Below are 280,057 nucleotides of genomic sequence, written 5' to 3'. Positions count from 1 at the left end.
CTGGAGGCATGTAGGTAAGAATAGCGGTCAGTAGGTTTCCAGTGTAGGGTGGTGTTTATGTGACCCTCACTTATTTGCACTGTAGTGTCCAGGAAGTGGATCTCTTGTGTGGACTGGTCCAGACTGAGGTTGATGGTGGGGTAGAAATTGTTGAAATCATGGTGGAATTCCTCAAGGACTTCTTTTCCATGGGTCCAGATGATGAAGATGTCATCAATGTAATGCAAGTAGAGGAGGGGTGCTAGGGGACGAGAGCTGAGGAAGTGTTGTTCTAAGTCAGCCATACAAATGTTGACATAGTGTGGGGCCATGCGGGTACCCATAGCAGTGCCACTGACTTGAAGGTATAAGTTATCCCCAAATCTGAAATGGTTGTGGGTGAGGACAAAGTCACAAAGCTCATCCACCAGGTGTGCTGTGGCCTCATCAGGGATACTGACGACTTGTAGTCCATCCTCATGTGGAATATTGGCGTAAAGAGCTTCTACATCCATGGTGGCCAGGATGGTGTTTTCTGGAAGATCACCAATTCATTGCAGCTTCCTCAGGAAGTCAGTGGTGTTTCGAAGATAGCTAGTAGTGCTGCTAGCATAGGGTCTGAGGAGAGAGTCCAAATAGCCAGATAATCCTGTTGTAAGAGTGCCAATGCCTGAGATGATGGGGCATCCAGGACTTTCAGATTAATGGATCTTGGGTAGCAGATAGAATACCCCTGGTCGGGGCTCTGGGGGTGTGTCCATGTAGATTTGTTCCTGTGCTATAGCAGGGAGTTTCTTGAGCAGATGGTGTAGTTTCTTTTGGTAACCCTCAGTGGGGTCGGAGGATAGTGGCCTGTAGAATGTGGTGCTGGAGAGTTGCCTGGCAGCCTCCTGTTTATAATTTGACCTGTTCTTGATTACTACAGCACCTCTTTTGTCAGCCCTTTGACTATAATGTCAGAGTTGTTTCTGAGGCTGCGGATGGTGTTGCGTTCTGTATGGCTGAGGTTATGGGGCAAGTGATGCTGTTTGTTCACAATTTCAGCCTGTGCATGTCTGCGGAAACACTCTATGTAGAAGTCCAGTCTATCATTTCAACCATCAGGAGGAGTCCACGCAGGAGGAGTCTCTTATCATTTTCACTCCATGCATCTGAAGAAGTGGATTTTTTACTCATAAAAGATCATGCCCAAATAAATCTGTTAGTCTTTAAGGTGCCACCGGACTCCTCGTTTTTATTAGAAGCTAACATTGTCAGGGTAATCCAGGCCTGCATTTTACGTAATGTCATAGATTCTCAGCAGGTACGCGCCCTGTTTCAAAGAATAGTAAGATTTGTTTACTCACATCCTCGCTGGGCTTCAAAGCCCAGACAAGATGCTGTAAATTAGAAATAAAATGTATAGGTCTAGTATGTGGGAGAGAGAGAGCCTGCTGTTTTACACACATGCCATATTAAAGGGGAGGGGGGAATCTCAGAAGGTTTGGAGGTTCATGTTGATAAGAAAGCACGTGTCTGGTAGCTTATCTGAGCTTTTGCCAAACTACCAGAAGTGGACCTGCAAAACTGGAGCATTTCTGGTAGTTCTTGTTTCCAGCAAAGGGCAGAAATACCATAGCAGCAATGAGCCAGATTCATCCTCACTGTAGTTCCATAGACTTCCATAATAAAGTTATGTTAAGGATGAATGTGGCCCAATGGACTTCCACTTGGACAGTGCTAAGGATAAATATAGGGCAATTTTCCTTGGAAGATTTATCAATACAAAAAGATCCCTTTCCTTTTCCCCAATCTACTCTTCTTGTTGATATTTTACTAGAAGCTGTCTCTCCTGGAGAACTCAGTTACAGGTATCAGAGTAGGCAATTCTATGTCCATGTCCAACACAGTCTTTGAAATCGATTAGGTCGTGTTTGTACACAGCTTTGCAAATATAAAGTGCTATATAGGTGCCAAGAATGGCTGAGTTCCTCCTGTTCAGATGTTGATGGACTATCTGTTCTCATTTTAATTAATCTATATTCTAAGTCACCATTCAAATAATTTCCATTTTTCTCTAGTTTCAAATCCAATGATCCAGAAATTGTAAAACACACACACACGAGTCTACATTCTCCCTTCCCCTTTGGGCATAATTTTATCAGTTGTTTCCTTTTGTTTAATAGCTCCAGAGATGTAACACCTTCCCATCAACAGAGTTCCCTTAAAGGCTTATTAGCATTCAAATAGTCATCTGGAGAGAGAATTAATTCTTCTATTTTTCCGGGACTTGATTTCTTCACCCTTATGAATAAAATATAAAGGGAGGATTTATTTATTTATTTTTGCTAGTTTTTAGATAGAAAGATTATTTATCCTACAATTAAATAAGTGCCAATAAAATATAAATAGAGGTTAAAATATGAATAGATATGGAATAAATAAAAATAATAGTCATTGAATGTCCATCTGCCACATTGAGTACAGGATGGTCAGATTCACCATTGCACTAATACTCATATAATCATTTACACTAGTGCAAAGTGGAGCTGAATGCTACCGTTTAGCTTTACACTGACTTTGCATTTGTTTTGCACTAGTGTGTATCATTAAACAAGGCCCCGGGCACCAGTGATTCAGGCCACATGTCTTTTAAAATATCTTCCCATTAAAACCATTTGAAACCTTAAAGTGCAGTTCTGGGCAAGACCCCTGCAGCTGTGGTGTTTGACATGGAATTCACCTCTGGCTGCAGAACTGTGCTCCACAATCTCAGTTCTCACCTTTTAGGGTTGCAGGGCTAACGTTGAACACATTAGCTTATACTACAGCCTATGTCAGCATAACTTATGTTGCTCATGGGTGTGTCTAAACCACTCCCCCCAAGAGACATAAGTTACACCGTCATAAGCACCCCATATGCGCTAAGCTAGCTTCTCCAGGCAACACAGCTTCTGCCATTCACAGAGATGGTTTTATTATGCCAATGGGAGAACTCTCTCCTGTCCGTATAGAGCGTCTTCACCAGACATGCTCCAGCTGCATCAGTACAGCTGCGCCGCTGCAGCGCTGTACATGTAGACATGCTCTTAATGTAAAGTGATGTAGCAGCACCTTTCTGAGTTTGCAGGCAGCCTGAAACAATAGTTCTGAGAGTGTGATCTGCTCCACTCATCTCAGACAGGCCCATGTGGATTCCACAATTAGATGGCCATGGCATATGGCATTTCTCCAAGATGCCACAGGAATCTGTATTTCTGCAGTGGAATTCACCATTCTGCAGCTGCCTGGCACTCTACATATAATTTTTTGTCTCCCTGCCTTCAGCTGCCTTTCCAGCTTTCCCCACAAAGGGGAGCTAATTGGATTACAGTGCAAACTCCCTGCATTGCATGGGCAGCAAGGGGTCTTGGAGTCTGAGCTGGAGTCCAGCTCTCAGCCCAAGAGTGGGCGAAGCCTGAAGTGTAAGCTGGCAAGCTGGTCTACCTAACAAATAGAGCAGTAGCTGAGATTCAGAAGCCAGGGTGTGAATTGATGCTGCTGCCTGTGATGTTGCGCTCCGTATGATTTTATGAAAATATGCTAATGAGTGTGAATATAAGGTAACTGGAATGTGCTTCATGCAAAAGGTCTCTTCTAAGGTATCATTACAAAGCTTATAATCTACTGAGTGTGGTCAGCCTATTTGTATAAATGTATCATTCTTGTATCTGAAACTAGAAATATGAAATATAACTCTGAGGTCCTATTGTAATTATGCAAAGTGTGGCCATTAATTGTGGTTTGGAATCTTGATGGCTCCCATCAAATAGGACAATTGGTTGTAAATGGCTCTGTTTACTTGCAAGCCTTCCTGTGAGTCAGGCCAGGAAGAATGAAGGCTTGGGGGTCTCACAGGACATGTGACCATGTCACCTGGTACTGGAATCCATCTTAAACCTGGTGCTTTTCCATTTAGAAGGAGGTGTGGGGACCCAGAGAGACAAAAGATTCCCACCTTGTGCCAAAGCTATGTACAGGGTGGAACAAAACAAAGGAGGGTCCAGTCATGAAAAATCCCCTAGTTACCACCTGAGCTGGAGCTAACAAGAACTGTACCAGGGGAAAAGATTGGGCCCACACTAGGCAGAAGTCCAGTCTGTGAAAGAATTTTATTGGAACATCTCTGAGGGTGAGATTTTATCTGTAATCAGTTTCTTAATGTATTAGGGTTTGACTTGCATGTTTTGTTTAATTTTGCTTGGTAACTTACTTTGTTCTGTCTGTTATTACTTGGAACCACTTAAATCCTACTTTTTATACTTAATAAAATCACTTTTGCTTATTAATTAACCCAGAGTAAGCGATTAATACCTGGGGGAGCAAACAGCTGTGCATATCTCTCTATCAGTGTTATAGAGGGCAGACAATTTGAGTTTATAAGCTTTATACAGAGTAAATCAGATTCCTTTGGGGTTTGGATCCCATTGGGAGCTGGGTGTCTGGGTGCTGGAGACAGGAGCACTTCTTAAGCTGTTTTCAGTTAAGTCTGCAGCTTTGGGGCATGTGGTTCACACCTGGGTCTGTTTTGGAGCAGACTGGCTTGTCTGGCTCAACAAGGCAGGGTTCTGGAGGCCCAATCTGGCAGGGAAAATGGGCTCAGAGGTAGTCTCAGCACATCAGGTGACAGTCCCTAGGGGTTCCTGTGATTAAACCCCTCACACTGCCTACAAGCTCTTATTTTCCCCGGAGCATATGGGTAGAAGGTGATTCTGTGCTGATTCTGACTTCAACGGGGCTCCTGAAGTGGGGACAGAGCTCATTGCAGGATTGTGACCATAATCAAGAGAAGTGACTGGCTGTATTGTAGGATCCAGTATTTCCTCTGTGGCTTCCACAGCAAATGTGTTTTGTTTGAAGCTGATTTTGCTACGGGACAGGACTGGAAGCTCTTTACACCATTTAAGAAGCCAGAGGACAGGTGATGGCCTAACCTGAAGATAAAAGGGTTACAGAGGTCATTAAGGGCCTACAGAATCTTTCTTACAGGGGATGCTTGAGACGGAAAGTCCCCAGCTTGACTCTGAGCTTCCCAAGGTATATTTGTAAGGTTTGCAGTTAGAAAAGAAATGATTGGCAGATTTGATCTGGGATCAATGAGCAGATGATACACATGGACTTCTGCAGTGCCATTTTCAGAGTAGCATTTCACTTTCACCAGCTGGTACCATGTGGAGTGTGGAACTCTGCAGAGCAGCAATACTTAACGCATCATAAAGGAATGACTCCCTCTAGAATGGTCTGGCTTGGCAGTGACAGCAAAGATCTCAAGGACAGGGGAAAACATGAACAAGACTGGTGAGTTACTTGCAACACACCCTTGCTGGAGGCCTTAGCAAGCAATTAATGAGGGAAAGAGGGTTTAGGGGGGAGCACAGGCCAGGGACTCAGGAAATCTAAGTTCCGTTCCTGCGTTTGTCACAGATTTCTTGTGTGATCTTGGTCACTTAAGTGGAAGCTTTCAGAAGTATCCATTAATTTGGAGTGCACATTTTCTAGGTGCCCATCTTGCCTCTATCTCTCACTTCCATATCTGTGAAACAGGGATAATACCACCTCACAGGGATATTGGGAGACTCTGTTCATTAATAATGTTCATATAGTACCTTTCAATCCTTGGATGGATGGAGCATCTGAAGTTACTCACTGTCACTATAACCCGAGTCACTTTTGTCTCTCTTGTCCATTGACCTGTGTTGGTTTCTAGGAATTTATTAGCATGCTCTACAGAAAAGCAGTTAAAGGGTACCAATTTACAGAACCAGTTCCTCAGCTGGTGTAAGCTGGAGTAGCTTTGGGGAGGGGTGGGGGGGGAAGGTCAAAGGAGTGATTCCTATCCACACCAGCCAGAGCTCTGGCACATGATGTTTTAGTCTTAAAATCTATTTTGGGATTGGTCCTCTCCTGCAGTCAGCCATAGCGTCTCTTCTTTATTTTGTACTGCACTGACTCATCAATTTCAGAATACTAATGCTATTCGTGCATGAGCTAGGCACTTTAATTGTTTAGAGAGTTGCCCTTTGACCTTTCAGAACCTGGGATCCCACACTGGGACAAACTCTGGCTACATAAAACCTCCTTCAGGATATGTCTTCACTGCAGAGTTTACTCAGGTCTGAGCAGCCAGGAATGGGCACCCCAGTTAGCCATGCCCACCTGCAAGTGTCCACACTCTGGAGCCACACTCGACTCATACTCATGTAGCCACTGTCATGTTTTGGGGTGCAATCCAGACCAGTAAGGTGTTATGTCACTGCCTGCCCTGTAACCCTGGATAGCTTAAATGCTCTGCTGCTGTGATTCACAGCCCGGACACCAACAGCCACCAGACAAGAATGCAATAGCCTGAGTGTCTGTGTGCGGTGCAGCCCTGGGTCAGTGCTTCTGACCGCAACAGCCTGCCTACAACACAACTTCCCACCCAAGTTTGGTTACTCCTGGCAAGATGGCCCCAATGCACTTCCAGTCCTGAATTTGTACAAAACCATCTGCCCTGAAAGGTCAAGCCCTCTCCTGGACCACCAGAGAAATAATGAAGTTCATTTGCTCCTTCAGAGAGACAATACCCCACAGTCTACCATGTTAACTGGAGTTAATAGTCACTTAAATTCAACACAGCACTGGGCTGATTTAGATTAAAATAAACAACTGTACTAGCAACGTGAAGAGGGGACCCTGCGTGTCAAGTGGGGCTGCCCCTGTTGGCCCAGTGCCGGGTTGGTAACCCTGTCACACAGTTGTCAGGACTCCCTGTGGGATCAGATGATTGCAACAAGGCAGACACAGGACCCCTGGTGGAGTCAAGCAAGCAATCAACCTGCAGCCCCTGGGCAGGGCAGGGCAGGGCAAACAAACAGTGTATGGCCCCTGAGCCTCCTGGTTGCGGCAGGCAATAGCAATTGGGGGTTCTGATGCTCTGGGCAGGGCAGAACAAACAGTCAGTTTGTAGCCCCTGGGTGGGGCAGAGCAAACAAGCAGTAGCCACATCTAGTGGAAAGTGGGGAGGGGTAGGAGAACCCAGGCCCATCCTGCTCCACCGGGTTCCAGCCAAGGGCCCTATGAAGTTGGGAAATTCTCTGTTAAGGGTTTAAGTATCAGCTTCTACTACATTCCCTGGGTCACTTCCTACCGCGAGGTGCAGCTCAGGCTTCTCCCTGGCTGGCAGTGGCTCAGTATCCCCATAAATCTCTGTGGTTGTCTGGTTGTTTGCAACATAGTCTGGGTCCACAGTTTTTGCCTTGTGGAGTCTCAGGTGTCTCTGCAGGAGCTTGCAATACACGTCCTTCCTCCTCAGCCAGCCCAGACTGAGCTGGGCTGTCTCCTTTTATCTGTCCCTTCCACCTGGAGCATGTGTAGCAAGGGTGAGGGGGCATGGCCTCCTGGGCCTACGGTGAGTGGTCCCACTCCATTGGCCCAGTGCGGGGTTGGTAAACCCCATCAGAAAACAGGACATAGGTTAAGTGAAGCCAAGCAAAAGAAATAAAGTTAGAGATGGTTACAAGCAAACAAAAGTGAAAACGTGCATCTAGAAGTCTAAAACTCAACCTCGCAAGGAGGCACAGTCTTTAAGATGGTTTTGCTCACCAATTGCTCTTAGTTCAGCATGGCTGACTGTCCCTCAGTCAGGACCCTTCCACAGAAGTATGAGGTACTGGTTTCTCTTGTCTTAGGTGAAAGCTAAGATGGAGTCTCTCTATTCCTTATATTCCCAAAGAATTGTTTTTGTTCTAAAGGTTAGAAAGGCCTCCTGGGGATTTGGTCTCTCTGGTGTGTAGGAGCCATGTTAATTCTGTGTGTCTTGGGTTCAGGCTCAAGACAACCCAAGCTGGTTTGCTTTATAGCTTTGTTTATGACTAAAGGAGGTAACCCTCATTTCTTTGTCTAGGACGGACTTGCTTATCTAGGCTGTCTTCTTACACATCTTCTAGTAACATTATACAGAGGGAACTCATAACTTCACATATTAGATTAATATATGCATTTTACAATTATATTAATGACCATTGTGCTAGAACACAAGATTGGCCATACTGGGTCAGACCATTGGTCCATCTAGCCCAGTATCCTGTCCTCCAACAGTAGCTGATGCCAGATGCTTCAGAGGGAATGAAGTGATCATCCCCTGTCACATCCAGTTCCAGCTTCTGGCAGTCAGAGGTTTAGGGACACCAAGAACATGGAGTTACATTCCTGACCATCTTGGCAAATAACCACTGATAGACCTACCCTCCATGAATTTATCTAATCTTTTTAACCTAGTTATACTTTTAGCCTTCACATCATCCCCAGGCAACAACTTTCACAGGTTAACTGTGCATTGTGTGAAGTAGTACTTCCTTGTTTGTTTAAGCTTATTGTCTATTAATTTCATTGCGTGACCTCTGGTACTGGTATTATGTGACGGGGTAAATAACACTTCCTTATTCACTTTCTCCATACCATTCATGATTTTATACATCTCTACAGACCTGCTATTAGTTTTCAAATACAACCTTACAAGGCATATTTTGTACAAACATCTTTGCAGTAGTGTGAGAACATGGGGGTGCTTAGAGTCACAGCTGTGTCCACACTGGCACTGCAGTAACCCAGGTCAGGCACGATGATAATTTTGGGGCATATCCCAGGATTCTAAGCACCTCACTAACTTGAGCTGCTGTAGGAATTGTTCCACATTGTACTGTGAGAGAACTGGTTTGCCCTTCCCAAGCCTCTCTGTGGAAGTGTTCTCAGAGTTTTCAGTGTTACAGGAACCCAATCTATTAAACATTGTCCTCCTTTTGTGTTCCTTAAACTGAGTTTAAGAAGGAATTATTTAAGAACAGTTTTAAACAATTGTCTTTCCTAGTATGAGGACTGCCAGGGATTGAACTAGGAACTTCCGGAGCTAAAGGTGTGAGTTGCAGCTTGAGGGTCAGCTTGCAAAATTGGGGCTATAACACATCCATATCTCCTGTGATTAGCACAGAGGGGTCCCTATAGCACTCCCAGTGGGCTACCCTAGCATTTTAAAATTCATTTTTTGGTTCAGTTTCGCTCCCTCTCTGTTACAAAAGCTGGGTAACTGTTTTTCTTCTCCCACCCTAGCAACGATAGCCTCCACGGAGCTGGTGGTTCTGCTGGAAGATGAAGTCTTTGTAGATTTTTTCAACACATTCCTGAATCTCCCAGTAAGTTTCCATCTTACAATTTAACTCACTCTCTTTCTGGATTCTACCCCCCGGTGAGTTTGCAGGTCTTAGGGAACCCTGTGAATTTCAGGCCAGCACTTCTCTGGTAGCTATCCCTACACCTGCTCCATGGGCATGCATCTTTGGATGTAATTTTGTCAGAAGTTGCAAGCTAAGTCCGGGAGAGGAGGTGTTAGATATGCAGAAAGTAGTTATCCAAGCAGGACTTTGGGCAGCACAGAGGGAACACCACCTTATTTTTGCATGTTGTGCCTGTGTCGCGCTGTATGGAGTGGCTCACAACAGGGACTGCCGACCTCAGGGCAGACTCAAAAACAGGGCAGATTCCCCAAAACCAGTGGTGTGTTCTACAGGTAGATTTCACCAAGCCGGTAACAAATGTGAACTCCTGGATCACTATAACAGACTTACCATGGAGTCACAGACAGTCCCCTTAGACTCTCCAGTCTATCTTGCCACTCAAACAAGCTGGACTTAATGATAAATGGTCACAAAAAAATCACAAACAATCCCAAGAGACCAGTCACTTACCCCAGATCAATCTGTGTCTTAGATCTCACACCAAAGATAACGCCTGTAGCCAATCCTGTAATAAACTAACTTCAAGGTTGATTAACAAGGAAAAAACAAAACAAGAAAGTTATTTAAAGGTTAAAGCAAGCAAACATATACGCACTAATGAGTTGCAGTCTAAATCCTAAAGATGACAGAGATGTGGTAGTTTGTCAATTCAAGACGTCTTCCAGGGTGGACCCAGGGAATGACCCCTTTGGATCTCTGCCTCAGTTTGGAGTCTCTGGCCTAGTGAGAATTCAAATAGCAAGGAAATGACAAGTTTTCCTGTGTCTTTGTTTTTTATTTCCTTCATTCAGCCTCTAAGTCCCTAGGACAGGCCTTGCACGTAGCATTTCCCAGGTGCACTAGGGCCATTCACCAATCCTTTGTATTGTGATATTCCTTGATGGCTCATCTGATTTTTATAGTCCTTCTGGACAAGCGGTGGAGGGTGAGGGAGAAACACTCTTTTCATGAGTTCACAAGTTTAGAGCAAACATTTTCAAACCCATAAAGCAAAGCTTTCCTATTTCCTTATAGCATAGAATACAGCCATTACAAATGAGATTAATGCAGGGGGCGGGGGGGGGGATTGGGAGGGGCAGGGGCACCTCAGGCTTCCATGGGAGGGTGGAGCTGGCTTTGAGGGTGGGGGGAACCACCCCCCAGCACTCCCCAGCAGCGTGGCTGGGGCCGAGTCTTTGCACTTTCCCTCACCAGTGAGCGCAGGCCTGGCCCTGGTGCAGAGCTCAAGGGAGTGGGGGCGGGGCAGGGCTGAGCAGGGGCGGGGCCCTAGAGAAGAGCCAGAGCAGCAGGGAGCATCACTTCCCAGCTGGCCGGAGCTGATCAAAGCCGCAGCATCGGGTGAGCATCCCAGACGTTTTGGGCACCGCTTTTTGGCGCCCTCAAATCTTGGCTCCCTAGGCAGCCGCCTGGTTTGCCTAATGGTTGCACCGGCCCTGGGTAAGTCACTTAATCTGTAAAGTGGGAGCAATCCAGAGGTGAAAGTAAGCCGATACGGTCCAGTATGGCATACCGGCAAGAGCCAGCACGCTGTGCCAGACCAGACCAGCTTTCCCAGGCTAGCGTTTTAAAGGGCCCGGGGCTCCCTGCAGTGACTGGAGCCCCGGGCCCTTTAAATTGCCTGCCGAGCCCCGGGGCTCCAGCAGCCGGGCTCAGGCAGCAATTTAAAGGGCCCAGGGCTCCTGCCACTGCAGGGAGCCCAGGCCCTTTAAAGCACCACCCGAGCCTAGCTGCTGGAGCCCTGGGGTAGCGGTGGCAGGGCTCCGTCAGCAATTTAAAGGGCCTGGAGCTCCACTGTGGTAGCAGAGCCCCGGGCCCTTTATATCATCCCTTAGCCTCAGGGCTCCCATCTGCCTCTGCAGCTGGTAGCTCTGGGAGTGATTTAAAGGCGCCGGGGCTCCCAGCCACAGCCAGAGGGGGGCCTTTAAATCAAGATTTAAAGACCCCGCCTCTTCCAGTTGAGGCCATGCCCCTGCTCAGGACTCTGGAGCAATCATTCCCTTCTCCCACTCTGTCTGTTTAGACTAAGCCCTGTAGGGGAGAGGCTTCCCTTTACTCACTGTACATACAACACTAATACACTAGGGTACCTAGGCCCCGCTGTAATCCAAATACATCCCAGACTGAGAACTGTGACTATAGGGAGGGGTAGCGTCACTTCAGTTTTAAACAGTTGGTTCATTTATTACTAATAATTGTATCTGAGGAGTGTCTATGCTTACCAAGAAAGGTTGGAAGAACTCTGCATGACTTGGAAGAATAAGTGGTGGTGATTGTCTATGGGAAAGATGGGTTTTCCAGGAGGAGTTATGTCTCCACTAATCAGCCCTTCCCCTACACCCCAATCTCTCTCACTTCTCTCCTGTTCTTTCTTCACAGGTCTTTGGCCAGACACCCATTTACATGGCCAACATTTGCCAGTGGTTCCTGTGGCCAGAGTTACCGTGTTACCTGGTGAGGCAGTAACCTTCTTAGCATGCAGTGTAGGGCTGACACCTTCTCCACTGAAAGGGAGAGGGGTGGGGAGGGAGGGAGGGACGCACAACAGGGGTGGGCAGAACAAGTAGGGTTTAAGATTCCCAAGGGTGACTCTCCTTGCCTCTTGTCCCCTCCTCATGTTTATTCCATTAATTGATTTATTTTAACATGGGGAATCATGTTCTTTATGAAGCCTGAGTACAATCAGGAGCACAAGTGATCAAGGCCCTGATCCTGGGGAAGTTCTGTAGGGCTTGATCCAAATTCTGTTGAAGTCAATAGAAAGACTCCCATTGGATCAGGCCCCATGTGCAGAAGTTTCGTTGAATTTGATAGAACAGTGTGGAGCAGAACGTTCCATCCTTAAACAGGATAGGGCTGTCTTTGCAAAACCAGGAGCCTTCACCCTAAGCCACCTCCTGCAGGGTCTCTCCTCTCCACTGCTACAAGCAGGATTCACCTGTGCTTTGACACTATTGATCCCTGCTGTTCTTACTGAGGAGCCTGCTTCCCCAGTGCTCCAGCTGCATCATCACCCCCTCTTCCTTCCATTGGCTTCACGGACAGGAAGCAAATCCTTGTCCCCCTAGGTGTAACCCCATTGGGATCACGAAAGGTCATGAAAAACAAGTCCTAGCAGGCATTGAGCCCTGGGAGTCTTACAGGCCCCTAGTCCTAATGGGTTCTCATTTAATGAAGTCCATGGAGTTACACCAGGGATAGATCATTCTTCACAATCTAATCAGTCTTTGTGGGGGGGAATACAGGTGCCAAAGTACAAAGGCTTATTGACCTGGATGGAAAAATACCGGCTGCCGCACTTCTGTAAAACCAACTTGTGTTTTCATTACATTCTCTGTCAGGAGCTTCTCAGTTTCATTAGATCCAAGGAGGCAGGTAAGCAAAGGTGACCTTACGCACAAACATTCGAATGTAGGGCAGGATTTCACACATCAGTAGTGCTGTACCCTGGCTCTGTTCAGTTAAGGCGCTCACCTCTGGTGCGTGCTGACTGAGGTTTGAAGAGTGGGAGATGCACTCTGGGCTAGGTCATCGTGCTTATAAAATGGTTGCATTTTTTGTAAATGTTTCATTTGTGTAGGGGGAAAATACTTGTAAACTGTGGGAAAGGGCTCAAAAGGGGCATTGTTTATTGTAACAACTTACATTGGAACCCAGTGACTTCTCAGTCTTGGGATCTTTAATCAAGACTGGATGTCTTTCTAAAAGAGGCTCTGGCTCAACCAGATATGGCGGGTGGGATACAGGAATCACTGGGTGAAATTCTATGGCCTGCGTTATGCAGGAAGTCAGACTGGTCCCTTCTGGCCTTAACACCCAAGGACTCTATTCTGCCTCAGTGATTCCAGGTCACATGTGCTCAGTTCACACATAAAAAGATCGTATTCCTTTAACTTTTCAAGCTCCCCTGTATAGGCAGATATTGGAGAGAGAGAGAGCGAGAGAGAGAGAATTTGCTGGTAGTTCCTCTAGGAGTCACTCAGCTACTATGGGCATGAGCAGTGGTGCAATCCTGATTTTTTATGTGCAGGTACTCCACCTCCACCAGCATGGCCCCACACCTACAACGCATGCGAGGTCACATTGTGCTGAGGAGGCTATTTTGGGCTATAAACTGCGGTTACACGAAGGGGGCTCTGACACTATGAGCATGCAGAAGGGGTGCAGCAAATTAGACCCTGAAACTTGGATTAGAAAAAGCAATATCAGAAGAGCACAGACCAGAGTGAAGGGACTTGCTGTAATTGGTTTTTCTGCTCCTGTCTGCCTTTCCCCATCTCCATAAGTTACATTCCTTTTTCACGCCTACGACTGAGTGTTAAATTGCTGCAAGTTGCCCTACTTCACCACTTACACCTTTTTTTGGCATTTAAAACCATTTACCACTTGTACCCAAGTTTAACTTGCACACTCCCATTAAAGTCACCAGCCAGTCATTTTCGCCCTAAAAATCTTGATGGGAATTGCACCCAGAGGTGGACTGTCACATAATGCCTGAGATGCTGAAATAATCCTGTCTTATAAATGTCCTGAAATGACCTGGTTTTTTTTCCTCATCTGAAGGAGCAGCAACCATTTAAAAATGATATCCTGTGAACGATCCTAGATAGAAACCAGTGGTATATGCCATTGGGAGTCCCACTGTTCCAGTGATGTACAGTAGGTTTGGTGGGTCAGGAGATAACCCACCAATAAGCCTAAATCAGGGCTATTTGCTTGTCTGCTGTGTCTTGTGCTTATAAAATAGTGTCCTGGCCTGTGACTCAGCCAGTCTGTGTCATAGTTACACCAGGTCTGAATCTGGGCCATAGTGTTTACCCCAAAACATGAGAGGACAACAGCCCATTTACCAGGGAAATGCAAAGCTGTTGAAAGTGAAGACAAATGGGAGAAAGGCAGACGGGATGCTCTTGGTGTATCATGGGGCACAAACACATAGGGCCAGATTCATCTGGTGTGACTCCAGGGAAGCTAATATTTAATGCAGTCATTGGGTGTAGAAAGGTCACCCACCAGCCAGTGCACATCTAATGACTGGGCATAGTGTAGCAGCCTCTTGGACTCTGGTGACCCTTGTTGGTGGCCACTCTGAGCCTGTAGTGGTTTGCCCATTCTCATAACTAAGCCCTCCAGCCACATGGTTTGTCATCCCACCCCTTCTGGGGTAATAGAGACCCTAACAAACAAACAATACAATGACCTTATGTCATGTCTTCAGCCCCATACTGGGATCACTAGTTCTTGTTCCCTTGCATCAGGCGGGTTTTCACATCCCCTTCCTTGGAGGCAGGGAGGGGAACCCAGGGCCTCCCTCTCCTCTGGGTTCCAACCCAGGGGCCCTGTACTAAGCAGGTAAGATGTGGTCCCTAGGCCACTTCCTACCTTCATTGACCTCCAGGCCCCTCTCAAAGAGGAGCTTGTTCCAGCATTTTGTCCTTGGCAGCTCTGGCTCCTTGCACGGCTTCTTCCCAGTCTGCAGCTGGTGCCGTCCTCCCCAGGTTCCTGGGCAGCAATCACTCGCTGTCTGAGCTCCAGCCTTTTATCCCAACTGTTGCTAGTCACATAATTCCCTGCAGGTGGGGAAGTAGCTGCTTTGCCTATTAACCCCTGGGTGGCTATAGCAGCGCAAGGTCCAGACATCCTGGATAAACTTGGGTTACACCCTGGATTAATTTGGTCCATGCGGGTCAACAAAAGCTCAGAGTCATAATGTCATTATCAGAAGAGCTGCGAAGAGAGCTGAGCCATGTTCATCTTGTATTATAAAGTCAACAGGAGCAAAGTTCACACCAGTTTGATCTTTCCTCTGCCTCTCAGGCTTCTTCTTGCAACCTAGGTTTAATGTTAGACACCAGGAAGATTTGAGGGGAAGCCCCAGTTGAGATAAAAAATGGAAATGGGAGTGGGGAGAGGCTAACTCAGGGAAGTGGATGTCAGGGTCTGGAGGGCATGTGTGTGGTTTTACATGTCCATATGTTCATGTGTTGGGTATCACTAGTGGGAATTCCAGCTCAGCATTTGCAACTGGCTCTTATTTGTTCCAGCTGGCAACTAGGTTTTGGAACAGCCAACGTCCATTGGCCTGCTGTCTCCTGACACTGCTGGTCCTCCAGCAAAAACTAACAGAGATCAATTGAAGGATTCTAGAGGGGTCTACTGGAATTTCCATAGGGATGTGTTTGCACATGCACATGCTCGAGTACATTCTGATGTGATGTCTTTCACTTTCTCTTGCAGCAGAGTTGCTGAAATGGAAGAGTGCAGATCAATGGCTGCTCGAAAAGTGCATTAGCGGTAGCAGGGGAATGTGGCGCTTTCGTTCTTTCATCCAAGGAATGGCAGGTGACCACAGAGAGCTTCCTGCCCCCTACTTCCCTATGTATCCATAAGTTTGTGCAGAGTGGCAATCCCTGCATCTGGACATTGGGATATGTAACTTTAAACAATGTATACAACTCTTCTACTTTAGAATAGCACCTGCCTGTCTCATCAGCAATGCTTTCAGGGAATGTCTCTCCTACTCGCTCTCCCTACTTTCTCATTCTTTCCCTGCCCTTAACCATTGTGCTGTATGTCTGACCCACAGGGGAAGAGCTGACAAAGTTCTGGCTTGCTGCAGAAAGGCTCTTGGAGATTGACGAGTCAGATGTTGCCCAGCGAGATCTCTACCTGTCACTGCTCCAAGTGCTGAGGGCCACTTATTTGCAGGAGGGCTCCACGGTGGTCACCCTCTGCAGCATGAGCATTGGTAAGGAGAATTTGAGGCTGGGAATCTGAACTTCCAGGAGCAGCAAGACTTCAGTGCATCTGTGCACTTTCTGGTTATGTCCAGCACCCCAAGCCTGGCTTGAGGAGCTGGGGATAGAAACATGGGGTTGTATTTACCACTAGGGGTTGATGAACATGGAGTCAGTTCATACAGCTCCACCTTGCAGAATGGACATCAGTATCACTTGGTTAGAGATCTCATAGTTCCAGAGAGACCAGCACTCAATGAACAATGTGACCAAATCATGGACGGCTGGTATCATAGGTTAGGGGAGGCTAAGCATCCCCAAACAGCCAGGTATGGCCCTGCCCATGCTCCACCCTGAGGCCCCCTCCCCATCTCACTCTTCCCCCATGACCTTGCCCACACTGCTCCTTTTCCCACCCTTGCTCAGCCTCTCCCCCAAAGCCAGCAGGCACTGGGGCTAGGATAGGCAGGCTGGTGGGTTGGGACTCAGAGCGGCTGGGACAGGTGGGCCAGCATCCCAGGGCTCGGGCTGGCCAGGGCAGCTGGGGCTGGCCAGCCTGCAGTAGGGTGACCAGATGTCCCGATTTTATAGGGACAGTCACGATTTTTGGGTCTTTTTCTTATATAGGCTCCTATTACCCCCCACCCCCTGTCCCGATTTTTCACATTTGCTGTCTGGTCACCCTAGCCTGCAGCCTTGGGCTTGAGGCGGCTGGGGCAGGTTGGCTGGAGGCCTGGGCCGGCTGGTGGGCCAGGACTCAGGGAGGCTGGGATGTGGGCTCCTCTGGCCATGGTGGGGGGCTCGGGTGGGACAGAAGGGGGAGGGCCAGGCACTAGCCTCCCCAAACAGGGGGGTCATGCACCCCCCATGGACCAAATCCCTCTTTCACCCCAGAGAGGGCCATCTCTCCACCTGCTCAGGCTTGAGGAGCAGTGGTGGAGACTAGAACTGACAGGAGATGGAAAGGAAATCCGTTCTCTTACCCAAGGGAGGGGAGTTGTTCCAGAGCAGAGCTGAAGTAAAGTGGTGGAGCAGAGAGGGCAAACGCAGGAGTAAGAAAAACTGGAGACTGACTGCTCCTGGCATCCTTCTGAGAGAGTTAGCCCACCTCAGCGGGGGTGAGGGCTTGTGCGGCCCATCATCAAACTGGCACAGTAGTCAAGCTAATCTAAGAAGTTAACTCACAGAAAGCCCTGGTGGGGTTATGACCCTGCCACTGGGCCCTTACTGGATGAAAGTGTGTGTGGAGCAGCCGGAGTCTGATGAACCAAGCAGAGGGCTGAAAAGCAGTTAGTTTGCATTCTGTTGCTGACTCTGCCACTGAGTCACTGCATGACCTAGGCCAAGTCACTTAACTGCTAGTCCCTGTGCCTGCATTATCCTATCTGGAGAACGGGGCAGTAAATGCACTTCTACCTTCCTGTATAAAGTGCTTTGTGTTCTGTGGATTACAAAACACTCTACAATGCACGGTATTATTGTTGCTATTATTTCCCCTTGCATTAAACCATTGTCCTGTGGCTGGAAGCAGCGAGCTATTTTGCTTGCTGACTGCCATGCTGTATGCCGGGATTGTGCATGTATACAAAAACGGCCACAGCACATGTGTTGCTTTGTCATGGAACAGATAAACCACAATCAAAAATCCGAGTTTTAAAAAAGTCATTAAAATTAGACTCATCCTTGCAATAGCTTTGTGTACATGCCGCTTGCAATGAGAAATAATGGAAGGGGGAGCAGTGTGCAGTCTGTAGGACTCCTCTCTCCCCTACCGTATTTACTCCACTTCTCAAGACCCTACTCTGGCAGGGTCTGATCCAAAGCCTAGTGAGTCAGCGGAAAGCCTGCCATTGACTGCAGTGGGCTCTGGATTAAACCCTTACTCTTTACAATTTTCCATGCCCTTTGCAGAGTCTCTGTTGAAGATCTCAGGCTGGCACCCTCAGCACATCAGCACCAGGAGGGAGCTCCTGAGCGAGATGCAGAAAGTAGCCCTGTTTAAAATCCAAAGTTATTGGCTCCCTAACTTCTTCATTCATTGCAAGCTGAGCATGGAGAAGGAGGAGTCCTGCCAGCCTCTAATGTGGGAATACCAAGAGCGTTTATTACAGGTGGGCTCGAAGGAGAAGGCAGTGTCTCCAGCACCCACAATGAGTATCAGGAACAGCCGGGCTACGTCAGAGCCGTACTCTAGTAAAAAAGCCAAGGAGCAGATCTGGGATCTCGTAACTTGTGGACGACAACCTAAAGAAACAGAGAAACACGGGAGACATGGGCTGCAGCCCGAGGGGCAGCCAAGCTCAGACTGGAATGCAACTAGTCTGACAGACACGAAGCAACCACCTCCTAAAGAGGATGCCCTGGGAAAGACATCTGTGTGGGCACAACATCCAGAAAGGGGTGTTAAAAATATGGAAAAGGCCACTTCTTTCAAAACACCCAGCCCTAATGCCCAGTTGCCTCTTCAACTGGAGGAGATTGGCAAAAGCAGAAGCCTCTCTGATCTACGTACTTCTACACCCATTGCCCAGCTGCCTTCACTACTAGCCCTGAAAAAGATCATCAAATCCTCTTCTTCTTTGGATTTCCGTCCTTGGGCACTTAATGCCGACAGCTGTGCTGGCCGCCCCTTCAGGAAGTTCTTGAAGAGCAAGAACTATGCTGTGGAGACTCATCTTTTGGATCTGTGGCATGATCTGGAGGATTTTCTGCGCATGGTACTGAGCTCCAGCAAAGGAGGGAGCTTCCTCCTGCGCCATTTGATGAGTGAAAGGATATGTGAGATCTATTTAACAGAAAGCAACCACCAGCACCTTCCCCTGAAGCCGAACACTCTCAGGAACCTGCAAGATCTTCTGCCTTCTGGAGAGGTCATTCCTTGGATATTAAAAGCACAGGAAGAGATTTGCAAGGTAGGAAATGCTGCCCATGATGTTAATGCCAGGAAGTGTGATTGACATTCTCTGTGTTGGGTGCTGCTGTGCATGAATAGAAGTCATTTGTAACATTGCAAAACTGAGTACTTTGGTGCCTGATGATCCCTTTACAATGTGCATGGGACACGTACAAAACAGTGCCTGAAGCTTCTGATTTCTAAGGTCCCATTGTAGGAGGTCAAACTCTGAAGCAGACCTCCAGGAGGGATTATTCCCAGACACGAAAGGCTAAACTTTGAAAGTTTAGCACCTATGTTTTGCTCACAAAACTTACATACGCAGCTCTCGTGCCTGATTTACACCTGCAAACAGAAACTGGGGCATGCAAAATGGGTACTTAGATGAGCAGCTACCCATTTGCAAGCACAAATGTGGATTTTGTAAAAGTAGCTTAGGGCCTACTTAATGAGGATGGTGCTTCAGTTCCGAGGCAAGGCAGAGAAAGGAAAGTGGAGGTGGAAGAGCACGCAATGCTGCATACTGTCTGGTCAGGAATCAGAATTCCCCAAGGATGCAGCCGATATTACTCTCTGTTTGGTAGAGGTAGTGCTGCCTCGAGTTAAAAATGACCTTCCATGTGGTCTGATTCCAAGACATTAGCTCTTGCTCTGTGGACCAGGTAGTCAGTGTGCCCAGCCAATAAAGATGTGTGAGCCAGGGGGCTGGATGGCGTGGGAAACTACGCTAGGGATCCTTTCACATCGAGGCTGGTGTTCTCAGTGTGATGTAGTCTGCGACTGAACGCCATTATAACCATCGCTATTGGGTAGCCTATGCAAAATGATTTGATGGGCTTTACCCAGTCTACATCACTGAAAACACCCTTTAGCTGGCCCTTTAGCCAAGGACCAAGAGTAAATTCCCTTTTCCTCCTAACCATGGCCCTTCCAGGTCAGCGCTGAGGTATATGGACAGGGCAGTGTGGGGCAAACCTGTTCTGGGGCCACCGGGGCTGTCCTTTATGGCTCTGCAATGGACTCCTGCATCCATGGAGGGTATTAATCCAGCACTATTCCCAGCACTACACTGGTTTTTCAAAGCACTCCCTGGCAAACAGAAAGCTGAGAGCTCTGCTAGCAGAAGTGGCCAGCACTTGCTTACAAAGCATGTTCTTGTTGCCTTATCAGATACTCAGCTTCTTCTACAATGACTTTCTTGCTGATGATGATGAAACATTTCTTCATTTTGTGGTAAGAGGAGGCTGTGATTAGGGTGACCAGACGGCAAGTGTGAAAAATCGGGACAGGGGTGGGAGGTAATAGGTGTCTATATAAGAAAAAGCCTCCAAAATTGGGACTGTCCCTATAAAATTGGGACATCTGGTCACCCTGGCTGTGATGTGGGTGAGGGTCTGGAAGGATGGGCCCTGGCCGGTGTGTCTGAGGATGTTTGTGTCCCTTTGTGCACTGCACGCCCATGTGTTCTGAGCATACGATGACCGTGCACACCTGGGGAAGGTTTGTGTGAATATTGCTGTGTATGCATGTAGATGTTTGCAAAAAACTCTCTCCAGCTCTTTGGAGCAGTGTTCCTGAATTCCTTAGCCACTAACCCCTGGAATTTAGCAGCCTATTGGTGGTGTCTTGAAAGAGGCCTTGAAAGAGCTGTCCGGAGACTTGCCTGACCAAAAACCACCCAAGAGTAGCAAAAAAAAAAATAACTTTTCTGGGCAGGAAACACAAGAAGGTACCGATCACACAAACCAGGGGTAGGAAATACAATGAGTAACTGATACATTCTTTAAGGACCCACCTCTTTTCCCTTGCTCATAGCAGGTATTGCCATTATTACACAAAGAGAAAAAAGTCTACACACATGGACAGGTGACCCTGCAACCAATAAAGGCCTTCATTAATGGGAGGGGCAGCTAGCATTTTTAACTGTGCTTTACTTGTGTTTATGTTTTTCACATGTTTTTTCACTACCTTAAGGAACCAAATTACATGAGTTCTCCTCTTCCCATGGCATTGCTCTTAATTGGTGCTTTAAATTCCACAAGGAGACCAGATCTCATGGAATACCAGCCCCATAAATGGTACCTTGAGGCAAGAATGCCTCTGAAAAACATACTTTCAAACAGATGTGCTGAAATATCCAGATTTATCTGGATTCCTGCAGAACCCACATGGACCACGCTGCTAACTAAGGCCAACATTTGCAAACTGACCTCTCCTTTTGGGTGTCTCGGTTTTGGGTTCCAACCTGAGACAGCTGGGTCTTAGCTTTAAAAAGTGCTGAGCACTTGCAGCCACCCTTTTCTTGGGCGCTTAGCATGTCTGTCTGCAAATCAGATCTTCGTTTCCTGAAGCTGGGTGCCTCAAAGCAATGGCCACTTCTGAAAATATTGATCTTGGGCCAGTTTTACAAAGGTATTTAGGTGCCCAAAGATGCAGCTAGGCACTCCGTGGGATTTACAGAGCATGTAAGCATCAAAGTCAATGGGATTTAGGCTCCAATGTGCCTAAGTCCCTTTTTAAAATGACATTTAGGATCCTAAATCCATTAGACCTTGCAACACTGAGTGCAAAAATGTTTGACTACCTTTAAAAATCTGGCCCTTATTAATTAATTCTAATAGTTGTAAATTAATTAATTAGCCAGGTAGTTAAGCATCCCCTGACAGGGAAATTACCTTTCAGATCACAGAATTGGCACATGAATGCAATTAGCACTTCAGCAGGTGTTAAACCCTGAGGTCTGCAGGGTATGAAGCAACTGGGCTAAGTTCATCCTTGGTGTCACGCTATGGAAGTTGGTGGAGTTGCACCAAGGATAGGTCAGGCAGCTTGTAGGCACATCTTAAAATTTTCAGGTAAAGGACATTCTAATCCTGTTGCCTTGTGGCACATCCAAATTGCTCACTTAATGATTAAGGGCCCAAACCTGCAGCCAGCAGCAGGGCCTGAAGGATAGAGTTTGGCTGCATGGGGGAGGGGAGAGACTCTGCTGAAGCCAGTGAGGTCACACAGGCGTAAGGGAGGGCAGAATTGGGCTCATGGTGTCATGAAGTGCATCAGCAGTTTCAGCCAGTCACAGGAATGGGCTGTTTCTCTCCCAATAGCGCTGTTTGTTCCATGAGTTAAATAAAATGCCATGAGTGTGCCAGTGTCTGAATGATATGAGCATTTTCTATGTTACCTACCGGATACTCTAAATTAGACTACACTTCAAGGGCGAATGATTCTCATGCTTCAGGGCACATCCTGATCATCAATTGGTGTCAGGAAGGAACATCCTCTACCTTGTCCTCCACATTATTATACAATTAGGTGCATTATGAGGGTTTCCTGTACATAATGGAGAGGAAGGGTGGTCTTGTGGTTAAGGCAGTGGACTCAATAGATCTGGGTTCAATTCCTGGCTCTACCACAGACTCCATGTGTGACCTGGGGCAAATCATGTGGTTTCTCTGTGCCTCAGTTTCCCAAGTAAGACATGGGGATTGTAGCATCCCCTTTCTCCCACTCTTTGTTTTTTTTTGCATATTTAGATCGTAAGCATTTCGGATCAAGGACTGTTGCTTTGTGCAGCACCTAGCACAATGGGGCCTCTGGGGTGCTACTGCAATATAAGCATCCAGCACCAGCAACTGTCCAAGCCTTGCCTATACTAAAACAAACCACTCGCGTTTAAACACAGTATGGCTGTGACCACCTTACAGCATGGCTAGCTGTGCAACGCAGCTGGTGCTTGAGCCAGCGGAGAGGCTGCCGGTCTGTTCTAGTGTAGCAATTTCGAGAATGTCATCTAGGCTCCGGGCAATAATTCTCCACTCTTTTGGCCGTAGTCTCAGAGGAGCAAGGTCCAGAAGCCTGTGGGAAAAGAGGAGACTTACGGAAAAGATGAACACCTTCTGCTGGCCAAGAGGATAAAGGAATCCCTGACTCTGAGCCAAGCCTTATACGGAGTGAGGGACTTTGAGACACTCTCAGAGGAGCACTGGAGATTCATAGCCACTCAGGATCTCACAAAAGGGGGATCGATTCAGGTTGAACTGGAGCTTGTTGTGCGCAAGACAGGTAAAAGGAGTCTCTTCGGGAGGCTCAGACACAGTCACTTGAGAGGGAGGCACTCATGTCAAGCTAGACGAAGACTAAGGGTACGTCCATACTTACGGCCGGGTCGACGGGTAGCGTTCGACTTCTCGGAGTTCGAGACGCGATAGTTCAAACTCCGAACGCGCTCCCGTCGACTCCGGAACTCTGCCACCGCGAACGGCGGTGGCGGAGTCGATGGGGGAGCCGCGGACTTCGATCCCGCGGCGTCTGGACAGGTAAGAAGTTCGAACTAAGGTAGTTCGACTTCAGCTACGCAATTCGCGTAGCTGAAGTCGCGTACCTTAGTTCGACCCCCCCACCCTAGTGTAGACCAGGCCTGAAATATACAGTGTAGGCAGGGTTACAGCGACCCCTAGAGGTAACCTGGAAAAAGTGTTTTCCCTCTAGCTGACCTTCTTCAGCTGCTTATTGGTTGGAAAAAAATGTAGATAGTTGACAACATTATTTTGCAAAAATGATGGCTGTTCTTCGAACCAGCTTCTAGAGTTAAAATGTTGCAAAAAATGTCTTAAAAATTTCAGCAACATTTTTTTCTGAATTTTTGGACAAGCTCTGTTGCTTATAGCCACCTTGAACTTTGATACTTAGGCCTAAAATTTTCCATGCTTGATCTCAGCCTCACAGCAAATTTAAAAACAATCAACCTTTAAATGTTTGAGCAAAAACTGTTCATCTTTTTTTGCACAGTCCTTTTGTTCAGCCTTTCTCTACAAAGAGTGGCAAAAAATACACTCATGCCATGTTTTGTGACCCTTTATTTGAACAGCTCAGAGGGAGATGGCAGACAATGGAAATTTGGCTGGGATGTCACCCACTATGGTGATCTGGTAAAAGGTGATTTTGATTTGACCAAGTGATATGGATTGACAAAACACACGGTACATGTCTCCCATTGCATAGGGTGTCTGAAGGTACATATGGAGTGGAAGCCCATATGATATGCCCAGGAGAGTGTGGAATAGAGGCAGGGCTTTGAGGTCAGGGATGCCTGAGTTGTAATTCCAGCTTTGTCAATGACTCACTGGGTCAGATCCCCTCATGCTGGCACAGGAGGAGCAAACTGTGCCTCTTAGCACCCATCCTGGGACATTGCACGGGGTGGAGGCTGCAGCAGGAATGCACGGAAACCCATGCCCAGTTGCCTTGGCCGAATCCCCATCTTGGACTGCCTTGGGCCCTCAATAGAGGGGAGGTTGTGGCAGTACCACATGCTCTCACCCAGTGGACTTCTGCTGCCTAGAGCCATGCACAAGGTTCTGCGCTGGCAAAAGCTGTTGTAGAGCCTTGGATTAATTTAGCTCACTGTGTGACCTGAAGAAAGCCATTTAATCTCTCTGTGCTTCATCAACTCCATCTGTACAATGGGAACAGCAACACACATCTCACAGAGTAATGTTTGGAAAGTGCCAAGTGTTACTATTATTAAGCAGTTTTGCTGAAGCCTGAGTTTCTGTGGGCCACCTGTCCTGGTCATTGCTCATCACAGTGGTGGGAGAGTCAAGGGATCAGGCTGGAGAAGGAATCGGGGGGAGGGAAGGAAGACTGGCACTCCTGTGGATATAACACCATGAATTATTTCTTCAAGCACCTTCCCAAGGCTGACTGGTAACCACAGGCTGAACAAGTGATTAGTCCAACCCCTCTTCTCTCTGCCCCATCAGACTACAGGAGCATGACGTTCGAGGAGTTGACCCTCAGGAATCCTTCGATGGCTGTAGAGGTGTTAAGTGAGGACTATGAGCTCTTCTGCAGAATGTTTCCCTCCCTTGGTGAGTGCTTATGAGGGGCTAGAACTAGGGCAGACTTAAAACAAACGCAGAGAATAGCAGACACAACCCTGAAGGACTGAGCACGGAAGGCACCCTAAGAGGATTAGGCTGAGGAGAGGCCCACCTACTTCCCTCCTGTCAGAGTCTACCCTCACTTGAAACTGGGCGGTTTCAAAGTGAGGACCCGCATGTCTTCCCCCCACCCCAAAATCCTAGGGTAGGTCTCCCCTTCGGCTGCCACCACCCGGTCAATTCCGTGGGCCGGGACACCCCTGTTTCCCCCCTTGGGAACACAGATCAATTCACAGAGGAGGACCCTCCCCCCTCCTCCCTCTCTCCAGCCTGCTCTGGAGACAGAGGTGCCTGGATTCAAACGCCTTGAATCTCTACACACAGGGAAGCAGCCCACTTCCCCCTCCCCTTCCCCTGAATTTTCCCAAGGGAAGGAATTAACCAAGTCCAAAGAAAAGAAAAGAATTTATTAAGAGAACAAAAGAAAATACAGAATCTCTATGAATCCAAGCTGGGCACTCATAGGGTATAACCTTGCTAAGTTCTGGAGAGAATCCTCTCTCTTTTTCAGTACAACCAGTACAAGCAGAATTAAGAATAATCAATAACAACCACACAGAATTGCAAACATAGGATTATCAGATTAGGACACAAAGTATCTTTCTAATACTCACTATCTTGACTAGAAGAAATTAGTTCAGAAAGGTGGAACTTGTAGGGACTTGATTAACTCGTCTGGTCTCTTGAACTCCAAACGGCCAAAGACCAAGACCCCCCCAAACAGAGGGAAAAGTTCCCTCCTAGGAGTTTCAAATTCTCTTCCCTGATTGGTCCTCAGGTCAGATGCCCACCAGGTACTATGCTTTAACCCTTTACTAACTATTCATGACACGCCCCCCAAATCGTCACAGTGGGATCCACTGGCGGCGATTTCCTCCTAGAACTGTAAAACAACCAGAGTAATAAAACACATGCACTATTACATCGACTACTAAGCATGAAAACATATTAAGAACAGTTTTTAGCCACTTGATTCTGGGAAACTTTCACGAGAGAGTGCATCAGCAACTTTGTTGGAAGCTCCTGAAATGTGTTGAATGTCAAAGTCAAAGTCTTGGAGAGCTAAGCTCCAGCGGAGAAGTTTCTTGTTGTTTCCCTTGTTGGTGTGAAGCCACTTTAGCGCAGCATGGTCAGTTTGTAGCTGGAACTGCCGGCCCCAAACGTATGGGCGTAGCTTTTCCAAGGCATACACAATGGCGTAACATTCTTTTTCACTGATGGACCAGTGGCTTTCCCTCTCAGACAGTTTCTTGCTGAGAAACACGACAGGATGGAAGTTGTGATCCGGTCCTTCCTGCATTAGTACCGCTCCTACCCCACGTTCAGATGCATCGGTGGTAACTAGGAAGGGTTTGTCAAAGTCTGGGGCCCTTAATACAGGGTCCGACATGAGCATCGCCTTAAGCTGGGTAAAGGCTTTCTGACACTCATCAGTCCACTTAACTGCATTTGGCTGGGTTTTCCTGGTCAGATCAGATAGTGGGGCAGCGATTTGGCTGTAGTGTGGTACAAATCGCCTGTAATATCCGGCCAAACCTAAGAAGGATTGGACCTGTTTCTTTGACCTTGGGACAGGCCACTGTTGGATAGCCTCCACCTTGGCCTGTAGGGGTTGATGGTTCCTTGACCCACCTGGTGTCCTAGGTAAGTCACTCTGTTGTGGCCTATTTGACACTTTTTGGCCTTAACCGTTAGTCCTGTCTGCCTGATGCGCTCTAAAACCATTTTCAAATGTTCTAGGTGTTCGGGCCATGAATCAGAAAAAATGGCCACATCATCGAGGTATGCAACTGCACAGTCTTCCAATCCTGCTAGTAGACCATCCACCAGCCTTTGGAAGGTGGCAGGTGCATTCCGCAGTCCGAACGGAAGCACAGTAAACTCATACACCCCTGCATGGGTGATGAAGGCAGATTTTTCCCTGGCGGGTTCATCTAGTGGTACCTGCCAGTATCCCTTGGTTAAATCAATGGTAGAGATGAACTGGGCACGTCCCAACTTTTCCAATAGCTCATCAGTGCGTGGCATTGGATAGTTGTCTGGACGAGTTACAGCATTTAGCTTACGGTAGTCCACACAAAAGCGTATTTCCCCATCTGGTTTGGGAACCAGAACCACTGGAGATGCCCATGCACTGGTAGAAGGGCGGATGATACCCATCTCCAACATGTTGTCAATCTCCTGTTTAATAGCAACTTTGGCATGAGGTGACACCCGGTAGGGTGGTGTTCTAATCGGGTGAGCATTACCTGTGTCAATGGAGTGGTAGGTTTGCTCAGTCCGTCCTGGGATGGCTGAGAACAAGGGGTCGAAGTCAGTGCACAGTCCCTTGATCTGTTGCCGCTGTAGACGTTGTAGGGTTGTGGAGAGGGTCACCTCTTCCACACCACCATTTCTTTTACCTTCGTAGTAGACACCTTCAGGCCACTCGGTGTCATCTCCTTCCTGAACTGTAAAGTGACAGACCTGTAATTCTCTGGGATAAAAGGGCTTTAGAGAGTTAACATGAAACACTTTAGGCTTTAAAGAGGAATCAGGGAATGTTATGAGGTAGTTAACAGCTCCCAGGCGCTCCTGGACCATGTATGGTCCTTCCCAGGACGCCTCCATCTTATGGGCCTGTTGCGCCTTCAAGACCATGACCTGGTCTCCTACCTTGAAGGACCGCTCCTTGGCATGTCGATCATACCAGACCTTTTGCTCCGCTTGAGCATCTCTTAAGTTCTCTCGAGCAAGGGCCCAAGAGTCTCGGAGGGTGTTTTGAAGGTTGCTTACAAAGTCCAGAATGTTAGTCCCTGGAGGAGGTGTAAACCCCTCCCATTGCTGCTTTACCAGCTGTAATGGCCCCTTAACCTCATGGCCATACACCAGCTCGAATGGTGAGAATCCTAAACTCGGATGTGGAACAGCCCTGTAGGCAAACAGCAACTGTTGTAACACTAGATCCCAATTATTGGAGTGTTCATTGACGAATTTGCGGATCATGGCCCCCAAAGTTCCATTGAACCTTTCCACTAGGCCATTAGTTTGGTGATGGTACGGGGTGGCAACCAAGTGATGCACCCCATGAGTTTCCCACAGGTCTTTCATGGTCCCTGATAGGAAATTTGTTCCCGAATCTGTAAGAATTTCAGAGGGCCAACCCACCCTGGTAAAAATGTCAGTTAAGGCCTGGCACACAGTGTTAGCCCTGGTGTTGCCTAGAGCTACTGCTTCCGGCCATCTGGTAGCAAAGTCCACAAAAGTCAGTATGTACTGTTTTCCTCTGGGGGTCTTTTTTGGGAAAGGACCCATAATATCCACAGCTACTCGCTGAAATGGGACCTCCATTATGGGGAGTGGTTGGAGAGGGGCCTTGATCTGGTCTTGGGGTTTTCCTACCGTTTGGCATACCTTACAAGACCGGACGTAAGTGGCTACCGCCTTGCCCATCCCCTCCCAGTCAAAGGACCTTCCCAACCTGTCTTTGCTTCGTTTCACCCCAGAATGGCCACTAGGGTGATCATGGGCTAAGCTTAAGAGCTTTTCCCGGTACTTGGTCGGAACGAGCAACCGTTTTTGAGGATGCCAGCCCTCCTGGTGTCCACCAGAAAGAAATTCCTTGTATAACAGTCCTTTCTCCACAACGAACCGGGATCGGGTAGTAGAGCTGAGAGGCGGTGGGTTGCTGCGTGCCGCCGCCCATGCTTTCTTGAGGCTGTCATCAGCTTCCTGCTCTCTCTGGAACTGTTCCCTTGAGGCGGGAGACACCAGTTCCTCTGGAAGCGATGTAGGTGATGAGGTTGTTTCCGTTGACTGTGGACCGCTCCCCGCTGGTGCACAAAGTGTCATTTCAGGCTCCGGCTGAGCCTCTTGGGTAGGGTTGTTTGCTGCTTCTGCCAGTTCAGGCCCGTTGGCGCCCTCTGGCGGTGGAGTTGCAAGCGCTGGCGCCGGTGCTGGCGCTGGTTGCTCTTCCAGTTCCGGTTCTGGGACTGGATGTACTATGGCTGCTGTAGGTGTTGGCCTGGGATCCGGTTCCACCACCTCTGTCTGGGTCTCTGGTAACACAGACGGGGTCCCGGTGGATGGCTCAGGAACAGGGATGGGTCCGGCAGCTTGTCTGGCTTGGCTGCGTGTAACCACTCCCTCTGTTGTTTGCTGTTCAATGTGTCGGGCCAAGTCGTTCCCCAGTAGCATGGGAATCGGATGGTTGTCATAGACAGCAAAAGTCCACTTCCCTGACCAGCCCTTGTACTGGACAGGTAAACGCACTGTAGGTAATGTTACAGGTTTTGACATGAAGGGTCGAATTGTCACTTTGGTTTTCTGGTTGATGAATTTGGGGTCCACGAAGGTTCGGTGGATAGCTGACACATGTGCTGCAGTGTCTCTCCATGCGATGATCTCCTTTTTGTCCACTCTCAAAGTTTCCCTATGTTCTAAGGGTATTTGAGATACATCTATGTCCGGCTTTCCTTGGTGTGAAGGTGCAAGGAGTTGCACTCGGTTTAGGTTCTTTGGGCATTTGGCTTTGATATGCCCCAATTCATTGCATTGAAAACATCGCCCAGTTGATGGGTCACCGGTTTGTGTTGGTCTACTGGAGACTGGTGAGGTAGAATAAGAGGTAGAGTGTGACTGTCCGTGGGTTGTAGGTGTGGGTTTGATTGGTCCGCGACGGTAGGGTTTAGTGTCGGTGTGTACCCTGTTGGATTCGCTCCCCTTGGCAGTAGCTTTCGTGTTGTCTACCGATGCCATCCATCTGGCTCCAATCTCTCCTGCCTCAGTGAGAGTTTTTGGTTTACCATCTTCGATGTAGCGTCTAATGTTCTCAGGAACACCATCTAGGAACTGTTCCATCAATATCAGGAGGTGTAGGTCGTCTAGCTCCTTAACCTTGGATCCTGATATCCAGGAGAAATAGTGTTTTTCCAGGTAAGCAGCGTGCTCTGGAAATGACATCTCTGGTTTCCATTTCTGGGCTCTGAAACGCTGACGGGCGTGATCAGGGGTGATGCCCATTCTGAGTCTGGCCTTGGTTAGGAACAGTGGAAAGTCGTCCATCAGGTCTCTAGGCATTTCAGCTGCCACCAGGGATAATTGTCCGCTGAGCTGTGACCTCAGCTCCAGCATGTATTGATCTTTAGGAAGATGGTATCCAATACAGGCCCTCTCAAAGTTTTCTAAAAAGGCCTCAACATCATCCCCTGCCCTGTAGGCGGGAAATTTTCTCCGAGAAGGTTGATCAGTAGGTTGAAAAGGGGTTGGATTGGTTGGCTCCTGCTGCTTAGTCTTTGCTAATTCCAGAGCCTGCTGGTGGGTCTCCCTCAGGATTTCCATTTGTCTCTTGTGCTCAGCCTCTTGTTTCTCCAGCTCCCTCTTGTGGTTAGCTTCTTCCCTGGCCCTTTCTGCAATAATTAGTTCCATCTGTCTTTGATGTTCTTTTTGTTTTTCTTCAGCCTGCAGCCTGGCCAGGTCAAGTTTGCTAATTGTTTCACCAGTACTCATGGTTGTGTGCCTTCTGGTGCTGGCCACACCCCTATGCAGTCAGTGAACTATCTGTGGTGTTTGACAGTCCCTAACCCTGGCTATGATAACTTGAGTAAAGAAAGAGAAATCAATCCTTTGTATAGCAAATTGTGGTTTGTGTAATGTTACTGGTTTGTACTGAGAAAGAGGGAAAGAGTAAAAAAAAATTCCTCTGTCTCCCTCTGCTCTGAGTTGCTGTACCCAGCAGCCCAGCTGAAAGGCTGCTGCTAACAATACCCCTGAGAAAAATCTGGTCTATTCCTCAGGGATTTGTGTTCTCCTGTCTTCTGATCCTTTCAAAAGACACAGGGAGAAAAAAAAAAAAAAACCTGGCTGGAGGGTTTGTCTCTTCCCCCCCCAAACCTGTTTTTCCTGTTGGATGGGAATGTACTTTGGCGAGCACTTCCCCCCACCTTAGGAATCCTGAGTGATACCTGATATCACAAAGGAAGGACACACCTCTAGGGAAGAGTTTTTCCTCAGCATAGCCAGCAGAGAAAAAAAACTCCTCCCAACCCTGAAAACTGCTTGAAACTTGCCTTTTCCTCAAGCTGCCTCAAGCAAACAGAAGAAAACTGCTTCCAACAAAGCCTGCTGGAACTTAATTCCCTCCAGCCAACCTGGCTGAAACTGTAAACTCCCTCTTCTGTCAGGTTGCTTTCCTGCTCTAGAAGAAGAGAATAGCTCCCTTCAGCGTAGCCCAGCTGAAAAAAACTGCTTGTAACAATGGGTTCGAAACTCCGCTGCCACCATGTCAGGAGTCTACCCTCACTTGAAACTGGGCGGTTTCAAAGTGAGGACCCGCATGTCTTCCCCCACCCCAAAATCCTAGGGTAGGTCTCCCCTTCGGCTGCCACCACCCGGTCAATTCCGTGGGCCGGGACACCCCTGTTTCCCCCCTTGGGAACACAGATCAATTCACAGAGGAGGACCCTCCCCCCTCCTCCCTCTCTCCAGCCTGCTCTGGAGACAGAGGTGCCTGGATTCAAACGCCTTGAATCTCTACACACAGGGAAGCAGCCCACTTCCCCCTCCCCTTCCCCTGAATTTTCCCAAGGGAAGGAATTAACCAAGTCCAAAGAAAAGAAAAGAATTTATTAAGAGAACAAAAGAAAATACAGAATCTCTATGAATCCAAGCTGGGCACTCATAGGGTATAACCTTGCTAAGTTCTGGAGAGAATCCTCTCTCTTTTTCAGTACAACCAGTACAAGCAGAATTAAGAATAATCAATAACAACCACACAGAATTGCAAACATAGGATTATCAGATTAGGACACAAAGTATCTTTCTAATACTCACTATCTTGACTAGAAGAAATTAGTTCAGAAAGGTGGAACTTGTAGGGACTTGATTAACTCGTCTGGTCTCTTGAACTCCAAACGGCCAAAGACCAAGACCCCCCCAAACAGAGGGAAAAGTTCCCTCCTAGGAGTTTCAAATTCTCTTCCCTGATTGGTCCTCAGGTCAGATGCCCACCAGGTACTATGCTTTAACCCTTTACTAACTATTCATGACACCTCCTATGGTTCAGGTGATCATCTCCAGAAGGAAGGGGGAGAGGAGAGTCCTGGCCCCCCAGAAAGGCCTGCCCTCCAGCACCCTTTCCCAGAGTTCAGGGAGAAGGAACGCTCCCCAGCAGCCAACCCCAAAGGGACGTGGCCATATGCAGGTGACGAGCTCCCACAGCACAGACTCTTCTGGACTGGCCTCATGACATGAATGTCGTCATGGTGCGTTTGGAGATTGCCCAGAGCCCTCTGGGTTCCTCCACCTGGAGGCTGAGTTGGTCTGTGCTCACTGTGACATGGCTCTCAGTAACCTCGGGCCCAATTCTCTTCTCTTTGTAATAGCGTTCGATCTTGAATACGAAGAGAGGAGGTGTGTTCGCTTGAGCAAGACAAGTCTGTCCCTCATGAGGAGGGAGAACCTCATGTTAAGGAAGCCCTCTCTAAGACCCAGGTACAGCACCATGTGTCATGGAGCTTTCCTCCCTTTTACCACCTCCACTCTCTCCAGAGTCATGTTTTCTAACCCCCAAACTCCTGCCATCTGATTCATCTTCCTGTGGAACCAGTCCCGTCTGCCTCAGAGAGTACAGTGCTCTTAGACGGAGACATTGATATAGCTGGGATCTGAGCAGTGGAATGGGGGAGGAGGGGAAGAAACTCTGTATCTTCCTCCCCCCACCCCCAGCCCCACCCCACCCCCATCCTCACCCATCCCACGCACCCTCCTCTGCAATCTCACATCTCATTTACTCGTACAGGAAATATCCGCTTCACCCCGGAGGGCTGAATCACTCCTAGTTACCCAGCAGGTGGAGTTGTTGAACATCATTAATAGGGCTTCCTCCTCCCCTCATTCATTTATTTCTCGTGCCTGCCTAGTTTGATTCCCTGCTGAGCTGATTCTCCTTCAGCACGAAGGCCAGTATATGGCCTGGCTGCTGCTGATCACTTGTGGGTTCCAAGGCAGCCTGGGCAGATGCCTTCAAGTGCACAGCTGAACTCTAGTGAAATTAACCTTGCTCCCACCTTAGTTCTCTAGTTGGGATCTTCTGTTAAACATGGCAGGTGCAGAGCCATTGGGTCAGATTCTGCTGTCTGGTACACCGCCGTAAATCCAGAATGACTCCACTGGCTTCAGGATTTACACTGGTGTAACCCAGGTCAGTATTTGGCTCAGTTGCTCCCTTTGGAGGCAGCCAGGTCTGGTAAACTCCACCGATGCTGTTGAGCCATGAGTGGGTTCATCTGGTCCTGTGGTTCTCAATGAATCAGTAGCTGGGGAGGAGGCACACATTTGGTTTCCCTTGTTATGGAGAAGACGTACTCTGCCAGTGCCTTCATCAGGTCCCATGCGCGGAGGTCCCCAAGCTTTCTACCCTCTCACCATCACTGGGAGTCTGACAAAAACTCCCCGTGCCAATGGGGATGCGGGCACAGGGCTCCAGCTCTTGATCAGGGCACAGTGCCCTGCCATGGTGCTGCTTTCTCACCCAGTGCCTCCTCCCCACCAGGTATCTCATGGAAGTGCTGCACAACCCCGTCCACCTGGAGTTTTTCAGGCAATTCCTCAAACAACATAACTCCGAAGCCCCACTGCTCTTCTGGCAGGCGGTGGAGAAGCTCAACACCGAGTCTAATCCCAAAGCTCAGAGAGCTTTGATCAACAGTATCCTCAAGAATTTCTTCCACAACAAAGTACCTGCTGGTACGCAGACTCCCTACTCCACAGAGCTGAGCTACTCAGGAAGGCAAACATGATCCAGGCCACCCACTAAGGTTACAAGGGAAAGGGATGCCCCAGCCTAGAGTGATTTCGCTGTGCAAAGGGCAGTGCCTAAGCTCACCACCCCAGGAGTGGGCCGGGCATGCAGTGTGCTGCAGACACCCTTGTGGGGTACAACTCACTCCCCACTTCCCTATTGCTCCAAAGTGGGAGGGAAATAGTAATTTGTTGCTGGGCCACACCCACAGCAAAGTAGGACAACCCCCTGTACCACCTCAACTGTTTGGTGCATTGGAAGGGGAGGAGAAGCCAGCGCATTGTCCACTTACTCTAGCATGGGGAGTACGTGGGCACACAGCAGGGCTCTGGAGGAGCTGCTACTCTCCCTGATACAACTGTACACAAATCGGCGAGGATTCTGGACCACTGGGAGGGCTGGTTTAAGATGCCGTTGTATCACTCCAGCACCACAATGGGGCTTTAGTGGAGGCAGTGGGTCTGGACTCTCATTTGGCATTTCCAGTTTGCTGTACCACAGTGCTGCCAAATCCAGAGACCTTGCAGCAAGATTTAGATCCAGCTTGCAGCAGAGTGCACAGGGCCTTGCCAGCTCTCACTGCCCAAACGAGTGGGGCATCTGCTCTTCAGAGAGTCTAATTTTAATCTCACTGTTTCCTGAGTTTCCTGCTCTTACTGCCACACAGATTTCTAGAAGAGACCACTATGATCAGCTAATTTGACCTCCTGCATAGAATTTCACCCTGTGATTCTAGCAGTGGAAGGAAATATTCTTGCCTACTGTCTTCTTTAGATGTTTTGAGCTCAGTAGTGTCACTTGCAAAGTGTTTGAGGTGCCTTGGTACTTATATGGGCTGCAGACTTCTTCTTGGATTAAAAAGTGATGTTATAAATGGGGAAAATGCCAAGGAAGGAGGAAAAATGTATTGGGCAAACGTGGTTGAGGGGCTAGTGATTGTGATGAAGGTCCTGGACCTTGTGAACACAAGGGATGGAGATTCATGGATGGCTCTGGAGGTCTTACAATGATAGAATGTCTGGTGCAGATGAGAGAGATGTTGTGTCTTTTCTAGAGGAACTGCTGCAATGCCAAGCTTCCATCATCAGAGATATACCCAAGGCCAGCCTGGTCACTAGCTCCATGCTATTCACCGCACAGAGCTTTGTCCTGAAAGCAATGGAAGAGAAATGGTGAGTAGTCCTGGCTCATTTCACTGTAACGGGGTACACTCACCACTGGGGTGCCTCCTTGTGGCTGGGTCTGGGGATTCTCTCTCACCTGGTCTGGTGTCCCTTTCCCTCAGTTGCCTGCACCATGGCCTCTCTATTTCTCTGGGATTTGGGGTGCTTCCTCTTCGTGACTCGGCCTTATAGCCAGGTCACTATTTGGTCCTCCCCTTCTGGGATCTTAAAGTCCCACTGGACAAGCTGTCCATATGCCATGTCAGTCAGTCTTTCAGGCCAAGTCCAGGTCCAGTGCCACTTCCCCAATGGCTGGTAGGGCAACCCAGGCCTGCCCACTACTCCGAGTTCCAGCCCACGGACCCTACGCCTCGCAATCACAGTCTACTCAATCTCTGACCCTGTTGCTGTTTCCTTGGGCTCCTTCCTACTTCACATCTCTATCTCCTGGCTCACCTCTGGGTTTACCAGCCCAAGCTTCCTCCGCTCCCAGAGGCTATTCCCCCCTCTCAGCTTCTTGCCGGAGTCTGAAGTCCAGGACGTGATCCCAGGGTTTACTCTCCCCCTCGAACTCCTTGTCCCTAGCCAACTCCCTTTCTCTGTAGAGAGTGACTGCAGAGCCCCTCCCTGCAGCCCCCTCTTGCTCTCAGCTTCCTGGTTTTACTCAAGCCAGCCTGCCCATGCCCAGCTGGGCTTCATCTTCCACTAGGCTTTATCCATCCCTGGCTCTCCTCCAGGTGCAGCCTGTAACATTAATTGGCCCCTTTTAGCCTGTTCCAGCCTTGTGAGGGGTGGACGCCCCATCACACTTCCTGAGAGGCCGATGGCATTGTTGGTAAACTTCCTGGAGGTTATACACACACATACTCAGTAGTAGGATACACCTAAGCAGTGGCCAGAGTGCTGAGTCCGTATTCTGACACAGCTCCCATTGGAGCTGACAGGGGTTTTATCTGCATAAGGACAGCAGGGTGTGGCTCATAACTTTTCATACACTGGTGTGTCTGTGATATATTATAAGGGGCAGGTTGAGCTGGTCCTTGCATTTCTGGGATTACCCATGAATAGCACAGCCCCCTGCAGCAGCAGAAGCTGGTGAGGAGGGGATCAGAGAATGATCGGTTTTACCCTCCTCATCAGGTTTCACTGCAGCAATAGAAGTGATATCCAGGGCCCTCCATTCCCCCCACCACCTCTTTCCTCCCTGTCTCTGCCTTCGCACTAGTCTTCTTCCATTAAATTAGGCTTGAATAAAGACTGGGAGTGGATGGGTCATCACACAAAGTAAAAACTATTTCCCCATGCTAATTTCCCCCCCCTACTGTTACTCGCACCTTCTTGTTAACTGTTGGAAATGGGCCATCCTGATTATCACTACAAAAGTTTTTTTTCTCCTGCTGATAATAGCCCTCCGTAATTGATTAGTCTCATAGTTGGTATGGCAACACCCATTTTTTTTGTGTTCCCTGTGTATAGATATCTTCCTACTGTATTTTCCACTGCATGCATCCGATGAAGTTGGTTTTAGCCCACGAAAGCTTATGCTCAAATAAATTTGTTAGTCTCTAAGGTGCCACAAGTACTCCTCGTTCTTTCTGCTTTCTCTAATACTCTCCCATCCCGGCAGGTTTAAGATGTACCAAGATTTGTACCCTGGGAGCGATATTTTTGACACTCACTTGGTCACGAGGCAGGGAAGGGGATCCTTCATAAAGGACAAGCTGGTAAGTAAGGATGGCCTGCACTCCACCTGCTGATACCCCAGCTAGATCCCAGAGCATAGGCCCAAGAATGGGGAGGGGCTGCTTTTCTCTGTGAATATGTTGATGCCAGTGGGTCGAGGGGTCATGCAAGGCTGCAGAACAAACTATCTTTGTCCAGAATGAGAGAGTTAATGTCTACAGCCCCTGGGCTGTAAGCTCATCTGTGCAAACAGACCCCTGTGCCCATGCAGAGCCCCACTGACTTTCATCAGGAAATTCATTTAACGGCAACATCCCCCAGGGTTCTGACTGAAGCCCAGTGACACTGAAAAGCAATGACTGTGGCTCAGTGGGGTCAGTAATTCCACTTAATGTGTGGATGCCTTTTGGTGCATTAGTTCAGGGTGGCAGGTCTGCCTGGGCACAGATCCCAGGGAATAATCAGGATAATTAGTCTGAAGGCATTCCCATCAGGCCCATAGTTATTTACTGCCTCCATTCCCTGCCTTGCTTCCTCTCCCAGTGCTGTACATAGGCTGACACCTTCCATGCGCTTTGCCCACAGAAGAGAGTGTGGTTCGTGCTCCAGGCTTTCATCAGGAGCATCTGCAAGTTCCGGAGGGAGATGAACAATCGGAAATCCCGCAAAGACTTTGAGGACTTTCTCCGGAGGGAGCTCGTAAATCAAAAAGAAAGTATGTCCAGATCCCGCTTATTCTCCCGCCTACCATTGTTGCCTCCTGGGGTGAGCAGACTCTAGGGAAGGCAATAGCAGAAACCTGGCAGCTTGTCCCCTGCCGTCATTTTCTTACTCGAGAGTTCTCTGTTGGGGGCATATAAGAGGCCAGGATACCAGCTGGCTCAGAGGGAGTGAAGCAGCTGGGTTGTTCTCTCTATAGCAAGAATCTGCTCCAACCCAGCAAGAAATTAGCCACTGGAGAAGGGAAAATCCCATTTGCTAACCAGGGCAGGCAGCTCTGCAGTTGGTCACTCAAAGTGGCATTTTATGCAGCTCGTGCTATTTAAGCACTCACGTGAGGAGCTGGGCAGCCTAATTTAGGCACCCATTAGGCACTATAATGAAAAATGAGGTCCTAACTGTTTAAAGCACTAATTGTACTGCACAACCCCCCTGGAAGCTGCCTACGCTGTACGTTTTCAGCTCCTCTGAAGACAGAACCCACCAGCTGCTTCTTGTATGTTCAGTAAGTCTGTGCAGTGACTTAGTACCAGGCTTCAGCTGTGACTGTTTCCTCCACGTGGTGGTTTAGCGTGTAGCACTAATGTAAGTTCTTTCCTTGTGATTTAGGGTAGCCCTGGGGGGCAGGAGGGGCATGGGGATTAGAGAGTAATGTGAACTAGAAGGGCTCTGGACGAGCCCTGTGTGTACTGGGGGAAGTGTGCAGGTTGAGGATTACAGGGCCAGAGACACCAGCAGCAAACTGTAGACAGAAGAGTAGAGCACTTTAGGTGGGGGTTAGGGTACAGGATTGCATTGTTGGGGGATTGGGTAAATTGATAGAGAGACACACATGGGATTGAAATGAGGTGTGGATCAATCCCATTAGTGCTGGCCTTGTCACCTCCCCGTCTCATGCACGCACTGTCTCTCTATCAATTTACCCAACATCTGGGTCGCAGGAGCTTGAGGGAGATGAGTTGCTCAGGTCTTCCCTTGTCCTCACTCAGACTTGCCCAGTAGCTCCATGCGCAGTACCATTGCCGTGGCTAGCCCCCGCCAACCTGTGCCGGCTGCCAGCATGGGAGAGGATGTGGAGGTGATACAGGTGAAGCGCCGGCTCTTTAACCAGCGGCACATTTCCATCAACTTCCTGGTCAACGACCTCAGTTTTTACCTGGAGATTGAGAAGTAAGCCTGCCCGCCATGTCCATTTGTTTCAAATACCTTGGGGTTCTTCCTGTCTTGCAGGGATAAAATCCCTGGCCTGATGGGCTGGCTCAGACAGAGCGGCACCGCACGCTAGTCTGCTGGGCACTCAGTTGATCTGTTGCTTACACTGCAGCGATGTGGTGCTGGGAGGTACTGCACTCTGCTCCCAGGGCAAAGGCCTGGTTCTTTACACGAAGAAGCCCCCTTTGCACAGCCAGAAGGGAGTCTTGGTGTGAACGAGTACCTGTTGCTGAGTGCTCTGCAGCGACACCTGTTGGCTGATCAGGGAGCAGCAGTAACAGAACACTGAAGGATGCTTGTTTTCACTCTCCCAGCCAGCACAGGAATGGCAGTGACACAAGCTGTGTGTCTCCAGGGCAGGAGGTTGTTTAAGGGGGGGGACAAGTCAAGCCATGCTGTCTGTGTCTGCATTGCATTACCCTAACTGTGACCCGTGCACTGCTGGTGGCCTGCAGAGAGCGGGCTAGTTACACACTACTGGCTGCTGCTCCTGGTCTGACATTTGGTATTTTCCTGCTGGAGCTGCCACGGGGATGTCATGATGGCCAATGGGAGGAGTGGGAAGCACAAGACAATCCCTCTGCTGAGGTGTAGTTGCCCCTATGAAAGTATCCGGGAACCCTTATGCCATCCCCCACTCCCCTCTGTCATAGAGTGACTCACTGCTGGGCCTGGCCAGGTGTGGTGTAGCAGGCTCTGGTCTGGTACCTACTGCAGGACAGCTGTTCCAGCCTAATGGTGGTCTGCCTCTTCCGGTGACTCAGCCCTCCGGCCAGGCCACATCCAGTCCCACCCCTTCCAGGGTAGCAGAAAGTCCTGCAAACACCAGCCTGATGTCCTTAGGTCAGGTTTCCTGACTCTAGGCCCAGTGATCTTTACACCCCTTGTCTCCAAGTTTCCCAGAGTCCCTACTCTTTGTATGGAGGTATCATGCCACCTTCCTCAGTGGCCAGGAGGGGAACCCAGGCCCTCCCTCAGGGCCGGCTCCAGGGGTTTTGCCGCCCCAAGCAGCCAAAAAAAAAAAAAAAAGCCGCGATTGCGATCTGCAGCAATTCAGTGGGAGGTCCTTCGCTCCGAGTGGGAGTGAGGGACCTTCCGCCGAATTGCCGCCGAATATCTGAAAGTGCCGCCCCGCTCCGGAGTTGCTGCCCCAAGCACCTGCTTGATAAGCTGGTGCCTGGAGTCGGCCCTGCCCTCCCTCTTCTCTGGGTTCCAATCCAGGGACCCTGTGGAAGCAGACAAGGTCCACTCCCCCAGACTCCTCATTTGAGTGCTTCCTACCTTGGACTTCCCGCTGCCCCTTTCTGGGCTCTGCAGAGTCCTTTCCATTTCTTGTGGTGAGCAATACTTCCCCGAGTTTCTCCCCTGGAAGTCCTGTTCCTCTTTGTCAGAGCTCCCTTCGGAGGGCCTGCTCCACCCCTCTGTCTTCCCAGTGTCTCTCCTGGCCTGTTCCAGGGTTCCTGTGTCAGGAGAGGATCCCCAAGGCCTATTTCCCCCATCTCCACCCCTGGGCTTCCTCTTTCCTCTGCTGCCCTGAAATCCTGCCATTGGCCCACAGGCCTCTCTCTTGACCAGAGAGGGACTGCAGCATTCTTACCTTCTCACTGTGGTTCCTTCACCCCATTGTAACTCCCAGATTCTTCCCAGTTAGGCTTCATCTTTAGTTGGACCTGGCCCACCCTCCAGGTGCAAATGGATGCATTCATTGCTCTCTGGCTCCAGTTAGCCCTTTCTATACCAGTGTGGCATATACATCCCATCACACCCTCTTCGGAGGAAGACATGTGCCACAGGGCAGGGAGTGAATGTTAGTGGGAAGTGGGCATTCAAATCCCCTACGTGGCTTAGAAAATCTCAGCTAAAAGCCACATGTTGTATCAGAGTCTGAGGAGACAGCCACAGCTTCTCTCTTAGAGGTCCCCTTCCATTTGTCCTGGCAGGTTTTGTCACCTGGCTGATTCGGCCGTAGTGCTCGCAGCCTGCGGGATGTACACCGAGAGGGACGTCGCCTTTCTTAAGACCAAAGTGGCCACGATCGCCAAACTCTTCCTGAACTCTGAAGTCCCTCCTAAACTGCGGGTAGGACGCTGTAACGCCCTGCACGCTCACTACCAGGGAGGCCTGGGGCCTGCAAATCATCGCCTGAGAGCCTTATGGACTGGGAGGTGTCTGGCTCAGGGAATTAACAATGGGACCCAGGTTTCAATCTGCTCCAGCAAAACATACTGCAGTTCTGATGGCTTTGGCATTGTGCAAAGTAAGTTATTAGCTTCAATCCAGGTCCTAATGGAGAGTGTCCATGATCACCAAAAACCACTCTCACAACTGATGCTAACTGGTAATCCAGAGAGAGTGAGTGAGTGGGCATGGCGACCGAACGACCACCTAGACATGGGCCCCTCTGGTCAGGGCTGAGACACAGTGGCTGGCTTTACGGTCAATAGAGAAGAGCCTTTTGGTCTGTATTCATTAGAGATCACGCATACTCTCCCTCCCCGTTATGCTGCACCTCCCCATGGCACACTGCTGTTTTAACCACCTTTCTTTTTAAATCCCTTTTAAAAGCATGGTGAGGGAAGGGGCAGAAAGGGGATTCCTTTGGATTTTGGCTAGTTAGCCAGGAAATAAACCGAGACCCTGCTCAGAGAGCTCTGAACTGTGACCAGGGCTCTCGAAGTGGAATGCAGACTCCTGGAAGGTGCGAGGGCGAGGTGGCGGGGGAGTTACTAGGGGTGTTTCTGTCTGGGATTCATTAGGGATGCCACCCATGCCTTAAGCCCCATTTGTGAAGTGGTCTCTGTTCTGTGGCCAGGTGAACATTTCTGAGGGCCAGAAAGATTCAATCCGGAATTTAGCTTCCAAAGGGGTCCTGGATCGCAGCCTCTATCACATGGCCTTGCTCAACGTCTTCCCAGTTCTGATACACTTCTGGAAAAGGTAAAAATCCCTCTCTTTTGGGCTGGGCGAGGGGGATGCAGAGGAGGGTGCCAGGCGCTCTCTCGCTTTACCTCCTTCCAAAGAAAATGTGAGTCCAAAAGGGACATTATTGCTGGCTGTATTCCTCAAATGTGTTAGACTCGATTTTCTGTCTGTCCTTGACCTTAGCATTTCCCCTACAGATACTGTAACTGGAAGGCAATGGAGTCCTTCCGCAGGTACCCGAAGATAAAAAAATCTCTTTCTCCACTCCAAGCTAAGGCATCGCCTAGAACATCCAGTATCTTCAGTGGGGGTAAGCTGAGACTGCCTCTTCCTCATCCTCTCTCTTTCTCTGATGTGTTTGCCCTGTCACATATGCTGCACGTTAGTCCTCTCAGCCTTGCTCATCCTCTAATGCCTCAGGTAGCGGCTCACCAGTGGTTCTGTATGAGAGGCAAAGTTTGATATTAAAATACCTTTGTTTGGTGAGTATTTGCAGAGATCAGGCAGCTGTCATGCTTCATGGTGTAAACTGGATCAGGTCAGGAAGGAATCTTCCTCCAGGTAAAGTGCTGCACAGTTGTCTAGGGGAGTTTTTTTTGTGAAACATCAGGTAATGATATAGATACTGTAACTGAAGCAGAAGACAAGAATTGGATTAATATTAATCTGGCAATTCCTATCTTCCTATGTTGGCGATCATTTTCAATCAGCATGATGGTCTCAAAACAGCTAAACCTCTCCCTTCATTCCCTCCTAGATAGCACATGAAAACCCCACAGTGGTAAGTCCCATAACTGTACATCTGCTACTGAATACAGAAAGTCAAATCAGGGTCATATCCATTAAATGCACTTTCTCCAAGATAAACACACTAGATTCCTTATACCACGTCCCCAAAAAATATTGAACCCTTCAAAACAGAAATTAAACTAAAGTAATTCTGGTTTGCGAATTTGCTCCCAGCCAGGTTCGGAGATGAAAGCAGATTGAGGAGTGATTCATCTCTCATGTAACTTCGCTGACATCAGTGGCTTTATACCAGGGCTGAACCGAGCACTTACCATGCAGAGAAGCTGCAGTCAGAGCTTGGGGGTGATACTCACTAGAGTTCAGACGTGAAGTGGAGTGACTGGTATAGAGTACATTCTCCTAGGGATCAGGGACAATTTTCACACCTCAGCCTGGCACTCAGTACCAGCTCATTTAAGAACCAAACTATGAAATGATACTAAGACATTAGCAGTGAAGTGGTTGTCACTCCCTCTGATAGCTTGGATTCCTCACTGAATATTCATGTGGCAATTTTCTAATTGACTTACCACTTTTACTCAAAATAGTCATTTTTTTATGAAAAGAGAGTTTTATTTTCTTTAATAGTTAGAATAGAAAACTGAGAGTCAGGAGTCTAGGGTTCTATTCTCTCTACTCCATCGTTGAATGACTTGGTCAAGTCATGCAACTGTTGTGCCTCAGTTTCTCTGCATATAAAATGATGGTCTGGAGCCTTGATTCTCTATTTTGTTACAGCAGTTTTATGCAGCTCTATTGATCTGAGTGTTGAATCAAGCCCATTGATGTCTGTTGAGATGCATATCAAGATGTATTGACCCAGGCCAAACAGAGCTCAATATTTATCCCAAGGAACAATAAATCTTATTTTCACTCAAAGTGGACGTTACTATGTGTAACCATGCCAACCTCCCTTCCTTATTTGTTTGTGGAATGATTAACAGGGGGCTTCTGAGACCAGCTCCTCAATACGTCATGTCTCTAGTCCCAAAGTCAGGATTATTGACGTCCCGAGGAGGCAGGGAAAATTTGATTCATCACATGATTATTCTCAGCCAGACATCAGTCAGAATTTCAATTGCACATAAAAATTGTACCTGACAGGGCTGTTTGGGAGGGTTAATAAATCTTCATAAAAAGCTTTATGGAGAGAGCTATATGCAGTACATGCAAATTATTACAGTCATTAACTATTTCTGTTCCATGCTGTCTACTACCAGGCACCAGAGTTTGGATTAAAATTGAGATGTGACCAATCATTATCCCAGCATTGAAAGTGTTGCTCTGGACTGGACAGCAAATGGATAAAACTGTATTTTAGGCAGTCAGAAAAATCTTGTTTCGACTTGCAAACTGAACTGTTTCTGCTGACTTTTGTCAAGCTACTTTCCTGATCATGATCACACCCTAAAGTAAAACCTTTGGCTAGTGAGGTTACTGACAGGATGGGTTAAATAGCTTGTTAAAAAAGTACTCTAAAATTACTAGGAAAAAATATCCTAAATATATACTGATCGCACAAAAGCACCTTTATTTACTTCAGTTTATTTCTGGGATTACATTCACTGCAAAGAAGCAGCTGAGCAGAGTAATGTCTCACAGCATATATATATTTTCAATTAATCTCTCTTCCCAACCCCACTCCTCTTGGGTGCCTCTCTGTCTGGGAAATTCCCAAGGCAGAGACTTGAATTTTTCTTCCATCTGGCCACATAGTGTCACTGTTGCTCCGCTTGTGCCTTATTTTGTCATCAGCAGAGGATTGGGCAGCTTCTGGTGCTCAAAGCGATGTCTCAGCTGGGATTGTAGCCTTTGAGGATGTGATGAAGGACCTTCTTTAGGAAAGCTTGAAAAAAATATAATTCAGAACTTCAGATCTCTAATTCAGGGAGGGAGAAATTCAAATGACATCTGCCACATGAAGCTGCAGATAGTGCTTCATCTACAATTTGTAGAGCAAACACACTGTTCTTGTACATACACCAGCTGGCTGGTTGCATGTATATATAGGACTATGGATGTGGCTAGGCATGTGTGGCAATCTGTTAAACCTTGTGGCTGTGTGAAAAGCTGTGTGTCTTTGTGACTCCATGTGGCTTCCTCTTTCCCCCTCCATTCACACAACCAAACAAACCACCTTGAACAACATCCGACTAAACACAAGGCCCCACCTCCTATCCTTCAAGACCTGTACCACGCATGGGATAGTCAATAGCTCCTACCCCTGTTGTTCACCACTGCTGCAGCAGAACCTAGGTCAGGAGGAGGTTCCCTCTGTTATTCATTCGTCCTCTCATCTTGTTTCATTGACTGTGCCTGATGTTCAAGGAGAACAGCCTACAACAACATCAAATGAGATGCTTGTTGGATTACCCTGAGCTGCTTCCTTCCCCTGGTTGCCCAAGGATACGTGTCTATGTCACATCCCAGTCATTTAATATGGGATGGGGAGGAGAATCCAATCTCACTCTCCAGTACCCCTCAACCCTGTCTGCCAATCCAGACGAAAGGAGCTGAAGAGGCCTGCAAATCTGTGTGGGAGCAGCTGGGTGGTAGAGCAGAGGAAGGGGGAATCTATTGGATGCATTAGAGGAGGATCCCATTGCTGGAGAAGTTACTGTGATGTATTGTTTTGCCTCCTCTTTCAATAGAGGACTATCCAATCATTAGGTTCACGCTGCTCAAGGGGATCCAGCTGCTGCTACCTCAGCCTCGAGAGGAAGTAGATTCTTCTACAGAGCAAAAGTGTAAGTTGCCCCTGAGGCTCTCTGACCTGGGAACCGAGTGCCTAGTGATGAGGAAGGAGCCTGGGAAATCAGACTCTCCTGTCTCTAGTTATTCCTGTCCCCACCTGTGCAGTGCTGGGTTTACCATGGCGACATGGTGCTTGGCCCAGAGTCAGAAGGGGCCCTGGCCAGCCGAGCCAGCCAGGAAAGCTGCCCCGCCCCTGCCCCGCCCTCACCCCACCTCTTCCCACCCCTGCTTCGCCCCAGGCCCACCCCCACTCCACCCCTTCCCCTGAGCTACGTCCTGGCTGGGGGTGCAGCAGGGGTCGGGCGTGCCCTGCACTCACTGGGTGGCGGGAAGGGGAAGCGGGGGCAGGGGGAAAGAGGCAGTGGGGAAAGAAGGGGGTGGGATGGGGAGTAGATGGAGTGGTGGGGAAGGGGCATGGGATGGGGAAGAGAAGGGGACAGGGAAAGGAGGGGCCCAGCATGCAGATCCCCTTGGGAGCAGCTGGGGCTCCTCTGTTAAACAGGCCCATCAAACCCTCACCCTGACAAGCCCCACCTGCATCTCTACCACCCTTATAAGCCCCCCCCGACACCCTCCCCACTGAGCTTCAAGCACCTACATCTGGACCCCCGCCCAAATAAACCCCACCTTCCCTGCACCCAGACCTCCCCCCCCACACTGAGCTCCAACCACTTTCACTTGGTCCCCCCTGCAGACTCCCATTGCCCCTGCACCTGGAACCTCCCTGTGCATCCAGATCCCCCACTGAGCTGCCTGCACCCAGACTGCCCCAAACAGAACCCTCTTACCCCCATCTGGATACCCCCACACTAAGTCCCTCTGCACTTGGATCCTGCTGCCAGGCTGAGCCTCCCTGCCCACATCTGGTGTGCCTGGCGCAAAAGGGGCAGGGCCCCAGGATGTTTCTGTCGCAGGCCTGGCCCTTGTGCTCTGTCAGGGTCAGGTTCAGCCTCACTGCCAAGTCCTTATCCCAGGGGGGCAGCGGAGACTGCAGGTTATTCTCCCACCTCCATGCAGCCAGTGGTCTGTGCTTCCCATTGCCATGGTGGAGCTTCCACATTTATTTATTGTAAAAAAAAAAATTGCAGAATATTAAAATATTATGCACTGAATTTGATGCAGAATTCCCTCAGGAATAGGGGGCGCTGTACAGCTGTGATGGTGGGACTGTGAAGGGGGTCCTGGACAGTAGGGGATCTGTGGGTGGGGGAGCTGGGCAGGGGGTATGGTGTGCAGGATGCTGTGCAGTTGCAGTGGGAGGTCAGCGGGAGGGGTCTCTGGGCATGGGGTGCTGGGCATAGTGGGTCCAGGGGCATTGGGTATAGGGATCTGTAGGGGAAGTCTCTGTGGGAGGGGGTACTGGGCATAAGGGCAGGGCACTGGGCAGGGGGGCAGTGGGGAAGGGGCACGCTGGCAGCACAGGACTGGGCAGGCCAGTGTGCGTCTAGCAGTTGTGGGTTTGTAAACAGTGCCCTTGTGCTAGGCTGAGTGGAGCCATTCCCACTGCGCTTCATTGCCCACAACCGCTCCCTCGCTCATTGGACCGCGCCCCCCATCACATGCCCTATTTCCCCAATGAGGGCCCACAAATAGGTCTGGCGCTGAGCGCACAAAAAGTTAACCCAGCCCTGCACCTGTGTAGATGTTGCCAGGCCACCTTGGGAGCATCACGTCCCCCTGCTGATCTCTTTACCCCAAAGAGAACTTAGGAATGCTCTTTCTCTTGAGTTCACCTTCCTATCTGCCCAGGAAAAAAGATGCTTAGATGTTAGAATGTTGCTGGTTGCTTGTGTGGAGGGGGCCTGTAGGGTGATTTTCAATTCATGATGGAAAGTTCTCTCGGGTTTTGTCTCAGCATCGTCTGGAAGCCTCAACTGGAAAAAGCCTCCATCTGGCATCTGCGTGACCCAACAGATCGGGTAGGTAATGACTGGGAAACCTCATCTCCTTCCATCTAGACCCTGTGCGAGTGCCCAGCATGAGATGGGAAATCACTCACTTCCTAGGCTGAGTACAAATTTTGTGGGCATGCCAGCTCCCTGTCCCCCCAACCTACCCCAGGGCACAATGAAGAATGGGGAAAGTAACCCCAGCTGAAGATGACTACAGACAGGGGCGGCTCTAGACATTTCGCCGCCCCAAGCACGGCGGTATGCCGCGGGGGGCGCTCTGCCGGTTGCCGGTCCCGCGGCTCCGGTGGACCTCCCGCAGGCATGCCCTGTGGGAAGTCCACCGGAGCCGAGGGACCAGCGGACCCTCTGCAGGCATAACGCCGAAGGCCACCTGCCTGCTGCCCTCCCGGCGACCAGCAGAGCGCCCCCCGTGGCATGCCGCCCCAAGCACACGCTTGGCGTGCTGGGGCCTGGAGCCGCCCCTGACTACAGAATAAGGGGGGGGCGGTCCTGCTTCTGTTCCTGGCTCTGCCACAGACTCCCAGTGAATTAACTACTCTCTCAGGGCCTCATTTTGCCATCTATAAAGTGGAGATAACAACACTTCCCTTCCTCAGGCATTGTGAGACTAAATCTTTGTAAGGCACTCTGATCCTGCAGCAATGGGAGCAGAGAGGGACTCCGAAAGACTGGATACTCTCCAGTGCTTTGTCCAGTTCAGTTCCAAACAGACCAAGGGAGAGAGTTTGGGAGATTACGCCCAGTCCAAGAGACCTCGCCATTGGGATAGCTTCCCTGGTAGTCAGGCTTTTCATTTCACTGCTTCTGGTTAAGAGCCCTTGGACCATTCTGAACTCTAACTCCAGAGGAGAAAGTAGGACTAAGTCTAGATGGAGTCAGGATGGGTTGATGAATAATATGTACAGACACATGCTCATGGATCAAGGACCAGGGCCAGAGGGAGTGGTGGGACATGCTGAAACTTGTTCTGCTTTTGAGGAAATGATTGTATCCATGACAACATTTGCATCATACAAACCAAAACTCACTAGGGGTGGATGGGATTGTTGGCTTCTCAGCTTTGTTGCAATTCCAGTGCATTTGTATAGCACAGGATCAGTGCCCTCCTGTCCCTCGCCCATTGTGGATTAGCATTGCCTGACGTTCTTGCTCTTTTTCCTTCAGGCAACAGCTTCAAGATGCTTCTAAGAAGCCATCCTAATCCATCCCCGTTTTCACGGTTTGAGTGCACCCAGAGGCTGGCTCTGAAGGCACGGCAGGACTGAGGTGCACTAGCAGGGCCGTGGTGGGAGGTATGGACTAGAATACCAGGGGTTGTGGCAGTTCAGGCATTAGGTGCTTTGGCAGACCTATGGGTTGCACAACACCTGTTCTCATAGTCCTTGGCTGTGGACAATGATGGCATCTTCTGCCTTCAATAATGTTCTTTAATCACTGGCCCCTTCCCACATACAGAAATAAGTGGAAGCAAAAGAAAGAAAGAAAGAAAGAAAGAAAGAAAGGTCCCGGGAGGTAGGCCTAGGCACTAGGACAGGCAGTGCCTGCCCACCCCTCCACTTGGGGGACAATAGCAGAGCAGCCAGCCAGAAACTCCAGCCAGCAGGGCAGGAGCAGCCAGAGCAGAGACCTCTAGACATCGCAGTCAAAACTGTAGCCGGTTCTGACTTTCCCTGCCCTGACTGGCTGTTTGCTCCAACCCTCCCTCCCCCTCCTCACAGTATCTTCACCTCACCTTCAGTCCACACCTGCCCCTCTTATCTTCTCCTCCCCTGCCCCGTCCCCTTCACCTCCCTTTCCATTTGGCTGATCCCCTCCTAAGTAAACCCACCCCTCACCCTGGCCCCAAATAGCTGTGGAACGAACATGACGTTTGCTGCCATCCCGCTGATCGCTCCGCTTGTGTGTTAGACCCCTTCCCCCAGCCTGGGGCTGTCTAGTCTCTAGAGACAATATTGTCTCATTGTTTCCTTGTACTTCCCTGTCGGTCCATCTCCACCTGTTGTCTCATCTTGAGATTCTAAGCTCTTCGGGCTGGGGCTGTCTTTTTGTTCTGTGTTTGTCCAGCTCCTAGGGCTGTGGTCCATCACTGGGGCTACTAGGCACTTCCGAAACACCAATAAATAATAATTAATAGGTTTGCTGCTTGGGTGTATTGATTCCCTGGGTGTACTGCTCTTGTCCCAGTTCCAACAACTTACACAAAGTAAGCGGGGCCCCTCTGTGCCTTTGAAGCAACATTGCAGGAGAATCTGGTCTCTCTGTAAGGCCTTGTCTACCCTGGGGATATGCCCCAGTTACAGCCACCAGTCGCCAGCCACCAGTACAAACCCCCAGTGTGGGCAGGCAAAAGCTCTACAAGCTGCAATTTGCGCTGGGGGAGCTTGAGACTGCTTGAAGCCGGGGCAAGCTGCATCGTTGCTAACCTAACCGCAGTTTAAAGCCGTTTTGCCTGCCTACACTAGTGCAGCTACCGCGCTGGCTGAAATCCCCAATGTAAACAAGGCCTAAGAGAGCTGTATTCATCCCCCACTATCCTTCTCGCTTGTTAACTGCCCAGAGGTCATTGCAGCCTGTGATGTAAAGTGTTTTTCCCCTCCACAGAGACAGCGGGAAGCCTAGTGCTCTGATGTTATTAGTGGATGCTGCAATGGTTGAAAAAAGTTCCGAGTTTCAAGTAACATGCACATGCACAGAGAAACTTTCTGCTCAGATGCTAGCAAGTGCAGAGAATAAAAGGTTCTGTTCGCTAGATGTGTTCCTAGTGCCCTTCTGTCGGCCTCTAAAGAAAAATAGCAGAGCAACCTCCATGGTGAATTCCTGTCCCTTCAGACTCTAAACAAACCACATGAGCCTCTGAATCCATCTCCTGTTCTCACTCTGATCCCCTTTTTGGAGATGCTAGAGAACTGGAGGCAAAAAAATAAATAAATCCCACCAACCTCTGTCCACACGGCACAAATGCTCATAGACATAAAATGTCAGATCTGGAAACCGGTCAACAAAATACTGTGATGGGTTCTGGATTATTTCCTTGAACCTAGAATAGAAAACAGATGATTTTACGTGGGGCATCCCAATTCACCGTAAAGTATCAAAGAAGTAGGTTTTCCCACTTTTCATCAGCCTTGAGAGAATTTCCTGGAAACAAACTAAGGTCCATGCTCTCACTGCTTTGCATCTGTGGCTTCTTCCTTTCTCACCCTTATTCTCCTGCCCGAGGATTAAAAAAATCACTTCACTACTGGGGGGTGGGATTTTGGCTACTAGTTTTCAAAATCTGGTTGCAAAATTCACTTAAAGTTGTTTTTTTATAATGCTGGAAGTGAAAAAAGGACCCCCTCCCACCCAACTCCCCTCGCAGCCCCCCAGAACTATCTTCATCTGGGACATCAATCCCGATACGACCACTTACCATTGCGGTTTTGCACCATAGTGCGCCCCCACATTTCTGATGAACCTCAACAGGTCAGTGACAGTATCTTTATAGTGGCGTTTCTTTTTCATGTTTTCCAGAACAGCTTGATCAATCTGAAAAATGACCCATAAGAGATCGGTCAGTCCATGAGGTTCCCATACCAAAGAAAATACTCTCCTCCTTCCCTCTCCTTCTTGTCCCTTGGCTACTGCGACCTCCCACACTGGAAACATAGTCACTATCCCATTATTTCTTATATTTTCAACAGAATTTTATAGCTAGAGTGATAATTACAGCTGTATAATTGTTTCCATCATAACCCCCTACTGTCAGTCACTCAGAGCTCTCCAAAACTTTTCACGTCTCAGGCTGAAATTTTCCAGGTTCAGTGTCTGTCTGGGAGTGAATTGGGCTGGTTTTGTTTTTTTCACAGAGTATGAGCTAAAACAATCCAGGTGTTAAGAACATGTAAAAAAAAAAAATTAAGAATCTTCCCTATTATAAGCAAAACCACCACCCAGCCTTGCAACTCCTGAGAGCCAAAAGGACTAGATCAAAGAAAGCTGAAATTTAGCTGGGAGAAAATAAACCAATGTAAAGAGAAATACCTCTGGTGACTTGTGGCTTTGTTTCTGCAGTTTGCAGGGTCTTGAAATCACAATTTGCACATGCACAGTGCTTTGTACAAGTACAGGGTTTTTTTAGCCATTCTTAGCAAAGTTCTAAATGCAAGCATGCGACACTGCACGTGTGCATGGCTAGCCTAGATGCACTGTGAGCATGCACAGCTATGTTACGCATTGAGGCCCCAATCCTGCAAGCTCCTTCATGTAGGCAGCCATTATATCTGAACAGAGACTCACTGAAATATCATAGGGGGCTACCCACACAGAGCAATTTACACAAAGGCCTCAGTGAGTGTACATTTACTGCACACCAAAAGTATTCGTTCCAACAGGTAGGGCTCCACAGAACCTTTTGCATTACTGACTAAGGTGCACAGTCACTGCACACCTGATACAGAGAATTCTGGTGGGTCCAAACCATTCTAAGTTATGGAATTTTTTTTTCCTTTCAAGCCATAGGAATCCCATCAAAAGTCAGGAAGTGCCACAGTTAAGACTGTATATGCAACCTTAACTCCCCTTATACATAATACATAGTATTCAGGACCAAATTCATGTAACAGTTCAGAATTTGGCTCAGAGACTCTAATTACATTATATACTATTTGTCAAATAATACAACACAACACAGGTTTTCCCCCCTAAAACCCTGAAAGGCGCATCTTGTAAGGTGTGCAGTGAGGGCTTGATCCCTGACACCGATGGAAAGGCTCCCATTGAGTTCAGTGGGCAGTGGATCAGGCCCTGTGGAGCCCATTCACTACATATCTTCAGGTATGTAGAAGGGGGCAGAGTTTGCAGAATGATGGTTTTATGGTTAAAGCACTGGACTGGGACTCAGGTGATCTGGCTCTGGATTCAAGTTTCCAGCAGACTCTCTGTGTGACAGACTCCCTCTGAATCAATCTGTGCCTCCATTCTCCATTTGTAAAATGAAAATTATACTTTCTTTCTCCCACCTTCTCTCTCTCATCTATTTAGATTTTGAGTTCCTGAGGGCAGGGATTATCTCTTACTATATGTTCATGCAGCACCTAACATGATGGAGCCTTGATCTTGGTATGGGCTGCTAGGTACTACTTTAATACAAAAATAAATAATAATTAGCATTAAATGTGTAACCTTAATTTTGTCTTTTCCTGATTTCTGAGTGCTTAAGTGTGCAGCCTGCATGATAGTATGTGGGGGAGGGGATTTGGAATGAAAAAACGGCAAAAAATATACTTGAAAAAGGTACAAAACTGATGAAGTTTTCAGATATTTAAAATATGAAATGGCAATATAGGAAAAACACAATGCATTTTCTTAAGAAGAAACTATCTAAAGTACATTTTAAATATCAAATGTATATTAGCAATTTGGCAAACCAATTCAGATTCCATTTTGTACAGGAATCCACTGATAATGAAGTTATTTAGTATCAGTGCACTGGAAAAATACATATATTGGATGATGCCTTGAGTATGTGTCAATTTCATTCTGCCAAATCCCTTGGTTGGCCATTAGCTGCTTTTGATCACTAAATCAAATAGGCTTTGGCACGAGGGCCTCCATTTTACTTTGCAATGCACAGGTTGAGTAATAAAAAGCATTTATGGATTCCTTCAGCCTTGCCACCAGCAACAGGTATCCTGTCTTTGAAGACATGGTGCACACAGAACATGAGCAGACTGAGAAAAGGTTGAATACAGGCAGTAGTCCAACCAACCATCAAGCAGAAAGGACTATGATGACGCTACCAAGAAGAGAGAAAAGGAAATTAATCTTGATCCACAGTAAGGAATCTGGGCTGAGACATCTGTGGCCCACATACAGAAAAACGTAGGGCCTATAAGTCTTCAGGGACACCCTTCCTAGTACAAGCTGCCTATTGTTATTTATTTTATGATTTAAATGCCAGCAGCATGCTGGGTGCTGTATAAGACACTAATTGACAACGGTCCTAGCCCTGGAACATTTGCACTATACAACAAAGATACAGAGAAAACAGGACACAGTGGGAAGCCTATTTGGAGGATTATTCTTAATATATGATTAGCTGATTAAAGCTTACCTTCTTAGTCCACTGGTAGAAGTGCTTCTCAGTTGTTGCCTTATTGCAATTCAAAGCTTTCACAATCTGACTCCCAGCATTGTATTTTTCGATGTCTGGATTATTCCCAACGTCCACAAGAAACTCAAACCTGCTGTGGAATTGAAAGAGAGGAAGAGATGGCCTTCAAGAATGCATACCTGCTATAGAGTTGAAGGTGAGCACATTTATTATCCCAGAGTGGGGAGGTGTTGGCAGGAGCATTGCAGCTATTGTATCTATTGTTTGAGACCTTAGAACTATTGTTAATGACACTTACCTCTCATGGGTCCAGAAAAAGGGGTGGTGGAGCAAGTCTCCTAACTGAACTGAGTTTCCTCCATGGGGGGAGACCAAACTTCTTATGAGATCTTCAATCTCCAAGTGACCCTGCAAATCTGTTGGACATCTTGCAGCCACATCCTCTCCATCAGGTCTATCAAAAGGGACCTCACCCCTTGTTACAACATATAGGACCAACCTTCCGAGTGCCTGAGCAGGAGAACAAGCATCAGAATATTTCACTTCCAGAGCCAAAACCTCCAGCAGAGAGAGCATACAGGGTTTGATCCTGCTCCCCTTGAGTTCAGAAGGAGCAGGACTGAGTCCATAATCTGCATAGATTCAGTTATATATTCATCCTATGGGCCAAATTCTCTTTGTTCTGCTATTCTCAAGAAACAGCAGGTATAGCACCTTTACCAAAAATAGATATATGAATTGATAATATCTCCCATATAACAGGATCCCTTAAAAGAAGCTGTTTTGATACTGAAATCAAGGTTGTTGGGCTTTTAAAAAAAATGCTGCATGTAAAATAATGGAATCCATGGATCAAGGTTAAGGTTGTTGTGTTGTAATGAAATACACCTCTACTCTGATATAACGCGATCCGATACAACACGAATCTGGATATAACGCGGTAAAGCAGTGCTCCGGGGGGTGGGGCTGCGCACTCCGGCAGATCAAAGCAAGTTTGATATAACGCGGTTTCACCTATAACGTGGTAAGGTTTTTTGGCTCCCGAGGACGGCGTTATACCGGGGTAGAGGTGTATACATTTCTTTAGGCAAGAAAGAATAACGTGCTTATGTTTATTTTTACATGGGTATAAGATGTTATGATGTTTTAACTATTCATTTTCTTGCTGTTAAAGGTCTGGGTTTTGTAAATGATGTGGTAGTTAAATAAATTGTTGATACTCAGCAACCTTCACCATTTTTTTTAAATGAAGTTTTTTTTCTTTTTGGGAGTTGGATGAACAATTTAATCAGTGGATGAACTGCTTTGCCTCTGCTGTATTCCCATAGGCCTAAATCCTGCAAAGGTTAACACGTCTGCTTAACTTCACACACAGTGAGTGATGCCACTGAAGTCAATTGGATTGGGGCCTAAGGCCTATTTTAGGTATCTGTTACCCTCCCTTTACTGTGCATGTAATATAAGGAAATGACTTGTCCTTCATCAGTTTTATTTATCTTTTCTCAGTGGTGGGTTGCAACCCCAGGGAGTCATGAAAGGTAACCAGGGGTGTCATGAGGCATTGACATTTTTAATTATAACCTAAAGCAAAGAAAATCTCGCTCCACCACTCCCAATACACCTTACCCTTCAAAATCAAGTATTCTCTGTCAACCTCTCAAAACACACATACAAATAAATGATATAAGCTTAGCATTATCACTGATCCTTTTTTATCCTTACTCTTATAGTAAATGTAACGAGGTTGCAACATTTTTTTAACTTTCAGTAGGGGGCTGCCAACCTGAAAAGGTGGAGAAACACTGATCTACAATAAAAGAAACTAAAAAGTAACTTAGCTATAGCTTTGCAGCTAATTTTTGTCTGTTTCATTTTAAATGAACGCTAATAAATATATTACGGCAGTCAGCCCCTTTGCAGTTTAGAACATGCTGGCCATTTCAACCAGAATAGCAGAGATCCTCTTGTCAGATTAGTGCACATTGTAAATAGCAACTTGCAATAGCTCAGAGGAAAAAGTCTTCAATGTTCACCTCTTGTAATGCCCAAAGGCCTTGCTTCTGGTGGAGAAAATACCCTTTTCTATTAAAAATTCAATTTTCCTAGGAGCTATGTCAACTTCTTTTGATCTACTGCAAGAAGCTGACCAGCTCTTGGTCAAATCGCCCATATGCTGCAGTGTGCTGTAGGTGTCATGGCCATTGTATTTTTATATCAAGTTTAAAATAAACTGAAAACAAGATACATAGAAAAGACTATGGGCCAGATTGTCTCCATCTGTGTGTAAAGCAAAGGGACAGAACTTTGGTTTGTAAGATTTTCACATACATTGTTCCACCGATGGAGTTCCGTTTCATCTCCTACCCCCACTGGGCAAAGCAACTTCCTAACAATAGATCTGGCACTTGGCAGCCCCCTTCCTCCAAAGCTCCTTGCATGCACGGCTCCAATGGACTGGTATAGCAATGAAAACAGTATAGGTAGAAAAGAATTAAAAATATATATATATCACAAGATGTAGATCTAGCCAGGGAGAGTTGGCTTTGTCTAAAGAATAGATTGCAGTGCCACAAAAGGGCTGCAACCCTTTGATTTCTTGGCTGTTTCTGACACATCATTATATTAGCATGTCAAAATTACAGTATCAAGTAGATCCCTTATCAGAAGTGACAGAACAATCCACTATTTCTATCATATGCACCTGCAATTTGTATTTTTTTTTTTTAGCAGCATTGGAATGTCCAAAAAATCAAGCCATCTGATTGGCTGATGCCAAATTGATTTCCTGTCAACAATATTCTGACCTTCTGCATTGTCTATTTCTGTGTTTGAGTCTGCAGAGAACAATAACTGTGTTGTTTGTTGGGGGTTGGGTTAACCACGGCCCTTCCTTCAGTATAAATGTAAGAAATAACCAAGGTCCTTTATGGAATAGATAGCTGAAACAACAGAGGCCAGCACTCAAAACACCAGCCATGCAGATCAGGTCAGAAACTGAGCTACGTGGGAAGAGAGGTTTTGAGGTATATTGTTTGTTGGAGATGGACTTGTGGCGGGGGGCAGAAACACACAGAGACAGACAGAGAAGGCAGCCAAGGCACAGGCAAAGATGCACTTACAGCCTGATGCTGACAAAAGCTAAGAGACAGCACTTTTGTGAGAGTGCTGGCTGGGCAAAAGGCTTGGGACTGTGAGCAAAGAAACTGTCGCCTGCTGTTTGATTTCTTTTGTATTCAGGGAAACTGGGCTTTATGTGCATTCTTTGTAAAGTAGCAGGATTGCATCAAAGAAATACTTGGTTCCATAATTTATTTCCTTTCCTAACAGAATCAACCCACAAGATTCCAAATGTTAGCTAATCACTTGGCTCAAAAGGCATAACCACATGTTATTCTTGTATGAGCAGAGAGGGCTAAGATCTCTCCCACCAGGAAATTTAAAAAAAGAAAGACTAGGGGAAAAAAAACAGAAAAGGGTAGAAAGTTGAAAAACTGTAAACACAATATTGGTATTAAGGAAAAGTACCTCCAAGTCTTCTTTGATTATAAGTTCCCTTTGACCTTCAGCAAAACTGCTACTCTTATCAAAATCTGCAAGGAGAACTTTATCATCCGCATCTATCAAAGCAACATGATTTGTTAATAGTAAATGAATGGCTCCTGTGCGGTGTTCCACCTTTCTATTGTGTGACTGAATTAACCCTTTGTTCCCTGGAGCAGGGTTACTCAGAGGGATGCCCTGATCCGTCCATATGATGGTAAAGCTGCAGAACTGCAGGCTTTGTTGCTGCTGAGATCAGGTTTCCTTTCCCCTTCTGTCTGTCTGTCTGTCTCTGACACACACAAATGTCTCGCACAAATATACATACTACAGCATCCTTGAACACATGCATAATCCTTGTTGTGAACACACACACACACACACACACACACACACACACACACACACACACACACACACACACACACACACACACACACACACACACACACACACACACCCACCCATGCAAGTCACTGGGTTTGAATCTTCTATAATACTCTGCTTTCTAGAATTTCTCACCCAGCCAGGCTGCAGGATTAAATGGAACTGAATGTAAAACACACAAACCTATCAAAATGTTACGTGGGTGCAGATCCCCGTGGCCTAATTCCAAAGAGTGCAGATCTCTCACTGCTTCCAAGAGTGTCTTGAGGATGTCACGGTTATTGACTGCCTGTGCAGATTTGCTCAGATGATCCTCAAGGTTGCTCTCACAAAGAGAGAGGCAGAAGAGCTGGCAGTTGCCATGAGTCTCAGTCCCAAAAAGTTTTACCATATGTCTGTTGCTGTGGCAGTGACTGAGACACATGGATTCTCGTTCAGCCTTATCACTGCCAAGAAGGAATCTCTTCACAGCCACCTCTTTCCCCGCATGGAATCCCAGGTAGATGCCTCCTTCAGAGGTGCTCTCAATGCGGTAATACTCATCAAATATGATGTTGAGTTTTCCAATCTGAGGGGAATTTATACTGTGAAGACACCATAGTTGCTCTCCCCAGCGTTTGCTGGTGGGTGCCCACTCTTTAGGAGGCTGATTATTAGTAGCCGTAGCACCATATTTGAGCAGCAGTGCCACCATTTCATTGTTGTAGTTCTCTTTGGCCGCAAAAATGTCAGTACTATCAGCCCTGACTCCGTTCTCACATAACAGCTTGGCTATTTCCTCATGGTCGTGCTCCACAGCTATCTTCAGCGCTGTTTTGCCATCATTGCCCATGGCGTTAATGTCAACTTTGCCTGTCTTCAGTAACAATTCCACCAAATCCTGACTTTGCCTCTCTGCTGCCAGGATGAGCGAAGTCTTCCCATTTTCATCTCTTCCAGTAACATCAGCGCCACAGTCCAGCAGAAAGGAGACTATCGGCTCTATATTCTTGTTTTGTCTAAGTATGGTGTTCTTCTTCAGAGGCAGCCGTAATGCATGGATCAAAGCGTTCCTGCCAAAGTTATCACAGGCATGCACGCTGGCTCTCATCTCTTTCACAAGGGTTTTCACAGCTGAGAGGTGGCCATTCCTGGCAGCATCCATCAGGGCTGTTTCTCCGCCTTTGTACACTTGTCTTTGTTGTGCACTGACCATCCGGCCCAAATTCACATCCATCTCTTTCTCATCTGAGAAATTCTCATACAAGAATTTCAAGGCCTTCTCCTTCCCATACCAAGCAGCCTCCATAAAGGCTGTGAAGCCGTTGTTATCCTTCTCATTTATTTCTGACCCCTTAGAAAGGAAGAGCTCCAAAAGGTTCACATTCCCCACTATGCCTGCTATAATAAAGGGGGTGGCACCATTGTCCTTTCTGGCATGTGGATCAGCACCCTGCTCCAGCAGAAGGTTAACGATCTCCTCCTGTTCAGCCTGTACAGCGCTGTGCAGAGGTGTCCAACCACCTTCTACCTTGGAATTGACATCTACACCTTCCTCCAACAGCTGCCGGACTGTCTTTACTGAACCTTTTTTGATAGCATCATGTAACTGAGATGCTGTGGCTGCTGCTGTTCCATTTCTGCAGCCGTTTGGTGCTGCCGGCTGGCGGTTGCCTGTGGCCTCCATGAAGGCTAAATCAGTGGCTGTGCCCTTTGCTCCTCTTTGTCCCTTGATGAGCAGTTTTTAGAACAAAATTTATTTCCCATACAATCGAGCTAGGAAGAAGGGTGTGGATCTACATCTGCCTTTGATGAGAGCAGCACATAGTGCTTCACTGTGCAGTCCTGAAGATTCCCTCAGGAGCTTTTTCAGCTATTTCACCTGGTTAACTGAAAAAGTAGCATCGCCTGTTAATTTAATCCCAGAGTTTACAGTTGCAATAAGTGTTCTTTAGAGCCACCCCTACTCTACTCCCCTCCCCTGTACTCCAGACTTATAATTATAATGAATTCATGGGAACAGAGTGGGAGATCATGTTTTCTAATGGACTAAAATGAATTCTATTAAACTCATTTTCTTAATCCTGGTGTAAGGGGACCGTTGCCCCCTTACTAAAATTCAGTGGGGGTGTTTTGGTTGCTAGCTCCCAGCACTAAAAGGGGAGGGGTCGATGGGAAATCAGGACCCTGAGACTGACAGTCCCCAAGAACAATGGCGAGAGGCCAGTGCTCCAGGTCAGCCTGATTGACAGGGCGTGCCGGCTAATCAGGGAGACAGGAGGCCAGGGTGGGTCCCGTCCTCCCTGTGAGTTGGAATTGCCTGGGTCAGACAGAGTGGGGCCGAGCTAAGGAGAAAGTAGGGGGCCCAAGCTGAGCTGTAGAGCAGAGCCATGCCAGATCCACAGGGGCCAGAGCTGCAGCCACAGAGCCAGAGACACAGCCCAGGGAGAGCAGATCCTGTGCTGGGAGCAGAGCTGCAGCCACAGAGCCAGGTGTGGTGAGCAACTGGGGCCAGCCAAGCGGGGGACCTTGGGCAAAGGGCCCAGTGCAGAAAGACACCCCAAGCCAAGGGTCCTTGCAGGCCAGGCTGGGAGGGTGATGTTAACCTGACGGGGAGCTGACGCTGGGAAGAAGGGTCTGACCGCCCAAAGCCTGGAGGTGTGTGGCCACCACCATTGCAAGAGTCAAACCCGCAGCATCCCTGCAGCACAGCCGGGGCCTGAGAAGGAGACCTGGGACCTACAAGGAACAGACTGCAAAGTGCCTTGATGTCCAGAGACACTGTTTGTAATGTTCCCTGCCACAGAGCAGGGTGATGTGTTTTCCTTTAACCTTTCCCATTTTTCCTTATTCTTTTCTTTAAATTAATTTTTAAGTAAACAACTTGTATTTGCTTTAAACTGTATGGAATAATCAGTGGGTCAGGTAAGTGCCCAGTGCAGAGAGGGTACCCCGGAGTGGGGACACCTTAGCCCCTGTCCTAGGTGACCACAGCAGGGTTGGGGGTCGAGCCCCCCAGGAATCTGGGCCCAGCCTTGTCAGGGTTACGAGGACTCTGCCAGACAGGAGAGTGGAAGGGGAGCCCTCAAGGGCAGGGAGGCCTTTGGGTAAAGGAAGTGGGAGCGAGGACTCAGATCCTTTCGCTAGCCCACTTCACCGGGGTAGTGCAGAAGCCAGGAAAGTTCCCCACAATAGCGGGACCATTCCCCCGCTTACGCTGGATTAGTGCCCAAATCCCAAGAGGTGAAAATCTACTGTGCACTAAAATGCTGTTTTATGTAACCCCCTAAATGGATAGATCAATACATTGAAAGGGAGTGTGGAGTTGTCCCTTGCTCTCGATTGGGGAGGGAGGCCACTCCGCCTCACCACAGGCAGACAGCAAGTTTATAGGGGAAACTCCGGACCTCTGGGCGGGGCAGAGCCACAGCCAGTCTTTAGCCTGCAGTTGCCTGGCTGGGGCTGACAGCAAGGAACAGTCTAGGGGGGGGAGGAGCTCTGGCCCTGTGGGCAGGGCAAAGCCACAAACAGTCCTTAGCCCAGCACCTTCTGGCCGGGCAGACAGGAAGTAACAGTTTACAAAGGAGCTCTGGCCAGCTGGGTGGCTAAGTTCCCTGTAAACTGCTTGGCCGCACAGCAGCCTATATAGCACTGTGCAGGTACTCAGGGAACCAGCCCTGGCCTGGACCTGCAGCAGCTGGGACGCCCTTCCCCTGGCCCCTACTCAGCCCCAGACCTGCTGTGACTGGGGAAGGGGCACTTATCCCCAGCCCCTCCCCCTGCCGCACCCTCCTGCACCCCAAACCCCTCATCCCTGGCCCCACCCCAGAGCCCACAACCCCAGCTGGAGCCTTCAGCCCCTGCACCCCAACCCTCTGCCCCAGCCTGGAACCCCTCATGCCCAGCCCCACCCAAGAGCCCTCATCCCAATCCTCTATCCCAGCCCTGAGCCCCTCATCCCCAGCCCCATCCCAGAGCTCACACCCCCATCTGGAGCCTTCACACCTCTGCACCCCAACCCTCTGTCCCAGCCCTGAGCCCCCTCCCACACTCCGAACCCCTCAGCCCCACCCCCACCCCATGAATTTCACATCACCTCCATATTGGTGCACATAACAAAATTCATTCTGCACACGTGTGGGAAAAATTAGAGGGAACACAGTAGGGTGGGCAGAGCAGGGAACATGCTTTTACCTAAGCCTCCTGGCTAAGGCAGCTGGCAAACACAGTCTCTAAGGCAGGGGTAGTCAGTAGGCGGATCACAGTCCAAATCTGGACAGCCAGATACTTTTCAGAGGACACGGGGGGGGCAAAGGTGATGTGTGAGCAGGGCACGCAGGGTCATATGCCCCCCTCTCCCCTACTCACATTTCTCCAGACACCTCGGGCAGCTGTGCTCTCAGTGTGTCAGTGCTGCATGGGGAGGGATAGCATGGCCCTGGCTGAGCTCCTCCTCTCTCTCTCTCTCTCTCCCGCCCCTCCCCCCATATGGGGCTGTTTCCTCTTTCCTGCAGCTGGAGTCCCAGCACTGCTGTCTACTTCGCAGACCATCCAGACTAGCGTGTGTGGGGAGGGGGGGGACACCTCTCAGGAGGGGAGGAGAGGGAGAGGGAACAGGGCATGGGCCAGCCCCTGGCACAGAGATCGGAGTGGGGACAGGGCACAGGCCAACCCCTCAGAAGGAGGGGGGGAGGGAACAGGGCATGGACCAGCCCCATGCGCAGTGGAAATATTTTGGAAATATAGTCACACTGCGGTGGGGGTCACATGACCCTCCAGAACCTTTCATCTGTGCTTCCCCCAGCCCCCCAGCCACAGCTACATGCCGCCTCTGCATGCAGGCTGAAGCTGAGCTGGGGCTGGAGCATGCGGATCCATGCTTGTGCTCTGAGTGGTCCCCGGAGTCAACCTGTCCCACCCCAGCCTCGTGCCCCCCACCCATGAGCAGTCCCTGGAGCCTGCCCACCCACCCTGTTCTCACACCCCTGAGCCATCCCCGCCATAGGCGCCGACTCCGTGGCAGCCCCTCTATCAGCACCTCCCCCACCCCCAGCACCTCCTGCCCACCGGGATCAATACCTCCCCTCCTTCCTAGCGCCTCCCGCCCACCATGATCAGCTGTTTTGTGGCATACAGGAGGCTCTGGGGCAGAGGGGGAGGAGCAAGAATGCAGCAAGCTAGGGGGAGGGGGCGACTGGATGGGAAGAGACGGCGTGGGGGTGGAGCAGAGATGGGGCAGGAAGAGGTGGGGCGGGGCCTTGGGGGGAGCGGTGGAGTGGGGGCAGGGCCTGGGGCAGAGTCAGGGGTCAAATACGCCCCCGGCACTTTGGAAAGTCAGCACCTGTGGTCCCCGCAGCCCCCCCACCCTGGCCTCATGTCCTCTTCAGCCCCCATACACAGCCCCAACTGGCCTCTTTCCCTCCACAGTCCACCTCCAGCCACCTGCTTCTGCCACATCCCGGCCTCCCACCATCTCCCCAGGGCTGCTATCTGGAGTCTCCTTGGTCCCTCCTGCTACCCAGAGCCTCCTTCCTGCCCCTCTGCAATCCTAGCCCCAGAAGGGGCATCACACTGCTGGCTGGATCATGGTCCAACAGCTTCACCTCCTAGCTACGAGCTCAAAGGTACTCACACGCTCACACCCTGCTTTGCTGCCCAGATCCCAGCCCATACCCATTCCTCCACTCCCATCCTCCACCCCCATCTCTGCTACTTGGCTCAACTGGGGGCACAGAGGAACATTGCGGGGTGGCGGGAGCAGCAACACCAGATGACTCCAGCCAGCTCCATGCCTCCTGTTTTCAGTTGAGGGAAACAAGGTCACCTAACTCTCCGGGCAGGGCGGGCGGGGAGCTGATAGGCAATTGGGGAGCTTGTAGGGATAATTGGGGGTTAAGGAAGAGAACTGGGGTGGGTGGGTCCGGAGTGGACCCTGACTATTCCTTGACCAAGAAATTTGGACCTTGACAAAAAATAATTGTCTGCTCCTGCTCAAAGGGCTCTGGGCAGGGTGGCGCAGATCAGTGAGCAGACTTCTGCCAAGGCCTCCTGGCTAAAGCAGCCTGCAAGCAAACAGTCTGGGGCCCGCAGTCTCCTGTCTGGGACAGACCACAAGCAACACACAGGCCCAGGGGTGGGGTTGGCAGCAGGGGGTAAAGGGTCCTGGGCCCACCCTACTCCCAGACCAGGGGGCTAACAGTGGTGGATGGGTGTGCTGCTGGGTCAACGAGGGGCCGCCCACAACACGCTGACTCTCACTCTGGCAGCAGAATGGGATTAGAGTCTGGTCCCCTGGGCTACTTCCTACCACAGTCGGGTGTAGGGCCCCATGGTCCAAAGATCCTTGTCTCCTCGGAGTACTCGGCCTCTGGCAGCTCCTCGGGGTCCTTGTCTGCCTCCCCTAACTGCAAGGCATCGATTCACTCGGGGGCTGGGCCGGGATCTTGCAATGGCTTTGTCACATCCGCTCCCTCCCATGACCTAGCAGCAGCTGAGCTCCAGGGCTCTCCTTTTCCTGGCTCTCTCGTAGAGCGGGAGGAGGATGGATTTGGCTCCGCCCCGTCCTCCTCACTACAGAGTGTTGCAGACATAGGAGTACACTGAACAACAATGATTTTTTACATTAATCTAGGGCATGGGGAGCCCTCCCCTTTGAAACCTTAGCCCGAGGAGCCCTACCTCTGCAACCCTATCCCTATCTAGAGAAGCCCTACCCTTTGGATCCCTAGCACTAGCCTGGGGAGCCCTCCCCTCAGGAACCCTGACCCTATCCTGAGAAGCCCTAAAATTTGGGACCCTGACTTACCAGGTGCAGTGAGTTATATAGACCCATGGTGCCTGTGCTCCAGCAATATTCAGGGCCCGGGGGCCCGGCTCCACCAATGTTCGGGGTCAGGTCTCTTCCCCGGCCCCGCCTGCCGTCCCCATGTGCCTCCCCCGTGCGTCCCTGCCTGTGCCCTGGGCAGCTGCCCCCTGCAGCTCCGCGCTGTGCTCTGCCCTGCCGGCTCCCAGCATCCACTGCCGCCACAGGCTCCTAGTGCCTCCCAATCACTAGTGCCAGGGCAAGCTGACCCAGCCTGACCCTGACCCTGCCCCTGCCCTTCCGCCTTGGACGGATGGACCCTTCCCTCTTCCGGCGAGACCCTCCACCAGCACTGGGGGCCCCCCTCGCCTGCAGTCACCACACCTGCCCCACGCTGGGCAAGGGGCAGCCCCATCCCCCAGTGAGGCTACAATGAGGGGCAACAGCAGGGGAGGAGGCGCACACGTGATGGCAGCCCCCCCACCCACCAAAAGGGAGGCGAGGGGGCTTCCTGGACATGAGAGGGGCCCTAGGAGTATGTGCAGTAACAGTGGTGCAAGGTGAATGTGCTGCCTGGGGCGGGGGGAGGAGAGGGGACCCCTCCCCCAGAGTTCACTGCTGCCGGTGGGGGGAGGGCTAGGGGGAGACCTCCTCTCTGACCCCAGCCAGGGGCAGCCTGTCTGCACCCCAAACTCCTCATCTCCAGCCCCACCCCACCCATATATATATATATACCGTATATTCCGGCGTATAAGACGACTTTCTATATTAAAAAACAACCCCCAAAAATCAGGGGTCGTCTTATACGCCGGGTATAAACAGCGGGCGGCTGGGATTTAAAAGGCTCTGTGCTCCCCGTCGCAGCGGGCAGCCCAGAGCCCTCTGACTCCCTGCCGCGGCTGGGATTTAAAAGGCTCTGGGCTCCCCGCCGCAGCGGGCAGCCCAGAGCCCTCTGACTCCCGGCCGCGGCTGGGATTTAAAAGGCTCTGGGCTCCCCGCTGCAGTGGGCAGCCCAGAGCCCTCTGACTCCCCGCCGCGGCTGGGATTTAAAAGGCTCTGGGCTCCCCGCCGCAGCGGGTAGCCCAGAGCCCTCTGACTCCCCGCCGCGGCTGGGATTTAAAAGGCTCTGGGCTCCCCCCCTCGGAAGGGGGGGTCGTCTTATAGGCCGAGTATAGGCCAAAACCTATATTTTAACTGTAAAATTAAGGGGTCGTCTTATACGCCCCGTCGCCTTATACACCGGAAAATACGGGTATATATATCAGCTTACAAGGCAGGTGTGGGGGGAGCGGGACTTGGACCCATTCTGGGCACCACCAAAAATTATACAAACCTGGCCGGCCCTGTGACTACGCCCAGGTAGCACTACCCTTTGGAACCGTAACCCTATTCAGAGAAATCCTACCCTTTCGAGCCCTCCCCTCTGGAACCGTAACCCTAGCACAAGAAAGCCTATCATTTGGAATCCATACCCTCGCAATCAGAGCCCTACCTTTTGAAACCCTATCCCAAGAAATCATGCCATGCAGAACCCCAACTCTAGCCCTGAAAGCCCCTTCCTCTGCAACTAATACCCTAGTTCGGGAAGACCTACAATTTAGAACCTTATCCCTATCCAGGAAGCCCTACCATTTGGAACCCTAACCCTCAGCAGTGAAAGTAGGGCGGTCTGGTCTGGTACGCCGTACCAGCAAGATATTTATAGCGGGTGCGGCGACCTGGAAAGACACAGGAGGAGCCGAGCTCCTCTGGCATGGCTGTACTGCCCCCAGCCCCGCCCCCTGCCCTTCCATGGAGCTGTGTCTCCTCTGGCTCCATCTGTACAGCAGCAGCCCTGCCGGAGGACAGGGCTGGGGGTGTGGGGCTGGGAGTTCTACTCCTTTCCCCGCTAGAAGGAGCAATGGGGAAAGGAGCAGAATGCCGGCAGCTCCTTTGGTGGCTGTACCGCCCCCAGCCCTGTCCTCCGGCCGGGCTGCCACTGTACAGACGGAGCCAGAGGAGATGCAGCTCCATGAAAGGACGGGGGCAGGGCTAGGGGTTCTGCTCCTTTCCCCACTGCGGTTCCAAAGTTTCTGGTGCAGCAGGAGGAGGACAGAGCCTGTCCCCCCCTCCAGGTAATGTGGATGGATCATGGGAAGGGGATGGGGAGAGCGTGGGGGTCCCAGGCTGGGGGTGGGGTGGGGAGCAGTGACATGGAGGGTCACGTGGGGAGGTCATGTGTCCCCCCTTAGGTGGTGCCCCCACTCTCGTACTGGTAAGAAATGGATTCTACTTGCACCACTGCTAACTCTAGCTCTGAGAGCACCACCTCGGGAACCCAATCCCTATCCCAACATGTCCTACCGTTTGGAAACCTAGTTTGGGGAGCGCTGTTCTCTGGAACAAGACCCTTGTGCACAGACCCCTAACCCCTTGAAACATTCTATTCTGACACGTCCCGCCATTTGAAATCATAACCCTACCCAGGGGAGCACTAACCACTGGAACCCTAACCCTATCCTGAGAAATCATACCATTTGCAACCTACCCCTAGCCCAGGGAGCCCTATCCACTAGAACCCTAGCCCAGGGAGGCCTATTGATAGGATTCCGAACCTAGCTCCAAGTACCCCACCCTTAGGAGCCCTACTCATTGCAACTGTAACCCTAGCCCCATTTGTTCTATCCATAGGAACCCTAACCCTAGGGCAGGGGGCCCTACCCACAGGAAATCTAACCCTGGGGGGGGGGAGCCCTACCCATAGGAACCCTAACCTGGAGGGGGTAGGGAGCCAAACCCAATGCAGTCAACCCGTGGAACTCCTTGCCAGAGGATTTTGTGAAGGCCAAGACTATAACAGGATTCAAAAAAGAACTAGATAAATTCATGGAGGATAGGTCCATCAATGGCTATCAGCCAGGATGGGCAGGGATGGTGTCCCTAGCCTCTGTTTGCCAGAAGCTGGGAATGGGCAACAGGGGATGGTTCACTTGATGATTGCCGGTTCTGTTCTGTTCATTCCCTCTGGGGCACCTTCCATTGGCCACTGTCAAAAGACAGGATATTGGGCTAGATGGACCTTTGGTCTGATCCAGTATGGCCGTTCTTGTCTTCTTAGGAACCTTAACCCATAGGAACCCTAAGCCTGGGGGCGGGGAAGAGACCTACTCATAGGAACCCTAACCTTAGGGCAGGGAGCCCTACCCATCAAAACCGTAACCAAAGCTTCATTTACCCTAACCATAGGAACCCTAATCCTGGGAGGAGGGGAGCCCTACCCAATAAACTCCTAACTCGGGGGGGGGGGGGAATCCTACCCATAGCAACCCAAACCCTATCTCCAAGTACCAAACCCTTAGGAACTCTAACCCTCGGGCAAGGAGCCTTAATCAATAGGAACCCTAACCCTTGGATGGGGAGCCCTACCCATAAGAATCCTAACACTAGGCCAGGGAGCCTTACTCATAGCAACTGTAACCCTAGCTCCCTTAACCTTACCCATAGAAACACTAAGTCTAGGGTGCGGAGCCATACCACAGGAACCCTAACCCTAACTACAAGTAACCTAACCTTAGCCATCCAAACTTAGCTCCAAGAACCCTACTATAGCCACCTAAAACCTAGGGCAGGGAGTCCTACCCATAGCAACCCCAACCCTAGCTCCATTTACCCTACCCACAGGAACCCTCATCCTAGGGATGGGAACCGTATCCTTAGCAACCCAAACCCTAGCTCCAAGTACCCTAACCTGTAGCTCAGTGGGCTAGATTGCCTTTATTATATTCACTGCTTTGCATTATATTCTGCTTTGCATTATATCCAGCAGTAATGCAAGAAACCCACAGGCCTGTATCCCTGTGAGAGATTAGCTTCAGCAAGTTAGCATAAGGCTTTAGGTCTATGAGCTTGAACAGATAAACTTTGCACAGATAAACGGCCCAATGGAAACCTCCAATACTGGGGAGCTGAAAATAGAGTCTTTAAGGGGAATTTCTGACCACAGAAACAGGACCCAACTAGGACGGGGACACCTACACATAGCCATCCAAACTCTAGCTCTAAGTACCATACCCCATGAATCCTAACCCTACGGCTGGGAGCTCCACCTATAGGATCCGTAACCCTAGCTGCAAGAACCATACCTGTAGGAACCCTAACTCTAGCCCAGGGCATCCTAGTCTCAGAAACCCTAATGCTGGCCTGGGGAGCCTTCCCCTTCTGAACCCTAACCCCGGTCCAGGGAGCCCAACCCTCTGGAAGCCTAACCCTAGCATGTGGAGCCATAACTTTTGGAACCTTAACTCTAGCCTGGGGAGCACTGCCCTTTGAAACCATATACTTGGCCCCTGGAATGTTATGTTTTGGAACTAAAAGCCTAGGTCCAAGAGCCCCACCATCTGGAACCCTGTCCCTATCCCTAATAGTCCTATCATATGGTACCCTAACCATAACCCCACAAGCCATACCTTGGGAACCCTAACCCTAGCCTGAGAAGGCCTACCATCTAGTTTAGATATGTCCACTAGTGGCAGCATGTAGCACTTACACTATGTAGCACCTTTAACCATCAAAGCGCTTTATAAACACTAGCCAGAGTTGCCAACATTTGAAAATGGTTTCAATGGACATTTGCTAACTAAGCTGAGGTCTAGCTGACGAGACCCCAGGCTCTGGAGGGTTGTGTGCATATTCTGCTGAGTGCAGGGCCGCCCAGAGGATTCCGGGGGCCCGGGGTCTTCGGCGGCGGGAGGCCCTTCCGTTCCGGGACCCGCCGACGAAGTGCCCCGAAGACCCGCAGCGGGGGCCCCCCTCCGCCGAATTACCGCCGAAGCGGGACCCGCCGCCGAAGCGCAGCCCGGTCTTCGGCGGTAATTCGGCGGCGGGGGGGGCCACCGCCGCGGGTCTTCGGGGCACTTTGGTGGCGGGTCCCAGAATGGAAGGGCCCCCCGCTGCCGAATTACCGCCAAAGACCGGGCTGCGCTTCGGCGGCGGGTCCGTCTTCGGCGGTAATTCGCCAGCGGGGGGTCCTTCCGCCCCGGAGCGGAAGGACCCCCCGCCGGCGAAGACCGGGCGCGAAGAAGCTCCTGCGCCCGGCCCCGCAAGAGTTTTCCGGGGCCCCCGGAGCGAGTGAGGGACCCCGCTCCAGGGGCCCCGATAAACTCTCGTGGGGGCCCCTGTGGGGCTCGGGGCCTGGGGCAAATTGCCCCTCTTGCCCCCCCCCTCTGGGCGGCCCTGGCTGAGTGTGAGGTGATTTTTTTCCTTTTGAGGAAGAGGCAGAGAAAAGTGCCTGAAATTCAGGAAAATGGGCCTCAAACCCTATAGTGCCTGGGCCCAGCACCTGCATAACTGGAAAAATTGTCACTTGACTATGTCAAATCGTCCCTCTCCCCAACCCAACAGTTCTCTCTTCCTCCTACTCTCCCACCCCAGCACTGTGTTCCTATTCATCTCCATTCACTGCTTCTTCTCATGCTGGAGGAGTATCCTACTGTGTAAGCACGAGGTCAAACACCTTGTTTAGGATCTCCCTCAGGCACGGCCTGGACTGGCCTCTATTTTGCCTACATTGAGTGTAGGTGTGCTCAGCAGGAGCTTGGGAGGTGATGCCTGTAGAGAGGCCTAAATGGCCTCACCAGGTACAGGAATCGCCTCCCCTCTCCCCACCCTCCTGCTGAGCACAGCTGAGAGGCACCCAGGTCTTCAGGACCATGTGGTGATTCTTGGAGCTCATCACACCTCATCAGCTGCTAAAAGGATTCTTCACCAAACCACTTGCCCTACACCCTGTGGCCATCTCTGGGAATTGCAGAAGCTCAAAGGCTTGGAACACTGGCAGAGACTGAAGTTACATGGGACTTATTTGCAAATAGGAGCAACAAAAACGATTAAAGGTCTAGAAAACATGACCTATGAAGGAAGATTGAAAAAATTGGGTTTGTTTAGTCTGGAAAAGAGAAAACTGAGAGGGGACATGATAACAGTTTTCAAGTAAATAAAAGGTTGTTACAAGGAGGAGGGAGATAAATTGTTCTTGTTAACCTCTGAAGATATGACAAGAAGCAATGGGCTTAAATTGCAGCAAGGGTAGTTTAGGCTGGACATTAAGAAAAACTTCCTGTCAGGGGAGTTAAGCACTGGCATAAATTGTCTAGGGGGGTTATGGAATCTCTGTCATTGGAGATTTTTAAGAGCAGGTTAGACAAACACCTGTCAGGGATGGTCTAGTTAATACTGAGTCCTGCTGTGTGTTCAGGGGATTGGACTAGATGACATCTTGAGGTCCTTTCCAGTCCTATGATTCTATGAAATACAGAAGCAGCAGGGGCATAGCCACCTTTTTTTATTGGGAGGAGGGAGCTAGAGTTAAAAAAACTGTTTAATATTGCTTTAATCAGTAGTTTTGTGGCATAGCTAAATTTGTCCACTTTTAATAGAGACAGATGAGCTTCTGTTCCAAACCCTGTGTTTCCTTTATTTATTACTGCAATCCCTAACATTTTGGAAGTGCTAAAGTCTCTACAAGCTCCCAGTTCCTACATCCATGGGTAGTGACTGTAACCTGAAGAAAGGAGGTCTAAAGCAGAGTGCAAACTCAGAGATGAATGACGGAGCAACCAGCGTGATAGACGATATCCTAAAACAGAGAGGAACCTGCTACCACAGTGTCTAAAATAAGAGGCAGTGTGAGAAGAACTCCTTCAACTATCAGCAACAATAGAGCACTCATCACTAAAGAGTGATGAGGAAAAAAACTGCCCCTGAACCCTGGGAGAAAGATGAGAGAAAGTACAGACCACATCATGCTACAGAGAACCCTGTCAACTCCTCAGGGATGGGCAGTAATGACTAATGGATGCAAAACTGTATGGAGGGCCGGGTAGGGAAGGCTGTGCCTCCACAAACAGCCTGCCTCCCATCCGACCCCTCCCACTTCTCACCCTCTAACTGCCCCCCTCAGAACCACTGACCCTTGACCCATACAACCCCCCCTGCTCCTTGTCACCTAACTGCCCCTGCCCAGGACCCCCCACCCCTAACTGGCCCCTGCGGCCCCACCCCCTATCCAGCCCCCCTTCTCCATGTCCCCTGGCTGCCCAGACCCCTATCCTCACCCCTGCCAGGCCCCCAGGACTCCCACACTTATCCAACCCCCCCCCCGTTCCCTGTCCCCTGACCGCCCTCCCCAGAACTTTTGCCCCATCCAACCGCCCCCTGCTCCCCATCCCCCAGGACCCCTGCCCCTTATCCAACCCCTCAGACCCCTTACCATGCCGCTCAGAGCAGAAGTCAGAAAAGCAATTCCCTCAGATACTCCAGTTCCCTTGTATCACCACCAGCACTGCTCCTTATGGGGATGAATGGTTATGAAAACCAATACCCCAGTAAAAGAAAAAAGGTTCTCCCGATCCCAAAGGACCAAGCCCCAGACCCAGGTCAATATACAAGTCAGATATTACCCACAAATCATGCTGTTGCCAGTCCTTTAGAATCTAAAATCTAAAGGTTTATTCATAGAAAGAAATATAGATGAGAGTTAAAATTGGTTACATGGAATCAGATACATAACAATTGCAAAATTCTTGGTTCAGGCGTGATGGGATTACTGCTGATTTAAAACAAATCAAGTCTCTGGAGTACAAGCATCCAGCTTGGATGGGTCATTCAGTTCTTTGTTCAGAGCTTCAGTTTTTAGCAAAGTTCCTCCAGTGGTCTGAAGCAGGATTGAAGACAAAATGGAGGGGTTTCCAGGGCCTTTTCTATCCTCTGCCATGTGGAAGGACACCCCTTTGGTCTTACTGTGCAAAATCACAGCAGCAAGGTTCTTTACAGGTAGAGCAGCCATTGCTCACATGCTAGCTTGAATGTTCCCAGGGAGGCTCTTCATATGTGGATTGGAGTCTCCCAAGGTCTCTTGTTAGTTAAGTGTTTATTGACTTGACATTTAATCTGAAAATTACTTTCTCAAGAAGCTGACCAAATGCTTCACTAATGCTACTTAGAATCAAACATATTGAGATACAAGTACATAGCCAATATTCATAACTTCAAATACAAACATGATACACACATACAGACAGCATGATCATAACCAGCAAATTACAGTCTTTTCATAGACACCTTACTTGACCTCCTTTGTACAAGATTTGGTGCAACTATCGGATCTTGGGTGCAACAATGATCTATATGGTCACCATTCATGTCAATAAAGTCACAGCAGGCACTCTGCGTTGTTGTTCAGACAGGTCCCCTTCATGGCTTCCTGGTTTAAGTACTGGTATGGGCAAATCAGGGGGCTGTGAGAGGCTGCCACTCAGGTCTTGCTGAGCAATACGTTCTGCCAACTCCCGCCTCACAGGGTCCTCCTGTAGAAGTTTAGCCTCATCCTCCTGAGGTGATGTGGCAGTGTCAGCAGCCCAAAACCCCCATGGTGCTATGGTCCAGTCCTGCAGGGCCTTAACATGATGTGATCTGTCATGTTTCACCATTTTCATGTTTAGTAGAACATATTAAGCCATGACAAAATGATGCGAAAACTATAAGATAATTTACGGTTGATACCAGCTATCTCAAGATTAACAAAACAAGGCACTAACATGTTGATATATTAAGTCAACCGTATTAAGATAATAAGTTCTGAATTTTGTTTTAACCTTTAAGACAATAAAATACTCATCCAGAAGAGGGCAGGCAGAGAATTTAGTTCATAATCCATCACCACATCCCCATCCCAGAAGATGTTTCTATTTACACATCAGTCGCTAGTCATTTGTTAGAATACACAGTTTTGTATCTTCTTCAAGTGATAGAGAAGCTGTAATCATAAGGTGTTTCTCAGGATCATATTAATGAGGGCTGCCGATTAATTGCAGTTAACTGATGTGATTAATTAAAAAAATAAACGCGATTAAAAATTAATCATGATTAATCACAGTTTTAATTGCATCATTAAACAATAGAATACTAATTGAAATTTATTAAATATTTTGGATGTTTTTCTACATTTTTATATATTGATTTCAATTACAACACATACTACAAAGTGTATTTATTTTTTATTACAAATATTTGCACTGTAAAAATGATAAATAAAAGAAATAGTATTTTAATTCACATCATACAAATACAGTAGTGCAATGTCTTTGTCGTGATTGTCTTGTTGTTACATAAGTGCACTCAAAAACAAAACAATGTAAAACTTTAGAGCCTACATGTCCATTCAGTCCTACTTCTTGTTCAGCCAATGGCTAAGAGACACAAGTTTGTTTACATTTACAGGAGATAATCCTGCCCTCTTCTTATTTACAATGTCACCAGAAAGTGAGAACAGGCATTTGCAAGGCACTTCTGTAGCCAGCATTGCAAGGTATTTACATGCCAAATATGCTAAACATTCATATGCCCCTTCATGCGACATGTTTCCATGCTGATGACACTCATTTAAAAAATCATGCCTTAATTAAATTTGTGACTGAACTCTGCCATATATTTCATGTTATTGCAGTCTCGGATGATGACCCACCACATGTTCATTTTAAGAACATTTTTCACTGCAGATCTGACAAAACGCAAAGAAGGTACAAATGTGAGATTTCTAAAGATAGTGTGATAAATGAAGGGGGGGCAGTTCTCTTTTATGGACATCCAGCCAGCCAGTTAGCTGTAAAATCCCTCTTGGTAGCTGTTCCCTACTTGCTGTACCTGTAAAGGGTTAAAAAAGGAAGTGAGTGGGTACCTGGCCAAAAAAGCCAGTGGGAAGGCTACAACTTTTTAAAATTGAATCAAGACTCCCCTTTTGTCTGTCTGTAGTTGTTCTCTCCGGAGAGAGGAAACAGAGTGGCAGTGCTATAAGAAGCTTGCGCCAGGTCTGAAAAATCATCAAATTGAAAACCCAGATATGTAAGTAGATCAGGAAATGTTTAGGAAGATGCAATTAGGTTAATCTCTTATTTCTGTAAGGCATGTGGATTCCTCTGTGCTAACCCCCAAATGCTTTTGTTTTGCTTGTAACCTTTAAACTGGACCTCAAGAAGCTACCTTGATTCTTAATCCCCATAATTGTTTTTTTTAAACCTAGTAATAGTCTGAGTTTTTAGATGTATTTTCTTTCTTTTTGTTTTTAATAAAATTTACCTATTTTAAGAACAGGATTGGATTTTTCATGTCTAAGAGGGTTGTGCATATGTTATTTAATTAGCTGGTGGCAACAGCTGATTTCCTTTGTTTTTTTTCTCAGCTCTTCCGTGGGGGGGGGGGGGGGGAAGTGTGTGAAAGGGCTTGAGGGTCACAGGCAGGAGTTCCCAAGTGCATCTTCCTGGGTTTAAAGAGTTTGGTTGTTTTTTTATGTTTTTTTTGCATTTGGGTGGTGGCAGCGTCTACCCATCCAAGGTCAGAGAAAAGCTGTGTCCTTAGAAGTTGAATACAAGCCTGGAGTAGCCAGTATTCATTTTTAGAATCCTTGCGGGCCCCCACCTTCTGCACTCGAAGCACCAGAGTGGGGAATCAGCCTTGACAGATAGCTACAGCACTCAACCAAAGTTTTAAGAATCTGAAGTGCCTTTCAAAATCTGAGAGGGACAAGGAGTGGACCATGTTTTTAGAAGTCTTAAAAGACAACAATATGATGCAGAAACTACAGTACCTGAACAACCAGATAGCTTAGTGGTTTGAGTATTAGCCAACTAAACCTAAGGCTGTGAGCTCAATCCTTGAGGGGGCCATTTAGGGATCTAGGGGAAAAGTCTGTTTGGGAATTGGTCCTGCTTTGAGCAGCAGGTTAGAATAAGTGACTCCCTGATATTCTATGTTTCTAAATTAACCAAAAAAGAAAATCAACCTTCTGCTGCTGTCAGATGATGAAAATGAACAAGCGTTGCTCTGCTTTGCTTTGGCTTGTTATTAAGCAGAACCTGTCATCAGCATAGACGCATGTCTTCTGGGATGGTGGTTAAAGATGAAGGGACACGTAAATATCTTGCAACAGTGCCATGAGAATGCCAGTTCTCACTTTCAGGTGACATTGTAAACAAGAAGCAGGCAGCATTATCTCCTGCAAATGTAAACAAACTGGTTTGTTTGAGCAATTGGCTGAACAAGAAGTAGGACAGAGTGGACGAGCAGGCTCTTAAATTTTACATTTTTATTTTTGAATACAGGGTTTTTTTTTACATAATTCTACATTTGTAAGTTCAACTAAGGGTATGGCTACACTTGAGAGTTGCAGCGCTGGTCGTACAGCTGTGTAGGGAAAGCGCTGGTGTGTGGCCACACTCACAGCTACCACCGCTGCAGTTTCACAACAAAACAAAGAGAGGCAGCATAACAAAATAAAGAGAGTAATTTAGTTAAAAGCATTCTGGGATATCTCCTAATACCCTGGAGGCCAATAACAGTGCTGGTGTGTGGCCACACTTTACGAGCAGCGCTGCAGCACCAGCACTGCAATCGTTATACCCCAAGCAGACCCAGGTGTACAGCCAGCGCTGGATGTGCCCTGCAGGTGTGGACAGTTACTAATTGCAGCGCTGGAAAGCCTCCACCAGCGCTGCAACTCTCAAGTGTAGCCATACCCTAACACGATAAAGAGATTGCACTAGAGTACTTGTATTAGGTGAATTGAAAAATACTATTCCTTTTGTTTTGTTTTTTTACAGTGCAAGTACTTGTAATAAAAATAAATATAAAATGAGCACTGTGCATTTTGTATTCTGATGTAATTGAAATCAATATATTTGAAAATGTAGAAAACATCCAAATTTTTTTGTTTATTTATACACACACACACACACACACACACACACACACACACACACAGAACTGGAAGGGACCTTGAAAGGTCATTGAGTCCAGTCCCCTTCCTTCACTTGCAGGACCACGTACTGTCCCTGACAGCTTCCCCCACATCCCTAAATGTCCCTCCCACCCCGGATTGAATTCACAACCCTGGGTTTAGCAGGCTAATGCTCAAACCACTGAGCTATCCCTCCCCAATAATTCCATTATTGTTTAACAGTACAATTACTTGTGATTATTTTTTTTAATTGCTTGACAGCCCTCATATTAATTTTTCTGTATTACACTGATTCTTAATACATGGTATCTGTTGTTCAAACCTTTGCTGAGTGTTGTGTCATACCAGAGGCAATAGGGGCACAGCGGGGTGGGGGGTGTCAGTCCCCAGAGTGAGGAGCTGGGGTGGGGAGTTCCAGACTCTCATAATGACATAGCATTAAAATGAAAATGTATGAGATTACCTACTGGATGCATTAAATATACCTCGTAAATGTCTCTCCAACTTCTAGTGAAACAACTGCTTATAAAACAACTATTCAACTGTATACCTGGGCCTGTCACTCATCCAGCTGTTACTGGTATTTATGCAACATTTAGAAGAGAAAGGCCCAGTTTAGTTAGTTTTCAATCCCAACTACAAAGACAGATCTCGAGAGAGCTGGAAAGCTGCTGTCTGGGGAAGAAAGATTAAAGAGCCCAGGCTGGTGTTGAAGCTAGGACTCCCCTCACAGCAAGTTGTCTTTTATGCTTTTAAACAAAAAGTAAATGTAATGCCAGCCTATTTGATAACTGGGATTGGTGGGCAGAGCCCATGGGAACAAAAGGACCTGCCTGCTCAGGTGAGAGGGAGGCCAAACCTGACAGTGAATACACAGCCCAGGTACAGGATGGCAGTGTGACAGAATGTACATGTGTCTACACCCTACGCACAATTGTAATCTTTGTACAAGGCATGTCTTGTAAGTATCATTTGAAGATTAGCTGGTCAATATTGTCCTAATAAAATGTGTGTGGCAATGCCGTATGTGAAGTTACACGATTTCCCTTTATGATGTAATTAACACATGTTCCAAACTGTGGTTGGCAACAGGTCTGTCTCAGGAACAGTGTGCTCTGCTTAATTTGCATTTAAGCTGTAAACAGAGCCATCAAGCAGGAAGGGAGACAAAGGACTGGGAAACAGGTGGGAAAACCACCAGGGAATATCCTGACATCTAGACACTGTCTCCTGAATATCAGCTGGAAATGTTTTCCAAGAGGGTGACTCAATGATAGAAAGGAGGACTAAATGCTCTAAGGGACCCCCTACTCCTCCCTCTTTCTCTGTCCATCCATTAACTGCACCAGAAGGGAGAAAGGAAGCAGCCAGTGAACAGAGGAAGGGGTCCTGTCCGAAGTTCCCTGTAAGCTGCACGGCTGTGCAGCAGCCTATTTAGCAATGCGCAGGCGCTCAGGGAACCCGCCGCAGCTGGGTGAGGGGCGCCCCTCTGCCAGCCCCAGCTCCGCTGTGGCTTGGACCTGCCATGGCACCCGGACTCAGACGTAATAAAGGTAATAATTGGAGATATACCAATCTCCTAGAACTGGAAGGGACCTTGAAAGGTCATCGAGTCCAGCCCATTGCCTTCACTAGCAGGACCAATTTTTTGCCCCAGATCCTTAAGTGGCCTCCTCAAGGATTGAACTCACAACCCTGGGTTTAGCAGGCCAATGGTCAAACCACTGAGCAGACGTGGCCCGGACTGGCCTTGATCCAGGCATGGCTGGGGTGCCCCTCCCTAGGGCCAGACCTGCCGGGAGAGGGGTGCCTATCCTGCAGCCCTAACCCCAGACCTGGCACTTGCCCTTCTTGTACTTAGTTCTTCCTTTCCTCAGTGTAATTGTCCTCCATGATCCCACTCAAACATAGCATCTTTACCGCTGAGTTCTTCAGTGCTGAATCCAGAAACCAGATCCACTGACAGAAATTCTGATATCCTCCACCCATCCATCCCCTTTCCTGCTTTGTATGACATTTTTTGGCAGCTGAACAAAACGGTGCTGAAAAGGAAGTTAGTCAATGGGATTCAGCTATATAACCTGAAGCGATAGAACATGCTACACCTGAGAGAGACTCTCAGGGCTTGGAAAATGTCTATGATGCTGTATGCTGCATAAACACTTGTAGACATAAACTGTCAGTTCTGGAAATAGGTTCAGGAAATACTCCGAGGGCTCCTTGATTATTTCCTTGACCCTGAAACAGAAGAACAACAATTGATTTTTCACTTGGGAAAGCCTGCCCTGCTAAAAAGTGTCAAAGGTTCAGAACAAATGGTCAGGTTTCCCCATTTCTTTCCCTATAGAGTGGAAGCCATTTCAGCACCTTTCTGAAAACAAGAGAGAATTTCCTAGCAATGATTAATATCCATTATCTCTCCTATCTGACACATTCTGCCTTTTCCATTCTCTCCCACTATCCTATTTCTCCATCTCACAGGACTAATCTCTTCATGAATGAGGGGCCATTTATCTCATTATTTTCAAAAGCCTCATATATTCCAATCATCAAAGCACCTTAATAGGGCATGTCTTCACTGCAGAGATAACATGGGTGATTGGAACCTGGCTTAGCCTAGACATGGTGTGAGCACTGCAACCATATGGCAAAGCATACTTGAGTTACTGTGTTCTCACTGGTGTTGCACTCCCCTCTGTGTGTTGCTAGGACTTCTGGAATCATATCCTACGGTTCGCTGTGCTGCAGTAAACAGAGCTGCTCTACAATTCTTCCCCAGTGAGTTGTAGGAGAACTTGTCTGTCCTTCTGGGCCCCCGTGGGAAGGTTTGGAGGACTATCAGCACTGCAGTAATTTAGCTTGACTCCTCACTGCAAAGTGGGCAGAGGAGCATGGGCTGAAAGCACCAATGAACTTGGGCAACAGAATTTCCTCTACGGATGGGAGGAGAGGCTAATGGCCCCACGGAACAAGAGCTGTTGATCAATGGGTGACCACAGTGATGATCTGGAAGCTAGTTCCCAGAAGGATCTTGATTATGTAAACCAGGGGCTGGCAACCTTTCAGAAGTGGTGTGCTGAGTCTTAGTTTATTCACTCTGATTTTGTGTGCCAGTAATACATTTTAATGTTTTTAGAAGGTGTCTTTCTATAAGTCTATAATATATAACTAAACTATTATTGTGTGTAAAGTAAATAAGGTTTTTAAAATGTTTAAGAACCTTCATTTAAAGTTAAATTAAAATGCAGAGCCCCCCGGACCGGTGGCCAGGCCTCGGGCAGCGTGAGTGCCATTGAAAATCGGCTTGTGTGCCGCCTTCAGCACGCGTGCCATAGGTTGCCTACCCCTGGTGTAAACTGTCTTTGGGTGGTGAGCCTGGGGTTATCTAGAGTACCCAGCCTGGCACTTAGTATTGTGACTTCATAATATGATACACTGTATCCACATAACATTATTCTATGCAAGTACACAGTTCTGTGCTGCTGGAGGAGCTATCCTTCATAACCTGGACACACTTTAATTTATAACATACTGGGGTACCAGGAAACGGTCTTTTTCCCACACCCTGCATATTTTTACCCTTCTAGGATGACAGTGTGTCCTTTTGAAGAAGGGATTCCTGTTCTTAAACCTACCGGGACTTGCAGACAGACAGATTCCTAGGGACTGTTCATCCCTAGAGACTGTGAAGCAATCACTTACTTTTCTTCCTTCTCATCAAAGTGCTCGCCCATGTTCCTGATGAACTTCAGTAGGTCCGTGACATAGTTTTCATACTGTTTCTTCTTGTTCTTGTTCTGGTTCTTGTTGTTGTTGAAGGGGTTGAACATGCTGTCCAGAACCAATTTGTCAATCTGAAATAAACACTCTGGATTATTCCATCCCATTCACACATCACAAAATACAGCCTCCCCTAGCTGCAGCAGCCTCACTCTGCAGAAATATCATATACACATAAATGTATCATAGATGGAGCAATATTTTATGGCACTTATATTAAAATGTATACTTAATAGCATACACCATTTCTATGGTTTTATCTGGTTTGATTCCTATCTGGGTTTGCCAGGGTGTGGACTTTTTAATCTTCTGGACACAACACATCTCTTTCCCAAATGTCCTTCTCTTTGCACAGGCATTTGGGGAAAAAGCAGGGCTGAGAGATAAAAGGGCATGATTATTATTATGGTGTCATCATGATTTAGCGCTAGATCTTCAGGGGTGTCTGATTTCTACTGGGTGATAGGGACAAAAGTGGTTTTGTATCACCTTTTCACCCTCATAGTTGTGGCACTATTTGGAAAGGTACATATGGACTACAAATAGTGCCACAACTATGCTTTTTCCCCAAATGCCTGTGCAAAGAGAAGGACATTTGGGAAAGAGATGTGTTGTGTACACCACTCCAGCAGACTGTGATGGTAGTTTTTAAATCTCCTAGATTTGATTAGATTATGCCTCCATGTTGTCTGGATAGGGATGGAGTTACACTTCCAGTTAAGGTTTAAAATGGGGCCTGTAAGTCCTATGAGAAAGCTTTCCCCTTGCACGTCCACAGCAAAACAGCTTACCTGCTCAGTCCACTGCTGCAGAGGGTGCTCATCACAATTCAAAGCTTTCAGAATCTCACTCTTGTTATTGTGATGCTTGGTGTTGCGTGTTTTGATATCGCTCTCATTCCCAACGTCTCTCAGGAACCTGTACCTGCTGTGGAATCAAAGGCGCATTGGGGATGGCCTGCTGCACTGATTCTTGACAGAATGGGGCAGCTTGCAAATCTGCTGTTTGAGGGTCTGTAATTTTCATTCATGGCACTTACGTCTGCTTGCTCCAGAAAAAGGGATGTTGGATCAAGTCTCTCAGCAGGTTCTCAACTGGGCTTCCTTCACCAGGGGAGACCAGACTTTTCCTAAGGTCTGCTATCTCCACATAGTCCTGCACGTCCTCTGGACAACTTTCATCCAAATCGTCTCTATCATTTTCCTCAAAGGGGACCTTACCCACTGTTACAACATACAGGACCAGCCTGCTGAGCGCCTGAGTATGAGAACAAATGGCTGTTTCACTCCAGGGCACACAACCTTCCACCAAAAAGAAACAGAGACAGAGAAACTATCTTCTAAAATCAGCACTCCGAGTGTGTGTACCCATGTGTGTACGTGTATGGCAGCAATCACTTCAGGAAGTGTTTGTATTAGAGAACCCACCACACTGAAAGCACAGAGCAAAATCAGGAAGTGACTTCCAGGGGTCAGAGAAAAATCTTCATTCCTAATCACTGTCACTTCCTAGTACTGTGGTCTCTTGTGCTATGGGAATTTCCAGAAACCATGCTGTTATACAGTTCCTTTTGAATATGGAGGAAGATCAGCTGATTCACTCCAAGAAAGCAAAGAAAATAAATGAATAGAAAGAAGGAAGCAAAAGACAGCAAAGGTGTGAGGGGTAATCTGAAACATAATATTGGTTTAATGGAAAGTTACCTTCAGGTCTTTGATTATAACATCATCCTTCTGTCCTTCACTCAACCTTTTGCTCTTATCAAAATCCGCTAAGCGAACTTTACCAGCAGCATCTGACAAAATAACAGGAATAGTTAAGCCTGTTGTATGTCTGTCTGTGTGTATGTTGCACTCCTTTTCTATGGTACCTGGTTGATTTATTTGCATGACCCCAGACTTCTCTGGTAGATTATTCAGTGGGATGACCTGATCTCTGTGTAGGAGGGCAAAACTAATGTGATACTTACGGCTGCTGTACTATATGAGCACAAATGCACACACCCTCTCTGTGCATAAAGATCTTTACATTGTGACATATACGGTCAGCTCTATAATGCCTCACTTTCTCAACTATGAGCAATAGGAGAAGAGAATAAGAATGATAAGAACACACACGCTAACCTATCAAAATGTTACGTGGGTGTAGATCCTGATGGCCAAATCCAAACATGTGTAGTTCTTGAACTGCCTCAAAGAGTGTCTTAAGAACACCCTTGCAATTCACTTCATTCTCTGATGCACTCAGGTGTTCTTCAAGGTTCTTCTCACAGAGCGAGAGGCACAAGTACAGGCAGGGTTTCTTTTCTTCAGCACCAAAAAGCTTTACTAAATGGTTGCTGGTCAGACATTGTTCAAGGCACATTTTCTCTTGTTTAGCAATTTCTGTGCCAATGCAGAATATCTTCACAGCCACCTCTTTCCTGTCATAGAGCCCCAGGTAGATGCCCCCTTGGGAGGTTCTCTGAATCCTGAAATCATTATGTTGGAGGATTTTAAGTTTTCCAATCATAGGACGATACATGTTGTAGAGAACTTTCAGCTGCTCTCCCCAGCGTTTGCTGGTGGGTTCCCAATCTTGAGGTTGACTTGGACCAGCCTTGGCGCCGTACTGGCGAAGAAGATCTGCCATTTTCTTATTGTATTTCCTATTGACAATCCCAATAAGGTCCCCAAGGTCAGTCCTTGCCCCCCTTTCACACAGTAGCTTTGCTATTTCGTAATAGTTTTTCTCTACAGCTATCATCAGTGCTGTTTTGCCCTCTCTGTCAGCATCATTGATGTCAACTTCATTCTTCTCCAATAAAGCTTTCACCAAATCCAGACTTTGCATCTCGACTGCCAGGATGAGGGTAGTTTTCCCATGTTCATCTCTTCTGTTCACATCAACACCACAATCCAGCAGGAAATGAACTATCGAGAGAATTGACTCCCTTGTCTTGTTATCACTTGGAAGGAAGGCATAGATTAAAGCATTCCTGTCCTGGTTGTCACAGATGTTCATGTCAGCCTTCATCTCACTGACAAGAATGTTTACAACTGAGAGGTGGCCCTCCCTGGCAGCATCCATCAGGGCTGTTGCCCCCCCTTTATTCAGTGTCCTTTTCTCCTCGTTAACCACCCTCCTCAAATTCACATCTGCCCCATTATTGTACAAGAATCTTAAGGCATCCTCATTCCCATAGCCAGCAGCCTCCATAAAAGCTGTGAAACCATTGTCATCATACTCATTGATTTCTGACCCCTTAGAAAGGAAGAGCTCTAAAAGTCTCACATTTCCCACTATCCCTGCGACAACAAAGGGAGTGGCACCATTTTTCTTCCTAGCACATGGATCAGCACCCTTCTCCAGCAGAAGATCAACGATCTCTTCCAGATCAGCCTGTACAGCACTGTGCAGAGGTGTCCAACCACCTTCTACCTTGGAATTAACATCTGCTCCTTCTTTCAACAGCTGCCGGATTGTATCTATTGAATGGTTTCGGACAGCATTGTTTAGCAGAGAGGGTTTGTCTGCTGCTGTTTCATTTCTGGAGGTCAATACCTCCTCCTGGCTGTTACCAGTGGCCTCCATGACTGTTAAGATAAGTGGCTGTGCTCTTGTTCTGTGTCCCTTTCAAATGGAGATTCTTCAATAGAATGTACTTCCTGGGCTCTCCTTTAAGAAGGAAGGCACGGATTGGTCACTGCCTTTGTTGTCGGGACATGAATGGAGTTTTGCTCATGAAGTACACCAGCACTACCCAGGTCCAAGGGCTCCATGCTTCACATATTCCACCTGATTAGCAAAGAGAGAAAACAAACCTATTTACTGACTCTTAAGACTTTACAGTTGTGCTTGATAGGCGATAGTTAAGGCTACATTTTAGTCACGGGTATTTTTAGTAAAAGTCATGGACAGGCCATGAGCAGTAAACAAGAATTCACGGCCCGTGACCTGTCCATGACTTGTACTATACTATGACTAAATCTTGGGAGTCCTGTGTATGCTGGCAAGGGGGCAGTGGGTGGTCAGGGGGTGCTGGGGTGGGGCCTGTGGAGGCTTGGTGGGGCAACCTGGGGGGCACCGCAAATGCTCGGGGCAACAGCAGGTGAGCAAGGGAGGCCTGCAGGTGCTTGGGGGGGTGGCACAGGGGGGCACTGTGAGTGCTGGGGTAAGAGCAGCCTGGGACCCCGGCTGGTGCTGGGGGATGGGGAGGGTTGGCAGGATTGACAGTCTCCCTACCCTGCTTCTCGGAAGCAGTAACATGTCCCTCCCCAAGCTCCTAGCGCTGCTAGCTCTGCAGCTCCCATTGGCCAGGAACCACAGCCAATGGGAGCTGCGGGGGCGGTGCCTGTGGGCAGAAGACATGTGCAGAGCTAGGAGCTGAGGGAGGGACATGTTACCGCTTCTGGGGAGCCCCCCTCCAAGGTAAGTGCTGCCCTGAGCCCTCACTCCATCTCGTGTCCCAACCCCCAGCCTTGAGGCCCACCTCCCCGACTCAAACTCCTCCTTCTGCTATTGGGTGGGGGGAGCGGAGGCCTAAGACTGCCCCAGCAGCAGACAGTGCGATGTGCCCAAGGGCTGCCTGAGCTGCTCAGGCAGCTCCGGAGCCAGCCACACCGGCCGCTGCAGAAGTCATGGAAAGTCACGGAACCATGACTTCTGTGACAAACTCGCAGCTTTAGCGATAGTCTATTGATCTGTAAGAGACAGGACAGCGAAGGTTACACCACATGGTTTTCAGAGCCACAGTGATTGTGTGTGGGGGGGAGGGGGATTATATCAGATGTCCTCTGGGTCCACATGCAGCCCCTGCTAATTTGGTTCTGAGTTTCTTATCAGTACAGATTGACAATCATAATGAACTGGTAGGGGTGGGAAAAGTGGTTAGCACCTTTAGGCAAACACATGGTACTCTTGGGTGTGCTTGTCAGTGGAGAGAAGACATCCCAAGAAGGGTGTTTGTCATTAGATATTGTTGAGGGTACTTGGGTTATATAAACATGGCTCTGTGTATTCTGCAATTCTGAAACTGCTTGAGTTCCTACAAAATTACTCTCTGTACAGAAGAGTGCAGGAGATTCCAATCTTTTAATTTTCAAAAAACAAGGTTCTAGTCATCATGACTGTGAAGATAACCTTTCAAATATGATCTGAATAGAAGCTGATCTTAACTGGATGTTGACTCTGGAATGTAATGCGGAAATCCAGCTACTGTGCTTCTCTGTAACTTCTACATTTTCCAGATGCTGCTGCTGCAGAATTTTCAGTTCACTACAGAAGTTAGCACTGTAGTGCCACAGAAACCACGGGTCTTGCTGTGAAATTTAGGTTAAACTTGCTGCAAAATACACATAGCCTTCATTATATGCACCAAATACCTGAGGCTTCCTGTTCTTTGTTGGAGAATATAAGTATACATATATCTATTACCCCATTCAGTTTTGGACAGATGTCTATGCCCTTAGCCCTGTGAAGAGACCAATCAGAAAGCAGTATTAGACACAAAGTCCCACTTACCCCTGCCCCCTTTCTGCCCAGTGAGAAGCCCATATTTGTCTGTTAGACTTTCTTGACCCTTTCATCATTTTCTGGGGTCAATCAGGAAGGAATTCAGGGTCTGGAGGCACACCTATCACTGACAGGCCATTATGAGGCAGGCTTTAAGAATAGTGGGCACATTTAAGACGTTTTTCTCCCGAGATATAAAATGGGCCATTAGTGAGTAAGGAGGGAAAAATGGGACAATATGAAATTAAAAAGGTCTTTAATGAATATTCTCCAGAATCAAAGGGTATTTTATTCCAGTTAAGGTTTGTTGTTGTTCTGTCTTATGAAGGAAAAGAAACAGTTACAAAAGTAATAACCTCTTTTCCCCTTTAAAGAAAGGTTATAATCATTACAGAACAATAAAATTCAGCCTAACTGTCAAAGGAGACAGTTGTTAAAGATTTTTACCAAGGACTAGCTCCTTCTGGACTCGCTTGTTTGTGGGTCTGACAGAAAAGAATCCTTTTAAAGGGAAACTGGCAGAGAAGCTGCAAAGTCTTAATTACAGGAAAAGTTTAATTCACATAAGCTTGATTATCTTCTGAGAAAACCAAATGAATCGAGTCACTTATCACAGTTTTTGTTAAAAAGTTTTTAAAATGTATAATTAAGTTGCTTACATATGTTTGAGTTACTTCACAGTGCTTATTTTCTACATCTTTGGAGACATACAGTAAAAATAAAAGGCTCTTCTCCGAGCCTTCAAAAAAGCTACAGCCTTGTTAGAGGAACTATTACCAAGAGTCTTAACATATAAAGAGGAGGAAAAACAAGTCTTGAAAAAGGGAAGAACAAAGATTCAGAAGTTTATTGAGCACCGGCACAGTCCTACTGACAACATGCTTCTATGACGCTGTCTATTCTGCCCTCTTTTCCTGATTCATGTCATAGAGGGCAGGTGTTTGTGGGAGTTAGCTAATATGGCGCTTTTTCAGGCAGTGCTGCCACTCTCTCGGAATGAGGGAAAGGGTTACTATATATATTAAAAAAATACAACAAGGAGTCCTTGTGGCACCTAGAGACTAACAAATTTATTTGGGCATAAGCTTTCGCAGGCTAAAACCTACTTCATCGGATGCATGGAGTGAAAAGTTCAGTAAGCAGAATATATATTATAGCACATGAAAATATATTCCATTGTAACCATTCTAGTAATTTATATGTCAGGATTATCGTTGGTTTTTGAAAAACATTTAATGGAAAAATTGCTTACAGCACTAGGTTTTTGACATAAATTGTAAAAAAGGCTCAAACTAAGTGATCAATAATAAGGTCGACTTAAACAGCAGGTGTAGCTAAACTTGCATTTTGTTTCCCCACAAATTACCGTAGTCTGTTTTTTTTGCCCACACAATCCCACCCACAACAAAGTACATTTTACTCGCTCCCATTCTCACTGCAGGGCTCTACCTTGGTCCCTATTTCTCCTTCTAGATGCTGATGCTGACGCTGATGATTTTCTTTGTTTATTCCAATAGCACCTGCAGTGTACAAGGCCCTTTACATGAGAACATGGAGAGGACACGGACTCTGTCCAACCAAGATGTGCTCAGAGCAGGGCCACAGGGGAGAGGTACAAATGTCTTACCTCACTTCTCTGCTCCCCTGATCCATGGGACTGTGCCTGACATAAGCCAAAGCAGCCTCGGTGTTACTCTGACTCGCAGCTGCCTCTTATAGACTCCTGCGTATCACTTGTGCACAGCATGCTCCCAACATACCCTGTATGCCAAAGGCTGTGAGCAGGGTTGGTGTACAAAGCGACATCACGAGTAAGACTAAGCTGTTGAAGCTGTGAAGGCTACAAGCCCTGATGCCAGTTCTGACATCCTCCTGCACTTCACACAGTTGCTCTCAGTCCCCATTAGATCCTTTTTTCCTCTTGTATTTCAGTGAGCAAAACGAAATGGGCACATCATCACCACAAGCAACTGCTGTCATTAGCAGCAAGGAAGCAAGACTAGTAACTCAGCCCAGCACCCTTTCTCCTGAGGATGGAGGTACTTGCTGCACAGCATCTCCATGGCCCCGGCCTGCCTCCCTGCATATGGAACCCATATAGAATCATAGAATATCAGGGTTGGAAGGAACCTCAGGAGGTTATCTAGTCTAACTCCCTGCTCAAAGCAGGACCAATCCCCAACTAAATCATCCCAGCCAGGGCTTTGTCAAGCCGGGCCTTAAAAACCTGTAAGGAATGGGATTCCACCACCTCCCTAGGTAACCCATTCCAGTGCTTCACCACCATCCTAATGAAAATGTTTTTCCTAATATCCAACCTAAACCTCCCCCACTGCAACTTGAGACCATTACTCCTTGTTCTGTCATCTGCTGCCATTGACAACAGTCTAGATCCATCCACTTTGGAACCCCTTTCAGGTAGTTGAAAGCAGCTATCAAATCCCCCCTCATTCTTCTCTTCTGCAGACTAAACAATCCCAGTTCCCTCAGCCTCTTCTCATAAGTCATGTGCTCCAGCCCCCTAATCATTTTTGTTGCCCTCCACTGGACTCTTTCCAATTTTTCCACATCCTCCTTGTAGTGTGGGGCCCAAAACTGGACACAGTACTCCAGATGAGACCTCACCAATGTCGAATAGAGGGGAAATGATCACATCCCTCAATCTGCTGGCATTGCCCCTACTTATACAGCCCAAAATGCCATTAGCCTTCTTGGCAACAAGGGCACACTGTTGACTCATATCCAGCTTCTTGTCCACTGTAACCCCTAGGTCCCTTTCTGCAGAACTGCTGCCTAACCATTCAGTCCCTAGTCTGTAGCAGTGCATGGGATTCTTCTGTCCTAAGTGCAGGACTCTGCACTTGTCCTTGTTGAACCTCAGATTTCTTTTGGCCCAATCCTCTAATTTGTCTAGGTCCCTCTGTATCCTATCCCTATCCTCCAGCGTATCTACCACTCCTCCCAGTTTAGTGTCATCTGCAAACTTGCTGAGGGTGCAGTCCACGCCATCCTCCAGATCATTAATGAAGATATTGAACAAAACCAGCCCCAGGACTGACCCTTGGGGCACTCCGCTTGATACCGGCTGCCAACTAGACATGGAGCCATTGATCACTACCTGTTGAGCTCAACGATCTAGCCAGCTTTCTATCCACATTATAGTCCAGGGATTGGCAACCTGTGGCACGCGGCCCACCAGGGTAAGCACTCTGCTGGGCCAGGCCGCTTTGTTTATCAGCTGCGTCCACAGGTTTGGCCAATCGCGGCTCCCACTGGCCGCAGTTTGCCACTCCAGGCCAATGAGGGCGGCGGGAAGTGGCGGCCAGCACATCCCTCTGCCCGCGCCACTTTCCGACTCCCCCATTGGCCTGGGATGGCAAACTGCAGCCAGTGGGAGCCGTGATCGGCCAAACCTGCAGATGCGGCAGGTAAACAAACTGGCCGGACCTGCCAGGGTGCTTACCCTGGCAGGCCACGTGCCAAAGGTTGCTGATCCCTGTTATAGTCCATTCATCCAGCCCATACTTCTTTAACTTGCCGGCAAGAATACTGTGGGAGACTGTATCAAAAGCTTTGCTAAAGTCAAGGAATAACACATCCACTGCTTTCCCCTCATCCACAGAGCCAGTTATCTGGTCATAGAAGGCAATTAGGTTAGCCAGGCATGACTTGCCCTTGGTGAATCCATGCTGACTGTTCCTGATCACTTTCCTCTCCTCTAAATGCTCCAGAATTGATTCCTTGAGAACCTGCTCCATGATTTTTCCAGGGACTAAGGTGAGGCTGACTGGCCTGTAGTTCCCCAGATCCTCCTCCTTCCCTTTTTAAAATATGGGCACTACATTAGCCTTTTTCCAGTCATCCAGGACCTCCCCCGATTGCCATGAGTTTTCAAAGATAATGACCAATGGCTCTGCAATCACATCCGCCAACTCCTTTAGCACCTTTGGATGCAGTGCATCTGGCCCCCTGGACTGGTGCTTGTCCAGCTTTTCTAAATAGTCCTGAACCACTTCTTTCTCCACAGAGGGCTGGTCACCTCCTCCCCATGCTGTGCTGCCCAATGCAGTAGTCTGGAAGCTGGCCTTGTTCATGAAGACAGAGGCAAAAAAAGCATTGAGTACATTAGCTTTTTCCACATCCTCTGTCACAAGGTTGCCCCCTTTATTCAGTAAGGGGCCCACACTTTCCTTTAGTTTCTTCTTGTTGCCAACATACCTGAAGAAACCCTTCTTGTTACTCTTAACATCTCTTGCTAGCTGCAACTCCAAGTGTGATTTGGCCTTCCTGATTTCACTCCTGCATGCCTGAGCAATATTTTTATACGCCTCCCTGGTCATTTGTCCAATCTTCCACTTCTTGTAAGCTTCTTTTTTGCGTTTAAGATCAGCAAGGATTTCACTGTTAAGCCAAGCTGGTCGCCTGCCATATTTACTATTCTTCCTACACATCAGGATGGTTTGTTCCTGCAACCTCAATAAAGATTCTTTCAAATACAGCCAGCTCTCCTGGACTCCTTTCCCCCTCATGTTATTCTCCCAGGGGATCCTGCCCATCAGTTCCCTGAGGGAGTCAAAGTCTGCTTCTCTGAAGTCCAGGGTCCGTATTCTGCTGCTCTCTTTTTTTCCTTGTGTCAGGATCCCGAACTCGACCATCTTATGGTCACTGCCTCTGAGGTTCCTATCCACATTTGCTTCCCCTACTAATTCATCCCTGTTTGTGAGCAGCAGGTCAAGAAGAGCTCTGACCCTAGTTGGTTCCTCCAGCACTTGGACCAGGGAATCGTTCCCTACACTTTCCAAAAACTTCCTGGATTATCTGTGCACCGCTGTACTGCTCTCCCAGAAGATATCAGGGTGACTGAAGTCTCCCATGAGACCCAGGGCCTGTGATCTAGTAACTTCTGTTAGTTGCTGGAAGAAAGCTTCGTCCGCCTCATCCCCCTGGTCTGGTGCTCTGCAGCAGACTCCCACCACGACATCACCCTTGTTGCTCACACTTCTAAACTTAATTCAGAGACTCTCAGGTTTTCCTGCAGTTTCATACCAGAGCTCTGAGCAGTCATACATACAATGCAACTCCCACACCTTTTCTACCCTGCCTGTCCTTCCTCAACAGTTTATATCCATCCATGACAGTACTCCAGTCATGCCAAGCACTCACCTCCCTACTACATCAGAGATCTGCAATTAGCAACCAGAGTTCCACACAAACAGCTCAGCTCAACTGGGCAAAGAAGGGGTGAGGAATAGAGGGCTGGGCATGGGAGAGAGGAAGAGAGACAGTAAGAAGTGGCTAAAATGAAAGTATAAATGAGGGGAATGAGAAACAGCATGAACAAGAATGCATTGGGGGGAGGACAACAACTGCAGGGGAAGGTGGATGTAAGAAGGTAAATGTGAACATAAGGACTTTTCGTGATATTTTTTCCCACGACACATCACAGATAATTCTAATGAACTATGTCAGGGGTCGGCAACCTATGGCACATGTGCCAAAGATGGCACACGAGCCGATTTTTAATGGCATGCTGCTGCCTGCCAGGATCCCGGCAGGCAGCAGCATGCCATTAAAAATCCTACCCAGCCCAGCCCACTCTTCTCCGTCCTCTGCCCCCTCCCCCCTGCAGGGGCAAGGGGCAGAAGCTTGGTCCTGCCGGCTCCCCTGCCTCTTCCCGCAGTGTGCTGGGTTCCTGCCCCTCCTCCTCCTCCTCCTCTCCATCCCTCCCTCCCTGCCAGCCGATCAGCTGATGGCCCTTGCGAGGGAGGGGGTGAGGGAGGAGTGGAGTCAGCGTGCTCACTGCTCCTGGCGGAGGCAGAGAAGAAGCGAGGGCAGGGCCTTGGGGAAGAGGAAGAGGAAGAGGGGGGTGGAATAGGGGCATATCCCCTCCAGCCCCCTGCCGTGAGCATCCCATGACCCCAGCCCACACCCCCAGCCTCTGCCCTGACCCTCCCCAACACACACACCGAGCCCTCTGCCCTGAGCCCTGCAGCCCCACACACCCTCCAGGCCCGTGCTCTGAGCCCTGCACACCCCCCAGGCCCCTGCCCTGAACCCTGTACTCCCCTCACACACACCTAGACCTCTGCTTGACTCATTCACCCCCCCACACACACACACGACCCCAGCCCTGACTCTGGCACCCCCACCACATACCCAGGCCCACCACACCCCACGTACTCCCTACATCCTGACTATTGCACTCCCCACATCCCCTGAGCACCAAACGAGAGCTCCTGCACCCCCACCCATATTCCCACCTGTACCCCTCACACCAAATGGGAGCTGCCCAGGTAAGTGCTCCACACCGAAACCTCCTGCCCCAACCCTGAGCCCCCTCCCTCATTCTAGCTCCTGGCCAGACCCTACACCCCAACCGCCAGCCTGCTCCTTCACCCCAGCCCTGTGCTCAGTGCACTCCCACCCTCAACTCAATGCAGAGAGGAAGAGAATGGGCCAGAAGAGAATGGGCCAGAAGGTAGGTACCCACTGTATGTGGGCAGGGCTGGGACCCCCGACCAGCAGCAGGCTGAGCGTGTCTGGCAGCCAGAATCCCGGCTGGCAGGAGCTGACGGATGGAACCCCTGAACGGCAGTGGGCTGAGCCACTCATCCCACTGCCAGTCTGGGGTCTCGGCCACCAGCCCTGCACAGCCCGCTGCTGCTCTGGGGTTCTGGCTTCCAGTCCCTTGCCAGCCAGGGTTTCAGCTGCAGGCCCCGCTCAGCCCGCTGCCAGCCTAGGTGAACAGAACCCCAGAGCAGCAGCGGGCTGAGCGGGCCAGTGGCGTAAGATCAACAATTTAATTTAATTTTAAATGAAGCTTCTTAAACATTTTGAAAACCTTGTTTATTTTACAATACAACAATAGTTTAGTTATATAATATATAGACTTCTAGAGAGAGAGGCCTTCTAAAAAACATTAAAATGTATTACCGGCATGTGAAACCTTAAATTAAAGTGAATAAATTAAGACTCAGCACACCACTTCTGAAAAGTTGCTGACCCCTGGACTATTTACATGTTTCTATACCTGGGGCAATTTTCTCCCAGCACCAGTTAGACACTACATCCAAATTTCAAGGCTTTGTGTAGGGTGGTTTTGTGGGGATTCATGGATTGTAGGGCTGGAAGGGACCTTGAGAGGTCATCAAGTCCAGTCCTCTGCCCTCATGGCAGGAACAAATACTGTTTAGACCATCCCTGATAGACATTTATCTAACCTACTCTTAAGTATCTCCAGAGATGGAGATTCCACAACCTCCCTAGGCAGTTTATTCCAGTGTTTAACCACCCTCACAGTTAGGAACTTTTTCCTAATGTCCAACCTAAACCTCCCTTGCTGCAGTTTAAGCCCATTGCTGCTTGTTCTATACTTAGAGGCTAAGATGAACAAATTTTCTCCCTCCTCCTTATGACACCCTTTTAGATACCTGAAAACTGCTATCATGTCCCCTCTCAGTCTTCTCTTTTCCAAACTAAACAAACCCAATTCTTTCAGCCTTCCTTCATAGGTCATGTTCTCTAGACCTTTAATCATTCTTGTTGCTCTTCTCTGGACCCTTTCCAATTTCTCCACATCTTTCTTGAAATGCAGTGCCCAGAACTGGACAGAGTATTCCAGTTGAGGCCTAACCAGCGCAGAGTAGAGTGGAAGAATGACTTCTTGTGTCTTGCTCACAACACACCTGTTAATGCATCCCAGAATCATGTTTGCTTTTTCTGCAACAGCATCACACTGTCGACTCTCATTTAGCTTGTGGTCCACTATAACCCCTAGATCCCTTTCTGTCGTACTCCTTCCTAGACAGTCTCTTCTCATTCTGTATGTGTGAAATTGATTGTTCCTTCCTAAGTGGAGCACTTTGCATTTGTCTTTATTAAACTTAATCCTGTTTACCTCAGACCATTTCTCCAATTTGTCCAGATCATTTTGAATTATGACCCTATCCTCCAAAGCAGTTGCAATCCCTCCCAGTTTGGTATCATCTGCGAACTTAATAAGGATACTTTCTATGCCAATATCTAAGTCGTTGATGAAGATATTGAACAGAGCCGGTCCCAAAACAGACCCCTGTGGAACCCCACTTGTTATACCTTTCCAGCCGGATTGGGAACCATTAATAACTACTCTCTGAGTGCGGTTATCCAGCCACTTATGCACTTACCTTATAGTAGCCCCATAAGTTGTATTTGCCTAGTTTATCGATAAGAATATCATGTGAGACCGTATCAAATGCCTTACTAAAGTCTAGATATACCACATCCACCACTTCTCCTTTATCCACTAGACTTGTTATCCTATCAAAGAAAGCTATCAGATTGGTTCGACATGATTTGTTCTTTACAAATCCATGCTGGCTATTCCCTATCACCTTACCACCTTCCAAGTGTTTGCAGATGATTTCCTTAATTACTTGCGCCATTATCTTCCCTGGCACAGAAGTTAAACTAACTGGTCTGTAGTTTCCTGGGTTGTTTTTATTTCCCTTTTTATAGATGGGCACTATATTTGCCCTTTTCCAGTTTTCTGGAATCTCTCCTGTCTCCCAGGATTTTCCAAAGATAATAGCTAGAGGCTCAGATACCTCCTCTATTAGCTCCTTAAGTATTCTAGGATGCATTTCATCAGGCCTTGGTGACTTTCAGGCATCTAACTTTTCTAAGTGATTTTTAACTTGTTCTTTTTTAATTTTATCTTCCAAACCTATCCCCTTCCCATTAGCATTCACTGTGTTAGGCATTCCTTCAGACTTCTCAGTGAAGACCGAAACAAAGAAGTCATTGAGCACCTCTGCCATTTCCAGGTTTCCTGTTACTGTTTCTTCCTCCTCACTAAGCAGTGGGCCTACCTTGTCCTTGGTCTTCCTCTTGCTTCTAATGTATTGATTAAAAAGTCTTCTTGTTTCCCTTTATTCCTGTAGCTAGTTTGAGCTCATTTTGTGCCTTTGCCTTTCTAATCTTGCCCCTGCATTCCTGTGCTGTTTGCCTATATTCATCCTTTGTAATTTGTCCTAGTTTCCATTTTTGATAGGACTCCTTTTTATTTTTTAGATCATGCAAGATCTCGTGGTTAAGCCAAGCTGGTCTTTTGCCACATTTTCTATCTTTCCTACCCAGCAGAATAGCTTGCTTTTGGGCCCTTAATAGTGTCCCTTTGAAATACTGCCAACTCTCCTCAGTTGTTTTTCCCCTCAATCTTGACTCCCATGAGACCTTACCTATCAGCTCTCTGAGCTTACCAAAATCCGCCTTCCTGAAATCCATAGTCTCTATTTTGCTGTTCTCCCTTCTACCCTTCCTTAGAATTGTGAACTCTATGATTTCATGATCACTTTCACCCAAGCTGCCTTCCACTTGCAAATTCTCAACAAGTTCCTCCCTATGTGTTAAAATCAAATCTAGAACAGCTTCCCCCCAGTAGCTTTTTCAACCTTCTGAAATAAAAAGTTGTCTGCAATGCAGTCCAGAACTTAGTGGATAGCCTGTGCCCCATTGTGTTATTTTCCCAACATATATCTGGATAGTTGAAGTCCCCCATCACCACCAAATCTTGGGCTTTGGATGCTTTTGCTAGTTGTTTAAAAAAGGCCTCATCCACCTCTTTCACCTGGTTAGGTGGCCTGTAGTAGACTCCTAGCATGACATCACCCTTGGTTTTTTACCCCCTTTTAGCCTAACCCAGAGACCCTCAACACTTCCGTCTCCTATGTCCATCTCCATCTCAGTCCAAGTGTGTACATTATTAATATATAAGGCAACACCTCCTCCCTTCTCCCTCTGTCTATCCTTCCTGAGCAGGCTGTACCCATCCATACCAACATTCCAATCGTGTATTATCCCACCAAGTTTCGGTGATGCCAACAATGTCATAGTTGTATTTATTTATTTATTAGCACTTCCAGTTCTTCCTGCTTATTACCCATACTTCTCGCATTTGTATATAGGCATCTAAGATACTGATTTGATCTTGCCTCCCAGTTTTGCCCTGACCCTCCTTTCTCTCTGCCATTATAGCCCATGCTCCCTCCTATTTCCGACCCATCTCCCAGGTCTCCATGTTCTCCACTTACCTGTGGGCTTTGCTCACCTGTCCCCGTCGAGCCTAGTTTAAAGCCCTCTTCACTAGGTTAGCCAGTCTGTGTCCAAATAGAGTCTTTCCCCTCCTCGAAAGGTGAACGCCATCTCTGCCTAGCAGTCCTTCCTGGAATAGGATCCCGTGGCTGAGGAGGCCAAAGCCCTCCTGGTGACACCATCTTCACAGCCAGGCATTCACCTCCACTATGCACCTGTCTCTGCCCGGGCCCCTACCTTTGATAGGAAGGATCAAATACCACCTGCACTCCAAACTCCTTCACCCGTACTCCCAATGCCCTGTAGTCACTCTTCATCCGCCCAGTGTCACACCTCACAGTATCATTTGTGCCCAAAGGAAGGCATGGATTCTTTCCTGAAGACAAATAGCGGCAATGGGGCCTCTCCACAATAGTTACTACTAGAGTCCTGAGGCTGCAGTATCTGCTACACTTTGCAGCCTTTTCCCTGGTGGGGAATGGCCTGTGGATCTGCTCCTATCCCTCTGCAACCTGGGGCTCAGGAGCTGGGCCTCACAGGTGCAAGAACTGAGAATCAGTTGCACCAAAGTAGGCATTGTCTCATCTATAAAGATGGTGCTTGCTTAAAGAAATGTATTGAAATGTAAGTAGCCCCAAAAATTTATTTCCTAAAACTAGGCTTGACACGAGTCAAGAGAGGCCTAGTAAAAGTAAAATAAGTTAGGGCATAACCCTAGATCATGTTGTAAATATGTTTTGGTCCTAACTGGTTTTTACAAGTGTTTTAAATAAAATGTTAATGTTTTTCAAAACATTATCTATACTGATAGTTATTAGCTCAGTGTTTATGCAGATGTTAATTAAGACAATACTTAATGTTAAATAGACAATAAAAAAATTACAAAATCTTTCATTATGATAATGGAAATATAAATATGGTAAAAGGTAATGTTAATTAATTAAGAGGTGTTATAATTGATTAGGGAAAAAGTAGCATGCTGATTTTAGATTGGCGCACCCATCCACCATCAAGATACTGTTAGAAAAAAAATTATACCCATTCTTCCCATCCAGGGATTAATCACCCCTGCATGCATCATTTCATCTTAAAATGTAAGTATGATATGCAGTGGATACTTATATTAATTATTTTACTATAAATTAAGTTTTTAATTTGATCTTTCATTGTGATATTTAGGCCTGGTCTACACTACGCATTTAAACCGGTTTTAGGAGCATTAAACCGATTTAACGCCACACCCATCCACACTAAGAGGCTCTTTATATCGGTATAAAGGGCTCTTTAAACCGGTTTCTGTACTCCTCCCTAACGAGAGGAGTAGCGCTAATATCGGTATTACCATATCGGATTAGGGTTAGTGTGGCCGCAGATCGACGGTATTGGCCTCCGGGCGGTATCCCACAGTGCACCACTGACCGCTCTGGACAGCAATCTGAACTCGGATGCAGTGGCCAGGTAGACAGGAAAAGCCCCGCGAACTTTTGAATATTTCCTGTTTGCCCAGCGTGGAGCTCCGATCAGCACATGTGGTGATGCAGTTAAAAATCAAAATAAAGAAAGAGCTCCCGCATGGACCATGCGGACGTGATCGCTGTAAGGGCAGGCAAATCTGTTCTATCAGCGCTCCGTTACAGAAGACGAATTAAAAAACATTTTTAAAAAATCTCCAGACAGACGCCATAGCAGGGACTCAGCGCACTGCTGCGTGACAAGCGTAACGGAAAGCCAAGGAATCAAATGGACGCTCATGGACTGGAGGACTCAAGCTATCCCACAGTTCCTGCAGTCTCTGAAAAGCATTTGCATTCTTGGCTGAGCTTCAAATGCTTCTAGGGTCAAACACAGTGTCCGCGGTGGGTCAGGGCATAGCTCGGCAATTTACGCAACCCCCCACCCACCCCCAGAAGTGAAAGGGAAAACAATCCTCTCTTGACTCTTTTACATGTCACCCTATCTTTACTGAATGCTGCAGATAGATGCGATGCTGCAGCACTCAACACCAACATCCTTGCTCCCCCCTGCCATGGGTGGCTGATGGTGCAAAACGACTGGTACCCGTCTCATCATCAGCCTATTGGCACATGGGGCAGTGCAAAAGGGCTGGTAACCATGCTGACTAGCATCCGTCAGGTCGATCAAGGGCGCCTGGCCCTAATTTTTCCTGGTAGATGGTACAGTATGGCTGATAACCATTGTCATCATAGAAACAGGGGGCTGAGCTCCGTCAGCCCCCACCCTTCATTTGTAAAAAAAAGATTCAATTGCCCCTGGACTAGCAGAGGGATGCTGGGCTCCTCTCCTCCACACTCCTTACTGTCCTGTCTGGACTATCATAGCAGCTGGAGGCTGCCTTCCACTCATTTCTCACTAACAAGTCACTGTGTCTTATTCCTGCATTCTTTATTACTTCATCACACAAGTGGGGGGGCAATGCTACAGTAGCCCAGGAAGGCTGGGGGAAGAACGGAATCAACAGGTGGGGTTGTTGCAGGAGCATCTCCTGTGAATAGCATACAGCTCATAATTTCTACAGGATCTGACACAGAGCAGCTGTGCTCTCTGGTTCTATGATACAGTGGTTCTCTAGTACACTTGCCCATATTCTAGGCAGGACTGATTCTATTTTTAGATACCAAAAAGGAGGGATTGACTCAGGGAGTCATTCCCAATTTTGGCTTTTGCGCCCCTGGCTGATCTTAGCCAGGGGCACTTATGACAGCAGCAAATGGTGCAAAAGGACTGGTAACCATGATCATCTTATTACCAATTTATGGTATGGTAGATGGTACAATATGGCTGATAACCATCTCTGCTATCATGCAAAAGCAAAAGCATGCTGCTGTGTAGCGCTGCTGAATCGCCTCTGTGAGCGGCATCTAGTACACATACGGTGACAGTCACAAAAGGCAAAACAGGCTCCATGATTGCCATGCTATGGCATCTGCCAGGGCAATCCAGGGAAAAAAGGCGCGAAATGCTTGTCTGCCGTTGCTTTCCCAGAGGAAGGAGTGACTGACGACATTTACCCAGAACCACCTGCGACAATGATTTTTGCCCCATCAGGCACTGGGATCTCAACCCGGAAATTCCAAGGGGCGGGGTAGGCTGCGGGAACTATGGGATAGCTATGGAATAGCTACCCACAGTGCAACGCTCCAGAAATCGACGCTAGCCTTGGACCGTGGACGCACACCACCGATTTAATGTGTTTAGTGTGGCCGCGCGCACTCGATTTTATACAATCTGTTTTGCTAAACCGGTTTATGTAAATTCGGAATAATCCCGTAGTGTAGATGTACTCTTACAGTCTTCCACTAAATTAAATGATCTGTAATTGCCCTGTAGGTTGAACCATAAAGAATTCAAGTTGGTTGTATTCCTTATCTTTAAAGTACTAATTGGGACTACATAAATCAAAGGTTACAACAGGGGGGTGAATTCTGAAACGTCTCCTTCCACCACCCAAGTGGAACTGCACACCATTTTGCCATGTCTGGAGCCCTTCCCTAATCTAGAGATGACATGACAGACAACCACACTAGCTCCACATACATTCAGCAAAGGTTACCAACTGTCAGTAAATGTAAGGCCTATCAGTTAAAACTGAACAGCGAAAATTGTCTGCCAGAGTCAAGGCTGTCTAAAAAAAAAAACACATGTATCCATAAGTATAAATGGCAAGATACTCTAGGACAGTGGTTCTCAACCAGGGGTACGTACATAGAGGTTTTCTGAGAGGTTCTCGACTCATTTAGATCAGTGTTTCTCAACCTGAGGGTTGCGACTCCCAGGGGGGTCATGGGATGGGTTTAGAGCCGACGTTGGGGTGGGAGGGAGAGCAGGGCAATTGCCTGGGGCTTAATGCCACAAGGGGCTCCGCAAAGCTAAATTATATACTTCAGCCCCAGGCTGCGGATCTCTGGCTTCAGACAAGGCTCACAAATGAATAACAGGCTCAAGTATCACACTGAATTGTAAGTACAATCGATTTAGTTTATAATGATATGGTAAAAATGAGAACGCAAGCAATTTTTCAGTAAGAATGTGCCGTGACACACTACCCTAGCAGAGTCACACAAAACCTAGCTCCAAGTATCCTACCATAGCCATGTAACCGTAGCCCCAAGTACCCTACCCATGGCCACCCAAACCCTAGGCTGGGGAGCCCTACCCATATCAACCACAACCCTACCCACAGGAACCCTCACTCTAAGGACCCTATCCTTAGCAACCCAAAACCTAGCTCCAAGTACTCTAACCTGTAGCTCAGTGGGCTAGATTGCCTTTATTATATTCACTGCTTTGCATTATATTCTGCTTTGCTTGATATTCAGCAGTAATGCAAGAAACCTACAGGCCTGTATCCAGTAAGAGATTAGCTTCAGCAAGTTAGCATAAGGCTTTAGGCCTATGAGCTTTGAACAGATAAACTTTGGACAGATGGAAATCTCCAGTATTGGGGAGCTGAAAATAGAGTGTTTATGGGGAATTTCTGACTACAGGAACAGGACCCAGGCACAAGAGTGTCATGGCAACAAACTGATATACTTACCAGGTACAGGAACTACATCTGTAGATACCTAACCACAAGAAGCCCATGGTAATGGATTGACTTATATGATATTAAGTTAAGATAATTGATATACGAACCTATAGGAGGACACACCAAAATTAGTAAGGTGAGGATATACAAATAAGGGAAAAGGGAAATATCCCTACTGAATATGCATCAAACACAGCAGTGTCAGCATATCATATTATAAAAGTTGCATCCCAGCCTAGGGCAGTAGGAGAAGGAGATGAAGTCAGTGGGAGGTGCCAGAATGATGGCCACAGGTGATGAGGGAGAAGATGATGGCGATGAGGAAGATGATGGTTAACATTTCAGATTGTTCCACAATGGATAGTGGGAGTATATGGATGTGCCGATGTACATTCTGTAGTATCCCTGTCTATCTTACTGAGTTCGGATGTTTGTGACTGTGTTAAATGTAAATACAGAAGAGTTCCTATAGTGTGAGTGTTCCAATTGTGCACGTGGGGGTTCCCAACTGTATAATAATTTGAATAATAGTGGGCCTGATCTTGGGACAAGATCCTGTCAACCCTCAGAGTGATAACTGGGGATTCTTAAGTAATCAATGTAATTAATACATAAACTATAGTTCAGGCTACAACCCATAACAACCCACATGCTAGGGCGTGAACTCTATCATAGAAACCCTAACCCTAGCTCCAAGTACCCTACCCATAGCCACCCAAACCCTAGCTTTAAGTGCCCTCTCCCTAGAAATGCCAACTCTAGGGGAGAGAGCCTGACCCATAGGAACCCTAACCCTAGGGACCCCTACCCATAGCCACCCAAACTCTAGCTCTAAGTACCATACCTCATGAATCCTAACCCCTGGGCTGGGAGCTCCACCACAGGATCTGTAACCTTAGCTGCAAGTACCATACCCATAGAAACCATAACTGTAGCCCAGGGCATCCTAGTCTCAGAAACCCTAACCCTGGCCTGGGGAACCTTCCCCTTCCAAACCCTAACCCCGGTCCAGGGAGCCCAACCCCCGCATGTGGAGCCATAACCTTTGGAACCTTAACTCTAGCCTGGGGAGCACTGCCCTTTGAAAGCATATACTTGGCCCCTGGAGTGTTATGTTTTGGAACTAAAACCCTAGGCCCAAGAGCCCCACCATCTGGAACCCTGTCCCTATCCCTAATAGTCCTATCATATGGTACCCTAACCATAACCCCACAAGCCATACCTTGGGAATCCTAACCCTAGCCCGAGAAGTCCTACCATCTAGTTTAAATATGCCCACTAGTGGCAGCAGAGTTGCCAACATTTGAAAAAGTTTTCAACGGACATTTGCTAACTAAGCTGAGGTCTAGCTGACGAGACCCCAGGCTCTGGAGGGTTGTGTGCATATTCAGCTGTAGGAGGATGGGCCGGCGGGCGGGGGGGGGGGAGAACAATGCTGACCTAAGCAGTGTGCATCTTCTCTGGAAATACTGTCACTGTGGCCCAACTAACTGCCTTGGAAAGAGGAATCACAATCTTCCTGGATGTAATCATTCCTCTGCTTATGCTCCTCTTGCACTCCTTGCCTTTGGAATACAGCCGATTAAAATTGAACCAGGCCTTCAACCACCCATAGCCACAGTTGCCAACTTTCACACAGTAAATAAGCACCCCGACTTCCACAATAAGCCAAAAATCAAGCTAATCCACATTTCAAAACAAGGCCAAAAAACCCAATCCCTCTGTGACTTACAGGGGTGTCAGGTTTGTATAATTTTTGGTGGTGCCCAGAACGGGTCCAAGCCATGCCCCTCCCCCGGCGCACACACATCTCCCTAAAGGTCTGGAAGGAAGTTTGGGTGTTGGAGGGCGGAGGGGTGGGGCTCTGCAAGGGCATTTGGGTGCAGGCTCTAGGCTGGAGTAGGGGGTTGGGGTGCAGGGGATGGGCTCTGGAAGGGCGTTTGGGTGCAGGCTCTGGGCTGGGGGTTGGAGTGCAGGAGCGGGTGTGGGGGACAGGCTCTGGGAGGGGCAGGCAGTGCGGGATGTGGGTGTGGGATTTGGGTGTGGGATGTGGGCTCTAGGCTGGGGCAGGCAGTTGCGGTGCAGGGGCCAGGCTCTGGGAAGGAGTTTGGGTGCAGGGTCTGGGTTGGGGGAATGGGGTTGGGGTGCAGGAGGGGGCTCAGGGCCAGGGCAGAAGATTGGGGTACAGGGGGTGAGGGCTCTGGGGCAGGGCAGGGCCAGGGATGAGGAGCTTGGGATGCAGACAGGCTGCCCCAGGGCTAGGGCTAGAGAGGAGGACTCCCCCCAACTCTCTCCCCACTGGCGGCGGCGGCAGCAGCAGCAGCAAGCTCCGGAGGAGAGACCCCACCTCTTCCCCCTTCCCCCCCCGGCAGCACACTCACCCTGCACCACTGTCACTGCACATGCTCCTAGGGCCCCTCTCAGGTCCAGGAAGCCCCCTTGCCTCCCTTATGGTGGGTGCCGGGTGGGGGGCTGCCATCACATGTGGCCTCCTCCCCTGGTGCTGCCCCGCATTGTAGCCTCACTGGGGATGGGGGATGAGGCTCCGCTTGTCCAGCATGGGGCAGGAGCTGTGGCTCGGGGTGCGGGTCAGATACTCACCAAAGCCCCAGCAGCTGCTCAGGTTAGTGAGGTCCAGCGTCTCCTGGCCGGAAGTGCTAGGGGAGGGGAGGGCTGCCAATCATGTGTGCGCCTCCTCCCGTGCAGCAGCAGCCAGCTGCCTCGGCCTGCCGCTAATCTTGTGCTGTAGGCTAGCCTTAGGCAGCAGCAGCCGGCAGTGCAGGCAAGGGAGTGCAGGGCGGAGCGGCAAGGCAGCCACCCAATTTTATCAGACAGGGACACTCTGGGGCCCGGGGAACATGCGCAGGGGGCAGCAGGCAGGGGGACGCTCCAGGAAGGACCGGGGAAGAGACCCGGCTCAAAACATTTGTGGAGCCAGACCCCCAGCCCTGAATATTCCTGGAGCCCAGGCACCATGAGTCGCCCCAGGTGACTAGATCCCCCCGGTGTGCAGTCTGGGACAAACCTGACTCTACCACGTTGCTCCGGCTTGTCGGGAGACGATTTAAAAAAAAAAAAAAAAAAAAAACGCAACAAGCCAGACAAGCGACGAAGCCAATTAAGCCAAAACCAAGCCCAATTTCTGCGTTTTTTTGCAGGGTTGGCATGTCTGCCCGTAGCCCGTCTTTCCTTTTCTTTCCTTTAGTAAGGCACCACAGACACATTAGAAGATACAAAAATCATAGCAAACAGTAAATATTTCCTCATTAAAAAGACTGGAATAACTCAGCTGACAGCCTTCCCACTGAGGATCCAAACAGCCCTCCCTGTCTTCCTCAGCCCACTGTGTATATACCAGTCACTCACCTCCCTTCTTCCTCAGACGCCTGCAGTCTCACATAGGAGTGTTTGCCTGCTTGTTTGTTCAGAGTTCTAGCCGCACAGCTCAGCAAAGAGGCGGGAAAAACAGAGGGTTGGACTGTAAGGAACAGAAGAAAAAAGCAGAGGGAGGGAGGCGGAGAGAAAAAACAGTACAAACAGAGTAATGGAGGAGAAATGCATTGAAGGCGCGGCTAGGTATTTTAGTTTCGTTTCTCATCATCATGCAGTATCTTAGGAAGGAAGTCAAAGACTTCCTTATGGTCTTTTCCTTTATGATACATCATAGATGATTCTAACAGATATATCTGCAGTGTAAAACTTTCATCAGGGTTCCTAGCTGTTGGTACATATATAACCTATCCTCAGTACGACAGACAGCAACAATTGCCTGCCAAAGACAAATCCATCCAAAAAAACCACCTGTCTAGGCAAGTGGCAGGGTTCTCTAGGAAATGCCTCCCTCTTATCCAGGTTGTGTCCTATGTATTTTCAGAGGTGAATTTAATACAATATAGTTTTCAGACATAAGTTGTTAGCTCCCAAAGCTAGAATGCTTAGTCACTACTCTGCTCACTGACTCATGCAAAACAGACTCAGAAAAATAACCCCAAAGAAGTGTGGAATCTGTAAACACTAAGTGATTATAAACGGAAGTATTGGAGCTATTATTAAAAATAGAATAAAAATCAGAGCAGATTTTCTACCTGGTTCTGCTCTGTTTGCACTGGTCAGAAGCATACGTGGAGAAGAGACTGGCCACAACCCCCTGACTATCCTCAGTGAGCATAGAGCTGGCTACATTCCCCTCCTCACAGCCCCAGTGCAGGGGATATGGACTAAGCACAATATGCTCCAGCAATCTCCAATTGGTGTTTGGTCTCACTGAATAATGAGGTTGCCATCTACTGGCTAGGCATCCTTTAGGAAGCATTTCCAGCTCACATGTTAGAGTAGCCCACAGGCTGCTCTATTTTACACCCTGGGCTGACTGGAGAATCAGGGCACCATAGCTAGCTCACAGATCATCCCCTTCCTACTACACCCAGTGGGAGTTGGTCATGGGGGAGCTCTGGCCCCTTATTTTTCCATATAGTCAGGTTGTTTTTATAGTTAATCTTTACTCTTTGGTTTTTAGAAGCTGATGAAACATCATTAAAATGTGAACAGACATTTGCTTTTTTCCTAGTTGTTGATAAATCAGCATTCAGTCACTTTTAAATAAAGGGCCAATGTATGCTACTAACTGTAAGAACAGGGGGACTAGAACCCAGGTTTCCAGAGCTTGGGGCAGATGATAGTCCCACAGTGGCATCAGAGGGCTATGCTGAGCCTCACCTTGGGAGCACTGTGGAGAGTAGGCACCACAGGACATACGGCCCACAAGACCCAGAGTGACAGAACCTGCAGTCCTCTGATTGGCCAAGTGCCCCTTCTTAACCCCAGAGATTGTTCAGGCAACCATACAGACCTTGGCCTGTTACAGTGCCAGACTTTGTTTTGTCTCCTCATCTCCAGTCTTTGACTCCAGCCCGACTTCTGCTCTGAGTTTCTCCAGTGGTCAGAAGCAGGATTGAAGACAAAATGGAGGGGTTTCCAGGGCCTTTTCTATCCTCTGCCATGTGGAAGGACACCCCTTTGGTCTTACCGTGGAAAATCACAGCAGCAAGGTGGAGTTTGGAGTCACCTGGGCAAGCCACAGATCCCTGCATGACTCAGTTCTTTACAGGTAGAGCAGCCATTGCTCACATGCTAGCTTGAATGTTCCCAGGGATGCTCCTCCTATGTGGATTGGAGTCTCCCAAGGTCCCTTGTTAGTTAAGTGTTTATTTACTTGGCATTTAATCTGAAATTACTTTCTCAAGAAGCTGACCAAATGCTTCACTAATGCTACTTAGAATCAAACATATTGAGATACAAGTACATAGCCAATATTTATAACTTCAAATACAAAAATGATACACAGACAGCATAATCATAACCAGCAAATTACAGTCTTTTCATAGACACCTTACTTGACCTCCTTTGTACAAGATTTGGTGCAACTATAGAACCTTGGTTGCAACAATGATCTATATGGTTACCATTCATGTCAATAACATCACAGCAGACACTCTGTGTTGTTGTTCAGACAGCTCCCCTTCATGGCTTCCTGATTTAAGTACTGGCATGGGCAAATCAGGGGGCTGTGAGAGGCTGCCACTCAGGTCTTGCTGTGCAGTACGTTCTGCCAACTCCAACCTCACAGGGTCTTCCTGTGGTGATGTGGCAGTGTCAGTAGCCCAAAACCCCCATGGTGCTATGGTCCAGCCCTGCAGGGCCTTAACATGATCTGATCTGTCATGTTTCACCATTTTTCATGTTTAGTAGAGTATTATTAAGCCATGACAAAATGATGCAATATATAATTTAAAATATAATTTACATTTGATACCAGCTTTCTCAAGATTAACAAAACAAGGCACTAACATGTTGATATATTAAATCAACTATATTAAGATAAAGGTTAAAACAAAATTCAGAACATATTAAGACAATAAAATACTCATCCAGAAGAGAGAGGGAGAGAATTTAGTTCATAATTCATCACCACATCCTCATCACAGAAAATGTTTTTATTTACATCAGTTCACTAGTCATTCATTAGAATGCACAGTTTTGTATCTTCAAGTAATAGAGAAGCTGTAATCGTAAGGTGTTTCTCACGATCATATTAATGAGGACTGTCGATCAATTGCAGTTAACTCAAAAATTAATCACAATTAAAAAAATAATCATGATTAATCGCAGTTTTAATTGCATTGTTAAATAGGTACAGAAAAGGATACAGCTTTTCTCTGACCTTGTATGGGTAGAAGCTACCACCACCCAAATGCAAAAAGAGAATCTACATTTGTAAATTGCACTTTCACAACAAAGAGGCAAGACTACATTGAACTACTGTATTTGTATGAGGTGAATTAAAAATACTATTTATTTTATCTATCATTTTAAAGTGCAATTATTTGTAATAAAAAATAAATACACTTTGTATTCTGTGTTGTAATTGAAATCAATATATAAAAATGTAGAAAAACATCCAAACTATTTAATAAATTTGTTTTTCCTAAAGTTAATTAAGTATTTTAGGAAAATTTATCAGAGCGGCCACCAGTAAGAGGCCACCAAAAAAGTCTGTTGTGACAACCCCTGGTTTAGTCCTGTGATTTGAATACACCAATCCTTGGTATGACTGTAACCCCCTAATCCTGCACGGTGTGTATATGGGCATCATTTTGTTTCCCATTCCAAAATGGAATCCCTCTTGTTGATATAGTTTCTAATTATGATGCAAGAACATCTGAGACAATATATCTGACATGCAAGAGCCCCATCAGTCCAGAAGACAAGTGAGCAAAGACCACTGAATTTCTTCTTTCCCACCCAGGTATCTTGACCATCAGGCAGTAGATCTTCCTGCACAGTGACTCCATATATCCAATTTTGAATCCTAAATGCTGCTGCACCAAACTGTTTAACATGCTTGTTAGGGTCTCTCTTGCCTTCCCCCAAACCATCCAAGCAACATAAACAGATAATCTTTAATGGCCTATGGACATCCAGACCTTATACATGTTATTAGCAGAGGTTCGGGACCTAAGCTACTCAGCTCCCATCTTAGTCCTTGTAGCTGGCTGATCCTCTGCTCAGGCTCAGCCATAGTAGTTTTGAGTCTTTTGCCCCAGGCTCCCCTCCAGGAGCCCCCACACCTAAGCAATTTTACTGCTCCCAGCAGTTCAGCTCACTCCTGGAGTCATTTCAGAGCCCAATTTGAAGTCTCCTTGTCTCTAGTCACTGGCAGCACTTCCCAGGTCCCAATGCAGGTTTCAGACTGGAAGAAGCCCTCTAGAGCCTTCGCTCATATCAAGTTTGGCATGCCAATCTGCCCCAGACAACAATGGGGGGCACATGGGAAAAAAAAGGTTAGCAACTGCCTAAGACTGCGCTCCCCCTTGCTATGGGAGCTCATTAGCAAACCTGGCAGCCTCCCTATTCGGTGACCAGTCTCACCCTTTTTAAGGTCCACTTCTCTGGGTGGAGCATGTTCTGCAGGCGTGCCTAATTGGTGCTGCCTGAGTGCAGGAATGCTTTAGACTTTCAACTTGTGGGACAGGGGCATGTCCCATCACAGTCTTCCTCTCCCTTCCCTTTCTGCAGCTGAACCTTGACTGCCACCCAGAGTGTTGAAAGGGCCTCCTCTGAGTAGGTGCTGAGCTTCATCCTCCCTGCCCAGTTTACCCCCACAGGAGTGCTGAAGAACTCCTGAGTCCTAGGGCATTTACATGGCCTTGTAACCCACCCACTTGTCACTAACTCTCCTTCTATGCAGAGATCTACATTATACTCCATTCATCTTCAGGTGCAATAAGAACTGATTAGAATAAACTCGGTGGGCAGATTTAGATCTGTATCTGGGAATACTGATGACAAAAACCTCAGTGTAAAAGACAAACAAATCCAATAACTGCGTATATCAGATAGGCGAGAAAGCAGGTACAGATGAAAAAGCAAAGAACCCTGCAGGCATTTAACTGCACAGATTACATGTCAAAAGAATCAGTGTATTGTGAATACACACAGGAAAAAGTATTCACTCCTGCCAGCCCCCGTGCATCAAAACTTCTGCACCAGTGCTGTGCTGAATCTGGGGCCTGACCCTGCACAGTCTTACTTACATAAGTAATACTTACTCATCCCAGTACTCCCTTTGGCTTCAGTGAGTCTACTCACACAATTCAGCATTACTTACAATTGTTAGCTTTTGCAAGATCAGCTCCCTGGTTTCCATACTACATAGAAATAGTTCCAGAGTCTCATAATGACGTAGCATTAAAATGAAAATGTATGAGATTACCTACTGGATGCATTAAATATACCTCATAAATGTCTCTACAGCTTCTAGTGAAACAACTGCTTATAAAACAACTATACAACTGTAAACCTGGGCCTGTCACTCATCCATCTGTTACCTGGGCTCTTGCATTTATGTTTGCCACATTTAAAAGAGAAAGGCCCAGTTTAGTTAGTTTTCAATCCACACTACGAAGACAGATCTCAAGAGAGAGCTGGAAAGCTGCTCTCTGGGGAAGAAAGATTAAAGAGCCAAGGCTGGCATTGAAGCTAGGACTCCCCTCACAGCAAGTTGTCTTTTATGCTTTTAAACAAAAAGTAAATGTAATGCCAGCCTATTTGATAACTGGGATTGGTGGGCAGAGCCCATGGGAACAAAAGGACCTGCCTGCTCAGGTGAGAGGGAGGCCAAACCTGTCAGTGAATACACAGCACAGGTACAGGATGTACATGTGTCCACACCCTATTGTAATAATCTTTGTACAAGGCATATCTTAAGTATCATTTGAAAACCCATAATTTGCTGGTCAATATTGTCCCTGAAGCCCTTTCACACACACACACACACCCCCAGGGAAGAACTGAGAAAGTAAAAACAGGAAATCAGCTGTTGCCACCAGCTAATTAAACAACATATGCACAAGCCTTGTTAGACACAAAAATCCAATTCTATTCTTTTTTTTAAAAAAAAAGTAAATTTTATTTTTTAAGAAAAAGAAAATACATCTGGGAACTCAGGCTATTGCTAGATTTTAAAAGAGCAACTACAAAGATTAATCACCAAGAATAGCTTTCTTGAGGTACAGATTAAAGGTTACAAGCAAAACAAAAGCACCTGGGGTTAACACAGAGGAATCCACAAGCCATAAAGAAATAAAAGGGATAAACCTAATTGTGTCTTCCTAAACATTTCCTGGTCTATTTATAGATCTGGGGTTTTAAATAAGTAGTTTCTAGGTATAATACTAATGATTTTTTCATACCTGGCCTAAGCTTCCCATAGCACAGCTGCTACCCCATCCGCCTCTCCCCAGGAGAACAACAGACAGACAGATAAAAGAAAAGTCTTTTCTTCATTTTAAAAAGTTGCAGCCTTCCCATTGTCTCTTTTGGCCAGGTGTCCACTCACTTCCTTTACCTATGCATAACAGTGAGACTTTTTGCCCCTTTACAGATAGAGCAATTAGAGAACAGCTACTAAAAGGGATTTTATAGCTGCTGGCTGGGTGAGTGTCCATAAAAGGGAGCAGCTACCCCTTCCCTTCATTTATCACACCTTAGGTGCTAACTTTGCCTCTTCACCTTTAGCCTCAGGCTGCTGCTGAAGATTTGGAAGGAAGTTGCATTTGCATTCTGGGGAAGAAAGAGGGAGGTGAGTTTGGCTGTGCACTTTTACTTTTGGAAACATAGCCAAACTAGCTGCTTTGGAAAGTGGGATCCCTGTCTCCTGGATTTAATAATTCCCTTGGTTTACAGTCTTGGTCTGAACCCTGTGGGGGACTGTTCTTTTAATCCACTTCCCATCCTGCCATTCCTCCCCTCCCCTGCATTATTTCTTCCATTTTTTTCCTGCTCCCAGCCACACCAAAAAAAACCCTTAGATCCCACAAGAGAGGCAGATTCTCCCATGCCACTAAAAACAAAACAAATGGTTAGTTAACATATAGAAATGGAAATTCAGTTACAATTTTACCACTAAAAGAATAAAACAAATCTTGCCTAAACCATGTAAAAATTACTTTAACTCTTGTTATAATAGACATCACAGCTTTTTTTATATTCTTTGCTTACATTTAAGTATAAAAACCTTTATTTAATAAAAAACAAAACCTTGCTTTACATTGCTGAACTTCTATTTATGACAAACTGCTGTCATGTGTATATCACAGGGAACGTCAAAATAAATTACACCACGGTTTTGCTTTAAAAGGTGCAGACTTTGTTTAATGATTATAAAAAGTAAGTTGTTTTTAAAAACCTGGAATTTTTTAAATCGCTTAAACACTGTTTTTAGAACTTTGAAACATACAATTCAAGTTAGTTATATGTCAGGATTATTGTTGGTTTTCTTAAAAATTTTTAATGGAAAACTTGCTTACAGCACTAGGTTTTTGACATAAATTGTAAAAAGAGGCTCAAACTAAGTGATCAATAATAAGGTCAATTTTTAAACAGCAGGTGTAGCAAAATTTGCATTTTGTTTCCCTGCAAATTACCATAGTCTGTTTCTCTCCCCCCCCTCCCCCCAATCCCACCCACAACAAAGTACATTTTACTCACACCCACTTTATGGCAGCGGGTTCTGCAGGACTCACAGGATCCCATTCTCACTGCAGGGCTCTACCTTGGTCCCTATTTATCCTTCTTGATGCTGACGATTTTCTGTGTTTATTCCAATAGCACCTGCAATGTACAAGGCCCTTTAGATCAGAACATGGAGAGGACACGGTCTCTGTCCAAACAAGATGTGCTCAGAGCAGGGCCACAGGGGAAAGGTACAAATGTCTTACCTCACTTCCCTGCTCCCCTGGTCCATGGGACTGTGCCTGACATAAGCCAGAGCAGCCTCAGTGTTATTCTGACTCAGAGCTGCCTCCTGTAGACCCCTGCATCTCACTTGTGCACAGCATGCTCCCAACATACCCTGTATGCCAAAGGCTGTGAGCGGGGTTGGTGTACAAAGCAATATCATGAGTAAGACTAAGCCATTGAAGCTGTGAAGGCTACAAGTCCTGCTGCCAGCTCTGACATCTTCCTGCACTTCACACAGTTGCTTTCAATCCCCATTAGATCCTTTTTTCCTCTTGTATTTCAGTGAGCAAAATGAAATGGGCACATCATCATCACAAGCAACTGCTGTCATTAGCAGCAAGGAAGCAAGACTAGTAACTCAGCCCAGCACCCTTTCTCCTGAGGATGGAGGTACTTGCTGCCCTGTATCTCCATGGCCCCGGCCTGCCTCCCTGCACACTGAACCCATATACCAAGCACTCCCCTCCCTACTACATCAGAGATCTGCAATTAGCAACCAGAGTTCCAGACAAACAGCTCAGCTCAACTGGGCAAAGAAGGGGTGAGGAATAGAGGGCTGGGCATGGGAGAGAGGAAGAGAGACAGTAAGAAGTGGATAAAATGAAAGTGTAAATGAGGGGAATGAGAAACAGCATGAACAAGAATGGGTTTGTGTAGAGGACAACAACTGCAGGGGAAAGTGGATGTGAGAAGGTAAATGTGAACATAAGGACTTCCCTGTGATATTTTTCCCACGACATGTCACAGATAATTCTAATGGATTATTTACATGTTTCTACACCTCAGGCCAATTTTCTCCCAGCACCAGATACACACAAAATCCAAATTTCAAGGCTTTGTGTAGGGTGGTTTTGTAGGGATAGGAAGGCATGGATTCTTTCCTGAAGACAAATAGCTGCAACGGAGCCTCTCCACAATAGTTACTGCAGCCTCACGACTGTAGTAGTATCTGCTACGCTTTGCACCCTTTTCCCTGGTGCGGAATGGCCTGTGGATCTGCTCCTATCCCTCTGCAACCTGGGGCTCAGGAGCTGGGCCTCACAGGTGCAAGAACTGAGGATCAGTTGCACCAAAGTAGGCATTGTGTCATCTATAAAGATGGTGCTTGCTTAAATTTTTGGGGCTACTTACATTTCTTTATTTCCTAAAACTAGGCTTGACAATAGTCAAGAGAGGCCTAGTAAAACAATTAAAAGGTATTTTAAAAATAAGTTAGGGCATAACCCTAGATCATGTTGTAAACATGTTTTGGTCCTAACTGGTTTTTACAAATGTTTTAAATAAAAAGTTAGTGTTTTTCAAAACACTATCTATACTGATAGTTATTAGCTCAGTGTTTATGCAGATGTTAATTAAGACAATGCTTAATGTTAAATAGACAATAAAAAATTACAAAATCTTTCATTATGATAATGGAAATATAAATATGGTAAAAGGTAATGTTAATTAAGAGGTGTTATTATAATTGATTAGGGAAAAAGTAGCATGCTGATTTTAGATTGGCGCACCCACCCACCATCAAGGTACTGTTAGAAAAAAAATTATACCCATTCTTCCTATCCAGGGATTAATCACCCCTGCATGCATCATTTCATCTTAAAATGTAAGTATGATATGCAGTGTATACCTAAATTAATTATTTTACTTTAAATTAAGTCTTTAATTTGATCTCTCATTGTGATATTTACTGTCCTCCACTAAATTAAATAGTTTGTAATTGCCCTGTAGGCTTGAACCATAAAGAATTCAAGTTGGTTGTATTCCTTATCTTTAAAGTACTAATTGGGACTACATAAATCAAAGGTTACAACAGGGGGGTGAATTCTGAAACGTCTCCTTCCACCACCCAAGTGGAACTGCACACAATTTTGCCATGTCTGCAGCCCATCCCTAATCTAGAGATGACATGACAGACAGCCACACTAGCTCCACATACATTCAGCAAAGGTTACCAACTGTCAGTAAATGTAAGGCTTGTCAGTTAAAACTGAACAGCGAAAATTGCCTGCCAGAGTCAAGACTGTCTAAATAAAAACAAAAACAAGTATCCATAAGTATAAATGGCAAGATACTCTAGGACAGTGGTTCTCAACCAGGGATACGTACATAGAGGTCTTCTGGGAGGTACTCGACTCATTTAGATCAGTGTTTCTCAACCTGAGGGTTGCGACTCCCACAGGGGTCATGGGATGGGTTTAGGGCCGACGTTGGGGTGGCGGGGGGAAGCAGGGCAATTGCCTGGGGCTTAATGCCACAAGGGGCTCCACAAAGCTAAATTACATGCTTCAGCCCCAGGCTGCGGGTCTCTGGCTTCAGACAAGGCTCACAAATGAATAACAGGCTCAAGTATCACACTGAATTGTAAGTACAATCGATTTATTTTATAATGTATGGTAAAAATGAGAACGCAAGCAATGTTTCAGTCAGAGTGTGCCGTGACACTTTTGTATTTGTGTCTGATTTTATAAACAAGTAGTTTTTAAGTGAGGTGAAACCTAGGATACAGAAGGCAAATCAGACTCCAGAAAGGGATATAGTAGTCTGGAAAGGTTGAGAACCACTGCTCTAGGACAATGGTCCCTGAACTGTGGGGTGTGGCCCCTTAAGGGAGCATGGAGGAATGTTAGAGGGGGTGCACAGTGGGGACTGGCTCCACTCCGAGCCCCTGGCGTGTGGGGAGAGAGCACCACCCAGCCCCACTTTGACCCCAGCTTCAGGTCCACTCTGCCCCCAGCCCCAGCTCCACTCCAACCCCTGCTCTGGCCCCACCCTAGCTCTGCCCTCATTCCCTCTCTGCTCCACCTCTAGCTGCAGCTCCTCCCCCGTCCGCAGTTCTGCCCCACAGCTCCACCTTCACCCTCTGCTGAGTAATGTAGTAGTGCAGTAATGGAGGGGGCCTGGACAGATTCCATTACTGGTAAATGTGTGTTTGTGGGGGGGATGACAGGAAAAGTTTGGGTACCACTGCTCTAGGAAATATTTCCCTATTATCCTGACATCAGTCTCTCTCTATTAAATTCTGTATTAAATTCACTGCTGCAAAAGGAGAAGGAGAGTTGTCAAAAGCTGCATTTTCTATTTTTGTTGTTCTTTTCTCTTCCCTATTGTGTGTATGTTGTTTTGTCTTCTGTGAAATGGGATTGGATTTAGGAACAATAATGACAATGATGACTAGGATAATGTGATGGGGTGTTCATCCCACACTTGCCCAGAAAGGGTTAATGAAAACTAAGATGGGGGCTAATTAACCCACAAGCCACAATTGAGGGGTATTAGGTGGCCAAGTAATCCTCTGACTGAGTGAGGGAGCCCAGCTGAGGAGGAATACAGCTAGGTTAGGGCTATAAAGGCAGGGAATTGGCAGCAGAAGGTAGAGTAGTTTGCAGTCACTCCCTGGGTGAAGGGTAGTGGGTAGACCACAATTACTCCCTGGAGGGATGGAGTTGGGAGACTGGCAAACCCAAAGAGGGGGGAAGGTAGGAGAAGGCTCAGGTGGAAAGCAGCAAAGAATAGTAATGCAGGCCTTATCTGCTGACTAGAGGGCCCCTGAACTGGAACCTGGAGTAGAGGATGGGCCTGGGTTCCCCTACCAGCCACTGTAGACATGGCACAGACCAGGCAAAGAACAGTGGACTGCCTGGGATAACTTGTTCTGGAAAGATTTTGATACCCCCTGTAAGGGAGAACCACATAGCGTCTTGGGTGGAAGGCAGAGTCACAAAGAGGAGGCTGCAGTTCCTGGAGTGAGATTGGTCCTCATGGTGAGAGGATGATAGGAGAGATGCTACCAGAGGAGGGCTCAATGCTTGGCCAGAGCTAATCCCTGGGGTGACCTGGAAGAAGTGCCACCTGTGGTGAGTGAACCCTGTGAAAGGAGGCCACTTATGCATTCCTAGAATATTGGACATTCTCGTACTTCTAGAAATGGTGTGGGGCTGCTCCCATCAGTGACATTGCCCCCACTGGTGGGACCTTGCACACATGGTGTGTGTAAAGTGCCACATGGGGGTGCCATTTTACAGTGTGCGCCATCCTGCCTTTGCTGGCATGACCTCACATGCACAGTGTGAGTGAGGTCATGCTGGGGGATGGGTGTGTGTGTGGAACTGCATGCTCTTCAAAATGACTTCCCCTGTCCGGTACTGGACATAACCACATCTGTGCCCCTTCTCTTACCCCTCATCCCACTTTGTGTCTTTTCAGACTATAGGGCATGGACTTTGCCTTCCTATAAGTCAGTGCAGAGCCTAACATGGTTTGGTCGCTACTGGAATAGAAATAATGAAAGGCAGACACGCATCCCAGGGCAGTAACAAGAGGGCACGGCAGGGAGAAGAGAGGCTTCCAGCTGTGTCAGACAGGGCAGATGGAAAGAAAGAGGGGTTGGACCCTCAGAAGGGGACTGAAAGAGAGACACATGCTTCATGAAGAAGATGGAGGAACGACAAGCAATGTCTCACCAAATGCTATAAGAGTGTGGGCTGATGGTACCCCCTCAATCACACCAGCTGGAAGTGGCAGGCCACTTGGCTCCCCCCAAGAAAACTACAAAAGGTATGAGAAGCCAAGGTCTGTTGGGAGGAATGATTGTTCTGGAAAGGTCACAGAGCCGGGGGCGGGGGGCTCTGCAGTTTTGCAAAACCTTCTGAACTTGAGGCTGCATATCCAAACCACTCACAGATCCTAAACTTTTGGGGAATCTCCCTTCACTGATTCAATATGTGTTTTTTGCAATGTTTACTGTGGGGGTTTCCATGCTCTTATGTGTTTTCAGGATTTTTTCCCCCAGCTATTTAATTGTACTCTCCAGTCAAGAAAGTTCTGGGCCAGGGATGGGAGGAGGTGAATTGGCTAGCTCTGGGAATAGGAGTGAGGATGGGGAGGGATGAATGGAAACAGGAATGGGTGTGAATCACAGAAGCCATCTCTAAAAGGAGACTGAGAGAGCACACAGGTCAGCTCAGCAGAATGTGATGTCTTCAGAAGTTTGAGCAAAGGGTGAATTAGAGGGACTTTTTTCTGAAGGCAAAAATTACACAATGTTCTTCTCAGGTCTTAGAGAAGGTCAACATGATAATACAGTTCCCAGGACCAGTCACGCCCACTTGTGATTTTTGAAAAGCACCAAGTAAAGGTTTCCATGGGAATCTCAAACACAGAAGGCTGAAGTTTTTTCGCTGGGTACAGATTCTGAGATTTGAGTTTTTCTGACTTTTCAAAACCCAGAACCAAATCTTGTATTCTGATTCCAAATTCACAGCCCTTTCCCTGAGAAACTGTCAGACTTTATTGGAACCAAACATAATCACCATGTCCAAATGAAATACTAACAAGGGTTTTGATTAAAAAGACTTGAGAAAAATAGTGTCTTCAAAGCTTTAAGGCCCTAAACAAATTAAGATTGGATTTTGCTAGCAAAGGCTGTTCCCATGATTATCACTTGCAGAGTTCCAGCATGGTTTCCATGAATATACTGGTCCACTTTTATTCCAGAGAATCTTGCTAGAACTGTGATGAAATCAGACGGCAAACTTGATGATGTGATTTCAGCCACAGTGGAAAACACTGTTCACCAAGGACCAAAGTACTTCCAGTCCAATGATTTCACTGAAGTTACATCAGGGATGAAATAGACCCCTTTTTTTTTTTTTTAAAGAAAAATGGAGAGTCAAATTCACTGCTGGCATGAATGGGTGTGTAATTCCATTGACTCTATTTACCAGTAGCAGATTTGTCCCTAACTACCTAATATGTAAAAAGAGCTACCTGACAACCTTTAGTTTTTATTTGAGTATCGCTCATATAGGGTTAAATTTTGCCCTCTGTTATACTAGTGTAAATTTGGAAGAACTCCACTGACAATAATTGAGAACAGAATATGGCCCTATATCACTCCCTTAATTTTTAGAGACTATTCTTCAGGCTCTTGAAAAGATTTCAGTTGCCTCTTAAATATTTTTTCTTCTGTGGTAATTTAAATATTTTGCTCTATTTAAAGATTTTCTACAATAACTCAGTTTCAGATTAACCTTTAATGAGTATTAAGAAACACAATTACTTTGATTTCTTTTTAAACTAAAGCTCCTAACTGAAAAGTATTTTTTCTGCTTTAACACTATTTTATTGAAAATCCTCTCTGACCCTTTTCTTGCTGTGTAACCTAACAAGTGCTTTCTGGACATCTCAAACTTCTTTCCTCTCTTAGGCAAAAATAAGCCAGTATCCAAGTACAGTGAGTTTAATTTATCTGACTCATTAAGGAAAACTACATTTAATAAAGAGAATGAAAAATTAAAAAAAAAATCTATACCTCAAATAGGCACTTGGCGGCAGCAGCAGCAGAGTTAGAATAGGAAAGGAATGGTCATACTTCATAATGTATCACTGAGTTGAATTTTGGATTCTCTACACTAATATTTCAAGGGTTGGGTTTTGTTTATTATTTTACCACCACCCCCTCACCCCCCCCCCAAAAAAAAAGATTTAAAGAAATAGTTGCTGGTAAAGGACATTTTTAATGAGAAGGAGCAGTCTGGTCTAGTGGTGTTAGCACAGGCTTAGCAGCTGGGACTCCAGAGTTACAATTCTATCTGACACCAACTCCCTCTGAACTTGGGGAGTTTGAGGCTCTGCCCTGTTCACTCCATCCTCCCTCCCTCTGTCGCCTGCTCTCACTCGCTCATTTTCACCAGGCTGAAGATGGTCCCTTTTCGAGCAAGTGTTCCAGTTGAAAACTGAACACCTGGCAAACCTACTTTACTTTCTCCTGCTTTGGTTCCCCCCCCCTCCCCCGTGTTAAATGGGAATAGTAGAACTCTTCATCAATCTCGTATAGGAGTTGTGAATTGTAAATGTTTGTAAAATGTTTTGAAGATGAAAAGTGCTATAACAGGGCTAAATATTATTAATGAACATGTTCTTAAACTTAACCAGTTCCAAAGATGAAAGTAATTCTTAATTTCTCTGAAATAAGGCAGCTATCTCGTGAAAGATGTTGTGTGCCCTCCCCCCCGCCTCCACTTTCCATTCCTTTAGTGTGTCTGCTTCTAGTAGTGTAATTGTTTTTAGAACAACATTGTGAGTGACATGCAACCCATGTGCGATGTTGCCATAAACTACAATTTATGTCCCATGATTACCAATGCAAAGAGTGTAATTTAAAAACAAAGACAAGGGAAGCCATCTCAATTTTTTTTGTTTTTTATTTTCTAATAATAATATAATAATATTGTGTTAGCCATGCAGTCAGAACAATGTGTGTATCATAGCATTATGAAACTAGTTCCAGTTGTGAAAAATAAATAATAAATATTAAAGCAGCTAGAATCTCCTGAGAACCCAGCTGGAACCCATGAAGACTCAGAGGTAGAATGGGAAGGAAGAAGAGGAGGATGCAGAAGAGTCCAGCCACTAGTTCTTGAGATTCTTCAAGCCACTGGCCAGACAAATTGCAATAGGAGGGCACCACTAATGATCCAGGGCAAATTCTCTGTCCTTACTCAGGCAAATGCTCATGAAAGTCAAGAGGAGGTTGTTTGGGCAAAGACTGAGTAACAACTGAGTAAGGATCTCAGGATTTGGCTTCCGTGAATAAATTGCTTCAGGTAAGATTGCACTATGTTTCTGTCTTACCAGGAAAGTTTGCTCAAGGCAGGTTTTCAATGAGACAGTGTTGAAAACACCTGGGCCTGATCTACACTTGTATTTATACTGTTGCTAGCACCAGTGTAGCTGTGTCTGAATAATTATCTAATGGATCTGTAAATACCTAATCAGGGTGGGATTCTAAAAATCAAGTCTTATGCCAGAAGTCTCAGCAAATGAAATGTTCTACAAGCCCCTCAGAGAAGCGTTGGGGAGCAACTTCTGGTTAAATGCGTTCTTCCAACCACTTTCACTGTCTCAGAGCTTTATGCGTTGCTTCATCCACACAAAATAGAGTTCTGTGAGATCACTAAATGCAAGTAACCTGCTCATTATTCTGCCTATTAGATCTCACCAGCTAGTAGCCTAAATACCTTTTTAAAAATCTGGCCCTTTGGACCTTTTTTAAACATCATTCTACGCTCATACAGTAAATCTATCAACGTTCCCCTTTCCCATGTCTTCTAAAAAAAAAAAAATGCCAGCCCCGACCAATTAGGACTCCAGCTTTTGCCACTCTTTTGCCTAATCCTTTGACTGTATTGGAGTTCTCTCTACCTACCTCTCTTGGGTTTTTATGTAGTGCCTGTCACCATGGTATCTAAGGACTGTGGTATCTACAATAAATCCAATTTCAGTTGTAAGCTCCTCAGGGCAAGGGCTTAGCCTAAGTATGTACTTTGTAAAGTGCTGTGCTCATCTATGAAATTTTATCAATAATAAAAAGGGGGCATGCAATCCAAGATTGCACATAATTTAGAGGACCAAAACATGAGCTCATGTAGTTTATGTGGGGGGAGGGGGGGAAATGTTCATGCAATGCTGATGTCTTAGTGGAAGGAGGTGTAAAGGGTCACCCAGAGCGTGCATTGGAGAGGGCAGAGTAGAATCTGAAATCCCTCTCAATCCAAACAAAGCAGATGCAGGACTCCTGTGGCTGAAAACCCAAAGTTGTGCTTGCATCTTTATGATCTGAGATGCTGGAAATTCCAGCTGGTGCAAGAACATGCAGACAAGTGTGGGTTCACCGGCCCCAGCACTGTGGAAATTGCAAACTTCTGAGCGCTCTGTATAGTTTGTATTTTGTGTCGGTACAGAGGCAGGGTCTTGAGAGCAGACTGAGGCTTTCTCTTTATGCATGCATGTCTATATCTGTCTGTATGCACAAAGTTCAACATCAGATGGAGGACAGTTTTGGGGGGGAATTGAATCGATCCTGTTTCCAACGGAACCTGCCACTCATCCAGCTCTTCTCCCCTCCCCCCCCCTCTGCTTTTAGTGCAAGTCTCTTCTTGTATACTTTTTCCCCACTACCCGTCACTGGAGCATTTGCTTGCATATAAGCAACTGTCCACCCATCTCTCTCTCTCCCAACAGTTCCCATTTCACCATCTCCCATGCCAGTGATGGGGGACAGGTGCTCCTCACTACAGCTCGGAGGTACATGGAAGCATTTGAGATCCTAGGGATCCTGATAAGGATAAAATCCCAGGACTTTAGCCAAAACCCCACTGCTCAGAGCTCTTTCTGCCTCAGTCGCTGTTTCTCAGGCTCCTGCCTCCTCTACCTTTGCTTCACAATGTGGCTCTTCCCCTCTCCCCCCCACCCGTTTCTGGCAGTGCAGGTGACTTGGATCAGGTATGCAACCGCTTGCTGGTGCTATGGCTGGTGATTTGCTCTGTCAAGTCCTGGTAGGAGGTAGATTTCAGGAACCTGGGATAGGAATCCTTCTCCATCAAAGTGCGGGTTTTTGCCTGTGCAGCATCGAAACAAGAAGTAGTAGCAGCTGTCAGGTTCTTCTGGGTTATTTCTCTGGTTTCATGGTCAATATTCACCTGTGAGGAAGGACAGGAGACACAATATTCTTTTGGTGTGGGAACATTACCATATGGAGAGGGAAATGATTTCCCTTCATAAATAAAATGGGGGCATGACTGTAAATATTATGTATGGTCTTCTGGGAAATTACATATAAGACACCACTTGGTGTGTGGGAACTAATTTTCCTATTGTATGAGTGGGGGAAGCACATTACTGTTGCAAACTTATGTTAAATAAGTGAAACAGTTCTCAATTCCACACCCATACAATAAAATGCAAAGCTAGAAATAATTCTGACCTCTTTAGGTGCTTCATTTTGAACAAACTCCTTAAAGATCCTGTGGGCCTTGGATGACAGTTTAGTTTTTGACCGGGACTTTTTGAACTCCTCACAAGCCAACCAAAACTCAAGGTTCTCCTCACTGAACTCTGTCTTCAGGAAGGCATGGAATGTAGCCACCCCATCTGTGAAGAACAAGGAAAATTTAGATTTAGGGATGGAAGAAGGGGAAAAGGAAGCAGCTTCATACATCTTTGGGAGATGAGGAATGCTGACAGGTTTTAAAATACATCTTGCTTATTGAGTAATTTAGCATTATTGAAAAGTCTCTCTTGAAGTTCAGACCATGACATAATACGATTCTACTTCACCCTGGACAGATTTTCACTCTGGACAGATTCCACCGTTCTCAGATTGTTTATTGGCCTCTGGGTTCCAATAAACCACTTTCCCACAGACAAGCATGGAACAGGGCATACCCTGTGTCTCCAACATGTTCTGCATGTCTGACCTTTTATAATGGTTCTCCAGAGTGTATTCCCTGGGGCTTTGGAACAGATTTCTGTAGATCTATCTATCTAGGTATTTATATGCCCTCCACGAGTATCTGAGCAGATCTGAGCGGTGACTTTCTCCTTCTTCTTGGCTCAGTTGTATAGGGAATAAGTCACAAGCTGTGCGGAAGCACACATGCTCCATGTTCAAGACAGTCTATGATGTCACACCTCCAAATGTACTTGTTAACCAAAATGGGTGACAAAGTTTGGGTTAGGCTGAAACAAGGAGCACATCAGTAGAGAACGGCCTCCCCTCTGTGGAGTCATTTCTATCATGTCAGTAACATTTTCAGTCCACTTTAGTTTGAAGATTTGTCATTTCTAATGTCACTTATTTAATAGTCCAACTCCTGGGCACTGAGACCATGTAGGAAGGAGATAACCCTCACCTGATTCCAAAGTGTATCCCTGAAAAGTACTTACGTGTGTGTGTTTGTGTGAGAGAGATTTTCTTACTGGGACTCTAGTGCATAGCACAGCCAGTACTTCTGCAAGTACAGACAGTCTGGATGGCAGGATGGATGTACTAAAGCCACACAGAATCAGTACTTCTCCACTGCTGAGTGTTTCCTATCATTCTGGAGGGAAGCTGTTGAATTCTCCCTCTCTAAGAAAATTCTGAATAGTACAAGTGGTAGCATTGCCTCTCAACCCCAAAGTTGTTGAGCAATATCCATTTTCATGGGTCTCTACTGAATGTGCATTGAAACTGGGATGGGTAATAAACTTAGCTTGCAGGACAATTTACAGTCCAGGTTCTGACAAAGTGATACATCCCACTGACATAACATCAGAATGATAACGTTTATGCCCCAACAACATGGCATTGCATTGTGATGCAACATCTCTGCCAGAAAGAGGACCACGCCTGAAAAATGGCAACCCTACTTGGCCATGCAACAGTTCTGTTTGGTTTTTACCCAGCTTGTTCAGACTATTATCTGCTCCACTGTCCTCTTTGCATCAAAGCAATACTCTCAGGAGGGAGAAGGAAGCAGTTCTTAAAGACCGACCTTTCTTTTATTCTAGTCTGAGAATAGACAAACATTACCTATTGTGCTGAACTTACGCACGTGGTTAACCCTTAGTCTCCCCTCCCACTCAGTCTTGGTGTACTTTCCCCCTTCATTCTGTCATACAAGAGACTCGTACTCACTTTTACTCTTCAGCAGGTGATCAAAGGACTTCTTCCATTCTAGTGCTTCCTCTGAGGAGTTTCTGGAGAGGAAAAGTAAAGTTAAGTATTAACCTTGTTTTATGGAAACAAACTCTAACAAGTGTTCAATCTGGCCAAATTCTCAGGGATAGAAAATCTCCATGACAGAGGCTACTGTGTTTAGGGGAAGAGGAGAGGACTGCATCACTCCATAGAAAACTAAAGTAAGAGACCCAGCAATCTCATTACCTCTGGGGTCTTCTCCTTCCTTTCTCTCTTTCTTTCTCCCTCTCTCTTACTCTCCCAGATGACTCGCCAGATCTTAGCTCCATAGTGTAGCTATGGCCAGTTGTTTTTCTATATAGAGATTCAAAACAGCCAATTCCAGCTGATACAAGCTCTGGCAAAGAGTTTCCCTTCAAATAGTGAGGGTCCTGGTTCTAAGGTTGACTACAGTCCACAGATAGAGTCCAGCAGCTGGTTGGGGGACTTCAGTAATTGGTTAAGTCCACTCTGGTGTCTAGCCTGAAGCTGGGACACCACACTGTGTCCCAGATGCCACTTGCTAGGGCTCCTGTTGTCCAGTCTGGTTTTGACTGGTAGAGCAGGGTAATAAACATTCCCCTCTGAAAATGTGAGGGTGTGGCTTAGTGGGTGGAGAGCTGTGAGTTGTGCTGATGTATTGTGTTTCCTTCCTCATATGGAGAGGGCCATGAACATGATCCAATCCCAGGGCAGTCCTTGGGGACCAATACAACTCTTTCATGAGACAGTGCTCTCCTGCCTATGTCTACCCATGTACAGCAGCAGGGGGCCTAGGCTGAGTTTGGAGAATGCAGGCTTGGCTTACCTCAGTTTGGTGCCCTGCTCAGACGAGCTGAAGCTCTCAGCCTCATGTCCCAACTCTGGTTTATGAAGCAGGATCCCTAAACGAGTTTTGAGTTGTTTGGCTCTGAAAGACAGAAGAGGCGCAGATGGGTATGGAATAGATACTAAGAGGCAAGGAATGGCCACTAGGGGGCGGAGGTGCATGCTCATCAAACTGAGGGAAGGCCTGTTGCTAGGACAGGCTTGTTAGCATTATATCCTTACAGAAAAATGCCTCGGGATGCAATTAGCTAGCACTCTCTCTCTCTCTCTCCTCTCTCTGAATCCAGCATGGATACACAGGGCCAAATTAAACACTGATTGAAAGAGGTACAGCTCCACAACTCTAGTGGAATTTCAGCCCCTTATTCCTGTAATTGGTTTAGCCCACTGTTATCTTTAGTATTAGTTACTGTGTGCCTATTTATGAATTAAAACCTTTCTTCGCCAATCCCACCCTTTGCCACCAGAAGCCACTAGAAAACTCTCAGTAACTTCTTGGGAGATCGTTTTCTTGTATATCCATATAGAGCATGTGTGGAGGTGTTTGCCTGGTTAGTGTATAGCAGGGGTCAGCAACCTTTCAGAAGTGCTGTGCCGAGTCTTCATTTATTCACTCTCATTTAAGGTTTTGTGTGCCAGTAATACATTTTAATGTTTTTAGAAGGTCTCTTTCTGTAAGTCTATAATATATAACTAAACTATTATTGTATGTAAAGTAAATAAGGTTTTTTTAAATGTTTAAGAAGCTTCATTTAAAATTAAATTAAAATGCAGAGCCCCCCGGACTGGTGGCCAGGACCCAGGCAATGTGCGTGCCACTGAAAATCAGCTTGCCTGCTGCCTTTGGCACATGTGCCATAGGTTGCCTACCCCTGACGTATAGTATAGAGGCAGCTGTCTGCCCTGTCTGGCCCTTTCATTATCCCTCTGGCTTCCTCTTCACTCTGGTGTCTGTTGGTCAATCTCTGCTCTGCTCTCCTGATCCTCTTGTCCTAAGTACTTTTCCCTTCTGCTCTGGAGTCTCAGGGAAAATAGCGAAACTGCTCTCTTCTCAACAGCAGTATTGAGACAGCTCCCTGTCCTGCTGTCTCTGCCACACTATGCAGACATCCCCATACCACAGTGTCTCTGCAACACTACTGAGCTATCTCTGTGCCACATGGTCTCTGCGGCAGTACTGGTGCAGCTGCCTGCAGTGGCGTCTCTGCGCCAGCATAGAGACAGCTCCGTGCCACAGCATCTCTGCGACAATATTGAGACACCTCCCTGCCAGTGCATCTTTGCGACAATACAGAGACAGCTACCTGCTATATCACCTTCTCCCTAGAGTACCATCCCTAAGAAAGGGTACAGATCAAACGTTATTTATACTACTGCTTATACAAGGTCTCAGAGGACTGTTATAAAAATTATCAATTCGATGCCAAACAAGTACACCTCTGCGTCGATATAACACGACCCGATATAACTCAAATTCGGATATAACACGGTAAAGCAGTGCTCCGGTGGATCAAAGCAAGTTCGATATAATGCTGTTTCACCTATAACATGGTAAGATTTTTTGGCCCCGAGGACAGCGTTATATCAAGGTAGAGGTGTAGCACAAGACTGCATCCAAATCATTGTTTATTTTAAATATGCTTTATGCTGTCAGAGCGAAGCAAGTTCTGCACTGGAAGGGGATAGCAAGACAAACCTCAAGCATTTAAAACAATATAAAAGCAGCACTACCTCTTCATATTGCTTACCCCTACATTCCCCTCCTCCCTCGTACTATATTGCTAAGTTATATTGCTTGAACCACTGTTAGCTATGATTTAAACACAGTGTGTGTCCCAGTTTTACAAACGCAGCATCATTGCCCATGCAAAAGTGGCCATAAGGTCTAGTACTGAATCTAATATTTCTGTATCAACAAGTCCTTTATTTCCTAGAGTTCTAGTATTTCAAAATCTCTTACCTTTCCAAGCAGGTGGAAAGTGCAGCTAAACCCCGGCACATGCTGAGAACTGGGCAAGCAGGAGGGTAGGTAGCTGACAACGGGTTTAGTCCTTGTCACTGGAATGGAAAGCAACAAGCAGCTGCTGTAGTCCTGTGCTGTAGCCTGGAAGCAGGGCCTGGGAGCTGTGCTTTATATCACATGGGAAGTGGGAGGGGTTAGCCACACACAGCTCCAGCCTCTAAGCAACCAAAAGCTCTGACAGGAGTAAGAAAATTTGATAATGGTTTAGGTGGGTTTCTTTTGTGTGTGTTAAGAGAGGGAAGTTGGGGGAGAATCAGAGCTGTCCTTGAATAACACAGTCCTAACCTGTTCCCTGATAACAGGAAAACCAGACAAATTTCCACCTATAAACTATACCTGCTATGTAAACGTCCGAAGCTGCTAGCATTGTGACTGCCCCTAGACTCTCTGCCGTGAAATAAGGAGCATATGCTGTTACAGGTGTCTGGAGACTGGGAAGCTTTTCTGTTTTATTTTAAGAAAAAATCTGTTTAATATGCAATATATGAAAAGCAAAGCAGTTATTAGCTAAGTACCACTGGCTGGAGACCACTTAGTCCTGTCTGCACTACAGATACAAGCATGTTGGGAGAATACCAGGTACAATGTGCTTGTTCTCACTGGGGTTTAAACAATGGGCCAGATTCACTGGTACATTCAGGCAATTGGTTTACTCCAGAACAGTGCAAAGCAGCCGGCGCATCCGGGTGAAACTGGCCCAGTGTCTGCCTTGCATAGTCGATGGGGCAAAATGGTGTTTTAACCATACCTCCAAATCACGCTATACGTCCAAGTTGTGGCACAACTCAGAGACACTAGTTAAAACAGGGTTTGGCCTCACCTATATTTTGAAACCGTGCAGAAGGACAATCTTAGTTATCGAAACTAGATCCCCAGATATGGGTCAATGTGCAATGTACACTGGATCATAGTTGCAGACTCTGTTTCATTCTGCTCTGCATGTGGTGAAGGGAGAGGAGGAGAGAAGAAGAGGAGAGAAATATAGAGTAAGGGAAAAGATACCATGGTAATAGGCACAATGTAAGAACCTGACTAGGAGAGAACAGAAGAACAGAGAAAATAAAACGGGAAAGAGAGAATGAAGCAGGAGATAAAGACAGAAGAGCTGAAGAGAATAGATTCTAGGGCTAGAAGGGACCTTGAGAGGTCATCGAGTCCAGTCCCCTGCCCTCATGGCAGGACTAAATACTGTCTAGACCATCCCTGATAGACATTTATCTAACCTACTCTTAAATATCTCCAGAGATGGGGATTGCACAACCTCCCTAGGCAATCCATTCCAGTGTTTAACCACTCTGACAGTTAGGAACTTTTTCCTAATGTCCAACCTAAACCTCCCTTGCTGCAGTTTAAGCCCATTGCTGCTTGTTCTATTCTTAGAGGCTAAGGTGAACAAGTTTTCTCCCTCCTCCTTATGACAGAATGGGGCAAAGAGGTAGAGAAAGGTCAATTTTCTGAAAATGTATCACGGTAGGAGACTGTACTGCAACCTGATAGTGCCCCCACATTCCCACAATGTTACAACAAGCAGAACGTCACTTCCTCTAAGGCCACACCAAGGGCTCCACTGAAACAGCCAAATGCGTAATAAAACAGCTTCTGACAGAGGTGCAGTTCTCAAGAATCAGTATCCTGCTGCTGCACCATCTCATATGCCATATTGTACTGCAGTGCTGGAGAGAAAGGGAAGCAAGAGAGACCTGCAGACAGAGATCAATGGGAAACAGGGATATAGCAGAGGATAGATGGATGGATAGGATGCAATTGCCATACCAATATTCTGTCTGAAGCAGTGACCAGTATCAGATGCTAGAGGAAGATGTAAAACCCCTGTGGTGGACAGACATGACAGACAGACAAGCAGAGTCTAAAGCTCTCTGCTGTGGAAATGCAGTTCTCTCTCTGAGGGTACGTCTACACTACAAGACTATTTCGAATCTACTTAATTCGAATTTGTGGAATCGACCTTATGAAGTCGAATTTGTGTATCCACACTAAATACACTAATTCGACAGTCTGAGTCCACAGTAACGGGGCCAGCGTCGACTTTGGAAGCGGTGCACTGTGGGAAGCTATCCCACAGTTCCCGCAGTCCCCGCTGCCCAGTGGAATGCTGGGTAGAGCCCCCAATGCCTGCTGGGGGAAAAAATGTGTCGAGGGTGGTTTTGGGTAACTGTCATCATTGAACCGTCAATCACGCCCTCCCTCCCTCCCTCCCTGAAAGCGCCTGCGGGCAATCTGTTCGTGCACTTTTCTGCTCAGTGACAGCGCGGGCGCCACAGCACTTTGAACACGGATCCCGCTGCAGTTATGGCCGTTGTCAACTCCTCGCACCTTATCGTCCACCTCTTCCACAGTCAGCTGCTGAGAAATAGGGCTACTTTTCAATGGTGCTGCGAGCACTGGTGGACCATGGGGGACGTTTTACCAACATCAACATCGGGTGGCCAGGCAAAGTTCATGACGTGCGTGTTTTCAGGAACTCTGGTCTGTTTAGACGCCTGCAGGAAGGTAGTTTCTTCCCGGACCACAAAATAAGTCTTGGGGATGTGCAGATGCCTATAGTGATCGTCGGGGACCCAGCCTACCCGCTAATGCCCTGGCTCGTGAAGCTCTGTGCAGGCGCCTTGCACAGCGACAAGGAACTCTTCAAGTCCCAGCGAGCAGTGAGCAGCGTGACCTGTGACTGTTCAGTTTCTTTACAGAGAAGCTGAACCTGCCCCTGTTTCTTTACCAAGTGACTGTTGACTAGCATCTGCAGTTACATACCCCGCCCACCCCGCTTCCCCAACTTCCAACACACGTTTAAAAATAAAATACATGTTCCACTGTAACTTTACAAAGGTTTCTTTATTGATGACTTTGCGTTACAGGGTTGAAACTGGGACACGGACTGTGCTGGGTAGGGTGTGCGGTGATGTAAAGACCGCCTGTAAACTCGAGGAATGACAGGCTCCTGCTCCCAGAGCGGTCTGCAGTGCCGGACTGGATGTTTCAACGGAGCCTGCCATCCCTCCTTTTTGGCACTCTGTGTGCGGGGGCTATGTGGCCTTTTGGCGGGGAAGGACGGATACAGATTCCTCTGCTGCGTGGCTCTGTGGTCCAGGACAGGGACCGTTGCATGAGGTCTGTAACCCCCCTCCCCCGCTACAAAGTCACGTACCCCCCCACCCACACAGAACCTGCAAACCACCTCCCATACCGACCAGGGTGCCTACTGACTGCAGTGTGTGTGTGACCTGCTGCTGATCCTGCCCCCATGTCTGTACCCTGGTAAAGGTGATTGTCCTGTCAAATTACCAACCCCCTTCCCCCCCTTCAAACACAGTCTCCTCTAAAAGAACATGACGGAAACAGTAATTAACAGAAAAGTATTTTTTATTATCAACTAGACAGTTAGGGGATGAAACTGGGATGGGGGCTTGGGTGAGGCGGGAAGGAAAGGACTTCTCAAAATTTAGGCTGTGAGAGCTTTTCGGTACTTGAGCACTCTGCTGGGGTGCAGTGACAGTTTACACGGCCTCTGGCGCCCCTCCTTCTGGTTATTTTGGGTGAGGGGGGTATGGGACTTTGTGGCGGGGGAGGGCGGTTGCAGATACACTGCAGGGGGGCTCTGTCCTCCTGCCTGAGGTCCTGCAGAACATGCACAAGGCGCAGGAGCATGTCCGTTTGCTCCCTCAGTAGTCCAAGCAGCGTTTGAGTCGACTGCTTGTCTTCCTCACGCCACCTCTCCTCCCGTTCGCTGTGTGAGCGCTGGTACAGAGAGAGGGTCTCCCTCCACTGGCTCTGCTGGTCCGCCTCGTCTCGGGAGCACCCCATAACTTCAGCGAACATCTCGTCCCCTGTCTTTTTCTTTCGCCGCCTAATCTTTGCCAGCCTCTGTGAGGGGGATGCTGTGGCAGGTCTGGAGACAGTCGAAGCTGTGTGATGTGAAAAAGGGAGTGAATTCCTTGCAAAGATAAATTTTTGCGAAGAATGAACACAGTGTAGTCTGTCTCTGTGAATTCTGGGTTGAGATCCCAGTGCCCGATGGGGCAAAAACCATTTTCGCGGGTGGTTCTGGGTAAATGTCGTCAGTCATCCCTTCCTCCGGGAAAGCTACAGCAGACAATCATTTCAAGCCCGTTTTCCCTGGATTGCCCTGGCAGACGCCACAGCGTGGAAACCATGGAGCCTATTTTGCCTTTTATGCCTGTCACCGTATGTGTACTAGATGCCGCTGACAGAGGCGGTCCAGCAGCGCTACACAGCAGCATGCTTTTGCTTTTGCATGACAGCAGAGATGGTTACCAGCCATACTGTACCATCTACCATACCATAAATTGCTAATAAGATGGGCATGGTTACCAGTCCTTTTGCACTGCACCATTTGCTGCTGTCATAAGTGCCCCTGGCTGCTCAATCCCTCCTTTTTGGTATCTAAAAATAGAATCAGTCCTGCCTAGAATATGGGCAAGTGTACTAGAGAACCACTGTATCAGAGAACCAAGCTGCTCTGTGTCAGATCCTGCATAGATTATGAGCTGTATGCTATTCACAGGGGGTGCTCCTGCAACAACCCCACCTATTCATTCCATTCTTCCGCAGCCTTCCTGGGCTACCATAGCATTGTCCCCCCACTTCTGTGATGAAGTAATAAAGAATGCAGGAATAAGACACAGTGACTTGTTAGTGAGAAATGAGTGGAAGGCAGCCTCCAGTTGCTATGATAGTCCAGATAGGACATTAAGGAGCGTGGAGGAGAGGAGCACAGCATCCTGCTGCTAGTCCAGGGGCAATTGAATCTTTTCTTTACACATGAAGGGTGGGGGCTGATGAAGCTCAGCCCCCTGTTGCTATGATGAGGACGGTTACCAGCCATACTGCACCATCTACCAGGAAAAATTAGGGCCAGGCGCCCTTGATCAACCTCACAGATGCTAGTACGCATGGTTACCAGTCCTTTTGCACTGCCCCATGTGCCAATAGGCTGATGATGACGATGGGTATCAGTCTTACTGCACCATCAGCCACCCATGGCGGGCGGGGACGGAGCAAGGATGTCGGTGTTCAGTGCTGCACCATCGCGTCTATCTGCAGCATTCTGTAAAGATAGGGTGACATGTAAAAGAGTCAAGAGAGGATTGTTTTCCCTTTCACTTCTGGGGGTGGTTGGGGGGCTGCGTAAATTGGCGAGCTATGCCCTGACCCACTGCGAACACTGTTTTTGACCCTAGAAGCATTTGGAGCTCAGCCAAGAATGCAAATGCTTTTCGGAGACAGCAGGAACTGTGGGATATCTTGCGTCCTCAGTCCCCCCTCCCTCCATGAGCGTCCATTTGATTCTTTGGCTTTCCGTTACGCTCGTCACGCAGCAGCGTGCTGAGTCTGTGCTATGCCGTCTGTCCGGAGATTTTTTAAAAATACTTTGGACCAGGCGTAACATTACAGTAATTCCCCTAATTACATGCAGGAGTCTCCGAGCGAGATCACCCTGAGGACGGTCACTGAAGGAGATAGAGAGCGCATGCTGCGTGAAAGCCAGCACAAACCAGGGCCCTACGCAGCCGTGCTCGGGGAGGCAATGCTCCCTGAGTACCTCATGAAAGCCTGGCGCGGAAAAGTGTGCTGCCACGGAGCACCCAATAAGGCAGCTCTCCCCAGGAACCTCCTGCGGAGGCTTTTCGATTCCCTCCAGGAGAGGTTCGTGGAGATCTCCCAGGAGGATTTCTGTTCTATCCCCATATATAGAGAGACCTCCTTTTCACATACTTCAGATTCCTGTTATATTAAGAATAAAAGTTTACATGGTTAAAGCACTTACCGACTGCTCCTTCCCCTGATTCAGGATCCGGGTTCATGGCCGGGGAGGGTTGGTAGGGGATCTCCGTGATGGTAATGAAGAGATCCTGGCTGTCGGGGAAACCAGCGTTGTAAGCGCTGTCGCCTGCCTCGTCCTCCAGAAACCCTTCCTCATCTTCCCCGTCCGCAAACATTGCCGAGGAACTGTCCGTCGACACTGTCCCATCGTCAGAGTCCATGGTCACTTGTGGGGCAGTGGTGGCAGGCTCCATAGCGTCCGTTTGCCGCTTTGATTTTTTGGTAGCCTTGTCTGGGGTCCTTGATTTTCACGCGGCGCTGCGTTGCATCCCGGCTGTATCCTCTGTCTCTCATGGCTATGGAGACCTTCTCGTAGGTCTTTGCATTCCGTTATTTGGAGCACAGCTCCGAAAGCACAGACTCCTCGCCCCTCACTCCGATCAGATCCAAGAGTTCCCGGTCAGTCTATGCTGGGTCCCTCTTTCTATTCAGAGATTACATGAACTCCTCTGCTGGAGAGCTCTGCATCGCTGCCGGTGCTGCTGAGCTCGCCCCGATGTCCAACCACGAAATGAGATTCTAACTGTCCAGACAGGAAAAGGAATTCAAATTTTCCCGGGACTTTTCCTGTGTGGCTGGTCAGAGCATCCGAGCTCGGACTGCTGTCCAGAGCGTCAACAGAGTGGTGCAGTGTGGGATAGCTCCCGGAGCTAGTAAGTTCGATTTGCATCCACACCTAGCCTAATTCGACATAGCCATGTCGAATTTAGCGCTACTCCCCTCGTCGGGGTGGAGTACCGAATTCGAACTAAAGAGCCCTCTAGGTCGAACTAAATGGCTTCCTGGTGTGGATGGGTGCACGGTTAATTCGAATTAACGCTGCTAAATTCGAATTAAAGTCCTAGTGTAGACCAGGCCTGAGTAACACCAGCTCCCTCTATTACTACAGTCACAAGGACGGCTTTTGGACATTAACTCTTTGTGGTTCCCTGTTTTCATTGCATTCTCTGGGCATAAGAGTTCAGAATATCATGGCTTTTACGTTCCTCATCTTTCAATACAAATCTGTAAGCGGTGATTCTAAACCCATCTGCTCCTTCCTTCCTGCCTCTCAACCAGCCCCATGGCCACTGTGAGCCCATCCACCAGGTTGGACATTTTTCACAAACACTAACTACCCTCTTCTGCATCTGTCCATGGGCTGCATCTGCTACGACAGCCGCTCACGTTAGACTGTCTGAGCTGCAACAAACTCAGGACAACAGCTCATTTAAGCTGCTTTAGCAGCACCCATGAAGCATGTTTTCATCTTCCTAGCGATGTCTGTCTGTCCAGCAATGGAATAGTAGAACTGAAGTAGTATACAGGAAATAATAAATACAATGAAACAATAAGGGGCCAGATTCATTGGTAGCAATGGGTTGCTTAACTGGTCTATTATACTGGGTTTATAGCTGCTTTGGATGACTGGAACAGCCGGAAATATTCAGAGCATACCACTGACTCTTGCCCTTGATATTTGTCATAGACCCTGTACTGTCTTAGACTCCATCCCACAGGGGCACAGGAATCTGGTAAAGATCGGTCACTTACTAAACACTGCATTCAGTCTATTCCAGAGTAGGGCGCTGGCTGTGATGTTTCCTGGGAATACCCAGGGCTATGAGGACCTTGCTACCACCTGCCCTTAACATGAGGTAACTTTGTCTGTGCCTGACGTAGGTCAGCTTTCTACCTCCACCAGCCAGGGGCTACACAAGCTGTGCTCCCTCTTGGTCTCGCAGGCCCTGCTGTCACAGCAGGTTAGCGATAGGCACATTCCACCCCTCAAGCCCTCTGAGCATCTCCCTGGAGTGTCCAGCCCCGGTCCACTTAACACTCACTGTTCATAGCCACTTCTTCCAAAGAAACAACACCCTAGCTTAGTAGTCACTCCTGAGAACTCCACTCCAGCTTAACACCCAGCAGTCAGGCATGTTTATGGTGAAATCAAGCATATGTTTATTTAACAATACACAGAGATTCAAGTAGTATCAAGTAGAAGTATCGGGAACAAATGCTTACATTTAAAATAAAATCATAACACACATTCTAGAGCCTAGAACCTAATCAACAAGAAACTCTCATGTCTTGTAAAGTAATACTCACCCCAAATCCTTGCAGCGCTTTACAGCCAGGCTGGCTATGACCCTGCTTCAATGGGACAAGCACGTTGTCAGTTTCCCTCCTTGGTGAAGGACTCAGTGTGTTTCCTTTTGCATTCTGTGATAGACCAGACCAATCCTTTGTCTTCATTCATAAATGGGATGCCCCCTGCTGTCTGTTTCTTCCTGTAGATTTCTTCTGTAGATTTTGCCGTCTCTCAGTTTGTACTTGGCTCAGTATGCGCCTGGGCATACAATACACAAATGGCCAAACAGGGAGATAGGTATCAGTTCTCTCCTGCCTGCAAAGAACATCTCTGAGGTAAGTCATGGTGACCTGTCTTACCTCCAAGACCTTAAGAACCTAAGTATTGATACATAACTCCTTAAATATTACCTGTGCATACATTTCACAATGATTATTACAACCAGTGGGCTTCTGGCTCTCAGTAGAGACCTCACATTGCCATCCCTTGTGCCTTCTGCCAGCTGGCACTTAAAGGTCCCTGGAGCACACAGGAAAGTTCAGATCTTTCTCTCTAATTCCTAAAAGCACTGGAGATATTCTGAAATAGGATAGGTGAGTAGCACACTTGATAGGGTTAACTCTTTCTAGGTACTTATTGCCATCTCTGTAGTATCCGAGTGCCTCACAAACACTAGTGAATTTATCCTCGCAGCATCTTGGTGAGGTAGGGAAGTAGTGCTACCCTCATGTTACAGATTGGGAACAGAGCCTAGGAGAGTTTAATGCTGGGATTTTTTTAAAGAGCTTAAGGTAGAGTGACCCATAGGCGCCTGGGTGTTCTGGAGCTGGAGCATCCATGGGGAAAAAAATGGGTGCTGAGCACCCACCGGCAGCTCCCCTGTCAGTTCCCTCCCTCCCCCACAGTGCCTCTCTCCCGCCAGTGGTCCCCGCAGATCAGCAGCTCCCCACCCTCCCACTCACTGCGATCAGCTGTTTTGTGGTGCACAGGAGGCTTTGGTGGGGAGAGGGGAGGAGAGAGGACACGGTACGCTCAGGGGAGGTGGCGGAAGTGGGTGGGAAGAGATGGGGTGGGGATGGAGCGGGGGCAGGAAGAAATGAGGTGTGGGTAGGGCCTTGAGGAAAAAGGGTGGAGTGGGGGACGACCTGGGGCAGAGCCAGGGGTTGAGCATCCCCTGGCACTTTGGAAAGTCAGCGCCTGTGGGGTGACCGGATAGCAAGTGTGAAAAATCAGGACACTTTTCGGGTCGGCGGAGGGAGAGAATAGTTGCATATATAAGACAAAACCCCTAATATCAGGATATCTGGTCACCCTAGCCTAAGGGAGTTGAAATGTACTGGGAATTGGGCATCTAAGTACTTTAGGCACGTTTGGAAATCCAAGGTGAAGAGACTTGCCCAGGGTCACACAGAAAAGTTGCAACACAGCCAAGAATTGAGTGCAGCTCTTCTGAGCCCCAGTCCAGTGCTTTAATCAGAAGACCAACCCCCTCTCCTCTAGTTTAAGGATTTTTGTTTGTTTACTTTAGCTGTAGAGACATATGTTTAGAGCTAGAGGGGGTGTATGTTAATGTATCCCTGTGCCTTAAAGCTGGGATTTGAGCTGTGGTTTCTTATGTTTCCCCTTGTATATGGGTTTTTCCCTGGGTTTCAAGGAGTACAAAGGAAATGGAGGAGTGAATATGTGAAGGATGCAACACTGCATTTTCCTGGATATGCTCTGGAAATTATGGGGATCTGCTACATGCCTCTTTTTATTGCGTACCATACTGATCAAACAAGAAGAAAAAGAAGCTTAAAAAAGACTATCTGCCCTTAGCCTGTACTGTTTGTTCTCCTCAGTAATCTGCACGTTCCTCTCCATTTCCTCTCCATTCTTCTGCTCAGACATACAATGAGAAAACATCCACCAGCTTCTTCTAGGAGGAACTGCAGCTGCAGCCACAGTGCAGCGTCAAGGCACGTGAGCTGTCTCAGACTCTCCTGGGAGTGCTGGTTATGTGTCTGCACATGTGCATGGGGCACGGGCAGCTTCTCAGAGTATGTTAATGCTTGCTTTGCTGTGATGAGGTCTCCAAGTGTGTGTGTGCGTGTCTGTGCATATGTTTATGCTAGTAGCTATGTCTGTACATGCGTGATGGATACATTCGTTTGTATGCACGTGTGCATGTGCATTGTAGGAGGGAATCTGTGTATCACTGATTCATAGAACCATAGGGTTAGAAGAGACTGCCAGGGTCGTCTAGTCCGGGGGGTTTCTCACACTTCGTTGCACCATAACCCCCTTCTGATATCAAAAATTACTACACGACCCCAGGAAGGGGGCCAAAGCTCCAGGGCTTCAGCCCCAGGCAGGGAGCCTGTAACCTGAGCCCCGCCACCCACGGCTGAAGCCCTCGGGCTTTGGCTTTGACCCCAGGTGGTGGGGCTCAGGCTCAGGCTTCAGGCCCCAGCAAGTCTAAGACAGCCCTGGTGACCCCATTAAAACAGGGTCATGACCCACTTTGGGGTACCAACCCGCAGTCTGAGAACCACTGATCTAGTCTAACCCTCTGTATGTACACCTTGGGGTACCCCTGAGTATATTAGTGGTTGCATTCTGATGTCTAGGTGTGAATGTGTTTTGGGAAAGTGGGGATCACATGGTTGCGTAAAGCGATGGTGAAAATGTTCACAGAGTCAATTTTTCTACAGATTTTTAGAAGTTTGTTCACTATTCACAATTGTTTGAGAAGCAGCTTATGCAAACACATTTCAGACTGTTAGTTGCAAGTATCCTGTGACTGTTCCTTGCTCATTCTCTGAGCTGAGTGATTGGTCACTGAAGTTACATAGGGCCTGATTTTCATAACTTGTGAGCACGCATAGCTCCCTTTGGGTTCAATAGAATTTTAAGAGCTAAGCCTTCTTAAAAATGAGACCCAGAGCATTTTTCATCTCCCTGATTGGATGCCTATAACTTTTATATTTTCCAGTGTGAATACAAGATCCCCCAAACTGAACAAAACCTTGCTCAATTTAGTGTTCCCAGACAGCAAATAAGAAGGGCTTGCAAATACTGTTGAATCAAACTCACCAGTTTTACGTACACAAATGTTTGTGGATACTTATACAGTATGTTTCCAGCTTCAGCTGTATATGTGTGTGTGCATATAGAATCTGAGGAGAATAGGTTTGTGTGTTGCTTTTGTGAGAGTATCAATTACTGTATTTTAGTGGATCAGTACGGGTGTGTGTGTGTGAGAGAGAGAGAGCAGGTGTGTGCATATGCATCTGGGTGGATCCATATATACCTGTGTGTTATGAAAAGAACCTGATTGTCTGTTGCTTAAGGTTTCTCTGTGTTTGCGTGGATTGTGCCTCTCTGCGTATCTCAGTGGCTTTGCTTATGAACTGTAGACACTGCCCTGCATAACTGCAGAGACCCTTGGGGAGCTCATATTTAGACTGCTGTCCCCTCTTTTAAACTGGAAGGATGTAAACTCATGTGAGTTTAGCCAGGTATGGTGTGTGTGAGATTGTCTGATTGGGAGTGGGGGAGTGGACAGGCAGAAGGGAACAAACATGTGTTCCTATCTACAGGTTTGTTGCATCTCATTTAATACGCTCTGCAAACTCTCCTTTATGTTTTAAGAAGTCCTTAAGAGATTTCAATGTTCCAGCTAAACCACCTGAGCCCGGGAGGCTGAGTATTTATCACTGCTATAAAGAGCTAAGCTGTGAGGTCACACATGGCTTTTCTGCTGCAGTCAGTAGTCCATTATGACAAATGTGCTTGGAGCTCCAGAGGCTGCTATAGAAACAGCCACTTCAATACAACTGCTCTAAACTGATATAATATTGTGTTTATGCAACGGGAGAGGGAAGGAGAGTGTGTTTCTCTGCTCCCCACTGCACCCTGCTTGGCTCTGTTTGTATTCTGCAATCTCCTTGGCGGAGGGAGGGGGGGTGTCTCTTTAGTAATATTAATTGTGGGGGGCGGGGGGGTGGCTCGCCTTGTTAACAATGACACCAGGTAGCTATCTCCAAAAATCAATGTCACCTCCTCCCCCACAGGCTCTTTCTGTTTGTGCTGTTTATTATTTCTCAGACACAAGACAAGGAAATTTCTGAAACTGCACTGTGTCACTGAGTGCAGCCAGCCAGCCCTGCCCCTGGTGCAGGGGGTGGGGGCAGTGAATGAGGGGAGGAGACAGTGGTGAGCAACACCAGATGGGAATTTCCACAAAGACTTTGGACTTCAGAGCTGTCACTCTGGCTCACGGAAAGCCGCATGACAGAGATCATCCATTCCTCATGTCTTTAAGGGTTTAATACACAAAGACTGGAATGGGAGTGGTGTCTCCCAAGTTCTGTCACAGGTCCTCTGCTGTCTGTACCCACACACACAGATTAAGCTCATGGGAGAAATGCAATTGACAGGGAAGAGTAAACCATGCTGGATTTGTGGATGTATGCTACCATTTCATTCATCCTTGTCAACTATGTCCCACTCCACCCTCAGTTGTGGGTATGGCCTTTAACATTACAAACTCCCCCAATACAGCCCTTCTCAGAACACAAATTTTGGGGCTGTGGCAGGGGCAGATCAGAACTGCCCATTATGCCCTTGACTCACCCCATCCTCTTACCTCCATCAAGGAGAGCATCTTCTTGAGAAGTCCCTGCTTTGCCAACATACTGTGATCCATGCCTACTGCATGCTCTGAACAGAGCTACCCACTTTATACCTGCAGGGGAGCTACCCTGCTGTACGTGAATTAATGTTCATGAGTTCTAATAATATCAGGGTTAATTGTCTGCATAAATTATGGAAATACTAGTCTGTGAACTTTGCCAAAAACAGGAGTGGAAGAGCTTTGTCACTGCCCTAAACGCCAGAGGCGTAATAGGAACATCACGATGATGATGATGATGACGACTCTGTGAACTAGTTGAAATTGCAAAGACACAAATGGGGAAGGTCTGTGTAGCGCTGCAAATCTGTCCTTAAGTTGAAGAGCACTAATCAGTCCTAGGACAGGGTAGAAAGGAACAGTTCCTGCCCTCTGCTATGCTGATTTGCTGTTGTGGAAAGAGGGGATAGGGAGCCTCTTCCTGACTCCAAACCCCTGCCAAGTAGGAGATAAGTACAATTCCATTCTAGTGTTCAAAACTCACATGCATTTCAATACACATGTTGCAGGTTGTGGTATGTTTGCTGGTGTTACACAGTGAATGCAATTTAAGGCATGTTTGCACAGACTGGTCCTGACTCTCCACCATATTGGCCTATTTGTAGACAGTTGCCCTCTGTGAAGTTAGTGCCAAGTGGGCATTGAACCTCTCCACTTGTAAACTGCATTCACGCCACACTTCTGCAATGAGCCTCCCCTTATGCAAAGTAGAGCAATTGCAGTTACACTGGCTGACTCTGTGAGCTGAGCGTAAATTAGAAAGGGCATGGCTGAGACAAAAAGAGGCATGGTTAGCAGGGCCGGCGTTAGGTTTTTTGCCACCCTAAGCAAAAAAACCCAAAAAACCTCTGCAACTGCTGAAGCAAAAAAACCCACCCGGAATGCTGCCCCTGGAATTGTGCCGCCCCAAGCACATGCTTGGTTTTCTGGTGCCAAGAGCCGGTCCTGATGGTTAGCAATAATCTATGCTGGGCTCAGTCTCCAGGTGCCTAAATAAAGTTTGTGTGAGTTGCAAAGCTTACTCCCGTGGGAATCCTGCGTCACTGCGCATGCGCAGAATTCATGGCCCCCACAGATTTCTTTGCTTATCCACAGAAAAATGACTTCTGATGGGGAAGCAAAGGGAAGCTGCAGACAGGTCGGTTTGGGCACCCAGAGCAGCCAGTAGAGTCGTAAATATACAGAATTTTGTAGCATTCTAAAATATTGTGCACAAAATTTTTTAATTTTTGGTGCTGAATTTTTAATTTTTTGGTGCAGAATTCCCCCAGGAGTAAAAGCTATTGTAGAGGAATCCTATCAAGTCATATTTATGAGAGCCATGCTCCATGTCTGCCCCTCTGCTGAAGTCCCCTTGTGAGACATCTTTCTTGCTACTTTCTCTGTACTGCCTTTTTTGTACAAGATGATTGCCTGGCATGTAGATAATGGAAATTGCAATCTGTCAGCAGTAGCTGTGGGTTGGATTAATCAATGTATTCCCTAGTGGATTAGGAAACAATGAATGGAACCTAGATTTTTGTAGAACACTTTTTCCACCAGAACAGTTTCTACAAGCTGTCTGACCCATCTTCATCTTAGCGTTGCTAGTTTCATTTTCCAGCTCAGAATTATTTGTCTTCTGGCTGCTGTAGGATCTGTCTTTCTAACTATCAAGTGCAAAGTCTTGGATGTGCAAAAGAAAGAGGGCTGAGTTTTGAAATATGGGCCTGAATAGAAGGTAGAAATCCCATGTTCTGGCTTTGAAATCAGCACTTGCCTATATAAATTTTTATTTAACACATCTACCATAAGTGCCAATCTGAGCATCAAAATATGGAAACTGGGTGTTCTGTCAAAGTATCTAGACAACGCAGACACTTAACCTGTATTACAGTAGATATATGATTAGCAACGCACTGCCCCAAATTTAGCTAATAAAAGGCAGCTCTAATGCTTTCTTACTTATAGAGCCCTGTAAATCTGCAGATATCCGCTTTATATCCACGGACCATGTTTGCGGTTCACGAATTGGATGCAGATACAGATTCTGTATCCGTGCAGGCTCTACTTACTTGTACTTTACATCTGACAATAAGCAGACACTTCGCTTAAAGCATGCAGCCCTGTGCAGTGAGAGATATTTTAGGTGCAGTAATTTATGATATAAAGCCGTTTGTTTATCATTGTGTGATAATCTTTTAGTTGTATTACATATGTGTACACACTTTTTTTTTTTTTGCTAATCTAAATCTAATTTAGGGACAGGTTTCTTCTTTAATTTAGCTAGCAGGTCTGTCACAGCTCTATTCTTAAATGCACATGTTATCAATAGGGAATTTGGAACACAAAGTTTATTCTGCATTGTAATTGCTCTGGATGAATTCCTTTTTTGTAACTCTGCCTTGACTTTGTTAGTGTAAAACTCATCACTCAGCTGCAGGCACTGGAAGAACTCCACACTGTGTATCCCAAAGAGGATGTTTAATCCTAAACTCTTTTAATGTTTCATTTCCACAACTTTCTCTGTTTTTGAGCTGTGGCTGAAAACAGAACTACAGAGGCGTTGTTCTCATGTTATTTCCTGACCATCTGGAAGTGGGAGGTATGGAAAATTTTGTGAGCTTGCACCTGTGATTCTGCACAATTGAGCTGGAAGAAGTTTGGATTATTCAGATATAGGTTAAATAAGTATCTTCTGTAGTTTAAGAGCCACCTCCTCAGCTTATGTAGATCAGCATAGCTCCATTGACTTCACACTAGCTCAGGATCTGGCCCTATGTGCTAGAACCAAAACTCTGAACTAAACAGACAATGTATATATGATGAGAGACTGGTGACAGGATGTGTGTGTGTGTGTGTGTGTGTGTGTGTGTGTGTGTGTGTGTGTGTGTGTGTGTGTGTGTGTGATTTAAAAACAAATCAGCAGAGTGATCAAGTGGGAAAGCATATGGTACAGTTTATTAGTGTCATGATTTTTTGTTTAGAATCTTTTTTTAAAGATCTTATAATGTCTGTGATGCTGCATTGTGGGGAAGACTAGGATTTATGGAGTTGATTTTCAAAAGTACCTAAGTGATTTAGGAGCACAAGTCCCATTGACTTTCAGTAGGACATATGCTCCTAAATTCCTCAGGTGCTTGTGGAAATTCCCCCCCTAGGACTTTTTGCAGAAGTGTCTTTTCAGGAGGGCTTAAAGGAAGGGATGGAGTTATGGTGAAGTGGGACAGGGAATGAGCCCGGGCATAGGGGACTGCATGGAAGAAAGCTCAGGGATGAGAGTGGGAGAGGGATGCAAAAGGGATGGTTGATCATGCAGCGTGGGCAGAATGCAGAAGCTGAGGGGGAAATGGAAATAGATGACAGCGGAAAGGCAGATTAGAGCTAAGTTGTGTGTGACAGTGGGGACAAGGAGCCTAAATGTATTGTGACCAGTGAGGGGAATGCACCCATCGCTGTTTATAACAGTTCTCATTCTGCAATGAGCAGGCAGATTCCTTCACTTGGAAGCCGAACACTCATTTCCCAAGCCCCGAGTTCTGCTGATTTCCATTGGTCATCAATAATAAGCATGAATGTAATGTCCTATCTTTGCATGGTGCTTTACAGAGATTAAAACAGGCATGGCTCCGTCCCAAAGAGCTGTCAGTCTAAAATCGGAGATACACCGAACTCAAAGATAACAGACAGTGGATGGCAGAAGGGAAGGAAGAGAGTTGAAAGAAATCATTATCATGTGTATTATAATATAAACGACTTACAGTTTCTGGTCACTTTTAAATGCAGATTGAGGCAAGACAAATGGTAGGTATAGATAGCTCAGGAAAGGAAGCCAACCTTGGAAAGCCTAGTGAAAGCAGAGGGTTTGAGGAGGGATTTGAAAGAGCTGAGTGAGGATATTTGGCACCTAGAACTGCAGTGGGATCCTGGGTAGAGGAGCATCGTGAGGGAAGGCATGAAGGCGAGAGAGGGAAGAGGTGGTAAGGGAGGAACAGGCCACTACCACAGCCAATTAGATTCTAGCATTTCTACATGGCGCACCTGAATTTGAGCAGGTAGCCTGAATGCCTTTGATTGATGTTTTCTGCTATGTCTGTCTTCACCCAGCCGTGGAGTGTTCAGAAGTGTCTCTCTCATTGGCGATCCGTTCACTGACTTTCCATTGCTATGGAGACCAACAAGTGCTGCTTCTAAGTGGGCACAGCAAGGGCATTGTTTCTGTCACTGGGACCTTGTAAGACACTGTGACCCTGTAAGATGCAGCAACAGTATGCTGTGTCTTAAAGGACAAAACCACTCATGTTTTTGTAGGTTGTTCCTATTCTTCTGCTCCCCAACTCCATTTCATGGGGCAGTCGCTGGCACATCATTTCAACACCCAGAGGAAGCCATTGGGCAGCAATGATCCTGGAGCTACTGCTCTCTGTCTGCACACTGCTGCGCAATAGCAGAAACCACATCCCACAGGGCACATGGGCAGCTGGAGCTATGTCCCTGTGGCACAATGCTCTAAGGTAGCAGCAGCTTGCAGGAGCTGCATGTTGGCTGCACAGAGCAAGCAGTAGCTCCTAGGAGATCTCAAGATCTCAGTCCTGGATGCAGTGCTAGGGGCAGCTGACGCTGTTAAGAGCAGATTTCTGGCATAGTGCCCAGAACAAGAGGCATTCAGTCCTGGCACGGTTCTTAGAGGCAGCAGGTGCAAACAGGCTCCAAGCCCCAACAGAGTGCTCAGAGGGGTGAGATGTTCACAGGGGCTCAGATGTGACATTTTTTTCACCTCCTGCTTTAAGTTACAGCATTTTATTTTTCACTAGAAAAGGACAAGCCAAAGCAAGTAACTAGCCCATCGCTAATTGAATAGATCCGCTTAGTCCCATTCTGCAGGACTCACATTATATTAGTCTGACCTCCACTCATCCTTTCCCCAGCTCTGATTGGCTCTGGAAGCCTTTGAATCCTGAAATGTAGGTATGATTTTAATAAAGTTTTGAGCCCTGCTCGTATACACACATGAATGGACTGCTCTTGTTATGTGACAGCCACTGTGTAGGTCCCTCTGCCTAGCCTGGAGACAGGCCACCTTATGGGTCATTTAATTGATTCAAAACAAAAGAGCACGCTGTAGTTGCATGCACCAGAAATGGAAACTGCTGCTCTGGAAATTTGTAGCAGTGCGGAAGGAGATTATTTAAATAAAAAATTAGAATTACAAATGAGCTTTTCAAAGGACGGCTGTTATCTGCCCTCTCTCTTTATAGAGTATCTGAGCATATATCTGCATAGAGAAAGCTGATGGCAGGTTTTAAAATCTTCTCACTTCATTCCAGGCAACTGCTCTTGAAAATCACTCTACAGCACATCATGAAGACGATGGCTAAACGTCTTATCTCAGAAAAGAGACAGCAATATTAAAGGTCAAATTCTGCACTTGAATGCACACACATTGGAAGGAGGAATTCGGTTCAGAGACAGATTTAGAGAGATGAGTCAGGAAACCAGGGAAAAAACAAAGGGAGGAGGAGGGCAGGGAATCGAGAAAGGAATGAGAGAGTGAGAATGAACAGCGGATAGAGCAGTTTCCTTGTAATGATTCCGGCTGAAAACAGTAGTTCAGCCTTATTAAAAAATAACACCCCGTGGGAGCTGAATAATAAGCAAGACTGTCCCCTGGGGCAGGTGAAGGGCTGTGTGAGCAAAGTCAGTTTGGATGGGATTGCGGGCGACCAGGAGGAGGAGAACACTGGGAAGTACTAGGCTGGGCATCAGCAAAACCAAAGGGAGTCTGGGCAAAGCGTATCCACTGGGAGCTGAAAACTGGATGTCAAATCACAGAGGCCATTTAGTGTCTCAGGGCCTGGCTGGTACTCTTCCTTCTTCTTCCCACTGTCCCTAATGGTCCCAGATGGTTCTTTCCTTGGCCCCCTCCTCTCCTCTGTTTACACCCTTTCTCTGGACCATGCCATGGCTCTCTTACCATCTTGATGCTAATAATTTGCTTCTATCCATCAAATCCTGCATCTCAGCCTAGCTCTCTTATGCCTTCTCCTGGTTGCCTTATGTTTGACTAAACCAAATTCCTTATATTCCCTCCAAAACCATCTCCCCATCCTCCATTTGTTGTCACCACCATCCACACAATCACTCAGGACCGTAGTCCAGGGATCATCTTTAACTCCTCCCTCCCTCTGGCCCCACACATTCAACCCTAATGCTGCTGTTTCCAAAATATTTCCAGGTTCCATCCGTTCCGCTCCACCCCTACAGCTAACTCTCTCATTCAGGCCCTTGTAATCTCCTGTCTAAATTGTTATAACCTCTGCCTCTTTGACACCCAAGTCACCCACCTCCAGTTCACACAAAATGCTGTCTCCCTACCACCCCCCGCCCTGATGTCAGTCCCTTCTTTGAATCCCTCCATTGACCCCCCCATCCTATACCATGTCTGCCTTTTGCAACTCTGCACCTCTGTATTATCCATCTTTAGCTCTGCTAATGACAATTGCTTGTTTGCCCATTTCCCTACTGCTCCCACCAGCCTCTCTGTGGTTTCTTCCATGCCACCCTGCATGCATAAAACACCTTCCCTGAGTTGGTCTGTAGGGCCCCTATCCTCTACCCATTCAAGTGGAGGACTCCTGCATGTACCGAGACACACACAAGAAGCTGGCTGGTTATGACTAGCTGGTGGTGCTTGGAGAGAATATATGTGTCTTATCAAAAACAGAAACGAACTCACTGTGCTATTCAAACATTACATTACTCTGGCCAATTCTCACCTTGACCACGCCCATGTTGCACCCCTTCCCTTTGTGTGCTCTCCAGGGCAGGGAATAATACACTTTCTTTTGTGTTTTGTAAATGCCTAACACATTGAGGATGCTACCAAAAACAAATAGTACATTATAATCATTGTACTAGTAATACAGTATCAGTAGCATAGGGGAGATCCATAAGATCCTTCTACATATAGAGCAGCATGGTCACGTGAAAAACTGATGACCCAGACGTGCTGCCTCCAACACAGCCATTTCATTCCATACCTAGCTGAACTAATGGGCCAGTAAAGGTAGTTTGCCCTCTGAACACATCACTGCTTCTGACTGCTCTCTGAAAAACAACAGGCTGCTTACGTAACATGTCCTGCAGAAGAACACCTGTAAAGAGAGCTTTATGTCTGGCTCAGCAAGCAGATGTCCCACAGCCACTCTCCTGTTGCAGGGAGATTTATATGTGGCTCAACAAGCAGGTGTCTGCGTTGCAGTCCTCACTTCATAGACGGGTTTTCTTGTGGCTGAGAAGGGCCCCCGGATTTACCTTTGTCTAAGTGACCAGGCCTTCCCCCAGCACTGTTCATGATAATGAGTAATTTGCCCATAGAATCATAGACACATACAGCTGGTAAGGAACCGCAAAAGGTCATCTAGTCCAGACCTCAGTGCAGAGGCAGGACAAAGTATACTTAGACCATCTCGGACAGGTGTTTGTCCAATCTGTTCTTAAAAATCTCCAGGGATAGGGATTCCAAACCGCCCTTGGAAGCCTATTCCAGAGCTTAACCTTATCGTTAGAAACATTTTCTTAATATCTAACTTAAATCTTCCTTGCTGCAGATTAAGCCTATTATTTCGTGTCCTACCTTCCATGGACATGGAGGAAAAATTAACTACCACCCTCTTTATAACAGCCCTCAACAGTCAGGTCCCTCTTCAGTCTTCTGTTCTCAGGACTAAACATGGCCAGTTTTTTTAACCTTTCCTCATAGATTAGGACAGTTTTCTAAACCTTTATCATTTTTGTTGCTGTCTTTGGGACTCTCTCCATTTGTCCACACCTTTCCTAAAGTGTGGCACCCAGAACTGGACACAGTACTCCAGCTGAGGCCTCGCCAGTGCCGAGTAGAGCAGGACAGTTACCTCCCGGGTCTTACGTATGCTTAAAACTCTTGTTAATATACCCAAAATTATATGAGCCTTTTTCGTAACTATATCATATTGTTGACTCATTCCATTTGTGACTGATTGTAACCCCCATCCTTTTCAGCACCCAGCCAGTTATTCCACAATTCGCAGTTGTGCATTTGATTTTTTTCTTCTTTAGTGTAGTCCTTTAGACTTGTCTTTGTCAAATTTCATCTTGTTAATTTGTCAAGGTCACTTTGAATTCTAATCCTTGTGACTTTCTATCCCATAATGCTTTATAGAAATACGCTTATGAGTGTAAATATGACATAACTGAAATACATTTTAATCTAGATATGCCATGTAACGTATCTTTGCAAAGGTTATGATCTACTGAATATAATTATCCTATTTGTATGCATGTATCATTTTTATATCTGAAGTTATGAGTGTTCGCTCTATGCTTGTATTTAAATTGTTTGCTGTAGGAAGCACATAAAACAGATTTGGTCAACATATTATGTGAAGGGATTATTCAAGTAATTGGAAATACTTAGCTAACAACGGACTTTGGAAATGCCAATCCACATCTGAGCTTTCCTGGGAATGTTCAAACTAACATGTAAACAATGGCATTGGCCTGCAAAAAGCTGGATCATTCATAGACATGTGACTTGCCCAGGTGGCTAGAGACCCCATCTTGTGATTGTGAGGTGAGACAAGAGAGAGACTATATAAGCCCCTGGAAACCGCTCCATTTTGTCTTCAGCTGGCTCAAGAGATAACCTCTCCACCCCAAAGAAATGCCTGAAAGAAACTGGAACAAAGGACAGTAACTACCGGGGTGTGAGTGATTGCTGGACCCAGACTAGGAAGGAGTCTAGTCTGTCAAAGAAGCTTATTGGAACCTCTCTGAGGGTGAGATTTACCAGCATTTAGTTTCCTACTGTATTAGGCTTAGACTTGCATGTTTTTGTTTTATTTTGCTTGGTAATTTACTTTGTTCTGTCTGTTATTACTTGGAACCACTTAAATCCTACTTCTTATATTTAATAAAAATCACTTTTTACTTATTAATTAACCCAGAGCAAGTATTAATACCTGTGGGGGGGTGTAGCAGTGTGGGACTCACCCCTGTGGTGCCTCCTGCTGGTCTCTCAGGGAATTAGCTCGATTTCCAGCCCAGAGCACCCTCTGCAGGCCGGTGATCTGCCACAGCTTGGCCCCCATGTCCCTCCCAGGACCCCGGTGCCCTTTTAATTGGGTGTTGCCCCCCTGGCAGTACCCCCACAGTTCTGCATCTCCCCCTCCCAGGGGAACCTCCACCCACTATCCCCACTTCACCTCAGTCTTGGCTACTGCCCAGTCTCCATCTAGCCCCCCATTCACTGGGGCAGACTGCAGTATAAGCCACTCATCACAGGCAAAGGGGTTCGGACCTGCTGCCCCGATGCAGCCCTGCACCTATTCAGCCTATAATCAGGCCTGCAGTCTGGGGCTTTCCAGGCCAGAGTGCCCAGCTCCTCTGGCCCTTCCCCAGCCCTACTCCCAATGTAGGTGTCTTGCTTAGGTCCCTGCAGCCAGGCCTTTTTCCCTCTACAAGCAGAGGGAGACTTACTGGGCTTCTGGTTCACAGCCTCTTATAGGGGCCAGCTGGGCCTGATTGGGCCATGGCCACAGCTAAGCCTACTTTCCCCAATCAGCCCAGGCTTCTTGCCCCAGCCACAGCCCTCTCCTGGGCTGTTTCAAGCCCCGCAGGGCAGGAGAGGGTGACCACCCTGCTACAGGGGCAAACAGCTGTGCATATCTCTCTATCAGTGTTATACAGGGTGAACAATTTATGAGTTTACCCTTTATAAGCTTTATACGGAGTAAAACTGATTTATTTGGGGTTTGGATCCCATTGGGAATTGAGTATCTGGGTGTTGGAGACAGGAGCACTTCTTAAGTTGTTTTCAGTTAAGCCTGCAGCTTCTGGGGGATGTGGTTCAGACCTGGGTCTGTGTTTGTAGCAGGCTAGCGTGTCTGGCACAACCAGGCAGATTACTGAAGTCCGAAGCTGCTAAGGAAAATGGACTTAGAGGTAGTCTCAGCACATCAAGTGGCAGTCCCAAGGGGGTTACTGTGACCCAGCCATCACAATCCTGTCTTCTGAAGTGCTTGCAATCCCTCCCCACTTGGTGTCACCACAAATTTTATAAGCATACTCTCCACTCCATTATCCAAGTCATTAATGACAATAATAAACAGTACCAGACCCAGGACAGACTCCTGTGGGACCACACTGTATATGTCGCCCCCCATTTGACAGCAAACCCTTGATAACTACTTTCTGAGTGTAGTCTTTCAACCAGTTTTGCCCCAACTTTCTAGTAATTAAATTTAGACCATATTTCCCTAGTTTCTGAGAATGTCATGTGGGACTGTGTCAAAATATTTACTAAATCAAGATACATAGGTGCCGACTCCATGGGTGCTCTGGGGCTGGAGCACCCACGGTGAAAAAATGGTGTTTGCTGCCCACGGGCAGGCCCCGCTTATCAGCGCTTCCCCCTCCCTCCCTGTGCCTCCCACCTGCCGTGATTAGGTGTTTGGTGGCATGCAGAAGGCTGGGGGAGGAGCGAGGGCACAGTGCGGTGTGGGGGCAAAACGGGGCGGGAAGAGGCAGGGCAGCTATGGAGTGGGGGCGGGCAGAGGCAGGGCAGGTATGGAGTGGGGGCGGGCAGAGGCAGGGCAGGTATGGAGTGAGGGCGGGCAGAGGCAGGGCCTTGGAGGAAGGTGTGGAGTGGGGGTGGGGTCTGGGGCACAGCCAGGGGGTTGAGGCCCCCCGGCACATTAGAAAGTTGGCGCCTGTATCTAGATACATGATGTCTACAGCTTCATGCCATTCACTAGGCCAGTAACCCTGTCAGAGAAGGAAATTAGGTGGTTTGTCATGATTTGTTCTGGATACATCCATGTTGGCTATTACTTGTATCCGATTAAATGGACAGTTGTTCCATTTGCTGGAACTAAGTTTCTTCTCAAAAGGCAAGGGGAGGAAATCTGTCATCACTTTGTGTGTGATCTCCCCCACTCTTGAAGCATTCTGTCTCCTTGCATTGCTGCTTTCCTCTATCTTCTGCTGACATATTGCACCAACTGCATTATTCTATTAGAGTAACTTCCCTTGTTCTGCTAGATTCATCTGGCAGAAGTGGCTTCTTCTGCACCCATAATGTGTACAACAGGCAGGGGAAGGGAGACCCACTGCTGGTCACAGTTGTAGTTCTGCTCCACAAAGCTTAATGTCTTGGCTGATGTTTCCTCCATATATCAGTAGGTCTGCTCTGCAGGAGCTAAGCTAAAGCAAAGTATGCATCTTTTTAGTCTACACCCTGACTAATCCCTTTGCAGACACAAGCAATAGATGGCATTTCGGGAATCATTTGTATTATTCTTATAAAAGAAAGGTCATGCCCCCACAATATTTTTTTGCCTTAGACACTAGGCGGACTCTCTGAAGCTGATGACAATAGTAGATTTAGGTGTGCTGTCTCCCACTTCAGCTCTGAACATGGACAGCAGTTCTTCAGGGGAACCCGAGGGACCATCCTTTGCGTTTCCTACATTGCCTCTGCTGCCAGCATCGTTATCCCTCTCCTCCACCACTTTTCTTCCAACACGACTAGATCTAGGTTGCTGTACCACAAGGCAGGGCTGTACAGAAGACCTACTGCTACCATGGAATCACTGAAAATCTCCAGGCCAGTCAAATCAATTCACAGGATGAGAATAGCTGGGGGGAGAAGGGGGAATAGATAGATTCGGAGCAGATAGATAAAGCACTGAAAGATCTTTTCTCCTCCTGAATGTGAGTGAAGTCAGAAGGAAACCCACAGCCACAGAGGAAACAGTTTTCAGTTTGTTTATTACATCCTCACAGTATTTGCTACAGTAAAGGTGAATGACAATATTCCACTTTACATCGTAATGACATAAATCAGTGATAATGACAAAGACATCATCAGCCAAACATCTCATATGAGTTGGGTGTAAGTGACTCTTTCAAACAAGAGCAGCTAATGTAGAGGGAACTCCAGATGGAAACCCTAACCACTGCCTTCATCTTAAACTTGCATGGCAAATAAGAAGGATCTATAGAGATCAGCTTCTAGGTCCCGTCCAAACTGCAGTTGAAGCTCTGCTAAACAACAACTTTGGTGTGCAGATATCATGGTGATGGTCATGGCATAAGAACCTAATTAAAAGAGAACCATAGTACAGACAGCATCTTAAAGGAGCTGGCTTCCCAGGCAAGATGTCCAGTGATTCAATTCTCAATTCACTCCTCCCTAAGCTAAGGCTCTCATGACTCCCTTCTGAACCACACAAAGTTCCTGAAAGCATGTCTGGTTAGGAAGACACCTTAACTTGCATTTTACTCAGGCCTGGTACCAAATTACCCAACCTAGTAATACCAGCTGGTACTGAAAGTTCCCTCTCCCTGTTCAATGTTTTCACTGGCACCCTTATTTCTGACGCTTTTAATGAAGGATACAGATTCAAGGTGGTATTGGTGGCTTTGACACAAGGAAAATGGAAACCCAGGTCCCTGTTCTGATTGTAAAGAAAGGAAGAGAGACGATATAAGGGAGATGAAACACTTGGCTCACAGTTCTTAAAGAAGCCAGTTCCATCCCATGGGTTACTCATTGCCTGCTCTCATTGCTGTAAATTCCACTGAGACCCATTCTGTTGCATAAGTAAATATAAAATCAGACATGTCCTTCTCCCCATGCCCCTCCCCCATCCCTTTTTAACTGGTGGATGTAGACATGAGCAGAGCAATATGCAGATACTCCTCATATTGCAATGTGGTTGGCTTCACAGTATGTGAAAGCAGAGCTGATCATGATCTGCAGTGGTTTAGATTCAGCCAGTGTGAAAGGGTGAAGAGTACTAGGATATACAGATACACAAGCTGTCCATTGAGCCAATAGCAGCTCCACCACTCTAGTTTAGCAAATTGTACTGTGAATACCAGAGAGGAAAATAAGCTGGGAATTGGACCACAGCCCAACTGGGTTGGTAAACTGGTCAGCTGGGCTTCAAACCAGATAGAAAAGGACTGGAAGTGCGAAGCAGTGACTGGAGACAAGAGACTGACACCAGAGCCAAGTCCTCCACAACATCCTTGGGGTGTGGATTCTCCCAAGAAGAGCCTCAGACAGCCAGTCTCTCCTTATGTGCCTTTCTGCACAAATGGTTAATTTTTTAGGGACTAGACTCTCAGCCTCACAGTTCCTTTTCTCCCCTGCCCCCTAACCCTTCCAATTACACACCCTGGAGCTTCAACTGAGTTTATTACACAGCCTTGAATTAGAGGTACAGCTTTTAATAAAGCCAAGGGGAGGTGCAGAGAAAAAATAACCCACGTTGACTACGCAAATATATGACACACATCTGTAGATGAACACTACCTTGTGGAAATTGGGAAGCTAAAAGGAAGCACAGCAGTAATCCCAACAAAGCAGCTATTGACTCCTAATCTAATAGGAGAACTGGAGTAATGACAGCACCAGCCCCCACCTCACTTTGCCACACCCTGCCAGCAAACATGGCATGTGGAGCTTTAAAGACGGAGAAAAGGGGACACAAAATTAGAAACAAGCCAAAATCTTCAGAAAGCCCTAAAATATGTCTGAGGCGGGAAATCATTTCTGAAGTAGCAGCAAACATGCCTTGGTTTCACTTCCATCATCTTTGACTTGTGTGTCAGAGCGAGTGCTGTGCTAAGACGCAAGATGACTGCAGCAGCTCCAGCACAAAAGGTGAAATGGAATGTAGCCACGATGTGTGAAACTGTTCCCCATAGCAAGGGACAGGTGACAGGTAAGATGACAGGCATTTGGTGGGTAGGGACAGGTAACAGCTACGCAGCGCAGTGTGTAGTGACAGTCAGAGGTATGCTGCAAAGATATTAAAAGACAGCAGATAGGTATCTGGGGAAAATGAGAGGCATCATGAACAGGTATGTGACAACAGAAGACAAGTATGTGGGGACGGGGATGTGAGGATAAATGAGAAGCATGAAATAATAAGTATGCAGTGATGGCTGAGAGGTTGGTGGGAAGAGGGGAAAGGTATCCATGGAGAAGAGGTATGCAGGGACAGCTTTTTGAGGATATAGAACATGCGTGCAAAGATAAATGAGAAGCAATGGTAGCTAGGGACAAGTATGGGGAATGTGAGGGTAGGTTTATAGGGACAAGTGAGAGGCATACATGGAGAGGAGACAGATATGCACTGACAAGTGAGAGGCACTCAGGGATTGGCATGAGGTACGCTTTGATATTGCTCTGAATGCTGTAAACATTTCAATTTTGTTTCTGTATCAATGAACATTCAGTTCAGTTTGATATATGTGCTGGTACGGGTCATTGGAAGTATAGCAGAACCTTACGTCTCCCATTACTAGCCAATCTTACATATGCTGCAAAGAAATCACAGTAAAGATCCTCTACTGGGAAACATTAAATAATTTATATATAAAGCACATACACATTTGCTCATACATGCACTCACATATACATTCCCTCAATACTCAGGCCTAGTCTACTTCTTAAACTTAGGTTGATCTAGCCACCTTGCTCAATGCTGTGAAAATTTTTGCACCCATAATTAGGGTGACCTAACCCCTATGTAGACACAATCAAAGGAAGGATTCTTCCATCAGCCTAGCTTCCTGCCTCTCAGAGCAGTGGATTAACTACACTGACGGAAAAACCCATTCTGTTGATGTAGAGCCATAGTGTAGATGCTTCCTACCGTGGCACAGCTGCCGTGCCATAGATGAGGCTGTAGTGTAGACATACACCAAGATGATCAAGACCTGACCCTTCATATTTCCCAGTGTGGAAGGCATGGACTCGTCAGTGCACTAATGTTTACATTTAAAGGGACATAGACAACTTCAAATCTGGTTAATTGGGGGAAAAGGTTAAAAGCAGTTTCAATTTCTACCCTTCCTCTGTGTCCCTCTGTGAAATTTGGTAACTTTAAAATTATTTTTAAAAATAGGAAAATGCATTTGCTCTTCCCTCTTGTTGTCAGAGAGCCTCACAAATTGACCAGCTGTTGAGGGGAAATAGCAAATGGGATCATAAGCAAAGTGTTGTCAAATGCAAAGGTAGAAAAAACCTATTTTTTCTCCCACCCCTTTTGATTATAGCAGCCTTTGTTATAACAATACTGGGTCCAGAATTTTCAGAGGGAAGTGTGAAAAGTTGTTGATGCCCCTTTAACATCAATAAGAGTTGAAGAAAAGGCAGGCTATTTCTCTTTGAGAATTTATCCCTATAGACTAGCATAGTGTTTGCAATGGCTGAGGCTAAATCACCATTTTCTTTACGAGCTCCTGATTTTAAAGGAGAAGATTACATAACTTTCCTATTTTAATTCAGTTCAGGCTGACTTTGGCATAAAAGACAGCAAATGATGCTAATTTCTTGTGTTTTTTTTTTAAAAAAGGCTTTAGATCATTAGGTTGTTTTCTATCTGTCCTTACTGCCATGAATAGTAGTGGAGCTCAAGACAGCAATGTTGGAGGGAACCTCACTGAGCATACATCAGGAAGTCCTGCAGATATCTTAGCATGGGGATGGGCACTAATCTGGTGAGCTGCCCAGTCTGTTCCAAAATCTTCAATAGAGTGACAAATTTTCCATAGCTTCACCCCAGTCACCGAGTCTGGATGAAGAGATAGAAGCAAAGGGGTGGGGGCATACAGCTTACATCAGGTAAAATCAGGGCCAGCTCCAGTGTTTTTGCCTCCCCAAGTGGCAAAAAAAAGAAAAAGAAAAACCTGATTGGGCTTCAGCCAAAGTGCTGCTGAAGACTGAAGCAGAGCGATTGAGCTGCTGCCGAAGTGCTTCCTTCGCTGGTGCCTGGAGCTGGCCCTAGGTAAAATCACTCAGCCAGGGGAAGTCTTTTTAAATGGACAATCAACTGTCTGACCTCCTATTGTTGGTGGGAGAAACCTCCCTTCTCCTCCCCATCCCATATACTTTCTATCCAGCCCTTAGCTGTCTAGCTGTACTTGCCCTTCATTCCCAGTCATGCAGGAACTCTCACTTTACTGGGGGATTTATGCCAACTGGCTGACCCGACCTGTGCAATGATATTTTCTCACAGTGCTCCTATAGTAGGCTGAGCTCTCTGCTGAATAGGTTGGCCTCCCAAAGGGCTGGGAAGTATTGGCAGGCACTGAGGATACCATCTGTTGAACTATCCCCGGAGTCCTTAATGTGCTGTGGATGGAGCCTTTTTGGGTGCCTTATAAACAAGAAGTAAAAATGACCAACTTTCTTCTCTTTAAAAATGATCTTTATTCTCTTTTAAAAGCACTGACAATGCATCCCCACTAGCACTTTCACTGAGATTCTGGTCTAGATAATATTTAATCCTGCCTCAGTGCAGGGGACTGGACTAGATGACCTATCAAGGTCCCTTCCACTCCTACATTTCTATGTTTCAGTGATTCTTCACTTGAAAAAAGGGCAGAGTTGTGCATATATGCACCCTTAGCATTCACAATCACAGTATGTGGATTAATATAAAAGAGATAAAATATACATAGCCCTCCCCTGCCTTCACAATCTCAGCACTTTCAGTGTTGTCACTGGTGGTGGTCTCTCCCAGACCATAGCGTCATAAAAGGCAGCTAAGACTTTTCAACCACTCCCTGAACGCCACCATATAGGCGTGCCCATCCTGTCACACTGAAGAGTGTGCTCACCGTTCCAAAAGCTATAGAGTCATTGGTTTCATGCACCAGTTCACTTTCATGCAAGGAGTCATCTCGACACTTCCGCATTAAGGAGCAAATTCTCTGCATTCAGCTCCCATTGACTTCATCTTAACTCAACAGGAGCTCCCCACATCTAAAGACAGAGCACAGCCTAACTGAGGGTGCCATAGCTTGTGTCCTAGGGAGAAGAGTTCACCTCAGTTCCTCAGTAGCTCTCTCTTGGTGTCTGCCTCCAACTGCACAGAAAACATATTCAGAACGTTCCATGAACCCTGTGGAGTGATGTAAGTAAATTTTTCCCAGTGTCTCTCAGTGATCTCTCCCCGCCCCTTGCACTTTTTATCTTACATCTGCAGCACAATGGGGATCTATATGTGGTTTCATTCTGTTTAATAGGACAAAAAATATAGCCCAAGAATGATCAAAGAATAATTTCATCAGTCTTTGATTCCTTCTAGTACATTGCACAAGGTTCCTGAGATAGTTATCTCCGCAATCTCGTTTGCTAGGTTGACAAAATGTATAAGCTAAGGGAATTCATGATAGATTCTAGAGGTACTTTTAAAGAAAATAAATAGAGGGGTTGCACTATAGGGCCTGCATTTGGGTGCAGATGTAACCTACACACCTCCTGGGTGTGGTGTTCTGTCCCATCTAGTGACACTGAGACCATTTAAAGAGAGAGATAAAATGAGTCTGCTCTACAGCCTTACCTAACAGCTAGTTGGCTTTTAGCTCATGCAGTAGAGGCTCATGCACTAAACTCCAGAGGCCTCAGCTTCGATCCCACCTGCTGATGACCGAGGTCTGTCAGCGTTACACAGATTTGGTTCCACACAACTTGCAAACCTGTATTCCAGTCCCTGCCACTTATTTTACAATCCAGTTGCAAAGGACATCTGTAAACAATGGTTCTCAGATCACAGGGCTCAATGCCCTTTCTGATAGTTCCTCTAATAGAATGAAAATTGACCCATGAGAGGGTCTCTCTCTAACAAAGTGGATTGCAGAATGAAAAGTAGAGAATCAGTTTTAGAATAACAGTGCTGTCACATGCTGTAAGGTAATCTTCCCTTAGAAAACACATTTTGCCTATACATATAGCATATAGCCTCTGGTGCCTGAGAACTCTGACCTGCTGCACATGACTCTGAAATGAGACAACCATGCTCCCCACCCCCATTCTGATCCCAAACCACAAATACCCAGTCACCTGGAGCCAAGTGTCACCACCATGCAAAACTTTTTGGCTATTAGTCAACACAATGGCATATGAGTGAACTCCTGTTCAGCAAAGCTAAGCCACTCTGCACCTAACCACGCACCAGCTTTCTCTCCTCTCCTCTTCCCATTCAGCCCAAGTGTCAATTCCATCCAGTGTTCACATTATAGAATAGGACTTGGAAGAAATTTATTTAAAAAAAAAGTGATGCTCTAACAAAACCCTCCATCCTAATGAGAGAAACCTCATAATGACTACAGAACAGAGTCTGTACATCCAGCAGCTCCCCCAGCACAGCATCCCTCGAAATATTGTTTGAAAGCTGTGTCCTGCCTAATGCATGGATGTGAAATACCTTTTGAGATCCAGGCAGCTTTTTCCTATTTGCTGTGAGTAGCTTTAGACTCCAGTCCATCCTGTTTACTCAATGTTGAATCGAATTTTTAATCCAAACTTTTTGGGATAGCAAACCCACGGACCACCCTAAACATAGAAATTGGAGCCTATTGTAAATTTATTTATGCATAACTTGGTGGTTGTGTGACACAGTTGATGTCTGTGCATAATCTTTTCTTAAGCTATGCAACAAAAATATGGAAAATACAACAGCAAATAAGTGTCTTATATACTGCTTCAAGACTGGACTCTCATCCCGTGCAAAACATGTTTCCACTGTCTTATCTGTCTTCACAGTAGGGACCACATCTCCATAGTTGTTTGTACAGCACTGAACACACCGTTAGCAATCAATAAATAAAAGCAGTCCATGGACAATACATTAAAATAACTTCAGTATCAATGTTATCAGCTGCTGCATGAGGCCAGAACAGAGGCTATTTTTAAGTGTTGTGTGCGGTGTGCTACACTGCACACAAATCCCTTTACTTTTACCTCTCTCTGTCATGCCCAATGCATGAAACGTGTGGTCTCACATAACAGGCGGGTCTTGCATTCCCCTCCTTTTTTAGCAATTAGCATGATGGAGCATCACTTGTTGCCTCCCAACTACAAAGCTCTTCTGGGGCAAGAAGCATCTTTTTGTTATGGTTTTGGTACACAGCCTAGCACAATGGAGCCCTGCTCCATGCCTGGGGCTCCTATCAAATAATAATTATAATTTGTACTAGAATAATTTCTAGTAAGGACTTTTGGTTTGGCCTCCTGGGGAGGAAACTTTGGCTCCTTGACAATTTACGTGAAAATAACATTCTGTTTCCCTCCCCTAAAGAAAAGGGCTTTAGGGTTGGGGGGCATCATCAGATAGGAAGGGGGTGCAGCAAGGTCATGGCTGACATCACAATGTGAGCAACAAAAATAGAAGAAAGAGCTGACTCAGTTGATCCGTTCTACCCTGGGAGACATCCCAAGGCCTGCAGCTTTAGGAACCTCATGGTCTCTAGCTTGGAGTCCCACACCCCCACATGAGTGACAGCAGTGCTTTGGATTGTGCTCAGTTACACTAGTTTCATGACTGCCCTTAGTGTCCCCTCCAACTATGTGGGATAGGTGAGGGTGGGGAAGAGGCCTGGAAGGATGGAAGTTCATATTGACATTATTTACCAACTAACCAGTGTAGTAAGTTTTGGGAAACCTGCCTTCTTGATAGATGACCCAGTGCACCACAGAGGACATATTTCTGATCCTGAATAGGCCAGAAACTGCTAGGTGCTACCACTAACCAAACACACACAGAGACTCTCCAAAGAGTCCTAGAACTGTGTTTGGGTCACACTCTGAAATGGGTTCCCCCTTTCTCTCTCCTGTTCCTCCTTTACCCCTGCTTTTTTAACACCAATGAAGTTTCAGATTTGGAAATGGTTTTGACTGCCATGGGAAGCTTATGGTTTCTGAGGGTCCCATCCCTGCTCTAGCTGAGCCTCCTCTGGGTTTGGGTCAGCAGGTCTGTGTAAATTTTGGATCTCAGGAACCTGGGGTAAGAGTCTTTCTCCATGAGGCTGTGCACTTTCCCTTGGGCCTGGTCAAAGCAAGATAGTGAGGGCTCCTGCACATTATTTCTTGTCACCTCCCGTGTCTGGAAGTCTATGTTCACCTGGGGAGAGAGACAACAAGAAGGATTATATAGAGTAACTCTGGTTTATATAGTTAATAACACAACAACATAACCTTTTGGGGCAGGAGAGGGAGGGATTCATAATAAGTCACTGCCCAAATTTTCTAACTTAGGTGGCTTAAGTTAAGCACTTCGATCCATATTAATTTCAATATTAGCTGTGTGTGCTTAGCACCTCTGAAAACCAGACCATTTTTATTTAGGTACATAGGTGTGAATTTAGGTGCTTAACTTTAGGTACTGCAAGTCTGAAAATGTCGACTCAGAGTCTTTGTCATCCCAGCTATCCCATCACTCATTAAGACGCCTATGAATTTTTACAAATGTGGCTCTCTATACATTTAGTGTGTTGGATAATGAATTGTTAGTAATTTTAAACTATTACTAAAATCTTATCAAATAGCTTTAAGTTATTTTTGTTTTACAATAAACTGTTTGACTTTTCTCATAATTTCCCATGACAACTACTTATTAAAATATACTGTGCCTGGACTTTTCCATTTTAAACCCCCTAAACTTATGACTTTAGCATTTTTGCTGTGACAAATTCCTGAATTTTCCCAGATTTTTGCCCTGAAAACCAACCGGTCTTAACTGTGGTTGTCATGAGAAAGATGGTGCAAAGCCATTCCTGTGTGAGAGAGTTTGCTGCTATTCATCTTTTGAATAGGGAGGCTTCCGTGGTACCCAAATATAATGCAGTCAAAAAAGGGAACCTTTATCTGTGCCTCCCCTAAGATGGTTACAGCATTAGTTGGCTGTGCATTATGCTGGTGGGTCCTTTCAGATTTTGATACACCAGAGGTCATGACTGTGGGATCCGATTTTAGATATCACCCTTTAGCTATCATAGGGATCAACATCTCCTAATCTAACCTAAACCCAAGTGTCTAATCCCAGCTGGAATGCATTCAGTGCCACAAGACACTAGATCTCCTCCCACTCCAGCTGACACAATGAGAAAGACTGCCATTGATTTCAGTGGGAGTTCAATTTGGCCCTGTAGTTGACCAACCTTCAGCTTGGGCTTGAGCCAAAGTACCTTTGAGTCTCTTGCCCCTGGGTCCCCCACTCCTGGGCAATCTTACTGTTCCCAGCAGGAGTTCAGCTCACTCCCAGGGTCTTTTCAGCACCCAATTTATAGTCTCCTTGTCTCTAGCCCCTGGGAGCACTCCCCAGGACCTATCACAGTTCACTGGCTGGAATCAGCCCTCCAGGGCTTTTGCTTATACCAAGATTGTAGTGTCTATCTGCCTCAAATGGGGTGGGGTTTGAAGGAAAATGTTAGCAGCTGCCTCAGGCTCAATTTCCCTTGTTGCTGGAGCTTACCAGCATGCCCTAGAAGCTTCCTTGTTCCTGGAAAAACTCCCCTCATGGCCAGGATCATCATCCTTTTAAGACCCACTTCTCCAGGTGTAGCATGTTCTGCAGGTACACGTAATTGACACTGCCTGATTGCAGGAATGCTCATTAGGCTTTCCACCAGAGGGATGGGGGTGTGCCCCATCAGAGGCCCAAGTTACCAATATTAGTAGGTCACAAGTTATGGTTAAAATCTGAGTTTTCCCCACTGGAAGCCCTGTTGGAAATTGGGTACACATTCACTAGAGGAATCTGTGAGCAGGCCCTTGCTGAATAATCAATATGACATCACAACGTGACATCACAATGCAGGATATAACATCATAAACTGTGATTATGTTAAAGGAGAATTCACAAGTCCAGGCTCTAAGTTGTGGCTACACTTTCTATTCAGCACCGTGTGCTATTGCTCGTAACTTTCAGAAATTCTAACAATGCTGAATTCTACAAATTCAGAGGGCCGTAGGGCCTAGATTGACACATACACCCTAACTCTTGGAGATTCAACAGGTTAGACCAGTTGCTGGGAGTGTTGTTGAAGGCCGTTTTGGGGGCCTATAAATAATCAATTTTGATACTTGTGAAAGAATGAAGGAGTGATGTCTCTATCAAGCCATTGATTCTCAGAGGTTCCCCACTGGAGGCTTTGGGATGCAGGCTGCAGTAACTCAGCTATCCAGATACACTGGCCAACAGTAGCTAGTGAAATCATTGATCAGCTCATTATATCTGCAGTGGTCCCCTGAAGAGTACAAAATCCCAGCACTGGGGATGTGAGTCACTGATAGTGGAGAGATGTGGCCAGGGGCGGCTCCAGGCACCAGCGCAGCAAGCCTGGGGTGGCAAGCCGTAGGGGGCGGCCTGCCAGTCGCTGTGAGGGCAGCAGTCAGGCAGGCTTCGGCGGCAATTCGGCAGCAGGTACGCCAAAGGCGCAGGACTGGCAGATCACCGGCAAAAATGTCGCCGAATGCCGCCTGACTGTCGTGCTTGGGGCAGTAAAAAACATAGAGCCGCCCGTGGATGTGGCAAACAACTCCCCTTTCCTTCCCCTTGCCAAGTGAGTTTCCCTGCAATACCTTTCACTCAGATTAATCCCACCAGAGTGTGTATGCCTACCAACCTCTCGAGGAGCTTGCACATCAATGAATTCTTCAAAGATCCTGTGGGCCTTGGATGCCAGTTTGGTTGTCGACCGGGTCTTTTTGAACTCCTCGCAGGCCAGCCAGAACTCCAGATTCTCCTCGCTGAACTCTGTCTTCAGGAAGGCGCGGAATGCAGCCACCCCATCTACAAGGGGGAAACATTGGATTTAAGGAAGAAAGGAAGCAACTTTAGACCAGGTAAGGCCTCTTTACGGTATATGCCACTGTTCACTCATCCCCAACAAATACGACCCCTATTCATTTCAAAATCTCTGCCATTGGCACAAAAAGATTTAACTGCTGATCATGTGGTTTTTCTACAGCAGGCTCAATTACTGTCATCCACAGGTTACAGTTACATGAGGCTCCCATGTGGTTAAAGGAACCCCCTCCTGTGTTGTTTTTTAATCCGTGTTTTGCTAGGAATGTAGGCAGAATTTCAAAGGGATTTGAGAGCCTGACTCCTATAGGGTCCTTTGAAATTCCCAGGCTCAAGTTATACATTCTGCTTGCCATATAGTTGTTAAAGCCTCACTTTGTAAAATACATTTATCACTAGGTAAAACTGTTTATAAAATACATCGTTTGTGAACTTGTCTCCTTTTACATCTGGGCTTTTCGTTACTTTGGTTTATTATCTTGACACATTTTTAACTCTTATTTGTACATAGGAAGTATCTTAGAATTTCTAACCATAACATCTACAATAAAAAGGAAAAGGAAGGAACATTGAGTGGTTACCACCTCGCTAGCGAGGTGGTCAAAGTGCTCTTATCACTTTTAGTGCTTAGCAATTGTGAGATTTCGATGATGTTTCTGGCTAGCTCAGGTTACAAGTTATGATTACGAAGATTTGGAAATTGGAGCATTCTGATTTCTGTGTGTAGACAGATTTATAAAAAGAGGCACATGTGGACGCAGCCACTGTATTTACTTTCTCTGCATGTATGGGATCCAATCAATTCAGCTCTGGAATTAGCAGAATTGAAATCAATGAGTGCTCCACCCACTTACGGCAGAGCTGAATTTTGCCCTTTCAGACCTTTCCTATAAGGTAGGGTTGTTAAAGAGTTTATGACAGGAATCCTACTTGGCCAGCATTACCCTGTTCCGAGTTTGTCTCTAAAAACATTTATGGGACAGGGAATGCAGTCAGTGAAGGGAAAGAAGTGGTCTTGGGGAAATTCACGGAAGGTCCCTCCTACTCTCCCTGCCCTGAGTTTGGGAGCTAAGCTCCCCTGCCTCTCCCTGAGCTGGTGAAAGAAGAACTTCTCAAGCACAATAATCTAAAGTGGGAGCAGCAGGAGGGGCTGGTGCCTGGCTGGGGAATTGATGGGGCTCTAATCTCTCCTGCACTAGTACCAGATGGGAGCTCCCTTTCTGACTCTTTTCTTTCCCAGAAAGATCCACCCCTTGCTGCTTCCTCCCCACTTCCAGTGGGCAGAGATGGAAAATGACAGAGTCTGCTGCCTCCAGCTCTCCCCCTCCCCCCGCACCCTGGGGAAAAGAGAAACCCTGCCCCCAGCCTCCCCTCCCCTAGCCAGAATCCAGGAGATACTAGGGTTGCCATCTCTGAGATGCAGAACCCCAACCCCACCTCAGCCCTTAAGGGAGCCCTCCTGCTGTCCCCTACCAGGAGCCCCTGCCTCAACCACTCCACTCCGGATGAGACTCGGGTCTCGGGTCTTTTTGTGACAACTTGCATTTGGCACTGGCAGAAGACAGGATACTGGGCTAGATGGACCAATGGTCTGACCCAGTATGGCTGTTCTTATGTTCTGTCCCCCTTCCCAGTCCCCGATGCTGCGGTTTCAGCAGGTTGAGGGCCTGGCACACACTCAGATGTCAGCCACTCTCCCAGCCATTTGGCATGCGTGGTAGTTACAAAACCACTGTGTGGACATACGTGTGCATGGCTTACAGGGAAGGTTGGTCCCAAGTGAAAAACCAGCACATTAAATCTTTTCACCAACAAGGCAGTACAAAAACTGGCCAGGCCGGTTAAAAACCAGCCAGCTGGCAACCATAGCTGCTACCGGGACACAGAATGGTTCTGTCAGCTCCCTCTCCTGTCTTGAATGTCTGATCTGATGCCTTACGTCTTCCTGTCACCTCACATCCGCTCCCCGCAAGCAACTGGGAATGGTTTTATGAGAGCTGGGGTGAAAGTGCCTCTTCCTGATTGCTTTTAAGTAGCTAATGTGAGATTATGGACAGAAAGGGGACACAGGGATGAGATGCTCAGCTACAGCTGTATCACATCAACTCTTTGGAGTGTCGTTTTTTAGTCTCCGTACTGCCCACAGAGAGGGGGAAACGTGGTCTCAGCAAGGTGCTGTGCCAGCAGCAAAACGAGGGCTTTTGTCGTGCATACAGCAGTGCTGCTGAAACTGAATATTGTGATTTGGATCCAATGGACTGTACAGCTACAGCCCCGCGTGCCTGAAGGAGACATTAGCCCCTCTCCAAGCCAGTGGTACAGGGACAAGCCAGAAATATGGCTGGGGCAGGAGGTGTAGCAGGAACACACTGCACTCGGGCTACTGTGAGCTGCTCAGTGGCTTCATAACGTGATGTTTTAGGCACCTTGAGACAGAGATGCTGCTGAGGCTGCTCTAGCTTACACCAGGGCCTGCTCCACTCCCCAGCTGACCCCAAAATTCAGGAGGCAAGAAGGTGGCACACAACTTGTGCCCTCTCCAGAATCTAGTACCCAGTGTCTTTCCTGGGGAGATAGAGTCTCAGTGGGAAGGTGAAAACTCAGGAGCAGACTGGGGAGTCTATGCTGCAGGGATCTGTCAGTGTGGGATAGCAGAGAGTTTGGAGGGAACAGAAGTTTGAAGGGAAAAGAACAGCAGATCCTGGTGCCATAAGGCTCTTTGTATGTAGCTGGTTCCTGTAGTGTTTGCCCTTAAACATTCCATAGTTGGTTAGTGGATACCCTGCTGAAGCCTTTTACAATGACGATAAAGAGCTTTGCGATATGCTTCTAGACACCCTGCCTCTCTTCCTCGGTTTTGATTCTCTCTCTGCTTTTTGTCATCCTTAGCACTGACACGGGGTCACTCTCCAAACACAGAAGCCTTGCCAGGGGACGTGATGAACAGAGCATAATGTCTGGTCAAAGGAAAAGCTTTCTCATGATTGATGTAGCAAGAAAGACCTTTGCTTCAACTCTGCCCCAGAAAGCAGCCTGGAGCAGCCAGGGAGCTGGGGCAGCAGCTGGAACCAGAAAGTCTCTGCACAGTTCTCTCCCCTTGTTCCTGCTCTGACTTTAGTCAGTGGCTTTTCATTTCTAAATAAATATAGAAAGGGGTTGGATATGAATAGTAGACATTTTTCTCTTCCTGTTTGTACTCTGTCTCTTTCCCTTCTACTTCCTCTCCCCCCTTTTCTCTCCTCTCCATAAACTTTCTCGCATCCCTTCCTTTTTCTCACCCTCCTTCTCTTTCAGGTCTCTTGCTTAGCCCCCTTTCTTCATTCTGTCCCACCCTCCTCACTTTCCTTCTTTTCACTTCTCTCCCACCTTCCCTTCTGCTCTCCTCCCCACACACCCTCTCTCTTCTGTCTATTCCTTCTTCTCTCTTTGTTGCCATCCTCTCTATCTCTCTCATGGCCTTATGCAGGAAAGACTTCAAACCAAGGGGCCCCCTTGCTGCATGGAGTCCCACTGCTAACTTGCACTCACTCATAAGAGGCTGATCCCCTCCTGACTTCCCACATGCTTCTGCCTCCTCCATGCATGAGCTCTCTGTATGTGGAGAAAGCCCTTCTTTTTAGATCAGACAGCTAGGATCATTCTGAGTCATTTGGGAGGCTGGAGGTGATGGAAGAGGGAGCATCAGAGGACTTTCTTGGGAGGGACTTCAAAACCTAGGGCTGCCCTGCTCCATCTCCCTTTTTCCTTCAGCCTCTGACTGATTTCCATCACTTACGTTCTCTCAGTGTGTGGCCGATATAAGATATGCCTCTGTCACTCTCCCCACGGGTACTCAGAGTTGTGAGGCACCTCACCACCACCTGCCCTTAGCGTGAAGCTTGCTATAGCTCAGCTCCTTGAAACCAACAGTGTCTGGCCATAGACAAGCACCAACTTCTAGGTCTCCACAGATCTGGCCCTCTCTATGCAGGCTAGTGACAGACACACACCAGCTCCTGAGCCCCTCGGCCAGCATCCCCCTCTGCAGTATCTAGCTCCTGTCACTGGGCACTCTCAGAAATCACCAGGTGAGCTGTCCCTGGAGGGACAGCTCACACACAGCTTGACTGGAACCACTCAGGATCAAATTCTTTAGGACAGCTCAGCCCTGTAATCTATTGATAGTGAAAACACATACCTTTCATTACAAAGATTAAGATTGAAGAGTGAGCAAGGATAATAAAAACAGGTTATATATAATACATGTTTCTTAGAGTCTAAACTTAACACTAACAGGCTAAAATTCTTGTCTAAGCAATTTCTCACCTAAGGCCTCCCAGCATCATTAGCCCAACATGGCCAGGATCCAAATTTTATGAATACAAAAAGTGCTGTCCTTTTAGCTTCCTCAGTGAAGGATAAGAAAGGCGTCCTTCCCCCTCCTCTTTTAGTCCAGTCAACCTTTGAAGTGCACCCCCATATAAGACTCTCCTCTCCTGTTGCTGGTGTGCTTCCCCTGTTTGTTTCATATCTCCTCCATCAACCTGTCTTTCCTGTTGATTTCACATGCAAATAGGGTTTCCAGTGCATTGGCTTAATTTACATGTGACAGAGAGATACACATCTTATCTCCTCTCTGGAAAATAACTATTTGTCAGCTCTTCTTGGTTACAGAGTTTAAAACATATTTTAAAGAAGGTACACATCACTCCTTGCACAGCCACCGTACATACATCTCTCAATGCTTATGAGGACCACTATGATATAAGCTTTAATTGGATACCTCACACAACAGTCTTCATTGATAAATACTGTGGCAGCAGTTTTGTTACATGTAGTGAGTGTGTCAGGTCTGATAGGAGTTGCTGTTACAGAACATTGAACCCTTTGCCAGTTGGCATTGAGGGTACAGCCTGTGAGAGTGAACAACAGGTTACGGTGCACTGTAAGATAGCTTCCACACTGTAATGCTGCCCTGCAGCGTAGGGTAGGAGGGAAGAAGGGAATTGGAGAAGAGTACCGGAACTAACTGAAGTGCAAGGGTGGATTTAGGTCATAGAATGTTGTTCCCTGAGTTGTAATTTGGCCTGGATGCTGAGTTTAAGACCTGCACGCTCATGAAGAGAATCAGGAAGCGTTACTTACCACAGGAGATCAATATCTTTGTTTCAAAGCACTGCTCACCCAAATGAAGGGACTCTGGCAGCACAGTACCGCCAGGACTATGTCAGGTTCAGTACTGACTTGAACAGAAAACCATCATCTACTGAGTCATCTACTGAAGTATCAAATTAAGAAGCATGGAACAGCTGCGAAGTGTGATATATAAACTACATAACATAGATAAAGTGCAGAAAAAAGAGCAGCACTGGGAGTCTTCAGATGGCGCAGCATGGTGAATCCTTAGAATATACAGACCACAGTCTTCAAGGTCATGGCACTTTAAGAAGGTATAGGTGTACTTATTTAGGGGCGTGATCCTTTAAAATAGGTCTAGTATATTTATTCAGGCATCTGACCCCAAAAAAGAAGCTTTGGATGTAGGGATCACCTGAAACCAAACGGGGAAGCAATTACTGTTGGAGCAGACCTAACGAAGACACTGCAAAGAATTCCTCTAATGGGGGAGACCATCAAAGCCCATAAGACGAGCAGATCTGGAAGGAATTTGCAAGTCTCTGAGAGCAGAGCAGGACCATCTTTGGGCATATGCAGCATACGCGGCTGCGTAGGGCACCCAAAAATTTGGGGCACCATCAGGACCATAGGCACCAACTTCTCATCTTGCCGGGTGGTGCTTGACACCACCCTTCTGTTCCAGGCCCCGCCCCCACTTCACCCCTTCCCCCAAGCCTCCACCCCCACCCCGCCTCTTCCCGCCCCTGCTCCACCCCTGCCCCGCCTCTTCCCCACCTTCTTCGCCAAGCGCGCCCCGTCCCCACTCCTCCCCCTCCCTCCCAGAGCTTGAACGCTGCAAATCAGCTGTTCGCAGTACTCTGGAAGCGCTTGGAGGGCAGGGAGGAGTTGGTAAGCATGGGGCTGCAGGCATGCGAGAGGCACAGGGGGAGGGGGGAAGGGTGGGAGCTTGGCGCTGGTGGGTGCTCTGCATCCACTAAATTTTCCCCATGGGTGCTCCAGCCCCGGAGCACCCACCCACCTATGACCGGGACAGCAGGTGAGAGCAGGTCGGCTCCCACACACCCAGTGTGCACTGCAGTCTCCTTACTAGGCAGAAGGCAGGGGCCATATTCACAGAGCCAAATGCGCCGGCATAGGGTCACCAGTTGTGCCAGCATAGGGGTAGCATAGGGGCACCAGTATTCACAGAGCCGAATGCGCTGGCGTAAGGGCACCGGTTTAATAATACTGTGTAGGGCCCCATAAATCCTCAGAACGGCCCTGGAGCAGAGCAACAAAAGGCCAGTCCATTCTCCTTTCACTCGTACCCCGTGAACACAAGGCAGGTCCCAAAGTCATTACTTGGGTTTTACTCACTTCTTGTTCGGCCATGATTCCCATTGACTTCAGTGGGAGTTCAGCCTCAGCCTCACTAAGGACTTCAGTTTATGTCCCTATGTCCCTGCTCCACCTTCATGCTGATCCCTAGATCAGTAAGGTGCACTGGGGATCTTGGGGAGGGATTGTGCTAAGTACACTTATTTCCCAGACAATTATCTTTTTCCAAGATCCTCCTAAGGATCCCCCTGTGCTCCCAACACAGGGATGTGCCTAAAAGTATAATCTAGCCCTGTATGCTTTAAGTAATTATCCTATTTGGCACTTACATGTAGTGTGTCACTGATTTACAGTGCTGTACAAACCTTAATGCATCCCCACTGTTCATCTGTGAACTAGGTAAGTATTATTACTTTCCTTGGATAGATGCGGGCAGTAAAGCAGGCAGGTTCATGGATTTTCCCATGGTCAGTAACAGAGCTGTAGTTAGAACTCAGAGTTCCTCACAGCCAATGTTGTGTTCTTTCCCTTAGAACATGAAGAGTAGATTGACTAGAGCAAGAAGGGTTGAAAAGAAGGTGCTCTGCAGGCTAGTGAATCATGAGTGGCAACTAAGGAAGGCCTCAACATCTTGAGAAGATCCAAGACTAAGGCTTAAATCATTCAGGCAGACAGTTTAATCACCAGGAATCTAGCCAATGCTGGACCACGAAGGTTAATGATTATTTATGTAATGTTTGTATTTCATGCCATAGATGTGATTGGCACTTAACCTAGGAAACAAAGACATAGGCTGAGATTTTTAAAGATATTTAGGTGTTGCTGCACTTAGCATTGCAATGCCTACGTTTCATTTTCAAAAGGAATTTAGACACTTAGGGGCTAAATGCTGCCCTGCTGATGCTGAATGAGGTGGGGATACAGGAACATTTCTAATCCTAGTATCATTTTGATGAATTTTAGACTCATGTCAGTAGCACAATGCTGGCACAGTGCTGTCCTGGCTCAAAAAGAGCCAGAAGGAGATGGGAATCTGTGGGAAGAAGGGCAAAGAGTGATCAAGAAAAGACAGAAGAAGGACAATATATGTCAGAAGAGCACAGAGATCACACAATACAGAGGAGGGAAAAATAACCATCACAAAACTAAAAAGGAAACATACATGAAGGTTTTTCCATGTCTCTTTGTTGAAAACAGATTGAGGGTTTAAGGACAGTTTGTCCTGCTGGATATTGGACAAATGACAAGGCACGTGTCCAGCCCCGTGAGAGATGCAGAACAAGATGCGCCATTGCTTGCATCTCCGCCGGCATACTGTCAAAAGGAATCTCCATCTGGCTGGCCAGACCATGTCTCCTGGGCATGAGATACAGAGAGACGCTACTCTCCTGTCACTTACTGCACACACACTCTCCAGGCCAGACCGAGCTCCCATCTCGTGGGAGTCATCATTAACCTTAATGGTATGAACTGGGAAAAGATGTTCAAAAACAGCATATAAAAGTCACTTCCTGGTAAATGTACTAGAAGCATGTTGCATAGATTACAGAATCCCCTTCTCATGCTACCACACTTCCCTGAGGTTTTTCCCTCACTACTTGCTTTTAGAAAATGAAAATTGGACATTATTGTACACTGTGCAGAGCTCTCTGTCCTGTCCCTGGCAAACAAGGAGTTAATAGCAACTCAGGTGCTCCAGGGAGGGGCCATAGGAGCAGTTGCTCCTGGCTTGAGAAGGTAGAGACTGCCTGGGAGAAGGTTGTTCCCTGGGCCAGAGCAGCCCCAAGCCCAGGGAATATTTGTGCATTATGTTTTGAGGTTTTTCTGTGATGGGGAGAGAAAACTCTTGCTGCAAAAGGGGAGCTGACTGGCTGATCCTGTGCTTCTAAACTGCTCTGCGTCTCCAGCAGGTAGATACGCGGCATTAAGCTGTTTACCTGAAAGTATCAACAAAATTAAGACTTCAGCCACTCTTAACCTGTTGGCATTAGTTCCTTTAAAGCAGTGTTAGAATGACAGAGGGGGAGTCACACACTGTATTCCCAGATGCCTGCTGCAGAGCTGTGTGTGATTGGAAGCACATGAGTTGTGCTGCCTCCCTTATTCCTGATCACTTACCAGTGTTGATGCCGATGTATTTTTATATGATCTGCAGACTAGACAATTGGAATCATTCCATTCCCTTTATCCAATAGGGCATTGCCCATCCTGGGAGTCCCTAGAGACATGGGACTAATTCATTGGTGACCTATGACCCCTTTGTAACAGCAGAGCTGGCCTAAAAGGGCTTCCAAGCAGCCAGAAGCTCTCTTCCCTGCCAGGAACACCCCTGGTGCAATCGAACTCCCCAGCATGCGCAGAGGTGACACCACTGGTTCTGCAACCCCATGACCCCACAAGAGCCCCTGGTGCAGGAATACAGGGCAGGAGGGGGTATGGCTCAGTGTTTCAATGCCGCAAGTCCCATAGGGGCCACAGCGGCCAGGACACAAGGTAAGATACCCTGCATGGCAGCAACCCCAGGATAGGAAAAGCACAAGCCAGCTTCCCCTTAGTCCCTGTGCTAGCCTCCATGCTGGTGCAGAGATGAATCATGTCCAGAATGAGAACACTGCATATTATTTAAGAAAATAACATGATTCCTGGTCAAGATTGCGATCAGAGAGACCCCCAAAGAGAAAGGTTCTGAGTAGAGATTGTGGGGGAGGGGTAGGAGAGAATGAGAGCAATGGATCTCCTTAAATTCTGGTGGTATTCTGGAACCAGATTTTATTGGAAACATAACACCTTTTATCAAAGGTCCTCCTAGACTCCACTCAAGAGACCCTCTTCCTGAAAGTATCATGTCAAGATTAAATGTTACTATAAAGTTCACTAAAGCAATGCAGGCAGCAGCCTCTCATACTTCAGTATCAGAGGGGTAGCCATGTTAGTCTGGATCTGTAAAAGCAGCAGAGTCCTGTGGCACCTTATAGACTAACAGACGTATTGGAGCATGAGCTTTCGTGGGTGAATACTCACTTCGTCGGAACATCCGACAAAGTGGGTATTCACCCACGAAAGCTCATGCTCCAATACGTCTGTTAGTCTAAAAGGTGCCACAGGACTCTTTGCTGCTCATACTTCAGTGGATATTTTACAAAGGTAAATGACCTGATATTACACATAGAGACTGCATGATCAGTGATGAGCTGCCAAAATCTTAACAACCGGTTCCCTATAAAAAGTTCTGATTTAAGGGGGGGAGTGGGGGAGGGGCCAGGGAGAGATCGTCGTGGGGCCGGAGGCCCCTGCAGGGCCTGGGCCAATTGCCCCACTTGCCCCCTCCCCTCTCCTCTGGCCAGCCCTGGAGCTTGCAGCAGCCCCCCCCCACCCACACACACACCTTGCTGGGCCATTCAAAAAGTGGCAGCAGGACGACTCCAGAGCTCAGCTGAGCTGCCCAGCTGGTGCCGGCGGCTGGCCACGCTGCAGCTGGGGGGAAGCGGGGGAAGGGCCGGGGGAGCCTCAGCCTCCCCAGCTGGGAATCCTGGGAGCAACAGGATGGTCCGGCCCACAGACCAGAGTTCTTTGCCCACCCTCTGGCCCTTTAACAACCAGTTCTCCACGGAGGTCTAATTTTAGCAATCAGTTCTTGAGAACCTGTGGGAACCTGCTCCAGCTCACCACTGCCATGATGCTCTGTTAGAGCCTTTTTGGAATGTCTCCACCTGCAGCCTCTTTGTAGTCTCATTGTATGTAGCAACAAGAGGTTCAGAAGTTCCAAAAAAGAATATTGACTCTCTATGTACAGTGTCAACCTCCTTACCTTGGCAATACCCACTGAATTGTTATGAGGGTCTCAAGATTGTATCACTTTAGTAACATTTAATTCCGCCCTTTGATCTGAGAAATACTTCCCTGCTTCCTTCCACTCCCACCAGTATATCGCTGGAGGGACAGCTTTGAGTTGGCTCCCCTCTGTCATTCAATTCTTGAGCACTGTCTATGCCATAACACACCATGAAATTGTTTGGTCTGAAGAGGCCCAAAACCTCATTCCAGGTTTACTTTTGACAGTGGCAGGTGAAAATTGTTAGCAACAATGTTATTCCAAGTGAATTAGCAAACCATAACTAATTCTTAACCCCTCTGAAATTTACATAGGAGTTTCCATTCCAGAACAGACCAGTGGTCTATCTAGTGAAACAATGATCTATGCCAGATGCTTCAGAGAAAATATGATACCTGCATAACACTATAAAGCAAAGGGAAAATTTCTTTCTGAGCCCAGCTGGTGATCAGCTTATGCCCCAGAGCATGTTCTGATATTACGCTAGCAAACACTGTTCACACAGGCAGTCATAAGGAAATTTGACTGATATAGTTCTCTTCTTTTTTGCCACTAGCTGTAGGCGCTTAGCTGAAAATGTTCACTGGGGACAGTCACACAGAAATGCTAGAGTAGACACAGGACTTCTTTATCTGTCTGACATTAGCACAATGTTTGTTCATGTGTGCTACTTAATGGTGGGGAAAATGCATATAACTGAAGCTTTGTTCTGCTTCCACAATGAATCTTAGGGTATGTCTACACTACGAAATTAGGATGAATTTATAGAAGTTGGTTTTTTAGAAATCGTTTTTATATAGTTGATTGTGCATGTCCCCACACAAAATGCTCTAAGTGCATTAAGTCAGCGGACTGCGTCCACAGTACCGAGCCTAGCGTCGACTTCTGGAGCATTGAACTGTGGGTAGCTGTGGGTAGCTATCCCACAGTTCCCGCAGTCTCCGCTGCCAATTGGAATTCTGGGTTGAGAGCCCAATGCCTGATGGGGCAAAAACAGTGTCACGGGTGGTTCTTGGTACATGTTATCAGGCCCCCCTTTCCCTCCCTCCGTGAAAGCAACGGCAGACAATGGTTTCGCGCCTTTTTTCCTGGGTTACCTGAGCAGACGCCATACCACGGCAAGCATGGAGCCCACTCAGCTCACCGTCACCGTACGTCTCCTGGGTGCTGGCAGACGTGGGACTGCATTGCTATACAGCAGCAGCTCATTGCCTTTTGGCAGCAGATGGTGCATTACGATTGGTAGCCATTGTCGTCGTACTCCTGGGTGCTCTTTTAACTGACCTCGGTGAGGTCGGTCAGGGGTGCCTGGGCAGACATGGGAGTGATTCAGCCAGGTCATTCCCATTTTCTGCCGAGCACCCAGGAGATGACGATGGCTAGCAGTCTTACTGCACCATCTTCTGGCGAGCAGCCAGGAGATGATGATGGCTAGCAATAGTAATGCGGCATCTTCTGCCGAGCACCCAGGAGATGACGATGGCTAGCAGTCGTACTGCACCGTCTGCTGCCAGCCTAAGATGTACAAGATAGATGGAGTGGATCAAAACAAGAAATTGACCCAATTTGTTTTGTGAATCAATGGCCTGCTAAACCCAGGGTTTTGAGTTCAATCCTTGAGGGAGCCATTCTGTGTGACAATTGTTTGTGTTTCTCCTTGATGCAAAGCCACCCCCTTTTATTGATTTTAATTCCCTGTAAGCCGTGTCGTCAGTGGCCCCTCCATCCGTTAGAGAAATGGCAGACAATTGTTTCGCACCTTTTTTCAGCGCAGAACCAGAAGCTGCAAAAGCAAAACCAGGCGAGGAGGCGATGGCAGCATGGTGATGAGAGTGATGAGAACATAGACATGTACATAGACTTCTCACAAAGTACGGGCCGGGCAATGTGCTCCAGTAATGTGCACATCATGCTGATGAGCTCTGCATGGTCACCTGTGCTGATCAGCTCGCTACGAGTTTAGGTCGAATTTAACAGCTTTACTTTGATTTAAGCCAGGACCCGTCCACATGACGAAGCCCTTTTTTTTTTTACTTAAAGGGCTCTTTAAATTGATTTCTTTACTCCACCTCCGACGAGGGGATTAGCGCTGAAATCGGCTTTGCCAGGTCGAATTTGGGGTCGTGTAGACACAATTCGATGGTATTGGCCTCTGGGAGCTATCCCAGAGTGCTCCATTGTGACCGCTCTGGACAGTGCTCTCAACTCAGATGCACTGGCCAGGTAGACAGGAAAAGGCCCGCGAACTTTTGAATTTCATTTCCTGTTTGGCCCGGCCCGTACGATTGTCTACCAATCATAATGCACCGTCTGCTGCCAAAAGGCAATGAGCTGCTGCTGTATAGCAATGCAGTCCCACGTCTGCCAGCACCCAGGAGACATCTGGTGACGGTGAGCTGAGCGGACTCCATGCTTGCCGTGGTATGGTGTCAGCTCAGGTAACCCAGGAAAAAAGGCACGAATCCATTGTCTGCCGTTGCTTTCACGGAGGGAGGAGGAGAGGGGGGCCTGACGCCATGTACCCAGAACCACCCGCGACACTGTTTTTTGCCCCATCAGGCATTGGGATTTTAACCCAGAATTCCAATGGGCAGCGGAGACTGCAGGAACTGTGGGATAGCTACCCACAGCTACCCACAGTTCAACACTCCAGAAGTCGACGCTAGCCTTGGTACTGTGGACGCAGTCCACCAACTTAATGCACTTAGAGCATTTTATATGGGGACATGCACAATTGACTGTATAAAAACGTTTTCTAAAAAAACGACTTCTATAAATTCGACCTAATTTCGTAGTGTAGACATACCCCTAGGCAATTCCATTGCCTTTTTAATGCAGTTATGAAAATGAAAATACCTACAATGACTACCACAAGATAATCCCTTTCACTCAAAGGTCTGTGGGCCAAGCACAGCTCTCGTTTACATTGGTGTAACTCTAGAGTAACACAGTTGCCTTCAATGGAGTTTCTTCAGATTTGTATCAGTTTAACCGAGAGCAGGTTTTGACCCTCACACTAGCAATTCCAGAGGCTTCAGGTACAAAACAGAATGAAGAGTATTCCCTGGAAAGGAGGGTTATTAAATTACTGATATTTCACTATTCACTGGGTAACTATACAGGGGCCATTATTAGAAACTCAGCTTTTGTCATCACACCTCATATAGTTACCACAATGACTTCCTATTCTAGATATGGGAGAAAGCTGGTGTCTCAGCTACCTGTGTGGTAGCTGCTAATAAATACTGACATTTTTATGGTGGCCACTCTATGATGTTCTAAGGCTGGAGTCACATCAACCCGCTAAAAAGGAATCTATTTCTATAATTTCACCACATCTAACCTTATCTACTTAGCTTTTGTAACAGAAGCTTACTCTTGTATGCTACATGCCTCACCTTTCTTAATGTCCTAACTTATGCTCAGGGTAACATGGGACTCTGACCAAATTAGAGATGGGCAAAAAAAATTGGATATTGACAAAAATTTTCCATGATATTTTGTGTTTTGACCAAAGAGTTTTTTAAAAGTTGAATATTTTCCCCCTAGCTGCAAAAACAATATTCTCAGTGAATTATTGTTGGTGAAATAATACAGCATCTTTTCATCCATGGATCTCAAAGCAGTTTATAGTCACCAATTCATTCCCAACTGAAAACACTGGGGTTTCAATGGGGCTCAGGGGGAAAAAAAAGTCAGTGTAAACACTTAAGGAATCCAGCCCGTTCCCTCCAGAAATATAAGCCTTCACCACACATTCTCACCCCCACACAATCTCAGTTTGCTCCCTTGTTTCATTCGGTAATGGAAATATGCTATTGGATATACACTGCTTCTGTCTGTTGTTTGTTAAAGGTGTAAAAAAGATTTTGAAAGGATGCAGTCCCAGGTTACATTCCATGATATCAGAATTCCATAGCTTCCCAGTAGGATGCGTTGGTGGAGCAGAATAATATTTTTATAAAGAAAATTGGAATGATTGGTCTGTTTAGTGGTATGAAGTGTGATGATTACATGGTTTTGTATAGTTCGTGTTTGTAGAACATTCAGATGTGTATGTTTAACTATAGGTTATACCCTGTAACAACTAAAATACACCTCTACCTCGATATAACGCTGTCCTCGGGAGCCAAAAAATCTTACCATGTTATAGGTGAAACCGTGTTATATTGAACTTGATTTGATCCACCGGAGCACGCAGCCCCGCCCCCCCAGAGCGCTGCTTTACCGCGTCATATCCGAATTTGTGTTATATCGGGTGGCATTATAACGGGGTAGAGGTGTATGTCATTTTTTTAGTGAGCAAAGCTATATGCTGGAATGTTCAATGTCACATAAGGGATTTGAATGCCCATTGGATTTCCCATTAACATTAATGGGAATTGGGCAGCCAGATCCCCCAGGCGGGTTTGAAAATTTCAGCCACAGTGTATGTTAGTGTTGTAGTACACACTCCCTCCCAGCATCTTCTTGTGATATTGCCCTAATTATGGATGGTTAAGATAGACAGTTATGTGGCGATCCACTGAGGGTCCTTGTGCCATCTAATACGATTCTTCACATTTGAACTACAGTAAATATTTGTGAAAGAGGATGCAGGTAGAATGTGATTTCTACTCACATTTATGGGACAAGAGACTGTCAAAAGAATCTGCCCATCTTGTGGCTTCTTCCGTTGATAATCTTCTAAAAGAAAGGAAATGACAATCAAAGGAGTCTATGACAGACACCCTTCTGGTGCAACTTGCCCGGGAAGGACTGGACAAGACACCAGAGCTTTTAGACCAGGACTTTGTATCAACCAAAGTAAAGACAATCGCTGATGAATTAATCCCAAGTTTTACACAAGTCCTAGTGCATGCTGATACAGGACACTTTGGGGTGTGGGGGTTTAGTTCTTTTAGCTAGACCTTAACGCAAGCTGGATGCATTCAATAAAGCTGTTTGTTCTTGACTTTAATCATGAGACTTAGCATATCAGTTAAATGCTTCCAGTATTGTAGAGCATAATAGTGCTATGGACTGAAGAAGCTGATCACCTGTTATGCAGAGGTGACTGCTCATATTTAGACTTGTCATAACAATGGGCCAAATTCTGTTCTCAGATAAATGCACACAACTCCCCTTTGTATCAGGGAGGTGGTATGCATGTTCTATCTGAGAATTTGCCCCAATGTATCCATGATGCAAGTATTTTCTAACAGAGCTGGTGCTGTTTCAAGTTCCTTGGGTTTCTGTCTTCCTTTTGGGACAAGGAGATCTCCAAAGATTTGGGGATTTTTCATTGCTTGCTCTCAAAAGATTAAATTAATTATTTTTCAGGGATGTTCAGTGCTAAAATCAATTCCAGTTGCCAGGATTGGGGTTCAAAGCTTACAAAGTACAATGAAAGGAAGGAAATACAAATAGAAAGGGAAGGAGAATGGTGCATCTATACTCACTTCAAAGCCCGGTTGGGCTTATCCAGAAGAATGGCTGTGAAATCATTATATGAGTCTGATTTGTGAGACAGGCAACCAAGGCGAGTTCTCATCCCTCTGTTCCTGTAATCAATAGGGGATAGGGGTGCAGGCAGGGGAGAACCAGAGAAGGTGACAATTACAAGATTAGCCAGAGTTGTACAATGCAAGATCTCAGTGACTTTGTATCTAATGAGGCCCCCATGCAGGGGTTCTGAGGGTTTAGCCAAACATCTTCAATGAAGGCTGAGAGATATCTAGGATGGTTTTTTGTTTGGGCAGATAGACCTAAAATATCAGAACAGAATCTCCAGTAATTAAAGCCCTTGCTTTGTAGCTCACAAGTCAGTAGGAGGTTAGAATGGTGAATCGGTGTGAAAGGCCACAGGCTTGGAATGGTTTCTTGTGGTGCTCTTATCTGGATGATAGAAGGGGGAACTGGGCAGCTGTGCCAGAAATCAGTCACCACTGTTCACCAGTGCAAGGATGGCACAAATACCATGAGCACTTGCAATTAGGGGGGCATAAAGGATCAGAGGGAGCAGGTGGGCTCTGCAAATGACCCTCTAATACAGAATCATAAAGGCCTGGCAGGATTCTGGATGGAATCTGTAAATTCAGAGTGACCAGGACTAGTGGACTAGAGATAAATTTCATCCACTACTGATTTATCTGTGCAAGGATTCGCTCTATCATTTGCTCTCTAAAACATGTTCCACAGATTTCACCCCTTCGCACCTCGTAATCATTCCCACCCATCCAGTGGGGTAGGAGACACGTGCACAGCACACAATTATTACATAACAATCTGACTGGGAAAACTTGGGTGCAGAGGCATCAAACAGGAAGGTGAGAGCAGTTGCCACTGTACAGGAACAGTACTATTTTGGCACTGTCCCCTCTCAAACAAATAAATATTGGTTAATAGTTTTACAACAGGGTTTGAAAGAGCAAGAAATGCATAATCCATTACTCCCCTTTCCAACCTGAAAAGCATCTCGGCTAATGGATTCTCCCAGCACTGAATAAGAGCACCTTCTCCTGCGGATGAGAATTGGAGAATTCAATAATTCAGCCCACAATCTTCCACTACTGGACCCAATCCTGACCTAGAAAGACCCTCTTCTTTTAACTCTTCTGCAAAACAGATTGATAAAGCTTTCCATGACTGCAGAGGGAAGCACAACATTCTTCCATTCCATATATAATAATTTTTCTGAATACATTGGTGCTAGTCCCAGAGCCAATTTGCATCGTGCCTATTTTTTTTCTTTCTTTATCACTCTCAGATAGTTCCTATTATGCATGTTTTAACAGAGTTTTAGAGCAAATTAATATTAATTGAATGCAATGCTAATCTCTCTGGCATAATATGGACAGCTGGTAGCATTAGCTATTGCAAAATATTGAGATCCTTAGTTACAGGCATTGTTGGACAACATCAAAACATTGACATGTGACCAAAGATCTCAGGACAAAATTCCACAAGGACTCTAAACGTTGATGCAGAAACATTCCCTGTAAAATGCCATCACTCAACTATGTTAAGGACTCTGATGGTATTTCATTCAGACCCTCTTGTTGAGTCTAATCTATGAGCTTTTTGATGCTTTTTTCATCAGATACCCCCAACCTTCATCCTTCCTGCAATGCCTGTTCCAGCAGACTCTGTGAAAGGCTCTTGAATTGCTCAGCAGAGGTGCAACATGCATTACCGCAATGCTGGTTAAATTTCTCTGATGTCTGAGATCAAGGGACTGCAGCAGGGAATAACAGTACATGAAAGGCAGAGATGCTGCTGCAAAAGGAGGATCTCATTTTTGATGGAATATTGAGCCTAAGGTTTTGACTTCCAAGGAAGGACACGGGAGGGGAAACAAGAAAATGGAATCCATAGGAAATGGAGAGGCAAAGGAAGGGCAGAAAGGGAAGTGGTACATTGGAATGAGCTTAAAGGCTTATTAGACAAGGGAGAGGGTAACAGGGTGGGAAGGGGTGAAGAATGGATCATTTCTTTTCAGTTACCTCCATGGAATCAGTAAGGCATCCATGCAGGCATCCGGTTACAGTTAACCCTTTAATTGGCTGGCTTGTAGGGTGGCGGGGAGGAGGGATTTATTGTTTCATGTCCTCTCCCTTAAAATAAAAAAATCCTCTGTAAAAGGAGGGACAGCTGTTCTCAACCCATTTAATTCTCTTGCCTCCTAGAAGGGAATGTTGGATTTTCAGTGAAAACCATTCAGAGTTGAGGGTTGGTCATAGTAGGAATTTCCACCTCTCCTTTAATCCCCAGAACCAAGGTTCAAGTCCAGCTTCAGGTCTAAGTGAAGTGAGTTTAGTGGTCTCAGCTCACCACCGAGTGGCAGGAGTTGACATAACAGTACATGTCATTCAACACAATTGGTAGTCTTTGCTCAATGGGCTCAGCACAGGACTGAACTGGCTAAGGCCAAACTACTTCTTGCCCCTGTCATCCCTCCAGGTCATGGTTGATGTTACTGACCAGGCATCATGGAAAAGCTGGCACTGCAACTAACCTGTAAATAAAATAACATGAGGACTTCACGCTTCTGTAGGGGCTGGTCCTTTAACCACCACAGGCTCAAACATTCACACACAATATAAAAGCATAATTCCTGATGCAGCTAATCATTTGGACACTTGGAGTCTGTGAATGGCTGAGGAGAAGGAGAAAAGAACCGAGGAAATGGACAACCTTTGGCACAGGGCCAGCTTTTTCCTCTGCCTTGTGACTGAATCTCATTCCAGGGAGAAAGGCCAGGTTCCACCAGACAGGAAGCTGACGGGACACAGGACAGGTAGATACTGTCTCCCTGGTGCACACCGTATAATTGCTTCCTAGTGATCATGGCAGAGGAGAAGCACCTGATAACCTTACCCAAAGAAGGCACCCAAGCAGAAGACAAAGGAGCAGAAGAGAGAGGAGATTGTCTGTCTGGGGAGGAGGGGGATGCCCACAGGAGTGCCACCAGCTTTTTTGGCGCCCTAGGCAACGGAAGGTCCCTCCCCCGAAATACCACCCCCGACAGAGGCGGCGGAAGGTCCCGCCCCCAAAATACCGCCGATGACCGGGGCGGCCGAAGATCTGGCTGCCCCCGAAATGTTAGTGCCCTAGGCGACCGCCTAGGCTGCCTAATGGGTTGCGCCAGCCCTGAGTGCCCAACTTCTTTGGGCCTGAGGAATTCCCAAGGCTACTGCCAGGGCAGGCTCCAGCTTTTTTGCTGCCCCAAGCGGTGAAGCAGGAAAAAAAAAAGATAAAGCCGCGATCGGCGGCACTTCGGCGGCAGCTCTACCGCGCCGCTTCATTCTTTGGCGGCAATTTGGCAGCAGGTCCTTCGCTCCGAGAGGCACCGAGGGACCCACCACCGAATTGCCACCAAAGACTCAGATGTGCCGCCCCTTTCCATTGGCCGCCCGAAGCACTTGCTTCCTTCGCTGGTGCCTGGAGCCAGCCCTGGCTACTGCTGCCAAATGCAGCATCCATTTTAAGACCTGATTACGTTAAAAATGTACAAAGCCTCTTCCCCACTAAACTAATGGAGCAGGGATTGCATTACATGCCAGTGAGTGCATTTCCTTAATCCCCACCAGGACCGTCTGCCTTCCACTGTATTTTAGCTGAAACCAATCCCTATAATTCCCTAAGCCCCTTTGAATTTCCTTATTAACACAACCTCACTCACATGTGAAACCAAAGCACGTGATCTCCTGGATTCCAGTAGCCAGGATTTTTCCTCCCCATTGCCATGCTGGCATTGGTCATTGAGGGCAGAGCTGGGCAGCTGCTGGTGCTCCTGTCCCACACAACCCCACACATTCATGCACTTGAGTTCTACCACAAAAATGCTCTGCACTCTTCTGGGCACCTGATTTATGACAGTTCCACCCCATCTCCACTGTCCCTTGCCATCGTGCACAATGTTCCCTTCCCTCTATCACAGCCACCCTTCCTGCTGATGCCACAGCTGACTACTGGTGAACTTCTCTCTGACCAACGTATTTCTCTCTTCATTGCTGCAATGACCCAAGATTGCTAATGAGGGCAAACCGGAGGCTCTAGTGATCTCTCTCTTCCCCTGTCTTTTAAACCCACCAGTAATTCTGTCTGCTGCAGGTACAGCCAATTGGTTACACCTTGATAAATCTAATCTGTGACTCTGTGAAACTGGTCCCAGTGGGAATCCATCCATGGATCTTTCCCCCACACTCTCACCACACACCCCATATCTTTTCCCGCCCTATAATAGAACTCCAGTGCAGAGAGGAATTGCCAGCCTCTTCCGGTGCATCTTTTGAGGATGCTATTTGGGGGCAGAGGAGGGGGAGTTTGTTCTGATCGTGGCACCCAACTTCAGCAAGATGACATTGTAGAGTCACCCCAGGACAAGCACAATGAAGCCATCCCAGGGGAGAAAACTAATAATACTGAGGTTTAAAAAGGAAAAGCAGAGATTTTCAAAGAGACTGCAAGAGATTAACATCCATCAATATACGTAGAAAGCCAGATGAATTGAACATGGATAAGGCATTCCGGACAGACAGACAGACAGAGACAGAGAAAAGATACTCACTGCCTTTGACCTGTCCTCACGGCCTGTGGATCTTTGCCAATTGTGTGATCGGAGAGGCTCTACGGAGAGAATAGAGCAGTCTCTTAAGAGGCAGAAAGTCACACTCAGACACACCTCCCTCTCCCCACTTTCTCCGAGCAGCAGCACAGCTGACAGCAGCTCTCCTATCTGTGTCACATCCAGTAAACACTAAAGCAGCCTAATCCAGCAGACTGAGGCTTGGCTACACTAACACTGCAGAGCCGGCTCACACATCTCATTGGTGGGATTTCAGAATTGCCCACCTGATCAGAACACTTTGTTGCATCCTTCATCCTCCTCCTCCTTGTTAACCTGATCACAAATCCCTTAGCTTCTATTACATTAAAATAATCCACCGCTTGGCATATTCTGTATATGAGAAATGTTCACAGGGAGAATTCAGATGGGATTCCCCTGCAAACATTCTCTGTTGTTGTTACCCTGATTAAGTTGGAATAAAGCATCAACCTGCATTGTTGTAAAAAAAAACTCCTCTGAGGTTGGGATAGGTTATTGCTTTCAGATCATAGGTCACAGAGCTCTTTCCACAGACAGCTGCTGACAGAAAAGGTGCTGGAGAGTATAATTAAAGAGTCCTGTTGTCATCAGAACCAAATCAAATCTATTAAGAGGCAAGGAAGGCTCCTTATTGGATGTAATGTGATAAATGCAGAGCCAGTAAAAAATCCCCCCTGGCAGGTTACAGATGTGAATTTCCTCTCTAACCCATGAAGACCTGCTGTTATCTCACATTCTCTCATACCACTTCTCACCTGACTTTTACTAACAACCCAAATTCCCTGCCCTCCCACACTGAGCCACCAGTGTCTCACTTTCTGTCTTCTCTCACCTCTTCCTTTGTTACAGATCCAAATTCCCCTCTCTCTGCATATACAGACCTATGGGCTCTGCCATCCTTGTGCCCTCAGGCCTGAACTGGCAGAGGGGATAGACAAGGGGAAGCATTTTCAAAAGCAACTAAGTGACTTGAAAGTCAGTGGCACGTGTCCTCCTAAGCCACTTTTTAAAATCTTACGTGAGGTGACTTAGGTCTTTTTGCCTCTCTAACTTCTGTGAGGCTATGACGACCTGTTCTTATCCCACTTCCTTCTATACCACATGCCAGCCCTTTAATACAGATCCTAACTAATATTCTCAGAAAAGATGCAAAATGTCTCCCTTAGCCACACAAACATACAGTTACCACTGTTTTACTGCTCCCTCCCGCCATTGTCTGGAACTGGTATTCAGTCTAAAGCCTCACCAGCCCCTCTTTCTTTAGTAAAGACTTCTGGCTTTTGTGTTCTTTGTGGTCCCAGCTTGAAGCATATCCTGAGAGCACATGTGGTTATATGGGCAGTATCTACTGAGAAAAGATTTTATGACTGATACACAAATTATTTAAGCAAATGTAAGAGCAGTACTAGCTTTTCATCTTGTAATTATTCCTTTATCACCTGGAGTTCTCAGGGAAGAGATTTATCTGTTCTCAGATAAGGACACAATACTCCAGGCTGATTGATCAGGCCTCAGTTTATCAGGAGCCAGAAACTGAACAAACATGGTGGCTGACATAGGACTTTTGTCATCCAGTGTGAGAGGCTGAGGCTCATAGTGTGCAAATGATAAGGTGAGTGAATTTGTTCAAACTAGATAAGAACCAGCATGAGCCTTTGGCCAAATCCAAACCAAATTGAAAAAAAAGTTGCAAAGAGCTTAGTGAACCTTTAGCGTGTCATTTTCACTATTCTGTGCTTCTTCCTACTTCTGTCAGGGCTACTGCAATATCATGAGATGTGTTATTTTTGCAATAACAAAAAAGCCAGATCTTGAGGGCTGTTCAACACAACTTCTAGGCCAACAAAAAGGAAAGTTCATCTCCAGCATCCAGACTTTTTGACTTTGCTTTGATCTGAATCAAACCAAATCTCTGAGCTGCCAGTCCGGGATGTATAGTGAATCTGGAGATTATGGTGTGAGTCTTCCCTCTATTACATGAGGTTTTACATCATGTGAAGTCCATTGACATCAAAAGTGTAACAAAGTGGAGAATCAAGCCTATAATTTGCCTTATTGATTCTCCAGATTAGGGTTGTTAATGCATCTATTTCTTGGGGCGAAGTGGGTTATTGGGCAGCCCCGGAATAACCATGGAGACTGATATTTCTCTCCATTACTTTCCTGGGTCAGGGTTGAGTTAATCGGGAACAAACTACGTGCACTGAGTTGATAGATGTGCCATGGCAAATGTAATTAAATTGAAGATAAAGAGAATTATATTTTGCAGTGTAATATTTTAGAAAGCTCTGTGAGGTAGGAGAAGGGTTTATAGCAAATTCCTTCTACAATGGCCCTTGTGTTTTTATTTTAGCAGACGTACTATGCTGGCTTCTATTTAAAAGCTTTTAATGAAACAGCCATTTAAATATTAAATTTGAATACCATCCAGCATTTTAAATCTCTTTAAGAAATCTTTTACAGCAATTTCCTCATGACCTAACAGCACATACACAAAACATAAATGTGTGGTATTGAAATGAGGTTATCAGGGAGACTCTATGGGCACAAAGATTACTGGACAGGACAGAAGCTAATTTCCTGGATCAATAATCTAATCTCTACCATCAAGCTCTTTCCTTCAGGTCCCTCTGCACCTTCTGTAAACTCAAATGTCTCCCTGGTGCCTTTATGTCACTAATGTTTTGCCCATGGCAAGCTGACAACATCCCCCAAATTTATGATTATGAACATACAACTGGTTGTCACCCCCTCGGCATGCCTTTGGTTTGCCCTGCTATGTGAAAACTCTTCTAGAACAACTATATCCATTGCTTCTCCTGTTGTCCCAGACTGTGGCTTGAGCCACTGAGCTGCCAAGTGAAAGTGAATGGCCACAGTCGTGAGGAAACGTGCTTCCTACAGAACAGCAGCCTTTGTTTCTGAAACCGCTAGCTGGCCCAGGATTGCAGCTTTGATGGTCTTGTAGTCAGTGGCAGCATCCTCACTCAGGGCCTGATATGTAACTTGTGCCTCTCCCACATTCCTCCTCCCACTGAGTGAGGACAGAGTAGTACTCTGCTAAGAGGTACCGCAGAAGGCCTCAAGGTTATCATCTGGTCCGATCATAGACAGGGAAGGGATGGCATTCACAGGCATTTTGGAGGGTGTTCCTGGGTTAATGAACTTCTTCACTTGGGCTACAGTCCATTATTTGACTCAAATAATCTCTTGCACCTAGTCATTTAAACATGCTTTTCCCCCCCTTCCAGTTTGGAAGTATGTGTGCGTGTCCATGTGATTCTTTTTTCTTAAGGGTCCATAGGCCTTTGTTTGTCTCTGTTACAGTATGGTTAACTAGCCTCCCTGTTGATTCTAAAGATTTTAAATTCCTCACCTCACTTCTAATTTTAAGGTCTTCTCGGTTAGCTTGCTTATGTTATTGAAAACTCCCTTTCTAAAGTGTAGTGTCACCATGCTACATTTTTGTACAATCCCTCCCCTGAGGATGTTAAGCGTAATTAGACTGTAGGCATTATTATCTAGTGAATAATTACTCCTCTGTCCCCTGCATTGTTTAGGAATAAGTGGCAAGTAGCTTTTCCTGTTGTAGAAGTAGCAAAGAATCCTGTGGCACCTTATAGACTAACAGACGTTTTGCAGCATGAGCTTTCGTGGGTGAATACCCACTTCTTCGGGTGGGTATTCACCCACGAAAGCTCATGCTGCAAAATGTCTGTTAGTCTATAAGGTGCCACAGGATTCTTTGCTACTTCTACAGAACCAGACTAACACGGCTACCCCTCTGATACTTGACACCTTTTCCTGTTGTGTGCTCTACAGCTAGTTGTTCCAAGAAGCACTTTTTCAAGATGCCAAGAAATTGCTTCCATAAACCTTGTTCCACGGTGACATTTGACCAACTTATATCCAGGGAGCTGAAGTCCCCCATGATTAAATTTTAATTAGTCTTTGTTGCCTCTTTGATCTCTGTGGGAAGAGCTCCCAAGAGCCCAAGGGCTTGCACTGGAGGACTAGCTTGCATTGATTGTTGTATCACAGCACTGCCCTGCTGCCCCACTGGGGCTAGCTGCACATTATTCAGCCTAACTAAGTGAAGCTGCAGCCGTGGGTCCTAAGCTGACTTCTGCCATGAACAATATACAACTGAGAGCTTTGTGCTTGGATGGAGGGCAGGTTAAAAGGAACAAATAGTTCTGACCTGGAGCTGAAGCTCTGGAACAGACATACCCTGAGGAAGTCTAAATTGGTGTAATTTTGTTGTTGAGTAGCCAGAAGTGATAAGTTACATCAGTTTAGACTCTCTTAGAAACTCTTATTTTGACTCACCTCTGAATCTAGGCCACTGTTTGGATATGTTTGCCTTGACTTTTTTTCCTTTTCTCTGCCTCTCCTGTTTATTTTGCTTTCCCTTCTTCCTCTCTCTTTCCTGCTGTCTCAACCTTTTCTTCCTCCTTTTCTCTCTCTTCCCATCATTCGCTCCCTATTATGCCTCCTTGCCACTCTCTTCTCACTCAGTGCCTTGCCATTTTCAGCTTTGTATCACTATCCTAAAACCATCTGAATTGGCCACAGGGGGATTCTCCCACTGTAGTGGGGACCGTGGGTGGTGCAGAGATGCCATAATGGTTCCTCTGGCACCCCACCTCCCACATGAGGCTGTTCAAACATACCCAGGAACCAAATTGGCACCTGGGTGGGCCCAGGATCAAGGGACTGCAAACGTAGTGTAGTGCCACTCTTTAATCCCTCTTCTGGAGTGGTGCTGAGCTCTTCTCAGCCACAGTTCAGAATTAGGGCCCAACGAACATCTCTAGTGTTAAACATTACAATCGCTCTCAGTATCTGATGTCTAATATGAGAAGTCCTCCTAGAGATCTCTGTTCAGACAGTGCCATGTTGTTTTGGGGTTAGAATGAAGCACATTGGGATTGCAGCAAAGGTCACGCTCTTGCAGCCTGAAATTAACCCTCCTGTTGCCAGAACAGTGAATTACAACACTAAATAAAAAGGTGATTTATAATATGTGAGAAGGGCCTTGTGAGAAATCCACCAGGTGGGATCTATATTTTTGACTGGTGGTAGCCAAAGTTTGTGGCCCCAAAGCCTGTTTTCACTAGGAGGAGAAACTGATGATAGCACCAGGTATTTTCTTTGGTGCAATTTTGTTTATTTACAAAGATTATACATAAAGTCCTGTTTATTGTTATACCATTATATATTATTATTAGTATATTATTAAGATTATACATAAAGTCTCTGAACACAGCAGGAATCAAACAGTAGGAGAGTTTCTTTGCTTGCTGTTCCAAACCTGCCTTTTCCAGCCAGCACTCTGCACCCCAAAAAAGCCTTGTCTCTTAGATTTCTCATATGGCCACATTACCAGTGCTTCTGTTACTGTCTGCTTAGCTTTCCAGCCACTTCTGTCTCTGCCTGCTTCTGCTCTCTCACACGCAACAAAAAACATTGTGCCAGTCCAAGCTGTAGCCCTTGCATTTAAAAAACCTTAGGGCCATGTTGTTCTGCTTCTCCTTAAGCTTTCCCATGTGCCTGTATTCTGGGTGCTACGTCTGTTTTTTCAGACACTTCTTTATTTTTGTTCTGAATTAAAGGCAGCACTTTCACCTAATCCATAACGACAAGGTTTAACCCAGCTCACAACAATACTAACATGGTCAGAAAACATCTGAGGCTCTAGTTTAAAGCTTTGTGATGCTTCTACTCCCTTTAGACCTAGGAGAGAGCGTGAAGCTCAGGTATTGTGCTGGGGAAGGCAGGACAGACATTGGGACCGCATACTGGGTAGGTGTGGTAGGAAAGCATCGGGGCTCATCCTGTGCTGGGAAGGAAGGTAGGAGAGCACAGGGCTACAGAGTTCCATGAAAATTAAAGACCGTGTTAAAAATACAAATATGAGAAACTTAAAATATGATCCATAGCTTTGTCTTTCTGTATTCAGCATGAGAGTGCCAGCTATTTAAATTCTTACCCTGTGTCAATGACAAAAGCATCTCCTGGACTGTCTCTGGCATCATGCTGTGATTGATGCAGCAGAACAAATCCTTCTAACTGCTAGATGGCTTCTGACCATAGCCTGTGTGCTCAGGATTCAGTCTCACTGATTCCTCCAGGCACGCAGAATGAAAAATCAACCGCAAGGGAGCAAGTAAGGCTCCCTGAGTGGTAATGGCATTTGCATTGGGACGGAGCTGCTGAGATTCTCCTTAAATGTGATGTCTGTACACACACACACACACACAAGTGTGTGCACGTGTGTGTGCATTTTGGAGATGATGCTGGTATGTGTGGAGCAGAGATGCTGAAAATATTTATCCTGACATAGGTCTGTTCAGTGTCATCTTGGAGTCCTCCCAGCTTTCAGCCTCACTGATGCTGCTGATGTCAATATGGCAGTATCTAAACTGCAACTGGCATGAACCCCTGTAAAATGGGGTTTACCGTGGAAACTCTGACAGACCCTTGCTGGAAATGTACAAGTTATAAGTACAAATTATATGTGGTAGAGCCAACTAGATGAGGGAGCAGAAGCAAAAAATTCTGCACATTTGTACATGTGCTGTGACATCAGATACACATCAGAGAGTGGGGTTTGCTGGGCACGGCAGTTAACTTGGTACTTACAGTCTCCCTGAATTGTCTGTAACTGACCTGGAGTTTCCAAGAGAAGGGTATAATTACACTGAACACCTTATAAACTAGCAGGTTCACCAAATACCCATGTTCAGGCTAACACCTGGAGGTTGCAGTTGCATCCCATTACAGGCCCAAGTGATGTGCAATTAGAAATCCATTTAATAGGGATGGCAGCTATGTCCGCATGTGCTTATCAGACCCGTCACCCACAGGACACACAAGCCCCATCTATAGAGTGGTTAGGGCTGTTGGCCACTCCTCAGAGGTGCAAGGTGGTACAGCAGACTAGCTCCCAATCCAGCAAAGGATTTAAGCACATGCTTAACTTTAATGGGCAACTCCCAGTATTCAATTTAAGCACATACTTAAGTGCTTTACTAGATCGGGATCTTAATGTGCCATCTTTCATCTGGGGAGATCGCTGTTCAAATCTGGAATAGGACATAAATGAAATGTGCTAGATGGGCTCACCGTGTTCTCCAGGAGATCTTTTTCCGCATAAAAAATACCACACCATTCAGCTCAATTCTCTGCTCAGGAGGCTGGACTGGAATAGCTGGAGTATCACAGATCTGGACTGAGGTACACTGGCAGAGTTGTGATTTTCAGGATTCGCATGCATTATTCCAGCCCTAATGATTAAGCACCCACAGCGTTGTGTAGAAAGCTTTCAAAGTAACTGCTCAGGCTATTCCCACTGACTATAAGCCAGCGTTATCGGTTTCTGTGTAGGAGAGGCCTTGTGGTGGAAAAAGAAGCATGCTGCAGAGAGGTGGCATGGTGCAATGAGGGAGGGGCATGGGGTTTCAGTACCAGAACAGCAGGGTTCATACTGGTCAGAACTGAGGTGCATTAGTAAAGCTGTGTGGGCACTTGGCACTAGAATAACAAGATTAATATGGGTCAGGAGTGAGGTGAATTGATGGGAAGCCATACTGAGAAGCTTGTGTAGACTTCAGTGCTACTGGCCCCTCTTATTTCACGACCATTCTAATTTACCAGATTTCACCTCAAGCACTGAACATAAAACAAAAATATGGAAATTGTTACAACAGAGTGCACCATGAGTAGTAGTTATCCAACAGCCAGTATGGAGGGTAAAGACAGCCCTCCTGGACTAGCTCTCGCCTGCTCCCCACTCCCAACTCTCTTACCATCTGCACGTTTACACTACATCAAGCGCTTGGCATAGTTCTGTCACCTCCGACACATTCTCCTTTCACTCAAATTAGTTTTATTTTTAATTAACTGAGCAGTGGTGTTAATCACTCGTGTTAGTCACCATGGCATGAATAACTTGGATGCAGAGTATGATCCATCCTTGTAAAAAAAAAATGAATGAAACTAAAAATATAGTGAAGACCTCGTAACTATAGCTACCAGGGTAAATTATTGTTATTCTAGCAGTGTAAAAAGACCACAGCTACTCCCCTTGAAACAGATATCACCTCTAGAACCAGAGTCCCAGCTTCTAGTATGGGCCCTGACAAGGTTTGGTGAGGCATGGAGGGGGGCTAATCGGAGGGAATACACAGCTCTTGCTGCAATTGCTAATTGGAAACAGTGTCTAGACTTTTTAGGCCATTCATAAGAGGCCACAGAAAGATTAACATACCAACAGAAGCAGTATGGTGACATTAATTGAGGTGACAGTCAAAGCGGATCTCTCCCCCACCCCTTTGCAGGCCCATTGTTCACCACAGGAATTGGTGCTAGAATAAAGAAAAAGTCAACACCAAGGAGATTACATCTGAGCTGAGAACCAAGAGGCCTGTAGCCCTGTCACACAGAGGCCTTTCCCGGAAGCTTTCCTACATAATAATGAACTCCTAGGTCTTACCTGTCTTGTAGCTGTCAGCATGGTGGTGGCTACGTGGTTTTGGCAGGTACTTGATGGGCATGGCTCGTCGAGGCCCTGAATGACAGGGTCTGCCGCCTCCTGGTACATCGGGGAGCGTGAAGGGCAGCCAGCCTGACCACAGTTATCTCTAGAATAACTGCAGCACCGTGCTACTCTCCTAGCTTCCTAGCTCTGCATCTCATGAAAAGAACAAGAGCTGGTGGAAGGAGGAGGGGGTTATGAAGGAGAGAGAAGGGGGAGAAGAGAGAGAGAGAGGACGCTCTCGCAGATGCATACACACACAGTGGATAGAGACACACAGAGACTTGTGCAGGATGGCACAGCCTGTCTAGCTCTCATTATTCCAGTGCACTGGCTGCTGCCTAAGGCTCACTCCCCAGAATTCACTTGTTTCTGCATACGGTGGTGGGAGAGGGGAGGGGAGAATGATTCCCAGGAGATCACTGGAGGACGGGAAGAAAGGAGGGTTAGGGCTTACCTGTTTTTTGGTTTATTAACCTGGGAAGGAAAGGGCTGTGCTAGAGGTGAGAAATAGAGACTGTTGTTATAGGAAACAGTGGGTGGTTGTGCTCATACTTCTAGAGTCACATTCTCCTGGAGATAAAACAAACAGAAATCCTGTGCACAGCTGAAGAACAGGGGATCGGTTAGGGCTACTCTGGCCCCAGAGACACCAAAGATATGGGCATCCTGAGACAACCAGGAAGGTGTGCTGTGCACACCTTCTGAACCAGGGTCATATAGCTTTCAGCAGCTGCCTATGGTCCCTTTTGCCTGGGTCGTGCCATAATGGGACCAAAGGGATTGAGTGGGGCAGCATGAAGCAGGATGTATTTCCTCCTCTTCGGCTGCTGCAGCGGATAACAGCAATCAGCTGTGTGTGATGCCATCTGTCTGGTCCTGGGCTCGATGCTCCTCCAACAATGGTCCCCAAATCCAAGGGATCCTGCCATAATCCTCTCCAGGGAAAGGCACAGATTGCCACCTCTCTGAGCGTTTAGGGTGGGATTTTCAAAGTCCCATTGCAAGTGAGTGGGTCTTGTGCTCCTAGCTCATTTAGGCACTTTTGAAAATCCCACCCTTATTCCTCTTTATTCAGATCTAATGGTGTACTGCCTGGATGGGCTGGATCTGGCTTTGGACACTTGATTTACTCATGAGGAAAAAAAGAAATGGGTGAGATGGTTAGGTGTATCACATACTCTCCCGGCAGGGTCCCCCCTCATCCTGTTAGCCACCTGTGCCAAGCTGCCAGGTTGCACCCTAAATTTTCATAGAGGCACTTGGAGGTTTAGTTTTCTGGCTGCCATTAATAAAAATCAGTGGTGTGGTGCAATGAAAAACTCAGTGCAAGCTTTGAAAGGTCTCCCGTGTATCAGTCAATGCACAATCCACCTGTTACACTGAGAGCACACAACACTTCCAGTGTCATTTATATACATATTCATTCATATGTCTTTGTGACTTGACTAAGGTCACACAGTAGTCTATATCAGAGCAAAAAATAGGCCTCTCAGCCCTCCTGGGTCACAGTCAAATGCCTTAATCACAAGGCTATCATTGTGCTTCATGGCCTAGGCCCTAGATATTCAGCCACAGGAACATGGCTTCCTTATGGGTCACTCTGTATGGGAGACATCAGTCTGTATTTCAGTCACAGCAGGCAAACAACACTGGAACAATAATTAATGTTTTAAAACAAAACTGGACAGCTCCTGACCCCTGATCCACAGCGGGACAGGGCCCTACCTGCAGCAAAAGCAATGTGGATCTGTTGCCCACAGATGAAGATTTTGGGAGTCCATCCAAGGCTCCACAGCGGCTCCTTCCTCATTTCCAGGCAGCAGAATTTGGGGACAGGAGTGGGGCAGATGAGAAGCAGGGCCAGAGACTATGGGGCTGCTGTAGCAGCTATAGAGTGGCTTCCCTGCCCCTTGATGATGGGGGGAGGTGGTGGACATATCTCCTTTCCAGCCCCATGGAGCTTTCTGCACAAGCCCAGCTGCTCAGGTGTGGTTCTGGGGGAAGGATTTGGCCCACTGGAAATAAAGGTGAACTAGTGGCAAGATGTCCATTAATGAATGGCAGTGAGAGGTTCAGTACAGCCCCATCCCAGGATGTCAGAGAGAGACTTGGGTAGGACTAGAGAAATGAGGGGGCAATCACAGAATACGAAGAAACAAGGGGTTGGAGTTATGGAGTCAGACCCGTCCTGCAAGAGACAGAGGGAACTCTGCAGGAAAGGTTGCCACCTGAAGTACAAAAATCCGGGACCTTTAAGAGGAGGAGCCAGAGTTGGTGGTGTGGTGCCTTGTACAGTTGTGGGGAGCAGGGATGGGAGGGTGAATCAAGGCCTAGTTGATAAATACGGAGCTGGTCTCTGCTCTCTCAGTAAGCCAGGATCCTTCACCCCCTATTGGCCTGGCCAAGCCTGTTCTCGAGTTGAAGGTGCTGTGGTCACACTATGGGGGTGGGCAGAGCAAGGGCAACTGGGCACAGAGGAGCAGGGTGGTGGGGCCAGGTGAGCTGAGGAAAGGCAGCTGTACTGCATGGCTGCCAGACTGGACACAATGTGAGCCTTCTCCTTTCGGGCTGAGCTCCTTACCACTCCTCTCCTTCATGCAGACCTTTGATCAAATTTGGGTTGAGTGGTGTATTGCTACGCAAGTGACAAAACCCAGGACTTTAAATGTCCTTGGGAGACGTACAGATTTCCTGGAACAGCTACCTCCAAAAAGGGATGATCCTGGGAAAACCTGGGCAGATAGCTATCCTATAAGAATGGCCATACTGGGTCAGACCAATGGTCCAGCTAGCCCAGTATCCTGTCTTTTGACAGTGGCCAATACCAGGTGCTTCAGAGGGAATGAACAGAACAGGGCAATTTTCAATGATCCATCCCCTGTCATCCAGATCAAGCCCCTTGCAGCCTAACTGGGAGAGGTGAGAAGAAATATGAAGACAGCCTCCTTGGTAAGAACCAACACTCTGGGGGAGGTATGGGGCTGAGTCCAGCCTGAACAAGATGGAAGGAACTCAGAATGGACTAGAGATACCGTGTAGAAAGTAGCTCCTCCCAGAAGGAATATGGGGATAAATATTAGGACTGTGCAAAAGGTTTGCCCAAAACTGACTCAAAATCAGGGTTTGGTTCCTAATTTGATCTCGGTTCCTCAGCCATAAATATTACTAGACCGGGGAAAAGGTCACACAAATATCCCCAAGTAGCAGAAGCTGAACCACCATGTAAACCCGAATGGGTCAGTCATTGCCCACCCCTGTGAATAGACCTCACATGAAACTGGAAACCAGGTGTCCGGCACCATAGTGATGAGTGGTGCACAAAAATCACACAGGCCAGAAATGGAAAGATTTTCTGGGATTTTAGATTATAAGCAATGTGAGGTAGCAACTGCCTTTTTCTTTGTTTTAAAAAGTCTAGCTAAATAGGGTCCCAATCCCAGTTGTTGCCTGTAGGTTCTGTAGTACTACAAATAATCCACAATAGTGCTGTCTGAGATTTCTCCCCCAGAGCTCTAAGGTTTTAAGCAACATTCACTATCCACATTTTCTCCAGGTATTTCAGCACTTGCACGTTACACTGAGTTTCTTTTTAAAGAGACCACTCACAGCTGTCTCCTTTCTGAAGTGCATGACCATCTGCTCTGTGTCCCAAGCCATGTAACCATCCACCCACTCCGTGGAGCATATAAAATAGGACCATCTGCCTCTTCTCAGAGCATGGTTACAAGATCAGTTTTTGGCTTTCAGTAGAACAGAGAAGATGGGGGTGGATGGTTCCTCTCTGAAGAGGTTCACACCATGGTGCACAGAATTTTACAGGCTGGAACGGTATTGGGGGCACTCACAGGATAGACTTAGCCCCATCTGTCAGTCACTAACTGTGAATGCTTTATATTTGCAGGAACAGAACAGTTCCTCCCGTGTGAGCCAAGGTTCCAGCTGTGTGTGAGAAATCAGACAGTTTGTTTTATGTGTGTGTGAAAGCCTAAACTTAGAGAGCAAGATGTTAATTCAGGGGAAAAAATAGGCCATATTTATGTAACTGTGAAAAGTCACAGCAAAGGATACAGCTCTGATGAGAGAGAAATATGTGCTCTGGGCTAATGGCAGAAGCATTTTTATTCACTCTGCTTTGTTAAAAGATCCAATAACTGCACATTCATCACCCTGTGCCATAGAGAACTGGCTCTGAGGCACTTTCAGCTGAGGATAGAGGCCTTCTGTGTTAGTGTCTCCAGGGCTTTTATTTTTTCTGGGATTATAGTAACTGAAATGTGGAAGCCTGGCTGAATGAGTATTACCAGTGGCAGAGTCTTTGTATTAGGAGTAGAGCTTTAAACTCTGCAGGAGTATATACTGCTGGAATAAAGGGTGAATACATCCAAAGCCATGCAGAATGGCTTTGCTGTTGGAGCCTTTGTCTGCTGACAAAGACATCTTCAGCAGTAGATGTTGCGTACATAAAACATGTAAATCCCTTGTGTGTAAACAAAAGCAAAGTCTTCATTCAAAGTAAAACACCTGGGCAGTGCCCTTACAGGATTAGCAGCTTCCCTAACTTCATAGTTCTCTAGTTTGGATTCTTGCCTCTGAAAGTTCTCACAATTGCCTTGCTCTCTGAAAGGAGATTCAGCTGCACTAATCTCCACCTAAACATGACAATGATTCCTTCCCACTTGAATTGGGTCACTGATCTGTCAATACGCAGACTTGGAGGAGTGTAAACTGCAGAGTCAGTGACTCAGGATAGGTCTATACCAGGGGTAGGCAACCTATGGCACGTGTTCCAAAGGTGGCACGTGAGCTGATTTTCAGTGGCACTCACACTGCCGGGTCCTGGCCACCAGTCCGGAGGGCTCTGCATTTTAACTTAATTTTAAATGAAGCTTCTTAAACATTTTAAAAACCTTTTTTACTTTACATACAACAATAGTTTAGTTATATATTATAGACTTATAGAAAGAGACCTTCTAAAAACGTTAAAATGTATTACTGGCACGCAAAACCTTAAATTAGAGTGAATAAATGAAGACTTGGCACACCACTTCTGAAAGGTTGCTGACCCCTGATCTGTACATACAGCGCTGTAGCAGTGCAGCTATACCGCTATAACTGCAATGCTGCAGTGCATCTGGCAAAGACACTCTATGCCAGTGGTGGGCAGCCCACGGGCTCCATATGGCCCGTTAGGGTAATCCACAGATAGGCCATGAAACAGTTTGTTTACATTTGCATGGCCGCCCGCAGCTCCCAGTGGCCACGGTTCACCATTCAGCCACTGAGAGCTGCAAGCAGCCGTGCAAATGTAAACAAACTGTCTCGTGGCCTGCCAGTGGATTACCCTGATGGGCCGTAGGCCGAGGTTGTCTACCACTGCTCTATGCTCTCCTGTCAGCATAAAAAAACCAGAAACTATGTCAGCAGGAGAAGCTCTTCTGCCAACATAGCACGATGCACACAAGCACTTATGTCGGTATAACTTATGTCCCTCGGGGGGTGGAATATTCACATCCCTGAGTGACATAAATCTTGCAGATATAGTCTTTGATATATGTTTGAACAATGCTAACTAGTCTTATCAGTTGTAAGTACTACTGAAAAGAGGTAACAGGAAACTTGGGTCATATGGCAGGCCTGTCACACATGCAGGTTGGATGGAAATGGTGCTGCACCTGGCAATTTGCCTGAACTGGAATTTGAGAAGCTGGGATACGTACAAAGCAATGGACAAGCTTAGAACCATGTTGCAGCACCGAAGTTCCAGGTCTCAGCTGTTCCCTCACATGGAAAGTCTCAGACAAACAAAACTGAATTTTGTGTGGTCTCTTGGTCCACCACCACCTCTTTACTTTATCCATCAGTGATTGATTTTAGGTGCCTGTCTTCAGGGCCGTCCTTAGGATTTATGGTGCCCTAGGCGAGATTATTAAACTGGTGCCCCTGTGCCTGATCTGCTCTTAGCAACACAAATATAAGCATACAGTATTGGAAAAGTTGCCACATTCACGTTATTAAAACCAGTTTAACTTAATTAAGCACACTGTAATGCTGATGCACTAGCACTAAAGAAGTAGCCCTATAGAAAAAATTCTGATTTGACAGAATGATACAAATAATATAATTTTTTTAATTTGTCAAAATTTTATTGGAAATTTATATGAAGAGGTATTGAAACAAAGATTTATTTTTAATTAAAAGCAATCTTTCTGGCTTTTTTGGCTGCAAAATCAGTTTAATAAGCTGGGTTTCCAAACAGTGGGAAAATATAACCCTAGTTTTACTGCTAGGTAAAGCACAAAGTGACCAAAATGAAGTCAGCACAGAATCATCTCATCTAGATTAAGGTAGCACAGAAATGTTACAGAAGTCCTATTGTGCCTTATTTTTGTTTGGAAAGACATTGGCAATAGCAGCACATTCACATGATAAAATACATGATAAATCACTGTCTCTAAAGTTCCATCAAAAACTGACATTTTCACAGCTCTAGCATGATCTGCTGTACAGATTCTTCACAAGGAAGTGTCCCTGGCCTTTTTAACTCATATTAACTATGTATTTACTTTATGAAAGTTGGAGAAAACACTGTGAAAATGTAAAACATTGGCTGCCCAACTTCTGGGCTGGCAAAAGCTATACTGACTCACAGGAAAAAAAAAAAAGCAGGAGAATCTTAGTACAACATATGGTCAGTCTATACCAGGGGTCGGCAACCTTTCAGAAGTGGTGTGCCAAGTTCACTGTAATTTAAGGTTTCTCGTGCCAGTAATACATTTTAATGTTTGTAGAAGGTCTCTCTCTATGTCTATATTATATAAATAAACTATTGTTATTATCTGAGGTCCTGCTCAGGCCACTGCCAACTGAATAAATGAAACCACAGACTGGCAGCGGGCTGAGCGGGACTGGTGACTGGAACCCTAGACAAGGATCCCAGGCCCTGCTCAGCCCGCTGCTGGTCTGGGGTTCTGACCACCAACTCCTGCCACCCAGGATTCCGGCTGCCAACCCCCCTCAACCTGCTACCAGCCTGGGATTCTGCTCACCCAGGCTGGCAGGAGGCAGAGTGGGGCCAGCGTCTGGGCTCCTGACTGGCAAGGGGCCGGCAGCCAGAACCCCGGAGTAGCAGTAGGCTGAGTGCTGCCGGCACCCCAGACTGGCAGCAGACTGAGCCACTCAACCCCCCAGCCCGCTGCCGGCTGAGTGAATGGAACTCCAGGCTGACAGCAAGTTGAGTGGTTCAGCTGGCCTGCTCAGCCCGCTGCCAGTCTGGGGTTCCTTGGGGGTCCCCAGGCCAGCAGCAGGTGCTGAGTGGGGCCGGCGGCTGGTATCCCAGCTGGCAATAGGGCAGCAGCTGGAACCCCAGAGCAGTGATGGGCTGAGCCGCTCAGCCTGCCGCTGCGTACCATCAAAAATCAGCTCACCTGCCACCTTTGGCATGTGTGCTGTAGGTTGCCGACCCCTGCTTTATACACTAGTAAGGAGATGAGCATATTACAGTTGTTGGAGGGCTCTTATCAGGAGTAACAGGCTGTAGGAAAGTCAGTCAACATTTTTTGTTTCTATGATGAAAACTGGCCCACCCCCTGCCTCAAACCAAACCTGTCACTAATAATTGTCAACAACTTAATTTTCTGTTTTTGGCTAAGATATTAATTTAAAAAAAATATTGAAATTGGATTCAGGATTGTTAGCAAGAATTTTTGGCAAACAAAGTTGTTAAATGACAATCTAAATGGCAACACAGTACTGCTTTCATGCTTGGCTCACCCCCCAGCCTGCTGGTCCAACAGCTGCAGTAGACCCCAAAATCCACCTTTTGGGGTGCAGAGTGGCAACAGCAGCAGCAAACCCTCAGGTCCAAACATACTCCAATGGGCACCACCACCAGCCTTACGGACCATGGTGAAGTTAGCACAGCATCTGATCTCAGGGACAGGTCACCCATGGAGCCACAGCAGCTCATCCTGCCCTGTGCAGCTCCCCCGGGATGAGATGGATCACTGGCAGCTGCCAGCCCGGGGGAGAGGCGCTCCCCAGCTAGGGTGACCAGATCCAGATGTCCTGATTTTATAGGGCCAGTCCCGATATTTGGGGCTTTGTCTTATATAGGCACCAATTACCCCCACCTAGAGTGACCAGACAGCAAGTGTGAAAAATCAGGACGGGGTGGGGGGTAAAAGGAGCCTATATAAGAAAAAGACCCCAAAATTGGGACTGGCCCTATAAAATAGGGATATCTGCTCACCCTACCCCAACCCCCGTCCTGATTTTTCACACATCTGGCTAACCCCAGCCCAGCCCTGTGTGACATTCCAATCCTGGCAGAGGAAGTGAGTTACTTTCACTTTCATTCCTCAGCAGGCAGGCAGCCTCCCCCCCACCTACCCCCCAGCACCTCACCCAACCCAGCCCTGACGGAGGGGAGGGAGGAGAGAGAGAGGGATGCTCCTGGGGAGGAGGGAGAAAGGAGGGGGTGCTCCATGGGGTAGGGAGGGAGAAGAATGGATGTTATGGGGGACAAGGATACTGGTTCCAGAGCCGCAGAGCCTGCCTCACCTCACCTCAGCCAGGGGGAAAGAGTCACACTCACAGGTGAGCTCCTTCCCCAACCCCTACCCCCACCCCTTCCCAGAGACCCCAGCAGCCAATCCCCTCCCTCAGACTGTGCTGCATTCGGCTCTCTCTAGGACCCAGCAGCCTGCTCTTACATGCTCCACTGCTTCCCGTCTGTCTCGGCTCCGGGCAGAGTGGTGCCCCCAGACCTAGTGGTGCCCTAGGCGGCTGCCTATTCTGCCTATGCCTAAGGACAGCCCTGCCTGTCTTGAGACAGCTTGGGCTGGTTTTTCAGAAATACCAAGCACCCCGACTCCAATTGGTGCCAATGGGAGCTGCAGGCCAGCTACAGTTGTAACCACAAGAGCAACAGGGGCTGTATATATGAGGGACAAGCATCCACACTTTCAGAAGTGGCTACTGATTTTCAGTTCCCATCCTGAGACACCTTGGGTCTGATTTTCAGAGGTGCTGAGCAACAACAGACCCAACTGATGCAGATGTGGGTGCTGAGCTCCTCTGAAAATCAGGTCCAAAGTATTTCAAGAGGGACACCCAAGAAATGGGCAGGCCCCTGATTGCTGGCCACTTTTGTAAATATTTGCACTAGTGTTGCATTTCTTGCCAGAGCAGTCCAGAAAGGCATTGCCAGGTCTTCACTCACATGGTAACTTTTTGTGGTTGAAAGTCCAAAAAGGAGTTTAGGTGGGTCAAGTGGGAGGTGGGGAGCAGTGCTGAGGCATGGGGCAAATCAGACAGTCCTGGGGCCGCAACCATTCTGCAATTAAGTGTTTATTTCATGCAAGAGATGTCACAAAACATACAAAAGTAAATACACCTTTGAAAATCACTGAAAATCTTATATCATAAAATAAATAATTCTCCTCAGGAAAAATAGCCTTTGGGGAAGGCCTCTCTTGCCAAAACCCCTTCTAACTAAGGCTATGGCTACACTTGCAGATGTAGAGTGCTGGGAGTTAAACCCGCCCTCAGAGACAGCAGCAGGGAAAGCGCTGCCACGTGTTCACACTGTCGGCTGCAAGCGCAGTGGCGTGGCCACATTTGCAGCACTTGCCACGGTATTTGGAGCAGTGCACTATGGGCAGCTATCCCACAGAGCACCTCTGCCCATTCTGGTGCTGAGGCTTGTGGGAAGCGGGGCCGGGGGGGGTGCTGGGCATCCTGGGTCCTGTCCCAATGCCCTGTGATGCATCGGTTCGCATCCCAGCAATCCCTGTGCTTCCATTCACATTTGGTGCCATCTTTCAATGGTTTTTGTACTGCGCGCTCTGTCTTTCCTTTTGGATCCTGAACTGCTGAGGAATATACTGATGGGTCTCGTCAGCACGTCATGAATTGCAGTCGAGTTACTCCTTAAGCTACAAAGTGATAGTGAGGAGTCCAACAATAATGTCGACACACATAACGCATAAGACACGAGATTGCTTGTGGCATTCATGGACATGCTCATCACCGTGGAACACTGCATTTGAGCTCGGGAAACAAGCACTGACTGAGTGGTGGGATCACATCGTCATGCAAGTCTGGGATGACGAGCAGTGGCTGCAGAACTTTTGAATGAGGAAAACCACTTTTATGGGACTGTGTGCTGAGCTCGCTCCCACCCTGTGGCGCAAGGACATGAGATTGAGAGCTGCCCTGCCGGTGGAGAAGTGTGTGGCGATTGCACTGTGGAAGCTGGCTACTCCAGACAGCTACCAATCGGTCGCTAACCAGTTCGGAGTGGGCAAGTCTACTGTTGGAATCATATTGATGCAAGTGTGCAGGGTCATTAATCGCATCCTGCTCAGAAGAACTGTGACTCTGGGCAACGTGCATGACATTGTGGATGGCTTAGCACAAATGGGTTTCCCTAACTGTGGAGGGGTGATAGATGGCACGCATATTCCAATTCTGGCACCAGACCACCTAGCCACCGAGTATATAAATTGAAAGGGGTATTTCTCAATGGTTCTCCAGGCGCTTGCGGATCACTGTGAGCTTTTCACAGACATTAACGCAGACTGGTCTGGAAAGGTGCATGACGCACGCATCGTTTGGAACACAGGCCTGTTCAGGAAGCTGCTAGCCAGGACTTTCTTCCCGGACCAGAAGATCACCGTAGGGGAAGTCGAAATGCCCATTGTGATCCTTGCAGACCCTGCCTACCCCTTAATGCCATGGCTCATCAAACCATACACAGGGAGCTGTGACAGCTGCAAGGAGCAGTTCAACAACAGGCTGAGTCGGTGCAGAATGACTGTTGAGTGTGCTTTTGGCCGTTTAAAGGACTGCTGGTGCCAGTGATTTCCCTACACCCCCCCTGAATTTCTCCAACCCCCCCCCCAGTTTTGTGAACTAGTTACATGCCAAACCTGGTGTCTGAACCTTGCGACTTTGTCCTCACCCACAACTATTTCACATTTGGGGACAATATATACCTTCAAGTCAGCGGCACTGCTATGGGTACCCACATGGCCCCATGGTATACCAACATTTTTATGGCTGATTTAGAACAATGCTTCCTTAGCTCTCATCCCCTAACACCCCTACCAGGGCCGTCTCCAGACCCCAGCGCGCCAAGCGCGCGCTTGGGGCGGCGTCCCAGCGGGAGGGCGGCAGGCGGCTCCGGCGGACCTCCCGCAGACGTGCCTGTGGAGGGGCCGCTGGTCCCGCGGCTCCGGTGGAGCATCCGCAGGCATGCCTGCGGGAGGTTCACCGGAGCCGCAGGGCCAGCGGACCCTCCACAGGCACGTCTGCGGGAGGTCCGCCGGAGCCGCAGGACCGGCGACCGCTAGAGCGACCCCCGCAGCGTGCCGCCCTGCTTGGGGTGGCTGAAATCCTAGAGCCACCCCTGACCCCTACTCTACTTGCGCTACACTGATGACATCTTCATCATCAGGACCCATGGAAAAGAAGCCCTTGAGGAATTCCACCATGATTTCAACAATTTCCATCCTACCATCAACCTCAGCCTAGACCAATCCACACAAGTGGTCCATTTCCTTGACACTACTGTGCTAATAAGCGATGGTCACATAAACACCACCCTATACCGGAAACCTACTGACTGCTATACTTACCTACATGCCTCCAGCTTCCATCCAGGACACACCACACGATCCACTGTCTACAAGCAAGCTCTAAGATACAACTGCATTTGCTCCAATCCCTCAGACAGAGACAAACACCTACAAGATCTCTATCAAGCATTCTTAAAACTACAATACCCACCTGCTGAAGTGAAAAAACAGATTGACAGAGCCAGAAGAGTACCCAGAAGTCTCCTACTACAAGACAGGCCCAACATAGAAAATAACAGAATGCCACTAGCCATTACCTTCATCCCCCAACTAAAACCTCTCCAGCGCATTCTCAGAGATCTACAACCTATCCTGAAAGATGATCCCTCACTCTCACAGATCTTGGGAAACAGGCCTGTCCTTGCTTACAGACAGCCCCCCAACCTGAAGCAAATACTCACCAGCAACCACACACCACAGAACAAAAACACTAACCCAGGAACCTATCCTTGCAACAAAGCCCAATGCCAACTCTGTCCACATATCTATTCAAGTGACACCATAATAGGACCTAATCACATCAGCCACAGCATCAGGGGCTCATTCACCTGCACATCTACCAATGTGATATATGCCATCATGTGCCAGCAATGCCCCTCTGCCATGTACATTGGCCAAACTGGACAGTCTCTATGCAAAAGAATAAATGGACACAAATCTGACATCAGGAATCATAACATTCAAAAACCAGTAGGAGAACACTTCAACCTCTCTGGCCATTCAGTAACAAATTTAAAGTGGCAATTTTGCAACAGAAAAGAAAAACTGACTCCAACTAGAAACCGCTGAACTTGAATTAATATGCAAACTAGATACAATCAATTTAGGCTTAAATAGAGATTGGGAATGGCTGAACCATTACACACATTGAATCTATTTCCCCATGTTAAATATCCTCACACCTTCTTGTCAAGCTGTCTTAAATGGGCTATCTTGATTATCACTATAAAAAAAATTTTTCTCCTGCTGACAATAGCACATCTTAATTAATTAGCCTCTTAGAGTTGGTTGGGCAACTCCCACCTTTTCATGTTCTCTGTATGTATATATATCTCCTCACTATAAGTTCCATTCTATGCATCCGATGAAGTGGGCCCACAAAAGCTTATGCTCAAATAAATTTGTTAGTCTCTAAGGTGCCACAAGTACTCCTGTTCTTTTTGCGGATACAGACTAACACGGCTGCTACTCTGAAACATGCCAATTTAGTGACTGTTTGGAAATTTGAATTGAAATTGAAACATTAATACACACTTTAAAAGCATATACAGTGTATGATAAAATACGTGTATCTGAAAGTATAATAGATTTGAAAAGTATGAACAAAGACTAGCTTCCTTATACACCTGTTGTTTTTTATGACTGTCAGTGCATTCATTTTCAAATGATGATTTGTAAGCAAAGTCTAAATGAGCTCTCCCTGACAGCTAGTGACGAGCTGGGGGCTGGGGGAAAAGGCTTCAGGACCAGATTGTATTTGCATTCACACCTAATCTACCTAGGTATCCAGCAAACAGAGCTGTGTTGCCCAAGTGATAGATTTTGGCTGAGGTTGGGTTACAAATCACTTGAATGTGTGGGGGGGGTTGGGAATGAAATGTTGTTGTTCTTATTGTATGAGTAAAGGGCAGTAGAACTGTACTTAGCCTGTGCTGATTGAGGGCATCAAAAGAGAGGGTGGGGACCTGTCCCTCTCCACTGTTTAAAGACGGAGCTGATTAGGCTCCATAGATAGTCTTTTGTTCTGTTAAGTAACCACTGCAGCTGAAATCACTGATAATCAGGTCTAAGTGCTTAGTCCTGCTGTGGGGACAGTGTTCCTGTGAGGACAGTGTTTTTGTGTAAGAGACAGCCCAGGCTGCACAAGCAGCGAGGTTCCCGCACTGAGAGCTCAGCTGAAATCACTGAGAGCTGGGTGGAACCTCAAGAGACCAACTCGCAGAGGTCACAGTGGCAGGTGGCAGCAGAAGGTGACTGCGCTGGGCCATTGGCAACAGAGTAGTGGAGTAAACAGTGGCACAACGAACAGCCGTGGCCAGAGCGAAGAGTGAGCAGCTGGCGGAACGAGTAAGGTCCCTTCTTGCCCCCCACCTGGGAGGTGTACTCACGTAAAAGCACCTCTGATGGCTTAAATAAGGGGCACGTTAAATAAACATTTGTTTGTTGGACTGTATTTTAGTGACTTTGTTCCAGAATGCTAGATTTGTGACTGGGAATGGAAACGTATATAAATATGTGTCCTAGTAAGCCACGATTTTTAAAATGCAGTATTTGCCAAGGTTATCTCACATCGTTGCTATCTTGAGAGGTCATTATGTTGGGGAGTTTCTGTACTAAACATTTTTATTATTATAATTAATTTTTACATAAGAATGGTCATACTGGGTCAGACCAATAGTCCATATAGCCCAGTATCCTGTCTTCTGACAGTGGTCAAGGCCAGGTGCTTCAGAGGGAATGAACAGAACAGGTGCTTCAGAGGTAATCATCAAGTGATCCATCCTCTGTTGCCCATTCCCAGCTTCTGGCAAACAGGCTAGGGACACTCAGAGCATGGTGTTGCATCCCTCCCCATCCTGGCTAATAGCCACTGATGGACCTATTCTCCAGGAATTTATCTAGTTCTTTTTTAATCCTGTTATAGTTTTGGTCTTCACAGCATCCCCTGGCAAAGAATTCCACGGGTTGACTGTATGTTGTGTGAAGAAGTACTTCCTTTTGTTTTTTTTAAACCTGCTGCCTATTAATTTCATTGGGTGACTGCTAGTTCTTGTGTTATGTGAAGGATTAAATAACATTTCCTTATTCACTTTCTTCATACCAGTCAAGATTTTATAGACCTCTATCATATCCCCGCTTAGTTGTCTCTTTTCTAAGCTGAAAATTCCCAGTCATTTTAATTTCTCCTCCTGTTTCATACCCCTAATCATTTTAGTTGCCAATCTCTGTACCTTTTCCATTTCCAATATATCTTTTTTGAGATGGGGTGACCAGATCTGCACACAGTATTCAAGGTGTACACATACCATGGATTTATATAGAGGCAATATGATATTTTCTGTCTTATTATCTATCCCTTTCTTAAAAAAGCAAAGGTTTCAGAGTAGCAGTGTTAGTGTTAGTCTGTATCCGCAAAAAGAACAGGAGTACTTGCAGCACCTTAGAGACTAACAAATTTATTTGAGCATAAGCTTTTGTGGGCTACATCCGATGAAGTGGGCTGGAGCCCACAAAAGCTTATGCTCATATAAATTTGTTAGTCTCTAAGGTGCCACAAGTACTCCTGTTCTTTTTAAAAAAGCAAACAGAATGTTGGGAATCATTGACCGCCACTGCACATTAAGTGGATGTTTTCAGAGAACTATCCACAATGACTCCAAGATCTCTTTCTTGATTGTTAACAGCTAATTCAGACTCCTTCATATTGTATGTATAGTTGAGATTGTTTTCCAATGTGCATTACTTTGCATTTATCAACATTGAATTTCATCTGCCATTTTTATTGCCCGGTCACCCAGTTTTGTGAGATCCCTTTGTAACATTTCACAGTCTGCCTGGGAGTTAACTATCTTGAATAGTTTTGTACCATCTGCAAATTTTGCCACCTCACTGTTTAACCATTTTTCCAGATCATTTATGAGTATGTTGAACAGTAATGGTCCCAGTACCAGGTTCCCCTCAGGGATACTACTATTTATTTCTCTCCATTCTGAAAACTGATAATTTCCTACTCTTTGTTTCCCATCTTTTAACCAGTTACTGATCCATGAAAGGACTTCCCTCTTATCCCATGATGGCTTACTTTTCAAAAGTCAATTTAAATTAAATACATTTTTTAAAAAAATTATATGTTTTTAGAAATCTAGACCTGTTATATGTTTTGGTGTAACTTGTGTTATCCTTATGTTAAATTTGCATTATCCTAACAAAACATTTACTTTATTCATATCTCTTTTATATATCTCATCGGTCCTGACACACACCCCCCTGTAAATTCGAACACCCCCCCTAATTTCAGTTCCTGGGGAAACCACTGGCTGGTGCTGTCTGTATAGGAAGCTGGACCTGGCTGATGACAACATCCCTACAGTCATAGCCACATGCTGTACCCTCCATAACATTTGGGAAGGGAAGGGTAAAAGCTTCACTCAGGCATGGGCCTTTGAGTTTGAACGCCTGGAGGCTGAATTTGAACAGCCAGAGACCAGGGCTATTAGAGGGGTCCAGCGCGGGGCCATAAGGATTAGGGATGCCTTGAGGGAGCAATTCGATGCTGAAAGCCACTGGTAATGTTTGGTGCCCTGCACGGGAGTGAAGTGCAGTGGTTCCAATGCTAGTAGTGTTGTGTATTTGGTTGTCATGGGTTTTGTTACTATGGCAACTGAGTTAGACTATTAAGGGATAGCTCAGCCGGTTTCAACGGGCTGAGTGAGCTCTCTGTTTCTGTAAATAAAATGGAGGTTTTGGTTAGCTGTCTGCTCTCTGGCCTCAAGTGATTGCTTCCTACACCGGCTGCCCCTAGGACATAACACTGGCGACGAGGATGGGATCCTGGTGCTGCTCCAGTAACAGAAGGAAGTAGAAGTCAAGGTAAAGACCAAACAAAGAAAAAAAGCTGCTTGTTTGCACTGACTGTGAAAGTGAAACTAAAAATCATGGCTACTCTGACCAGGCCCCTGGAGCCTTTTGATGAGAATACAGAGCAGTGGCATGTGTATACTGAGCGTTTTGAGCTTTTTGGTATTGCAAATGACAGTACAGAAGCGAAGAAGGTGCCAATATTCTTAACTGTTGTAGGGGCTAAAACCTACTCTCTGCTACGCAGCTTACTACACCCTGTTAAGCCAGCAACTAAATCTTACAGTGACATTGTGGAAATCCTGGGGTCCCATTTTTCCCCAAAACCACTGGTAATTGCTGAAAGATATAGGTTCCACAAAAGAGACCAAAAGGAAGATGAAACAGTTGTACAATTTGTAGCCATTTTAAAAAAGCTAGCAGAACACTGTGAATTTAAAGAGATGTTAAATGATGCCCTGCGTGACAGGTTAGTGTGTGGCCTCTGCAGTGAAGCTATACGGAAGCGCCTACTGACAGAGGCTCAGCTTACATTACAGAAGGCTGTTGATATTGCTGTCTCCATGGAACTGGCTACAAGGGAGGCACAATACATCGGTGCATCCCCTAGGGTGCAAAAAGTGTCACAAGAACTGACCCACAAAACGGTGCAGAGTCAAGAATGTTACCGCTGTGGTAAGCTGGGTCACCAGGCATCAGAATGCTGGTGTAAGGACCTGGTGTGTCGACACTGTGGCAAAAAGGGACACATTGAGTATGCCTGTAAACAAAAGAAAAAGAGGCCTGTGGTCTGGCTGACAAAAAGAGGAACCTTGCATACCCTAGAGCAGACCCAGGATGATCAAGGTGACACCTCCTCACAAGAGGAAGTGCCACTGCATGTTTTGTCTTTGGCAGCGGGCTCACATGAATACTGGGTAACCCCCTTATTGGAGGGCAAACCTATACGCATGGAACTAGACACCGGTGCAGCTGTCTCGCTGGTTCCTGAGACTGTGTATAAGGAAAAGCTACAGCATCTTCCGCTTAAGGCAACAAAAACTGTTCTGAAGACGTATACAGGTGAAGCTGTGCCCATGTTGGGCACTATTGATGTTAAGGTGGAGCTCAATGGACAGGCGGCTAAATTGCCACTGTTTGTGGTGAGAGGTGACTACCCAGCCTTAATGGGTAGGTCTTGGCTTGGGAAGATTCAGCTGAACTGGGCAGAAGTGCACCGGATGACTAAAGAAGAAACCAGTCTAACCCCTATACTAAGGAAACATGCTGCTGTTTTTGGAGATGATTTGGGAAGTATGAAGGGAATCACTGTGACATTGAACATTAAACCTGGCAGTCCACCAAAATATCTGAAAGCCCGAACTGTGCCATATGCCATCAGGCCAAAAGTTGAAGCAGACCTGGAGCGCCTGGTCACCAATGGAGTCCTAATACCAGTTACCCATAGCTCATGGGCCACTCCTATCGTTCCAATAGTGAAGAAAGATGGCTCTCTCCGGATTTGCGGTGATTTTAAAGTCACTGTCAACCCAGTGTTGTGTGCAGAGCAATACCCACTTCCCCGCATCGATGACCTCTTCGCAGGCCTGGCTGGGGGACAAAAGTTCAGTAAGATTGATCTGAGTCAAGCATATTTACAGATGCACGTCGATGAAAAGTCCCAAGAGCTGTTGACTATTGTGACTCATAAGGGGCTTTATCGATACTGTCGCCTACCCTTCGGAATCACATCGGCTCCCGCCCTGTTCCAGAGGGCTATGGACCAGATCTTGTGTGGCTTGTCAGGAGTTCAGTGCTATCTGGATGATATCCTGGTCACTGTGGAATAGTGCGCATGAAGGAAATTGCACGAAGCTATTTTTGGTGGCCTAGATTGGACAGTGCTATTGAAGAGAAGGCAAAAGCTTGTATGTCATGTCAGAGTGTAAGAAATGCACCCCAGTGGGCACCCCTACACCCATGGGACTGGCCTGAAAACCCGTGGCAACGTATTCACGTTGACTTTGCTGGCCCCCTTGAAGGAAGCATGTTCTTGGTGGCAGTAGATGCCCATTCTAAATGGCCAGAAGTCTCTATAATGCAGTCCACTACTGCAGAGAGTACTATCCAAAAACTACGAGGACTCTTTAGTCGTTTTGGTCTGCCAGAACAACTTGTGAGCGACAACGGACCGCAGTTCGTCTCTCAGGAGTTTCAAAATTTTATGAAGGCAAATGGGATACACCACATCACGTCAGCACCATATCATCCGTCCACCAACGGATTAGCTGAAAGATTTGTGCAGACAATGAAAAACGCTTTGAAATCAGCAAAGGGACAACACTCCATTCAAAAGCGTCTGGATACCTTCTTACTTTCCTATAGAAACACACCTCATGCTACGACCCAGGCTTCCCCAGCCTTTCTAATGATGGGACGACAGCTGCGCACTTGCTTTGATCTGCTGAAACCTTCTGAACCCAGACAAACTGTGCAACATCAGCAGCAATATCAAGTAATCAGACGGGCACCCAGAGCAAAAGACCGAACCTTTAGCCCAGGGCAGCCAGTTTTGGCTCGGAATTATACTTCCAGAGCTAAATGGGTCCCGGCCACAGTCATCACTCAAACAGGACCTGTTTCCTATACAGTCCGGACTGCAGAGAATCTTACCTGGCGGCGACATGTAGATCAGCTGTTGCCAGGTCATGCCAGTCTTCAGGACCCATCTGCAGTTGAGGGGTCTGACTTCACCCCTCCTGGTGAGACACCGAATCATGAGTCACCTGTTCCTGACTGTTCTCCTCCATTACTGCCGGCAGCTGAGATACCCCTTTGCCCAGCACGAGCTGATACCACCTCCTCACCTATTCGTGCTGCGGACCCTGAGCCCCTAGTACTTTCGGGTGCAACAACACCAGAAGTTCGCCGTAATCCACCTAGAGACAGAAGGCCTCCTCATCGGCTGGATCTTTAGTTAGGGCGAACCCACGGTTATGGGGCAAAATAATCCCCAGGGTTTAGCCGGGAATGGAGGCAGTCTACCCTCCTTCTCTAGTTTAGTGTGTGTTTTATTTAGGGGATGTTCTTATTAGGGGGGAGGAATATGTTGTGTATTTGGTTGTCATGGGTTTTGTTACTATGGCAACTGAGTTAGACTATTAAGGGATAGCTCAGCCGGTTTCAACCGGCTGAGTGAGCTCTCTGTTTCTGTAAATAAAATGGAGGTTTTGGTTAGCTGTCTGCTCTCTGGCCTCAAGTGATTGCTTCCTACACCGGCTGCCCCTAGGACATAACAAGTAGGCATCTGTGTTTGCTACGTATGATGCACTGACTTGCAGGTCCTGTTGATTTCCTGGGCTATGCTATCTTTTACTTAATGCAATAAAGAATGTTTCCAAAACCAAAAAAAATCATTTATTGAAAAGAAACACAACTGCTGGAGAAACATACATGGCATGACACATCTGTGCTGTGTGAAAGGAGGAAGGGGAGCGGGGTGGGGAATGGAAGAATCACAGATTTGCATATGTCCTGTTATCATACTCAGCCTTCCTGTCTGGAGTGCTGTGCAATCAGTGCTGCACTTCAGGCTGGCTAAAATGCATGGTGATGGGGGTTGAGTGAAGTGGGTAAAGGTCGTAGTTTGCAGGGCTGGGCAGTGAAGCTAAAGGTGTTGGAGGCAGCTGGTGGCTATAAGAAACCAGATGTTGGGGAAAATGGGTTGGCGGTGACATGGGGGCGCAAGGGAAAGAGTTTTGGGACAAGGGCTGCAGGGTGGAGTGGGCGCAGATCTGCTCTGTCTGGAGTGCTATGAGAGCCTGCATCGAGTTCACTTGGTGCTCCATAATGCTTAGGTGCCGCTCCATGTTTTCTTGCCGGCAATCCGCATTCTCCTGGCGGACCTTCTCTTCAGTCTCCCATCACCTATGTACTTTTTTATTTTCCATAAGGGACTGCTGTATGACTTCATGCAGAAGGTCCTCCTTGCTTCTTCGCAGACGCTTCCTGATTCTTTGCAGCCTTTTGGCCATTGATAACAAGGACGGCAGGCATCTCAAGGTTGCATCTGTAAAGGCAAAATGCAACATTTAACAGAGGCAGCATTGTTAACACTAGATAGAGCAATGATTTGGCCAGATTTATAGACAAGCACAGTGCACACAATAGCAGAAAGTGCCTGTCACAAGGCGGGCGCACGTAACCCACAAGATCCCTGAAATGGTGAGTAACCACAGGGACAGTGGGAACTAATTGTTCCAGGGCCGTACTGTCCTCTGGGGTTCTGTGCCTTGGGGAGAGCCAACAGCTGCAGAGGGCCCCTATACTCATCACTGTCCCCACATTTTCCACAGGATGGATGCTGGAAGATATCTGGCTGCTGAGGGTGACCTGGGAAGCAAGGGAGGGTCTTCTACAACAATGCAACTTCCGACCTAGCCCTTATGCGGCTTGCAGCAATGGTCCCCCCTGCCCCTCAAAGCACAGTGGCATGGATATGTTAGCTTTACTGGGACAAGGAGCACAGTAGCTCTGCCAAGGAACCTGCACAAGCAGATTGTCCACCTTCTGCATGAGACCTTCGATGAGATCACTGAGGCTGATTACCGCGATGTGAGAGAGCACATCAACACCCTATTCCACATCTAGGCATGCATGCAGCCCTAACCCTTCTTTCTGCAACCCTCCTCTCCCCAAGAGCCTGCACCGAACAACTACCTCCCCAAAATAAAAGCCACTTAGCAGGCACCTTATCTGCTGTTTGTTCTTCCCCAAGCACCGTCCGCTGCAACTGGCTACCTTCCTCCTGGCTTGAAAACAGCTCCTGGCTGCATGCATCTAGAGATGCCGTGCCGTCCTCTGGCCCTGGGCCCCCCTCAGCACCCTCGCTCCTGCTTTCCTCCTCCTGCCTTGTTGCACTCCGGGCTGCCACGGCCTCTGAAGTGTCCATGGTGGTCTTCAGAGTGGAGGTGGGGTCACCCCCAAGTATTGCGTCCAGCTCTTTGTAGAAATGGCAGGTCGCAGGGGCAGCACTGGAGTGCCGGTTTGCCTCCCGCACTTTGTGGTAGGCATTCCACAGCTCCTTCACTTTAACCCTGCACTGCACTGCGTCCTGGTCATGGCCCCTTTCTATCATGGTCCTTGATATCTGCCCATAGGTATCATAATTCCCAGGGCCACCCAGAGGGTGGGGGAAAGTGGGGCAATTTGCCCCAGGCCCAGCAGGGGCCTCCACAAGAATATAATATTCTATAGTATTGCAACTTTTTTTATGGAAGGTGCCCCAAAATTGCTTTGCCCCAGGCCACCTGAATCCTCTGGGCAGCCCTGATAATTCCAATGCCTGGAGCGCAGCTGGGACTGGACAGCTTCCTCCCCGCAAACACGGATGAGGTCCAGCACCTCACCATTGCTCCACACTGGGGATCGCCTGGCACGTGGAGACATAGTCACCTGGAAAGATTCGCTGAGAGCAGCACACGCCAGAGAATTTAAAGGGTGGGTCTGACAGTTGGTCACCTGAGGGCAGGGCAGTAGAGTTCAAGGTGATGACCAAAGTGGCTAGAACAGGCATTGTGGGACACTTCCTGGAGGCCGATCAGAGCGCATTAACAGACCACAGCGTCCACACTGGCACTGCGGTGCTCCAGCCGGGGCGCAGAAAACTTTATTGCTTCTCCTGGAGGTGGATTACTGGGGGCGCTCCAGCCGCAGAGTCCGGGCACTCCAGGGCCTTGCCAGTGTGAACACCTCAGGAGTTAGGACGCCCCAGGCAGATTTAATGTGCTCTAACTTGCAAGTGTATTCAAGCCCTAAAATACCTTTAGGTAAAATGCCCAGGGGAAAACACTTCTGGGGAATACCTCTCTTGAGAAAACCACTGTCGACTTTACCTTTCCTGAGTTCAGCTAGTGAAGCTTTTATGATGACAAGCAGAGCCCACAGGTGAACTACAGCCACCTATTACTCCACCTTAATTAGGGCTAATAAGAGGCTTATAAATCTGAATCTTGCTGCACTATTATTTTCTTTTAGCTGGTTGCTCTTCCCTAGCCATTCTCCCTGCTCCTCCTGCTATGATTCAAAAATCTATTTTGGAGGTCTTTTTTTTTTTTTTTAAGAGCTGGCTTTGCAGCATATGGTTCTGAACATGGGACAGCCCCCTCTGTTGTTGTTTTCTGTATTTAGGCCTTGTGTTACTGAATAGCATCTGGCAGAATGTCTTATGCTCTGTAATAAAAGCGTACAGCACTCAACACTGGCACTTATGTGTCTCTGCTGCATTTAAAAGACAGTGTGATTTGGGAACTGTTCAACCAATAAGTAAGAGGCTCACTAGGCCAAGCAGTTTGGTCCCAATGTCCAAGCTACTGAATTTAGAAGCAGAATGAATATCCTTTATAATATTGGCTGAGACAGCCTCCTCCTCTCCCATAGATATAAGCTCATGAGAACTGGCTTGTATTTAGCATGCTTAGAAAACCATGTTCCGGGTTTGACTGAGAGATCTCAGGCTTGCTGCACCCTGCTTCTGTCAACAGAAATCCAGAGAGTGGGCCCATGCTGGTAGAAAATCCACCCAATGGGGACACAAGGTACAAGCAAGGTGCTATGTAATAGAGGAACACAGAATAGGCCAGTGCAGCCTCCAAAATGGTCAGCAAGAGCTGTGGAGGGAGCAGCCAGGACCCTTGAGAGTGTCACTAACTCATTCTCCCTGCTCTTGCTCAGCCCAGCTAAGCCCATCACTCACCTCTCACTGACTCTCTTATTTAGTGTGCTAGCATTCGCAGATACTGCCTGCCCCAACTGGCTGATTTCACCAGTGCAGCTCAGCTGTCTTTCTTCATACAGCCAGAGAGAGGAATCAAAACTGGGAAACCCGGCTCACATCCCAGGGCCCCTACTCTAATCATCAAACGACACTTCCTCAGTGGAGAAAGAGGGTGCAAAGTGTGCCGGGAGGATCCCCCATTATAATGATCAATTGTGACTTAACCTCCTGCCTCTCCCCACCGTGAGACCATCCCAGTGACCTCATGCTCTGGGGTCTAAATTGTCTGTTACCACTCAGGAAAGAGATCTTGGAGTCATTGTGGATAGTTCTCTGAAACCATCCACTCAATGTGCAGCGGCAGTCAAAAAAGCGAACAGAATGTTGGGCATCATTTAGAAAGGGATAGATAATAAGACAGAAAATATCATGTTGCTTCTATATAAATCCATGGTACGCCCACATCTTGAATACTGCATGCAGATGTGGTCGCCCCATCTCAAAAAAATATATTGGAATTGGAAAAGGTCCAGAAAAGGACAACAAAAATGATTAGGGGTATGGAGCGGCTTCCGTGTGAGGAGAGATTAATAAGACTGGGACTTTTCAGCTTGGAAAATAAACGACTGAGGGGGGATATGATAGAAGTCTATAAAATCATGACTGGTGTAGAGAAAGTAAATAAGGAAGTGTTATTTACTTCTCATAACACAAGAATGAAATTAATGAAATGAAATTAATAGGCAGCAGGTTTAAAACAAACAAAAGGAAATATTTTTCACACAATGCACAGTCAACCTGTGGAACTCCTTGCCAAAGGATGTTGTGAAGGCCAAGTCTATAACAGGGTTCAAAAAAGAACTAGATAAGTTCATAGAAGATAGGTCCATCAATGGCTATTAATCAAGATGGGCAGGGATGGTGTCCCTAGCCTCTGTTTGCCAGAAGCTGGGAATGGGCAGTAGGGGATGGATCACTTGGTGATTACTAGTCTAGATGGACCTTTGATCTGACCCAGTATGGCCATTCTTATGTTCTGCCCATGTTCTTTTCAGGAGGCTTCCCTGTCTCCTCACTGCTAAACAACTAGGAGAGATGTCCTTGTCTCCCCTCCCTGACAGCATCCAGAAGGACATAAAGTAGGAGGAGGGGGTTACAAAGATGTGAGACACACAAACTCACAATAGCTGTGAGTAAGCACTGTTTTCAGCAAAACAGCCCCTGTCCATCCTCTGCTGTTAGATAATGGCTTACATTCAAAGCTGAAACAGTCACTGGAGTCTGAGAATAAAACCCCAAGGCCTTTGCTTGTCTTTCTCGCTGTATTCATGAAATAAGCCCAGGTTAATTTTATCCAGTCACTCCACGCAGCCACTCAGTACTGCTGCTGGGCTGACTCACGCCAAGACAGAAGCAGTGTGTATTTTTCACTAGGGATGCACCCAGCGGAAATCCCATCACTGGTAGCTGTTGAACGACATAGTTCTGCATGAAGCAATTCAAGGACAATTCTCCGAAGAGGGTCATCTCAGTGGGGATGTGTGTCATGCCACAGCAGAGCTGGAGAAAGCTGGCAGTGGGAAGAAGAGGGCTATCGCACAGATGTAACCAACCTTGTGTATGTGCGTATGAGAGAGGTTAGCTAGCACCTGCATGCAAAAGGGAGATTGCCACTCCATTCACTGAATGGAAACTCCCTGGGTGCATTTTTGAGGGGAAAATGCTATCCTGGGACAGCAGAAGTCAGTTCAGGATTTGAGCAGAGTGATTGGCTAGTTAGCAGAGTGGATTTAGGAAGACAAGACAATCTGTTTCTACTTTCCATTGTATATAAACCTTTCAGGCCACTACCATTGTCTGGTTTGTAAAATACATGTCTCCCTGCTCCCAGGGAAAATCCTCCTCACCTTTTCCCCTCTTTCCTCCCAGCTTAAAGACCCCATGTCCTAGTGACTGTCCTTCCAACAGAGGGCTCCAGCTCCCTCTGGTGGTAGTGATGGTGGTTCTCCTCCTCCTGAATGGGCTGGAAATCTTTCTAGAGTTCGCTTTCAACCCCTACTGACCAAGGAACAAAGTATTCCCTGCCAGGCATTCAAACTCTGATCTCACCCCCCATAATCCCTCCCAGTTTGTAAGGTAACTTGTGGGTTCTGCCTGTTCTCTGCTGAGTCCTGGATCCGTCCACCTTCAGTTTGTGCAGGTTACGTAGGTTGATGGGGAAAACCAAGGGTGGTTTTGATTTTTGCAAACTCTTGGCTAAGTTTTGTTTTTACAAAATCTACAGTCTGTGGGTTCAGATCCTGGCCCAAAGTTGGGATGGAGGGAGAAAGGCAAGATAAATTTTCTATTAACCCTATGGCAGCAACTTGGGTTGCCACAAGATCATCAAGCTTTACTTCTATTGTTGCAACCAATGCCAGGGTGAAAGCAGGAAACAAGGGATGCAGAACATCCATGCTCAGCCTGTTCTCTGATGCAGAAATGAGCTGTAAACTCTCTTCTCTTTAAAAGGAAATGATCCCTCTCTGGATTTTGCTCAGATGATGCTTAATTATTACACATCCGCCCGTGGTACAAGGTAAGTAACGACAGAAGAACACTAAGCAACTAGGAACAGGAAAAACAAATACTTCTTCAAAGGACATGATGAAAGATTGTGTGGGTGGCACAATATAAGGAATTTTTAAAAAAACAACCCAGAACCTGAAAGGCCCAGTACTGAGCTCTGTGCAGTGACTCTTAGTGTCCCTGACTGAAAGATGAGCAAGAACACAAACTAGTTTGCGTTCAAGGAAGCACCTTTGTCTGCCAATGCTGTAATCATTCAGAAAGGCAACTCGGCACTGTCCCATAGAAAGGACCTAAATCAACCATTACTGCTGTTTAACAGGAAACAAGTAACAGTAATGGGCATAAAGAACCACTCAGCGTTGCACCTGTAGCGTGCACCAGAAAATTGTTGGGGAATCTGCACTGTGCATCAGGAGGCTGTCAGCATTGCACCCATGCTACATGTCAAGAACTGCTGGCACCTGTGGTGTGTCAGGAACCTGTCAGCATTTCACCGGCGTTCTGTGCCAGGAGCCTGCTGCTGGCCCTGCCCATGCACTCCGGGCAGGGCCATCCCTACCCATATTCAAAGTACAAAGCTGGGTAGGGCACCAGGAAATTTGGGGCACCAAATTTCCTAGTGCCCTGCGCAGCTGCGTGCTGCTTCAGCCCCTCCCCCACCTCTTCCCCAGGGCCCTGCTCCGCCCCACCCCGCCTCTTCCTGACCCTGCTCCACCCCAGCCCTGTCCCCACTTCACCCCTTCTCCAAAGCCTCCGTCCTGCTCTGCCCCCTCCCTGTCCCTTCCCACCCCTGCTCCACCCCTGAGGACTGCAGCAGGGCCAGGCCTGCACTCACTGGCAGCAGGAAGTGCAGTGGCCCAGCTCCAGCCACGCCACCGGTGAGTGCTGGGGAGAGGTTCACCCCTGCCTCTCAAGCCAACCCTGGGCCTCCGTGGAGGCCTGGAGCCCCACACCCCCCCCTGGGGGAGGGGACTGGACAGGGCCCCAGAATAGCTAGGGATGGCCCTGACTCTGGGCCAAGAATGTGTTGGCATTGTACCAGTCTATCTGATTTCTTTTCCTGTTACCAATTGCCATGGCGACAAATACTAGAAACGATAAGCTGTAGTGACATCTTGGTACAGGTATATATCTTTTGTTCTGGAGGTATTTAAGAGGGAGAGGGGGTTCACCAGACCAGAATGTCGCTGGCTCTGTTGAGGAAAGACTTGCATAAACAGGTGCATTTTACATTGTACTCTATGGGAGGGAAATCATGAGATCACCTGATCTCCTATGGCAGAACATTCCATAGCTGCTCACTTGGGCAGCTATGGAATTCTGACCCCAGTTCCAGTGGCTGTGAAGGGTTTGGGGACCTGGCTTAAATAGCCTACTGGAGATTCTTCTAGGCGTGAGAGGAAACCTTAAATGACATAAGATTGGCATGCTGGGTCATATAAAGGGTGGGAGGAGATATAGACTGCCTTGCGTGCTGGTCATCACCAGTTGTATAATTTAGGCCTTGATATAGATTGTCATAGTTTCAATTTTAATTTTAAATAGGTTTATATTTAAAATGAAAAATGTATTTAATTTAAATAAAAAATCCAATTTACATTTTTAAAATTTGATTAAATTAAAAAACGGATTTTCTTTTTCTTTTCTTTTTTAAATCTTTATTTTTATACACTCTGATAACAGCATTCTGCCCCTTCTCCTTGCGGCCTTCACTGGGTGCAGCTTGGTCAGGTCAGAGGACTGAAACAGTTGTGTCTAGTAGCTATGTTGTCTCTGTTGATCACAATATTCTTGGGGAGGTGAGAAAGGAGGAAGAGGGCCTTAAAGTAGTTAATTGAGCCCTAGCTCATTAATGGCTTTGAAGATGAGAGCCAGGATCTCTAATTGGATCTGATGGTGTAGAGTGTACAGCATATGTGGTGTTTTCTCATCTACCAGTTCAGCTTGGGAGACAGGCCATTGTGATTTTACATATGCTGTGTGCCAGGAAATAACCTGTTTGTGTTGCCCCTGTGTTTTGGTAACCAAGGTGAGAGGAACTGAATGTCCATGAGCACTGGATCCTATAGAGACAATCAAAGGTCTAAAGAAATAACATCTTTCAGTTCAGTCTGTCTCAAAGATCATCATGCCCTGTTTCAGCACAGTACTCCAAGTGCACTCATTAGCACTTTTTATTGTGCATCTATTTATATCTTAAGAGCCCAGACTTTAGCACAATAGAATAACTGACTGTGATGCTGACAGACCAGCTCAGGCCAGGGTCATAGACCAATTCACTTGTATGTTAATATCAAAGAAGTGTTAAGTGTATTGGTGTGCATTTAGACTAATTTACTTGTATGCTAATAGAAACCAAAGAAGTGTCAAAAGGTAATTTAGTGTAATCAGGCCAATTCACTTGTGTGTTAGTATAGTTCAAAGGAAATGTTAATGGTATTGTTTTCATTAATCTATAGCCTGTTGGTTGCTATCCCACTACATTATGTATGTCCCTGTAATTAGATAACCCTACATCAAAGTGTGTGTTAGTGTTACGATGAAAAGATGTTTGATATGTGGACTTCATGAAAACTAATGAAAGATTGTTGTTTACTGTTACATTACATTTACATTGTATATACCTGTAACTAAGGCCTTGTCTACATGACACATTTTTGTCAACATAGGTCAGCATTCGGCGACAAAACAGTGGAGGTATACACACTGCAATGCTCCTCCCACTGATTTAACTCTCCTGCTACGCCGACATACTAAAGCCACCTGGAGGAGGGGCATAGAGCTTTTTGCAACGAAGTTAGAGTGACACAGTCTCAGTGTAGACACTGCGTTGCTTATATCACCCTAACTGGCCTCCAGGAGGTGTCCCACAATGCCCATTGTGACCACTCTGATCACCACTTTGAACTCTGTTGTCTTTCAGTCAGGTACACAGGCATGTGCCCCTCCCCCTTTAAAGCACCGGGAATTCTTCCTGTTTGCTCAGCGTGGACAAAGCTCACAAAGGATATTCCCAGCTGACCATGGCGGCTCCCCACAGCAAACACACTCCCAGCAGGAGTACACCGGAGTTGTTGGATATGCTGAGTCTGTGGGGACAGGAGACTGTGCAGTCGCAGCTCTGCTCCAGCTGTGGGAACTTTGATACTATGGGCAGATTGTTCATGGCATGGAGCTGAAGGGGTAAAAGCGGGACATGCAGCAGTGTCGTGCCAAGATCAAGTAGCTGAGGCAAGCGTACCAGAAGGTAAGAAGAACAGGAGTACTTGTGGCACCTTAGAGACTAACAAATGTATTTGCACTTAAGCTTTCGTGGGCTACAGCCCACTTCATCAAACGCATAGAATGGAACTTATAGTGAGGAGATATATATACATACAGAGAACATGAAAAGGTGGAAGTTGCCCAACCAACTCTAAGAGGCTAATTAATTAAGATGCGCTATTGTCAGCAGGAGGAAAAAAATCTTTTGTAGTGATAATCAAGATAGCCCATTTAAGCCAGTTTGACAAGATACTTAACATGGGGAAATAGATTCAATGTGCGTAATGGCTCAGCCATTCCCAGTCTCTATTTAAGCCTAAATTGATAGTATCTAGTTTGCATATCAATTCAAGTTCAGCAGTTTCTTGTTGGAGTCTGTTTTTCTTTTCTGTTGCAAAATTGCCACCTTTAAATCTGTTACTGAATGGCCAGAGAGGTTGAAGCGTTCTACTGGTTTTTGAATGTTATGATTCCTGATGTCAGATTTGTGTCCATTTATTCTTTTGCATAGAGACTGTCTGGTTTGGCCAATGTACATGGCAGAGGGGCATTGCTGGCACATATCACATTGGTAGATGTGCAAGTGAACGAGCCCCTGATGGCGTGGCTGATGTGATTAGGTCCTATTATGGTGTCACTTGAATAGATATGTGGACAGAGTTGGCATTGGGCTTTGTTGCAAGGATAGGTTCCTGGGTTAGTGTTTTTGTTCTGCGGTATGTGGTTGCTGGTGAGTATTTGCTTCAGGTTGGGGGGCTGTCTGTAAGCAAGGACAGGCCTGTCTCCCAAGATCTGTGAGAGTGAGGGATCATCTTTCAGGATAGGTTGTAGATCTTTGAGGATGCGCTGGAGAGGTTTTACCAGGGGGCTGAAGGTGACGGCTAGTGGCGTTCTGTTCTTTTCTTGGTTGGGGCTGTCTTGTAGTAGGTGACTTCTGAGTACTCTTCTGGCTCTGTCAATCTGTTTTTTCACTTCAGCAGGTAGGTATTGTAGTTTTAAGAATGCTTGATAGAGGTCTTGTAGGTGTTTGTCTCTGTCTGAGGGATTGGAGCAAATGCAGTTGTATCTTAGAGCTTGGCTGTAGACAATGGATCGTGTGGTGTGTCCTGGATGGAAGCTGGAGGCATGTAGGTAAGTATAGCAGTCAGTAGGTTTCCGGTATAGAGTGGTGTTTATGTGACCATTGCTTATTAGCACAGTAGTGTCAAGGAAATGGACCACTTGTGTGGATTGGTCTAGGCTGAGGTTGCTGGTGAGATGGAAATTGTTGAAATCAAGGGAGGCCAATTGTCAGTCTGGTGCATTGCCAAAGACATGCTGCTTCTACAAGACACCCCACCTCCACCGCCAAGAGCCTAGTGGATATTTCAGGGGCGCTGGAGTCAGCAGCTAGCAGAGTGAACCCAGAGGACAAAGTGGTGGACAAGGAAGTGGAGCTGGAGGAGGATGGGGGACAGGTGGCAGTGTATATATGGCAGCATCTTACAGGCAAAACCTAGGAACAGAGTTTGGGATGAAAATCCCAAATGAATAATCTGATGGGGCAGAGATTTACCACATACCAAATGCCCCTCTTCAGAGATGGATCTGGTGGCTGTTTGTATTAATAAAAAAATCTAGACCACCATCATGGGGGAGCTGTTCATATTAAAAACAGGCAGTGCTATAATTAATGAGGGTGAAAACAAATGCTTGTAGGGGAAAAAGTTAGCGAAACCCACTCTGACTTTTCCCTGGGATTCTCTAAAGCCTGAGGAAAATATAACTTTCCCCCACCTCTCCTCTCTTGCTATTTTTTTTTCTGTGATGAACACTAACACTGTTACAACATCTTTGCCTCAGTCCAGACCTTCAAGGCTGGCTTCCCCTTCACACACTAGGAATGTCACAAGTTAAGTGAGTGGCAACAATTGCAGCTACTAATGTATGTGGGAACCCAGAGCTCAGCCCCAGAGATACCAGGGAAGGAGGTCTACAGTACAGGGTTGGGACTCACAAGTCTTGTATTTGGTTCTTGGCTTTGCTGCTGATTTCCTATCCAATCTTTGGGCATGTTACTATGGCCAACATTTTCAGCTGTGGCCTCTGATTTTGGGTGCCCAACTTCAGATGCATGAGGCCTGATTTTCCAAAGGTCCTGAGCACTTGCTCCCATTTGCTTCAGCATTGATTTCATTGGAAGTTGTGGAAGCTCCATATGTATGAAAATGGGGTGGAAGAAAATTGAGGTATCCAGAATCTAATGGCCATGTTTGAATATATGTGCCTTAACCTTTATGTGCCTCCATTTCTTTGTCTCTATCTCAGAGGGTTGTTATGAGGTTATTTTTATTAATATTTGTAAAAGACTTTGAGAACATCAAATGCTAGGTGATATAGAGTGCAAAGTATTATTTTATTAGACAAGTATAGATTTATAAGAGAGACAGTATTATGGCAGAGACAGGCTTATAAACAATTTCTAGTTTTACAGCATGACTAATAAAACCCCATGGAAATAAACATTTGAGAATAGTTTTCTATAAAATATACATCCAGAGGCCTCAGTCCTGCAAACTGCTCAATATTGGGTGGACCCCTGCACTCATGCTAACTTCCGTACAGATGCAGGTGCCTGCCTGCATGGACCAGTTTTCAGGATCAGGCCCCAAAGACCCCAAACTTACAATTTTTGCAGTGCTAAAAATGTCTGTTGTTAGCCCTGAAGATCTCCCATGGTGGCTGGGAGCTCATTCCCAAGATCATGTGGCTTTTTGTGGGGGGAGGAGGAGAAGAGAGGAGACAGTTGTTTATATAATTCAGGGAAAACCTTATCTGAAAAATGGATTTAAAACAGTTATTCCTCTTTAAAAAGAGCCACCGTTTGCCTCCAGTAAACAATGAGCATCAAAAAAAAATAACCATCCCCAACTGAAGACTGTAGTTATTCATAGATTCCGGTGAACCATTGATAACATTAGGAACATGTCTCTTGTTACTGGCTTTACATGGAGTTCGGTGCCCTCTGTTTAGTTTTATGGATGCATTTCCTTTCATTGTGGCCTTGCCTATTTTGCTTCCTTTTCACTTGTCCATGAGTCACTGATCAAAGCAGCACAGGGAGCCATTTCCATGAGCTGGCTTACAACTCAGTGCTGTATGCTGCTGGAAGTGAGGTTACCTGGCAACCGCAGCAATTGCTTTACTACAAATAAAACCCCATCCAAGCCCATAAGACCTATTAATAGCAGATCCAGGAGAGACTATTTGAAGGAAAATAGATTATAGATTCTTGTAGCCTTTCCGGGACCCCTCTAGAAATGATTTTACTCTTTTTCAAGTAAACACAGCTGTGTCTGTTGAGGTGCTTGATAAACGCACCATTTTACAAGCAGTGCTTGTGGCATTGGACTGCACTTAGAGGAGCATAGAGAGCTGATCTCTATGGCCTGACAATACAAAGCACACGGGAAGTGCCCGGAAGGGTGACGATGCTCACGAAGCACAAACAATGGGTATTGTGGAAAGCTACGGTTTAAGGGTAGGACACCTTTAAACTTCTCTGTTTGGGTCCTTAAGCATCATCTTTTATTTGTCCCAAGCACCTTACGTGAAGTGGTTCTGACTGGTCATCTTTATCTTCATCTATCTGGCCTTCTGCAGTGACACATCATGACGTAAGGTGGATGTAGATATGTGATTCATATGGGGATAAGGTGTGATCTACACACTAAACTGTAAAAACAGGATCTTTGCAGAGTATAGCAGGACGAATTTGGGGTAAAGGGATGGTCTTCCCACTTAATTCAAGGGTACAGAAGTCAGATACGGTCTCAGGATTGAAAATGCTGTTGTGTGTCTGACAAGGACAGCAGTAGAGCCCCACTGGGTTGGGCAAAGCACTGTAGAATATATTCTAGGGCACAGGCCAGCACTGCCAGTGCTGGGACAAAATGACTAATAGGTCTTTTCCATGAATAATTTCTACCCTATGATTTAACCGGTAGCTGGACACAATTAGGTATATTTCTAGTTACAAATCCCAATTCCATGCTATATTTAGAAGAATGGATGCAGTACAGAGCAAAGGAGGAGGTAATTTCATGATATAAGCACTGTGTCTGGCACTTCAAGATTCTGCTGTATACATCCACGTTGCTATTGCACCAGCTTAACTCACCCAGTGGTGACTTGTGCTGCTCTGAAAAAAGGAATAACTTTCCTGCATAAACTGAGGAATATTTTGGTGGCAGGGAGGCGTAGGTGTGGATGCGCCCATGCCTCCGCCAACTAAAGGTGAATGCTGATGGTGCAACTCTTGTGTGTGGACTAACCCTTACAATCATTGATTCAAACGCAGTGACGGCAACTCAACTTTTCTTCCCTGTGGAATAGATACATTGAGGTCTGTACTGTTTGTTGTGGGGGGGGTCTTTCAGATGAGGTCTTACGAATGGAAGCTCTTTCTACTCTCAGTGAACAGGAGACTTTTTATGGATTTGAATGGGCTTTAGATCATGTCCTATAGGAGTAGATATTTGCCCTCCTCCTTCCTGTTCTTGGTCAGCATTTCACAAATATACCCCTCTTTCACCACACACACTGCCCTTGTGCAGTTGGCTGACACCCTTCACCCCCACATGGGACTGGTTCTGTGATGCTGCATATATTTATTGTTTATTTTTGTAAGTGCTGTCAGCAGGCTTGATGCTGGATAGACTACACGGGAAGGTGCAGTCTCTGCCCCATGCTGCTTACTCACTAAATATATCTCTATGTGTAGTCTGTGCAGTGCTTCAGGGTTAAACACAGTACACAAATGGAGAATATTGTTATTACAGGACAGATGAGAAAGTTTAGAGTTAGAGAGACTTCTCTCCAGAACGCCAAACCGGTATGTTTGCATATTCTTTATCTCATCAGCCTTCAGGACTGAAGACATCCACCCACTGATCTTTCTTTCAGTGAATACAAGCATCGTCCCTCTTGCCCAGCTTGTCCCTTCCAGCCACTCTTCTCATTAATGAATTCATAAACAGTCATTGCTCATCTAGCTCAGGGCAGGTGTAGCTCCCGTATTTCTAATCCCCTGTACCCATTCACAGCAGCCAGATGGTGCAATGCCTGTGAAAACACCTCCTCAGCAGTGGCATGCTCATCTTGTAGTTCAGTTGTGTTTTTCTCCAGGACTAAAGGCTGAATTGTTAAGACTCCAAAGAAAGTAATGATGGAAGGAAGCACTGCCCACTTCCATATTCTTCGTTATTCTGAATCTGTGTAGTCCTCCTGTAAAGCAGCAAAAGCATACAAGTGTATCTCTGGAAATCCCACAACTGCAGCTGAGTGTGGCTCATGGTGAGGCTGGCTAGGACTTCTTTTCAGTAGGCCTGATGCCGTGGGACCCATTCTTGGTTTAAAGCTATAAAGCAGTCACCCAAATTTTCCCCATCTGAGGACTGCATTAAGAGTGAGCCCTGTGTTCCCATTTCCCTTCTCTTCCAATGGCTGGGATGAGTTTGGAGATTTTCAGCTTAGAGAGCCACTGAAAAGATCAGAGACAAACACGTTGGAGACTGTTTCCACTTTTCGTCTCCAAAAAAGGGTTTTCTTCAGCAGAGTTTGAAATATGAGTTGTACGTGCACAGTGGGTTCACTTAAAGCATTCATTCTTGTTTTAGAGATGCTGAGCCAGACCCTCTACTGGTGCGAGTCAGTGTAGCTTCAGAGACATCACTGGAGCTGTAGTGTTTTATCCTAGCTGTGGCTCTGTCCCACTATCAATTCCAATAATATTCCTTATACCTACAGGCCCTTTTCCCAAACCCATTGAAATCAATGGAAAGGCTCCCACTGACTTCATTGGCCTTTGCATCAGGTCCAAATGGGGAATACCACTAGAATCAGTGATATCTGAAGACCTGGAATAAACTATTCAAGTGCACCACTGTACCACTCTTTGCCTTGGAAAGAGCTAATACTCCCTTATTTCAAAGTGGCCTGGAAAAGAGGCCTCAGAGAAGGAAGGATCTACTTACTGCCTCCTGTAGCTGATCACATCTGAGCTTTGCACTGAAAACTTATCAGTGATTCAGAGCCAAAACAATTGTCTGACCCTCGCTTTAGATTCAGCAAACCTGAGTGTAACATCCCACAACATGGTCCAGCCTTCTCACATACAGCTCCCTCACGGAGACCCTAATTCAGCAATGCACTGAAGCACGTTTAACTTTATTAAGCACATGATTTAGTCCCTTTTTGGCATTTATGTGCTTTGCTGAATTAGGGCCTCAATGGAATACTTTGCTTGTGGAAAACAAGACAGAAGGTACCTTTGACTCAGCTCGGCTGTTGGAACTGAGGCCAATTTTTCATCTGAACAATCGCAGATTTTCCTCTTCCTGTCAGCATTCCTGTGGAGTTTACAAGTTTATGATCAGTTCCATCAATTCTGCTTATAGTGGGATTCCTGCTGATTACAACTCATATCCCATCTCTGAACAGTCAGAATTTCCACTTCCTTTGTAAATATGTCTGCTCTAATCCCTGTGGAGTGAGCTAGTTACACAAGCATGCCTATTTCCAGTTTTCTTTCTGAAGTTCTCTGTCAGGGATGGAATCCAGGAAAGATAACCCTTCCACTGCTGACTGACCACCTCAGTCCCTTTGCAAGCTTTAGCTCCAGGTTCAAATGTCATCCAGAATCTCTGCTCACCAGAACATTCTTCTGAGTGTTCACATGTGGAGATTTTTTTTATAACCTTTCCCATTCACTGTTATGTAACAAATCTCCGGGACTTTTTTTAATCACAATTTTTTTCCATTACTGGTTTTTTCTCCGCCACTAAACTATGCAGATCAAACAAACAAACAAAAATCATAGTACTTCACTAGTGACTGGAGGATCCAGTGCAAGTTACCAGATTTTATGAAACTGAGTAAACTACAAAACAATTTTTAAAAGTCAAGGACATTGTTTTATTTATTAGTGTACCCCCTCAGGCTGCTCTGACATGCCAAGGAACCAGCTCTTCGCACAGCAAGGTGAAAATCAGGGTAGTGCAAAGGTGAGCTATAAACTATCCCCTTCCGAACTTGCGCTGTCTATTGTTTGTTCAGATCCCAGGATGAGGCCCACAATCTTTAAGTCACTTCAGCTCTTTGCCTCGGTTTCCCCATCGGTAAAATCACCTGCCAGGTAAAGTGCTTTGAGATCAGCTGATGAAAAGTGCTATATAAGAACTGGGTATTATTATTAATTATATAGTTATATATTAGTTCTCAAAGAATGCAATATCATATCGTATCACTTTTCTAACTTTAGCTACACAAGTGTAGTCATTTCATTCATGTATATTTACACTATCTTAATTGTCACCTGCCACACACCCGGCATTCTGGGGCTGGAGTGAAGAAGGAGATGTTGGTGGACTTGGGGAGGGGGAGCGGCTCTGGGCTCCGGCAAAGGATGGGGGGCAGGAGGGTCGTAGCCTTGGGCAGGAGGAACAGGCTTTGCCGGGGGCTAGCCTCCCCGACCCTGTGGTTCACCCACCACGTGTATAGGTGAGACAGTGAAAATTAATTCAGTTCATTATATGGACATCACAATGCCATACAGAATTTCAAACAAATGTGTAGAGCTGGAGTTAAATTTGAGATTAAAAATCATCAGCAATGTAAGCATAAAAAAGTACAGAAAGGTTGTAGCTACCAAATAGCCAGGCAACTTGGGAAAAGAGAGAGGGTTTATCTTGTGGTTAAAGCATTGGACTGGTGATGAGGAGAGCAGGATTCAGTTCCTGGCTCTGCCCTGTATGACCTTGGTCAAGCCACTCAACCAATATGTGCCTCAGTTCTCCATCTGTGAAATGGGGATAGTACTACTTCCTTTTTTGCACCCTTTTGGCATGTCTACTACAGCAGCACAGCTATGGCTCTGCAGAGTTTTTTCCATTTATGTAGTTAATCCATCTCTCCAAGAGGTGGTAGCTAGGTCGCTGGAAGAATTCTTCAGTCAACCTAGCCATGTGTACACTGGAAATTAGATTGACCCAAGTATGGTGCTCAGGGCACAAAACTTTTCACAGCCCTGAGCAATGTTGTTAAGTCGATCTAATTTCTAAGTACAGACCAGGCCTTTGTCTGTCATTGGGGCAGAACTCTCACTTTATACAGTGCTTAATGCACATGGGGCTCCAATCTCAGTTAAGTGCTGCTATAATACAAGTACTTGTACTAATTAAAAATAAATGAAAAAGAAATTAAAACACTAAGGAATATGGAAATGCACAGTAAGATCAACCTCACAATGTTAACTCAACTAGCAACCCCAGCATCCATCATGACTTTCGGGCTGGGAGGACTGCCATGTCCCCATTGTTATTTGTTTAAAAATATAACTGCCAGTTGTTTTCAATATATTGTAAATAACACACATTCAAATGAAAACAGTAGCATGTCAGAGTGACAGCCACAGACTGACAAGAACACAGAGTCTGGGGGAAGAGGGAGGGTCTGACATGATTTCTGAATGAAAATCTCTACAGGCGAGTTTAATTAGCTCCATCTGTGTATTCATTATTTTGGAAACCAGGGCAGCATCTGCCCGGGGGGCACAGGCTTTATTAGCAGACAATTTGAGCACAAGGCCGTCTAGAGAAAGAGCAAAACAGCAAGTGGAGGGCAGGAAAAAGGATCAGTCAAAACAAACACAGAGGGTTGATCTTGCTTCCATTGAAGACAATGGCTAAACTCCTAATAACTTCTGTTGTCTGAGGCCCTTAAAATGTCCAGGAGGAAGCCAAGAAGTCCCGCCAACCTTCAACACAAGTCATGCTAGCAACTGCTTGGCCCGCCATCCTTCACACAGACTCCCAGTTCCCCAAGGAGACAATGGGAGAAGGCAATTCATGAGCCAATGCCAACATCTGGCAGCTACAAATAGCAAGTTGGCAGTTCTGGGGGTCAAGTCAATGGTGCTGTCCAGATTTATTTCCTTTTAAACTATCTACTTTGTATATCCTTTTCCCCCATTCCCTGTCTTTAAGTTCTGCCCTTCCTTGTGTCCTTGGGTTCATCAACACCAGCTCTGAATGGTTTGCTTTCCCCTCTGCATTGTCTCATCCTCCTGTGTGGCAGGAGGAAGGCAAGTGGCATGGGTTGTGTTGTTGAGACAGCCATATCACTGAGGGCTATATTAATAACTTCACTCTCCCCATGCCCCAGTTCCCAGCTGGGATTCTCTTTCCTCATTTGACAGCAGATTTGCTTTGTGTAAGAGCAAAAAGCACTGGGTTTCACTAGCAGGATTAAATTGTGTCAGTGGAACCATTTTCAAAGCCAGTCCAGCTGCTTGAGGTTAGTGCTTAAGCCACATCCCAAGACATCGTATGCAGTAATAATAACAGAATACAAAATAGCTGTTTCGTAGAGCATCTTTTTTAGAACTACAGACTTGCAAAGTTTCATATCCCAAAACTGCATTGCTCAAAGGGCTTTGGAGACTTAAGTAACAAAGAGAGACAGCTAATTAACAAATAATAGCAGAAGGCAGGAGAAATAAAAGGATATTAATGGAGAGGAGAGATGTTTTCAGCTGAGGTTTGAAATGATATGTAGAGTCAATAAGGCAGAAGGGTTCATGACTGCTTTTCTAGAGTTGGAATTGGCAAGGGAAGAGGGGATGCAGGTATAACTCAAAAGAGCAAAGGTGGGATCCAGGTGGTAATGTACACAGGCCGTTCTGCAGAAATAATTATAGACATATATATAGAAGAGGCTGAAGGAGAATGCAAGGTCAGGATCAAGGATGATGACAAGGTACAGAGTGGAGTCAAATGGGAAGTCTGAGTTGAGGATAGAGACTAAAAAGACTGACTTATATTCGAGGAAGTCCCTCTTGCACAAGAGGAGTTATCTGCTTATAAGATGCTCAGCTGGAGAAAGCTGAGGTGAAGACACTTGTTTAGTGAGTCAAGAGACAGAGAAGGGAAGTCATTAAGGGGTCAAAATATGTAGATTTGAGAATCATCAGCCTTAAAGTAGATAAGATAAGAAGAAAACACTGTGGGACTCCACAGAGGAGGGGGTCAGCAGTCATCATTGCCAGAGATGGAGAAATAACAGTTTATAGGCCGAAGCAGAACTATGATGGGAGGGAAAGAGACAGCTACCTTGGAGGTGGCCCAGGAGGACAGAGCAGCCCATGGGGTTGAAAGCTGCACAGAGGTCAAGGAGAATGGCAATAAACCTCAACAAGAAAACATGGTGTCTGTCCCTGTTTAGGAGGGAAATTGTATTTATTGGCGAGGGCCAGATCATTTGTTATTATCTCTGTCTGCCTCAAAAAAACAAAATGTGTCCAGTGTATTTCAATGGTATTTAAAAGTGTGCCTCTCTTTTTCTTCCTAGATGCCCTTTCTAATGTTAGAGAGACAAGGAGGGTGAGGTAATATCTCTTATTGAACCAACTTCTGTGTTGAGAGAGAGAAGCTTTTGAGCCACACAGAGCTCTTCTTCGGGTCTGAGAAAGGTCACGTTAGGTCTCCGAACATCACAGCTAAATGCAAGGTGGAACAGATTGTTTAGCACAAGTAGCTTGCACATATTGTAAGGGACCATTCAAGATAGTGTGGCCAGATAACACCTCTGCAGTCTTAGGTCAAAAAAGGGAAGTTAGGGAGTTACAGATTGTTGTAATAAACCACTGCATTTATGGTTTATTCACCTTTCGCAGCCCTGAAGAAGAGTTCTGTGTGGCTCGAACGCTTGTCTCTCTCACCACCAGAAGTTGGTCCAATAAAGGATAGTACTTCACCCAGCTTGTCTCTCTAATATCCCAAGACCAACAGGGCGACAACTACACTGCTTTCCAGTGTTGTGAGGTGCGAAGCAGAGAGAGGAAGGTTGTTGACTCCATGAGTAGAATGGTTTATATTTGTAAACTTCTGAATTTATTAATGACTGAAACTCAAAGTAAGCATCTGAGGGCTTGTCATACACATCGTGTGCCAGCAATGCCCATCTGCTATGTACATCGGCCAAACTAGACAGTCTCTACAGAAAAGGATAAATGGACACAAATCAGATATTAGGAATGGCAATATACAAAAACCTGTAGGAGAACACTTCAACCTCCCTGGCCACACAATAGCAGATCTTAAGGTGGCCATCCTGCAGCAAAAAAAACTTCAGGACCAGACTTCAGAGAGAAACTGCTGAGCTTCAGTTCATCTGCAAATGTGACACCATCAGCTCAGGATTAAACAAAGACTGTGAATGGCTTGCCAATTACAAAACCAGTTTCTCCTTCCTTGGTTTTCACACCTCAACTGCTAGAACAGGGCCTCATCCTCCCTGATTGAACTAACCTCATTATCTCTAGCTTGCTTCTTACTTGCCTATATATACCTGCCCCTGGAAATTTCCACTACTCGCATCCAACGAAGTGGATATTCACCCACGAAAGCTCATGCTCCAAAACATCTGTTAGTCTATAAGGTGCCACAGGATTCTTTGCTGCTTTCATAGATTCATAGACTTTAAGGCCAGAAGGAACTATCATGATCCTCTATTCTGACCTCCTGCAGACCACAGGACCTAACCCACCCACTCTTGTAATGGGATAAGAGTGCCTTATTCTGAAATAGCACAATCCACTGGAATAGGAGTGTCCACACATGGAGTTAATGAGGAATAACTATTCTGCAATAACTCCCCCTGTAAACAATCCCTAAAAAAGCTTATTGCTAAATGCCACCAGCTGGAGCTAGCTAGGAGGAATGCAGTTCAATAATAAAGCAGGGCCATTAAATAAGTCTTTCAGATCTTCGGTTGGTTCACTGCTCAGGTCACTTCCTGAAATAGCCAAAAGTCAAAAATTTGCACAATTTCCCATTGAGAGGTGTCGGGGTATTTCTAGTATTGCCATTTTTTCAAAGAGACAAAAGTTGAACCTACCAACACTCCTTTGCATGAGAACAACATCTTGTCATAGACACTGAGCTGGTCTCTTGGGGATACTGCTGTTTGTTACGTGAACAGCTGCTGGAAATTAATACAGTACAATAAGACTTGCCCCGGGGCTGAGGAACTTTCCCACAGTGCTGTACTGGTTCAGAAACAGTGCGGTTTATGGTCCAGATTGATTAGACACAGCTCGTATTGTCTTTTCTTTTTCTATTCCAGGAATGGCAGAATTTGGGCACTTGCTATTTTGATTTTTCCCCTTCTTTCTATACTATTGGAATTGCAGTATTCTGCAGTAGGTCTCATGTGATGACAGGTAAAACTGCAACCAGGCTGCCTTTTGCTGGTACCTCACATGCTTAGCAGAGTCAGCTGAGTCAGGATTTGGATAGGAAACTTCCAAGGAAAATCCAGATGCTACAGGAAGGGGGAAGGTGGACTGGTTGAAGAGGGTTAGTTTGCCCCAGCATCCCCTTGGTCATAGGGGCCAAAGGTGGATGAAGGCTGCAGCAAATAGAGGATTTCCAATCATCATGGTGTCCATGCCATTGGTTTCAAGTCCTCTATCTTTCAAGGATAGTGTGGTGACTGTTGTGCACCAGTCTCCCCACTTTAAAAGAAGTGCCACACAGGCATCTTCCAGTTTTTGAGAAAATAACATTTGCACAAATTGAAAGTCTAGTGGCAATCGGCAAGTGGCAATGGGAACAGGACAGTGAAATCCGGAAGTTCCTAGTTACAGACCGACACATGGGCGGTGGGTGTGTAATACAGTCATCTTGCTCGAGGATTGAGGCAGGTCGAGCATCTCAGCAGCTGCACCCACTACTGAGCAGTCCTTTTTAGGATCCACTTGGCTCACCCCATATGAGGAGAGGGTTAGAGAAGGTACCATAAAAATAGTCTTGCCTCTGTTTTTCCTGGCTGGATAGCTGCATCCAGCATGATCACCACCTCAGCGATCGAAAATGTAAGAAACTTTTAAACTTTGGAACTTGGAACGTACATACGCTGATGGACAACTCAAATAGTGACCGACCAGAGTGATGTACAGCCATTATTGCTCATGAATTGAGTTGGTTTAACATCAGTATTGCTGCTTTGTCCGAAACTAGAAGAGCTGATGAAGGACAAGTGAGGGAGGAGAAAGGAGGATACACCTATTTCTGCAAGGTAAAATCTATAGATGAACCCCAATTGAATGGAGTGGGCTTTGCTATAAAGAAAAGGTCATAAGATGCCTCTCTGAGGTACCAGTTGGCATCAATGAGTGGTCTATGACACTCCGACTGAGGCTCACCAAAAATCAACAGGCAACTATTGTGAGCGTCTGTGCACGAATACTGGATGCTGATGAGAATGTAAAGGAAGATTTTTATTCTCAGTTGGAAACTATTTTATCGGACACCCCTACAGAAGACAAGATCATCCTTCTGTGGGATTTCAATGCACGTGTGGGACGAGACTCAGACCTGTGGAAAGAAACAATTGGGAAAGAAAGAGTTGGCAAAAGCAATTCAAATGGAATTCTGCTCCTGAGCAAGTGTGCTGAACATGAACTTATTATTACGAACACCCTTTTCTGACAAAAGGAAAAGTTCAAAACATCTTGGAGACACCCACGGTCAAAGCACTGGCATCTCCTCGACTACGTCATAGTCCGTGCCCAAGATCGTAGTGATGTACTTCTCACAAGAGCAATGACAAATGCTGATGACTGTTGGACTGATCATCGCCTTATTTGATCCACAATGAAAATTAAGATCACTCCCAAATGGAGGCTGCAAAAGAAGCAGGTCAGGCACAAGCTGAAGGTTCAAGATTTGAAGGACCCTATTAAGAGTGACCACTTCCAAGCAGTCTTAGAAGAAAAGCTCCCATCAGAGTTTCCGGAAGAAACTGAGGCACATTGGAGCCAATTGAAGGCAGTAATTATCAATGCCTGTGAGGAAACCACAGACTACCAAACCAGAAAACATTAGGACTGGTTTGATGAAAATGATGCTGAAATTGAGCAACTCATCAATGAGAAGAGAATGGCATTTCGTGCTTGGCAGAACGACATAAAACTGTAATATAAAGAGAGAAGCCCATGCCAAGGCGAGGGCAGAAGTACAACATAAAACCAGAGAACTTAAGAACAAATGGTGGACTGAGAAAGCACAAGAACGCCAACATCTTGTGGACATTCACAATACATGTGGTTTCTTTAGTGCCACCTAGGCTGTTTATGGGCCAATTTGTCATGGTATGAATCCTCTTCGCTCTAAGGACAGAACCACACTTATGAAGGACAGCGAAGCCATCAATTCTTGCTGGAAAGAATATTTTGAAGATCTCCTTAACCGTAATTCTGTGGTTGTAGATGAAGTCCTTGAGCAAATCCCTCAAAGACCATTTAGGGACGAGCTCGGAGACCCTCCCAATTTATATAAGGTACACAATGCCACCATGCAGATGAAGAACAACAAGGCAGCATGTCTAGATGGGATCCCCACTGAAATCTTTAAAAACGGTGGACCAGAGCTAATTCGGCAGCTTTACCTGCTTATCCTTAAAATCTGGATAAAGGAGGAGATACCCAGTGAAATGAGTGATGCCTTGATTGTCACCCTCTTCAAGAAAGGAGATATAGTGGATTGTGGAATTTATCGCGGTATCTCCCTCCTAGGCATTGCAGGCAAAGTGCTGGCGCGGATCCTTGCAACCCACCTCCTGCCCCTCAGAAGAAATTTTACCAGAGTCACAGAGTGGTTTCTGACCATGTCGTGGAACTGCGGATATGATCTTCACAGTAGCGCAGCTGCAAGAAAAGTGTCGGGAGCAAAGCTGATCACTGTACATGGCTTTTATTGATCTAACTAAAGCCTTTGACTCAGTGAATCGCCATGTCCTCTGGACTGTACTTTCTAAGATTGGATGTCTTGATAAATACATCAAGGTCCTAAAATTGCTTCATGATAACATGAAAGCAACTGTTCTGAGCAGCACTGGCTCCCAGAGTGAACCTTTCAAAGTACAAACAGGAGTCAAACAGGGCTGTATAATCACTCCAACCATGTTTGCGGTTTTTATCGCCGTAATTCTTTACCTAATTGCTGGGAAGTTTAAAGCTGGCATTGAAACCACTTACAGAATGGATGGGAAGCTGTTCAGGCTTAGCAGGCTGAAAGCCAAGAGTAAGATTTCCACAACATCTATTGTGGAACTTCAGTAAGCTGGTGACAACACAATCTTTGCCCACTCTGAGAGAGATCTTCAAACTATCTTGAATGTGTTTGCCGATGTTACATATGTGTTACGTATGTTTTGGTCTCACTCTTAATATCAAGAAAACTAAAGTGCTCTATCAGCCCTTTCCAAATGAGGTATTACATGCCCCATCTATCAAAATCAATGGAGTGGCACTGGAGGAATGGTGTCCCTAGCCTCTGTTTGTCAGAGAATGGAGATGGATGGCAGGAGAGAGATCACTTGATCATTACCTGTTAGATTCACTCCCTCTGGGGCACCTAGCATTGGCCACTGTCGGAAGACAGGATACTGGGCTAGATGGACCTTTGGTCTGACCCAGTATGACCGTTTTTATGTTCTTATGTTATGTTCTTAAGTCATATTTCATCCAAGGCATATATTGATGCAGAAATTCAACATCGCCTGAGCTATCCCAGTGTAGTTTTTTCTCGTTTACGGCACAGGGTCTTTGAAGATCACGACATTCGAACAGACACCAAGCTTCTTGTTTATCAAGCCGTTATTCTCCCAACACCATTGTATGGGTCCGAAACCTGGACAACCTATAGACACCACTTGAAAGTCCTTGAGAGGCACCATCAACGCTGCCTTCATAAGATTCTAAAGATCAAATGGGAAGACAAGTGCACCAATATTAGTGTTCTGAAAAAGGCAAAGACGACCAATATTGAGGCAATGATCATCCATCAGCAATTCCGCTGGACTGGTCATGTCGTCTGGATGCCAGACCATCACCTCCCAAAATAGGTCCTGTTCCTGAAAGAAGGGTACTGTAACATGGGTGGACAATGGAAGCATTATAAGGACTTGCTGAAGGACAACCTAAAAAAATGTAATATTGACATTGATACTTGAGAGACTCTTGCCCAAGATTGCTTAAAATGGAGTGAAGTCCTACGTGATGGTCCCCTGCATTTTCAACTTGCTCGCCAACAAGCCGAAGAGGACAAGAGGTGCAGGAGGAAGGAGAAACTGGTCTCCAGTCATGGTCGACAGCCTGCTGAGCCTGAAAACATCTGCCCTCATTGTAATAGAACTTGTGGTTCAAGGATTGGCCTTATTAGCCACCGGAAGATCCATAACTCCTGTGGAAAATGATCATACTCAGTAACAAGTGATCGCCCATCACTATCATCATCATCAGGGGCCGACTCTGTGGGTGTTCTAGGGTGGAAGCCCCTTCGAAAAAAAATTAGTGAGTGCTTAGCACCCACTGGCAGCCAGCCCCCCTCTTCCCACCAGCACCTCCTGTCCCCCAACAGTCCCGCTGATCAACTAACTCCTCTCCCTCCCTCCAGCACCTCCAGTGATCAGCTGTTCTGCGGTATGCAGGAGGCTCTGGGGGCGAGGAGGAACGGGGATGGAGTGTGCACGAGGGACAGTTCAGAATTGGGCAGAAAGAGGTGGTGCTGGGTGGGGGCTTCAGGGAAGGGGGTGGGTGGGGGCACGGTCTGGGGCAGAGCAGGGAGTTGAGCAGCCCTGAGGCCTGGAGGAAGCCAACGCCTGTGCCCTTGATCCCAGAACTTTGCAGGGAAGATCCCCCTCCCCAACCAACTTTTGGGATCACTAGGATCCAAGTGGTGCCTCCTCCTCCTCCATGTGACCTTCTGGGGGGAAATGGCAGAGAGGAGCCAGACCCCAGACACTAAGGACAGGATCAGCCAAAGCAGGGACATTCAGTTAACTTTCAGTTTTGACTGAATTTTCTCTGCCCTGCCTGTGCTGATGGGCTGTTTGCGCCAACCTTTCCTCTCCCCCTCCCTTAGTCTCTTCACTTCAGCTTCACTCCACACCTGCCCCTCTTACCCTCTTCTCCCCTGCCCTGCCCGCCTTACCCCACTTCCCTTCCCTTTCATTTAGCTGACCCCTCCTAACTAAACCTGCCCCAGAAAAGTTGTGGAACTAATACATTGTTTGCTGCCGTCACATGGTTCATTCTGCTTGTGTTAGACCTCTTCCCCCTCCCTGTGCCTGTCTTGTCTATTTAGATTGTTAACTCTTTAGGGCAGAGACTACTTATTACTTCGTTTGTACAGTGTCTGGCACAATGAGGTTTCATCCTTGGCTGGCCCTTAGGCACTACCATAACAGACATGATTAATAAAAGGTGTCATTCTTCCCACTGAATCAGCATGGATACAGTGCCCCAGAATGATGTTATCAGACGTTGTGCTGCTGGAGGTACCAGAGAAATGCAAGGTCCTGTGTGACCCTGGGCAAATCACTTCCTCTGTCTGTGGCTCAATTCCTCATCTGTACAATGGGGACAATAGCACTGCCTTAACTCACAGGGGCATTGGGAGGATACATACATTAAAGACTGTGAGGTGCTCAGATACAACTGTGATGGGGACCATATAAATACCTTAGGGCATGTCTACACTCACCTCCGGAGCGATTGATCCAGCGGGGGTCAATTTATCACGTCTAGTGAAGACGCGATAAATTGACCACCGGGCCCCCGTTGACTCCCGTACTCCACCGGAGCGAGAAGAATAGGCTGAGTCAATGGGGAGCATCAGCAGTCAACCTACCACAGTGAAGACACCACGGTAAGTAGATCTAAGTACGTCGACCCCCAAGTGTAGACCAGGCCTTAGATTACAAGTGCTTTGGGATGAAGGGTGCTCTGTAAATCATTATTATTCTAGTCCTGGGAAACTACATTCCTGGGAAGGGTGACTGAAACTCACTCTGAGCCAAGATCGTAGTTCTCTTGTGGGGCACTAAGGGGTTTTTCTTCTTAAAATGGAATCTTTTAGATTTTAAGAGAGTCCCTAATGATACAGGACTGTACAGAAACAGGCACAACACTCTGCTCAAGCTACCACAAATATAGAAACTCTAATGACCCTCATAAATAATGAGCAGTGAACATGACAGTGTCAAAGCACTGGAAATGGGAATGTTGATGTCAGAGGAAGTGACAACTAAGTATTGCTGCAAAGCAAGGCTCTTAAACTTAGGTGTGACTTCAGAATTTCCTTATGTGACAACAGCTTTAATACGCCAGAGTTTCATCCCAGAAGCATGTGCCCCCAGGGGCGGCTCTAGGCATTTTGCCGCCCCAAGCACGGCAGGCAGGCTGCCTTTGGCGGCTTGCCTGTGGGAGGTCCCCGGTCCCGCGATTCGGCAGCAGCCTGCGGGAGGTCTGCCGAAGCTGCGGGACCAGCGGACCCTCCGCAGGCATGCTGCCAAAGGCAGCCTGCCTGCCACCCTCGCAGCGACCGGCAGAGCGCCCCCCGCGGCTTGCCGCCCCAAGCACGCGCTTGGCGTGCTGGTGCCTGGAGCCGCCCCTGTATGGCCCCATTAATGAGCATAAGTGAATTGGCATAAGCAAGGTGGAGGAGTGTTTCCACTTTAAAGTAAAGATTCCAAAAGTACATTTAATCTAGAGATTATGGGATATGTTTTAAAAAATGAGCAATTAAAATTCACAGGTGAAATTTTCAGGGATCTATAGGAAAATTAGGCCCACAGTTTTAAAAATGTAACCATACCAAACCACAATTATTGTAAGGTTTCTTTATTGAAGACTAACAGCTTGGATGCAGAACGGTTAAATTCAAGACTGGTTTAAGCAGATATAACTCACTGAAGTCAGCAAAGTTGCTCCCACTTACACGAGGGGCAAATTTGATCCTATAAGGTCTAGGTTATCAGGACTGAATTGCTCAGAGTTTGGGAATGGGTTAACCTTGACATTACCACTCCAAATCCAGTTTCCTGGATCCTGATTCTGCAAAGCTTGTAACCATGTGCTTATCTTTAAGTAGGTGCTTAAGTTACATTGACACTGATAAGGCTTTTTCCCAGAGGGCAAGGATAGTCTTGTTGATAAGACTCTGGACTAGGACTCAGGAGATCTGTGTTCCATTTCCACCTCTGCCACTCACTCCATGTGTCACCTAGGGAAAGCCCTTAATCTCAGTGTGCCTCAGTCCTCCATCTGTAAAATGGGAGTGGTTGTCCTTCCTTTGTCACATCTTATAGCTGTCTTGTCTATTTGGATTGTAAGTTCTTTGGGGCAAGGAAAGTCTCTTAGTGTGTGTTTTACAGCACCTTGCACAACAGGGCCCTGATCTTCGTTGGCACTGGCGAGCACTTCTGCAATACAAATAATAACAAACCTTTGCAAGGTCATAAGTGAATGAAAATTACCGTGTCACAATTGTTTGAAAGGCCTGTGTGAAATGAATTTGGTATTCTCTGTCTAGTTCCCAGTGTGCAAGTGTCCACATGAAGAAAACAACACTTGACAGTCTAAACAGAGAGGCTAAAGACTAAACAGGCAACAGAGACTGAACTATGCTTTTCCTTAGAGGTGGTTCCTCCAGGATAGCATACGACAAGGCAGCTGGGGGAAGTTTGACGGGCGGCTGCCTGTTCTGGGGATGCAGACAGAACCTGAGTCTCTGTGCTGTCAGTGCAGCACTTGTCCCCAGCAATAAGTTCACCCACAAAAATATTAAGTTTAAAAAAAAAAAAAAAAAAGGACCAGGTCTAGATAATGGGATCCTCATGGTAATACTCTTACACTTAGATTGTAATCGCTCTTTTTCTTCTGTCTTTGTACAGCACCTAGCACAATGGGGCCCTGCTCCAGGACTGGGGCTGCTAGACACAGCGATAATACAAATGTTAATAATCAGACCTGCAGAGTCAAGGTTGCTAATGCCATTCCACTCTAAACAGCTGTTTTTACACCCTTTATAACCTCTGCAAGAAAACTACTTTGGGTCTCAATCTCAGGCCAAAGAGGGACGTAATTTTTTAATGCTTCAGTAAAATCGGCCAAGTTACATGGCAGTGCAAATCTACTTGTTTTGGTGTAAGTCGTATAATGTGTTAACAGTAATCATACATAGCCCTTATATACTAATTTTCCTCCGTAGGTTTCTAACACTTTACTGAGATGGGTATGTGTTGTTTAGTGTTGCCACCTTTTCTTGCCCTCCTGTTCCTCAGGAACAGCTCATACTTGTCCTGTGGTGACTCTCTGTGACGAGAAGAGCATTTTCTATTTGAAAAAAACATATTTGGAATATTAATTAAAAAACCATGGTATGGAACTGAAGAGGTTCCTCATGCTTAGCCCCCTCTGGTCATGGTGAACCTCTCGCCCAGGGCACATTCTCCTTCCCTTTTCACCGGGGAGGTAATGTACCCCAGCAAGCCTCAGCCCTGAGTGAAAGGGCCACTAGCCCCTGGGCATCTAAACAATAGTAGAGGTCAGTCATCCCAAGGAACCTCAGTTCTTCTCTCCAGTAATGGGAGTCACTCACTGCAGGAACTCATAGCCCTTCACATCACAGTTTGATCATCACCCTAAACATTCCCTCCAGCGGGCGGGGCATAGCATACATCCCTAAAGCCCTCCCAGCTTTCAGTGATAAACATCAGCGAAAGCATCTGCACTCTCCTTTGTTCCTGGGAATGCTCACTTTCAGCACTTGTTTGTGGACCCCCCAACCTGTTCATGGGGGTCCTACTCACGCCTCTTCTATCATGGGGTCACTCTCCTGGATACCCCATGCCTCACTACACACCTCTCCTATAGAAAGAGAGTTGTTTGGTATGGGGTTTGTCTTTCCTGGAATAGGAGACACTACAATGATGTATATACAGTATTCTGGATGAGTCACTGTCTAATCTCAGGAAACCCTCGGAGCTAATGTCCTCTATTGATATATAACCAGAATCTAAAGCAGAAAGGAAAATTACAGCTTGTCACTTCTCATTGTGTCAGGTAGAACTGCCAAAGGAAAGGGGAGAGTGTGTGAGAAAGAAGAAAAGAAAATAGCAGTGAAAGGACTTTAAATTATATATTGTCACTGTTAAAAAATGATAAATTAATCAAAATCAGTGAAATTTGCAGACAGACTGACCCGCAGATTGAGAATGCGGGGGTGGAGGAAGGGAATGCGAGGTTTTCTAAAAATATGGATTTAAGACCATAAGAGCCATTTATTATTGATCTCCTCTAACAGTAATTGTGTATATCAAAACACTTCCCAGAGATGGGCAGATCGCATGAATCCCATTATACAGATTGGGAAAAAGAGGTGCAGAGCCCCAATGGGACCACTAGAGGTAGAAGAGTGATCAGTGGTATTAGCAATATCTCAAATTTGCTGGCCACTTCTACTGCTCTGTTTGTGAACTAGATCTGCTAATATTTCTGCTCTTTGTTCTGCTCTTGGTAGCCCCCGCTGGCTGGAGGTAGCCAGAATGGCCAGGAGGAGCAGTGTGTATTGTACTGGTGTGGCAACTGCCATGCCCTTCCCCTTTCATGTTCAGCTCTTCTGCTCTGCTCACCCTCTTTCAGGCAGCTGGTGCCAATGCTGGCCCTAGGAGGGAGCTGGGTCTACTGCCAAACCACATTGAACTGGGATTTTCAATAGAGCCCAGCACCCACAATCAAGGTGAGGTTAGGGTTGTGCACATTGGCTGTTACGCACTTGAAAGTCTGGCCCATTCTGTCTGGCCTTGTACAGGTGCTCAAGACTGGGGCAGAGGAGGACCCTTGGTCCTTCCTTTCCCCCTGTTCACCCGCACAAGGACCAACCACAGTGTGCCTATTCAATGTGTACAGTAGCTCTCCAGAGCCAAAACACAGGACGTTATGTCAGTGGGTCATTACTGGCCACTGGGAACTCTCGTGGGACTTTTCTGTGAGACGTCCCAGTGGCCCAAGACCCAGTGGCCCAAGACCACAGTATGAATATTAGAGCTGGTCAGAAAATGTTTTTTTTTCCCTGCAGAAAATGTTGATGAAAATGAAAGCTGTTTTGATTTTAATCAGAATTTTCATTGAAAAATGTTGACTTTTTGTCCAAAAACTGAAATTTTTTCAGCTGAAAGTTGCCAAAATCAGTTTTCTAGTTATTGGTTTTCCAACAAAAATGTGTAAATTTTTTGAAGAAAGCAGATACTTGCCGTGAAAATGTTCATTTAATGAAAAACCCAGTTTTCCATCAAACAAATGATTGAATGGAAAATTGTTCAGCCCGCCCTAATGTATAGCGGATGCTGTTCACCATTCATCCCTAATGTCAAATATTGATACAATTTGTGATATTCATATGAGAGTTCTTGGTAATGGCATCATGACACATTACTGTTTCCTCATTTATAAGAGGCTCTAAAGTATGTGTAATTATTATTTATTATAAGAATATTAATTAATAAATCTGTTTGCCTCAAGGAACAGCTTCCAAGGTATTTATTAAAACTGTGATTCACTTTTTCCTCCCCAGTGTGTCTGTAAACTTTTGTGCATGACTAAAGTCAAGCACCCAATTACGGGTTTTCTTTAGAATGCCAATTAAGCTGTTAATTAATTGATGGTGGTGTCCTTCGGTACCTGACATTGATATAGTGCAAGAGAACAACATAGAACGGAGCAGAAATAAAACACAGTAACACACAGCTTTTCATTTTTAGCTCCACTTGCCAAGCAGTTTTGAGGATGCCTCTTTAAAAGTCTTGCCAATATATGTCTGTCATAAAAATGATGCCCATATATAGTCTGAGCTCGTAGCATGATGAGTGGTTAGAGAAAGAGGCTCAGATTCTAGGAGGGACACACACTGGTGTTTGACTAGGTCAGGGGTTGGCAACCTTTCAGAAGTGGTGTGCCGAGCCTTCATTTATTCACTCTAATTTAAGGTTTCGTGTGCCAGTAATACATTTTAACGTTTTTAGAAGGTCTCTTTCTATAAGTCTATAATATATAACTAAACTATTGTTGTATGTAAAGTAAATAAGGTTTTTAAAATGTTTAAGACACTTCATTTAAAATTAAATTAAAATGCAGAACCTCCCGGACTGGGGGCCAGGACCCGGGCGATGTGAGTGCCACTGAAAATCAGCTCACGTGCCATAGGTTGTCTAGCCCTAGAGAGGCTTTGCCTGCTTGCTACATCACTTATTGCTAGTGAACCAGACCTTGCAGTCCTTGCTCAGGGAAATAGCCTTCAGTAGGAATTTTGTGGAAGTAAGCATTGTAGGCTTGAGCTCTTATTTGTTCTGTTCCTCAACAGCAGCTGTTTTTTTCCTACTGATCATTATACTTTGATTTTCAAAATGACATATTTTGGGGGTGTCATTATCCTTACATTATAATAGACTCTCCAAGATAACACTAATGGTTAATCTCAGTTGTTGGCTGACACCTGCTGTCATCTTTTATCCCATTGGCTCAGGGTCGAAACCCTCTTGGGGGGAGGGAATGGACAGGCAGATCCTTTAGCAAAGACCTTGCCTCTTTCCATCTGGAGAAGCTCCACAGAATAAAAAGCTCGCCAAGGCTGTTAAATCCTGATAATGCTTTGAGGGGAATATCTTTGCTTGGACAGATTGAAAGACCAGCCATGCCCTCAGTGTAACCAGAAGGCTGGCAGTTCTAGTCAGGGGCGGCTCCAGGCCCCAGCATGCCAAGCGCGTGCTTGGGACGGCATGCCACGGGGGGCGCTCTGCCGGTCGCCGGGAGGGCGGCAGGCAGGCAGCCTTCGGCAGCATGCCTGCGGAGGGTCTGCTGGTCCCGCGGCTCCGGTGGACCTCCCGCAGGCGTGCCTGCGGACGGTCCGCTGGTCCTGTGGCTCTCCGTCCGCAGGCACGCCTGCAGGAAGTCCACCGGAGCCGCGGGACCGGCGACCGGCAGAGCGCCCCCCGCGGCATGCTGCCGTGCTTGGGGCGGCGAAATGTCTAAAGCCGCCCCTGGTTCTAGTGCTGGTCTTACCATGAACCCTTACTGATCTGCTTAACCCTCCAAGTGTCGGTACAATGTTTGTGTTCCGCAGTAGCTAAGTTCTGGGAGCGAGGGAGACAGAAAAACTACTCTGGGTCCATGCTACTAAACCAATGCTGGTAAACGTGATGGGCCGAATTCATCCCCAGTGTAACTCCATTGACCTCAGGGATGATTCTGGCTTGAGCAATATGCTTCAGATCATACTGCATGCTTCAGTGAATAGCACATGCCACGCACATTTTGAAGGGCACTATCATGTGCACTGGATGTCTGAGATGAGAATCTGTCCTTTCATCCCAGGTTATATGAGCAAAGATCTTCCTGCTACTTAGATTGTGAGCTCTTTGGGACTTCGAGAGTCCTTTCATTCTGTGTGTGTGTGCACGTGTGCGTATAGTGCTTAGCACAATCCAGTGGGGCCCTGATCCCTGACTAAGGCCTCTAGATCCTACCATAAGACACATGGTAAAAATACCAGTGTGGAAAACAGAGAGGCTTCCTACGCCTTGTTACTTGTTCTATTGCTGCGACTCCATCATGTTGTGCTGCTGTATTAGTCAAGATCTAAGAATTTTCTTTTGGAACTAGTAGGTCATGTGGAGCCTTAAAACTGACACACACAGTCTGAGAACAGCATCAAGCTGCTGCTACCCCAGCCCTGGTCCCTCTCCCGCCCTCCAAACCCCTCAGTCCCAGCCCAGAGCACCCTCCTGTACCCCAAACCCCTCATCTCCAGCTCCACCCCAGAGCCCTCACTCCCCAACCCCCTGCCCTAGCCCAGATCCCCCTCTGAACCCCTCAGTCTCAGCCCAGAGCCCCCTCCTGCACCCCAAATCCCTCATCCTTGGCCCCACATCAGAGCCTGCACCCCCAGCCAGAGCCCTCACACATACATGCACCCCAACCCCCTGCCCAAGCCTGGAGCCCCCTCCCACACCCTTAACCCCCATTTCTGGCCCCACCCTGGAACCTGCACCCCCAGCCCAGAGCCCGTACCTCCTCCCACACCCCAGCCCCCTGCCTCAGACCAGAGCCCCCTCCCATACTCTGAACCCCTCGGCTCTACCCCCAGCCCAGATCCCCTTCCTGCACCCCAAACCCCTCATCCCAGGCCCCACCCCAGAGCCTGCACCCTCAGCCGGAGCCCTCACCCCCCTCATGCACCCCCATCCCCCTAAGCCAGCCCAGTGAAAATGAGCGAGTGAGTGAGGGTGGGGAGAGCAAGTGACGGGGGGGGGGGGGAGTGGAGTGAGCAGAGGCAGGGCCTCAGAGAAGGGGCGGGGTATGGGCAGGCCCTCAGGAGGGGCGGGGCATGGGCAGGGCAAGGGTGTTCAGTTTTGTGCCAGTAGAAAGTTGGCAACCCTACTCGTACCATCGTTACAGGGCAGAGTGGAGGATCTTGAAATCTTGACTGTGTTTTTCCAGAACGTAACAGAAATCCAATCATGTTAAGATTTGACCCTGAACTCCGAATTTCCTGCATTTGTAATGCTTGATTTGGGGGATAATTGTATCATTCTTTGTGATGTTTGTTTACCTGTAAATTACTGATATATCTTCTGTTTTAACGATAGTTTATACATAGTTTTTCCCCCTGGAAATAGAAAAAAAATAGAATCTGAGTACAAAGCCACTCATATATGCTCAGAAAAAAGTAACAGAACCTTCTGATCAGAGATTCTCCTTATCACCATTTCTAACCCTTTCACTCATTAACAGGGAGTTGGGGTGGATAATCTGCAGAGGAAGTGACACCTAGTGGTGTATGTTTTTACAGCAAGTCAATTTCCTGGAAAGTTTTGGTCCCTCTCATTGCAAAAGGCTGATTTACTATGTATCAGAGTTCTTCCGTTTATTTTGCATGAAAGCATTGCTTAACCAATGAATGACTAAGCAGTGTTTAATGTGGCCATCTCAAATCTGTGCCAATGAAACCTTAATTCCACCCCACCATGTAGTGGGTATATATCAAAAGAGGTGGCAGTCTAAGGTTGCAATCATGTCTCCCTTGGCATTGTGTTTTTCAGCTCCTCTAACTCCAGAAATAAAAATGCCCACATTTTCCCATGCCATGCCCTGTGCTTGGGAAGAGCTCTGTCAAAATTCACAAAGCCACCACCAAAAGCTATGTCTACACTACACTACAACTTCTGCTGGCAAAATTTATGTCGCTCAAGGGTGTGAATAAGTGACCCCCGTGAGTGACATTAATTATACCAGCATAAACACTCATGTGCACAGACAGCGCTATGTTGGTGGGAGAGCTTCCCCTGTCAACACAGCTTCTGCTGCTCAGGGAGGTGTGTGTTTTGTGCTGACGGGATAGCTCAGCATAGAGCACCTTCACCAGCCATGCTGCAGTGGCGCAACTGTGTCAGTACAGCTGCACTGCTGCAGCGATGTACATACAGACTGGCCTAATACCACCTTTAAAAAAAAATCTACCTTTGCCACGATGTCTACAAATCACTGCCTCTGGCATTGGGTCAGCAGGAGACTACCAATGGCTAGAGACCACTCTGACTACCAACATGATTACCAGTGCAAATGCTCCTCTCTCTACTGTTATCTTGTCCTCCCACTTCGACCCCCCATATTTGCCCTGCTTGTCTGTCTGTCTTCACCTGCTATGTATTTTCTAAATGCTAGATTGGGAGCTCTCTGGGGCAGGACTGCCTCTGGCTACATCTACACTATGAGCTGGGTGTGATTCCCTGTTTGCGTACGCATATCCCTTGTATCCTGGACTCTAAAATTTTCTTCACAATTTAGAAGTGCTGAGCCTGCAACCCATGGAAACCGCATTTAGAGGAATTTTTGCTTGGTTGTCGTTTTTTGCATGTTGCGCAATTCATTTAAGCCGAATCTGAAAAACAAGCTATGGTAATTTAAGTTTGCTCACCTCAGAGATTCATGGCAGCCCTCAGTTTGGCCACTTTTGTGGCTCAAATCTGCCATTCACTCAGCTAACCTCATCACTGGCCAGCATGGGGAAAAGGAAGAAGAACAATCCCTGCAGTCTCTGTTGATCCACCAAGTGGGTCAGGGAACAGACCAGAGACCTTCCTCTCTGGTGGAACCCACAGTCCAGGTCAACTCCTCCTATGTTGGACCAGGAGTTGGGAGGTTTGGGGGGAACCCAGGCCCACCCTCTACTCCGGGTTCCAGCCCAGGGCCCTGTGGATTGCACCTGTCTAGAGTGTCGCCTGTAACACCTGCGTGACAGCTACAACTTCCTGGGGCTACTTCCCCATAGCCTCCTCCAAACATCGTCTTTATCCTCACCAAAGGATCATCCTCCTGGTGTCTGATAATGCTTGTACTCCTCAGTCCTCCAGCAGTACACTTTCCCACTCTCAATTCCTAGTGCCTCTTGCTCCCAACTCCTTGCACATACCTCACTGACTGAGGTGAGGTCCTTTTTAAACCCAGGTGCCCTGAATAGCCAGCCTGTCCTAATTGATTCTAGGAGCTTCTTAATTGGCTCCAGGTGTCATAGAATAAAATATCAGGGTTGGAAGGGACCTCAGGAGGTCATCTAGTCCAACCCCCTGCTCAAAGCAGGACCAACCCCCAACTAAATCATCCCAGCCAGGGATGTCAAGCCTGACCTTAAAAACCTCTAAGGAAGGAGATTCCACCACCTCCCTAGGTAACCCATTCCAGTGCTTCACCACTCTCTGAGTGAAAAAGTTTTTCCTAATACCTAACCTAAACCTCCCCCACTGCAACTTGAGACCATTGCCCCTTGTTCTCTCATCCGGTACCACTGAGAACAGTCTAGCTCCATCCTCTTTGGAACCCCCTTTCAGGTAGTTGAAAGCAGCTATCAAATCCCCCCTCATTCTTCTCTTCTGCAGACTAAACAATCCCAGTTCCCTCAGCCTCTCCTCATAAGTCATGTGTTCCAGCCCCCTAATCATTTTTGTTGCCCTCCGCTGGACTCTTTCCAATTTTTCCACATCTTTCTTGTAGTGTGGGGTCCAAAACTAGACACAGTACTCCAGGTGAGGCCTCACCAATGTCGAATAGAGAGGAATGATCACATCTCTTGATCTGCTGGCAATGCCCCTACTTATACAGCCCAAAATGCCATTAGCCTTCTTGGCAACAAGCAGGGGCAGCTCTAGGCACCAGCAAAGCAAGCAGGTGCTTGGGGCAGCCCATTTGCAGGGGCGGCAGCCCACAGGGATCCAGCCTGGGAGCTGAGAACCAACAGGGGGCCCTGGGAGCTGTAGTTCCTTGGTTAGCTCCCTACCTATAGAGCTAGCCCTGGAGTAGGGAAAGAACTACATTTCCCAGCATTCTCTTGGCCACGATCAACGGGGAAGGGAGTATGGTAGCTGAAGCCTCATGCTGCAGCTTGCTGTGAATGGAGAGCTCACTGCTAGAGCGGGGTGGCACTGTGAATGGGGAACAAGTGTGCCCAAGGAGTAGAGGCTTTGCCCCAGATGTCCCCTTCAGAAGACATCCCCAGACTGGCTTAGGGATACTGGTGTGACCTCACCTTGCAGCCCCCAAAGAAGGAATAGGGTGGACTAAATGGACAGAGCCCCTCTCTATCTGAAGCCTAGCAAGGGAGGTATGTGGATCCCACTAGAATTTAAATTGAAAAGTAAGGGAGGGGAGGCTCTACTGGACCTGGGCAGCTTTAGATACAGTACCAGGCACTTAGGAGGATTTCCACTTCTGAGCCATGGAAGCAGAAACTGACTTTTCCTTTCCAGATTTAGCTAATATTCAGAAAGGGAATCTAGCACCTGCCTTCCAGATTTGAACACCACAAAATTCAGGAGTGCTCAAGCTCGGTTTGGGCAGCTGTTACTTCATTTCTCCCAAATCAAATATACTGATCCACTGTAATTTGCTGTAGAAAAAGTAGGATAAAATTGAGAAAGAAATGCTTCCCAGTGGCTTTTAGGACTGGAATTGCTATTTTCAACAGCCATTGTCTTTTTTTTTTTAGTTTTATTTGTTTAAAAGGAAGACAGTGATATTGCATTGGCAAATTCCCCATAGAAACAAAGAGTGGAACAAAAGAATAATAAAGGCCCCTCAACTTTTCCTCATTTATGGAGGACAGTCTTATAATATGCATCCAGCTATCCTCCAATCACACAAGCTGAAAATTGTTCCACTTTACTGCAGTTCTGTAACCATATGGGAACCAATCCTGTCTGTGTTCTGTGCACATCCAAAATTCCTGCTGAATGACCTGCCCTGGGAGCGAGTTACCAGTGACCCAGGGCTGGGGCGGAAAGAGGGTGCGGGGGGGGGGGGGGGGAAGAGCCCAGGGCTGGGGCAGCAGAGGGTGTGGGTGGAGGGGGCAGAGCCCAGGGCTGGGGTGGCAGGGGGTGCAGGTGGTGGGGGGAGGAGAGCCCAGGGCTGGGATGGCAGGGGGTGCGGGTCGGGGGAGGAGAGCCCAGGGCTGGGGCAGCAGGGGGGTGTGGGTGTGGGGAGGCCCAGAGCTGGGACTGCAGGAAGGTGGGGGGGGAGCCTAGGGCTGGGGTGGGGGCAGCCAAAAATTTTTTTGCTTGGGGCAGCAAAAAACCTAGAGCTGGCCCTGGAAACAAGGGCACACTGTCGACTCATATCCAGCTTCTCGTCCACTGTAACCCCTAGGTCCTTTTCTGCAGAACTGCTGCCTAGCCATTCGGTCCCTAGTCTGTAGCAGTGCATGGGATTCTTCCGTCCTAAGTGCAGGACTCTGCACTTGTCCTTGTTGAACCTCATCAGGTTTCTTTTGGCCCAATCCTCTAATTTGTCTAGGTCCCTCTGTATCCTATGCCTACCTTCCAGCATATCTATCACTCCTCCCAGTTTAGTGTCATCTGCAAACTGTCCTAATTAGCCTGCCTGCCTGCCTTAATTGGTTCCAGCAAGTTCCTGTGTGTTCTGGAACTGCCCCTGTTACCTTACCCAGGGAAAAGGGACCTGTTTGTTCCAAGGGCTGAGATACCTGCCTCCCCTCCTTTGAGGCTGTTCTGCTGGCTGGTTGCCCCCCTGGCTGCTGCTGCTGCTGTGGGGAGGACCCTGCTGGTTTGACCCTCAGAGGGGAGTGCGAGGCCCCACTTTTTCCATCATTTTTGGGGCCTCCCTTGGCTGGGTTGCTGCTGCCCTTGCTGCTGCTGCTGGAGCTGAGGAGGAGGCCCTGCTTTGTGGAGGGGGTTTGTAGCATCTTTGGTAGGTAGTAGGTTGTAGGTGCCGCTGTAGTGGGGAACTGGAGAAGTGGCATAGAGCCCTCCCCCAGTCTGTCCACTCCCTTACTGCCACCACCACCACTCCCTCCACCTTCCCAATTACCATCTGGCTCTGTTCTCTGCTCCCCAGCCCAGCAGTTTGCTCTGTCCTTTTTCCCATCTGGGGACAGTAGCAGCAGTGAGCAGGCACTTGTTTTTCGGGCGCCCGTGGGTGCACGTTTCCTCTTCCCTCCCTTGGACTTGTCCCCCTCCCCTGCTGCATTTGGCTGGCAGGTCCCCTTTTCCCCTGCTTTGCCCCCTGCCCTGTCCTTGCAGCTGCTTGCCCCCTTTCCTTTTGCTGCCTGTCCCGCCTGTTCCCCTTCTACCGCCCTGTTTGCTCTGTTTTGCTTTTTGCTCCTTGATCAGTTTGTTTGCCCCGCCCTTGTCCTGTGGTGCAGGCATGGTTGCCAGCCCCATTTCCTCCCTTTTGCTTCAGTTGCTTTTGAACCCACCCTGGTTTTTGCTCCACCCCTGTGGCGTACTTGCGCTGACCCTCCCCTTCATTCCAATTCCTTGCTTCTTGCTCCCCCACTCCTGGTTTGCCCTCTTTGCTTGCGTGCCCATGTCCCTTTCTCAGCACCTGAGACCCCCCTGCCGCCCACTTTATCATTGAAACACCAACAGACCATGACCATTGGCAAGCAGGATCAAACCTGGGACTCCTGGGAGCTAAATGCATGAGCCTGTACTGCATGAACCAAAAGCCACATGTTCATTAGCTAAGGCTGTAGCCGACTCATTAAGCTCTAAGTGGTCTCGGTGCCACTAGTTGGGACAGAACACCACACCCAGGAGATGTGTGGGTTGCATAATGTGAAGTTTTATATCAGGTAATTCTTGGGGCTGCCTCAGTAAAATGGAAACAAGTAATTGTTTTGTAGATAGCTGTATAAATATTGCTACCAATGTTAAGGCGGTGATGCATTTTGATTATATCACAGGGCTTTGTATAAGTCAAATAATGTCTGGCCTTGGCATTCTGGAGGGGCTGGACATTGGTGCTGTGTGCATGGAGAGGTGAGGATGATCCTGAAAGATATGCGTGTGTAGCTCCCTCGCTACCTGTCCTTTGGAAAGCAATTAGCACCTTTTCTCTGTATTTCATACAAATTATGAAGGCGGTGTGGGTGGAAGGTTCTGGACTCACCTTCCTGGAGAACTGGGCAGTGATCTCTCTGGGCTCCTCCACTCCCTGGACAGGCAGCTCTAAGAAACTTTAAAGCAGTGGTCCCCAACGCGGTGCCCATGGGTGCCATGGCGCTCGCCAGGGCATCTATGTGCACCCGTGTACTGGCCGATGGACAAGCAGCTGCTGAAATGCCACGTCATCAAGAGGTGTCACTGCCAAAATGCTGCTGATTTTCAGCACCGACACTTCTTGACGTTGCCACTTCTCGGCGGCATTTTGGCGGATGCTTGTCCGCTGGCCACGGTCCTGGGTGGCTCGTCGTCTGGCACCCGCCACCCAGAAAATGTTGGGGACCACTGCTTTAAAGTGATGATTTGGGTGAGTGTGCGTGTTTATGCTGGGAGATTTGTGTTGATTTGTGAATAAGGGGTGTATGGAGTTATTGTGTGGGCTGATTGTGGTGGTCCTGCTGGTGGCTATGTCTGGGAGTGTGAGTTGCATTGGGGAGCTTGTATTGAGGCGTACAGGCAGCAAATCAAGCTGTGAAAAACTCTGGCAGTTGGGCCAAGTAATCTACCATCTGTGCAGACTGATTCATTACCACCAGCAAAATTGTTGCATGCAAATTACCTGTAAAGGAAAGGTGGCGATTGGTGAATTATCTCTGATATCACCATGATCTATCACTGTTGGCATAGATCAGTGGTCCCCAAACTGTGGTGCAGTGGCGTGGAGAAACATTTGTGGGGGGTCAGGGAGGGAGCATCACCCAGCCCCACTCTAACCCAGCTCTGCCCTGGCCCCGGCTCCGGCTCCCAGCTACAGCTCCACTCCTGCCACCAACCTCCGCCCACAGCCATGGTTTCGCTCCTGACCCCAGTCTATAGGTACTGACTCTGTGGGTGCTCTGGGGCTGGTGCACTCATGGGGAAAAATTAGCAGGTGCTCCGCACCCACCGGCAGCCAAGCTCCCTCCCTCCTTCTCTCACTCACACCAAGTGCACCACGTCCCAACTTTTCCCCCTCCTTCCCAGCGCTTCCCGCACCACCACCACCCCGCCGCCTAACAGCTGTCTGGCGGCGCTTAGTACTCTCTGGGAGGGAAGGGGAGAAGCGGGGACACAGTGCGCTCAGGGGAGGAGGCGGAGAAGAGGCAGGGGCGGGGACTTGGGGAAAGGGCATGGAATGGGGGCGGGAAGGGGGCGGGGCTGGGGTGGGAAAAGGCAGGGTGAGGCAGGGACCTTGGGGAAGGGGTAGAATGGGGGTGGGGCGAGGGCAGTGCAAGGATGGAAAGAGGCAGTGCAGGGGCGGGGCTAGGGGCAGGGTCAAGCACCCACCGGGCAGAGGGGAAGTCAGTGCTTATGCCCCAGTCTCACCCCCACCATCAGCCCCTGGCCACAGCTCCATTCCCAGCCATGGCTCCATTCCCGGCCCCAGACCAGCCCCCAGCTGCAGTCCCAGCCTCAGCCCCCTTGACCCTGTCCGTGCATTCCTCCTCCACCCCTGCTCCCGGCCCTGGCTCCTGCGGAGTGTGCTGGGGGGGGAGGGAACTGAAAAGTTTGGGGACCACTGGCATAAATAAAGACATGCCGTACTGTTTTTTTAATCTATAGATATAAAACTACTTTGAATGTATACTTAAGGTGGTTTGTCTATAAAATAATATGCAAGTTGGTTTGAATTTTATTCCTGATTTAAATAAAGATTTAAAGATTTAAATAAATATATAAGACATTGCTAAACGTATATTGGTTTTGTAAAACGCTTGATAAAGAAGTCTACATGTATGCTCCTTTTGATTAGCATTTTACCTTTAATTTACCTTTATAATATGTTTCAATAAATAATTCCATAAAAGACCACAGAGTACAAAAAAATCTTCAGACTGGGTCTGGAAAAAAGTAATGGAATTTAATATTTTATGATGTATGATTCCACAAAAAGTCACATCATTTAAGAATGCCTTGCAATTGGCTCAGCATTGGTGTGGTATGGGGTTGTTGCAAGCTCACAGAACAGGATTTTCTGTCATTTGGCTGGTGAAAATCTGTGGGGTGAGGTGCTGTTCTCTTTTCTTTCTTTGCCTTTTTTCCTTTCTGTGCTTTTTTTATTTATTTTTTTTTAAATCTGGTACATGTCTGAAAGGTGGCTGTAGAATCATTGTGCCCAGTTCAGTGTTACTCATTCTAAGGTTATATAATACATATATTTTTAGGGCTGTCGTTAATTGCAGTTAACTCATGTGATTAACTCAAAAAAATTAATAATGATTTTAAAAATAATCATGATTAATCACACTGTTAAACAATAGAATATCAATTAAAATGTATTAAATATTTTGGATATTTTCTAGTTTCAAATATATCGATTTCAATTACAACACAGAATACAAAGTGTACACTGCTCACTTTATATTTATTTATTACAAATATTTGCACTGTAAAATGATAAACAAAAGAAATAGTATTTTTCAACTCACCTCGTACAAGTACTGTAGTGCAATCTCTGTATCATGAAAATGCAACTTACAAATGTATTTTTTGTTACATAACTGCACTCTAAAACAAAACAATATAAAACTTTAGAGCCTACAAGTCCACTCAGACCTACTTCTTGCTCAGCCAATTGCTAAGAGAAACAAGTTTATTTACATTTTTGGGAGATAATGCAGCCCACTTCTTAAATACAGTGTCACCTGAAAGTGAGAACAGGCATTCGCATGGCACTTTTGTAGCTGGCATCGCAAGATATTCATGTGCCAGATGTGCTAAAGATTCATATGCCTCTTCATTCTTTGGCCTTCATTCCAGAGGACATGCTTCCATGCTGATAATGCTCATTTAAAAAAATGCATAAATTACATTTGTGACTGAACTCCTTGGGAGAGAATTGTATATCTCTTGCTGTTTTATCTGCATTCTGCCATATATTTCATGTTAGAGCAGTCTCGGATGATGACCCAGCACATGTTCGTTTAAGAACACTTCCACTGCAAATTTGACAAAATGCAAAGAAGGTACCAATGTGAAATTTCTAAAGATTGCTACAGCACTCAATCCAAGATTTAAGAATCTGAAATGCCTTCCAAAATCTGAAAGGGACGAGGTGTGGCGCATGCTATCAGAAGTCTTAAAAGAGCAATACTCTGATGAGGAAACTACAGAACCCAAACCACCAAAAAGAAAATCAACCTTCTGCTGTTGGTATCTGACTCAGATGATGAAAATGAACATGCGTCGGTCTGCACTGCTTTGGATCATTATCGCGTAGAACCCATCATCAGCATGGACACGTCCTCTGGAATGGTGATTGAAGCATCAAGGGACATATGAATCTTTAGTGCATTTGACATGTAAATATCTCACAGCACCAGCTACAACAGTGCCATGCAAATGCCTCTTCTCACTTTCAGGTGAGATTATAAACAAGAAGCAGGCAGCATTATCTTCCGCAAATGTAAACAAACTTGTTTGTCTGAGCAATTGGCTGAACAAGAAGTAGGACTGAGTGGACTTGAAGGCTCTAAAGTTTTACATTGTTAAATACAGTGTTTTTTGTACATAATTCTACATTTGTAAGTTCAACTTTCATGATAAAGAGATTGCACTACAGTACTTGTATTAGGTGAATTGAAAAATAGTATCTATTTTGTTTATTACAGTACAAATATTTGTAATAAAAAATATAAAGTGAGCACTGTATCCTTTTTGTATTGTGATGTAACTGAAATCAATATATGAAAATGTAGAAGACATCCACAAATATTTAAATAAATGGCATTCTATTATTGTTTAATTTTTTAATCACTTGACAGCCCTATTTTTTTTCTCTCACTTCTCTTTTGTGGCCTTTGCAATTATTTAACAACCATTATTTAGAATTGTACTATCTTCATAAAAAGCATTATTGCCTCTTAAAAATTAGGAACATCATGAAGCCTATATTTATTCCAATTTATTTTAATGTTTCCAGTAAGGCTAAATCATATAAAATTTAAGTCTTGTTTTCTGCACAATGGCAGATGGCACCAAAATATACATATATCTAAAGAAGGATAGGGTAGGAGGGACTTCCACAACCACACAGCCAACTCGTTTAAAAAAAAAAGGGAGGGGGGGCGACAAATGAAGAAGGGCATGGAAGGAAGCCTGTGCAAAAAAATACATAGTGATGGGAACACCAGAAACAGATTTCTTGTTCAGTGTTCATGGATGAAATTTTGTAATAAATTAAAAACAAAATTCTCAGGTAAAAACTGCAATGAGATGAGTTTGAGAGTACATATTAGCCATGCAGAGTAAAGCCCCTTGTGAGGATTGGATCCTTATTCCATATGTCAAGGAAATGCACAGTTAGGGCACCCAAGCCATGGGAATGCTGCAGCAAGATGTTTAAGGACACGCGGGCTTGGGGCGGCATGCCCCCCGGGGGGGGGCGCTCTGCCGGTCGCCGGGAGGTGAAATGTCTAGAGCCCCCCCCCCCCCCGTTTAAGGAAATCAAATCTCTGCAATCGTGCAATCAAAACCGATCCGTGCTGGCAGCTGCCGAGCTGTGATTGTCCTTCTCTCTTCCGCTTCCTCTCCCGAGCGCCAACATTTCTTCCACTCCGCTTCACCCGCTCCCCAGCCAGGACTGAACACTATCAGCAGCACCAGCACCAGCAGCAGCAGCAAACCATGTAACTAACAGACCTGCGCCGACCGGCCCCGGCTCGTTCGCTTGTCCAGCAGGGCAGCGCCCATCATCCGCACCCGGGGCGGGGGTCGGGCTGTGAACGCTGGCAGGACCCACCGTGGGGGTTCACACACGGGTACCGTGGGGCCCCAGTCCCGACTAGGACTTTGGCCACGCCCATAACTTGACAAGGAACCAGGTCTGCAATGGGCAGTGGGGGGCCCGCCCGGGCCTTTAACGCCGCGGCCCTGGGCACGGAGCCGCCCCCCTGCGGCGAGGCGCCGTTTGCTCGGGGAGCCGGTCCTGCGGCTGGGGGTGACGAGGGCAGGCTTCGGGCAGGGCTTCAGCTGCTGTCAGTGAGCATGTGCGGCCCCTCCACGCATGCTCAGCAGCACAAGGGAAGCCACAGCGGCTCGAGGGGGCAGAGTCAGACACCAGCTCAGCCCCGTGCCGAGGGCCAGGGGAGGGAGGCAGCGCGGTGCGCCGGGCACAGGGGCTCGCTCTGCAGGTGAGGACAGACTGACACAGGCCGGGGGGGGGGGGGCAGGACAGCAGACTCATTGCCGGGGTGGGGGGCAGGCTCTGCAGAGCTGGGGAGGGCTGGCAGCTGAGAAACTCAGCTTCTTAAGGGGGGAGGGCAGACAGAGCGGCTTTCTGAGAGAGACTGAGGGGTGGTGTGTGGGGCTCACAGGAGGGGGGACTGAGTTTCTGAGCCATGTGGTTGTAGCAGATTTTGTCTCCATCCCCTGTAAGGCTGGTGATGCTGTTATCTCTGGGCTGGAGCTGTTCACCCAATGTGCAAATCAGCATGTTCTCAAGAGAGCCTGTGCTGTGTGCTGTTATTTCCATACTATGTGTACTCGGGGCAAAACCAGTAGCTTTGCATTAACAGGACTCGCAATCCACTCTGTAGTTGAGTAGGGGTGCCAGTGCCATCTGCTTCTGCTGAATTGAATCTTTAATTTATAGAAGAATTTAGTTTCTAGCCCCTATGATTGTGAAGACAACCTCCCAAAGCTGAGCCAAGTGTAACCATTGCAGCGTTGAAGTCTTATGTTCTCAGACATACCACTCTGGGTGCCTCCAATACTGCTCAGTAATGCCAACCAGACATGTAACTGGGACAAACTGGATCAGTTTTGTTTTGATGCTGTAGACAAAGTTGGAAGCAGCAGCAGAAAAAGTCATGGAGGAGAAGGCACCAAAGACAAAGGCTGGGAAAGGGGTAGCATAGTAGAGACCTCACTGTCCGGCAGGAGAAGAATTCTCCTTTTCCCAACCTTTCCAAGAGGAGAGAGAGGCTGAAGGTGGGACCAGTGCCATGTTTGGAATAACAGTAATGAGAGTGGTGGGTTAAGAGAAGTAGAATTGACCAGTCTCAGCCCTGGTCTACACACAGGCCCTGGTTCGAATTAGGGTACGCGAATTCAGCTACGTGAATAACGTAGCTGAATTCGAACTACCCTAGTTCGAATGACTTACCGTCCAGACGCCGCGGAAGCGAACTCCGCGGCTCCAAGGTCGACTCCGGCAACTCCTCCTGCCGCGGTGGAGTACCGGAGTCGACCGTGGCGCTTCCGGAGTTCGAACTATCGCGTCTAGATCAGACGCGATAGTTCGAACTCCGAGAAGTCGAACTCGCCGCGTCGACCCGGCGGGTAAGTATAGACGTGGCCTCAGAAGTGACTTTTCAGTCACTTAATTTCCCATGATTTCCAACCCAAGCAGAAGCTATAGTGCTTTTCAGGGATTCTGTCCATATGAAATGTAAAGTTTGGTGGCTTAGTTCCCTTGATAAAAATGTGCTTATATTTCCCCCCCTTTATATTGTTTGACGTGCATCTTTTCCACTCCCTCCCCAGACCTAAAAAATGGTGTTAGAAATTTTGCTTCCAGAAATTCTCTCTTCAAGCAGAGACCTCAGACATAATTACTGTCTGGCCCAAAGGTGAATGTTTTAGGAAGTGATGCACATGTGAAAACAGGAGATTCAAAGAGAAACTGCCTTTGAACTAGAACTGTATCGAGTGTTACCAATCTTATGCTCAGACCTTGCCTGCTACAGTAACCCTGTCTTTACAGGTCCTCAGAAAACTGCACAATCTGTTTTTCTCAAAAGAAACGTACAAAGTCCACTTGTTCCAGGCTTTGCCTGTAGGGCTTTGTCATTAACAGAATTTACTCAAAATATATATGTCTCTAGTTGAGAGAAATTTTGCTTGTCTTTCTGACTTCTCCCAACAGCTCAATGGCATCGCCAAAGAGATTGCAGGGTCTCACAGCAGCTACAATCACTCCAATGACTCCAGATGGGTAAATATTATCTCTCACCACCGAAAGGGTTGCTGTCAATGTCAATTAATGTATTGTGAACTTTTTCCCAGAACATTACATTTTCCTACTTGCTTTTCAACTACTTTTTTTTTTAAGTTAACTTTCTAACAATGTTCAACATCCCAAGACGACAAAGGTTTGAGAGGGCTTTTGTTTGACTGACAATCCCCTTCCTTACAGTCCTGCAATACTGGGAGCAGAGGTTAATTTTGTGGTGGGCAGCTTACTCAGGAGAATCTAGGCTGGCTCTCGGGAGGAAAAAAAAACCAGGTTGGTTACACTGTAAAAATGGAGTTGCTCAACTTTACCTGCCATTGATAAGTGCTTTGAGATCTAGGTTTGAACAGTGCTATGTCAGTATTTACGCCACTCCTTTCTACTTGTAAACTGAGAACATTTGATCTGGAGTTATTGAGAGGCCATAAATATGGAATCCAATCCTGATTATTCTTATTATCACAAGCAAAATAAAGACTGTCCCTTTCTCTCTTTGGTTGGATAAAGAGAAAGGGCAAAGTAACATCCACCAGATGCCATTTAACAGCCTGCATCCTGTAACTATGAAGGATGGTTTGCTCAGCCACTTCTTACAGTAGTAGAGTGTAGTTCTAAAAGTAACTTGTATTTTTAGAGTACCCAGAAGTTGTTCATAGTGCTTCCCTTCTCAAAAGCACTTAGTTTAATTACCAAAAAAGACACAATGGATTACAGCAACAAACAATTTGTCAGGAGGCCGTGGCAGAATTAAAAGAAAGAGGCATGAAAGTTAGAACTACACCATGATGTGCTGACACTGGATTGTTATGTGCACATCTAAATGATCCTGTGACATCTTTTGGCCTATAAATATCCATATGTGTACATCACACTTCTTTAAAATGCATTTTTAAAAATTGTTTTATAATCCCACACGTCTTTAAATCGGGGTTAAGGTTGCTGAAATGAGCACCCAAACAGTGGGCCTTGAGGGCACACGGGAACAGGGAAGTGTGGGTGGCTTCAGTCTCTTCTCAGGGGACATGGGAGCAGTGAGTGAAGGAGCATTAGGTGACTCTAGACCTGCTCAGTGTGTTGAGAGCCCAGACCATGCATTCAAGTGGCCAGCAACACTGGTAAATTGAGTGGGAGGGAGGGCAAGCAAGGTTTCAGTGTGTGTGCTGGGGGAGTGTAACTGGGTGGCTTGCTCTTAAGGGCCGGATGGAGGTCCTACAGTTAGTCACCCCAGATTATGAAGGAGTCACACCTAGGTTGAATCAGGGAAGCAGGATGCCGAGAATGGCTTCAGCACAATATTCTGTGGTCTCACATGCCTCCCTATCTCCCCCACTGCTGGGGGTGGGGAGGTGTGCTGGAGAAGAGCCCTTATGGCAGCGCTCTGTTTGCGAGAGAGACCCCCTGGATAGGAGATATTTTCCTCCTCCCTTTAAGTCCCCTTTATACTGCCAGCGTGGTGTAAAGTGATCTTCATGTAAGGGAGAATCAGGCCCCGTCTGCCACTCTGACGTTGGCTCACTAGCCACATAGTCAGAATAACTAAAAGGTTCTCCTGGTGACTAATTTAAAATCTGAACCTGATAGAGATGCTGTGATTACACATGCTGTCTGTCTCACCAGTTTAAGGACAGCTAGACAGTTAGCATTTTGAGTCACACTCCAATGTCCAAAGGGAACTGTATGGCTGACCAACAACACTACATATTTCATCTTGTTTGGGAACTCTGCATTTTTCCCCCCGGCAGATATTGAATTGGGAGCTCAGATTTTTTTTTTTTGGGTCTTGACCCAAGAGTGTTCCATTCCAATCTTAATTCTCCTTAAACTACAATGTATAATACAAGAAGTACTTAATAATCTGAGCATGGTAGAGCTGCTGGAAATGAGCCACTGTATTTTAATAGGGCAGAAAAAACCCCCACAAAGCATCTTCAGTAGCAGAGATAAGTGGCTGTGTCAGAGGGTCTTGTTTTGTCTCTTGTGTTAAAGCCAAGCCATTAAAGGGGTTAAATGGTGAGCATCCAAGAATGTAATAGGAGGGAAACTGTTTTTCCTGTAATATTTTACTCTGAGCCTTTCATCCTATATGATGTCTTAGTGCTCCACAAATTACAAGCGTGCAGCACACCAGTGAGATGCAGGGAGTGGGAAAGTGGCACTGGCAACCATCTAACACACTGTAGAATACAGGTGGGGAGGGTAAGGGAAATTTTGACCAAGAATGCTGGAACTTACCTCTGATCTTTGTTTAATTCTGTGATGGCAAAAATGGATCACAGCAGAGCTGGTCAAGATTTCTCAAAATCTAAATTTTATGGAATAAAAGTATTCTGTAAAGGTCACCATTGTTTGAGCAGCTCTAGATCATAGGGTCTGTCTCAGTGATTTCTGTAGTCAGCATGTACCATTTAAAATTCAGACAATAGTTTTTAAGAACTCCTTCTGCAGATTAAGCCTGGATCCTGAGCAACAAATTGTAGCCATCTCTCATGTGACCACCAGTAACACACATTCTGCAGAGCAAATTATACCTCTCATTGACACAGGCACAATCCCATTGTCTTCACTAAATTTGCACAGATTGGAATTTAGCATACAATACCTGGGAGGGGCTCTGCAGGGCAAGCAGCAGTAAAGAGTAGTGAAAATATATGCGTTAGAGACTGCAAAATTGTAAAGGTATGGGGCTAGGTCCTCAGCTGATGCTAATTTACATCAGCTGAGGATTTGGTTCTCTGCCTGCCACTGAAGAGAGCAGATATGACTGTGAATACGCAAAGGAATAGCTCTGTCAAAGCAATAGTTACTATTTTTACCTAGTCACTTTTCAGTTAGACCTGCAGTCTTCAAGCACTACACGATATTAAATGTTTGCCCAGGGGAGAAAGGGCCTTGTGGGTTTTTCAGATACAGAAAAAACAAACAATAAACTTGCCTAGAATTGTCTATCCACCTCCGAAGGCCTGAATGAACCCGGCTGGCGATTGGAGACTTCAGTGTCTGAGAGTCTACTAGTTGCAAACCAGCCATTAAAACATAATTAAGCTTGGTATCCTTTCTAGCTACACTTTATTACGGGCTTACCCCATGTTCCTTAGAACAATAGTTCTCAAACTTTTTTTTTTTTTCACGGATCACTTGAAAATTGCTGAGGGTCTTGGCGTACCACTTAATGATCTTTCCAAATGTTGTTTGTACCATTAGCTAACTATTGTAAAGCACTTTGGATAAAAGCGCTATATAAAAAAACCTTAATAATAATTCACGTTTTTTTGGTCTACAAAAAAAAACCCCAACTCATATTTTAATATCAGTAGTCTTACCTTTCCAGTGCGATGGATGTGCCCTCTCTCCCCTGCTGCGGCAGCCCCTGAGCTGGGGCTGGGAAGGAGGGGGATGTCTCCCCGGCAGCCCCAGCCCTGGAACTGGGGAAAGTTGCCTCTTTGTCTGGCCCCCGCAGCCCTGCACATCCCAAATTCTCCCCACCCCCTCTTCTCACCCCACAGCCCCCTCCCACCTACCTCCTATTTCCCTCCCTCCCCTCCTCCACCCCCCAGGCCACCACCTCACCTTACATGTGAGTCTTCTCAGCGGTTCCCATAATTAGGTGGGTGGCCCTTCATTCTCTTGTGTGCAGCCACCCAGGCATGCGCCTTAGAGGGACCTACCCGCCGACTACCTGAATGGAGCTCGCGGACCACTGGTGGTCCGCGGACCACAGTTTGAGAACGTCTGCTGTAGCGCTTTCCAGAAGTCAGAGCCAGCCTGGTGGCTGCTGTGTGCTCAGAAGGGCAGTGGTTACGAGACAGAATCAGGTAAACTTGAAAAATAGTGTTCCTATCAAGTCTTCAATATATATTTTTTTAAAGGCATGAATACATTGTAGCAATAATAGAACACGTGAAGCTTTGTGGTTCTGATCGCTGAATATCTGGGTCCTATAGTTCTGTGAATCTCATGCTCTAGGAACCCCAATTAGGTCTCTCATACAGGACCCTTTCTAATCTGGTGTTCTCAGCCCCAAATACCCTGTTCAGAAGCTTTTATGTATAGAGGTCTCCACAATTCAGGAAGTGGGCAGATGAAACTTTTTTTTTTTTTTTAAAGCTAGATTTCATACTCCCAACCCCTCTAGGGTATTAGAGGGAAACCTGTTAGAACTTGAACTTGGTCAGGGATTCCTTACACCAGGGGTAGGCAACCTATGGCACGTGTGCCGAAGGTGGCACACAAGCTGATTTTCAGCGGCACTCACACTGCCGGGTCCTGTCCACCAGTCCGGGAGGCTCTGCATTTTAATTTAATTTTAAATGAAGCTTCTTAAACATTTTTAAAACCTTCTTTAGTTTACATACAACAATAGTTTAGTTATATATTATAGACTTATAGAAAGAGACCTTCTAAAAATGTTAAAATGTATTACTGGCACGTGAAACCTTAAATTAGAGTGAATAAATGAAGACATGGCACATCACTGCTGAAAGGTTGCTGACCCCTGCCTTACACACATGTTATTTTTGTCCTCCCCTTTTTTATCTTTCTTTTCAGAGAAATTAACCTCTCTGTGATTGGGCAATATGTGGATTATCTTATAAAAGAGCAGGGTGTGAAGAATGTTTTTGGTAAGTCTTAAGTAGTGAACTGTGCTTCTTGTCAGCCAAGAGCTGTGATGCAGTGGAATATGGGGATGGGAGCATTATAAACGTGCACTTAAGTGGAAGAGATCATAGCCTATTCTTTAGGAATCTGTTTTAGCCCAAATTCTCAGTTATGTGCAGGATAGAGCAGAAGATGAGAATGTTACTGGAGTGGGGAAGGAAGCAAAGAGACAACTACTAGACAATGCCACATTAGGGCATTAAAAAGGATCAAAGCAGTGACAGAAAAGACCCATCTGAATGATTCTGTCCACGTGTTTGGGCAAGATGTGGTCACCTGATAGACAACATTGGATATGAGAGAGATGCATTTATCCAATAGGCACCTTTATCAAATGAGCTTCAAGTCCATTGTTCTCTTACAAGGGTTTCTTCCTTTCTGATTGTGTTGGCTTAGGAGGTCATATGCATTTAACTCTTTCAGTGCTATAGGCCTCTCCCTCTCTGGGGGGGGGGGGTGCACTCACACTCTCTCTCTCTCTCTCTCAACGTTTAACTAAAGCACTTTAAAAACAGTTTATTTAAATCAGTGCAATCCCCTGTGTGGGCTTGCATATCCTTTTATAACTGTCCAATATTGGGTTAGTTTGTGTGATTAAATTTCAGTATGGTATTTAGTCAAACCGGTGCAACTTCTCTGTGTAGGCCAGGCCTTAGAGTGTGTTGTGTTCTGCTTGAAACAGTGAATGGCACAACAGGAGAAGGGCTGGCACTGAGCACCCAGGAGAGGAAGCAGCTGGCAGAGGAGTGGGTGACCAAAGGGAAAAACAAGTGAGTAGCTCTAAGGAAACCTGTCTGTTCACCTAGACATTACTGCTTGTCTAAGCAAAGGGTGCACCATCTAATTACTTCCTCTAATTTGTTTCCTTGTCCCTTTTATCAAGATTTTGCTGGTGTTGTCAAAATCAGGGACTATAGAAATGCTTATGGAGGCATGTGGAAGAGAGGCGGTTTTGGAAAATGCCCTCTTCCTGTTACTTAAGTTGGGGGAAGGGAAAGTAATAAGGGATGTGAAAATGAGACCATCTCTTTGCTGCTTTTATGTTGCCTTAACACAGGCATGAGAGCCTCACAATCTTTGTATGTATTTATCTTTTCAACACCCCTGTGCGGCAGGGCAGTGCTATTATCCCCATTGCACAAATGGGAAAACTGAGGCACAGAAAGACTAAGTGACTTGCCCAAAACCACACCGGAAGTATGTGGCAGAGCAGGAAATTGGCCCTATGTCTGCCGAGTCCCACGTTACAACTCTAATTCACTGGACCATCCCTCTTCTTGGATGTTTTGCATATTCTCATATCACTCGTCTTTGCGCTGTCTCTAACGTCCATGTTGAAAGTGAGTTGCGGGGAGGTGAGAGATGGGGAGGGAGAATGTGGAATTATGGGGAAGGGACAGTGAAAATCGGGGGGAGGGATAACCGGGGGGTGGGGGGGGGGAATTCCCTGAATTTTCTTTTGGCTTTAAACTTTCTGGGCTTCTCTTTGGAGGGAGAAAGAGGGGAAACAAAAATGAGTGGGTTTTTTCCTTGAAGTAGGGAGGGGTATCTGGATAATTTTTGTTCAAGTTTGAGTTTAAAAAAAATAATTCTGGATTCGGGTTTGTGTTTTTGTTTTGGGTTTTTTTATTGTTAAACAACACAAAAAATTCCAATGGAAAGTTTAAGGGGGAGGAAAAAGAATTTTGAAAATTTCCCATGAAAAATGAATTTATTTTTTTTAACCTACTCTGTGTGACTCTCTAAGCTTGCCTACAATGGGCCTGATTCTCCACAGCCTTGTACCTGGTGCATTCATTTCTGCTGATGCAAAATGGTGTCAGATGTTGCAGATCAGAATGATTAGCACTTTACATACAGGAAGAGACTACACAAGGGGCAAAGCAGGGGAGAATCTGGCCCACTGCTTCAGGAGGATCACTTGGCCAGCATTTGGCAGCTCTGGCGATGAGGATCTGAGAGAGCTGCAGAAATAAGATTGTGGGATCAGGGTGTCGAGAACACCTCTGGGTAGGGGAGGGAACTGGGAAGAAGTGTTGGATGTGTGGCTGAACTTTTTGTTGTACTCTAAAACTTTGTTTCTAGATCCCTTTTAGTTTGTATCCCCACTCCAATGAAGTATCTGCTGTGTGGACAAATAGAGGACATAACTCAGTTACCCAGACTGTCTGGCATCTTTCCCCCACATTTAAATTCCCATGAACCAAAAAATAACAGCAACCTTTCAATCTTTTTCTTGTGCAGGTTGGATCATGTGATCATTCACGTGGGAGCATTAAATCTACCAGAGGCAAAGGAACTGGTGCGTGTGTGAATTTTCTCTTCGCCTCCTTCTTTTGTCTTTCCATAACCTTACATATGAGTGGGTTGGATCCTCTTTTCTGAGTTTATGCACTTACTGACATCTCTTTCCAGGTTATGCTCTCTTGGTCCAGGGGGATCCTGAGGGTACATCCACATGGCAATAAAACACTGGCCTGGGTCAGCTGACTCGGGCTCACAGGGCTTGGGATGTAGGGCAATAAAATTGCAGGGTAGACTTTTAACTCAGGCTGGAGCCTGGGTTCTCAGACCCGCCCACCTTACAGGGTCCCAGGCTCCACTCCGAGCCCAAATGTCTGTACTGCCGTTTTATGGCCCTGCAGCCCAAGCCCAGTGAGCCTGATGGTATTTTATCAATGTAGTCATACCCCCTGAGTCTTTGCGCACACAAGCATTGGATCTAATCAGCCTGAGTTGGTTTGCTCTACTAGTATCTTCTGGGCAGCTGTCAGGTTATGCAGAATTTATTTGTTTGTATTGCTGCAGGGCCTAGGATGCCCTTTCATGGAGCTGGACCCCATTGCACTAGGTGCTGTACAAGCACAGAATGTTACAAATAGATTCTCTGCCACCATTTTACTGGGGGGGAAGAGACTTCCAAATGTGACCTGACACCCCTCATGTGAATGGCCCCATTCATCTCAGTAATATAATTAATGACCATTGTAAATTGTATTAATCACTTTGCTGTGGGTCACTTTAGGATAAACCTCAGGCTCCCCTGGGATTGAGGCTCTTTTGATTTAGTTCACTGGAGGAACCAGCCAGGCTCCTCTTCACTGCACTCGGGTTGTGGGAAGGTTTAATGAATGGAGGCTTTTGCTCTTTGAGGCTTTGTCCTAAGGGATGAGCTTGTGTCATGAAGTTGCATCAGCTTGTCATGAGGGGATGTTGCTGCCTCATTGATGTATCAAGTAGCATCTGCTGTGCCCTGAAAATTCTCAGGTAACCTTTAACATTCCACCAGGTAGGCATGCAGGATGTGGGATCTGCATTCAACATTGCCACCTTTTCTCCAGGAGCATCCCACTCAGAAAATTGCTATAGATGTAGTGATGTCAGGGACAAAAAAATCCCCTCCACACCAGCCTGTGTTGCAAGGAAATAAAGTGTCATTAGTGCTGAGAGAGTGACACTAGGATGATGGGCATATGTTAGAAAAACCTAGTTAGGCTTATGGATTTTTTTTTATTTTATTTTATTTTTTATTTTTTTTGGAGCCATCCCTAAGCACAGACTACTGGTAACATGGCTCCCCTATATCTGCACTTTATTCCTTTGTTCCCCCCCCCCCGGGACCCCCACTCCTCATTTCCTCCTCTTCTGTTTCTTAGGGGGCTTCCATACTCTCTCCCATCTTCTGACTCAATCTCTCTCTGTCAGCCCCTGTTCACTTATGCACTGTCTCACTCGCTCTCACTCCACACATGTTCTCAGGCAATGTCCACTCCAGGCCACTTCTTCAGGGATGTGGGAATCCTAGAGGCACGTAGTAGCTGAAGGAAGGGAAAATTCTTGATGAACTTGATGGTGCCAGAGAGCAGGATTCTATTCCTTGCTTTTGCCGCTTACTTCCTGTGTGACTTGAGCAAGTCGCTTAACCTGTCTGACCCCATTTTACACATTGGGAGACAGTGATGCTAACCTATTTCTTGGGAGGTGGGAGTTGTAAGGATGGAGGACCATTCATTAATCAGGCAGAGGTAATAGATGTGTGTTTTGTTTAGAAACAGAGGTAGTGCATTACATTGATGGAAGGGCCCCTTCATCCCTGGCACAACTCCCATTGACTTCAGGGCTGAACTTGTCCCATAATGTACAACTTGCTTCTAAGAGTTTAATTCATAGCGGTGGAATGGATTGATGTGGTGGTTCTTTGCTATGTGCATGATAAAAACACATGCAGTGCATGCACCTTTTGATACATTCTGTTCTTTCCTATTCAGGCCAAACATGCAGCTGTAATAGGAGCCAGTGGTATCGCTGCGATTGCCCCCTTTTTTTTCAAACCTACAAACAAAGGTGAGCAGAGATGTCTGTGGCCATCAGACCCACAGAGGCCCTTTTTCTTCTGCAGTTTTCCACACATTCAGGCTGTCAGCAGTATGATATGGTAAAGGGAGGTCATGTTTTTTAGAGATCTGTGGCAGCAATGCTGCTGTAGTTGGTCAGAGTATCTGTATCTTTGCTATATGGCTCCTCAATGATAAAACTTCCTTTATAGTGCTTATATTCCTCATTCAAGTGTTAGGAAAAAACTCCAAGAGGGCAGTTAATCGAGTTTTAATGTAGGTCCTGTGTTATAGTCTCCTCCTTTACCCTCTGCTGCTCTGACTCAGAATGTCACCATCCTCACTGTCATATAGACATTCTTTTGGAAACCATTTCTGGAAATAACATTGTTTGAATGCCAGTGGTGTGTTTGGTCTTGGTCAAAAGTGAAGCTAATTGATGATCTCTTGATGCCTATTGGACACACCAAATTGCATACATTACATTGGCATATTTGACAGTTTCTGCGGAAGCACAGGAGTGGATTAACAGGACCAGTGCATATTACTTGTGAGGAGCAGAATTACTTGGGAGCAGATCAGAACTGAGGATAAATGATAGAGCTGTGTGGAAGAAGCTTGCAACACTCTGACCCTAGCCAGTGTTATGAATTTGTCAGATTAGCCCAAAATGAAATAACCTATTGTTGTCTCTGTTTTTATATAACACATGTAATATGAAGGAATTACACTGGCCCAGTAGGTTTGAAATAATCACGTTTACTAATCTTATACACCATTCAAGGCCTAGCTATGTATATACACTGCTGTTCTGTTGGCTTCTGAAACCTAGACAGTGAGAAACACTAGAGGGCTCACAATTAAAAGCACAGTACCCAATTCCTATATCCTGCACCTATTAAGTGCAGAAGAGAGAGAGAAATAAGGTCTCCTTAGAGATAGCAAGTGTGAAAAATCGGGACAGAGGGTGGGGGGTAATAGGCACTGGGACAGATTGGATCACAGAACCCCCCTGGGGAGCTGCTACTCGATGTGCCAAGACTACCTCTGCTCCTGCTTTCCCTGCCAGCTCGGAAACCCAGCACCCTGTCTTGCTGAGCCAGACACTCCCGTCTGCTCCAACAAAGACCCAGGGTCTGAATTACTTGCCCCAAAGCTGCAGGTTTACCTGAAAGCAGCTAACAGAAGTGTTCCTGTCTTTAACACTCAGATGCCCAACTCCTAATGGGGTCTAAACCCAAATAAATCTGTTTTACCCTGAATAAAGCTTATGCAGGGTAAACTCAAATTGTTCACCCTCTGTAACACTGATGGAGAGAGATGCACGGCTGTTTGCCCCCCCCCCCAGGTATTAATACATACTCTGGGTTAATTAAGAAGTAAAAAAGTGATTTTATTAAATACAGAAAGCAGGATTTAAGTGGTTTCAAGTAGAAACAGACAGAACAAAATAAGTCACCAAGCAAAATAAAATAAAATGCGCAAATCTATGTCTAATCAAACTGAATACAGATAAGATTCTCACCAGTTCCAAAATGCTCCCTTTTACAGACTAATCTCCTCCTTTTAGCCTGGGTCCAGCAATCACTCACACCCCTGCAGTCTCTGTCCTTCGTTCCAGTTTCTTTCAAATATCCTGGGGGGTGGAGATGCTCTCTCTTTAGCCAGGTGAAGACAAAATGGAGGGGTCTCCCGGAGTTTAAATAGACTTTCTCTTGTGGGTGGAGACCCCCTCCTCTCTCCTATGCAAAGTCCAGCTCCAAGATGGAGTTTAGGAGTCTCCTGGGCAAGTCACATGTCCATGCATGACTCAGTTTTTACAGGTAGACAATGGTTGCTACATGTTACCTTGAACGGGCTCAAGTAGACTTTTTATGTGGATTGGAGCATTCCAAGATCCATTGTCCTTTAAGTGTTTCTTGATTAGGTACTTAATTTCAACATTCCTTTCTCCAGGAACTGACCAAATGCTCTACTAAAGTTATTTAGAAATCAAGCTAGTACACAGCCAACATTCATAATGTTCATAACTTCGAATACAAAAATGATACATGCATACAGATAGGATTAATACATTCAGTAGATCATAACCTTTACGGAGATATGTTACATGGCATATGTAGCATAAAACACATTCTAAGCATATTTCCATAAAGCCTTATGGGAGGTACTGTCACAGGCACCTATGTAAGAAAAAGCCCCAAATATCTGGACTGTCCCTATAAAATTGGGACATCTGGTCACCCTACTTGGAGACGGCTTGCTGATAAGTCTATGAACCTGAACTCTCCTTTATGTGGATGACCTTCTTCCCTTGCCTCAGTGTATGATTGCCTTCTTTCACTGCCTCTTTCAGATACATTGGTTGCTTTCTTACGGGAAGTTGCAGCTGAAGCCCCTGGCATTCCATTTTATTACTATCACATTCCTTCTTTAACAGGTGTAAAGAGTAAGTATATTGCTCATTCAGTGACTCTTGCTCCTATTACATGCAGACTTTCCCTGTTCAAGGGATTTACTCAGAAAACAGTTGGTGAATCTAGAATTAGAAAACAAATTTAGCTTGTCTACATTAGAAAATGTTACTGTGCCGAAGCAGGATTGAATGGTCACGTAGGTGCTGTACTTAGTGGGGAAGGAGAATTAATAACTCTTGACATCAAGAAGGATGAAGTATTTAATGCCTATTTTGCTTCAGTCTTTACTTAGAAAAAAGTTAATGGTGACCAGATACTCAACACAGTTAATACACAGGACCCTCGCTAGAACGTGCATCTACCGGTATATAGCATAAATTCGCATATAACACGGTCGCAGCCATGGAACCCAAATTTAATTACTTTAATTGCAGTTCATTTTAACGTGGTCCCTGCGTTAAAGCAGTACCCTGCATGGATACCAAATCCTGCGTTCTAGTGAGAGTCCGGTGTATTAATAAGGGGGAAGGAACTCCAAGCCAAAATAGGGAAAGAGCAGATTAAACAATATTTAGATAAATTAGACATATTCAAGTCAGCCAGGCCTGATGAAATTCATTCTAGGGTACTTAAGGAACTAGCTGAAGCAATCTCAAAACCATTAGCAATTATCTTAGAGAACTCATGGATGATGGGTGAAAGGCGAACATAGTGCCTATCTATTAAAAAGGGGATCAAAGAGGACCTTGGGAATCATAGACCAGTCAGCCTGACTTCTGTACGTGGAAGGATACTGAAACAAATTATTAAAAAAATCAATTTTGTAAACATATAGAGGATAATAGTTATAAAGAATAGCAAGCATAGATTTTTCAAGAACAAATCATGCAAAACCAACCTAATTTCCTTCTTTGACAGAATTATTGGCTTAGTGGGTGGGGAGGAAGCAATAGATGTGATTGTAAGGCTTTTGACATGGTCTCACATGATGATCTCCTAAGCAAACTAGGGAAATGTGGTTCAGATTAAATTACTATAAGGTGAGTCTGGAACTGGTTGAAAAGCTATACTCCAAGAGTAGTTATGAATGGCTTGCTATCAAACTGAGAGGATGTATTTAATGGGTTCTCAGAGGAGTCAGTCCTGAGTCTGGTACACCTCTACCCCGATATAATGCGACCCAATATAACACTAATTCGGATATAATGCGGTAAAACAGTGCTCCGGGAGGCGGGGCTGCGCACTCCGGCAGATCAAAGCAAGTTCGATATAATGCGGTTTCACCTATAACACGATAAGATATTTTTTTTTGGCTCCCGAGGACACAGTTATATCGATGTAGAGGTGTACCACTCAATATTTTTATTAATGACTTGGATAATGGAGTGGAGAGGATGCTCATAAAATTTGCAGATAACACCAAACTGAAAAGGGTTGTAAGCACTTTGGAGGACAGGATTAGAATTCAAAACAACCTTGACAAATGGGACAATTGATATGAAATCAACAAGATGAAATTAAATTAAGACAAGTGCAAAGTACAACAGTTAGGAAAAAATCAAATGCCCAAGCACAAAATGTGGAATAACTGGCTAGGTGGTAGTACTGCTGAAAAGGATCTGGGGTCACAAATTTAATGAGTCAACAATGTGATGCAGTTGCAAAAAAGGCTAATCTAAGTCTGAGGTGTATTAACAGATGTACCTCCCATCTCTGATTGTACGCAAGACATGGGAGGTAATTGTTCCATTCTACTCTGCATTGGTGAGGCTTCAGCTGGAGTACTGTGTCCAGTTCTAGGCATCACACTTTATTGAAGATGTGGATAAATTAGAGATCATCCAGAAGAGAGCCACAAAAATGGTAAAGGTTTAGAAAACCTATCCTCCAAGGAAAGGTTAAAACAGCAGGACATGTTTTAGTCTTGAGAAAAGAAGACTGAGGGGCGGACCTGATAACACCTGAAGTATGTTAAGGGCCGTTACCAAGATGACTGTGATCAGTTCTTCATGTTCAGTGGAGGTAGGAGCAGAAGTAATGGGCTTACTCTGCAGCAAGGGAGACTTAGGTTAGTTGTTAGGAAAACCTTTCTAACTATAAGGATAATTAAGCTCTGGAATAGGCTTCCCAGGGAGGTTGTGGAATTCCCACCATTGGAGGTTTTTAGGAACAGGTTGGACAAACACTTGTCAGGGATGGTCTTGGTTTACCTGGTCCTGCCTCAGCATAGGCAGCTGGGCTAGATGACTTCTGGAGGTCCCGTCCATCCCTATGCTCCTATGAGTCTATAAGATGAAATGATGCTGACTATGACATTGTGACCAGTGAAGACCAGGAGAGGTTACGTTTATAATCATGTCCGCTAACCATGGTTAAACCCTGCTTCCAGCAACCTTTCACCACACCTAGCTGAAAGTGATAACCTCCACTTGTGCTGCTCAATACTGACAGCATAGTCCTGGTTAGCTAACTGAAATACTAATCCCATACAGTCACAATAATCTTTTCTAATGTAGACAAGTCCATAGATGGTTAGCAGTGCAGCTGAGAATTGAACTTAAGTTTTTTGACTCTTGCTCTAAGCACCACACCATGTAGCCTCTTTGAATATATTTTTTAAGTGTAGCTGCCAGTTCATTTCTGAACTGCTTATCCAACTGTATTTCTCAGTTTCTGAACTAAGATTAATACTCGAAGGAAATAAGACATCTGATAGATATTAATGAAATCACTGCTGTGTAACAGGGCACAAGCCAGGAAATAGACAATTGGGGGGGCGGGGAATGCGGGTAGCAGAATTTTATAGAAGCTGTTCAGCTTAGATGTGGATGTGTCCCACATGATCTTGCTTATTGTCAATAAGCAGCAAGTATGTAACACGGGAGTAGGTATAAATGAGAGGGGATAGTGACAATTCTATATCAATGGTACATTTCTCCTAACATGCATTTGTGCATCTCTTCATATATTCCAGAGTTACTTTTTACTGGTTCCTTTCAAGCTATTTAAGTAACCAAACTCTTACATTTAAACCGTAAAGAAAATGTTGGAAAGCAACAAGTCTGCCTCTGATTACCTTGTGTAAGGGGATAGGAAGGGGAGGGAAGGGACCTGACTCTGCTCAGATGAAGAATAGTAAGGCTTGAGTGACAATGATGATCCTTTTGAGGAGCAGACAGGGACATCTTATGTGACTGGAATGTGTTTCTTGACATGAGATTGTTGTTCTGTGCAGTTCGTATTGAGGAGCTGCTGGATGGTATAAAAGAACAGATCCCCACCTTCCAGGGGGTGAAGTTCAGTGACACAGACCTCTTGGACTTTGCACAGTGTGTGAAGAACAACAAAGAGCAGTTTGTGCTACTCTATGGGGTGGATGAGGTAAGGGGGCTCCACTTTTAATGATCTCCCCTAAAAACCATATGGCTTATGCTAAGACATATACTGGTTCCAACCTGAACAATTACTGCCCTGTGCAAATTGAATTCTAGCCATGTTCAGGACCGCGAGTTGTACTGCTCATTCTTCCTTTGCTTTTTATTATATGAAGTAAAATGCTTTTTTTGCCCCCACAAACTAGCATCTGCTGAGCGCACTGGCAATGGGAGCATCTGGGGCAGTTGGAAGGTCAGTCTTTTTGCATTCCTGCTCCATTTGTTGCCATATTTACCACTATCTGTCTATGTACTGTAATTATATGGCCCCTATTACTGTAATACCCTGAGTACCTCACAATCTTCAATGTATTTATTTATCCTCACAACATTGCTGTGAGGCAGGGTTGGACTATTACCCTCTTTACTGAGAGGAACTGAAGTTCAGAGAGACTAAAGAGACTTCTGTGTGATCTTGGGGAAAGTGGAGAAGGGAATCGAACCTAGGTCAGGATCAGTGCTTAAGCACTAGCCAACTCTTCCTCCCCCACTGAGGAGGCGTAAATGAGTTACCATACCACATTGCAATTCATGTGTACAATATATAAATCACACAAGTAACAAGTAAACAAAGTGATTGTTCCCAGAATGTTTTTCCAAGAACAAAAAATCAGTTAGCCAATGTCATTTGTAAAGGATGATGGGAAGAGAACACTTAATTGGAACACTTTCTTTTTTTTCATTGGGAGCAGTCATGCTTTTAAGGCTCAACTATATACAATGTGTTTCAGACCACGTGGAATTTCTAGATCGGAATGATTACATTCTGAAAATAAAATATTGCACTAGAAAGCCTGTGACTTCTTGTTTGTTCTGGTTGTGGTGGCTGCTCTAAGCACCTCTTTGCATAACTGAGTTTACTTTGTTTTTTTGGCAGCACATACAACTACCTGGGCAAAAAAACCAACTTGATGTTGGAGGCTTTTGCAAAGCAAGACCTTGCATTAGCACGACAGCATCAGGTACAGCATCTTCACTTGCTCACAGTGGGAGTGTCCTCTCTCCGCTTCCCTAAACTTCTCTTCACTGGGCACCATTCATTCTGTGGCTTCCCACCACCACCACTTTAACCACCTAATCTCTCACCACTATGTTCACATACAAACAATCTGTTTGTCTGGTACACAGCTCCCCTTTTCTCAAACCGATCCAGGCAAGAACCCTGCTATTTTAACTAGCCAAGGCACAGCTCACCTTTCTTCCCCTTGTGTAACCTCCCCTTCAGCCCCCAAAACCCTATGTGAAATGAGCACTGTCCATCTCTTCCCTCATAAACAGTCTAACCCCGACAGGTATGTGTGTTTTTCCCCAGTCACATACAAGTTTTGGCTTAGGCACAACCTGCTCTAGGTTCCTCTTGTCCCATTTCCAATCAATGTTCTTCTCATCCACCCTCCTTCCTCTTCCCTTCCTGTCAGTGTGCACACAGCTACCTGCTGACTAGTCTGGAGGACTGCCTCCTGCCTTTCTAACCTGGCTGAGCACCCCCTTGCTGATTGATAACCACCATTCAAATACTCTCCATTCAAATACTCTCCATCTATAGCAGGGGTAGGTAACCTATGGCACGTGTGCTGAAGGCGGCACATGAGCTGATTTTCAGTGGCACTCACACTGCCCAGGTCCTGGCCACCGCTCTGGGGGGCTCTGCATTTTAATTTAATTTTAAATAAAGCTTCTTAAACATTTTGAAACCTTACTTACTTTACATACAACAATAGTTTAGATATATATTATAGACAGAGACCTTCTAAGAACATTAATGTATTACTGGCACGCAAAACCTTAAATTAGAGTGAATAAATGAAGACTCGGCACCCCACTTCTGAAAGGCTGCCGACCCCTGATCTATAGCGCTCCATGCCCAATCTCTTTTAAGGGGTGGTGGTCCTAGTCGTCTTTTTAACCATTCCAGATGGGTCATTGTCCACTCTACTCACTTTTTAACCAGTCTTGGCAGTTTCTTTCCCCTCCCTCATCAGTTGCTCGTGCGGAAGGAAGGTTAGGCTGGACCAAGCATCACCTCTTTCCTTCTCGTCTCTTCTCCCTATAGAAATAGCTCAAAGGACTGTACATATTTACAAGAAACTTTATATTCGTAACAAAAGGGAATTGAATCGGTTTCTACTTTTTTATTGTAAACTGTGCATTTTTCAACTTCCCCTCCACCTCTCCCACACCACTGAGATTGGGCTTTCTTCCTGGTTAACAGTAGGCAATAACATTCTGCACAAGGGTTCTCCATCATGCAGAGTTTCTCGGGTCACTATGCCATTACCCTTCTTGCTCAACATGTCGGAGGCCATCTAGAGGAGTCAGGAGGCCTGAGTGATGGTGTAGTCAATATGCAAATGATACACAATTTTCTATCGCAGTCTTGGGCAGCTGGGGCACTTCTCCTTTGCTCTAAAAGAGAGGGACTGGTGGCAGGAGCGTGGGGGGCCATGTTCAACAAAGGGTCCTCTACTCTGGAAAGGACTTCCTGTCTAGAAGGGCATGGTGCACCAGTTTCCTCAGACTGTTGTGTTAAGGGGCCAAGTTGAATAATAAGGATGGCCTGAATGGGAGTGGTTCATTGAGGTGGGAGTGGGTCATTGGGGGGGGAGGAGCTGTGGATGATGTACTTTTGGGGATAGAGTAGGTTGATTACTTAAGAAGGCATGGCAAATGTACGGGGGACTTTCCCCTTTGTTATGTCATGTATATAACTGTTATACAAGCATCCAGAGCTGTTAGGATATATGTCTTGTAAATATGAAGTGAATTAAAAAATACTGTCTGTTTCTCTTCTAGTTCTGTACTGGAGAATTTCTCAGCTTTGTATTCAAACTAGGTAGGTGCTGCAATATCTTCCTCCCTCACTGTGTTGTAAAACAGGAACTGAAAATCCATGAGTTTCACTGAAGTTTCCAGGTTCCTGCAACCTGAGAAGCTCCCTTCTGAATGGTCTTGTGCAGAGAGAGACCTCACATCTGCTGTTGCTCTTGAGTTATCAGCAGTTGGGAGTTCAATGACTGAGCTGGCAAAGCACATCCAGAAAGATTCTACTCACTCTTCTCTCCTTTCTCCAGGCTCTCTGACAAATTCCCCAACTTCAAAAAAAAAACAAAACTTTATCCTGACTATCCATTTTTCTTCTCAAGTCCACTCTGTGTCACTGTTACTGAGTTCTCAATCCCGGACAAGATAATAAAGTGCCCTGATGACAAAGCACAGGGGGCCTGATTCTCCTCTCTCTTATGTTGTGTGGCAAGGCACCTTCTTGGTCTCACCAGCCTCCTCTGCTTTTAGCCTTGGTGAGACAGGCTTGGGTAAAACAGGCCCTCTTGGTTGCACAGGGGAAGTCCGTTCCTTCTCTCCACCAGTCTTTTGGGCTTGTTTTTCTTCCTTATGGGAGGGAATGCAGCCTCCCCTCCTGGTGAGGCTTGCTGTCTTGCTGCTCCTAACCTGTTAGCAGCATGACTCCTTCTCTCACTCCCCCTCTTCTCCTAACAGGGGAGGGTTTAAAAGGGTCTCAGGCAGCCCTTAGTGGGAATCAGCTGATCTTAATTGACATAAGATAACTCCTTCTCAGCTGATCCTAATTGATTCTCTGGTAACCCCTTCTCAGCTGAACCTGACTGACCTGTAGTTACCTCTCCTCAGTTGATAAGGAGAAGGGCCTTTTAACCTTCTGGGACTGTTTTCTACCCCTTCCCTCTTGAAGCTGTCTGTCCTGAGTTTATCACAGTTGGTGTAACTTCAAGTGAGTGGAGTTTTACACAAGTATAAGTGGTATGAGTGAGAGGACAATCAGGCCCAAGAATCTAAACATCCATTTATGAGGAAAAATAAGTGTTTTTACATTGTAGGCCTACCCCCCTTGTGCTTTCAAAACTATATCTATTGACTTGGTTGGCAAAAATACATGTTTTCTCCTATTAACCCTGCAGAGCCATCACCGCTTTGGGGGACAGAGGCAGATTCTTTCTGGCTTGCACATAATCAAGAGAATTATTAACTGAATTCTGTACAGAATCTGTATTACTTCTTTCAGAGTAGCAGCCGTGTTAGTCTGTTTCGGTGTTAGTCTGTATTACTTCTGATACTATATGTAAACCACAAAGGACACGGTTGGGCTTTCGGTTCCTAGGTTGTTTGCTAGGCTGAGAGTTAGATGATGCATCTTATCTATAAAGATGACCCTAATTTGATCTGGAAGTCATGGAAAAACAAGTATGGGAACCCTCACAAAGCTACACTTACAGAGTCACTTTTCAGAGCATAAGCATGCATTACTAAGGAAATATTGTACTTGGGGCATTTTGGAGGAAAATATGGGTAGGTAAGAGTGGTTTGTACTGTAATACAGGATGGCTATTAACTCTGTTTTCTGTCTGCAAACATTGCTTGCTGATTACATCTTTCTCCCTTGTGGGAATTTAAACTCTGACCATATTCTAGGGTTTCACAAGTGATGGAATAGTTGGTGCAGTTGGGATTTTAGAGCCCTCTGTAGTGACTGTCTTTTATTTAAGTGATGTATTTAAGTAACCTGCTTTTCTTTTTTCTTTCTTTCTTTTTCTTTTTGCATACCTAGGTTTTGGTGTTGCACAGACTAAAGCAGTCATGAGTTTTACCTCAAGGATTCCAATGGGTCCCCCACGGCTTCCGCTCCTGAGTGCCTCTGTGGATTTTATTGAGAAAGCAAAAGCTAAAATGGATAGCCTGATTATGTGACTGTCCCAGCAGTTGATCTGATATTAATATGGATCTGGAGGTTTGGGGCTTCTGCTTTTGTGATTCATCACTCAAAGAGTTCTCGTTGGGGGACACACTGACTCAATGAGATTTCCATCAGTTAATTTGTAATAAGTGACTTCCTATCAAGGATGGCCTTGTTAGTCTATGTCTTGCTTTCTTTCCTTTAGCATTACCCAAAGGGGGAACTTTTATAAAACAGGTGAATTCTGTTTATATGAATGGCCTGGAGGACATCTGAGACCTTTGGATAACCAGGTGTTCAGATAAATGGAAGTGCTATTTTTAGCTGCAGTTTCACAGGTCTGGTCTATACTTCAAATTGAGGTCAGCCTAGCTACGTTGTTAAGATGCCCTAATCTCTCTGGTAGATGTGGCTAGGTCAATGGAAGAATTCTTCTGTTGACCTAGTTACTACCTCTTGGAGAGGTGGATTACACCTATTGAGGGGACACCCCCTTCTGTCGCTGTAGGAAACGTCTATGCTATGGCGCCACAGCGGCACAGTTACAGTGCCATAGCCGTGCCGCTTGAGTGGCTGTAGTGTAGACAAAGCCACCGTTTCATGCTGCAGTGATGCCAGTCCCAGAGGGAGGAGGGGAGAAAAGGATCTGGTATCACTGCAGAATGAAAGAGTAGAGGGTGGGGGAGGCAAAGAGGAGGATGGGAGAGAGAAAAGAAAGGAGGTAGAAGGGAAGGAGCCACAGGAGACAGGAGCCTTCTTGACAGCCCAGGATTCCACAAGCACCAGTACAGATACTGTAGTGAGGGGTACAGCTGCCTGGCTCCCTCCCCACAGCTGTCAGTGCTAGAAAGTGCTCAAACAACACCAAGGAGGTTTTTGTCTCCTGCAGCTATTCCCCCTCTTAACTACATTTTGGATCCCCAAGAGTGTGATCTGAAAGAACAGTGTATCCCCCATGCGTGTAATGAGCTGCTAAGAGGTTATCTGAATCAGCACAATTAATTGGGCTATTCAGTTAATTGAAATTTGAACTTTGCCTGTAGTTGCCTCTGCCCTATGGTGGACAAAAGCAAGGTATGCTTCTAATGAAGCAAACTTATAAGGGTATGTCTGTACTGAAAATGCTACAGCAGCACAGCTGCAGTACTTCAGCGTAGACACTACTTACCCCGATGGCAGGGGTTGACATAAGTTACACCAACATAAGTGGTAGTGTAGACATAGCCTGACTCTCTGCTGAGGAGGAAGGTTCCTTGCTGGAATTCTGAGTTCCTCTGGAAAGGGAAGAGGACTCTCTGGCTTCCAGAATTTCCATCTACTATGACAGTCCCAACGCTCCCCTTCTGCCCCACCCCCACCCCCACCCCCCACACTTTTTATGATGCTGGGACGTGGGTGAAGTAATGTCTCTTGTACTCTGACATGACATCATCATTCTGCTCAGACTAGTATTTTAGTGTAGCTGTTATGTCATATAAAAATACAAAACCTCCATTTTTACCAGTGAGTAAAAGGAATCAGGTTAATGTGCCCAGAACTCCCAGAAGACATTCTTCTTCCATAGGCTTCTTTCCCTTTATCTATCTTCTCCATTTTCTTGCTCTCCCTGTATTTCCTCAAACAAAAAAATAAGTAACTCTTTTGTGACAGAAGGCACTTGCTCCATCTTGTTCCCAGCATGTGCTGGCTAAAGCAGCACCAGGAATTGAACCAGAGGTTCTACATGGCAATGCAAAGCACTACCACTTCTTACAAATGTCATTTATTGCTGATGTTAAGGGGCCCTCTACACATATTGGACCTAATGTGCCACTACACCATGTGTATTTGTTTGCACCTTGGTAAAATGCTACCATCTAGGTGCCTGGAGAATTTTGATTTGGTAGTGTTTTACACCCACTTTGCACAGGTAAGAATGACTGACTGCATGTGCAAGGCACGGAGAATCAGGTCTGAGAATCTGGTGATCTGTTGCTATTTTAGTATCCAAGGATTCTGGGTAACCTGGAGAGTAACATTCCATTAACTTCTTCAGTTTGGCAGTAATAATCTCACTTTCTATCTGCAGAACACAAACTGTAGAAGCCCTGACTGAGTTAGATAGATGACAAGGGTTTTGTTTTGTTTTTTTCCTGAATTTGTAAGGCATGTAGGTGGTGGGTCAAACATGGAAGAAGGTGGCCTCTGAAATAGCAAAGAGCACTGCACATTTGCAACTGTTCCTTGCACAACCAACCATTGATTGGCGAAAGCATGCAGAGAGCCAGCGTGACAAAAATCAGAGGAAAAAATAAGACTATGTGCACACTCCCAAATTCAGCTATTTTAGGAGAACTCTACTGTGTGTTCCTTAAAGCTTTTTACTTTGATGTTTTTAGGTTCTCTAATCCAAATGAGATTCTCTATTACTGTTCCAATGTTATGCACATAACAATACACTGTTACTTACTTTCTGCATATTTTAATATAATATATAGATGCATCTAAACAGGAGATCTTCAGTTGAATAACTTTTCTAACAGACCCAAATTATTCCTGGTATTTTTAAGTCTGTCTTGATCTGTTTATACAAATCTCCAGATATTAAACTGTGTTTACATCTGAAATTTTGTTTAACATTTCAATGAAGTTTCTGTATTTTTTTTTTAGTGATCATTAAAAGCATTTTTAAAAACATTTTGCCTCTATTTCCTCCTCGGAAAAATGCTCTTGAGGGGGCAGAGGTGGATGGGTCAGAGGGGACTGTTTTCTAGTCTCTCAAAATTTAGTAATATCTTCCCCTTCCTCTCATGCTCCTTCAGGAAGATAATCTTAAGGATGGATGCTGCAAGCACTTAAGCACATGCTTAACTTTACCCATGGTAGTAGTCCTACTGAAGTCAATGGTACATCTTGCATGAATGAAGCTTAAGCACAAATATGCCAGCAAGATCAGGATCTAATCTCCTCCTTTAAAACTCAAGTATGGGAAAGATTGTGCCTGCCTTAACTCACTTTCAGTTGCTTTTTGACCTGCACCCCCTTCCAAACTGCCGTGAATCCTAGTACCTTCTATCTGTTCTCTCAGAAAGTCAGTGGAAAGTGTTCTTGGGTTTTCATGTGGTTTTAAGAAATCTTCAATAAAGACAGGTGCAAAGTACTTTGTTTTGGAAGGAAAAATCAAATGCACAGCTATAAAATGAGTAACTAGCCAGGAGGCAGTACTACTGTAAAGGATCTGGGGTTATAGTGGATCATCAATTGACTGAGTCAAGAATGTGATGCAGTTGTGAAAAAGGCTAATATCATTCTGGGATATATTAACAGAATTTTTATATGTAAGACATGGGAGGTAATTGTCCTGCTCTATTTGGCACTGGTGGGGCCTCATTTGGAGTACTGTGTCCAATTCTGAGCACCACCATTTAGGAAAGATGTGGATAATTTGGAGAGAGTCCAGAGGAGAGCAACAAAAATGATAAAAATGTGTCGCAAACTTGACTTATAGCCGGGTTAAAAAAAAAAGGTATGTTTAATCTTGAAAGACTGAGATAGGACCTAAGTCTTCAAATATGTAAGTGGTGCTTGCTCTAAAGAGGATGGGGATCAATTGTTTTCCATGTCCAGTGAAGGTAGGGCAAGAAGTTAATAGGCTTAAATCTACAGCAAGGGAGTTTTAGGTTAGAACATTTTCCCTAATATCTAAAGGTAGTTAAATTCTGGAAGAGGCTTCCAAAGGAGGCTGTGGAATCCCTTCTCTGCGATGCTTTCTCAGGTGCCCAGAACCATAAGCCACTGTGATGCCTCTGCCTCCGCAAGAGAGCTTTGCTGGTGCTTAAGCTGTGTCAGCTCTGATACACCAGCCAGCCTTACCAGCAAACTCCTTGAGACCCTGCCAGTCTAAATCTTGCCTTGCAGGTAACATTCAGTGAACCCCAGTTACCGGGCTCCCCAGAGAGGTCTCGGCAGTGTTCAGTTCCTCTCACTAGATACTCACATTGTCATAAACATACAGCTCAGGGTAACATGAAATCCCTCTTTACCCTGTAAAGGGTTAAGAAGCTCAGATAACCTGGTTGGCACCTGACCAAAAGGACCAATAAGGGGAGAAGATACTTTCAAATTTGTGGGGGAAGGTTTTTGTTTGTGTCTTTGTTTTGCTCTCTCAGAGTCAGCAAAGGAACCAGGGCAGGGCAAATGTATCTCCCTAAGCCATATCTGGACTAAGCATCTAGTATTGCAGAAATAGTAAGTAATAGCAAAGAAATGCATTAGATTATCTTTTGTTCTTCTTCGAGTGATTGCTCCTATGCATTCCAGTTAGGTGTGCGCGCCGCGCGTGCACGGCTCTTTGGAACATTTTTACCCTAGCAACTCCGGCGGGCCGGCTGGGCGCCCCCTGGAGTGGCGCCGCCATGGCGCTGAATATATACCCCAGCCGGCCCGTCCGCTCCTCAGTTCCTTCTTACCGCCCGTGACGGCCAGTTGGAACAGTGGAGTGCTCCTTTACCTCCACAGCCCTAGCGTTTCTCCATTTCTTAAGTGTACATAGTTGGATAACTCAGTTTAGTTGTTAGATTAGTTGAATAAGTTTTAGTTAGATATAGTAATAGTAAGGGAATTAGGGGGGTTAGCCCTCTTCTTCCACAACCAGTGCGGGCTCATGCCCAAGGCACCGGGGTTTAAGCCCTGTGCGGCTTGCCAGCGGCATATGCCTGTCGGGGACCCGCACGACTCCTGCCTGCGCTGCCTCGGGGAGACCCATCGTCCTGATAAGTGTCCCATCTGCACGGCATTTAAGCCGAGAACTAGAAAGGAGCGGGACACTCGCCTAAAGCAGCTCCTTATGGAGGCAACACTTCAACCTCCCGCGCCGACCCCAGTGGCA

At 46.6% G+C, this 280,057-nt stretch overlaps 6 protein-coding genes across 26 annotated transcripts; 2 read left to right on the top strand and 4 right to left on the bottom strand.

Moving 5' to 3' along the window:
• The first annotated feature begins 5,261 nt into the window (after positions 1 to 5,261).
• Positions 5,262 to 52,464, top strand: RGSL1 (regulator of G protein signaling like 1). Of its 6 annotated transcripts, none has more exons than XR_006581598.1 (23): positions 5,262 to 5,295; positions 9,085 to 9,167; positions 11,646 to 11,720; positions 12,512 to 12,641; positions 15,504 to 15,608; positions 15,853 to 16,014; positions 17,915 to 18,915; positions 20,067 to 20,129; positions 22,727 to 22,958; positions 24,659 to 24,766; positions 32,200 to 32,308; positions 33,369 to 33,562; positions 34,672 to 34,789; positions 36,408 to 36,504; positions 37,049 to 37,178; positions 38,173 to 38,353; positions 40,336 to 40,474; positions 41,208 to 41,332; positions 41,515 to 41,627; positions 44,758 to 44,853; positions 46,716 to 46,779; positions 47,938 to 48,039; positions 49,375 to 49,509. XR_006581598.1 is itself a non-coding variant. In XM_045027202.1 (22 exons), exons 1-22 carry the CDS (start codon positions 5,283 to 5,285, stop codon positions 47,972 to 47,974), a joined length of 3,375 nt encoding a protein of 1,124 aa, XP_044883137.1. In that variant the 3' UTR covers positions 47,975 to 49,360. The 6 variants fall into 6 exon arrangements, 1 of the variants encoding a protein (XP_044883137.1); XR_006581600.1 differs by lacking the exon at positions 49,375 to 49,509 and adding an exon at positions 52,388 to 52,464 and having other exon boundaries at positions 5,283 to 5,295; positions 47,938 to 48,065; XR_006581602.1 differs by having other exon boundaries at positions 5,283 to 5,295; positions 12,608 to 12,641.
• On the bottom strand, positions 36,305 to 63,268 carry LOC123375862 (2-5A-dependent ribonuclease-like). Of its 10 annotated transcripts, XR_006581605.1 has the most exons (11): positions 63,081 to 63,268; positions 56,978 to 58,663; positions 56,393 to 56,484; positions 55,196 to 55,321; positions 53,166 to 53,377; positions 52,868 to 53,000; positions 50,186 to 50,301; positions 49,713 to 49,810; positions 44,329 to 44,443; positions 39,993 to 41,948; positions 36,305 to 39,211 (listed from the first exon to the last, which is right to left on the bottom strand). XR_006581605.1 is itself a non-coding variant. In XM_045027203.1 (9 exons), the coding sequence occupies exons 2-9, from the start codon at positions 58,458 to 58,460 to the stop codon at positions 43,900 to 43,902; spliced, it is 2,313 nt and encodes a 770-aa protein (XP_044883138.1). In that variant the 5' UTR covers positions 58,461 to 58,663; positions 63,081 to 63,268; the 3' UTR covers positions 43,636 to 43,899. The 10 variants fall into 10 exon arrangements, 7 of the variants coding, with proteins under 7 accessions (XP_044883138.1, XP_044883141.1, XP_044883140.1 ...); XR_006581604.1 differs by lacking the exon at positions 36,305 to 39,211 and having other exon boundaries at positions 39,831 to 41,948; XR_006581603.1 differs by lacking the exons at positions 36,305 to 39,211; positions 39,993 to 41,948 and adding an exon at positions 43,636 to 43,952.
• Positions 63,269 to 75,344: 12,076 nt separating this feature from the next.
• On the bottom strand, positions 75,345 to 102,655 carry RNASEL (ribonuclease L). Of its 2 annotated transcripts, none has more exons than XM_045026153.1 (7): positions 102,599 to 102,655; positions 81,246 to 82,899; positions 80,826 to 80,917; positions 80,162 to 80,379; positions 79,914 to 80,049; positions 79,045 to 79,196; positions 75,345 to 77,580 (listed from the first exon to the last, which is right to left on the bottom strand). In XM_045026153.1, exons 2-7 carry the CDS (start codon positions 82,693 to 82,695, stop codon positions 77,442 to 77,444), a joined length of 2,187 nt encoding a protein of 728 aa, XP_044882088.1. In that variant the 5' UTR covers positions 82,696 to 82,899; positions 102,599 to 102,655; the 3' UTR covers positions 75,345 to 77,441. The 2 variants fall into 2 exon arrangements, with proteins under 2 accessions (XP_044882088.1, XP_044882089.1); XM_045026154.1 differs by lacking the exon at positions 102,599 to 102,655 and adding an exon at positions 101,834 to 101,872.
• Positions 102,656 to 117,268: 14,613 nt separating this feature from the next.
• On the bottom strand, positions 117,269 to 124,458 carry RGS16 (regulator of G protein signaling 16). Its single transcript, XM_045029000.1, has 5 exons — positions 124,321 to 124,458; positions 122,341 to 122,442; positions 121,491 to 121,552; positions 119,796 to 119,962; positions 117,269 to 119,511 (listed from the first exon to the last, which is right to left on the bottom strand). Exons 1-5 carry the CDS (start codon positions 124,359 to 124,361, stop codon positions 119,311 to 119,313), a joined length of 573 nt encoding a protein of 190 aa, XP_044884935.1. The 5' UTR covers positions 124,362 to 124,458; the 3' UTR covers positions 117,269 to 119,310.
• A 32,151-nt stretch (positions 124,459 to 156,609) lies between these two features.
• Positions 156,610 to 188,647, bottom strand: RGS8 (regulator of G protein signaling 8). Of its 2 annotated transcripts, XM_045027680.1 has the most exons (6): positions 188,468 to 188,647; positions 179,932 to 179,990; positions 175,322 to 175,423; positions 174,502 to 174,566; positions 159,432 to 159,598; positions 156,610 to 156,928 (listed from the first exon to the last, which is right to left on the bottom strand). In XM_045027680.1, the coding sequence occupies exons 1-6, from the start codon at positions 188,573 to 188,575 to the stop codon at positions 156,746 to 156,748; spliced, it is 684 nt and encodes a 227-aa protein (XP_044883615.1). In that variant the 5' UTR covers positions 188,576 to 188,647; the 3' UTR covers positions 156,610 to 156,745. The 2 variants fall into 2 exon arrangements, with proteins under 2 accessions (XP_044883615.1, XP_044883616.1); XM_045027681.1 differs by lacking the exons at positions 179,932 to 179,990; positions 188,468 to 188,647 and adding an exon at positions 177,365 to 177,390.
• NPL (N-acetylneuraminate pyruvate lyase) lies at positions 158,655 to 277,866 on the top strand. 5 transcript variants are annotated; one of them, XM_045027678.1, is made up of 13 exons: positions 158,655 to 158,821; positions 159,529 to 159,651; positions 255,558 to 255,626; positions 260,190 to 260,263; positions 260,983 to 261,070; positions 262,545 to 262,602; positions 264,569 to 264,644; positions 266,991 to 267,083; positions 270,287 to 270,432; positions 270,632 to 270,678; positions 271,363 to 271,447; positions 273,279 to 273,318; positions 275,065 to 277,866. In XM_045027678.1, the coding sequence occupies exons 3-13, from the start codon at positions 255,562 to 255,564 to the stop codon at positions 275,202 to 275,204; spliced, it is 912 nt and encodes a 303-aa protein (XP_044883613.1). In that variant the 5' UTR covers positions 158,655 to 158,821; positions 159,529 to 159,651; positions 255,558 to 255,561; the 3' UTR covers positions 275,205 to 277,866. The 5 variants fall into 5 exon arrangements, with proteins under 5 accessions (XP_044883613.1, XP_044883614.1, XP_044883611.1 ...); XM_045027679.1 differs by lacking the exons at positions 158,655 to 158,821; positions 159,529 to 159,651 and adding an exon at positions 217,017 to 217,301; XM_045027675.1 differs by lacking the exons at positions 158,655 to 158,821; positions 159,529 to 159,651 and adding an exon at positions 253,692 to 253,821.
• The last annotated feature ends 2,191 nt before the right edge of the window (positions 277,867 to 280,057 follow it).

Source organism: Mauremys mutica, chromosome 8, assembly GCF_020497125.1.
Source record: "Mauremys mutica isolate MM-2020 ecotype Southern chromosome 8, ASM2049712v1, whole genome shotgun sequence".
Taxonomy (NCBI): domain Eukaryota; kingdom Metazoa; phylum Chordata; order Testudines; family Geoemydidae; genus Mauremys; species Mauremys mutica.
Note: the sequence above shows the minus strand (reverse complement) of the source record. Positions and strands in the feature narration are given on the sequence as shown.

Bases quoted from the DNA above. Each gene is read 5' to 3' on its own strand.
- RGSL1 (XM_045027202.1), top strand. The intron at 41,628-44,757 runs GTAAGCTGAGAC...CTCTTTCAATAG, and splicing joins ATCCAGTATCTTCAGTGGGG to AGGACTATCCAATCATTAGG. The intron at 44,854-46,715 runs GTAAGTTGCCCC...GTTTTGTCTCAG, and splicing joins TTCTTCTACAGAGCAAAAGT to CATCGTCTGGAAGCCTCAAC.
- LOC123375862 (XM_045027203.1), bottom strand. From the start codon at position 58,460: ATGGAGGCCACAGGCAACCGCCAGCCGGCAGCACCAAACGGCTGCAGA. The intron at 56,485-56,977 runs GTTTGTGTGTTT...TTGCTTTGATAG, and splicing joins CCCACGTAACATTTTGATAG to ATGCGGATGATAAAGTTCTC. The intron at 53,001-53,165 runs GTAAGTGTCATT...TCAATTCCACAG, and splicing joins TTTTTCTGGACCCATGAGAG to CAGGTTTGAGTTTCTTGTGG.
- RNASEL (XM_045026153.1), bottom strand. From the start codon at position 82,695: ATGGAGGCCACTGGTAACAGCCAGGAGGAGGTATTGACCTCCAGAAAT. The intron at 80,380-80,825 runs GTAACTTTCCAT...TCTCATACTCAG, and splicing joins TTATAATCAAAGACCTGAAG to GCGCTCAGCAGGCTGGTCCT. The intron at 77,581-79,044 runs GTAAGTGATTGC...CTTCTGTTTCAG, and splicing joins TTTGATGAGAAGGAAGAAAA to GGTCAAGGAAATAATCAAGG.
- RGS16 (XM_045029000.1), bottom strand. From the start codon at position 124,361: ATGTGCCGGGGTTTAGCTGCACTTTCCACCTGCTTGGAAAG. The intron at 122,443-124,320 runs GTAAGAGATTTT...TCTGTCTTTCAG, and splicing joins CTTTCCACCTGCTTGGAAAG to AGCCAAACAACTCAAAACTC. The intron at 119,512-119,795 runs GTCAGAATTATT...CCTTCCTCACAG, and splicing joins AAAATGAAGCACCTAAAGAG to GTGAATATTGACCATGAAAC.
- RGS8 (XM_045027680.1), bottom strand. From the start codon at position 188,575: ATGTACCAGGAGGCGGCAGACCCTGTCATTCAGGGCCTCGACGAGCCA. The intron at 179,991-188,467 runs GTAAGACCTAGG...TTCTCTCCGTAG, and splicing joins TGCTGACAGCTACAAGACAG to AGCCTCTCCGATCACACAAT. The intron at 159,599-174,501 runs GTGAGTAGAAAT...TCCCCCTTGTAG, and splicing joins CAGTCTCTTGTCCCATAAAT to ATGGGGTGGCTGCATTCCGC.
- NPL (XM_045027678.1), top strand. From the start codon at position 255,562: ATGGCATCGCCAAAGAGATTGCAGGGTCTCACAGCAGCTACAATCACT. The intron at 261,071-262,544 runs GTGAGTAGCTCT...TTTCTTGTGCAG, and splicing joins GTGACCAAAGGGAAAAACAA to GTTGGATCATGTGATCATTC. The intron at 267,084-270,286 runs GTAAGTATATTG...TGTTCTGTGCAG, and splicing joins TTCTTTAACAGGTGTAAAGA to TTCGTATTGAGGAGCTGCTG.